Source organism: Meriones unguiculatus, chromosome 4 (genome assembly GCF_030254825.1).
Source record: "Meriones unguiculatus strain TT.TT164.6M chromosome 4, Bangor_MerUng_6.1, whole genome shotgun sequence".
NCBI lineage: Eukaryota > Metazoa > Chordata > Mammalia > Rodentia > Muridae > Meriones > Meriones unguiculatus.
The window spans coordinates 121,183,286-121,435,295 of NC_083352.1; the positions used below are offsets into that span (position 1 = coordinate 121,183,286).

The 252,010-nt window shown below is 48.4% G+C and overlaps 2 protein-coding genes across 2 annotated transcripts; both read right to left on the minus strand.

Annotated features, from left to right (window-relative positions):
* Positions 1–31,136: 31,136 nt before the first annotated feature.
* Positions 31,137–59,629, minus strand: Vstm2l (V-set and transmembrane domain containing 2 like). Its single transcript, XM_021663671.2, has 4 exons — positions 59,299–59,629; positions 40,485–40,654; positions 38,676–38,726; positions 31,137–32,004 (listed from the first exon to the last, which is right to left on the minus strand). Exons 1-4 carry the CDS (start codon positions 59,417–59,419, stop codon positions 31,738–31,740), a joined length of 609 nt encoding a protein of 202 aa, XP_021519346.1. The 5' UTR covers positions 59,420–59,629; the 3' UTR covers positions 31,137–31,737.
* Positions 59,630–81,025: 21,396 nt separating this feature from the next.
* On the minus strand, positions 81,026–236,560 carry Ctnnbl1 (catenin beta like 1). The gene is made up of 16 exons (XM_060382923.1): positions 236,404–236,560; positions 198,347–198,535; positions 193,681–193,787; positions 184,568–184,709; positions 173,521–173,616; positions 166,696–166,789; positions 163,923–164,014; positions 155,720–155,792; positions 155,435–155,493; positions 153,926–154,074; positions 135,091–135,272; positions 104,476–104,573; positions 101,948–102,028; positions 88,150–88,287; positions 87,961–88,033; positions 81,026–81,211 (listed from the first exon to the last, which is right to left on the minus strand). Exons 1-16 carry the CDS (start codon positions 236,431–236,433, stop codon positions 81,123–81,125), a joined length of 1,692 nt encoding a protein of 563 aa, XP_060238906.1. The 5' UTR covers positions 236,434–236,560; the 3' UTR covers positions 81,026–81,122.
* Positions 236,561–252,010: the final 15,450 nt, after the last annotated feature.

The window sequence follows — 252,010 nt, forward strand, 5'->3', positions numbered from 1 at the left end:
AAGCATCTTTAAAATTTTATTTAATGTTTGAGTGTTTTGCCTACATGTGTGTAAGTATGTATGTATATACACCGTGTATGCACTGGGTGCTGGAAGAGATCAGAAGAAAGTATCAGATCCCCTGGAACTAGAGTTACGATGGTTGTGAGCCACCAGGTAGGAACCAAATTTGGGTCCTCTGGAATAGGAGAAGTAAGTGCTCTTAACCTGCTGGGCCATCTCTCCAGTCCTGTCAGCTTGATCTTTTACTTTTTTTACTGTTGTTACTAAACGTAATAGCCCTTGGAAGGGCTGGGATGTGTGTGGCTAAGCAGTGAAAGTGCGTAAGGCCTTGGGCTTGATTCTAGGAGCACATATAAAATGTACTCACTTTTGTAAGCCAGCAGCCCTGGTTCTCTGGCCAGTCTTGCCCGCTTGTCTGGCTCACTGATGTCGGGTTATTCTCACTCGATGTCTTACACAAGCTTTCCAGTGCCTACCGTGGCTGCATCTGAAGAGCCCAGCAGGGATCCTTGAGAGATATCAAATGTTCAGGGTCTTCATTTCCTCATCGCATTGGGTCAGGATTAAACTAAGCTCTATACATTGGGGGTACTGCTGTGTCCCCTAATACTTCTCTCTGTACAGCTTCCCCCTGCACCTCTCTTTCCTTGGAGGGTTTGCTGTAAGGACACAGGCTGTCTACTCGTGGCCTTCTAGTTGCTGTATGGGTTTACTAATTGCATCCATGCAGGGTCAGCTCAGGTTCTTCTCGGATTTCTGTAAACTGGAAATAGCAAGAATCCCAAGTCCGGCATGTTTTGGTTTTGTTTTTTTCCAGGTTCCTGGCTTCACACCATCCCCTGTAGGTGCTGTTATTTGACTCCAGCAGCAGCTATGGACTTTCCCTGTATCAGTAGCCATTGATGTGCCCAGTTGTTACCAAATACTGCAGTTCCAGGTCCCCTGTGCCGGCTTGCCTTTGCCTGGGGTATCTGTGTACCAGGACTCTTTCCTTCCTTCAGCATGTGTGGCCTACAGCTACCAAGCTGAAAAAATACCTGATTTTTTTCCCCCTAGCTGAGGAACTTAGCACAGAACACATTTGAATATGGCCCAGCCTGCACAGGGTCTGGCGACAAATGCCCTTCTAGGCAGCAGCCAGGTAACTCCAGAGAACTCCAGAGTGATGTGGATGATCCCCAAGCTCCAGCACCTCAATGGCTTGAGTGGACGTTGGCCTAGTTCCACCGATTGCTCTGCCCTGCCAGGGCAATGCGATGTCCAGCCCCCTTAGGTCTCGGTGTCTCCACTCTGCAATTGGGTCCTCATGGGCTCCCTCTCTGTCCTCAGTGGTCCAGCACAAGGATGGAGGTGTCAGAGGTCAGGCCAGAGGGAAGGCTTTAAGTCTCCTGGGTACTGGCCCCTCCAAGTATCTGATGAAATAAAGACTAGTTCACCAGGGAGATGCTCCTGCTCCATGTCTGCCACCCTGGAGGGCACTGCACTCTCACGTGCCATCACGGAATTCTGTACGACTCCCAAGACTTCACCTGGGCTCCTACACTGAGAGGCCATGGCAGCACATGGCATCGCTGCCTCTCTTCCAGTGAGTTCTGGGTTGGCTTTGTTCCCGACTGCCAGGGTAGAGTGATAAGGCTAACTCACTCTCTAGCCTCTGACCCGCGAGAAAACGGGTCCACAGACGGCACCTTACAAGGTGGAGCATCGCACAGCTGCTTAACGTGTGGCTTGTGTTCCCAGGATGGACCTGGTACGGAGGGAGGCAACAGGGCGGCCAGAAGAGATTACTTGCCTGCTCTCTGATTCCAGCAGGCAGATCGTTACACTTGATTTAAACAACAACAACAGAAAACTAGTGTGCCTCTGTTATTACATGGAGGCGACTTTAATTTTTAACCTGCCCGGCTGACACAGGTAGCCCTTGTGAGCGTTGGTGTCACACGGTAGGCCCTCCCCTCTCCAGCTCGCTGAGGTGGGAAGAGCTGCTCCTTCCCTTCAGCATGCAGTAGCGCCAGTACGCTGGGCAGACAGTGTGTTGCCAGGCCTGGAGAGCGGCCGGATCAGGAGTACCAACCCGAGGTACATAAGACCCTGTGGTAAAAAACAGGGAAAGGACTGGTGAGACGGCCCAGCTGTTAAAGGCTCTTGCCATACAAGCCTGCCCGCCTAAATTCAATCCCAGATCCCATGTAAAGGTAGAGCAGAGCCCAGCACACACATGCACACACTCATTTACTCACACAACAACAAACTGAAGGATAAGAATGAGGGATTGATGCTGGGTGGTGGTGGCTCATGCCTTTAATCCCAGCACTCAGGGAAGAGGCAAGCGGATCTCTTGAGTTCGAGGACAGCCTGATGTACAGAGTTCTAGGACAGCCAGGGCTGCACAGAGAAACCCAGTCTCAACAAAAAAACAAGATGAGGGGTAGACAGTTGAGTTAATAAAGTGCTTGCCTTCTGAGCATAAGGAAACAAGTTCAGCCCCCCAGAACCCACGTAAAAAAAGCCAGGTATGACAGGCCAGCTAGCCTTGCCTACTTGGTAAGTTTCACCAGGCCTATCTCAAAAACACAAGGTAGAGGCTAGAGTAGTGACTCACTAGTTAAGAGCATCGCTGCTTTTGCAGAAGGGCCATGTGGCAGTTCGAAACCACCACTAACTCGTTCTGGGACACCCAGTGCCCTTTCACTCCCAATGGGGTCACGTAGTACATATACATACATGCAGGCAAAATACTCATACACATTAAAAAAAAATAGGTTTAAGGTAGGTGGCAAATTTAAAAAATGGGCTGGAGAGGTACCCCAGGGGTTAAGAGCACTGGCTGTTCTTCCAGAGGACCTGGTTCAATTCCCAGCACCCAGGTGGCAGCTCACAACTCTAACTCCAGTTCCAGGGAATCCAACGGACAAAACACCAGGCAAAACACCAATGCACATAAAATAAATCACAAATAACTAAATGAGTAAATGGTGGGTGGCCCCTGAGAGGAAACACTTGAGGATGACCTCTGGCCTCCGTGTGTGCACCGCACCACATGGGCACACGAAGAAAGATGAATAGGTGGATCTGGGCTCTACTCTGAAGGCAGTAGAAGGTTCTAGAGGGTCCAGGGAGATGGAGAACTGGATCTAGGACATCCCATGAAGGTGGCTGGAGGTGCCGTCCATTGTGGAAAGAACATGGATGTTTGGGTGTATTCCACACTGGGCTGGGTTCCTGCCTCTGAGTGACTGTATGATCTCGGACCGGTCATTCTTACTTTTTGAGCTCCATTTCCCAACACTCTTGGGCAGTTTCTCCCTCGGCCTCCTGCAGCTGCTGTGGGAGGAGGAATGTGAACTCCACCATCAGTCACAGTGGCTGCGTCTCCACCAATGTCTCCTGCTTTCCAGCCTGTTGCCCGTCATTACATGTCCCTCCAGACAGTGCTGGCTGAGACGGCCCCTGGCCAGCCCTCAGCATGACTGACCCACCTTTGAACTAAGGGAACTCTAGGGTTGGGGCTAGACAGAGACTAACAAAAGAGGGCAAATAATTGAGCTGGATCTGCAGGAAGGAGACTGCAGTATCGTGGGTGCATTCAGCTGGGAAATGCTCGCCTGGGAAGGCCGCTGGTGGCTGTTTTTCAGTTCTGCGGAGAAATGCTCCAGGAAGATGAAGCCTTGGGAAAGCAGAGTGTTCAGCCAGGGCCTGGGAAATGTGAGGACCCTCAGAGCAGGGAAGAATTGTATGCTTGTAGACATACAAGCATGGACATCCCTGCCAAGGTCTGCATCCACACCATCTGCTATGGGGGTGGTTAGAGACGCATCCTAGCATGAGCACCAAGAGGCCAGAATACGCCACGCGCCTGCCCAGCCTTTGACTCCTCTGCCTGTGACCTTTGTTCACCTGTAGCCTCTATCTCCTGTAGCCCGTAGCCAGTTCCAAGTGGCCATTCATTCTCTTTCTCCTTCAGAAAGGGCCAGATGAAGTCCAGGGTTCCTGCTGTCCAGCTTAGTGCACTGTCTCACTCCAAAGAAGCCATCAGCCTTCCTCACCACTGCTCAGCCCGATTTTTTGTTTGGTTTGGTTTTTTGGTTTTTCTGAGGTAGGGTTTCTTTGTATAGCCCAGGCTGGCCTCAAACTTATAGAGGTCTGCCTACCTCTGCCTTCCTAGTGCTGTGATACCGCCAGCTTCTTTTAAAACCCTTTAAAAAAATTTTTTTATGCTGGCAGTGGAGGCAGAGGAGGTGGATCTCCGAGTTTGAGGCCAGCCTTCTCTACAGAGTGAATTCCAGGACAGCCAGGGCTACCCAAAGAAACCCTCCCATACACACACACACACACCCTGCCCCCCCCCCCCCAAAAAAAAGGTGATCTGTGTGTGTGTATGCATATGTGTTAATTGTGGGAGCATAAATGTGTAAGAGGAAGGCATGTGTGTGCAGGTGTACATGTACATGCACACATGTATGGTTGTATGTGGAGGTCAGAGGTCAACCAGGGGTGTCCGTTCTTAGGAGCCACTCATCTTGACAGGGTCTCTCACTTGGTCTGGAACCCACAGCTGGTGGACGGTGAGCCTGGGGAGCTCCTGTCTCTACCCACCAGCCCTGGGATAGCTAAATTGTCAGCCACAACTGGCTTTCTTGTCAATGCTTGGGATTGAACTCAGGCCCTCATGCTTACAAGGCAAGCACTTTAACAACTGGCCTGTTGTTCCAGACTCTTTATATTCTTTCAGAAAATATGAAAATCATTTTAGCTCAAAGGTCTAATAAAAATAAGCAGATGGGTTGTTTTGAGTTGTGTTTTTTTTTTTTCCTCCTGACCGTAATTCGACAATCCTAATCTACATCTTCACAGACAGGCCTGGAGGCACAAGTTCAGGTCAGTTCAGCCTACATGTGGAGAAGGAACTGAGGCGATGTCGTTTCCATGAAAGCAAGAGCTGTGTTTAGTTTTCCTGCAGACGCCGAGATGGGGAGGAGGAAAATGACAGCCATTTATCACCTTGCATTTGCAGCCTGTCACAGCGACAAACCAGCTGGAAGGGGGGTGGGGAGGGGTTTTGAGCAAAGCTTGGGCCACACCTACAGAGAGCTTTGAAAGCCAGGCCTGGGACCCAGCCTCGAGGGATCATCCCGATCAGCTAGGAAGGTTCTCCACGAGGATGTGTGGAGAGCATTTTAGGAATGTTCATCTCCCGGCGACAGGGCGAAGAAAAGGGAAGGGGGAGAGGCTGGCGACGGAATCGTGTTTCTCGGAGTCCCAGGACGAGAGCGTGTACCTCTTCCATCAGCGCGGGCATGTTTGATGCGCGGTAGTTCACGAGCGACTTGAGGCACATAAATACGGGCTTTAAAGTTTAAAAGTACGAAGTGAGATGAATGGGGCCTCTGATGAGGCCCGGGTCCGGAGCAGCGTGGAGGCGCCCTGGAAATGATTGTCCTGGGCTCCAGCTGTGCGGAACAATGCGGGAGCCCCCTCTCCCTTTGTGCATCTCGCCCCGCTCCCCCGCGGCTGCCTGATTGGAAGCCGAGAGCCCGGATTGCCTTTCCTCCAGAGTGAGGAACAGAGGCCAAATTTCAGAAAATAATTCTGAGTGATGGGGGACTCTGGCGAAGCGCTGATTGCTTTATAAATGGCATTCTCCCCGCACCCCCCGCCCCCGCCGACTCCGGGAGGCAGCGGCTTTTCAAATCACGCCTGAAAAGCGGCCTGATTTCCCCCAGGAATCATCTTCCACATTAGAGCCTCGCCCACCCCTTCCTACAGTTTTACCCGGGGCCGAAGTCTGTCTGCAGAGCCGGGAGAGGGGGCGGGCCCCGTCCCTTCAAAGCCTCCGGCCCGGAGCGCTGGTGGAAACGCCCCTCGCGGCGGCCGCGCTCTCGCTGCCGGGGAGGCTTAAAAGGCCCCGACGACCCGCTGCCTCCGCCCCGCCCTCGGCTCCCGGTCCTCGGGTAATTTGCCATTCCGGCCGCGCAGCAGCGCCGGGTCTCTGCCTCCCCTCTCAGCCAGTACCCTCACGTCTCCTCTGCCTCCCACACAGGCCTCAGAAGTGAGGAGGGCGCCTTTCAGAATCGAGGGCCGTTTCCAGGGGAAAGAGAGGAGGGGAGCCTGGGGTTGCTTCTGGAAATACAGAGTCTGCCCCCGCTTCCCCTTCTCCCCCGTGCACTCTGGGCGGAGGGACGCCCCAGAGTGTCCCGCCTCCCGCTGGCCCGTCTTCTCATCCGGGGACCCCCCCCCCAACCCGATGTTCCTGTTCCGCCCCAGATGCGGTCCCAGTTCCCTGGAGAACACCAGAGATGGGAACGAACCTGGTCCAGCCCCTAAGTGAGCTTGGGTGGAGTTCTCTCCTCTGCTCCACGAAGAAGGGCTCGGATCAGTCTCCCAGCGACATCCCACCTCCTGGAACACCTGATTTTGAGACACTGGTGACAACCTGAAAGCTGGCTCTGTGACTGGTGCGCGTTCCTTGAAGGTTGGCAACACATGGAAATGTGTGTGCCCAGGCCATTCCCTGTGGCACCGGTTCTTCTAGAGATTCTACAAGACTCATTGGCTGGCTGGACACTATGTGATTGTGGGGAGTTGGAATGTTGCTGATCTGGAGTTAAGTTATCTCGGGCTATTTTTGACGCAATAGCTATTTTTCCCCCACTCTGCGTCTTTAGCTGATGTCCTCACGACTGTTAGATCAATCCTTTCAGGCGCCCAGCTTTCCAGCCGCCCAACTGCTAAGCTTAACATCATCAGAGACTGTCCGAGGCCTGCAGAGGTTTCCCTACTTGGCACTGAAGTACTCGTGAAACTTATCACATTGGAACACGGCCCGTGGGGCAAGGCAGAGTGCTCCCAGGCCACGGGCACCCATATTTGGCTCCAGGACCAACTATCTCCTATCTCCTTTGAGGTGTGAGTTGTTTGTGTGTTGACTCTCCTTAGTTACAAAAACAATCACATACCAGATGTCGGTATGACGAAGCAAAAGGCAGAAAGCAACAGGGTCACAAGATGGAACCGTCTGGAGCAGGAGAGACCCCTGGCATCCTTGCCCCTCCCCCCTCCCGCAGATGGGTTCAGTGCCCAGTACCCTCATGGAAGCTCACAGCCGTGACTCAACATACAAGATTTCCAGTGCTCTCTGTTAGCGTATGTGGGCGCCGGACACGTGTGGTACAAATGCACAGAGGACAGGGCACATCTTTAGAACAGTGCTGGGCCACGTGTTTAAAAACAGTTTTGTAGAGCTGTTTTTCAGATTTGTTTTCGTGTGTGTGCGCGCGCGCGCGCGCTCGTGTGCCCCATTGGATCCTCTGGAGCAGGAAGTGTGGGCAGTTTCAGACACACATGGTGGTGGACATTGGGAGATGAACCCTGATTTTCTGAAAGAGCCATCGATGCTCTTAGCCGCTGAGCCTCCCTCCAGCCCCCCAGAAACTATGAGGATGTAAGCATATGCAATCCTCTTATTCAGGAGAGGGCACACTGGCTGTTCTTCCAGAGGACACGAGTTCAAATCCCAGCACCCACATGGCAGCTCACAACTCTGTAACTCCAAGGTCTGACGCTCCCACACAGATATACAGGCAGGATGACTGCTCTTCCAGAATTTTCTTTTGTAATTTTTTTTTAGATATGTCTCATGTGTCCAAATGTTTTTCCTTCATATGTGTGTGTGTCATGGGCATGCCTGGTGCTCACAGAGGTCAGAAGAAGGCTTTGGTTCCCTGAACTGGAGTTACAGACGCTCGTGAGCCACCTGTGGGTGCTGGGAATCAAACCCAGGTCCTCTGCAGGAGCAACAACTGATCTCAAGGAGTGGGGCATCTCTACAGCCCTCGGAACTTTCTTACCATGTGTGCAGGGGTGATTTGTAGCATGTTTGCAGGTACATGTTTGCATTAATAAAAGATTCACAGTAGCCTAAAAGTCTGGCCAAAATGAGGCTAATGAGTCCCTGTTGATGTCCGTGGCGTGTCTCGGCCTTCCAGACACGAGACTGTTCATGTATAGTTCCAAGATGAAGAGCAGGGCTGCGGTTCAGGAGAGTGGGGAGAGCCTGGCTTAAGGCAGAGCTCTTAAAGGAAGAAGCCCAAGTGCAGCCTCTGGGCAGGGCAGGGAGAGCCAGGTGGCTAGTGAGATGTCTTCAGAAAGTGCTCTTAGCCGGGCGTGGTAGTGCATGCCTTTAATCCCAGGCAGAGGCAGGTGGGTCTCTGTGAGTTCAAGGCTAGGCTAGTCTACAAAGTGCTCCAGGACAACCAGAGCTGTTACACAGAGAACACAGAGAAACTCTGTCTCAAAAAAAAAAAAACAAAAATAAATAAATAAAATTAAGAAGTAGAAGAAGAAGAAGACGAAGAAGGAGAAGAAAGATCTCTTTTTTTTTTAAAGATTTATTTATACAGTATTCTGCCTATAGACCAGAAGAGGGCACCAGATCTCATTATAGATGGTTATGAGCCACCATGTACTTGCTGGGAATTGAACTCAGGATCATTGGAAGAACAGCCAGTGCTCTTAACCTCTGAGCCACCTCTCCAGCTCCCACCCCCACTGTCTTTTTTTTTTTTTATGTGCATGTGTAACTTACAAAAACATTTATCATTAAAATAGAATGCTCCTGGGCTGGAGAGCTTGCTGATCTTCCAGCACACACTTTGGGTGGCTCATAATCATCTGTAATCCCGTCACCAGGGAGTCCAACATCCTCTTCTGGCCTCTGAGAGCCACTGGCATACACATGTGCATACACACACACACACACACACACACACACACACGACACATGCATGCACCCGAACAGACACAGGCGCACACACACATATATTAATTTTTTTTTAATTGAAGGCTCTGTGGGTTTATAGTTCTGTAGTTAGCTCATACTGATATGGGGGTGTTTCCCCATTGTGTGGACCCCTCTCTGCAGGCAAGGAGGTCATCTCACAATGCCTAGCTCCTCTGTGCACACAAGAGGCAGACCAGGCCTCTGAGGGTTTCCTGACTGCCCAGGCTGAATTCAGGGCTCTTAGGTTCTGCCTGTGGTCCTCTGCTCTGGTGCCTGATCTTCCCCCGAAGCTCTTCCTCCATTTTCCCCCTTTCCCTCCTCTTATAGTTGGGCCTGCCTCTTCTGCACCATGGACAGAAATACTCATAGCTGCCTACTATAAGTGAGCAGCACACCTACCTGAACACCCATTAGCCCAAAGACTCGAAGAGCCTCCCCTGGGTTTGAAAGAACCCAACGCTGCTAAGGGCATGTGACCCTACACAACAGGGCTCATAGAACAGGACCCTAAACCTGCTGGTTGGGAACACCGGTAAGATAAGCATTGTTTGAGGCCCAGAGACAAAGATTCACAGTGCTGCCGGGGGCTAGGCCCAGAGGAGAGCTAAGCAGACAAGCTAGTGTGAGAAGATAAGTGGGTGGCAGCCTCTCCCACTGAGGGGCCTAGAGGCAGAAGGCCGTGTCCAAGGCTGTACAGAACAGTGCAGACCACAGTGCTGGGGTGTCTTAGTGAAAGCAAAGGGGGGTGGGGTGAGGGGACCATCCAGCTGGCAAGCAGGGGAGCCTCAGGCAGAGGGAGAGCCAAGCTCTTCAGCATTCAGTGCAACCATCGCTGTGAGGTGGGCGTGAGAGCAGCAGGCAGAGAAAGTACGGACAGGGCAAGGCCCGAGGGCGGCTGGCAGCTGCTCAGAGGCTCCCTGGAGAATGGTGGGTGGCGATGCCTCCTCAGGGAAGTTGTTTTTGAAGCTTTTCTCCAGGCTCTGTTTGGCTCTGGCTTGGAGCCCTGGCTTTGTTATTTATCACACAGGCCAGCCACGCACCCTTTCAAGACAATCTTTTCTTTATTTGACAGTTCCATGCGTGCAAACACTGCATCTTATCCGTACCCACCCCCAGCTCTGCCTTCCCTTTCTATTCCCCCCAGGTGCTGTCCCCTTTTCACCCCCATTTGTGCTGTGTGTGCCTGTGTGCATTCATGTGTGTGTGAGAGAGAGAGAGAGAGAGCATGCGTGAGTGTGTGTGTGGTACAGATGCCCCCTTTAGGACTGAGCTTTTGACTGTCACTTATTGTCTGCACCCTGGTCAGTTATAAGTCCCCAGAAGTGCAGCCTTAACGAATCAGCTTTCTCCTCAGTAGAATAATAGTGGCTTCCTCCATCAGAACCCAATAACTTGATTTTTTTTTTTTTTTTTACTGTTTTGAGACAGGGTCTCCCCATAGAACCTGGAACTCACTCTGTAGACCAGGCTGGCCTCAAACTCACAAGGATCAGCCTGCCTCTACCTTCCAAGTGTGGAATGAAAGGTGTACAGCACCACACCGGGACGGGCCTCGATGACTTGATATAATGCCTGTAAAATCCGAGGCCAGGAGCATTCAGAGATAGCTTAAAGGTCCCTGGGACCAGGAGGGTGTGTGAGACCCAGGAAGGGCGCGCTGACCTGATGATGCTCTGTTGCTCTAGGCAAGCAAGCGAGAGACAGCTTCCTGGACATGGCTCAGCAGGCAGGGGCGTGAGGCAGCATAGAATGGTTGGAAAGTTGGCCAGGCAAGATGACTCAGTGGGTGAAGGCTCTTGCCACCAAGCCTGACAACCTGAGTTTAATCCCTAGGACCTACATGGTGGGAGAGAACCAGCTCCTCAAAGTGTCCTCTAAGCTCCCCAAGTGTAGCCTGGCATGCAAACATGGGGACAGATAACTCTAAACAGACTGATTAATAATTTCTTTACCCCTTGAAGTCAGTCTCTCACCAACTACGAGTCAAGAATCACAGCACAATTAACTTTTGCTGTGGAGGCCGCCTATGTGAAGACAGTATTCTTTTAATGTAAAGACAAACGTTAAGGTAGCAATGAACCTCGGGCTTCGTGGGACACACATTTAATCCCAGCAGGAGGAACACTATGAACTCGAAGCCGGCCTGATCTAACCGGTGAGTTCCAAGACAGCCCGGACTGAAAAGAAAAAAAAAAAAAGAAAGAAAAAAAAAGTAATGAATTACACTTAAGGCCTGAGCACATCTCACCAGGAATGGGCTCTCTCTCTCCTTTTGGCTAGCCCTAGCCTCACGGTGTGGTCCGATGAGATGGGACTCTGTGTCCTGCCTACAGAGTAAAAGGAGCAGCTTTCTGACATCCCTCTGAGGGGGAATGCTGGGGAAGCCGGGGGTCAGCTGAGATGTTTCCAGTCTGTGGCACCTGCATTGCTGAATCCTGGAAAGTCTATGCAAGACGGGGTACAGCCTTGAGGCTAAGCTCCAGTGTGGGAGGCCAGACTTCTCCAGAAACATTTTCACTTACTAATGGGTTTAATGAGTGCAGAACTTCCTGTTTTAAACAAACAAGTCATTAGCATTGACTATAGACTTGGAAATGGATCCTAATGAATTGCTAATTAGCCTCCTCCTCTTCCCGGGCTCTTCAGCTGGTAGAGTCTGTCTCTGGCCATTGGTGCCTTAATTCGGCCAGACCTGGGTTTGTACATGCACAGATTTCTTCATCCACCTAGTCAATGTACATTTCTTGAGCACCTACTATGTGTTTCTGAGCATGACAACCCCCATCTCTCCTTACAGCCTAATGGGGAAGACGGCTCTGATCAACTAGCCTCAGAGAGATGACATACCATGGGACAGGGCTGGAGAGATACGCTTTGAGGGAACAGGATGAGATGGGAGGTGTGCACTCTCAAATGTGTGTGTGTGTGTGTGTGTGTGTGTGTGAAAGCTGTGTCATGGGTGTCACTCTTCATCCTTTGGAACACACAGCACAAGGTACCTGCTCACAGCCCCACTCCTTCAGGTGAACCAGCTTCCCATTTTTGTTTTGTTTGTTTGTTTGTTGCCTGAGAGGACATCCAGCAGTCCGGGAGGCTGTCCATCTGCACCCCTAGCAGGCCAGAATGCTTGGTGAATTAAGCAGGAAGTGGAAACAGATCGATCAACAAAGGATTCTCATATCTCTAAGCTCCATCCTTATCCCCCTTGGGCAGAATGGCTTTGAGTTTCAAGTTCTGTACAAATCCTGAGGGTTCCTGGAAGGACTGAAACCCATCTGTGCACTGCATTTAAACTCTCTGCCTACTGCCCTTTTTCCAGGTTGTTCCCTGCTGAGGAAGCTGGTTGCTCCCTGCCTCATTCCCAGTAAGGAGCTCCCCTCCAGTCTTTGTCCCAGTTCTGCTTCTGGAAGAATCCACACTGAGACACCCTTGAAACAAGACCCAAATGTGCCTCTGGCCTCCTGTTCTCATCACCCTTGCCTAGACACCTTCATCTCCCTTTGCTCTCTCACATATAGTGTGGGGACTGAGTATTTTATATTTTATTTCATAACTGATTTGAACTTAAATTTATATATATGGGTTGTGGCAACATTTTGTACACATAGCTCTGGGATACATCCCATCCCTTGAGGCTGCAGAGTTTCACAGAGATCAAGCCTGCTGAACTATGGGAAGGGCAGGGACCCAGCTCTCTCTGCCTCACCCCACCCTAACCAGCAGGACTCAGTCATCAATCCTGTTCTTTGAATTCAGTCCTTAAGTTGTCATGTGCTGTCTACAGCAAACAACCTCCAAAAAGGAGTCACCTAAGAGGGTACAGGTGGTCAGGGCAGGAGGTCCTGGCAGACCCCTCCTCAGGCACCAGCCAGGCTTTCTCAGTATGCAAAGATGTGTCCAGGTCAGAACCAGGCTTGAGGTAAACTATCAGGAATCGTTCCTTAACCTTTGTCTAAACAAGAGTCCTGGTATCCATGCAGGTGCTCACCTTTTCAGAATGAAAGCCTCATCACTTAACTCCCCTTGCAGCTGGGTGTGGCCATGGGCGTAAGTTTTAGCCCACGATAAATGACCTGTAGCTTCAAGCAGGTATACTTTATTTTTTGTTTTTGTTGTTGTTGGCTTTGTTTGGTTGTTTGGTTGGTGAGTTGGGTTTCTCTGTGTAGTCCTGGCTGTTTTTGAACTCACTCAGTAGACCAGGCTGGCCTTGAACTCAGAGATTCACCTGCCTCTACCTCCCAAGTGCTGGGACTAAAGGAGTGTGCCACCACTACCCAGTGATAGGCAGGTATACTTAAAGGGAGACTGTGTGCCTCTCTCTCCCCCTTTTCCTTTCTCATGCTGGCTAAAACAGGCCCCTTTAGAGAACAAAGCAACCAACCTGGACAAGAGTCAGGGGAGATATTGTAGTAACAGGATGAAAATGCCAGCTAGCTCCCAACAAAGCATCTTGTGACATTTAGGAAGGAGCAAACAAGGTCCCCAAACTTCCTTCAATTGGATGAAATGCAGGAGAGCTGAAGCTTGAACCAGCTCTTGGCTGTGCATGTCTGAGTAGCACCTCTTTTATTCATGAACTTCACAGAGCAGGCACCAGAAGCTGAGCATCAAGGGGTCAGGGCTGGGATGGGGGGGGGGACGACACTGGGAATGCAGCAGGAAGTGGATGCTTGGAGACTGTCCTTCCTGACATTTCCTTCTAAAGTATTTCTAAAGTCACCTGCAGTGCCGATGGCACTGAGTCCATGCTTTAAAAATACCCTCTGTCCTCACCCAGGATGCCAGGGTGCTTTGGGAAGCAGCTGCTTTGGGAAGAGGCTGCAGGTTTTTGTTGTTGTTTTTTCTTTCCTTTCCCTTTTGTTGTTGTTGCTGTTTTGTTTCTACAAGGTCTCATGTGGCTCAGGCTGGCCTCAAACCCTACACAATCAAAGCTGGCCTTGGGCTCCTGATCCTCCCACCCCTACTTCCCAAATGCTAGGAATACAGGTGAGTTCTACCAAGTCCAACTAACTTAGAAGTTTCTGTGAAGTTAAACATATCCTTACCACACTGCCCAGGAACCCTGCTCTTCAGTATTTACCCAAGGGAAATGAAAATGTGCCCATGCAAGGATTTCCATATGGATGTCCAGGACAGACTTATGTCACCCAGCCTCCAACTGGACACTACTCAAATGTCTGTCGAGAGAAGAATAAATAACCATATCCTCCTGAGACAGAATATCATTCCGAAAGCCATGAAGTGTGCGAGTCCTCATCAGGGGCTCAGTGGGAGTTGTCAGCCAGAGCCCACCCTGTCTGATTCCACTAGCAGGGACTCTGGCGAATGCAAAGTGATCTTGCTGGGAGGAGAGTGGGGAAGATGACAGCAGTGCTGTTTGGGCCAGGGCTGGAGAAGGGAGCTGCAGAGGAACAAGCAAAGTTTTAAAGGGGAAAGAAAATATTTATTTTTTTTATTTTTTAAAATAATTTATTTATTTTTATTTTATGTACATTTGTGTTTTGCCTACAAGTGTAAGGAAGTCAGATCCTCTGGAACAGGAGTTACAGACAGCTGTGAGCTGCCATGTGGGTGCTGGGGATTGAACTTGGGTCCTCCCAGAAGAGCAGTCATTGCTCTTAACCACTGAGCCATCTCTGCAGCCCCAAAATACTTTTTTAAAGATGTATTAATTTATTATGTATACAATGTTCTGCCTGCATACCAGAAGAGGGCACCAGATCTCATTGTAGATGGTTGTGAGCCACCATATGGTTGCTTGGAATTGAACTTGGAACCTCTGGAATAGCAGCCAGTGCTCTTAACCTCTGAGCCATCTCTCCAGCCCAAGAAAATACTTTTCATTGTAGTGATGGTTGTGTATGTGCCTGTAGGTTCATCAAAATCCACTAGATTATGCCCTCCAGTTGGTGGTTTTATTGAATGTAAATTATACTTCTGTCATTATGATATGAAAAAAAATTTCCATGAAGCAATAGGGAAAATATTCTTTATTTATATACTGAAACAACAGACAATTTTTATCTTGTGAATGTGTGTGTGTAACCCTGACTGTCCTGGAACTAGTTCTGTAGACCAAGCTGGCCTTGAACACACAGATTCACCTGCCTCTGCCTCTGCTTCTTCCTCTGCTGGGATTAAAGGCATGTGCCACCACTGCCTGGCTAATTTTATCTTTTAAAGTTAAAAAAAAAATACTCATAAACAAGATAAACTTTTCTTGGGGATGAAAAGAAACTGAAACACAAGGATAATGGAGCTTCTGAGCTCAGCCAGGCTGTGATTCTGCAGGCAGAGAGCACTGACCAGGAGTCCAAATCCTATAGAGCAAATTGGCTGGAAACTACACTGTGGGGCACCAGAAGGAACAATGGCCACCTGAGGCAAGCCGCTCAGATTCAGTCACCAGGACCGTGATGCCTCTGTTCTCACCCAAGGCTGAGAACTCTGAGCTGTGGATAGGAAACTTTGCTTGGAACTGGGATCTTGAGGGGACTGGCTTTATTCAAGTGCAGAGAAAGAACATGGACAGAACTATTCTTCCTTGGAATCAGGCTGCAAATCCTAAAGGCAATGAAAAACAAGACAAAACAACAACAACAACAAAACTGACACCGAGAGGGAAATGCAGGTGAGCAAGATGGCACCATGGGTTAAAGTGCTTGCAGCTAAACCTAATGAGCAGAAATCAGTCCCTGAGACTCTCACGGTGGAAGAGAAGATCCCTGCAGGTGCTGCACAAACACACACACACACACACACACACACACACACACACAGATAAATAGTACTTAAAAAAAAGAGGAATGCCAACAAACTCAATACAACAGATAAATCTACTTGGGGTAAATATACATAAGAAGCGTTCTGAAAGTCACTTTAAAACAGATTTAAAAGCCAGGCAGTGGTGGCACAAGCCTTTGATCCCAGCATCAGGAGGCAGAGGCAGGCAGATCTCTGTGAGTTGGAGGCTAGCCTGGTCTACAAAGAGAGTCCAGGACAGCAAAGGTTATACAGAGAAACTCTGTCTGAAAGAAAGAAAGAAAGAAAGAAAGAAAGAAAGAAAGAAAGAAAGAAAGAAAGAAAAAAAGAAAATTAATATCCTAAGCATGCCCAGTGGAGAGAGTCTATCCGTGTTCTTCAGTATAGACTAAATGAACTTTTAAGAAGGAGAACTAGTTAGTGGCCTTTTCAGCTCCATAGACTAGTTCATCACTCACAATTTACTGAAAAGGTCACAGACATTAGCCAAGTACACTGGTAGATATGACTTCTGATCATGGTTCACTTATTTGTTTTTTATTTATCTGTGGAAGGCTGGGGATCAGACCCAGGCTCTTGTGCACTGTAGATCCGCACTCCCCCACGGATGTCTATTTATGACTAATCTATACTCTAGGAGTGTGGATGTAGCTCAGTCGGCAGAAGACTTGCCTAGCATACACAAAGCCCTGGGCTTCATCTCCAATTCGTATAATCCAGGTGTGCTGACTCACACCTGAGCTGGAGGCAAGAGGATCAAGGGTTCAAAGTTTCCAGGGATGGAGGCACACACCTTTATTCCAGCATTCCAGAGGCAGAGGCAGGTGAATCTCTGAGTTCAAGGTCAGCCTGGTCTACAGAGTTCCAGCCAGGGCTACATGGAGAAAGCCTGTCTCAAGATGTCAAAGAAACAAAAAACAAGAACAAAGAGTTCAAAGTCATCTCCAGTTATACAACAAAGCTAGTCTGGGCTGCATGAACCCTGTCACACACAAAGAAAAAAATATTTCCTTTCAAGACAGGGTTTCTCTAGCCCTGGCTGTCCTGGAACTCCCTCTCTCTTTAGACCAGGAGAGCTTTTTTGTTTTTTAAAGATGTATTTATTTATTGTGTATACAATTTATTATAATACAATTTGTATTTATTCTATATACATGCACATCTGCATGCCAGAAGAGCTCACCACATCTCATTGTAGATGTTTGGGAGCCACCATGTGGTTGCTGGGAGTTGAACTCAGGACCTCTGGAAAAGCAGTCAGTGCTCTTAACCTCTGAGCCGTCTCTCCAGCCCCCAGGCTAGCTTTGAACCCAGAGATCTGCCTGCCTTTGCCTCCTGAGTGCTAGGATTAAAGATGTGCACCACCATGTCCAGCAACACATTAAAATATTTTTAAATATTTTTAAAGATTAACTTACTTTTATATGAATTGGTGTTTTGCCAGCATGCATGTCTGTGTGAGGGTATCAGTTCCCCTGGAACCAGAGTTACAGACAGTTGTGAGCTGTTATGTGGGTACCGAGATTAAACTCAGGACCTCTGGAAGAACAGCCAGTGCTCTTAACCTCTGAGCCATCTCCCCAGTCCCACATTAGAATATTTTAATGATAGATGTTGGAACTCATATTCTAGACCATAGGATTTCAACCTTTGGGTTGAGACTCCTGCGGAGATGAACCATCCTTTCACAGGACTGCCTAAGACAAACAGGAAGCACAGACATTTACACTATGATTCACAACAGTAGCAACATTATAGTCACAAAGTAGCAACAAGAATTATTTTGTGGTTGGGGGGGGGGGATCACCAAAACATGAGGAACTGTATTAAAGAGTCACAGTGTTATGAAGGTTGAGAACCACCATTCTAGACAGTAATGAAGAAGATGGGGGCAGGAGGGAAAGACGCTTCTCTTGGTGGTTACGTTGTATTCAAGAGTGTATCCTCTAGAGGAATGATACACTGTTGGGAAAATTTGTACTTAAGCAACAAAATTAAAAATTAAGATGAGTGAGCTGGAGAGATGGCTGAGTGGTTAAGAGCATTGGCTGTTCTTTCAGAGGACATCTGCATGATGGCTCACAGCAAACTGTAACTCCAGTGTCAAGGGATCCAGCACCCTGATCTACCCTCCATGGGGAGCAGGCCCCAAAGGTGGCTTACAGACACACATGCGGGCAGGATGGCCATGCACATAAAATAAGAACGATCATTGTGATTTGCCTTAAAAATGAGTAACTGGAGAAATGGCTTAGTGCCTAAGAGCCCTGGCTATTCTTGCACAGACCTGGAGTTTGCTCCCGGAACACACACTGGGTGGCCCATAACTGCCTATAACTCCTGATCCAGAGGATCCAATGCCCCCTTCTGGCCTCCAAAGGCGCTGGAGTGCATACACACATAGAATGTGCTGACACACACATACACATACGTATTAAGAAATTTTCTTTTGTTTTGTGTTCTTTTTGTTATTTTGGTGTTTAGTTTTTCGAGACAGGGCCTCTCTGTGTAGCCCTGGCTGTCCTAGACTTGTTTTGTAGACCAGGCTGGCCTCAAACTCACAGAGATCCACCTGCCTCTGCCTCCCTGAGTGCTGGGATTACAGGCATGTGCCACTATGCCTTGTTTTGTTTTTTCAAAACAAGGTCTCACCACATAGCTGACTGCCCTGGAACTCACCATGTAGACCAGGCTGGCCTTGAACTCACAGAGTTGCCTCTGCCTGTCAAGTACAGGAATTAGAGGTTTGGAGGTGTGTGCCACCATATTCAGCAAGATTTCTTTTAGGGTTTGTCTGTTTGTTTGTTTTGAGACAGGGTTTCTCTGTGTAGCCCCACCTACCCTGGAACTTGCTTTATAGACCACGTTGACCTCAAATTCAGAGATCCACTTGCCCCTGCCTCCAGAGTATTGGGATTAAAGCCGTGTGCCACCACTGCCCGGTGTAAGTTTTCTTAAGAACTTGGGATCTAAGGACTGGAGAGATGGCTCCGAAGTTAAGAGGACCTGGGTTTAATTTCCAGCAGCCACATGACAGCTCACAACTGTCTGTAACTCCAGTCCCAGGGGATCAGTACCCTCGTGTGTATACACATGCAGGCAAAACATCAATGCACATAAAAAGTAATAAATAAACATTAAAAAAAAGAACTCAGACTCTAGCTAAAATTTGCATACAAGGTGTACCCAGCACACTGACAGAGCCAAAGTTGAAAATAGGCATGAAAGATACCCTAGGCAATGGTCTGCCTGGAGAGCTTCGAGACAGCCAGGGCCATGAAAAGAGACTGTCACACACACACACACACACACACACACACACACACAAACAGCAATGACAACAAAACAGGAAAATACTAACATTAAAAAACAATCTGAGAACCAGGCATGGTGGCACATGCCTTTAATTCCAGTACTAGGGAGGCAGAGGCAGGTGAGTCTCTGTGAGTTCGAGGCTAGCCTGGTCTACAGAGCAAATTCCAGGACAGCCAAGGCTCTGTTACACAGAGAAACTCTGTCTCCAAACAAACAATCTGGTCTGCTGATGATAATATCAGACAAAGTAGGTTATATAACAGAAAGCAGAACTTGGGTTAAAGTAAGTCAATATATTTACAATGAAAGCAACATCCCACAGTGATGGCCACAGACCCGGAACTGAACAGCTCTCCAGGATTTGGATGAAGTTCTTATCCAAGAATTGTTTGTTCATTAAAACAAAACTTCATGCAGGCCTGAGTCGAGTCCCTTAATGTGGAGAAGGATGAGATGCGAGGACCAAGGAGATTAAAAAATAAGGTTGCTTCCTAAATTATTAACCATCGAGCTGTGGGCTAAATCAACATAACTGCAGCTCGAACAATACAGGCCCAGTGCACCCGAAATCAGCAGCAGCGCATTTGCATATTAAATTGGAACATTTATATAGACATAGCCTGGAAAAAGGCCTTTCTTATTAAAACCTGCCCACAGTTAACGCTTTCAGATTCCACTGCAGCTGAGCAAGCACAGCCTCCTCAGGCAGGGTGAAGGACAGGGGCGAAGTGGGCTCAGAAACCCACGGATGTGGGTCCCAAACCACATGCAATGACCTTGCGGTCAAGGGCTTGGAGGCTGTCCTGAGCCTGGAGGGCAGTTTAGCAGATTTCATTAAGCAAGAGTGCTGGGAACCAGACCCAAATCCTAGGTCTGTAATCATTTACTAACTGGATGACCTTCATAAGGTCTTTCCTATCTACCTTCAAAAACAAAAACCTTTATGTTGACCTATTTATTATGTGCATGCATGTGTATGGACACACAAACTACACAAACCATAACACGCGTGTGGAGGTCAGAAGACAACGTGCAGGGGTCAGTTGTCTCCTAGGGTATGGGTCCGAGGGCTCAAACTCAGATCTTCAAGCTTGGCAGCAAGTGCCCTTATCCCCTGAGCCATCTTGATGGCCTTATCTTTACGTATGTTTTATATGTGTGCTGGAGTACATGTGAATGTGTGTGTACATGGATACATGAGCGAAGCATGGATGCAAGACGTATGCATGTATGTACCTGCCCATTTATTGGAGTGCGGGCATGCATGTGCCACGGCACACGTGTGGAAGTCCCAGGACTACCTTGAGTGTGAGTCCTTACCTTCCTCCTTTGTTGCTTGCCACTGTGACTAGACTAGCTGGATGCCATGCTTCCTGTCCCTGCCCGCCGTCTCACCACCTAGACTGCACGCGCAGCCTTCCTTAGGTTCTGGGATCCAAACTCAGGTCATTCTGCCAATTCAGTTCATTCTGCTGGCATGACAGGCACTTTAGCCCTTTTTCGTCTTACTATTCTTTATTGGTCTGGCTGTCAGTCTCTCCAGAAAGAGATGGTTGCCTAATCCAAGGCAGTGTGCAGATTAAACGGCATCCATCACAGAGACACTTGGCGTGCAGGGAGTACCAAGCGCTGCCTCTGCTTCCCGCTTACAGGACAGGAAGAGAGCTCAGGAGCCTCGGAGTGGACGCAGGGTTTAGAGCTGTGGTTGAGATCCAGTGCAACAGTGTGAGAGCTGTCTGTGATTTGGAGGCTGTGGTAATAGGAGCATGCTGGCAAAGTTGAGGGAGGCGATAGCTCAGCTTACCTCGGAGTTGGGATTGCAGTTTTACAAGCTGTGAGTGTGACCACCTTAGACCCAAGACCACTGAGTGGGAAATGGTGGTGGCCAGAAACAGGGAATTTTTAAAGAAATGCAAATTTTTTATGACATGCTCCGATCTCGCTGGACGGGGCCCGGTAATTTGCATTTTAACAAGCTACTACAGTTCACCAGTGTTGGAATGATTGTGACACATGCTGTAATTTGAGAACCAGAGACCTAGCTTGACACACCTCCGGGAGGGATCAAGGTTTCAAGCCAGGTCTACCGGAGTTCACCGGAGGAGAGATCAGACTAACCCAGACGACAGAAGGGCTGGCTTGTTTCTCTGTCACCACGGCAACAGTGAGGGTCACAAATGGGAAAAGCATGGTGGGTGCCTTAGAAACAGTGGAGTGGCCAAGGACAGAGGGAGACCGTGCAGGGTGGCGCTGCCGTGAAATACTGCAGGGAATACGAGCTCACGTCCTACGGCGGAAGGAAGGGGTTTGTCTGCTCAAGCAGACAAAGGTGGACCCTGGCCAACCCACACTGTTCCTGGGCTTCCTAAAGGCCATGAATACGTCAAACACCAGCTAGGAACGGGTCTAGGACTCAGCTAGGGAGCGGAGGCTGAGAGCCTCAGCTGACTTTCTTAATGATTTTGTTTCTCCCGCTGGAATGTGTGCCGGGTTCAGGGCGTAGACAGGCAGTCACATTCAAGATGGTGGTCAGGGCCAGAGGGATGGCTCCGGGGTTGACAGCACTTGCTGGCTTTGAGGAGGTTCCAGGTTGGGTTCTCAGCACCCACGTGCTTCACATCCTGTTGGGGGTTGTTCTAATGCTGGCCGCAAGATCTGGTTACACCCACCCTTGTACCTGATTGGTTGATTAAATGGCCTATACCTGGGAAGGGCAGATTGGGGTAGGCGTGGCTACGGTTCCTGGGCTTTTGAGGAATCACCTGAGACAGACATAATGGGAAGGAGGATGCCAGGATGGGTTAGCCTGTAGAAGGAACCATGTGAGCTGGGAGGAAGGACTCCAATAATGGTGTGAAAAGGCCCAGATGAAGAACAAAAGCAAGTATTTATAAGATTATAGATGGAAGATAGTCCAGATGAGGGGGATTAAGGTGGATGGCGTTGGATGAGGGCTGGGAGATGGATGGTGAGGTTACTGAGACAAGGTAGGTAAAATATCTGCTCAGCCCAAGGTAAATAAGGCATTATAAAATCTAACAGGGGTCTGTGTTTTATTATTTGTGATAGCAGGTTGGATAATACCACCCTCATAATCTTAGGGCTGATAATAAACACTATACAGCCCAACAACATTCAGTTTTTCATTTACTGCAACAACCATCCATAACGTCATGTGATGGCTGTTCTTGGTTGTCAACCTGATTACATCTGGAATTAACTAAAATCCAAGTGGCTGGGTACAACTGTGAGGAATGTTTTTCTTAATTAAATCATTTGATTTTCTTAATTAAATCATTTGACGTGAGAACACCCACTTTTAATCTGGGTCTTCTGGGGGTGGGAAGGGCCTTGTTTTGCTTTGTTTTGAGACAGGGCTTTACTGTGTATCAGGCTTGGCTGTCCTGGAACTTGTTCTGTAGACCAGGCTGGCCTTGAACTCACAGAGATCCACCTGCCTCTGCCTCCAGAGTGCTGGGATTAAAGGTGTGAGCCACTACTGCCTGGTTGGGAAGAACCACTTTTAATCTGGGCTGGCAGATTATACTTCGGCTGGCAGCCTATACAAAGGACAAGGAAAAAGGAAGCTTTTATTCTTTGCCTGCTTGTTCTTGCTCTCACTGGCAAGTCCACTCCTTTACTGGCATTAGAGCCTCCTTTTTTGGGTATATACTGAAAACCAGCCTTGTGGACTGAACAACAAGGATTCTTGAACCTTCTGGTAGATAGACATTGTTGGATTAGTTGGACCACAGTGTGTAAGTTATTCTAATGAATCCCATATATATTTATTCTATCAGTTGTTTCTCTAGAGAATTCTGACTAATACATTCTAGTTACAGATGATTTGATAACTTCTTCTGACCTGACAGGCACCAGCCATGCCCGTGGTACAAGCCAAATCCCTATGGTGGCCTCCTGAAGGTTCCTCTGGGTACAAGTAACAGACAACTGACCTAAATGGCCTTGATGATAAGGGATTGGTGATGGTAGCAGAAGTCCAGAGATAATTGCTTCTGTGTCTGGCTAAACCACCAGCAATACAAATCCTCAAAGACACAGGGGTTTCCCATCAGCCACCTCTGCCTGTCAAGTGACTTTGCTGCTCTCCTAGGGGACACCAGTGCAGAGGGAAATTGTGCTCTTCAGTGTTCAGGCATCAAGCAGAGGAAGGAAGAACATGTTCTTCTGCCTCCTTTGATAAGTTAAGAGACAGAAAACTAAACCAAAGCAAACCAAACCAAATACCCAACTTTTCCATGGGGAATCAGTCTTCTCTTTCACCTTACCAGGTCATAGGACACAGTGTAAACTGATCTTTGGCAAAGATAATGAAATGTGATGATTATTAAAGATCAGATCTCTGTGTCTCTGTCTCTGTCTCTCTCTCTGGTAGAAAGATGAGGCTACAGATATACCAGAATACTTTTTAATTATTTTTTTAAATGGCATAAGAAAACCCATGATACTGAAATGCAGTTTCTAAAAATATCTTTTTGAAGCATGGTATAGGAATAAATATGCTTTTGCTTTGCTTTGTTTTGTTTTTGGTGCTAAGGGATTGAGGGATGGAACCCAGGACCTCATATAAGGTACATAAGTGCACCACCCCTGAGCCACACCTCCAGGCCCTACAGGCGTGTCATCCTGAAAAGCGATTGTCTTAATTAGGGCTTCATTGCTGTGAAGAGACACCATGACCAAGGCAACACTTATAAAGGAAACATTTAATTGGAGCTGGATTATAGTTTCAGAGGTTTAGTCCCTTATCCTCATGGCAGGGAGCATGGCAGCGTCCAGGCAGACACGGTGCTGGAGAAGGAGCTGAGAGGTCTACATCTTGATCTGCAGGCAGCAGAGAGGAGACTGTGTGCCACTTTGGGCATAGCTTGAGCATAAGAGACTTCAAAAGCCTACCCACACAGTGACACACTTCCTCCACCAAGACCACACCTACTCCAACAAGGCTATACCTAATAGTGCCACTCCCTATGGGCCAAGCATTCAAACACTTGAATCTATGGGGGCCATTCCTATTGAAACCACCACAGCAACCTAAGGGAGAAGAGTTTTATTTTGGCTTACAGTTCTAAGGGATAAAGTCTGTCATGGCATGGAAGACATGGATGGCAAGAGGCAGGAAGGCATTGGGACAGGAGCAGGAGACTGATTGATCACATTACATCCACATGCAGGAAGCAGAGATGGAACAGGAAGTGGGGTTGGTCTAATAAAGACTGAGCCCCCCCCCACAGTGACCCACTTCCTCCATGTCTTAGTCAGGGTTTCTACTGCTATGATGAAAGAACCGTGAACAAAGCAAACTGGGGGTGAAAGGGTTTATTTGGCTTACACTTCCACATCATAGCCCACCATTAGAAGAACAGGACAGGAACTCAAACAGGGCAGGAACCTGGAGGCAGGAGCTGATTCAGAGGCCATGGAGGGAAGCTGTTTACCGGCTTGCTCCTCGTGGCTTGCAAAACCGTTTTCTTATAGAACTCAGGACCACCAGTCCAGGGATGGCACCACCCACAATGGGCTAAGCCCTCTCACGTGGATCACCAATTCAGAAAATGCCTTACAGGCTTGCCTGCAGCCCAATCTGGTGGAGGCATTTTCTCAGGTGAGGCTCTCCCTCCTCTCTGGTGAGTCTCGCCTGTGTCAAGTTGACAGCAAACTGTCCAGCACATCCAGCCATCTAAAGGTTCACACAACCTTCCCAACAGTGTCACCCAACTGGGGACCACGTGAGCCCATGGGGGACGGTTCCCATCCAAATCACAAGGCCTGCTTATGTACCAGCACAAGAAATAACAGAAACCAGAAGCTGGCTTTGTAACAACCAGTTTTAAAGCTGCAGTGCGTGGGCACAGAATTCTGGGCCACCTGCGGAAAGCACTTAAGGATGATAGGAAGGCTCTGCAGTTCCCATAGTGACAAAGTCACAGGCTATTGATTTGACAGTGACAGCTAACGGGCATTCCTTCTGTTACGGGGTGAAGGAAACACAGAGTTTTATCCAAGGTTACTGAGAACAAAGGAATAAGGCTTTCCCACCTGATGGGGGGGGGTTTCCCACACCCATGTGCAAAACCTATGTTCTAGCCACAGCACTGGCTGAGTCAGAGTGGCCACAGGTTCAAGCCCTGCCTGATCTATAGCGCTGAAGTCCAACTGGGCCAACTTAGTAAGACCATGTCTCAAGGAAAAAAAGGTTGGGATTGCAACTAAGAGGTCGTGCACTTACCTGATGTGTGCAAGGTTGTGGGAACAACCCCAGCCCCTCCCCCACAGCCTAATCAAGGCCTACAGGCAGAGACTAGGCAAGTCTTTTCTGAGACAAGTGGTCTAAAAGGAGTGTGGAAAATGAAACCAAATCAGGACTAAATTGAGAAAAGAGAAAACTGTAGGATGAGGGGGAGGTGGTAGCAGCTGGAGGAGGTGTGGGAGGACACGGCTCCAGGGTCTGCCTCAGTAGTGACAGCAAGGGCTTCTTTGGGAAGAGCACAGAAGAGACGTTGTCAAGGGGACTCAGACGCCAGATGGTGCCCAGCCTAGGATCCTTGCCAACCACGGCGTTCCTTCATCTCCCCCACTTTATTTACTCTCGAGTCCTGATTGGTTTTCTTCAAATATTGATCTTTGTTTCAGGTGCAGATGTAATACAAGCAGCCAGCTTCCCAGCTCCATCTTCTCTCTCCCACTTATCAGAAATGACGGAGGCTCTCACTCCATCTGTCTCCTCAAACACCTCAATCCGCACAAGGGAGATTCCAGCAATTCACCAACCCAGTCAAGCAGAAAGGCAAGGGAGCAATGCAGAGTCTCAGGTCCCTCTCACCCTGTCACCATCCTGTACTTGTAAATGACAACAGCCTCACTGGACCAGATGCCAACTTTAGCGCCTGCATAAATTCTCTGAGAAAACCTGAAGTTCAGGGAGAGGGGGTGAACCTAACATCACATGCCTCAAAAGTGGCAGAACCTAACTTTGACCCCATGCCTATCTGTTGGCTTCCAGAGTTGTACCTGGAGATGACTAGCAAAAGCCATTTAGCATAACTCTGCAATTGTTTTTCGGGGTGGGGGTGGCGGGACATGTCCCTGGGACCTGTCTGAGACAGCCCTAATACTGAAGTGTTTAGAAGCCTTGCCAATGAGGTTGAGGCTGCTGAAACAAGTGGGAATGAAACTGTTTGAAAGGATTAGAGGGATTGAGAGGTGTGGCCTACTTGGAGGAAGTGTGTCACTGGGGGTGGGCATTCGCTGTGCTAATTTAGGAATGTATCGTAATCCCAAATATGGTGGCTTGATGAGAATGGCTCCCATAGGCTCCTGTATTTGAATGTTTGCTCTCTAGCTAGTAGAACTGTTTGAGGAAGGGTTGGTGGGTATGGCTTGTTAAACTATGGCGATCTTCCTCTCTCCCTATCTCCTTCCTCCCCTTTCCTCTTTCTCCTCCTTGTGGAAAAGATGTAAGCTCTCAGCTGCTGCTCTAGCAACATGCTTGCCTGCTGCCGTGCCCCCTTCCATGACGGTCATAGACTCACCATCTGGAACTGTGAGCAAGCCCCTAATTAAATGCTTTTTTTTTTTTTTTAATAAGTGGCCTTTGTCATGGTGTCTCTTCACAGCAATAGAACAATAACTATGACACCAACTGAATTTTGTCTGAGCTGAGGATTGGATGCAAGGCCTTGAGCAATTGGAGGGAGGACTTTCTAACCTGATAATTCTAGTTCTAAACTGAGTAGGCCACTAACTTCTGGAGACAAAATATTATGCTTGAGCCAGGTGGTACGGTGGTGCACGCCTTTAATACCGGTACTCGGGAGGCAGAGGCATGAAGATCACTGTGAGTTCCTGGCTAGCCTGGTCTACATAGTGAGTTTTAGGCCAGCCAGGGCTATGTAGAGGGAGCCTGTCTCAAAAACAAAACAAAATATTATACAGAGAGGGGAGTGAAAAACAAACAAACAAACACCACAGAACACATTGGAATGTGTCATAGAACTGTAATAATTAAAATTGTATGCCAGTGAGCCACCATAGATAAGATGAAGGAACAGAAAGAAGACAGGGGAAGAGGCCATGGATGTGGTTGCCGAGCTAGTACTGATGGTCTCTTGGACCACTGGGGGAATAGAGGTGGCACAGACAGTCTAGAAATATTAAAAAGCTAGGAAAAGGTGAACTAGAGACACCAGCTCATACCTTAAGACAATTTAAGTTTCAAGAGACTCAAATTTGTATAATGAAAGCTAACTCTGAAATAATGAAGTAATAGAGAGATTGAAACTACTTAACAATAAAAAAAAATTGTCAAACAAAAAGTCAAAAGGGAAAAAAAAAAAAAAAAGACAAAACCGAATTTGAAATTCACTTCACAGAGGTGCCATGAGTCAACAGGATGCCAGCCACCCGGCCAATAGTGAGACGGCCATGACTGAGCTGTTGGTTCCAATGGAGGGAGAGCAGGGGGTGGTGGGGTTTAGACCACCAAAGAGCTGCTGGGTCCAGCTCACAGGTGCCGGTGAGGGAAGAGGACCCAAGCTTGCTCAGATCACCAAGATCAATGCACTCGCGTCTGAGGTTGTGGAGATGGTGAAGAGAGGGCCAGGTGCACGTTCACACTCCATTTATAGCAGTGTAAATTGCTCCCACTTCTGTGGAAAAGTAATTAACAGGAATGGAAACAGCGTCAGCGCTTTGACCCTGCAGTTCTAAGGTACAGAGACACCTTACAAAAGTGTCCTGCCTGTGCTCTGGGCTGCCAGCTGGAATGCTCCACACAACCTTGTTTCTGGAGGCAGGAGACCCCAGCCTTCGGGAACCCTCTGGATAAATCATTCTGTCTCCAACAAAGGAATAGCCCACAGCCACTCACACTCCGTGGGGAGATTTCCTGAAGAACAGGTATCCTGGGGCTGCTCAGTAGCTAGAGATGCTGGTGGGTTCTGAAGGCCACAGAACAATTCCCATACTGGGTTATTTTGTTTTGTTTTGTTTTGTTTTGTTTTTTTGTAGTGTGTGTGTGTGTGTGTGTGTGTGTGTGTGTGTGTGTGTGTTGGGGAATCCTCCTGCTTCAGCGTCCAGAGCAGCGGATGGGGCTCCAGGCTTATACTACCGTACCTGATTTCCAGGTTACTCTTTGTGACACGTACCTAGGCGTGTGCATGCATGGAAGCCAGATGTCTCAGTGTCCTTCCTTGGCTGGCAGGGTCTCACCGTTGGACTGGAATCTATTGCTCAGCCTAAGTCGACTGGCCAGAAGCTCCAGGATCCTGCCTGTCTCCACGCCCCGGCCTTGGGACCACGCCTACCTGTTAAACATGTTGGTTCTGGGGATCAAACTCAGGCCTCCGGGCCTGTACAGCAAGCAATTTACCAACTGCTCCATCTCCTCAGCCCACAGGCTATTCCCGTGTTGGGCACGGAGGGGAAAGTGACTTGCAACTAGCCTGGGGGAATGTTGGGGTTCTTCTAAACCTTCAGGACAGGCCTGGGCATCACCTTAGGAACCTGTCCCCCAGCCTCATCATCGCCATTTCCCCCAGCTGCTGCCACCAGCTGTGCCTAACTCTCTCTGGCTTTTGATTAAAAACCACAGCGATAAATAAATAGGAGCCATAATTTTCCATGTGCCCTGTTTTGGCTAGTGGGCACAGTGTTGCAGTTAGGATTATCCTGTCTATTAACAGCTTTATTGAGATACCCACACACCGCATATTCATCTACCTAAAATACCTATTCAGAGCCAGGCAGTGATGGCACACGCCTTTAATCCCAGCACTGGGGAGGCAGAGGCAAGGTGGATGGATCTCTGTGAGTTCGAGGACTGCCAAAGCTACATACAGAGAAACCCTGTCTTGATTCAGCAAATCCACACAGTCATATAACCACCATGACAGCCAATTTTAGAACATTTCTATCACCTTACAGATCACGATGTTCTCAATGTGCCTGTATGCTGTATTGTGCATGAAAATGTTCCTTTTCGCCCTCCTCGTATGTGTGATGGCAGCTCACTGTGGTTGGGGTGTCACTTCCTGAGACCCATTACACAGAAAGGGAACTGAGGTTCAGGAAGGTGAGGGGTCCTGCTGGAGGACTTGCAGCAAGGATGAGCAGGGGCAAGACGTGATTCCCGTCACCACTTTCCTCCCCTTGGGCTCTCCCAGTGGAGCTAAAGCAAGCACTCCGAATTCTCCTATGGGAGGAGTGGGCTTTGAGAGGGCCAGATTTTGCTGTGACAAGCCCTGTGCCAGTGCCTGACACAGAGCATGAGGCTAGAGTTAGTGGGTCCTGTCATCGCTCACACCAGCAGGGTCTCCTTCCAAGGACAGCATGGCCTTTGGACCTCTCCGAAATAAATCATATTCATCGAATAGATGCTAGACACTGGCCAGATGACACCAGGGCAGACATCTCCCCAGGATTCCTCCCCTGGAAAATAGACCTTGGATACCCAGATTCTGCAAAGGGTACAGGGCCTGCTGACTCCACAGCTAGGCTAGTCATGTCTCAATCCACCCATTCATCCAGCCAGCCATCAGGCATCCATCAGTCCTTCCCAACATCCATCAGTCCTTCCACACCCCTACCTGTCCACCCATCATCCATACATCCACCAGTCCATCCATTGTCTAGCCACACACCTATGTCCATCTATGCATTCATCCATCTATTCATCCATTCCGCCTGCCTGTCTTCAGCTGCTCTCCTCTGAGCTATGTCCTCATTTGAAAACTGAGGACGCAGGGCCTGTTTTGGGTGTGCTGCAGTGATGCAAAGGTGATAGGGCCCAGTTTTATCATATCAACACACCCCTGTCCTGGGTAGTGCTATTGGCTTCTGAATGTGCAAAGTCAAGGGACCTGCTGGCCATACTGCCTTCAGAGGTCCATGTCAACGCATCCTCAGGTAAATTCTCAGCAGAACTATGGCAGTTGGGATGATCCCAGTCATGCACCGTGAGGGAGACAGGGTTTGAAGGGAGCCATTCTTGCCAGGGCCAGGTACTCACACTTTTAGGCTAAGAAAGCTGCGTGAGCTAGGGTGAACTATGCATCCTCTCCGACCCTGATTTTCTATTGTGAAATAGGGGGTGTAGCCGGTCCTAGGAGAATGTGAGATGCTACCGTGGACAGCCGGAGCACAGGCCTGGCAAATGCCCCTGACGCCCTCATGCTCATGTGCACAGCAGAGAGGAGGAGATGCTCACAGCAATAACCCTAGACAGAGCACTCAGGAGGAACAGACTCCACACCCTGTCAGCCCAGTACCGGCGAAACTGAGGCAGGAGGGTCAGGAGCTCAGGTCATTCTTGAGTACACAGGAGTTGAGGTCAGCCTGAGCTTCATAAGACCATGTTTCAAACACAAAAACACAAAACTCACATATATAGGGGCTGCGATATGGCTCCATGGGAGAGCATTTGCCTAGCAGGTTCAAGGAACCCCATTCCCGGCACTCAGAAAAAGTAAATTAAAATATTTGCTTTAAAGTGACAAACACAGTGGGTGAGACAGGTCAGTGGGTGAAGGCGCATGCCTCCAAGCGCGATGACCTGGGTTCGATCCCCAGGACCCACACGGTGGAAAGAGGAAACTGATTATTTTGTTCTCTGACCTCTGCACACACAGCCCCCTCCCCAAAGATACCTGTAATACAAAATAAAGTGATGTGTTTATAGGTATTAAAACTAAAAGCCAAACCCACTAAGCTAGGGATGGTGGCACACATGTATAGTCACAGCCCTTGGAGACTGAACCAGGGGTCCTAGGCAAGCCAGGGCTGTATGAGGCTCTATCTCCAAACCGTGATGATGATTGATGATGATGATGATGATGATGATGATATTACCGTAAGAGTCACCACTGGGTTCCCTCTAAGGGTGAGAGAGGGGATGGTGGAAGAGTCTGAGGGCCAAGGTGGGGGTCTGCTCTGGGGCGATAGGTTTGCTGGATGGCAGCTAGAGAGGCGGTTACCCACATGCAAACATGCTTTCACAGGTTCTTCTGTATGTGTGATTATGTCAGAATAGAGGATACAGAATACAGTACTCACAGTGGGGGCAACAAAGGCTGCTTCTCTCGGGCTTTGGGGACCAGCTCCCCAGCCAGCAGCGGCTCCTGGTCTCTGCAAAGCCGCCTGACTCCTCTGAGCACCAGGTGGCCAGCGCTCAGTGAGATGACCCGCCACGCCCTCACGCCCTCCCTCTCTCCCTCCTCAAGGTGGCCCACCTCCCAGCCCCAGTAAGACTCAGTCCGGATTGGTTTAAACCGCTTTATTGGAGTTGGCTGGTACTCACAGGTTGGGTCATATACACAGGGCCCGCTCACCCCTACGCAAAGCCCTGGGCCTCCCACCTCCCCTCCATCACCGAGGGTGGCCAGAGGTTTGAGCCAGTTCCGGGGCGGGGTGGGCCCAATAGAAATATTTACAAACCACCAGGGTGGGTGTCCCCTGATCGGGAATGGGGAAGGGGTCGGTGAAGGGGGGGTCCCTTGGGTGGACTTGACAGGCCCGAGAAGGGGCTGGGCGTGAGGGGTGCCGGCAGAGGGGGGCTCGAGGAGAGAGAGCCTCGGGGGCCCCTGAGTGAGCCTGCTGGTGCTAACTCTGCCTGGCGGGGCAGCCTCCCGCGTGGGGCTGGTGGGGCTCCGCCTCCCTGGGGGGCCCGGAGCCGGTTCCAGGTAGAAAGAGGCGGAACAGGAGCGTGGGTCCCCCCCGGCCTGGCTCCTCACCAGGGGGCTGGCCGCGAGGACGGGGTGCACGAGGCGGAGCCGGGAGGGGGTTAAGCAAGCAAAGCACACGCGGGACTCCTCTGCCGCCGTCGCCGCAGGGCCGGGAGGACTGCATGCGGGGCGGGCGGGCTACAGGCTGCAGGCCTCGGGCAGAGAGCGCTTGCGCAGCTCCCGCCCCGGCTTGGGCGGCGGCGCGGGCGCGGCGGGGGGCGCGTCCGGCAGCTGCAGCACCGAGTTCTCACCGGGCTGCACCCGCAGGTAGGCCTTGACCTTGTGGTGCCGGGCCTTGCCGTCGCTGAAGTCGATCACGCGGCACTCGTAGGTGCCTTCGTCCGTGGGCTTCACCCGCGACAACCGAAGCTTGTGGGAGATGTTGCTGCCCACCACCTTGACCACCTGGGGGCGACAGAGGCACCGTGAGCAGCGGCCGGGGTCGAGAGCCCTGACCGCCAGGCTAACCCCACCCCCGAGACCGCCGGGGAGGGCACCCCAGGTCAGCATCCCAACAGTTCACGAGTGGCAGGCGGACAAACAGAAGCAGCGCCAGCGCCTGCCCACGGGGTGGTGCGTGCAGCCGGTGGAATACTGCCCGGCAGCGAAGAAGGGTGAGCCGGAACCCGGCCTGTGAGAGTTCCGCACGGAAGCAGGGCACAAGCCTCGCGAGGAAGCTCCCGGCCTGTGCTGCTGTGTTTGAACAACCTGCCCCCACTCCTGCATAGGACAGAAGCCGGCATCCTCAGAGCAGAGCTTGGGTGGAGCTCGGGAGACTTGGGGTGGGGGGGCGGGAGGGGGGAGGGTCTGTGCCACAGTGAATGTGTCTGCAGGGGTCACTTCTCCTTCCACCATCCGGATCCTGAGGATCAAATGCCGGTGTTTGGCTTCATGGCCAGCGCCCATTACCTGCCGAGCCAGCTCCCCAGCCCCAGGTTCCAGTCCTCTAAGATAGAGCCTGGAAGGTGGGGACTGGAAAGAAGGGTCAGCGCTTAGTGTACCTGCTGGTCTTGCAGAGGACCAGGGTTCAATTCCCAGCACCCACGCGGCAGCTCACAACTGTAACTCCAGTTCCAGGAGACCCAGTTCCCCCCTCTGGCTTCCACGGGCACCAGGCACACACATGGTGCCCAGACATATATGCATAAACTATAAAATAAAATAATAAAATAAAATTTTATAAAAGGACCCAGGTTGACAGCCCAAGTTGGATGCTCTTGGAGGTAGAGTGTCGTGTTTGCATGTCAAGGTTTTGGCTTTATATTGATTTGGGTTTTTTGACGTTTTAAGATAGGATCTCACTATGGTGTCCAGGCTGGTCTCCAAGACAGTACCTTCCTGCCTCAGACTTCTGAACACGAGCTTGAAGCACCACACCTGATCCTTTTTAAAAAAAAAAAAAAAACAATTGGGGCTCCACTGTCCTGGATCAAGGGCTCAGGAGACAGCCCTTTCGTGCCTGTGCCTCACAGACTTTCTAATGCTGTGGTGCTGTGGGTCCCTTCTGTGGCAGGAAGAGAAATCTGTCATCAGAGTGTAGCCACATCCTAGAACCCTCTGTGGGACGTGGGGAGGTCGTTGCCAACCCTGACTTCCTTTCACACAATGCAGTACCAGCCGGCTCTGTTCATTGCTGTGTAGTATTCTATCAGGTGACCGCAGTGTGGCTTGTCTACCCGGTTTCCTGTTGGCTATATCTGGGTAATTTTGAGATTAGCACTCTCTCGTGAATAGATCTGCAGTGAATATAACTCCAGCAGCAACTCCCCCCCCCCCCCATTACAAGACAAAAAGGCAGTTGGGGTGAAATGCACGATTAGTGAGACTGGGTGATGGGTGTGGGGGCTCTGATCTATTTTTGTAAATTTCTACAAGCCTGTAAGTAAAACAACAACAGAAGGCTAAAGGGGAAGAAAGTTGTTGGGGGTGGGAGGACCCTTCTCAGCCCTACCGGAGCTCAGCCCTACCGGAGCTCCGCCCTCGGCCATCATCTGGCAAAACTTGCCCTTCTGGATAGCACACTAGCAGGCTGCTCGGCACCCCCAGTCCCGTCCCTGAGCACTAATGTCCCTTTTCTAGATGGCATCAGCTGCCAAGTCCCAAAGTTCTGCTTTAGGACCCTAGTGGGGCCCCTGAGAGGGCAGGTATGGCCTGTAGATGTATTTCCCGGCCTGCACTGAGACAGCTGCTCCACAAAGAGCAGCCAGTGCCTGCTGAGTGGAAAGATACCCCCCATCTCCTTTCCCCAACTGGAGGGGAGCCCCACTGCCATCCTTAGGGTGTTAACTTAGGGCTCGTACAAACAAGGTAACCATTTTACTGATACGGAATCTGAGACTCCAAAAGGAGTCCTGGCCTGGTCAGGAGCCCAAGTCAGTATGCAGCAGGGCTGGGAACCGATCCCAGGCGAGGCTCTATGCCCTCACCCGGCAAACAACGTTGACAGACCCACAGAGGATCCCAGGGCTAGCACGGGCTCCCTAAGAACGCCCATCCCCCAGGAAACAGGAAAACATGGGCTTTTGGCACAGCAAGGGGCACTAGGGTGGGACACAGACAGACTGTCCCAAAGAAAAACAGGGGCACCAGAGTCAAGAATCCGGTGCCTCCTCCCCAGCGCGAGCCTCTGCTGGAGTCCCGCTGGCTCCGTCACCCTGACCAAGGGCACCGAAAGACCCAACGCGGTCCCGCCACGCTCTTCGGTGAGTTAGGAGAAGCCATTGCAAATGCGCAGCGGGAGTGAATTACCTCAACATCTGTTTCCCTCACGGATATTAATTATCCTTCATTTGTCAACCCTACAAGGCGCTAATGGAGTAATAATGCGCAGCGCTGGGAGCAGCCGCTCCTGGGGAGGGAGGCCCACGCCCCGCCCTCGAGGCGCCGGGGAGACTGGCGCAGAGACCTCTGCCCTGGCTGGCAGAGCCCTCCGCGACCTCCCGGAGGCCAACAGACGGCGGTGGCCTCCGGGAGGGCGGCGCTTCGGTCAAGGGGTAGAGGGACAGATGGTGCAGTGCAGGCCACTCACGGGTACCCTCGCCATCCAAGGCAGGAGCCAGAAGGAGGCGAGGCTGCAGCTCCGGCTTTGCCCTCAGCGCAGTGTGCAAAAGGCAAAGACCCAAACAGAGGCTATCGGAGCGCTTCAGCATTGCTGTACCGTGTTCCCGAACCTCCCCAGGGTCCCCGAGGGAAAAAAACCGGAGGCTCCTTCGAAGGGGCACGCTTGGCCATACCTGGGGCGTGGCCTAAGGGCAGAAGCCCCTCCCACCTCACTCATCAGCCCCCAACACTCTTTGTCCCGGGGAGCTGGGGGAGGGAGGCCTGCCCTAAGCCTCAGCCAGCAGCCGCTCCCTCGGAGGGGCTTTCTATTCTGCCTCAGTCGTTTGGGGGTGATGGAAGAGCCTGCAGGGCTTCCTCTTTCCGGGATCGGTGCGACTAGAAAGGCCAAATGACACACCGGCAGGGCAGTCTGGCTGTAAATCATAACCACAGCCCAGCATCGACAGGCCTCGGCGATTAAGCACCTAATCACGCTGAAAGAGCCTGGCCCGGCCGGCTCTGATCGCCAGCCTCCTGCTGGCCACAAGCACACACCCCGGGCTCTGTCCTCACAGCTGGGCCAGGAGGAAAGGCCAGACCTTCTGTACCCATTGTGTGGCTCCGAGAGGAGACCTTGGAGGTACCTGGGGAGGGAAGCAGGAGTGGGCTAGCCTAGCCAGCACCAGGCCCAGCGTGAGATCCTAAAAGGTCTGCGTACCTCAAGTTGGCCCTGCTGTGGTCACCTTGCTCCACGAAGCACGTACAGCCCACACGCTTACTGCCCCTGCCCCCAAACATGTGAGATACCACCCTTCTATCCAGACCCCACCATCTGCAGGAGCCAGGGGTCCTCAACAGGGCCTCCTCCAGTGTCTTCCCAAAGCCCCTCTGACCACATTCCATCTGCTCCTCCTTGACTGGCGGTTAGCCTACCCGCAGCAGGCATGACAAAAAGCGCCCAGGAGGCCTTAGCCCTGCCCTCCAGGGAGCCCCAGGCCTGGGTCAGCTCAGGCCGCAGGCCCTCAAAGACCAGCCATTCTCCTCCCGTGCTGGTGGCAGCTGTCATGTTTCCTTCCCCGGGGAGTAATGGATACATGCCATTTTCCACTGGGGCCTGGGGACTGAGCATAAGTGACTGTGGCCTTCTGGAAGCATTCCTTGCCTACTGTGACTGCACCTATCACGTGACAGGCCTAAGAAAGGGGGCCTTTTTAAAAACAAAAATGAAAACTAATTTTTGTGAGAGTGTGAATGTTTGGGTATGTGCTTGTTTTGACACGTATGTGGAGATCAGAAAATAACTTGCGGGGACTGGCTCTCTCCTCCTGTACAGGCCCCAGGGGTTAAACTGAGGTCATTAGGCTTGGGGCAAGCATTTTTACCCACCGAACCATGTTTCCTGCCCCATAGGGAACTTCGTAAGTCAGAATGTCAGCCCCGTCTCTACCTGTGAGACGAGTGAGCCATCAGCTCTAGTGCAGGGAACTTTAGGTAGATCATAGCAACCCTCCCCGACCTCAAACGTGGCTGACAACACAGCTACCCTAGGCTTTGCAGGACGGCAGCCTGGGGATTTGCAGGCCACAGGTGAGTACTGGAGGCTGGGTCCCTCCGCCCAAAGGAATTCCAATTTCTAGTGGTGTTTTTTTTTCTCTCTTTCTTTGTCTCTTTCTCTCTCTTTACCAGCTTATTCCAGACACAGAGCTAGAGCCAGAGCCAGAGCTCAGCTCCTGGCATGCTAATTGCTAGCCCCATGGTGTCCTCAGGATCTCCAACTACTGTCAGCACAGCCAACCCTGAGCCCGGACCTCTGTAGGCTTCACAGGTTCAGAAGTGTCCCCACTAACTACTGAAGCCATGACTCCATAGGCCCTGGCGCTGCTGGCCTGTAGGTCACATAGTGGTTCATCAAAGGCCCAAAGATGGTGGGGCACTAGTCCAGCAAATTCAGCATTTAGATAACGTGAGAACGCGAGCTGTGGCTCCTCTGGGTCCCCGTGGTCCCCACATGAGTTTCCGCACTCATTACTATCACCTGGACACAGAAGTGCACACACTGAATTAAGTCAATTCATACAGTAACACCCATATATATACAGACATGTCTGCATATACATTGGTCTGAGTGTGTATAAAGAGAGATAGTAAATATTAACTGCACACCTACTATGTGCCAGGCTCTGTATTGGGCTGTGGAAATGCAACAGTGAACCAGGTTCCTCTTAGGCCTACTGTCTCTCTGGGGGAGGCTGACATGAAGCAATACCGGGTGGATCATGACCGGCGAAGCACAGCCAGCAGGGAAGGGAAAGGGTGCTTTGATGACTGGGCCCAGGGTACCTCCCTCAGCTAAGCAATGAAGGGAGAGAAAGGAATAGATTTCTAGGCAGAGTCTGGCCTATGTAGAGGCCCGGGGCGAGGAGGGAACAGATGACCCTGGGCACGGGCGGGGTGGCCACAGAGCCTTGAAGGCTAAGAAGAAAAGTTCCTACCATTTTCTAAGACATTAAGAACCTAGGCTGTGGGTGTGCCTTCGGGCGTGGTCTGCTCTGCCTTTGCACCTAAGAATGCTGGTTTGCATGGCTGTGTAAAATGCTGTGCCTGGGACCAGACCCTAAAGCCCCAGCTGGTATGAGGATTATGGGGATGGCTGGGGTGACTTCACACTCCCACAGAGAACGTTTATTGTATTTAACTAGTTAGCATTGCGTTCTCCCCTCATGAGGCTAGCAGCCCGCAATTATAATCCTCTCAATCAATTAGATAATTCTCTCTTCGCCAGGGCCCAGAGAAGCTCATGAAATGGGACACAATCAAGGCATGGGGCGTGTCCTTGAAGGGGCTGTGTTGGTACACGTGGAGACCTCTGCCTGAGAGTATGAATCAGGGCATGAAATGGGAGCGTGCCCTTGGCTGAGGGCAGGAGGGTAGGGCCGGCTGCCTTAAGTTATGAATGGCTGCAGTTCTCACGCTCTATCAGAAGGTACCAGGGAAGCTGTGACCATTCATTCTCTCGCTTGCTAGCCCCTCCCCTGAGTGGCTACAGAAGCCTGGCTTCCTGGCCTCCTGGCCGCAGTGCACTTACTTGTCCCTGTGACTGCTCTGCTGCATCCCTCGTGCAGAAGCACAGCTTCCTGTGTGTCCTATCTGACTGGCCTCAGAGCCCTGGGAGACCCAGCCAAGAGGGGAATTGGAAAGGTTGCCCCAACACACTTGGGTGCCTGCGCCGGGCCAAGGCTGCCCCCGTCTGATCAACTTCTAGCAATCCAGCCTGGTCCTGTGGCCACACACATGCCCAGAACAGTCTTCTCTGCTCCATGCTCTTTCCTCATCGTGCCCTCTTTCTTGACAGTTCCTTTCTCTTCCATGTTGGGGTTAGATATTCAAACTCCACAATAACTGTCGAAGCCCAGCTCCCTAGAGTTCCTGGCTTTCCTGAGCTCTGGCAGAGGACAGAGGCTCAGCAATATTAGCCACACTTCAGGTACTCTCCAGCCCCGGCTGCCCAGCTCGTAAAATAGACAAATGCCTAAGGCAGGTCAGTCCTGGGGTCTCTGCTCCCGGAAGTCAAACCCAGGGACCCTCAGATGCTCCAGCATCAGTCTTGATGGGCCAAAAGAGCCCACTCAGCTTCCTGAGACCTTGTAACTTCCCAATGACAAATGGAGCTGAGTCAGGCATGGAACGCCACAGAGGTACAGCTGGCCTTGGCCTACTAGGAGAATCTGTTTTCTCTCTGTGTGTGTCATTTTTCCTGCCTGTCATTCAATGAACTTGAAAAATACCTGGCAAAAAGACCCAGAAAAACAAACAAGAATCTCCACCAAGCAGGGGCACCTCTCGGGCCCTCTCTCACTTCCTCCATCTTCTTGCCCAAGTTCCCTGCTGAAATGGACCAAAACAAAGCAAAAACAAAAAGTTGTTTTTTGTTTTTGTTTTTTTTTTTTTTTTTTTTTTTTTTTTTTTTTTTTTTTTTTTTTTTGTCACAGCTACATCTTCCATTAGACCATTTGTGCAAAGTCATTATCAAAACTCACACTTATTTTGGTGGCGTCCTTCCCCGAGTCCTCCTGCTGAGAAGCTTTTAGCTGTTGGGAGAGGGGGAGGGAGGAACAGAGAGCAGAGACAAGGTGTTAGCCAGGGGTAGGGATGGGGAGAAACACTGTGGAGAGGAGGACAGGTAGGATCATGGTCAAGGATGCTCCATTTCATCTGTGAGCAGTGGGTTCAGCTGTGGAAATGTCACCCTGAACCCTGTTCACGGAGACACTTATGCACATTCTAGTCAAAACTTAAAGCAAGGATAATAAATAAATAAAGGCAGGCGTGATGGCTGCATTGCTGCTCTTGCAGAGGACCTGAGTTTAGTGCCCAGGGCTCAGCTCCAAGGGATACAGTGCCCCCTTCTGGCCTCCACAGGTACTTCCACCCACATGGTGAGCATACTCACCATGAGTATACTCGGGCACACACATGCACTTACAATAATAAGTAAATAAACTTTAAGACAAATAAGGTTCTAACTAGAGGTCATGAGGTGTGGAATTGGGGCCCCTTGATTCTGTGTTTACTGTCAACGCAGGAGAGGGCAGCCAAGGGGAGGTGAAAGAGGTGCTTGTAAGTTGTAACACTAACCACAGAGCCAGGCTTCATGAGGGTGTTTGGCTATAAAGGGGGTGTGTCCACGAGTTCATACAAATGGAAAAGAGTGTGGGCGGCATGTCCCTAGAAGTCCGTGCCCACTCTCCATCTGAGAATACACCAGGGACCTTCAGTTCACATGCCTGAATGTATGTTTTTAGCAGAAGCACTTGGATCCCTGGCCATGTCCTGGATGCTTCCACTCCAAAATACCCAAGAATAACCTCAAACGCCCCCAAATACCCAACATTTCTTTCCTAAGGATGTCCTCTGGCAATAGGGATCTTCCACATCTGCATGTGATAGGCTGCCATATTGGGGGCTTGTTAGCTGCATAATCAAGACAGATTTCACTATGGACTTGTACTAAGGGTATGTGTGTATGTCTCTGTGTGTGTTTGTGTGTGTGTGTGTACACATGTTTATGTGGGCATGTCTATCTCTGTGTGCTGCTTTACAGACCAATGTGTGGGTTCCCACTGTCTTAGGTGTCCCTGAACGCAGACCCGTAGAGCATGATGGGAGTGTACTCGACTCATTTGGGAGGAAAGGCTAGGAAACACTGAAGGGGAGGTAGGGAGCCAGACCAGGCTTGGCTGGCCAGCTACACCTGAGCTGCCAAGCACCTCAGGGACACTGGTCTTATCAATGACTCAGCCACGAGGAGAGGAGGCATGTGGCTTTTCTGCCACAGGCTCCTATTGCCGGGCCAAGGCTGCCCCTGTCTGTTTTACAGATAGCAAGCACAGCTTCCCAGAGAAAACCCTTAGAGTGGCAGAGGTGGTGGGCAGGTGGCAGGGGCTATGGCAGTGTGAACCAGGAGACTGCCTGTGGGGGGCTGGTATGCTGTGACCCAGTGCAGGGAACCTGTCTGCACGTAAGCATGGGTGCTTGGGGACGAACTTTGTGACAGCGTGGTCTTACTCATACGGCCCTGTACAAAAATACTGCCAGTGTGGTGTGGGGAGGTGATAGCAAGTGTCCTGGGAGCCATATTACCCATACCCTGAAGGAGGCTCCATGCCTCTGGCCTCAGGCTCCCTGACTCTAAGGGAGGTCTAGAACAGGCATTATTCTGGCCATCCCTGCTCTACCCCAGCAAGAAAGGGGTGCCAGCAGGGTGTTACCGAGGACAGGGATGCCGGGCACAGAGTTCCACAAGGCCCCTGCAGCATCCCCCAGGGAGGCAGATCCCACGGTCTTACCTGGTTGGAGGCCCATGTCTGTTTGTCAGTCCAGTCCCGGTGGCTGCGCAGGTACCACCACTGGATCTCCAGTGAGTAGGACGGGGAGCCGCTGCCTCGGAAGGAGCAGGCCATCTCCACGTCCTCACCCGTCCGTGCTGTCATGTCATGGGGCGTCTCTGTGAAGAGTGCTGTGTGGGGAACAGGCAGGTGAGGGCTCAGAAACAGGAGCCTGACCCGTGAGTGGGAAGACAGAGTCCTGAGGGACACATGGGCAGAGGAGGGATGAAGGGGGGCCGACTTGGAAGTGAGCCTGGAAACCAAGGAGTTGCCGATTTTAATTCTTCCGGATTGAGCCTTGCCCACCATCTTTTAAACTCAAACCCAGTTACAAGGCTCCCATTTCCCCTGCGGTACACCCAGACATCACTCTGCCCTTCCTGGTGTGTGTGTGGGCCCTCTGTCAGGCTCCTTCCCCATTGCCTGGGGTCCTGCCTCTTCTCTCAGCTCCCTCTGCTCTGGTTATTCCTCACCTCCCGTCTGGCTCCTGTGATCAATCAAAGCTCAGTTTCAAATCTCCTTTTTTTTTGAGGGTGGGGGGCATCAATTCTTTATTTGAGTCACCAGGTTGGCCATTTCAGATGTGCTGGAGGCAGGGGTGTCAAAGAGGAGAGAGGCGGCCACCAGGAGCCAGCAGCACCCCCACCCTCGACTCAGGTCACCATGCTGCACCCCACCTCACAGGCCCAGCACCCCTCCCCTCCATGTGCTCCAGCTCCTTCTCCCCAAACTGTCTGAGATGCAATTAGCATGCCTCCCTACCCTCAGGAGAGATTCTCCCACACAGAAGGAAGATGGTAGATGCCTAGCAACTGCAGGTCACCCCAGGAATGCCATGCCTGCCTGTCAGCCCCACCCCTGGACTATGCTGTTCCCTGGGCCCAGCTCAGAGGGATCAACACTCCTCGCTAGACACTCCAGAGGGCCTCCTGTTTCAAGAAAGAGGGAGCTATGATACCCATTCTGAATTCGAAGGCTTCGGCCTCACCCCCCTCCACAGGACAGTGGGGGTTTTGTATGATCGGGTTTGACAACTGCCCCAATCTGGAAGCTTCTCTGTCTCTGCTCTGCACGAGGCACCCTGCACCCGTGTGGGGCTTTGCTTCCATGACAGCTCTGGGCTGGAAAGAAAGCCTGGCAGCCCACGGCTTACAAAGCTTCTTATGAGAGAAAGAAAAGGCTTTGCTGTTTCTCTGCAGAGTGGAAGGGCTCCCTAGGCCTGGGTACATAAAAAGGCTTGCTTGATGATAAAGCACATGGCTTGAATTACTGAATCATGGGGGTGGGGTGGGGTGCCACCCCAAGAGCTGGGCTGTCTTTGTCTCTAGGGGGCAGGAGGGAAGCAGGCTCCTGCAGTGGTAGTGCCAACAGCGCTTGCCCTCCTTGTCACAGCTCAGGGCCTGTGCCAAGCGCCACCCTTGGCTCTTTACCTCAACCCTCACAAGCTACACTGGGTCTTCGAGGAACTCCATGAGTGCTGGCCCATAGATTCTCCAGACCCCAGTCCCTTGCTGCGGGGCTGAGCCGCCATTATCACACTGACCTCCCTCCCTTCTGCTTCCCTGAAGCCTATCTGTTTTCACACAGGCGGCTGGAGCTATTTTAACAAAGCACTCCAAATGCCTTCTCCTCTCACCTAGGATAGGAGCTGAAGTCCCTACAGGGGGAAGATGGTTTGTATGTAAGCTGACATGGTGACCATTAATGACACTTTGCTGTGTGGATCCGGGACCTGGATTTTAAATTTTATTTTAATTCATTTAAATGGAACCATTTTGTGTACAGGGATGGCTACTATCCTGGGTGGCACAGCTAATGTGTTATCTGTCCTTCCAGGAGGTAACAGCCCTATCTATCTATTTATCTATCTATCTATCTATCTATCTATCTATCTATCTATAATCTATCTATCTATCTATCTATCTATCTATCTATCTATCTATCTATCTATCACCAGTCTTCAGCAATGGTTAAAGGGCCTGGTTTATGGTGGGAAGTCAGTCATGTATCCAAACGGCTAGAAAATGGCCTCCAGGGTCCACACCTGATGATCCTGGACCAAGCCTTTGTGGCCGACATCTTTCCCAGTTTTGACTACCAAGCAGAGCAGAATGCAAGGGTGTCACAGAACCTGCCACTGGGAGGAGCCAGGAGGGCCCTGGAACAGGTGCCCCCCACATTGGATCTAGTCTGAGCATAGTCCAGTTTGGTCTGGCTTCGGTCCCAGTGTTCGGTGGTTGCTGTGTATATGTCTCAGCAGGAAATGAGTTTCCTTATCTGTCTTGTGATTTAGAGGGGCCCCTGGTCCCCACAAAGTGCAGTCCTTTGCCATACTGCAGGAGAGTCAGAGTTGGAGCCCGGGCCAGCCTGACCCCTGAGAACCCCATAGGTCTTAGTGTATTTAGTTACTCTGGGGTAGAAGATTGTTTTGTTTAACAGAGGGTCTCTCTGTGTAGCCCTGGCTGGCCTGGAACTCACAGAGATCTTCCTGCCCCTGCCTCCCGAGAGCTAGAATTAGAGATTGTGTCAGGGCACTCCAACACCCAATGCCTTTTGCTTGTAGAGCTCTTTCTACAAGGGGGCTGGCTTGGTGGTGAAGCTAAGTCATTTCAGTGCTGGCCTAGCAATGCACGAGGCCCCGGGTTTGACCCTCGAATGGCATAGTCTGGACACAGTGGCATACAATGTAATCCCAGCACTCAGGAAGTGGAGACAGGAGGACTGGAATTCAAGATCATTCTTGGCTACGTGGTGAATTCAAGGCCAGCCATGAGACTGTCTCAAAAAGAAAAGGCAGTGGGAGTGGTTCCTGCTGGCCAGCCTGCTGCCCTGGAGGGCAGGTTGTATGCTGCCTCATCAGTGCACAGGCCTGGAAAGGCCACTGAAACAGCTTGCTCAGTCTGAGGCAATCAGGGAGACTTCCCTGAGGCAGTGTCCCCTGACCTCAATCCCAGCACATAGACCATCATGAGCAAGGAGTGGAGAGGAGCTTTAGGTGGGAGGTCAAAGGAAAACTACAAGGCCATTGAAGTGGCTACCATGGACAGCTCCCCTCCCCACAGGGACTCTGGTCCCCCTCAGACTCATCAGAAGCTCCAAGATGGGGTATGGTGGAGCCTCCTTGGGTCCCCTCAGTTTCAGCCTCACAGTGAAGGGGCAGTATGACTGAAAGACAAAGAGGAGGAGAACAAGGTGTGTGTGTTCTAAGCCCAGTGCCACACAGGCCTCAACTCCAACACTGTCGTCTGCCCCACCCGGCTACAAAGGCGAGGAGGTTGCCGCATCCACCCAGTACTGCACTCTCAACCTACATCTGGCTGGCCCATGGACCCAAGATGGCTGCCCCTGTGTCCCCTACAGGGCAGCTTTCTAACTGTCCCCATTTTTTTTCAGATGAAACTGGAGCTCAGAGAGGTGAAGCAATTTGCCCAAGGTCACAGAGTGAGTCACTGGTCAAACTGGACACAATTTAAGAGTTCTTCAAAGTGGGGGAGCCTGGTCCACACCATCTCTGAGAGCCCCCCTCCAAGCCCCCAGCCCCTCTCCTTCCCACCAGCCCTCGGCCTCCCAGGGGCCTCTCAGACCTTAACCTGGAACCCTCTCCTCTTTAGCCGATCTCAGGTTTCTTCCAGGTCAGGTGCCTCCTGGGACCACAGCCTGTCTCCGGGGCTGGTGTAATTATAGATTTTGGAGGAAGGGTATTTGTGTTCTCCAGCCCCAGGACCTGCACCCGCCTGGCTGACTCTCAGGGAAACTCGGGGAAGACAATTAAATCCAGTGTCCACAAATTAGGATTCTGCTGGAGAAGGACCGGGGGCTTGATTGAGCGTGACATCGGCTGCCTTTCTGCTGTTAATTGGGGCAGCGATACACTCATTAACCCCGGGCACTATCGGGCATCGGCTGCAGGGACGGGTGCTGGGGCCTGGCTGAGCCAGCTCTTGGCTTCTGGCAGGTAAGAGTGAGGGGAGGTGGTCCCGTCCTTCAGCCACAGGCCCTTCCAGCCCGGGTCTAGCCCACCTACGCAGCTCCGGCTTTGCCCGTCAGCCTGGCCCTCACCGTGCCACCTGGGCAGGCCTTCTTGCCTCTCTGTGCCTGTTTCTTTATCTGCAAAGGGGAAGCATGCAGGGGCTGCTGAGACACTGGGCACAAGGCAGCATGTTCAGCATGTATACGGCAGGTGCTCACTCAGCAACCCCACCTCTCACTCCCCTCTCTCTAGAGATGCCTCCTCCGAGCCTCGGCACATGGTAGGCTCCGGGACCCCTCATCCACCAAGTGTGGTCCACTTCCCAGAAGCCACTAGGCTCTTACACACCTGAGGGACTCATCCACCCACGGATGGGTGGTCCAGCCTGTCTCCCTGCTGCTCTGAGCCCAGATCACACACAGACACACAGACACACAGACACACAGACACACACACACACACACACACACACACACACACACACCCTTTAGCTCCTCTTGCATGGCTGTGCCCAGTAGGAACGGCGCTGTTGTCACGGAGGAGCCTCTGCCTGAACGGAGAAAATGTCTGCATCGTTCTGACAACAGCTCAGCGGACCGAACGCCTGCCGCCTGTCCCGTTACACGCTTTGACTGCCCGGTTACATGGCCAGTGTTAACGTGACAGATGTGTGCTCCGAGTATTTTTGCCACATTTTAAGAACCTTCCAGCAGCTTCGCTACGTCTTGGCCGCTGCCCCTGAGTGGACATGCCACAGCTTGTTATCTGGACCAGGCCCCCTCAGCACTTCCCACTCCTGGGGTATTCACTCCCTGCCACCTCCCCAGGGAGGCCCCCTTCTTTAAATCTTCCCCAACTTTAAATCTTCTCTTCCCTGGCCTGTTGTCTCAGGCTCGTCTGAGTTTCTGTCGGCAAACAAAAGCACGGAGTCCTAAAAGCTTGGCTCCCAACTGCTTCTTGCTTCATCCCAGCCAGCAGGATGGGCTCACCTCGGGTGCTCGGTGAACCCCACCATGCTTGGGGTCCTCACAGTTCTTTCAGCCTAGTTGGTTCAAGCCACCCAAGAGAGCAAGGCTCAGAGGGCCCAGGACCATCTGTTGCAGCAGAGAGGGTAGGAAGCCCATCTTACACCCCAGTTCTTGTACAAGAGACCCTACTTCCTTCGGGCTGGGCTAGGTGGACTGTCATCAGTCTATTTGACTGTGCAGTCCTGGGCCTCAGAGAGGGAGCGGTGAGGCTGAGGCCACAGAGCAGGAGGACACAGAATCAGCGCACAGCTCCAGAGCTGCCTGGGAAGTTCCCCCACCAGGGCGGACATTTTACCTACCCTCCCCCCCTTTTTTCAGCTTACAGCTAGTGACACTTGGGGGCCATTCTAGGAAGCCTGCTGGGTGCCCAGCCCGGAGCAGCATTCCCCCACCCACTCCCCCGGGGTGAGGATAGGTGGTCTCCTGGTTCGACTAGTTTACCTGATTAGAAAAGGGACTGTCTCAGAGGAAACGGACAGGCCAGGGCGACTTAGTTGTGTGTTCCTGGTGAATCCTGTCATACGGCTGAAGGAATGTGCAGGGTGCCCTCGTGGGAAGATGGCTGCCCGAGCGTGCAGCCATCATGAGAGAGGAAGGAGAAGGACCAACTGCGATCCCCCTCTCCACAAAGAAAGGCTTTGTCTCAGAAAGGCCCTGGCCGTCATGCAGCCCGCCGGGGAACACAGACACACATTGCAGAGATCACTGTACAAGCAAAGGCTGCTGTTTGGGGGGTCGGGGGGGAGGCACTGGTCACAAAGCACAGCATCCCAACCCCCGTCCCTCCCGGCTTGTAGCAAGGTGGTCAAGCTTGGATGTCAAGCCGACAGGGGAGATTCAGAGCAGCAGAGGCCCCGGCGCAGGAAGGTTCCTACAGCCGGCTTTCCAGGGCGGCCTCCTCTCCTCTGCAGGGCGCCTGTACCTCTGGCGCTATTATTTACTTAATATTTATTTTCAGAGCATCTTTCCCATTTTACTTAGATAAATTCAGCTTAAAAGGAGACTTTTATTACTGCCATAAATGGAAAATCAGCGCTGCCTGCCATCGGTAGAGGAAACTGTAAAAATCAACACTGTGCGAAGCAGCCGGCATGCGTGACTCCCAGCCAGCAAGGCTGCTGCGGGCTCCTGCCTCTGCCTCCAGTTTGCTCCGTAACAGGGAGGCGGGTGAAGGGAAGAAGAGCCAAGACGAGTTCTGTCGCTAAATCCAGAGTGGTACCACACAGAGACAGTCTTTCCCATCCAAAGGGACTTGGGACGTAGTTCCCTGTTAATTGTGGATGCCATGGGCACCCCCAGTCTCCTGGCCTGGTTCCACCTCACTGGTCTAGTACCACAATTCACACTTAGATCTCCGGGGCCTGGCTGGCGCTGTGCCACAGATGCGAGCCTTTACCTGCCCCTGCCATCAGAGCACCGATTGCTTTGTGTCCCCTCCACTTGTCATAGTTGGGGTGTTTGGAACAAGTGAGGCAAAAACTGAGGTAGGAGACCCTTTGGTCTGTTCTGCTCCAAGCAGAAGCAACTGTTCCAAGCGCTGGCTTCCCTCCAGAACAGAAGAACGAAGAGTGTGGAGGATAACAGACGCAGGAGGGAGCAGAACATAGAATTCATGAATTCTGAATGACAGGGGGACCTCAAGGCAGATCTGTCCCCGTGGGAGCTGGCTTCTCTCCTGCACAGGAGCGACACCTCAGTGGTTGTCCCCCAGGCCATCTGACCCAAGGCCTGGCTCATCCCAGCCCCTGTCCTCACAAGTGTGGCTGTACTGGGAGGAGGACCAGGAGGAAGGGGCCAGGGTGGGGAGCCCCAGACCCCCAGGTCAGGATGTGAGCTACCACCTGATGTGTGGTTATCTGTGAGCTCTGGTTCCTGTTCTCCTCACTGGCTGAAGGCTTATTTTGAGGAGGAAACGAATTAATGAGGGCAAAGAAATCACTCATCCGTGAGGTTTAGACATGAGCATGTTCACCCAGATGGGGTCTCTGCCTACCCTGGTGTGTGTGTGTGTGTGTGTGTGTGTGTGTGTGTGTGTAGGTTGCCATCACCAACACAAATACAAAGAGAACACATTTGAATACTTAACTGTAGGCTAGGAGGCCAGTGACACTGTCTCAGTTTTCCGTATCCCCATCTATAAAATGGGAGTGATGACGGCAGCAACTGCCAGGGTCTAAGAAGGTGGCCTGCTTTCACCCAGGAGAGCTATTTCCTTCTCCTTCCCCAGTGCTGGGGTCAAAGGCATGTACCACCACGCCCAGCATCCCAAGCAATTTCCAACTGAAGTGACATTTACTTAAAATTCAGCAATCCGAAAGGGAAGGATGAAGCCTGCACGACTCTCACGGCTGTCTAGTCCCCACATAGTCTCACCACACCAAAGGACGCCGTGGCCAGTCGGCAACCGCCCCTGCCCCACCTTCCCCCGCCCTGGCAGCTGCACATCTGTACGGCCTCATTGGATTGGCCTGTGCTGGACATTCTATGTGGTAAGACGTGGTCTTCCGGGAATGGCTTCTTTCATCGACTATGGTGGCTTTGAGGCGCCCCTCAGTGTTTCGTTGCCTTCTGGGGTTTTGTTTGTTTGCTTGCTCACTTGCCTTTTGACATTTATATCTATTTTACTTTGTATGAAGGGTCAGGGTAGGGCTTGTGCCATGGCACGTGTGGTCAGAAGACCACTTTGGGGAGTCGGTTCTTTCCTTTCAGCATGTGGGTCCTGGGGATTGAACTCAGGTGATGAGGCCTGGCACCTTGACCCACTGAGCGATCTCATTGGCCCTCATTACTTTTCTCATGAGTCGTTCTTTCTTTCTTTCTTTCTTTCTTTCTTTCTTTCTTTCTTTCTTTCTTTCTTTCCTTCCTTCCTTCCTTCCTTCCTTCCTTCCTTCCTTCCTCCTGGAACAAGTGCAACCCTGTCCCAGGTCAACCTACAACTTGCTATACAGCCAAAGGTGATGACCGTGAACTTTTGATCCTCCTACCTCTGCCTCCCAAGGGCCGAGATTACAGATGTGGGCCACTACACTCCATTGTGTGGGAGTGTGGTGCGGGGAATAGAACCTGGGGCATCGTATATGCTAGGCAAGCACTCTATCAAGGATGCTGCGTCCTCAGCTACAAGCATGTCTTGTTTGATTGCTTGCTTGCTTGAAACAGTGTCATGCTTTGCAGCCTGGGTTGGCCTGTAACTTTCTTTGTAACCTAGCTTGGACTTGAACTCACAGAGATCCGCCTGCCTCTGCTTTCAAAGAGCTGGGACTAAAGGTGTGCGCCACCACCGCTCAGCTTTCAAGCATTCCTTTAATGCAATAGGAATTCCCACTACAACTGGGAAAAGCCGCCCTTCTCACTCTCCTTGCTTATGGGGAAACTGAGACATGGAAAAGAAAGGAGTCTTTTTATGTGTGCTTAGATGTCTGTTTATCCTTCCAGGCCACTCAGATACTAAGCATGCACCCACTGAGCAGGCGTGCTGTCACTCAGCAGCTGGAAACAGGGTTCTTCCCAAGGCCACCAGCACACATTGAGGGAGATGGCAGTGGAATTACAAATCTAGGGAGATTTAAGGAGAGCAAAAATATTCTGGCACTTGCAGGATTGTGGGAGTTGATCAGGCTTCCCCGGTGGAATTCCTGCCTCTTCCTCCCACACAGGCGGGAGGGAGGGAGAGGCAGGCAGGTGTGGGAGGCTCAGGGAGCAGTGCCAGGGCCAGCAGGAGAGAGCCAAGAAGGCCGGAGTCCTGCTGGCTACAGACACTCTTTTTTCTTCCTGGCCTGGCCGTCCTGCAGAGCCAGTAGGGAGCCCCTGGCCCTGATGGCTAGTGGGGCTCACTGGTGTGAACGAGGACCAAGATGTGAGCCCCATAGTGTGACTTCAAAGCCCAGGCATACGTCTACCTGCTGTCAAACAGGCAGAGTGGAAAGAGCAAGGAGCAAGGATGGCGTCTACCTAAGGTCAAAGGAAGGTAGATGTAGCCAAGAAAAGAAAGAAGAGCTGTGGGAAGACCAGGAGGACCCCCACAGAGTCAGGGGGGTAGGAGGGTGGGGGAGAAGGCAGCGATGAGGATGGCAAAAGCGAGCTGAAGAAGCGAATACCCAAAGTGCTCCTGAGCAAGGCTCTTGGGCAGCTCAGCTGGCAGGGGCAGAGGAGGACAGCTCTGGTATGGGGCCACCCCTGGTCCCTACTCAGAACCTCGAATCTATCAAGTCACAACCCCTGCTCATCTGCCCAGCTGCACTTGGAAACGCCAAGGTGGCATCCAGCGAGGGTTCCCTCTTCGCTGTTCACAGCCCCACACAGGGCGGGCTTGCTGTGTCTCCTTCCTCTCCAAGGCTCTAGTCTTCTATTCTTTCGGAAAGGACTGGACTAGCCCGGCGTCTCTAAACCCAAGGACAATGCCAGAATCAAGTATTTTGAGCAGAAGGGGGTTCTGCACCACCCCAGGGCCTTTGCACTTACGGTCCCCTTACCTGGTCCAGGGATAGAGCACCAGAAAGCAGAGAAGAGAGGAAGGTGGGAGGGGCATGCAGAATTAGGCTGGCAACTGGGGACTCCTGCCTGCAGGGAGTCTAGGTGCACAAAGGGACCAGTGAAAGAGACTTCAGCCCTGCCCCAGGCCTTCCTTCAGCCTGCCCCTCCCTCCCTGGGTATGCACGCCCAGAGACCATTAGTGTGGCTTTGTTTTGAGTGCCATTTCCACTACCGAGAGCTCTGGCCGCAGGGCCCCCATTAGGGACCCTTTCCCGGGGCCGATGACAGGCGGCAAACAGCTCCCCAGCGAGCCGGCAGTAATTGCTGCTGTCTCTAAGGCCGGAAATGATTTTTTTAAAGCCTCACAAAGCAAAACAGACACCGGGCTGCATGCTCTCTGCCTTCCCACCTCAGTCAGGAAGCAAGCCTGAAGGTCTGAGCGTGAGGCCGACTCGAAACTCCTAAAGGCGAAGAGCGCTCTGAGGAGGCCAGGCTGGAGGCCCAAGCTCATCAGGCCTCTCAGAGCCTCAGTTTCCTCATCTACAAGCTAGCTATGTGGAACGGCAGCAAGGATACCTGTGGCTCGGAGCCTAGGAGACATGGGGGACAGCCGGAAGGGAAGGATGGAAGTGAGCCAGGCAGGGAAGGACACAGGGACATGTCTGCAGTGGGAGAGGAGCTTGGCAAAGGCAGGACACACACTACATGTAGGTATGCATGCGTGCACACACTGGTCCCCACCTCCTCCCCAGACAACATTGTCCCTTCCCGCCCCCTCCCCCCCCCCCCAGATTCTGAGCCAGAGCCAGCAGCTCACAAAGCCACACTCAGCGAGCCTCAAACTATACCGAGGGTCTTCCTGGCAGGGGGCCTCTCCCCCAGCCTCCCGCACCAGCCTGAGCTCCTGTTCCCCAGACTGCGCCAGACCGACCCAGGCCTTCCCGCTCCCCACTGGGGTGTGTGTGGAGACACGGCTCAGTGCGTGCCTTGCAAGCACAAAGACGTGAGTTTGATCCCTAGTGTCATAAAGTTGGGAGTGGTGGTGTGTGCTTTAATTGCAGAGCTGGGGAGGCAGAGAGGTGGATCCCTGGGGCTGCCGCCGAGCCAGCAAGGCCTAATCAGTGAGTCTCAGGCCGATGAGAGACCACATCTCAAACAAACAAACAGAACCAAGATGGGTTGTGCATATATGCATATACGCATACATGTATACATGCATACACACATGTATACATACATACATGCATGCACACACACATACATACATACAAACATACATACACACATTTGTGAGGCCCTGAGTTTGATCCCCAATGGCACAAGGAAAAAAAAAATACAGCTCACTCCAGGGACCAGCACCCAGGTCCTAGCATGATCTGTGGACCTTGGCCATTGCTGGCCTTTCCAGACAGTTCCATATAACTCTCATTTTCCTTACTCGAGTGATGAGGCTGTTTTTCCTGGGAGCCAGAGATGGAATTCAGGGCCTCCTGCAAGCTCTTTGGACGTCTAAGCAAGCCAGGTTCATGTTTTCAAGGCGGTAGCGGGTGGTTCTTGTTAGACTCAGAGGATCATGATCACTGAGAAAAGTGGGCGCCACTGGTCTGGGCGAGCTGTGGCCCTCCAAGCCTCAGCATTTCCTTACTTATTCACTCATTCATTACTCATTCATTCATCCATTCATTCACTCTTTTGGCTGACATTTATTGAGTACCCACTCTGGGTGGCTGTTTTTGAAATAGGTAATATATGTGTGTGATTCTGAATTGTCATTTGATGAGGGGAGTATGTGTGTGTGTGTGTGTGTGTGTGTGTGTGTGTACAGACAGAAAAGAGAGAGGTGGTGGAGTAGGTGAAGGGTGTGTGGAGAGAAGACAGAAATAGCAGATACAGGGAAAGGGACAAAGAGACTAAGAGGCAGAGATAGGGAAGAAAGAGGCCGAGAAAGACCTGGAGAGACAGAAACCCAGGAAAAGCAACTGAGAATACCAGGGGAAAGTGGGTCCAGGGAGAAAGACCAGGCAGATGGCAGACACAGCACACCTGGCTGGTGGCACTGTTGACCCCGAGCAGGTAGTTCCCAAGGCCCCTTTCAGCTCCTGAGCTGACCTCCCAAGGGTAGCATGGAAGGGAGTAGAGGCTGATCCTGAAGCAAAGGCTACAGACTAGGGCCCCAGGCTGGCCACCCGGGCAGGGAAGCCGATTCCTTCCTAGCCTGCCCACCCTCCAACTGTAACCACCCAAATATACTCCAGGCACACACTGAAGCAAAATCATCACTGCCTGTGTTGGGGTTCCCCAGATAGAGACACAGAAGCAGGAACATGTTCACAGGGCCCCGGCATTCTCCCTGACAATGCCTGACCGCGACCCCAGAGTGCCCTGTGGGTTCCTTCAGGCAGAACTCGGCACCCCCAGTGCCGTGCCATTCCCTCCCCCATGACAGCTTTACAAGCCAGGGAAGTGAGCCAGGGCACTGTCGGGTTCAGGACCAGGGGCTGCCTACACACACTGCTGGCAGCCTAGCGAGCAGTGGAGAAGGGGAGGGGGACGGACAGACGTGGAGGAGCTTGGCTCTGTGCCCCTCGCCCAGGCTGAGCCTGCCTGTGGTCCGCCACAGCTGTGTGCCTCCAGGTAAATCGCATCCGACCTCTTCTCAGCATCCTGAGCTGAAAAACCCGGTTGCCCTTGATTTTGTGGTAACAAGAAAAAAACTGGACGAACAAGGCTCAGAACCCCAAGACTCTGGCTCTGAGGGAGCTCAGCACCCCCCCCGCCCCCAACTCCACCACATCTGCTACTGTGAACGGAGCATGGGCTCCGGAGGGATTTTAGAAACCTAGCGTTTAGAAGCAAATTCAGCTTTATTCAGATGGGGAAACAGAGGCCAGGAGGGAGGCAGGCAAGCCTCCTAGCAAGGCAGAGGCAAGGGGGAGCCAGGCAAAGCCACTGCCCCTCTTCCTTGCTAGTGTTGTTTTCACTCTGGGCTGGAGTGGGCTGCGAAGGCTCCTAGGCGGGATGAACCCTCTCCCACCGGGAGCTCTCCCCTCCCACCTACTCCTAGTCAGCCTGTGGCTTCACTGCAGTGTGTCGGAGCTTCCCCAACACCTGCTGTGCTCTGGCTCCTCCACCCTCCACAGACTCAGGGTTGGGAGCTTCGAGAAATAAAGAAGGCCTCCGTGACACCCCCGTTAGAATGGCTGGGTCCTGCTCGCACACACAGCTGTCTGTTCAGGGGAGCTCAGTCTAGGCACAATCATTGCCTAGAGGTCAGTGCCCTCCTCTGAGCTGAATGTCACACCCTGGTTCCCTACTCCTTAATAGTCTCACGAAGCCCAGTTAAACATTCCTTACGGGCACAGTTGTCTGCCCCCACCCCCCCTCACCAAACCTGAGAACTGCCCAGGGCAAGAACCTTATCTGTCCACTCCACTAATAGTTTTCAGGAGCTAAATGGCCTGGCATACGGCAGGTGCTCAATTGATATGAGTAAACGAATGAACAGCTTCTAACACTTGGCAGCATCCTCCACCAAGGTATAGCCCTGGCATGCCCCCAAAGCTACCCGTTCCCACTCTGGATGCCCACCACCAGGCCTGGGTACCACCTGTACTCTGATGTTCTTAATGGTTTCCTATAAACAAACCCACTAGGTTTAATACCCTGTTAGTCTCATCCTAAGCAATCATATCTGTGAAATCACAGTTTTGATGTGCTGGCTATATTTTCCAGCCCACATTAAAATAAATGCATACCTATTAAAATGTAAGAGGTTTGTCTGGGCTCTGCCTAAGACCGTCTCTCAGGGAGGACCCAGGCTCGCTGAGGCCCTGTGGAGGTTTTGGGAGGGATTGAAAATGAAGTTAGGGGGTGAAGTAGAAAGGAGCCAAGGCCTCAGAGATCCTGCTGATGGCTTCCAGGAGGAGCGAGGGACTCAGCTGTGGGAGGGGCCTTGATAATAGTTGTAGGCTGAGCCTCCGCCTTCCTTCTCCAGGATACTGGGCACCACATGGAGCCCAACAGGTGGGTACTGATCCTATATTGCAGATGGTCACTGGGTGGATGGCCTCTCTGGTTTAACATTCTGCCCCTTCTGATGTACCACCAGATCGGGGAGGAAGCACACTCCCCCCCCCCATCCACCTGGCAAACTCATTCCATAAGCACCAGGGGCTGGGCACAGGCTACACAAAGTGAGGTCGCTCTTACCACCCCACCCCATCCTTGCTGTGGCCGGTGGGTGGCTTTGAGGAGACTCCGGTTTCATGAGACTTTTTACTGCCGACATGGATTCCCTGTGATGTTTAAATTATTTTCAGTGGTTTTAAAATAAATTAATGTGGATAGAGCACGTGTGAGAATTTGGATCCCAAACCTTTACCTTGCCATCCATCCATCCACCCATCCACCCACCCATCCATCCACCCACCCATCCATTTACCCATCTACCCATCCACCCATCCATCCATCCATCCACCCACCCACCCATCCACCCATTCACCCACCCATCTACCTATCCATCCATCCACCCATCCATCCATCCATCCACCCACCCATCCACCCATTCACCCACCCATCCACCCATCCACCCACCCATCCATCCACCCATCCATCCATCCATCCTTCTCTGCACCTCCCTGAGCCGGCCTGAGATGCTCTTCCCTAAAGTCTCAGGGAGAGTGGCTGAGTTGCTGAGTACCTGGAAGTGGGCTTGAATCAGGTTGCCTCTCTCTCTCCTTCTTCCTTCTTTCCATTTTTAAAAAACTATATTTTGGTTGCTTTTTTTTTTTAAGGCTGTCTTGCTGTGTAGCCCTGCAGGCTACAAGGAAGCTCCCCATAACTCCTGCTGTCCTTGTAGGTGGCAGGAAGCAGAGTCCAAGAGGCCACCTGTAGCTCCTTTTTTTTTTTTTTAATTATTTTTAAATTTTTTCTTTTTTTGGCAAAAAAAAAAAAAAAAAAAAAAAAAAAAGGCCCCGGGAGTCTGCCCATGGGCAAGGTGTCAGAAGCAACTGGTGTGAAGGCCTTGAGGTAAACCATTTCTGAGGGCCCATTTCCCGTGGGAGGCTGGGAGCCCTCAGCCCACGCTGAGTGTTTATGAGAGTAATTGATGGCATAATCACCCGTGCAGGAGACAAAGGAGAACACACATTTTTAACACCGCAACCTTCAGCAGACAGGACTCAATTTTCTTCCGCAGTCCAGCCACCACACCAGCCAGCTTATTGATGGTGTGATAGCAACAGTTAGGTGAGGAACCCAGGGAGGCCGGAGCATGAGCTGCATATTAAACGGCCCAGAGCCCCTCCTCCGGGGCACCCCACAGCTTCTTCCCGGCAGGGCGGAACATCTCAGACCAGCAATCGCTCGCTGGACCGCATGCCAGGCCAGGCTGGGGGCTTTGTCTGCACCGGGGGGTGGGGTGGGAGGCGTTAATAATTGATGGTGCTGGGCTGGGTCGGGGGCCGCATGCTGCTTGGGTTTTCGAGGCTTCTCTGTTTCCATCCCTCCTCCTCGGGAAGCTAAAGCAAGCCTGAGCGCCTGGTGATTCCCCACTCTCGATCCCCACAGAAGGTAGGGTGACTATTTAAGGCAGGCTTTCCTCTCAGATGCCAAGAATCACCTAGGAGCTCATTGAAAATGCAGATTGGGGGGCGGGGACTGAGGTGTAGCTCAGTGGGATAGCTCTTGCCAGGCAAGTACAAGGCCCTGGGCTTGAACCCCAGCACAAGAAGGGAGTGTGAGGTGGCTCAGCAGCCAAATGCACTTGCTGCCATACCTGACAACCTGAGTTCAAACCCCAGGACTCATATGGCGGAGGGACCGAACCAATTCTAGGATGTTTCCTCTGATCTCCTCATGCACACCTCAACAAAATAAACAAATGGAAAGAAAGAAAAGGAAGGAAGGACAGAAGAAAAAAGAGGGTCAATCAATGTTCTGGGGACATATACATTATCACAAAAACCCTGGTGGGCTCAGACCGGGGCACGGAGATGTCTTCACAAAGCTTCTGCCTTCCTGACCCCACCCAGAAAAAGCACAGGGGGCTCAGAGGTAGACTCCAGCAAGATCTGCCACCTTCCGAGCCTCCAGTCCTTCTCGATGAGACTCATTGTTTTACCAGTTCCCTGGGGAGCTAGGGACCCCCATTGCAATGAGGGCTATTCGAAGAAAAAAGTTCATTACAGGATTGGGCCGGGTCTACCCAAAGGCTGGCCTGGAGATGACAGGCCCAGAGCCACCTGCAGGCCTTCATTCTGAATCTGGCCCTCTGCATAGGCTCGGCAACCTTGGGTAAGACGCTCTCTCTGAACCCAGTTTCCTTGAGTAGCCTCACACAAATGGTGCTGGCCCGCATGAGTTCACAGCGGCAAGAGGTCTGGGGCACCTGGAACACGAAGTCAGCGTTTCATACTCGGGAGCTCACTTCCCTCCCACCCCTGCTGGGCGCATAGCAGTGAGCTGGCCCTTTCTTAGGAGGAAAGCCAGAGTTACCATGTAAGAGGTGCGCGTTTCCCCATCCTGCCGGGGTTCGGGTGCCTTGTTAGAGCCAGGCACCATCCGTTCTTCGAGCCTTTGCAATGCTCCCTTTGAAGGGGGTTGAGTGGATGTGGGAGGGAGCTGGGGAGTAAACAGACATCCTTGCTGACCTGCCTGGTCACAGGCTGTCCATGTGACAACCCCGGGGATAGGCAGGTGTGAGGCAATAGCTGGTGGCCGGGCAGGATCAGATGGAGCTGGAGCCATGAGCTGCCACCAAGCCAAGCAGTTGGGGCTCGAAGGCTCATCCCCAGGAATCCCTGCTTTCAGCCCCGACCCTTTATCCCAAACCCAGAGACACCATCCTGACCTGGCCATATTCCCTGAATCAGCTGAGGGCACGTGGAGCCCAGGAATAATGAAACGATCAGGCTCCAATCTGCTAAACAGCAATTTCGGGGCTTTTTCAGCACACACAGCTTTTATCAAATTGGTATTCTCCTCCTGAACACAAATGGCTTATTAGACATGACCCACTTATTCGCCACGTCTCACTATCATTAATAACTGTTTCTTTTTGTGATTAAGTGAGTGGCTCCAGACCCTTCCTGTGGTGACAGGGTGCTGGGCCCGGCGGAGGGGCAGCTGTGGGGCTCCTCAGCAGCCACTACTTGGTGACTTTGAGCCTGGCAATGTTGAGAAGGCAGCCTGGCCCCTGCAGAGCGGCTGGGCCATTTCTTGAGGGACAGAGCAGGAGGTCCCAAGGGCTGACCTGTTTACCCAGAGACACAGGCAGCTTCCCAGCAGCACTCCTGTCTCTCTTGCATCCAGCACCTCCCCTGGGCCTTTAGGGATTGGTCCAGAGTGGGGGTGGGAAGATCACAGTGGGGCTGTGCCCCCTCGGCCCAGCTGGCAGCAGGGGGCAGGAGGAGACTGTCACACAAAGGGAAGAGCCTGTTCGCTCAAGAATGACCAAAATCCTGGGGGTCTGGTGCCCTAAAGACAGAACGTCTGCAAGCCTCAGAGTTCCATGTTCGCACCTCAAGAGACCTCAAACTCAGAAAGGGAAGTCCTTCTCGGAGAAGCCTCCCGGTGTAAGTTTTGATAGTGCCAAGGAACTGAGCTGGGCAAGCAGGCGGAAGGGGAGAGAAGGGAGGAATTCCCAGTTTCCCCTGAATGAGAAGGAATGTGACAGGGAAATGAATGTCCTGGGCAAAGTGCTGCTTCGCCTGGCAGACCCCAGAGCCAGCCTTGGCTCAGCCACCCTCTCACTCTGTGACCTTGGGTACATCCCCTTCACCTCCCTGAGGCTTGGTTTCCCATCCGTAAGTAGAGCGTCCAAACAGTCCTTTTCTCTACTTAGTGTCTCTCCAGCCAGGTCAGCAGAAATCTCATGACGGATACAAAGGTAAGTAAATGACGCACTGAGGGAGGTTTCTGTCAAACACAGCGAGGTGTAGATGCAGGGATCCAGAGCCCCTAGAAGCAGGGATCCCGAGCATGGACTTGAAAACCCCTCCCCCTGGAGCAACCCCATTCGTGCAGCACAGCCGCAAAAGGCCTTCCCTGGGTTCTAGGCTCCTGCACACTCCCCTCACTCATTCCCATCAGAATAAATCATCCCGCCCTCAGCCTTTTGTTCAAACCTCCCCCAGCCTGGGCACACAGGGCACAGCATGGGTGCTGTAGCCTCCGCTCTGGGGGAAGGGATGAATGGAAGGGGGGGGGGGTCTTCTCTGCTCTCACCCATCCCCGCCCCACCACAGGCGGGGAGACTCCACAGAGCTACCTGCCCCAGCCACCCAACTCCGCGGCCAAGTTGGGCTCCTGTGAGCTTCAGACACTCAGGCAGGCAGTCCTGGAAACGCTCGCTCGCCCCCCCTGCTCCCACAGCGCTGGAGCTGAGGTTGACCACTTCAGTCCTCCGGGGGCGAAGGTGAGATGGGGTGCCCCCTAGGAGTCAGGGGTTTTCCTGCTCACCCCCCAGAGACAAACAAAGCGCCCCAAATCCCCTTCCACTCTGGCTGGACGGAGCGAGCCCCGGCTCGCCACCCCCACCTCCACTTCCCCACGTCGCCCTCACCCTCGGGACGCCACCCACACGGCCAGGGAAGCTGCTACCCAGACTAGCAGGTCTCAAGCAGCGGCAGCCGGCGGCCCCTCAGGACCATGCCCAGCCGCGGAAGGGATGGATCCCGACGAAGGGGAGGAGAGCAGCTTCCGCGTGAACCCCACAAAGGAGGCAGGCCCCCGGGGCAGAGAGGAGCTCGTGGGCAAAGTGCGTGCACAAGTGCGTGCGTGCCCGTGTTTGCGCGTCTGCAGGCAGACAGACAAGAGTTGTGGCGAAGCGAAGCGTGTGTGCCTGGGTGCCAGCTGGCAGGGCGAGCCAGCAGCCAGTGTCTGACGCGTGTGCGTAGCGGGCACAAGTGTATTTACCAGCGAGGAGAGGCTCGGAGGGGGTGTGCGGAGTTGTGAGTGTGGGATGCAGCGAGCGTGGCCGAGTGTGTCCGCGCCCGGAGACATCTGTACGGTCGCGGAGGTGTGTGTACCCGCGTGAGCGTGTGCGCGCGTGGAGGAGGTCTTCCGAGAGCTCGGGCGAGAACGGGGGTGCGCTTGGGGCCCCTCCTCCCAGAGCTGTCTCGGATGGGACCGGGGGTGGGTTCCCAGTCCCAGCAGGGGGCGCCCGGGGGACTCCGGGCCGCGGCCTCGGTCCGCGCAGGTTCGAGCCCAGCAAGCGCCAAGTTGGAGCGGCTGAGGCCGGGGTGGGGTTCAGTGGGGTGGGATGGGGGGGAAGGAAGCCCGTGGGGGCCGAGCGAGAACTCACCGTGTCCGGAGACGTGGTTGTCCCAGGGCGCGTGGCCCGCGGGCCGCGTGGCGCCACCGAGTTGCAGGAAAAGTGCCAGGTAGTGGAGGGCGCCCAGCGCCGCGGCCAGCGGGGCCCCCATGCTGCGCGCTCCGGCCGGGGGCGCCGCCGCCTCACATCGGGGCTCCGCAGCCCGCAGAGCCTGCGCCCGCCGTGCCCTGCCCGGCGCCGCCGCCGCCGCCGCCCTCTCCCGCTGGCCCCGGCCCGGCCCCGGCTGCAGGCAGCGAGCGCACGCCCAGCCCGCCGCCTCCGACTGCGGGACTCTTCGCTTGCGCGGAAGGCCACTCCGCGCCGCCGCGCGCCGCCCTCCCCCTCGCTCCCCGCCCTGAGCCGGCGGCGGCGGAGGGATCCGCAGCTTGATTTATCATCAAAGTTTTGCCCAGGCTGGGATTTTTAAAGCGGTACTCGCGGCTGGGCTGGTTGCGCGGGAGCGGGGGTGGGGCGGGCCCGGGCGCGGGGGGCCACTCGGGGGTCCGGCCCTCCCTCCTCCCCCAGCTAAGGGGATGCGAGCCGAGGGCCACCCGTCAGGACTAAGGGGTGAAGCATCCCTCCTGCCGCCAGCCCCGCGCGCCGCAGGGACCGCTCAACTTTGCCAGCTGGGCAGTGCCCGGGGCCGGGGCCAGGTGGGTTGCGGGCCGGATGGAAGCGGGTGGGGGTCGCACCCGGGGTGAGAGACGGGCGAGCCTTAGGCTCCCCGCGTGATCGTGTAGGTGTCTAACGCCTGCACCTCAAGGTCTTCGTCTGAGAAGTGGGGACAGACGTCGCCTCCAGGAAGCAGCAGTGAGGGTCTTAGGAGTTAGGTGTGTGAAGTGGGGAGCACCGCTGCGCCCACGTGACCCCTCTGTGGTTTTCGTTGGGGTTCCCCTCTCTGGAACTCAGCAGTTAGTGGGGCTCGTGGCTTAGCTCTTTGGGGGCTCTAGACAGTGAACTGGATCGCCCCCTTCTGGACTGTAAAGCTCTCCCTAGACGGAAGGGTGTGTGTGTGTGTGTGTGTGTGTGTGTGTGTGTGTAAGCATGAAGCCTCTTCCATTCCCAAGATTCCTTCCCTGACCCCTTCACTGGGGTTGTTGGGACCGGAAAGGAGGGTTTGTGCGCATTCCAAGAGGAGCCCATTTCATCAGATTGCTTTCCCTGGGATCCTGCGGAGATCTGGGCCAGACCTCCGACCCCAGGAAGGTCCCCTGTGCCCCATTCTCCCTCGCCTTCTCCGGGGTGGTCTCAGCGTTGCGAAGGACGGCACCCTCCTTCGTCCATCTTTTCAGGACCACGGACAGCGCCCCGGACGCGCTGAGCCGCGGAGGTTCAGCACCGTGGACACCGCCCCTACGCAGCACCGCTGGGACCCAGCCGCCAGCTCGGCGGGCGCTCGGCGCTCGGTCCCTAAAGTTTGAGAGCCCCGAGAAGCGGAGGGGCACTCCGGGCTCGCTGCCTTTCTTCTGTCTTCCCGGCCCTCTCTCAGAGGCTGTGGTGGATAGCACACTGTGGGCGCCAGAAACAACCCAGTGTCCTCACAACCGTGCATCCTTCCCCGCCAGGCGTCGTTCTTAGAACTACGTCAGCACCACGGGCGTCCCCACCGAGCGCCCTTTCAGTACCGCAGACACAGTCGCCTTCGGGATCGCCCAGGAGTGCACAGGCTCTTCCAACAACTCCTGTCCCAGACCTGTCCAGAACACTGGGGTGGCAGAACTCGGCCTCGAACCTGGGCTTTTTCCTCTTAAAACGCAGACTGGAAACAACTACATTTCAAAATACAAAGAGAGACAGACAGGCACAGAGATTGAGTGAGACAGGAGAGAAGGGAAGTCATAGCCTCTCAGGGTCTTCAAGGACAGCCTCTAGGTACTATATTTTAAATTTTTTATTTGTTTTCTGGTTGGCTAGTTTTTTGTTTTGTTTGTTTTGGTTTTTTGTTTGTTTGTTTTGTGATAGTGTTTCATGTAACCCAGGCTGGACTTGAACTCACTATGTAGCTGAGGCTGGTCTCCATCTCTCAATCCTCCTGCCTCCCCCCCCCCCCCAGTCCTGGGTTTACAGGTGGCATGCATCATCATCATGACCAGCTCCTAGGAAAGCTTTGACTCGGGAAGGCTCATGGTGTGATGACTGACAGCTGCACGTGCTTACCTGGGTATCTTGGCTCGTCTGACTGGCATTATCTCTCTGTGATGTGACCGCTGCTCTATCCTTGAACATGCTTTCTCTCCATCAAGTTCTGGCCTCCCATATGTGTACCTGGGAAGGCCCACTGTGTCACTGAGTGCCTCATGGGCCAGCATCCAGCCTAAGTTCCCAAGAAACACCTGCTACCTTTTCCCAGTCCCCAGCCCCATTTTGCATCGCAGTGAACCCGACACTGTGCAAATTAATCTAGCCATCCCACTTGCCTCTGAGAAAATTAGGCCACACCGGCAGGATGTTGGTTATAAGAGTGGACTCTAGGGACTGGGGCAATGACTAGGCACAGAAGACGATTACTGCTCAAGAGGACCTGAGTTGAGATCCCCAGAACCCACGCAAAACTATTTGGTGATGTGCGCCTGCCACCCCAGCGGTCCTACATCTAATGGAGGGTGGAACAAGAGAAGCCTTGAAGCTACGGGTCAGCTAGCCTGCTGGGCCCAGCGCTGAACAGCGGCGAGAGACCTCAAACAAGGTGGAAGGTGACTGCCCCCGAGGCTTGCCCTCTGACCTCCACACATAGGCACATGCGTGCTCGTGCACACGCGCACACACACATTTAAAAAAAATACTGGGTCCTAGAGCCACACCCTGAGTTTCAAGTTTCAAGTGGGATGGTACTGGAGGGGCCCCAACTTCTTGCTAGCCCTGATACCACAGAAAAGTGATTTCATTTTTCTGCCTCAGTTTCTTTCTCTGTGACATAAGGGTAATAAGATCTCCCTCAATGATCTTCATAAAAATCAAATCATTTGCCATGTGAACAGCGTTTAGGACAGTGCCTGCACACAGGGAACAAACCTTCCAGTCATTGTCATCTACAGACGAGAAAACCAAGACTCAGAAAGGTTGACTTTGGTGCCCAAAGCAAGGCGACGCTAGAAGTGTGCTGGTCTAGGCTGCAGAGACCAGGCTCTTGGGCCCTCTGAGCAGCTCTAACTCAACAACTCTCATTGCATCTTAGGAGAGTAGGAACCAGGCAGGGCCAGTGACTTGCTCAAACATGCTCAGGTCCTCTGTCTCCCATACCAGGGCTCTCCTCTTGTCTCCTACGGTTCCACTTACATTGTCTAGAACACCTACTTAAACAGCAATTTACAGTTTACAAATCATATTCATATCTATGACCCCTGAGGCAGGGAACTCAAGGTGTCTCCATTTCTCTCCCTTTAATTAAATTTCCTAAATTTCCTCCTAAGATTTGGATAAAGAGAATGACTTACAGCTCCAGTAATGGCCATCTAGGCTCCTGGCTCATGGTTGGAGGGACCCCCCCAGCTCTACCAGGTTCCATTCGCACTCATGACCCCCGAGGCCAATAGACGGAGTCACTTGTGCAAGGCTGAGCCAGATGCAAAGAACAAATTCCGCGGCTACGGGCCTTCCTTGTGTAGCTGTTGTTTGCATCCCTGATCCGAATGCAAACCACAGACTCTGCAATGACTGAGCTGGGTGAGGCAGAGGGTAACCGCACACTGTCCCAGGAAAGTCTCAGGGAATCCACCGGGACAGAGCATTCCACTCTCTCACTGGGCTCTGGAATGCTCCAGGAGAGAGTAAATCTCCTGTCCCTGGAGGCAACTGAGCAAGCATCTAGCAGTCATGTGGATGACGAGAGGCAAATATCACTGCTATTTCCCCTACGCAAATGAGGCTTGGAAGGTGAGCGCGTTCTCCAGTTGGGAAAGGTGCTCATCTCCAACTGGCTCCAAACCGGGGGGCCTTGTGCTCTCCCTGCCAAGTCAGCGAGCTCAGTGGAGAGTCCCCACCCTCCCCTTGACTCTGGGAGGCCACCCTCCCTCCCCTCCTTGAAAGGTGTCACTTGAGCACTGTGGCTCTGTCAGTGGTAACAGCCGTAAGATTTGTCCTTTTAATCCAGAATCAATAACAAATTTCATTTAAAAATAAATTAAACCAGGCATTGGAAATCATTCACCGTGCGGGCCAGGGCCCTATAGAGCGCCGTCTAAATGGCTTCCTCTCGCTCATCTATCAATGTCACGAGGGGGGAAATACCTGAGCTGCCTGATTCATGGGGAAACGACTTAAATGTATCAGGACCTAACAATGAGCAATGCAAGCCAGAGCCGCACCTTGCACACGCCAATAACATGAGAGCGAGGCTTCATGGGAGCTTATCGGGACCCCACGGTCACTGGCTTTGAGGGAGCCCATTTGTAAGGGGAACAATGGCTTTAGGATATAGCTGCCTAATTTCTAGAATGCATTACTGAGCTCAGAGGAGCAGTGGAATTCTATTAAAGTCTTACCTGCCATGGGAGGGTGTAAAACTGGCAGGGAAATCCAGACTTGGCACCAACATGCCTCCGATAGCACCAGGGCTGACCTGGGAGGTGGGTGAGAGTGCCCTGAGGTGGGGGCGGGGCAGGCGGGGCCCTGGGTGTGTGGAAATATGTGCATTAATAGAACTCCAGTTGCCAGCGATTACGTTTACATCAGCGAATAAAACTTGGCAATAAAACATCAGAGCTGCGTCTCCGACAGCACCTCCATTTATAGCCTGTGTATTTCACTCATTCTAACGGGAGGCAGGGAACTCAAGGTGTCCCCATTTCTCCCCCTTTAATTAAATTTCCTAAATTGCCGCCTAGGATTTGGATAAAGAGAATGACTTACAGTTCCAGTAATGGCTACCGAGGCTCTGGCCAGTCACTGGAGTAGCCCTGACTGTACCAGGCTCCATCATTATTAAAGTGAAATATAGAAAGAAGCCTTGCCTTCCAGGGCTCTGGTGACACAGCCTCTTGTGAGATGCTGGCCCAGGCCCAGGCCAGCCTTGGTTATCATCTCCCTGTGTGAGCTTGGGTAAATGGCTGGCTTTCTCTGAGCTTCACAGCTCCCCCTGAACCAGGTACACACCATTATACACAGCCCATCCACATGAAGTCTCTATCAGATTGGAGGTATATTAACTTAGTGCCCAGGCCACTGTTATTTTTTCCAATAACTCCAGCTGGCAAGGAACTTACCATGTGGACCAGGGTGGCCTCGGGATCTGCCTTCCTCTGCCTCTTTTTTTTTTTTTTTTAATATATGTTCTGCCTGCATGTATGCCTGAATGCCAGAAAAGGGCACCAGATTTTATTATAGATGGTTGTGAACCACCATGTGGTTGCTGGGAATTGAACTCAGGACCTCTGGAAGAGCAAGCAGTGCTCTTAACCTCTGAGCCATCTCCCCAATCCCCTCGCTCTTGGGTGCATGATTAAAGGCACACATCACCACACCCACCAACAGATGCATTTTGCTTTGTTCTTTGAGACCAAGTCTCACTATGTAGCCCTGGCTGTCCTGGAACTCACTCTGTAGACCAGGCTAGCCTCAGACTCAGAGATCCGCCTGCCTCTGCTTCCTGAGTGCTAGGATCAAAGATGTGCACCACCACCACTGGCTGGATTTTCTTTTTTTTTTGGTTTTTTAAGACAGGGTTTCTCTGTGTAACAAGAGCCCTGACTGTCCTGGACTCACTTCATAGACCAGGCTGGCCTCAAACTCACAGAGATCCGTCTGCCCCAGATTTCTTTTTTTTTTGTTTTTAAAATTTATTTTTAATTTTTAAATTTTGTGTCTCTGTCCCTATCTGTGCCTGCATGTAGTGCCCATGGAGATGAGCAGAGGGCCTAGGAGGACCCCTTAGAGCTGGAGCCATAGGCCATCCCATGCGGGTTCTGAGAGCTGAGTGTGGCTCCTCTGCGCTCTTAACTGCTGAGCCATCTCTCCAGCCCTTAGGCCGAGTTTTGAGATGTTTGTAGCTTTAGACTCTCTGGGAAAGCTGGCTGTGCCTATGGAAGTCTGGGGCTCACCTGAGGGTGATTCTTGTACAGCCTAGATGCTGGGGTGGGGGAGATATTTGACAATATGCCCACTTACCGGGCACCCCAATATGCCCAACATGTGTCTTAGAGCTTACATACCATGGTTCCACGAGTGTTGAGTCCACACTCAGTGTGCTGGCAAGGCAGGTTGCTTTTGCAGCTTGTTGTCTTGGAGATGGCAGCTCTCTTGCCGTGTTCTCGGATAGCCTCTGCCTCCTCGATGCATCTCTACTTGGATCGCCTCATGGAGGGCACCATAGTCAGTCTTGTATGCCTCCTGACATTCCTGAGGGACAGTACATGGTGGGCCTGTGGCTAGACGGGACTAGAAGGCGGGGCTCTCCACGTGCACACACAGGGAGAGAATGAGCAGCTCTGGAGCTCTGTGTGCTGGGCTCAGGACTTAGCACTTTCAACGCTCATGCCATGGGTGTGGCTCTTTCACCTCATTAGGTTGTGTCTACTGAGGTTCAGAGAGGTGACCAAGGTCCACTGCTCCAGGTTCCTGTGACCAGTGCCATCAGGGGGAAGCCAGCAGAAAACAGGCTCTCAGTCTTGGGGGACAGAGAGGAACGAACGACCTTGTGAGTCACAAAGAGTTGTTTACACTGAAGATTGCTCCCCCCTCGGGGGACAGTTTGTTCTGGAGACTTTTTACTGCAGAGCAAAAGGTCTTAGACAGGCAGCAGGGTCCCGGCCAGCGCACCCACAGGAACCAGGACTACCCCGTCACTATTCTAATGTAGTCATGAGTTGTATAGTTAGCCGATGCCTGACACCCCTCACCCACCCCCTGCTGCCACCGCCACAGCCGCCACCAAACTGTAGGCATTGTAATGGCAAAATGAGAGCGCTCTCATTCCTCATGGTGTCCTCAAGGCCAGATGTAGCCCCTGCTCAGTCAGCTGCAGCCTCCAGTAAAGGAGCAGGGCACACCCAGAGCAGTCTCCGCAGCCTGACCTGGGCTTGGGACCTGGCACACGGTACGCTCTGATGCCTTGCCTATCTTGGTGATTACTTTTGCATCACCACAGTCGTGGCTCACCAAGGGTCCAAAATGCACCAGGCTACGTGCCACATGGGTATTGTGGCATTCCATTTAATCCTCCTAGGGCTTGGCATGCAAGCACCATCTTGCAGCTGGGGAAACTGAGGCCCAGGGAGCCCAAAGCCAAAAGCCTGCCTGATGGCAGATCCTGGGTCCATGATGGATATTCCTGAAGTACAATGAACAGTGTGCCTCAATGGCCGGGTGCTGCCACCGAGGAGAGCACTTGGTAAATCCTACCCCATGTGATACCAGGGGCCTTGCAGGGCACTGCCCACTCCCCCCACCCCCAGCCTTTTGCACAAAATGAGCCTTGTACCTATAGGCACAGAAGTGTGCGTTATGACAAACTTGATGTTCTGTGGGTCTTTGCAATGAAACAGGGGCAGTCTTTTCTGTTCTGGGCAGGTTTGAGGTTAAGACTGCAGCTTGGTGATAACAGAGGTCAGGCTGTACTCCTCGGGTGCTGGGAGGAGGACCTGGGATCCAGGAGACGCAGGCCCAGTCTCCACTTCCTCTGAGATCCAAGCCGCCACCCCCCCACCCCACCTCCCACCCCACCCCCACTGCAGGTGTCATCCATGGTCCCTGAAGGAACAAGCACTAATCCAAGCGTCCCCTCTCTCCTTCTTATGCCTCAGGGCTGGAAAGGGCCCTCAGCTCTCCAGCAGGTGTCCCCTTCCATTTCAGGGACACAGACGCTGCTGCCCAGTGACTAGATGGCTGGAACAGGCTTCAGTATTTGCCAGCACTCACAATTAAATCAAGCCACGGCGGATGAAGGGCGGACAAGCTCCCCTCTAATCCCGACAGTCTCAGTCCTCTGTTTTTGTAACCGGGAACATCCATAGCCGTGTTTCCTGGACTCCTGGCAGCCTGCAGCTCTCTTCCCCTGGAATTTGGACCATCTCTATTTATGCTTCCCAATGCATCCCAGTGCAGAGACTTTTCTGAACCTTTCATCCCTGTGACCCCCCCTTCAAGATGTGAGGCTAAGAGCGCCGAGGCTGTTTGGAGAACAGTCTTCAGGACTATGCTCACCTCTTCATTTTTTTCCTTCCTGTCATCCATAGGTCCAAAACTGCCATCCCTGCTCTGCCACCATGGTGAGTGACAGGGCATACCACTGGCATAGCTCCTCTCCTTGCCTCAGTTTCCCAGTCTGTAAGATGTCTCCCTTTCCCTATCCCTCCAGAGCTGTTTAGAGAAATAGATATGATTGATTGGAGGTCCCCAGTGAGCAAGCAGTACTGTGCCCTTGACTTCAGATGCGTTGACACCTCCTGAAGGGGGCTGTGATTATCCCCATCTCCCTGATGGACAGACTGAGGCTGGAGAGGGTAGATGCTTGGCCTGACCTGTACAACCTGCCCCTGTTCTTCTTGCTGTGTGTACCCACATTCACTGCATGCTTCCTGCTGTCCTCCAGTGCGCCTCACCCTCAGCTGTCACCTGCTTGCCCACCCTACAGGGGTGCAACTCCAGCTGCACACTCTCCCATCCCTGTCAGAAGTCTGCCTCAGCCCAGCCCCGGCGTGCCATCCTGAGAGCGTTGCTTCACCTCTCTGAGCCTGCAGTTTCTCCCTCTCCTGAGCAGAGACAGTGACTCCTACGCTTTGTGAGAACTGAGATGCTCACGAGCAATGTGCTTCAGCCTCAGCACACAAGAGGCCAAGAACACCAGCTATTGAGTGGCCTCTCCCTGGTCCCTCTAGGTCACTCCCTAGATGTGGAGACTGTGACAATTAGCATGTTACCCCATTGTGTAAGTGGGGAAACCAAGGCCCAGGGAAGGCCAGGGACTTCTGAAGTCATTCTGGTTTCTTGTTTTCCCTGGGAAAACAAAGGAGTTGGTAGGATAGTTTTTTTCTCAGCCTGGATGTGAAAAAGAAAGGCCAGTGGCAGAGCTGGGGACCACATGTGGTCTAAGAGAGTTATGCTAGGACAAGGACAAAGGGTGAGCTGGCCCTGTGGTTGGGGGTGTGCGAGCAGGGTAGAGTTGGGAGGAGCCTCAGAGCAGCTGAAGATGGAGCTGAGAGGCACAGTCTAGGAGTTGCCTCAGTGCTGTCTTGCTGGCCTGGGGCTCTGAGTTGGCTCAGCTCCAAGTATCCACAATTCAACTTGAAAAATGGAGATGCAGGGTCAACCTGGCCACAGGGCTCACAGCCTGGACAATGTACATGTTTTCAGGCATTGTCTTCCAGCCAGGATACACACTAGGATGACAGTTTGGCCACTCCCAGGATGGCTGCAGCATACTAAGGCCAGAAAGCCCTGGCCCAGTTACCAGGTTTCATGGAGTACTGTGTCTGGGGCCTCACAGTCTGGGGCCCTGCCTTGAAGCCTGAGGCCTAGAAGATGGAAAACTTAAGCAAACGTCTCCCCACCCACTGCACCTGCTCCTGCAGAACTTCCTGTGACCTTTCCCCTAATTCCCCCTTATCCTCCTCTCCCTTTTCCCCTCTCCAACATCCCCCTCTCCTCCATCCCTTGCCTCCACACAGGGAGCCCCATCCTTTCCACGCCTCCCAATCACGGCAAACGGCCTCATCAATCATGTTCTCTCTAATTAACTTCTAATTTACCTCTTTAGTCAAATCTGTTTACAATCAGAGACAAGAAAACACGAAGCAGCCCATGGTACGGATGAGGGGAACAGCTCCAGGGACCGTGAAGGATCAATCAGCCCTTGACCAGGCAGCAGCCCTGAGGCTCCCCCTTCTTCTGAGGGCAGTAAAGGGCAGGGGTAGGGCCACTGCTCAGTGTCCCCCCCACCAAGCAGGCATCCAGAGGTGCTGTCAGCCTGGCCTCCCCACCCCCTGCTGGGCTTCCATTGTAGCAGGTCTCCTGCGCCTACGTGGTTGTGTGGGCTCAGAGAGCAACCGGACGCCTCTGTGCTTCAGCTTCCCAATGGTAGAGTGAGGGAAAGGACCACCCACTTCACAGAGCCACTGTGTCACCTGACGCCCCATCACTACCTGGCTCAGCTGAGGACCCTGGGTCCAGAGGATGTAGGGGAATAAATAAATGCCTTCTTTGTTTTTATGGTTTGGACATTTCAACTGTTTTGGAACTTTGAACTCATTTCAAACTCAAGGGAAAGTCACAGTATGGGGCCAGCCAAAATGCACACCGTATCTTCTAAAAACGCGATGGCCAGAGCTGGGACATCTAGGTTTGAGGTCACATCTGCACCATGTCAGTGAGGGGCTGAAGTTTGTTCGTTTGCTTTTCCCTTTGCATGTATATGTGTGTGTTCATGCTCACGTGTGCTCATGTGCGGCCTGTGGAGGCCGGAGGCGGATGTCACGTGTCTTCCTGGCTTGAACTACACTTTGTCTCTTGAGACAGAGTCTCTCACTGAACCTGGAATTCAAGAAGCTGGCTTTGCTGGCTGGCCAGCGGGCCCTGAGGGCTGCTTGTCTTCTGCTCTCCCTACCAGCGTCGCGCTCAGCTGCTTTCTATGGAGTGATGGGAAGTCCAAATCCAGGTCTTCATGCCGTCGCCCCGGCCCCTGAGGTTGTCTTAGATCCCTGCACCAGCCCCTTGTATGACCTGGCCCTCACCACCCTCCTGCTCTGCTTGTGAGCCTGGGATGAGAGTGCTGAGGCATGCCATCTTCCGGTGGCCTCTGTGGCCTGACGTGTCAGTGTGTGGAAAGGCACAGGGTACCACTGTGGCCCACTGCTAGCTCCAGGACACAGTGAAGTCTGGGGCTTTGAAGAGGAGGGACCCTGAGATTTTGGGGGGACCTCACATGCTTCATTCAGTGGAAGGACCCAGAAGACCAGGAGACCTTTTCTTGGGCCTGTAGCCAATGTCAAGGGACAAACAATGCTAGAAGGTAAAAAGCAGGGAGGGGTAATGATTATTAATGGCACAGCAATAATTCAAGCAACGGAGAGAGCTCAGTCACCTTGAAGGAGGCCATTGGTTGGGGGTACAGGAGCTCAAAGAATAGAATGGAGACTGGAGCCAGAGGCTAAGGTAACAATGGACTCCCGTAGTAGGCAAGGACCCCTGTGTGACCTTGGTCCTGAGTGGCTTCCATTCCCTGCTTATTATTCATCAATCCATTCTTTGACTGCATTTTGCACTCTTCTTCCCTTTCTGCATCATTCCAGCTCTCCCCATGGTTGCTCCTACAAGTCTCAGCCCAACTGAGAAGCCCTCCGACCACACCACACGTACATACATGAACACACGTACACATACGTATGCATGTACATCACACACATACATGCACACTCACACACATACATGCACACTCACAAATACATACATGCATATATGCACACACACTCTCTCCAAACACACACTCATGCTCACACACTCATTTGCTTTTTTAACTCATTATCTTGCTTATTTTCTTCTATTGGCAGTTCATCAGGGACCCTTCTCTCCTTTGAGGTAATTTCTTGGGTTTTGCAGTGTCTTCCTTTTCATGAGTTCCTTGAGGTGGGCTATGCCACCTGTTATGCTAGATTTTGTCTCCCAGAGTCCAGGCTTATACCCCACACTGTGGCAGTTTGAACCTGAAGTCCCCCATCCAGCAGTGTCCACCTTGGTGCAGCCAATGTGGGGATAGGGGATCATGATCAACAGGGGCGCTGCCCTCACCTGCGTGCTGTCCTGTAATCACAGAAGCCCATGGTAGACAGGCCAGCAGAGCCAGCCTCTGACCAGGACGCTCTTAAGAAAAGCCTAACTTGCTGGAGAAAGAGCCTAGAGGGCCAGGCCAGAAGAGTGCTGCCCCGACTGAATCTCCCAGAGGTTGTGGTTAGCCGTGTTGTGTCCACCCCTGCGAAGCCCAGTGTCAGCTTAAATGACCCCTGTCTACCACGAGGTCCTCAGAAGGCTTCAGGGGCCCAGCCTTGTGCCACCCAGATGGACACAGTCAGGTCCACGACTTCTCATGGGCTCTTGGAGCCTGGCTGGCTGCCCAGGGTACCCGTGTTAGGGGCAGCAGGATCTTACGTGGTGACCAGGAGGCCCGTGTTGCCCAGAGGTCTCCAGACAACAGCTCCAGTGGTGATTAGTGCTTGGAGGGGCCAAGACTGTCTCATCGCTGTTTGTTCATGGCTCCATCTCGGTTCTCATGCCGGCCTGTGTAACTAGGCGTCCAGGCCCCCCCACCTCAGTTCCGATAGAATTTGCCTTGTTTAATCGGGAACAGCACAGCTGTTACTGATGGCTGCTTTTTCTTTCCAGAAAAGGAAATAAGTTGTTATGGATGAAGGGAGCTTGGCCGCAGCTGGGACTGGGTATTTTGGTTTCAATCTATCAGACTTTCAGGTGACCTGGAGCCTGCCGTTTCCCCTCCCAGGCCCCAGGGAACCCATCTGCAGAACAAGGAGCTGCAGATGTCAGAGCTGTGGCTTTGGATGCAGGCTCGGCTGAGCACCTACTCTGCGCAGCATTATGCGGTAAGCTGGGGCCTCACTCACTCTGGGGCTGGAGGCAGAGGCTTAAATCCAAGCTGGCACTTTTATCACCATGTTCTTAGTTGTAATTAGCATATAATTAGCTTAATGATAATTAATAACACTAATAATGAACCACTGCCCTTTGTTTGGGATGCTGACATTGTAGGGTGACTATCCTGAGGAGGTGGGCAGGAGTGGGCCCTCCTTTTCCTCCCCCTTCTTCCCCCTTCCCAGCTTCATCTTCCCGTCATGTGTTCTTGGTGCCCTGAGTCGTCACCATCATTGTCACAATGGCCTCCTCTGTTAGTGCAGCCCAGGGACAGTTCAGTCATTCCTGTGTCCCCATACAGCAAGGGGCTGGCATGACAGACAGGCTGGTTGGGAGGAAGAACCCATAGACAGACGGATGGACGGTAGGAGACACGGATGAAGGCCAGCTTATGTTTCTGGGGACACAGCAGTCACGCCATCTTGCAGGGGTGGGTGGGAAGGAGTATGGAGTACAGGTTGAATTTGACCATGGGGACCCACAAAAGCGGTGCTAGCTCCAGGACCCAGTGAAGTCTGTGGCTTTGGAGAGGGGGAACCCGGAGGTTTTGGGTGGGCTTCACGTGCCTCGCTTAGAGCAAGGATTGTATGGACACACGCTGTGAACCACGGGTGTGCTGGGCTGCATTCACAGATATCCTGGGTTGTGTGCAGCTGTCCTAAAGGTTGGACATGTCTGAAGAGGCTCTGACCTGTGTAGCGCCTGGCTCTACACAGCCCTCAGCATGCCCCCTGCCTCTATCCTGATGTCACTGCCCCTCTGGAAGCCACCACCATGGAGGGACTTTCATATTGGCTTTCCTGAGCGGCAGCCAGCTTCCATCCACCTCCCAGGTGACCTCGTCCCTTTTAGCCTCCCTGTCTCCAGCCCTGGACTGTGCTCTGCGCTGGCTTCTTTTGTGCCGTCCAGCCTGGCCCCGGAGAGTTCCCAATTAGCTATTACTGCCCTCCATGGCCGAGCCAGTGTTTCCTCCTCCGAGAAGCCCCACCTGATGTCCAGGCAGGAGGGACCACTGCCCGCCACCTGAATTGTTGTGTCTGCTGCTGTAACCAGAAGCAGACGGCCAGAACATACTCTGTGGGCCGTTGCTGGGCTCAGACTTCTAGTCTCGGGCCTCACTCGGAGCAGCCGAACACAAGCCAGCCTCTTCCCTGAGCCGAAGCTTCTCATCTACAAGGACAGGCTGACGGGTTGGGAGGGTCCAGCTTCAAGGGCTCTCCAAACCCTGCCCTGGGCCCCTCAGGAAGGCCGCGCTGTCCTCAAACACAAGACATTATGCCTGCCCTTCAGTCCCAGCTTAGGTGATTGCAGGGACCGTTCAGCCATAACAGGCTCCGGAACCTCTGTGTCCCAGGTTCAGGTGTTTTGTGTTTATTGCTTTGGGACATTTTGAGGGTCATTTGAGACAAAGCCAGATGGACACGGAGGATGAGAGTGGCCCTGCCCCAGCCACAGTGGCGTTTCAGTCTCTCCCTCCCTGGCTGTGTCATCCCCTCGCACAAACCCTTTGTGGCCCCTGTGCCCCCGTTTACCAGTCTCCAGCAAGCCCCCTTGGCAGGCTGAAGATGGCCCAACTCCTCCCCAGCCAACAAAGCTCCGTCAGTTCGGCCCCTCACCTCTGCGTCCATCTCGCATTCTCCGCCGCACCACATCTGCCGCAAAGACCTGTGCACTCACCATGTCTTTTGCCGGGAACGCTCCCTCAGCCCCGATATCCGCATGATTGTCAGTCTCAGCCCTGACACTCTTCCCCAGGCCTTCTCCGATAGTTCACAGCTGTGGCGCCCTTCCTTCCGGCCACTGTCTTCTCCCTTGTCCAAAGCACCTCCCAGCCACCTGGCGTGCCTATCCTTGGCACACCCTCCTGGGAAGACAGCAGTAGGAGGCCCGTGTGCCTCGCACACTATTTCTCATCGCAGCCTGTCCCAGTGAGGCCCAGTGCACAATGCCTTGCTGTTGACCCTGCCGGGCTACCCTGTCTTCCACAGCCTGCCGTCCCGGTGACGTTGCTCCTGAGGGCAGTGTGGGGGGTTGGGACCCCGGCTCACTGCTCTGGGGTGGATACGCTTGCTTCTGCCTCTGCCTCTGCCTCTGCCGAGGGGGGCTGTCGTACTCACTGCTGTGGTGGGGGTGGGGGACAGGTCAGAGGCATGGGTGGAGGCCTGTGATCCTGGTACTGAACTTGGGTTTGTGCAGGTTTGGGTTGGTGATCTGCGTCTGTGGGACCCCGGCTGTGGGTCTGTGGATGAGTGGACGGTCATCTGTCCTTGTGGATGTGGTCAGCCCTTCTAGACGGTATACACTGAGGTGTCAGCTCAGTCCAGAGAGGAAGGGGATCAGGAAACAGCAGGTGACGACTGGTAAGGTGGTTCAATACGGCTTAGCACTGCCCGTGAGTCTGTTCCAAGCGTGCTAGTTCATGGCCCTCAGTGAACACACTGAGCGGACCATTTCTGCAGAGCCCCAATGAGGGAATGGAGGCTCGGGGAGGTGAAAGGACTCGCTCAGAGTCACACAGCTGGGGAGGGGCAGGGCTGGAATCTGAAGGGGCTGGCCGGTGCAGGCTCTGCCCTGGGGTCACTGCCCAGGGGGCCGCCCACGGACACTGCGTGGAGTCCCTTGTGTGACACCCGCTCTGTGTACCGGTCTCTCTCCCCGAGTTCCTGACAGACTTTCTCCTGCAGCAGCTGGGCCAGAAGCCTGTCCCCTGGCTCCCAGGGGGCTGAGGTGAGACAGGGAGGGAGGACAGCTGGCCAGGCTGCGATGGCCTCTTAGTGGGCTTAACTGATGACTAGATGTCCAGGCGGGTTGCCAGCTGGGCCGCCTCACTTGGCTGGGCTTTCTGGCTCCACAGCCATTGGCAGCGGGGTCAGGGGAGAACCTGGAGGATCCCCAGCTAGCATTGCGAGGAGAGCTGTGTGACCTTGTGCAAATACTTGACTTCCCTGTTGTGTTTCATTTGCAAAGCTGACGAGGAGACCTGTAAGACACCGCTGGGCTCAGAGACATGTTGCGGTCAGTGGCCTGCAGTTCACTCTCGGCCGGTACCTGCTGTGGCTCAGGGAATTCTCCCACCCCAGTCTTTCCATAGATTCCTGGTTTAAAGCTGGGCGTGGTGACTCACCCTTTTAATACCAGCCCCGGAGAGGCTGAGGCAGGAGATTTGCTGTGAATTTGAGGCCAGCCTGGGCTACTGCATGTTAGATTGTCTCAGCCTCCCAGTTTGATGGCTGAGGCTGGAGAAAACACAGCCCCAGGCCCAGCACACATGAGAGCAAGAGAAAAGGCTGCCTAGACACCCGGGAGTGCTGCTGGCTCAGTACTGCCGGGCCTCAGTGCTTGCTTCTGTAAAGGGGTCAGTCATGAGCCAGGAAGATGGGGCTTGATGAGGGCTTGGCCCAGCATTTAGCTGGTATTAAAGAGCGCAGCAGGTACGTCGTAGCTTGAGTACTGGGTCTGCTCATCCGGAGTGACCTTAGCATAGCACCAGCTCTTGCGGGGGTCCGTTTCCTCACTTGAAAAGCTGGATGCTCTGAGGTGGGCTTCTCCAGCTCTGAGGTTTCCCAAGTTCCTTTATGCTGAAAGCGGTTGCCCCTGGACTCAGCTCAAGTAAGCTTCAGGGAAGGCCACAGGGTTCTGGTTACCCAGGGAGGGGACTATCAGTGACCAGCCACGTGTCATTGCCTATTGTAGCCTTATGCTTCCCAAGACAGGGCATGCCTGTGTGAAACAGTGGACTCAGACTGGTCACCTGGGAGCCAGGCGGGGCTGGGGTGGGTGGGTGGATTGATGGCGGCCGGCTGTCCCCTACAGCGCCTGCTTCTAATGAAATTTTATGGCAGGTGGAAATGATGGGACTTGGCAGCCTTAAAAGCACTTCTATTTATTCATTAAAGATATTTATATACTGAGTCAGGCGCTCCACCGCCCCACCTGCCTCCTGACGGCCCAGGAAATGGCTCCCAGGCCTCATTGCTGGGAAAAGCTCTGGGCAGGCCCTCCTGTGCAGAGCCTGGCGGGCTCTGCCTCCATCTCCCCACCCCAATCTTCAATGTCTGTTCCTGTGGCTCATAACACCAGGGCTTCCTGACTGGCCCAGGCTATACTGGTGTCTGGAGCTCCTTTCTGCCGTGTCACCTTCCACGGGCGCAACCTTCCATAGGGCATGGCTTTGAAGCTAGGTCTCACCCCTTCCAAGCTCAGGACTCCCCTCTTCTGCCTGCTGATTGGCCCTCACCTCTCCGTGGGTTCAGCTGCTGTGGCCTCTTTGGTGCTTTCTGGAGAGAGCTGCATCTTCTCTGTCTGTACTTGGATCCTTCTGCTCGGGTTTTTCTGTTTTCTTACCACTTTCTCCTCCCCCCACCTCCTGTCTCTTAAGCCTGGCCACTCCCCTGCTCCTCCATCTCACCACACCTTGCTTGCTGTTTTGACTCTCAGAAATTGTCCTGTGCATTTGTTTACAAGTTTTACTGACTTCCGGTTTGTCCTCTGGGGCCAGAGCTCCCTCGAGGTAAGGACAATACCTGCTTTGTGGCATTTGGTGGCTGTTCAGTAAAAGGGGGGGAGGGGATGGGTGGAGAAGGCACCTGGGTACCATGTGGGGGCACGGGGTTAGTCTGTGGGTGATTCCCCAAACAAGCCCCTTTAGTGAGACCCCAAGAGTGGGTGGTTCTCTCAGGAGGCTGGGCTGAGCTCCTGAGCCTCCCGGTTGTAGGCTGTGGCCAGGCACATGGTCTGGCTAAGCATATGGTCTGGCTTTTGCACAGTCTGTTCCCGCGGCTTCTTCCCACCTGCCGGGGTCCAGGACTGCTCTGGACAGTCTGGGCTGACTGAGCCTGGGGCTGTTCTCCCTTAGTCCCTGCCCTGGGTGACTTTGTAAGGCTGCTTCTTGCCTGGGGGTCAGCGTTTGGCATCCTGGGCTGCACTGGGCTGTTTCTCTTCTTTCTGTAGGGATTGAAAGGGCCACAGGAAGCGAAGACAAGGCTTGACCCCGGGCCAGCTGGGAGCCGAGGCAACCTGCCCCCCCTTGTTCCCATGGGGCTTGATGGGACTGGCCCCGGGAATGGCTCAAGTGAGGGAGGCAGCGGCTCGCAGGGGCTGCAGCTGCGGTGTCGGGGGGAGGGGCTATCCTGGGCCTCCTGCACATCTAGCAAGGGCTCTTCTTCTGTCGTGTTCTGGGCCACCTTCTTTACTTTTTCCGAATCCCTTCCTTGAGGTGGGGGAGCTGTGGTTCTGGGGTCAGGAGCGTGGATGGCGAGATTCCATTCTCAGCTCTGCCCTGTACACAGAGGTTGCTCTAGGTCCGGCTGAAGTGTGGCCAGTGATAACACGCTAGCCTCAGGGAGGAGCGCAGCTGTAGGCCTGTGGCTTGCGGGGAGACATTGGGGCCACCAGCCAAAATGCCACACATCCCGCAAAGGCATTCTACACCCCTGAATGCAGTGACTCGCAAGAGAGATGCAGGCTGAATGCTACCAGAGCCCCACTGACACCTGTTTCCCACCCAGGAGGACACCATACACTGGGCTGATGGACATGTCCACACAGGCAACAGTGACAAACGCCCTCTCCTCTTTGACTTTGCAGCTCTCCTTTAGAATTTAGACACATGTGCAGTGACGGCCTACACTGCATGCTCTCACATTGGTGCCTTAGTCAAAGATCAGCCACAAGCAGGGCACTCGTCAACTCGGCAGCGACATCAGGGCCAGCGCTGCAATGAAGCTGCAAATGTGTGCCCTGTGGTAGATGTCCAATGGAAAAGCAAGGGGAAGAACAAGACAAGGCCATCCTGGATGGACCTGGAGGGGGTGCCTGGCCTAGTCAGCAGGGGCTGCTTCCGGGGAGGGGGCTGAGTGGCTAGGAGATACATCTGGAGGGGAGATTTGGGCAGGGCACCCTTACACGCCTTCCCAAGCCTCTACCAAGGGCATGTGTTAGCTAATCAAGACGAAGGTGAGCGGAGGAAGCCTGCTATTTTTCCTGGCATCGATAACTAAGGCCCACCGCTGTGATTCCACCACTTTCCATGTGCAGTGAAGAACACAGCAGATTGAGAATGTGGGGCTGCCTTACCTCTGCTGCCGGGGAAGAAATCTCATCAAGAAGTCTCGCCTCTAGGACAGTGAGGCTCGTCTCCCTGCTGACACTAAATTGACGCTTGTGGTAATGGCAGAAGGTGCCACCTGGCTACTACTACGAGTGACTGAGGCGATGCCTTCCAGCGCATGACCACAGCCCCCACAGAAAAGGACGTGACCTGCTCGCAAATCTTTCGCACTGGATTCAGGCGTGTGGACCCCACCGCCAAGCAGCAGGAGGAGACAGACTCGACCTTCACCCCAGGAGGAGTTTCTACCCAAGGTTTCTTAGCTCCTATCCGGATGGGAAAAGAAATACTGCCTCTCTGCGGCCTTCTGCTCTGGGACCACTCAGCCGTGGACACAGGATGGACGGGAAGGGAGAGCCTCGAGCTCCAAGAGTGGCTGGACCAGAATGCCAAGCTGAGACCCCAGGTCAAGGGAGGACGGCTTTCACTGGAGCCCGGGAGTCCCCCCTGGGCAGGGATGGGCACAAGCTGCTCCAGGAAGCAGATGGCATCTTAGTTGGCCTGTGGGTGGCCTCACGGGCTGACACTGCAGCCCAGGAGCCTGGGGTTCTTAGCAGAAAGACATGGGGTCTGAGCTGCATTTAAAGGTCTCAGCTTTATGCAGCGGGGTATGATCAGGGTAGAAGCTACACTTGGGCAACCGTGTCCCATCGGCCTCGAAGGCCCCGGAACTGTGCACTCTCCTATCCTAAGACTGTACTCTCTCTCCCCACCCAGGGCCTTGCACAGGCTAGGCAAGTGTTTTCATTTGAGAGACTAAGGGGCCTCAGTTCTGACTAGCTCTGGCAGAGGGGCTTCTGGGGCTAAAAGGGTCTCAGGCAGCTTACGATGGGCAGACAGTCAGGAGCCACTGTCAGAGGACTGGTGTCTGGAGATGCCAGCAGCCTGGCTCCCTGAACCAGCAGACCTGCATACAGGCAAGAGGCCTGGCCTCTGGAAGTTCATAGCCAGACAATGTCCATATACTGGGAAGACGGCTGGGCGGCCGGAGCAGATCCAGGAGCAAGGAGGCTCCTTATGTGATTTTTTAAAATTAAAATTTGAACTCTGATACCATGTGTAAGTATTACCTGGCTAAAAACAAATAAAGTTTAAAAAAAAAAAAAAAAAGAGAAGGATCGAACAAGCAATGATCAAAGGCGAACCATCTTCAGCTGGGAAAGTCGGTAATTCCATAGGTTGCCCATGCACGTGCTCTGCTCTGTGGACTTATTAAAGCTCACGTCGACAGAGACAGCACACTGACAGATCGAAGCCGTGTCAGACAGTGCGCAGAGACCGGAGGATTGCAGCAGCGGGATCACAGATCTTGGTTCCAATGTGGGTTGAGGTTCACTGGCTGCAGGACCTGAGCCCCGAGTAGCACCGAGACCTTAGTATTGGCTTCCCACAGCTGCAGATGGCCAGGCCAGTGTGGCTGCTGCAGTGGGAAAGATATGGGTACAAAGCAGGGGCCAGGAAGTAGGTGCCGTGTGTGTAGCTATGATGGCCCCAGAGGTGATGGAAGCAGGAACGGGTGTGAACTTGCTTCTGACACGCTGGGGTGCTCAGCTCATGGTGGGCACACCCTCCATCTTCACACGGCCTTCCAGAGCTGACACACGGGGGCTGGCTCGGCTTGTGCTCCCAGTGCTGGCCGCTGCTTGAAAGCGTGTGCTTGGTGGCTACCTGACGCCTGGTCCCTCGGGGTTCAGTGAGAGGCAGGGAGCACACTATTGTGGCATCGGGACCCACAGGCTTGTGCAAGGGAGGGCGCATGCTTTGCTGTAAGGAACCCTGTGTTTGCTGCTCCACGTGCCCTGGTATGTGAGGACTCTCCTCTGAGGCTGACTGTGGTGTTTTGGGGGGTTGGGGGGGTAGGAGATGTGGCAGTGGTGAAGCTTTCATTTCCCCTCAGCTGGAGGTTAAGACCACACTTCCTAAGCCACACCATACAAGATGGAAGACAGTCGGCATCAAAAGCGTTCGGCACATCTGTCATCACGGCTCTTCATTCCCACGAGCACTAGGATACTGCCAGCCTGCTCTGGAGATGTCACACGAGGTCAAAACCACACATCCAAAGGGTCATGGTTGAGTAAAGTCAGGCTCATGCACTGACCTGACCCATACCCCTGACCCCTATGCTCAGAACCTCTCAGGAGCCTAAAATACCAGCATCATGGCCATGCCAGATGATTATTATTAATTTATTATTTGGTGTTTTTGAGACAAGGTTTCTCTGTGTAGCTTTGGCTATCCTGGAACTCACTCGTAGACCAGGCTAGCTTTGAACTTAGAGATCTGCCTGTCTCTGCCTTCCAAGTGCTGGTATTAAGGTGTGTATCACTCCAGCCACCCAAGAATAAAATCTTATGGTTATAAACAGTAAAGCTGAAATTCTCACATGAGGTGTTAATGACAATTCTTGGGAACGCATCAGGAGACTAGAGAGGCAGGTTAAACTGAGGGGTTTCCGATGGTTTAACATTTCTTTCTTCCTTAACAGCTTTACTGGATACAATCCACATTTGATTTGCCCACTTAAAATGTACAACTCTGTTCTATTAGTGCTCTCACATACATGTAACCATCCCACAACCGCCGAGCACGTCCACTCTCCTGTGAGAAACCAGCCTCCAGCTGTTCCTCACTGGACTCCCTGGCTCCTGGGCTCCACGCAGCCACAGATCTATGTGTGTCTACAGGCTTGCCCGCTGTGGACAGGTCAGGCCTGCAGCACTCGGGGCTGAGACGCGGTGGAACTGCTGTGGCGGGCAATCCTCTCACCCTGCAGCCCCGAAGCCGAGGCTGGGCAGTGCTGGCCTCGGAGTGGCACACCAGCAGCTCTGACAGCTCCAGCAGTAGCAGGCGCCTCCTGCCACCAGCAGCCTCCCAGCGACAAATCTGGCCAGCCCTCCACCAACACCCTCTCCACTCGCCAGGACAGGGGAGTCAGGGTGAGGCAGCTCTAGCCTTCCTTAGGTGTGCCCGTTCCTGCGGCTGCTGTGGAGGAGCGGGACAGGGTTGGCAGGAGGCTTTCACACACAAGGTCAGCCGGAGGATACCAAAACTAGCTTTAATTTGCTCAAGCCACACAACTGTAAAAACGGAGTCCGGGAGGGGGCTGGGGCTCCACAGCACACTCTGCCCAGTTCTAGAAGTTCTCCAGCAAGGCCAGGATGCGCTTCTGCTCCGTCTCTCGGAACTCAGGGCTCCGGCCGTCCCCAATGTTCTCTGCGTACTCTAGGGAAAAAGGACAGGGTGAGTTAGGCTGGACCATGGATATGGTCCCGAGTTGTGTCTTTCTACACTGCTCCCAAATCTCGGTGTGTAACAGTGAGTCTGAGGCTTGAAAGCCACTGAGGGCCAGCCCTTCGTGGCAGCTATAGCCGTGATCCTGGAGGCTCTCTGTGGGAAAGGTCTGACTTATCTTTCCACACTCGTCTTTTAGTACCTCTGTCTTCAGCTTCACACAGTCACTCAACACACACCTAGTGAGCACTGATGTGCTTGGAGATCTGTGTCCCTCATCAGTTAATGCTGTGGCCCCAACCCCCGTATGAATGGGATTTGACTCTTTCACAAAGGTGCTGGAACAGGTGGGGGCCTTCTGTTGTCACATGGGGACAGACAACATTCCTGGCCTGTCTCTCATATGTCAAAGGCCCGTTTTGATCTTGGACTTCCCAGCTTCCGGAGCTCCAGGATTTATAATGAAGTATCCAGTCTTAGGCATTTGTTACAGTAGCACAAACAGGCAAGAGATCATGTAAGCTCTCTCCTGGTTTGTGTTTTGCAGTGTGGGAACATGATCAGCAGCATGGCACCATGGGAGAACATCCTAGAAATGCAAGGTTTCAGGCCCACTCTGCTGCCTTAAATGGCCAACTCTGGGGTGTGTCTCAGTGTCCGACTGCTTGGCCAGCATGATCAAGGCCCTGAATTCAATCCCTAGTACAGTAAGAAGAAAAGAGGAAGAGATGAGGATTTGCTTCTGCAGTGTCCACTTTTCAGAAGAGTGAGAGAGCAAGATGTAAACAAAATACACGGTGGCTGCCTGAAGCTGTGAGGGGAAGGGAGGCTTGCTGATGACCGAAGGGAGCAGTGTAGGGCTGCCCAGGGCAAGGCAGTGAGCAGCAGATCCTGTTTGGTCACCTGTGGTTCAGCAAAGGGCTCTGGGGCAGAAACCAGGACCATGCACTCTGCTGTCCTGGTGTGATCATTCTGCTGTTCCCATTCTCAACCAATGTTCTAAGTCACTTCCCTGGAGGGAGGCATCCCAGATGTCCAGCGCACAGCGAGCAAGAATGTGTCAAGCCCCTTGCTATCTCTGCCAAGGCTGTGAATGCCTTGTCCCCACCCCCACCTTAGCAGGTTTCTCAATTAGGCTGTAGCAGAGGGAAGCAAGGCCAGCTCATGAGCCGTACTCTGGGATCAGGTACACTTGCTGGGCACCAAGTCCTACAGATATGGCCGACATAACCCCTGCAGCCACAGGCAGGCCAAGGGCCAGTCCTGCTCACAGAAGCAACTGAGGATGTGAAGGAACTGTGGCAGCTTGCCCAAGCATGGGCTGCAAGAAGAACTGGAATTTACCCAGAATCAATATAAGCAGTGCAAAGAAATAGGGGTGAGGCTGGTCCCCAAAGTGTCATTTGCCAACCTAAGCAATACCCTGCCCTTGCTTGCTCTGGGAAAAACTGCTCCTGGAGCCTCCCAAAGCTGCTCCACAGGGCAACCCTGGACACACTTCTGTGCTGATGGCCTCAGTGGCTGGGACAGGTGTGGGGAGGACTGGGGACCCACTCCTCTGTCAGGTCAGAGCTGCTCTCAGAAACACATGCTAGCCGAGGGCAGGGACTGGACAGAGTCCCACATGGAGCTGGCCATCCCCAGAGGCTGGCATGATGACCCAGCCTAGGCTCCTCCATTGTCTCTGACGCCTGGCAGTTTGTATCCACAGAACAGCTGGGGCATTGTCTAGGCCCCCAGCCTCCATCTTTGTTTCTGGAGTTCTGGTTGAAGCAGATCTTGGGGCTGGCTACTGCCGGTTCTTTCAGCCGCTGCAGCAGATGATAAATATTGAACAGATTCCTCCCAAAGGTCTTGGGGAGAGTTCTCTTTGCTGTGCATGGAAGGAAGAGGGGAGATGCTAGCTGAAGGAAGCACTTTGGAGTGGGGAGGACAGCGATGAAGGACCAGGGGTTGGAGGGGTGGGCTAGACAGAGGGAGATGGCAGACATCCACTCCCTTCCCTACTTCCTCAGCAACCGAAATGCTCTTAGAATAAGGGCTTTGATGGAGCTCTAACCCAGGCAGCAGTGCTGAACGCATAAATATTAAAGCAAACTTTAGACAGCAGGTTTACCACACAGACATGGAATACAAGCTGTTCTGTTTATGTTGAGAGGGGGAGGGAGGGCAAAGGGAAAGCTGTTTTCCAGGCAGGGGCCTGGACCAGTGCACACAGCTTACTCAGAGCTCCATATGAGATGCAGGATGAAAGAGGAGGGAGGGATGGGCAAGCCAGCATCTCCATATTGAAGACTTCAGTGACACACACCAGGTATGAGGCAGAAACTGCCAAGGCAGGTCCCTCAGGTCCATAGTGCCTGCTTGACAACACTGGGGTTGGTGACATGCTTTAGCAGCACATTTTGCTGGGCCAGGGGGACATGTTACGGGTACACTCTGAGAAAGGAAACTGCTGCTGCTGGGCCATGTGGCCATTTTGGCTGCTACAGCACCCCCTTGTCACTATGTAGAGGCTGGACTGCAGTAGCCACAGCCTTCCTGCTGGGTCCTCAGTCCGGGCTGCTGCCAGCTGCAGGCCAGGGAAGGAAGGGCTCCATGCAACGAGCACTTCCTCACTCCTAGACGGCCAATGCATTTCAGCCTTCCAACAGGCACCCGAGCGAGTGTGATGCGGGTGACACCACTAAACCCTGGCAGTCTTGGTGTCCTTATGTGCCTGCATTCCAGGGCTTCTGGAATACTAGAGGGAACACATGGCAAAAGTGTGGCTTCACTTGGCCCCATGTCATGGGCCTGTAATCATAGCTGCTCAGGAAGCCAAGGCAGGAGGATCATGAGTTCAAGATCTGCCTGGGCTATAGAGGGAGACCCTGTCTCAAAAAATAAAAGAATGAAGAAAAAAAAAAAAACAAAAACAAAACAAAAAAACAAAAACAAAAAAAAAAAACCCAAACAAAAAAAAAAAAAATAAAAAACCCTAAAATTAAAACAACTAAGTCCAAGAAGTGTGGCTAGGACCATGTGTGTATGTTTGTGCATGTCAGTGGGGGACTGCTCTTCCTGTGGGGCTGAATTCCTGTGGCAGACAGGCCTGAAGACCCACCCTGGTCCACAGTTCATTCAGCAGTGACCATGTTCTGCTGTGTGCCAGGCATCAAGGATGGAGGGAGAAGACACTGCTACCCTTGAGGAGACCAGAGTAGGGCCTGCCCTTCTCTGTTCCTTCAAGGGCCTGTGGTCTTCAGGCCTGTCCGCCTGTTTGGGGATGGTTAGACCCGGGAGCGCCGAGTAAGCAGTCTGCAGAAAGCAGGGCTTTAATGAGCCATCAATTATTCCAGTGCTCTTGGCACCCCCTAACAGAAAGGAGGGAGGAAAACCATGAAAAAGGGGACTGAAAACCCTGGGAAAAGTCCCCTGCTGGGCTTGCCTCATCAGCGGTTTCCTGAGACCTCAAGGGATACATCAGCTGTCATCCTGCCAGCAAAACTTAGGAAATATGTAGGCCATAAAATCAAAGAAAAAAAGCTCTCATCTAATTAGTATGTTAAAAAAAAAAAAAAAAAGAAGCAACCCAAACTGAAAAACAAAATTAAAATCAAAGCAGACAGAGTGATGAGCTGGTTTTCTTTATGAGGCTTTGTTTCTTCACTCATTTTGATGGTGATGGGGTAGGGGAGAGGCAGGGATGGAAAGGAGGGCAGGGCACGGCATGTGTGGGGTGGCCTGCACAGAGCCAGCCCTGACTCACTGGCGTGTCCTCTGATCTCAACACTGACCTCACACTGCCGAGTGACTGGCCCTGAGGGTCCTTCTGCACCCTGTGAGGGGTGTTTATAGTTATGACATAGGCTCTGGATGACGGCATGGGGAGAGGCTCCTTCTGGCATGTTCTTGAGAGGCAGAGCTGGCCTGTAGGAAGGGGCTGTGACCCTTTCTATTATAGCGAGGCCCTCTCAACCAAGTAATGGTGTCCAGTTCCCTTCCTGTAACTTACACTTGCATAGCTTCAAATACCCAAACCATTTCTTGTGAGTGCTAGTGAGATGTCTCCTGGGTACTAGCAAACAGGGAGATGCAGTTACTACATGATCCCAAACTTGCCATACGCCCAAAGAACTAATAACCTGCCATAGTGCCACTGCCCACCGCTGGGGCCTAGCCCAGATCACTGAAGCCTGCCAGGGCTCTGGCCTGGATTCCCCTGGGCCATGCACTGCCCTCCTAGCTGTTTGCTGCCCCTTAGCTCCACGGTTACAACTCCTGAGTGGCTTTTAGTCTGTTACGATCACCAGACTGTGAATGGAGAAGGACTGCCTGTCTGGCAGATCTGGCCCAGCTCAGTGTTCACTGAGTGACCAGACTGTAACTGGTCACTGACCCATCTGTGTCCCTCGGATCTGCATACTCGACGAGCAGGTGCTGGGGACACAGTACCTAGCTAGCCAGGAGGGATCTTAGGAGACGTCCCTATCGGAGGAGGGCTTCGATGGGCAGCTTTGAAACACTGTTGGGTTCTCATTGTGAGCCGACTGCCCCAGGAGCTAGGAGACATAGCGAGTAAGGCAGCAACACGCCTTACATCCCGGAGCTTCCATTTTAATGCATGAGACAGATCAAGCGAGTAAACAAACATATAAATAAAAACAATGACTGACTGTGATAAAGGGCTTGGGTGGAATACAGAGGGAGAGAGAGGAGTGAATAGATTCCGACAGAGTATGGAGGCAGAGTGGGCGGGACTTCCTGCAGGGCTGGCTTGGAAGGAGGGTGTGAGGTCTAATCAGAGCTGGGGAGAAGGAAGCCACGTAGAGAAGCAGCTGCCCAGGCCTCTCCTCTGTCCAGGCCCCTCAGTGAATACACAGTCGGCACAGAGGGTGGCGGAGGCTGGCTCAAACAGGATGTCTTAAATGACCCACGGTATACACAGAGCATTTCAGAAGGGAAAACATCCACCTACTGTGTTTCAAGCTGCTCCCAAGCTCTCTCCTTCTTGGAAGCTCGCTGTTTTGACTAAGTGGATGGAGGTGCGGGGAGAAGCCTGGAAGCCAGACAGCAGAGCCGAGGGTAAAGAAAAGCTCTAATTGAACATGTGGGCGTTGGAAGTAAATGGCATTTACAGGCTGGGGGTGCAGTCACCATGCCTCCCCCCCCCCCCGGAGGAGGCTGGCTCACGCTAGGGAATTCATGAGGCTCTGATACCGACGGGAACACCCAAGGTCCCCTACGGGACCAGGGCAACCCCCACTGTCTTTTCTTTGGGGAAAAGAGCAGATGACAAGGCCTCGGAATAACTATCCTTCATCAGAATGGACACAATGGGGGCCATGCCTGCAGCCTGGCAGGGCTGCACCAAGCATATGGCTTCCACTCACAGTTCCTTCCTCCTGGAATGTTGCTGTCTCAGCCCCATAGACCAGCTTCACGCCACTTCTCTTTTGAGGCCTCCCACAGGCCTTCAGCTGAGCCTTAGTGATGGCAATGATGAGTGTAATTACCTAACATTTTATGACCATCATTTATTGAGCTTATTGAGACTCAAATAGCTCCCATCAACTACCTCCTTCAACCCCATGGTGCTTAGAGCCTGGGCCTCCTCCTGAGGTAACACACCCATCACAGAGCCAGGAGGCAGACTGAGAGCTGGCCCAGAGCCTCTCATCTGCTCATCCTCTTGTCTGCAAGGGGGCTATGAGCCACTGAAAGGCAAAGCCTCAGAGTCAATGTAGCCCATCCCCTCATTTGAGCAGTGGGCGGACCAAGTCCAGAGAGAGAAGTGGGTCTGTCTGTGCTCCACCAACCCACCAGGACCCTGAGCTGTGGAGTTACCATCCTGAACATGTAAGCCCACCGTGCTCCAGTTAGTGCAGAGCTGAAGTGGCCCACGGTGCTACTGCAGCCTGAGCTCAGTAGAGACAGTCCTGCCTTGTGACTGAGGCTCACTGAGTGACCTCCAGAGCTATCCTGGCCTGGTCAGGTCCAGACAAAGACGCAAGGGCAGTTGGGAGATGTCACAGAGGACAAGAGAAGGAGGGAGGTTCACCCCGAGTCCATACTGCAAAGCCAGAAGCAGCTCATTTAAGCTTCCTACGAAGGAGAACAAAGGAAAGGGATGCTGCTGGCAGAGGGTGAGAGGCAAGCCTTGCTAAAACGCCACCTCACAGCCCCTGCTCTGGCCTCTATAACTCTAGTTGCTTCTTAGGTCCTTGCTCTCTGTCCTACTACATGCAGTAAAAAACCATGTCCTTGTTCTCTGCTTCGTCGTGGCTTTAGTGTGTGTGTGAGTGTGTGTGTGTGCATGCAGAGGCCAGAGATTGGAGCTGGACATCTTTCTCAATGAACCTGAACTGAGCAATTCAGCTAGACTTGCTGGCCTGTCCCCACCTCCCTATGTGCGCCAAGCCTCACACGTGGGCTGTGGGACTCTGAACTCAAGTCCTCGTGCGATGTGAGGCAAGCACTTTGAACTGAGCCAACTCCCCACCAAGTGTGTTTTACAAACAGTCATCCCTGAGCCCTAGTGCTTCTCATCTGCGTGTTTAGGTTGTGGAGCTGGAAGAAGGGGAGAGACAGAGTGACAGGCTGGTCGTCCGTGTTCGGCACAGTGACCTGGCAGGGTGAAGTGGAGAAGGGCTTGCTGCTTTCAGTCCAGATCATCCGGGGCCCCAGTTGCTGGGGACGCCGTTAAGGTCCAGGGAGCCGAGTGGCCCCGAGATGCAAGCCAGGAACACCCAACTCACCCTTGATGATGTGCCTGACGATCTTGATGGAGCTGCCGCGCATGTTCAGGATCTGGTGGACCCGCTGGCGAATCTAACAAGGATGGCAAAGAATGAGATCAGTGTCATCCTCTCACCCAAAACAGAGGCTCCATAGGTGAGGGGACTCCAGGAAGCACTGCGCTTCTGTCCGCGCAGGAGCCCTCCTACCTGGGGGACGTTGGCGTTGCAGACCTCTGCCATGATGTAGCAGATGTGCTGGAGGATGAAGAGCCCGGCATCCAGGCGCCGCAGGTAGAACTCGTCCTCCATGTCGCTGTCTATGATCTCCCCACGCCGCACTATGTCCTGGAGACAAACAAGGGCAGGGGAGGGGCTGTAGAGCCTTCGGAGAGGCAAAGGATGAGTGTCCGGTCCAGTCACGCAAGTCACGTGCTGCCATCACGCAGCAGGAAAAGCCCTCGTCCTTCTGTCCTGAAGTATCTTTTGGAAACCCTCATTCTATCTACATGGACCATGGAGGCCACATAGGCAAGTTCAAAGCTCATTTTTCCTTTCTGATGACTTGGGGACTACATTATCTCACTCATCTGCATATTCCATCCCAGAAAAGCTGAAGAGACACCACCTAAGCAACTATCAGCTTTTCTCTTTTCTAAAATTTAGTTGCTTTTGTTTGTTTGCTTATTTGTTTGAGGCAGGGTCTCTCTAAATTCTGGATCTCACTATGTAGACCAGGCTGGCCTTGAACTCACAGAATTTCACCTGCCTCTGCCTCCCAATTCCTGGGATTAAAGGCATGCACCACCACACTTGGCTAAAATGTAGTTTGCTTAAAAATATGCTGAACTGGGGGCTGGGGAGATGGCTTAGTGGGTAAAGTGCTTCCCACAGAAGCATGAGGACCTGAGCTCAGGTCTTTAGTACCCAAGGAAAAGCTGGCAATGTGCGTGCACACTTGCAATCAGTGCTGGGGCGTGGGGGTTCAGACACAGGAGGATCCCTGGAGCCCACTGGCCAGACTGTCTAACCTGATTGGTAAGCTCCGGGTTCAGGGAGAACCTTGTCTCAGAGCAAAAGGTAGACAGTAATTATGGAAGACCTCTGACTTCCACATACATGTGCACACACATGCAAATGCTTTGCACACACATGCTCACACAGAAACTAAAAAAAAAAAAAAAGTGACACACATGCTTATACATAAGTATGGGACACAGTAACCCAGTGTCATGACCACATGAAGGAAACTGGTGATCCTTTTCTTACACAGCTATCACCTTTCTGTGTGTCAGGAGGCTGTGAACTATTCTTTATAAAATCCTCTGTCTACCTCGACCCTCTTCCCCACAGCTTCTGTGCCTGCTCCTCTCTCTCTTCACTCCAGGAAATGAGCCTCTTTAGCCTACCTACTCTTTACTCTCCCAATTGGGACCTCACACATAAGTTTCCTGTAAGACCCACCTCCCCCATTCTGAATCCCAACACTCCTTTCTCCCCATCCTACCCCCGTGTCCAGATAACAGCACTGGCACAAGTGCCCCCTAGCTTCCGTCATGTCTGGGGCAAGATGCAACTTTCTCACCGTTTCTCACAAGCCCACCGCCCTCTCCACCTCCCAAGTGATGACCGGCTCCCTCTAAGATCTGCCACACTGTCTACCCCTCTTCCTTGGCAGCCAATTCTTATTATAAAAAAACAAATTCCCAACCAAATAGGCTTAGAGACACCATGCACATTCCACGCCATCCTCCCACTTACGGCATGCGACCCGGCAGCTTTTACCGACCACTCGAGTGTCCATCACCGCAGCACTTCCAGAATACCACCCTCCGCACCCCCACCATCTGTGGACCAGCAGCATGGACTGCTGGGAGAATCCTTGCCCCCAGCGTGGCCTCATGTTTCTCAACATGGACCCCGACCCCAAGTGTCTCTCAAGCATAGAATGTTTTAAAGCAACCTCTTCCACAAAGCCTTTCCCGTTCCTTCCTGCAAATCCCATCAGCACCTGAGACAACATGGCCTCTCCCTGTGATCTCTGCCATGGTCTATGTTATTATTCATGTGGACAGTGGGCATTAGGGTGGACTGTGAGCTCCAGGAAGCTGGGTGGAGCCCACGGTGAGTCTATTAAAATGCTGCTCGGGGGATGCAAGAATGTGCTCCAGTTGTGGCCCAGTCTAAGGCAGCAGGCGCTGGGCCCACACTTGTGATGACAATGGCCCATTTCCTAATTCCCTGGCTATTTTTATGGCCATGGTTCCTTCAGACAACACAGGCTCCTGTCACTGACGGAGCCCTGGGGACGCTGGAACGGGAGGGCTTAGCACATGGCCGTCAATCTCCAGCAGAAGCCCTTCAGAGACCACTTAGCCGCAGATAATGCACTTCTTTATTTACCCGGGGGGCCAGCCTGCAGCAAGGCAAGGCTACTTTTCATCTCGCCCCTAAAGGCCTGTCTGCAAGGCACAGAGGGCTGCAGGCCGCAGGCCTGCTCTGCCTGGAGATCACCGCCACTAATCCTCAGCCTCATTTAGTAGCCAATTCCTTGGTAAGCTGGTAACCGTTAATGTTCACACAGTAGTCACAGAGCGCTGCTGATGTCACAGTTTATAAAGAACCTCTTTCTAGAGCCTCTTTCTCATCTCACTCGGATTTTAACTTTCTGCTCCAGGGGCAAGGCACAGGAATCAACTTCATTCACAAAAGCATTCGGTGCCCAGACCGTGCGCTTCTACAGCACCACAGAGTTTAAAGCCTTATTACACACACATGTCCTTCTGAGCAAAGTTAAAGGGGAGAGGGAAGGGATTATTAATCCCACTGTACAAATCAGAAACCAAGGCACATGGAGGTGAAATTGCTCATTATTACATAATTGCCCGTTAACAGGATACAGACTCCCTGAGGAGGGGACACATGTCTGATCCATAGACACGTGTCTGTGAAAATGAGTAACAGCAGAGGGTTCAGGACCTGGCCTCACTAGGTGTCTAATAGCAAGACCATTACCCCAAGGCAGGGAAGAAAGAAAGAAAAATAAAAAGAGGGAAGAAGAAAGCGAAGGAAAGCCTTTGGAGGATTGGGATCCCCACATCCATGCACCCTACACTTAACTGTGCCGGACACTGCGTGCTGAGCTAGAACTGAGAGGTGGACACGAGAGCACACATTTCTCAGGTGGTTACAGTGTGTAAGGAGCCTAATGCACAGGAGTGAACCATTTCTGAAGACTGCGCTGATACAGGACATATGCTCTGTGTGAATCTGTGGGAACCCAGCGGCTGGACAAGGCCTGAGAGAGCCAGGAGAAGCTGGGATCTGACAGTCTCATTGGACAGTCTAGACACAAAATAAGGTGACCAGCCTGGTCTACATAATGAGACCCTTTCTCAAAAAAACAAAACAAAACAACACCAATAATCAACGCACCACAAAACAAACAGACAGAAATAATGGTGAAGAGCGGTCAGCCTGGCTGGCTGGGAAAGCAAACAGTGGTGGGGTGCCAGGCATGGACAGAATAGAGAAAAGGAACAGGGGAGTTTATGAGTTCCCAGGAACCAGCAGCTCACAGAGTTCAGACAGAATAGTATGTGATAGAGACATGGTCGGAGGTATGAGTAATGACCACCCACTGGAGGGAGCAGCTGAGGCCCTGAAGGTGGCCTTTGGTGTCAGGCAGTCACTTCTCACACCATGGTAGACACACCAGCTCAAGCAGGTGAGGCTGGCAACGCCCCAGTGACCAGCAGGCCTACCACTGTGCTCGCCACACAACACCCCAGTGACCAGCAGGCACTGATTTCAGAATAACAAATGAAGATGATAAAGACCACAGGGCTCCAGAACGAGGTGAGTCATCTGCTTGTGCTCCTTTCAATGGCCCAGTGCCCTGGCAATGCTTCCTGTTACACTTTTGCTACCTACAACCTGACCTGTTAACCAGACAGGGCGCTACCCCCTAGGCTTCTCCATGCTGTTTTCCAGAAGGCACAGATCCAAGAGGGTGACACCAAGCTCCACATGTCCCTCTTTCCCTTTCCTCGGAGCATCTCCAACGTCTGTCCAATGTTCAACTCCAAGCATACAGCCTTAGGACTGGAAAGCAGAATTTTCTAGTGCAGACCTGAGACGTCAGCTTATCTCTAAGAAAGGCGTGGCCATCACCGTGCCGGCCATGCAGAGCCAAGACTCAGGCTGGCTTCTGAAGGCCAGGTGTCCGCCCTAGCACTTTCAGAAGGGCCACAGCAAGTGGTGTGTGCCAGGCGGCGCACATCGTTAATCCCAGCACTCAGGAGACAGAGGCAGGTAGATTACTGGGAGTTCAAGGTCAGCGTGGTCTACAAAGTGAGTCCAGGACAGCCAAGGCTACACAGAGAAACCCTGTCTGGAAACACCAACCCCCTCCGACAGTTACAATATGGGCTGTGGGTTTGGGGACACAAAATACAAATATACCCTCGCTGCGTAAGAGGAAACAAACAACAACAAAACATCAGGAGTTTCTATGTCATCTCAATGGGAAGCAAGTAAGATTGGGCACAGTTCTTGCCAGTCTGTCTTCTCAAGTTCTGTTCTGTTCTCAAAGGGCCTGAGGCAGCACATCCTTGCCTTCTCTATCCTAGTCTTGCTATGGATGAACATGGGCAACTTAGGGAAGATTAGTGAACTTCTGGCTCCTTTTCTTGATTTTTAAAGACACAGATTCCAAGATAAAGACTTGATTTGGTTCTCCAGCATCCAGGTGACATGAAGTCAAACTAGGCATCTGACAGGTACTCTCAGGGTGCCTGAGACTCCCAACGGACTGTCAGCACGGCAGTGCTGGATAGCTGGTTGGGATATGTGTCTGGGGAGTATCAAAGTTTAAGGAGTAAAGAGGTTCACCATGAGCTTCTCCATGCAGTTTCTTTCCTGGTGAACTGATCCCATCGTGATGCCAGGTCTCAAGTATTCCAAGGACTGCGCTCGATAGACGGACAAGCAAACCTGCAGGGCAGTAGCGCTGCACCAAAAAAGAGCCCACTGACAGGCGGAACGGGTTTCAAGAGTGACTGGATAAAGCAGAGAATGTAGTGAGTGGTCCTGGAAGAGTATAGCCCACAGCCCAGCCTTTCTTCAGCACACTGATACAGATACTAAGCAAACAGATCATCCAGGGTGGAAGCACCTTCCTAGCCAGGTGTCAAGATTTCTGCCTGTTTGACATGTGTGAATGGAGTTGAGGCTGATGGCTGGCAGTGGTCAGGACAGCTGGTTCAAGAAATGCCTGGTGCTGGAGCCAAACACTGACACCTAAGCAGAGCATGACAGTCAACCATTCAGGATCACCCTCCCATCAGTAAATTAAATCTCCCCACAACAAACACACAGTCCCTGGGGGTGCTGCTGTATTGGGCAGATAATTTACAAACAACCCGGGTCTGCAAATCAAGTGCTCTTTAGATGGGGCTATCATTCAGAGGGATTAAAGAGACATTCCAAGAATCTGGGTGCACATGCTACCCCCTTTGTTAAGTTTCAGAATGAAAATCTCTACATATGTTGAACTGAACATGGAACTGAGCAGGGGCGTCAAGAAGTGACAGTGACTGCCTTCTGCTGCAGCAAGAAGTCAGTCCTGCTGCAGTCCTCATTGATATGCAAAGCCTTCCCTGCTGTGTGGCCCCTGTTGGGCACACGTAGCAGGTATCACCTTCAGATTCCAGACAGGAAAATCTGAGACATATCATGTGACCATCGCACACCTCCAAGTGGGAGACATCATACTTCCCTGGTGTGAGGCCTTTCTGTTGTGCAAAAGTGGCACAATTTCCTGAGTGCCAGGCACTGCCCTAGATGAATCACATTTCTTCCTCAGAATCCCAAGAGGTAAGAACTACAACTATATCCACATTCCACACTGGAAGCTTGGGTGCGGTGAGTGGTGGAGCTGGAGCAGAGAGGCCTACAAACTGGCTCCAAGCCTGTGTTCCCTTTCATAGTGCAAAAGAGCAGAGAGTTCTTAGCAGCACGAACCCACTCCAGCATTAGTGGATAAATATCCGGGCACCGTGTTTCAAGTTACATGGGAATCAGTGTAAACCAGGAGCATTAAGCATGGGATTTTTGGCCTGCCTTTCTCCCAGTAAAGAAGAAATTTAAAAATGAGAGGAGGGCTGGTATATAGCTCATGAAGCCCTTGGTTTGAGCCTCAGCAACCCCATCACAGTGGCATACACCCGTAATCCCAGCACTTGGGAGGTAGAGGCAGGGGGAACAGAAACTGAGGACCATCCTGGGCTACCCAGCAGAGTTCTATGTGAGCCTGGCATCCTGTACAAGAATGATGGGTGGGGGAGGAGAAACTATAGCTAGGCCAGAATATTCCATATCCAATTTGAGAAGACACTCTGAAAGCTTTTGTTTTGTTCCCTCTGTACAAGAGGGCTGGGATAAAATCTTAGATGGTAATTGAATGGTGCATTGTAAGTGGAACAGATTGCAGTTCCCAGCAGCATAAGCCTGTCGGAGGGTTGCTAAAATAAACAGTTTCATCGCCAAAGATACCACGGAGGTGGAATGTGGAGCGCCGAGGCGCTATTACTGCAGCGGGCTGGTGTGTCTCTCCTTCAGCTGCATCTCCACTTTAAATGTTAATCTGTCTTTGGAAGCACAAACGAACCGCCGGCCCCCATCCTCTACTCCCCCATGCTTCTCTCTGGTCACAAGCCCTTGAAATGCTCCGAGGATGCCATTTCTAATCTGCCATGACAGGTAGTGAGCTGTCTCTGGCTGATGGAAAGGGACAGTCATAAAGGGGCTGTGAGGACAACACAGACCCCTCTGCGCCTCAACATGCAGCTCCACTGGAAGTGGTAGAGACAAGAGAGGTGCAAGTGCCCGCAAACAAGCCCTTCCTCCAAAAGCTTCTAAAACAGGGCACAGAGCTCAAGAAGCTCCTAGCAGCTGCATCTTCTCAGCTGGGGAAGCTGAGGCTGGGCAACAGTCTAGGCGTCTGGGGTTGGGTGTGTGTGCATAACTAATGGCTAGCAGCTCCAGAAGAATCCAGGGCTCTCAGGCCAGGGCCCTGCTCACAAGGAAGAGACTCAGTACACATAGCACGCTTGTGTGTGAAAGGTTCCCACAAGCAGCTTCCCTTGTCCTACAACACAGGGCACCTTCCGCTCTGTGTGCTCATGCTTAGCCTGGTTCTACCAGGCTCCCCAGGACCACGGTGCCTTCCTTTCCCTAAAAACAAACAAACAAACAAAACCCTGAACACCCAACTGCTCTTTTTGACAATGGAGAACCAGCCAGCCAGGACTGAGAAGCAGAGTTCCCACCATAGCAGAAGTTAAGAGAAAATGCCGATTCTATTGGGGCAGAAAACACGAGTGAACTCTACCAGTGAAGACTTCATTGGTTTAGAGACGGATCAGCAATACTTGTGACAACAGTTCTGACAAGCAGCCTCCTCTCTTAAGCCAAGAACTCTCTGTGCTTAGGACCCGCAGCACAAGACCTCTGCTCTTCCAACAATGCACTTGCCAGTAAGCAAAGAGAAGCAGGCAGTTCAAAGGCGGTACCACGGTCCTTAGGTGGGAGGCAGAGCCTTGGCCTGTGACCACCAATCCCCAGCCCGAGGCTGTTGTGACAGCTGTGCTTAGGCACCGAGGACAAGCTCCAGGCATTCTCAGGGACGGGTTTTTCTAAGAACGGAGAGAGAACACTACTTTAGCTGCTTGGTATGTGACAGGCGCTCTACACACATCTGATGACTGCACACTCAAGCCCTGAAGGCTACGGAGGGGCAGCTGCAGCAGAGGAGGCTGCAGAAGAGATGGTGCAGAGAAGTGTTCAGGGCAGACGAGACACAATGGACAAATGTCCAGCGGGTGTTTGATTTAGCCTCGGATTTGAGATACTTGAGATTCTTCTGCCTCGGTCTCCGAAATGCTAGCACTTGCAGATGTGAGAAAGTAGAAATCCAGGAAGGTACAAGCAGTTCCTTCATGTAGTGATGGGTGAGAGATGGGGCAGGGTCTGGTATAGGCTCACCTATGAGCAGATGATACCACAACATTGGTCATCTCTGTGTGTGTTGGGGGGTGGGGTGGTCCTCTTAGATACTCTCTGGATAAGGGTGAGAAAGGACCACAGGACCACACTCTTAGAGCTAGAGAGACTAGTCAGGTGGGTGCTGCAATGATGCCCTTGGCAGGGAGCAGGGGACAGGGGATGTCAATGCAGGTAGAGCCTGCCTGACGGATGTGTGGCAGGAATAAGCAGATGGCTTCCAGAGTCTGGGTGGTTACACTGGTGAATGGCCCAGGAGTGCTCCCACTCTAAGGACCCCAGGGTCTGGCTTTGCACTTAATGGGTCAGAGGAGCCAATGGTGACACCCAGGTATCTCTGGCGGTGAGCCTGCAGAACTATGGGAGGCTCTGACATAGCCCCGATCCTAGCAAACCCTATAACAGGCCTGGGAGGTGGCAGGGAGTGAGGTGCTAGGGTCACTGAGTGAGGGCCGAGGATCAGAAAGGGAAAACAGTGCTCAAGGCCACACTGGCAAGCAGAGAGGTGTGGATCCAGAACTCAGACGCCACTGACTTCTCTTTCAGTGACTGACTGGAAATGAGTGTCAGGGAAGCAGAAGACACGAAAGGGGCCCGTGGCTGAAACTGTGGGCATCCAACAGAGGGAAGTAGGAGAGAGGAAAAGACACCATGAAGGCCTCCCTTCTCTCTCTATCTTCTACAGGCAAATTCACTGGCTGAGAAAGTCTGTGAGGCACTGGTTTAAAGATGAGCTGAGAGGAACTCTCAGCAGGATGCTCTCTCTCTCAAAGCTTGCTTTCGGAGCTTCCAGCATAGTTAGCAGAATAGTGGCAGCCAGACCCCCAGTGCCTGCATCTTCTCCTGGCGCTCAGGGTCACGCACCCCACGCAGTCACTCCACCCTTCACCCCTGTTCACCCATATCTTCAAGTGAGTTCCGGACGCTGAAGAAACAGTTGGTCTGCTTAAGATAGCAAGCCCCGTGGATGCTGTTTCATTACAGAGTCCATCTTTTTCTTTGCAGGATAAAGCCTGGAATGATTTAACTGTGGCAAAATTAGCATGCAATTTGTAAGTCATTACAGTGCAAAGTATGTGGTGAGAACACTTTATTGAATAAACCTGCTGAGTATAATTTTCCCAGGAACGAAGAAAGAAAAACCTCTCTCTAAGGCGCTCCTCCCTCTTTCAGAAATTCCTGCCAGCACCTATCTAATTACGTCTTGCTTCTGACGGGGCTTCTGCACATTGAACCCACAGGGATCCCGGTCTTTTCTGGGCTTCAGCCTGTTTGGGGAGCCCAGTAAAATCTGCTGAGACAAGCACCCTGGATATTTACTGATCACGAGGGCTGCTGCTTGCTGGAAGAGTTGGAAGCATTACATGGCCTTTAAAAGTTCAAATCTTGTTAACCAGGAGCCCCTGGGGTATGTTCAACTTCACTCTGGATCTCAAGGACACTGAGTACAGCCGGGACACACTGGGCACCAGCCCAAGGCCTGGATGGCTCTCTCTTCTAGTTACACACTGTTGTAGTAAGATAATATGAACTGAAAATGCACAGTTATTGAGTGCTAGGAGAGTCCAGTACACACTTCTATTTCCTCTGTGCATTAAGCCTCAGGACTGGGGACATTGCTCCAGAGGAGAGCATTTGCCCACCAAGTGCAAGGCCCTGACTTCCATTCCTAGTACTGCAAGCAACAAACAAGTTCCACCGCCAACCAAATCCTGCACTACAGCTGCAGGTATATCAGAATGTGCTTGTGTGTACTTCAGTATTTTCAGTGGTGGGGGGAACTGTGTGGGGTTTTGGTCTTTTTTTTTTTAAGCTAAACATTAGGGGCAAAAATGAAAGTTAAGGAACAATGTGGAGGTAGGGAGATCCTTCCCTCCTCCTTAACACCCAAGGACAGACACTGAACTCCGTCAAGAAGTGGTTACTTTCTCGGGCTCAGGGTGAAAATCTTAGGAATAAGAGATCACGCTGGGCAGTGGTGCACTCTTTTAATCCCAGCACTTTCGAGGCAGAGGCAGGAGGATCTCTGTGAGTTCCAGGCCAGCCTAGTCTACAGAGTGAGTCCAGGACAGCCAGGGCTTCACAGAGAAATCGTGTCTTGAAAAACCAAACCAAACCAACCAACCAAACCACAGCAAGAAACCCCACAGGCACAGAAGGACACACACACACACACACACACACACACACACACACACACACGGCCTATAGTTATGAAGGAAGGGGCTTTCTGCCAGAGTCTGAACATGGCTCTGAGGAGGGCACAGAGGCAATGAGACCTGACCTTGCAGGAGGCACCAGCGGTAAGACCCAAGGTAGAAGGACAGGGTGGAGTGGGTAAGAGCAAACTCTGGAAGTTAATAGGGGACCTCCTAGGGAAGAGGCAACAGAAGGCTCTCCGCCTGCTTCCTGGGTGTGGCTTTGGCTTTCCTATTTGGCATCACTTTTACTATACTGCTGACTATCTAATTTCTCCAAGTACAAAAATTCAAACACCTTAAAAACAAAAGGCAACCACAGGAAAAAATAGGCTGGGGCAGTGAAGTGGCCTGAGCCAGGGAACCAGGGAAAGGTCTGGCTCGGCCCAGCTCTGCCTCCCCCGCCCCTCTCCCAGGGTCTGGCAGTGGACTGGAAACACCCACCCCTACTTGGTGGGCATCTGGAAGACTCACAGAGTCGCTAAGCTGGATGGAGCTGCTCTCTGGATCCCTAGTCCTCCACAGCAGCACACCACTCTTGGGTCTTTAACTGGCACTTGGGCCTCTCGTCCTTGGCCAGCGCCTAGTCCAACCTGACCCAAAACAGGAGTCTGATGAACACTTGCCAAATGACTCGATTCTCCCTATTGAATCTTGCTCAAGTGCAAAATCACACCAAGTGCACTGCACTCCAGGGAAAGGTGTCGGAGAGATCCTGAAAAGCCAACATCTGACTCTGTTGAGTGGGTAACTGTGCAGGCTTGGTGAAGTATTAGACACTCATTTCTTACTAATCTGAGGGTCACGGTCATCTAAATATCTTAGAAATACTGTTCACATCAGCAATGTTTGCGGGTTCCCACTTTGTGGTACGGTTGTCTATAATGGGAGTAGGGAAACCAGCTGTTTATGAATTAGAGAGAGTACAGCAGGAGGAAGGGGTGAGAGAAGGTTGTGCTGCTCTGTGACATGACACCCTTGAGGTGGCTTCATCTGCCAAGACAGAGGCCAAGTGCTGGCAGCAACGGCACTCACGAATGGTGCCCCTTCTGCCTTGGTTCTCGGAGCAGCAAGAGGCTGCTGGACACTAATGGCCTTGGAATGTTTGCCAGGGCCCAGCAAAACGGCCTTGGCATCAAGGAGACACTGTCTGTCAGCGAATGGCAAGGCCTGAGTCAGTGGCCCACAGCAGCCTGCTGGAGGCTGGGGGAGCGCCTGCAGCCGTCACTCTCCATCAGTGCTAATCAATTTCACACCCTCTTCCATGCAGATAATGGATAGGCTTTTGGGAAGCACACCAAGGACCCTAACACCGACATGCAAGCTGCTCCCAATGCCCAACTGCCTACTGGTCTTCCTTGGAGTGTCTATGTCCACCTCAAACAAAGCACCTTGGTTGTGTAAGCATGACATTCTGCTGAGGTGGCTTCTGGGACAGCAGGCAAGAAGGGTGCTCAGGCAAAGGTGGCTTGCTGAAGTGACACAGAAATTCAATGGAAGATGGACACATGGCAACAGTGAACCAAATACTTCACCTGCTTACACTCCGTTTTCAGTCACTGAACGGAGGTGCTACCTTCCTTTACAGATGTGAGGGCAAGTTAGCTGCCCAGGAGCTCACAGCCAGAAGTAGCAGAGCTGGTGTGCAACCTGGCCTCTCTGAGTCCCCACAGATATTTCTGTCACTTTCTACTAGGCCTGGCCTTGCCTCTCTTCTTCCCTCCCCAGAGGTTTTTTTTTGTTTCAAACAGGGTCTCATGTAGGCCAGGCTAGCCTCAAATTCACTATGTAGCTGAGGATGGCCCTAAAGTTCTTGTATCCTCCTGCATCTACCACCGAAGTGCCAGGATTAAACGCAAGCGTCATCATACCCAGTGTATGTGGGACTAGGGACTGAGCCCAGGGTTTTGAGCATGCAAGCACTCCACCAACTGAGCTGCATCTCCAGCCCTTCTCTGTAGGTTTTAAGTCCATCCCATTGTCAAAAATAGCAGTTACAAAGGATGGCCCACTGAGCCCGAGTGAAACATTAAGCTAGAAAGGACCTAGGAGTCGCACAAGGAACAGTGACTGGACATGACTGGTGGTGACTCTACCTCCCAAGGCCTTCTGCTGCTGCTTTTAATCTGCTCTAGCAGCTCTGCCAGAGGCTGCGGCTCCAGTGCTGTCACGGCTGCTCCCACACAGACCTAGAGAGCCTTCATTTGTGTGTGTTTGTCATCGCTCACACAAAGAAAGGCCACCTTACTGCTGCACTCTACCTGCCACTCGTGCCCCTCATGGAATGAAGCATCGGGCGAGGAACATGCCTGGGTATCTAAGCCCAGTTCAGCATTTAGAGATTCTGCCTTTATCTTGCAGCCGTATCTCCGTGTGAAAGAAGAAAGTCCCTATCAATCAATCCAATCAATCAGCAAACATCTGAGCACTGACTAGGCTTAGAGATCACAGGGAAGACACAAGAGTGAAAAACAGTTACAATCTACTGCTCTGCCCAGCTGGAGGCATGCTTTGTGGGAGAGCGGAAGTGGCAAAGCCTAGCTCCAGCCTAGATGTGCAGACAGATGAGCAGAGTTCTGCCTACCACTGGGTTGGGCGCCGAATACTCTGGGTAGAGGCTCCAAAGCCTCAAGTATCTCTCAAGGAGAGAACTGAGAGATCCAGAAAATCAAGATCACAAGGAAACTCGGCTCCTGCGGACTGCAGGAAGCAGGAAAGGGCCCCTGCTGTACCGTGGCTACACACTGGGGAGCATCGTAGGTTAGAACACAGACTGTACAACAGACAAACGTGAAACTGGCCCTAATTAAGGCACCTGCTCTAAGCCACAGGGCTGGAGACGGAATGGCATGGAAGCGTGGGGGTCAGCTATCAGAAGAGCAGGGTGGCCCCTCCAGAAGGAAACCTGGTCAGCATGGCATTCAGCAAGCTGCAGGACCAGCAGACAGGCCCAGGCATGCTAGCCTAGGGCTCAGCTTGGCCACAGAGACGGAGCCTTTATTCCCTGGCCTTCTGCATATGGGGAGCTGGATCAGCTGACTTCCCAGCTTCCTCCTGCTCTCCTACCCTGGGATCCCTTTCTTTAGCATCCCACCCGCCACTTCCTCAGGACAATGGCAGCCAGCAACTAACTAATACAACCAGGTCACCATGGTACCAAGTCCTGGCACTGCACCTGGGCACTTTTGAGAGCTGTGCTTATCTGGAATCTTGTCCCAGAAAAGCTCGCCATCTAATGAAGTGTAGTTATGCCATGGCTCTAACCTTCCTTGTTAACTAGATTTAGAGCCACTGTGGAAATGGACACCTGGGTATGACTGTGTGGTTGTTTTCAGAAGGAAGACCCAGCAGTATCATCCCAGGGGCTGGGGTCCCGGACTAAATAAACAGAAGACAGGGAGCTAAGCAGCAGTCACCTCTTCCTGCTTTGTGACTGCAGATGCAATGTGATGGGCGGCCTCATCCTTGTGCTGCCATGCCTACAGATGGACTGACTGTACAGCCTCCAACTGTGAGCCCAAATCAACTCCTCCTCCCTTACCTTGTCAGGTATTTGATCAAAACAACGACAGTAACTAAAACATACACACACCGCCGTGGTCTTTGGCTCTGCTCTTACGGCATGTTAGGTGGCCTGTGGCTGCGGCCACACCTTTGCCCTACCTGTGCTGTGTACAGAGGAGGCACACAAGGGAGCGAATGGGGTGTGCATCAGGAATTTGCAAGAACGGGGCAGAAGTACGTACATGTTTCTCCCCCTCGATCTTCTTGTCGGCCACCTGCATTGCACCTAGGTATTTAAAGTGCAGCTCCATCAGTCGGTCAACCTGAAAGAGAGTCACAGGCGGCGATGAGATGGGAAAGCACCCTCCCACTTCACTGTCACTGCTTGCACTACTGCTTCTGATGGGGTGTGTGTGTGAACATCAGGGACACACCCGGAGCAGAATGAGGGGCACACACCCAGCTCGCATCAGCTTGAACACATGCCCCTGCACAGAGGAGGAGTGCGGCCCCTCTGGAGCTCCCGAGAACTCAAGTTGTTAACAGCAAATAAATAAGTAAGCATGTGAGCCCCTTCTTGCAAAGAGAAGGCGCTTGATGTTACATACTTGACATTCACTTAGAACTTAGATCTCTTCTTTCCAACTGAAACCTTTCATGTTCAGATTCTGCCCCAGAGCTGATCTTTTTTTTTTTTTTAAATGCCCGAGTAAAATCTTTTTAGTTGCTTTTCAGTTGGAGGAGAGTGCCAGAAAAACTCCTTCAGAAACTTGAAAAAAAGACTTTGACGTCTGTTCAGAAATAACTTGAGTCAGTTTTCAGCTTAGCAGAGCCATCCTGGAACATGGCCTGGGGACACAGAGTGGGTTTGGAAAGGTTCACTTTACCCATGACCTTCAAAGGACAGAAAGAGTTCCGCCACGAGGCCGGCCAGACTTCTGACCTATCCGCCAGGATGGCACCACCCCAGCTCTCGGCAAGCAGTATTTTTCTGCACAGGAGCTGATATCATGTTGCTCCAACACAGCCACAGACGGTCCAGGCAGATCGCAGCCCAGTCTCACTTCTAGCAGCTAACGGTGACTTGGTGACTTTCTGCATTTCCCTCCACGTATTTCTATGTACATAATTTCCTTAAACCATGAAAAAGTGTATCAGGTAAAAGGGAAATGATATCACTTTTACTACAAAGCTGTGGAAACTGGAACACGGATCATCACATGATGTCACAGCGTGACTGCTGGGATGCTCTGTGCTATGGTACATTGCTATGATGGCGGGCTCAAAGAGGCAGAACAAGACCACTCTGAAGGCTGTACCTCAGCCCTACCGTGGGTACAAGCAGCAACAGAATTATGGTGTGTTAAAGGGGACTCTGAGCCCTCCTTCTTTTCCTCAGACATTGCCTATTATAAACGGTGTGAAGAGATGCACAGGCTTCTGTACTCAGCAACCTGGGTTCAAATCCCAGCTCTGGTAGTATTAGTGGCATGACCTGGGGTAAGTCCCATGATGTCTCTTGAGCTTCAGTCCCTACCAAAAGCCTGAGTGCCACGGGCACTGGGATAAACTGCAGCTTCACACGGTATAGTGAAGGGGGCTGCTGGGTCCCCTCTCCACAGCGGTTACTCAGTGGGCAGTAGCCACTGCTATTGGCAATTGGTTTGGTTTGGGATGCAAGGTGGCAACATGGAGTACAGTCACTCCCTTAGAACAGTGATCCCCAGCACCTTCACAGGCCACGTGGGGCTGCTCAGCACTTCCTGGCAAGGCCTTTCTTTCCTCAGCACCTAGAGCAGCGGCTCTCCTCAACCTGTTGGTGGTGGTGGTAGCGGAGGTGGGGTGAACGAGCCTTTCACAGGGGGAGCTATCAGATCTCCTGCACAGCAGATATTCACATTACAACTCCTAACAGTAGCAAAAGTGCAGTTATGAAACAGCAACGAAATAATTTTATCGTTGGGGGCATGACAACATGAGGAGCGGTGTTACAGGGTCGCAGCATTAGGAAGGTCGAGAACCGCTGACCTGGTGGGAGCTCATCTGATCTCCCCTAGCTCCCCTGCCCCCTCACTTAGTCTTCCAGAAGAACATTAATGTCTCCAGTCTATAGCCAGGAACAGTGAGGCTCACAGGGGAACGCCTTTTTTTTTTTTTTTGCACATATGTGTGCACGTTGAAGTCTGAGGCTGTTGCCTGTGTCTTCCTCCTTGCTTGCTCTCTCCACTTTGCTTACTGAAGCGAAGCCTCTTGCTGAGCCCAGGCTCACTGACCCCAGCCAGTCTATTAGGAGTCAGCCAGCTTGCCCTGGGAATCTCGTTTGTACCTTTTGAATGCTGGGGTGAAGGGGGTACCACACCTGTCCAGCCTTTACATGGGTTCTCAGTATCTGGTCTCTGGTCTCTGTGCTTGCATGGCCACGTCTGCAGCCTGTGAAACTTGAAAGTAGCAAAAATAGCTCCAGCTGCAGACCTCGGAATCCAAAGCTTGTGTTCACCAGGCTGTGCTGTGTGCCCACCACACCCTGACCTAAACCCTCTTATAGTCTCCTCTATCCCCAGGTGTCCACCGCCGCCGCCCCAGGCAATACTACATTCCAAGGGGAGAACATTGAACACAAGAATGGAACCTTCAAGGTACAATGCAATGAACCCAAATGCTGGAGAAGGCACATTAGGGCTGAGGCACCTGGCACTGGCACCCCTGAGGTAAGGAGCTGTCTCCCCAGCACTCTGCTCCTGGCCCTGTCTTCAGAGTCACGGTTACCCACCTTCTCACTGTCATTTTCGGTAAATTTATTCAGAAGCCGGGTCCGCTGCTGCCCTCTCAGGTTGCGCAGGAGGGAAGCCAGGATCGAACAGACATGCTCTGGGTGGGAAGGAGAGAAGAGAACACACTGAGATCAGAGCAGCAATGATTACCTCTTCAGGCCAGTCTGGGCTGTCGGAGGAGGAGAAAAGAGGCATCACGGACTGAGACTATTGATCAATAAGACAGGAAGCTCAATGGTGTCATCAGAAAACTGAACTGATCTGGGCACGCCACAAAGACACACAGTCAGTCAGAAGGCATGACATCCTCAAGGACAGTGAGCAAGGAGACCAAAGGGAGGTGAGAATTTCTATCTTGTCTGGAATTAATTGACTTGTATTGTCCACAACAGAACCTCAAGCTAATCCCCCACTTACAGAAATGACCTGTGAACAGAATACAAATACCAGCCGGGACATGACTGAATGATGAATAAGAAATGTTCTGTCACTTCTCAAATTGCCTCAGAACTTTCCCTGGCACCGCCCTGGAATGAAATGCCAGGTGTGTAGTGCCCACACTCTGCCTCGCCAACGGCCCGCCTGATGCTGAGGGAGTGGGAGGTCAGCACTTCACACCGTCAGCCTCCTGAACCCCTGCAGCCCGGGGCCCCCTCAGAAACCACGATTCCACCCTCATGAGGAGGACAACCATGGTATAAGGCACAGGCTTCAGTTGTGAAGACAGCTTTTCCCTTAAGCATTAAAAAAAGATTCCTGAGTCACTGCTCTGTGGGTAAAGGCTTGCTGTGCAAGCATGAGGACCCAAGTTCCTATCCCCAGAATCCACACAGAAGCCCCGCATGGTAAGCCATGCCTGCAACACCAAGCCTCTACAGCAAGGTCGGCGGGAGGGACGGGAGGGCCTGGCACAGGCGGCAGCATGGCGTGGCTGTAAGGTGTGTACATTAAACAGTGTGCTGTCACACTCGCACAGTAAGTGATGACAGGTACCACATCAGGGGACTGGGAGCCAGACCTGTGGCTTCTCGCATGTTAGATAAGCACTCTGCCAGCTGAGCCGTGCAGCTAGCCCTCAAATAGGCGTCTCGCCCTCAGGCCTTGGGGCTTGCAGTGGGGCTGCTTCTCTTGCATCCTAGGTTTCAGCTTCCGGGCTAAGGATACGATTTCTGAGCCACCCACGCTAAACTGTCATCACAGGTCTCTGTTCTGTAGTGTGGGGTGTCACACATTACATTATTAAGAGTATACAATAAGGAAAAAAAAACATGCAAAAGTATGCCAGGTATGTGAATAGCATTGCCTTTAACAGATTTTTTTCACCATCTCCCTTCAATTAGAATATAACATTGCCTGAAGGCAAGGACTCCAATCTGCTTTGGTTGCTGCGTACCTCCAGCCCCCATTCCAGTCTGGCATATACAGCAGGTAGCTTGGGAAACCTTGGGGAATGAATGGGGAGGAAGCAGGCTCTCTGTATGAACAGCCAGAGTTGGTGGTGGGCCCCAAACAGACCACTGCTGAGTTCTGGACGTCTTTTTCATGCCTTTGTACCTCTGGGTACAGCGCCCAGCCCGGTTTCAGAGGCACACTGCTTTGCATGATGCACAGAAAGAATCAGGTTACAGTGAGCCAAGGCTCTGCTCTAGAGAGGGCAGCAGAAGTGGGATAGCTTTGAAGGCATAGTCATGGGGGTGTGGGCAGGAAGGCCTCTGGGTGAGCCAAGAAGAAAAGCCCAGAAGGTGGAGTGTGGGAGACCCACAATTCTGCTATTCAAGGCCAAATGAGCAGGTTGGGGCTCTGATCCCTTCAGCTGGTGAACAGGTGTGAGACAAGCCATAAGGAATGCAGTGAAACTCTGAAACTTTGAAATTACTTAGCACAGCAGCTGGGAACAACCTTCCTGTATACATATAAGGCATCTGACAGCCACAGAAGGAGAGGGAAAATCAGCCAGTTCTCATGTAGCGTCTGAGCCAACGCTCTCTCTGCACGGATTGGAAAACCCAGGCCCAGAGCAAGGCTGATGCCAGAGGTTGTATGGTCCCAAGTTCAGATGACAGACGGACCTACCGCTCACCGCCTAGCTCTGCGTGTGCAAGAAGTGAGTGCCCGAGGCTCCAAAGACAGAGTACCCTAACCTGAAGGAACTCCTTCAGGGTAGAGAGAACAAATCAACTCTCACAGTGCAGTGTGACAGGTTCAGTGACTTGGTAGCATAGGACACTAGGGAGCAGGACATCTGCCTAATGCTTCCCACCAGAAGAAACAAAATTGAAAATCCTAAATCCTGACAGCCACAGAGGGAGGAGGAAAGAACATTCTGAGCCAGGAGCCACTGGCTGGAGTGAGTGTTATGCTCATTGGGGGTGATCAACCATGACCACTGGTGCATTTGGAGCAGGGCTGCAGAGAGACGCGATCATGCTAAGGCTTAATCCCATCTCAGCAGCTACCTTCCTTCTACGGACCGACCCTGGGAACAGGTTTCTTTCCTGATGAATTTTTTTGTTTTTCTTTATCAAGGTTTCCTCTGTCTTGGCTATTAGGAAGTTGAAAGATGAACTCATGGGAACCAAAGGAAGCAGCTTCCTTGTTGCTCTATTGCTCGTTCCAACAATGGATGCATGTGGTAGAAATTAAATACAAAATGGCATAAATATACTAAATATTTATAAGCATCTATACTAATTTTTTTTTCATTCTCCTCTCATTATCTTGCTCTCCCGAGGGGGAAAAAAACCTAAAAAGTACTTTGTTTATATTCTCAAGAGAAACTTTATATTTTACACAATATATTCCCAAATATACCTACTCTTAATAGCACAGACTTACTTTTTATTTTTTTTTTTTAAGTGGCTATCTAGAATGCTATTGAATTTAACTAGTGAGACATTCCTGGGTATTTTTGGTAGAGTCCCGTTTGAGATTTTTTTTTAATTAAGGGCAATGATATTCACATATTCTGGCATATTTTTTCATGTTTCTTTTCCTTATAGCATATCCTTAATAATGTAATATGTGATGATATTGTAATATCGTATGTGATAATAATGTAATATGTAATATGTGACTGAGATGAAAATCACACATAAAATGTCAAATGTCATTTGGGCCAGAAAGATGGCTCAACAGGTGAAGACAGCACTTGCCATGCAAGCCTGGAGACCTGAGGTCAATCCCTGGGGCCCACATGAAAATGGAAGGAGAAAACTGACTTCACAAAGTTGCCCTGACTTCCATGTATGCATTGGCTGTAGCACATGTAGCCTCCCCCTGCAACATATCATGTGTATATACACACACAAAAAAAATAAAAAATTTATAAGGGACCGATAAACTGTCTTTCAAAAGGAACATACCAAATACACTGCTTCTCTAGACGCATTGGTAAATGTCTGTCTCCCTACATGCTTCCCCCACAGTGTCCGCTGCCCAAGAGGAATGATGACACCTGGGCAGATAGAAGCAGACTCTCCCTTTGATTAGCAAGGTCTTGTTCAACACTCCTTTCCTAGGTGTAAAGCAGGTTCCGCAGACACAGGGAGCCTCAGGACACCCTATAATACAGAGACTGTGATGAGGGTTTGGCTTGGGTGACTCAGAAGTCTTATCCTTGGCACCTGAAAGCTGAAGACCTAGGACACAAGAGGAGCAGTCCCACTGCAAACCCAAAGGCCTGAGGCCATGAGCCAAGTGCGCTAAACACCCTGTCTAAGTCTTGGAGGGCTGAGAACCATGTCTGCGGGCAGAGAAGGATGGCTGTGTGGCCCCTCCTCCTCTTCCTCCTCACTGTACTTTTCATTAGTTGAAGAGATGCCCACCCACATGGTGATGGTAAATCTTTACTAAGCCATCTGATTCAAATGCTGATCTGTTCCAGAAACACTGCTAGGCTTACGCAGGCCATGTTTCGCTGGCTACCAGGGCTTCCTTTAGCATCATAACGGCAACACGTGACTTACTCGCCATGTTTACTAACATTTGTTATTGCTTCTCCTGTGAACTTACACTTTCCTTAATTTTCATTTCCAAGTGATCTTTGTAAGTTAAGGAAACTGCCTTCTTCTTATAGGTTGCGAATATTTTCCTTAGTTTGCCATCTGTCTTTTGGGAATTCTTACTCAAAGTCAGGATTAGCAGCACAGTACTATTCTGCTTGAACCCTGCTTCAGATGCCTATTTGAGGGCTAGATGCACTGCTCAGCTGGCAAAAGGCTTATATAATGCAGATGAGGTCACGGGTTTGGCTCCCAGTACCCTTCTCCCCAATCCTATTTGAAAGTAGGTATGGTATCCCGTCATCTTCATCATGCATGTGCAACAGACGGCACATTATTTTGTCTACACACCTTATAGCCAAGCTGTAAGGTGTGCCATTTTTATCTTAGTCTTATTAATCTAGAATCGAAGGCCAAGAGAGGTTAGCATGGAACCCCATGCTTGAAAAAGTAGATTCCATGTTATCTGACTCCAAATGGTAAGCTTTTCCTTCTTCTGCTGCTATGTTTCCCATAAACAAAACCAACTCCCTGGCTGTTAAAGAAGGAAGAGAGGAGACCAGAGACCAAATTGGCCTGAAAACAGACCCCGCAGTGGCTCACTGTGCCCAAAAGACAGGCACTATGTAAATGTGGATTTATAAAAACCCAGCTTTAATGAGGCTAAAATCAAGCAAAAGGCCATATGGAGGAAGACAAGAATAACAACCCGTCTTCCCTACTTTACTGAATTAGTCTTTCCAGAAGCAATTTCTTTCAGAGTCTAAATAAAGAAGACACTTTGGGTTTTACACAGTTCCACAAATACCAAACCAGAACTGCCCTCAGGAGTCATTTCCCCCCTGAATCCTCCTGATTCTGGTGGACGAGAAAGTTCCAAGGGAGTGAGTGTTCTGTATATACCTTACCAAGAGGGCAGGGATTACTGGAACCCGGGAAGAGTGTCCAGAGCAACGTGTTTCAAGTAAAGAAATGTGGTCTATGAAAGGACCATTTCTGGCACCAAACCCTCTTAGCGTGTGTGCTCCCAGCTCAGCCCCGTCTGGGCAGCAGAAACCTTGACCATTGGCACAGTACACTAAGCAAGCTGTCACCTGCCTGATTGATAGGGCTTTAAGCCAAGCAAACCTGAAAGCTCCCCATGCTCCCTCTACCTCTGTAAGCTCTGGCCTGTCATATGTCACAGGAAAACACTCCAGCCACCCCAAGTTTCAGCACACAGGTTTCATTAGCTACTAATAAATGTAGCTTCCCTAAGAACAGATTTCAGCCCAAGGTGGTGTCAATTTTTCATACACCAAGGAGATGGGGAGAGCTCCTGGCACAGAGAGCAGAGGAGATAACAGGTTTATCTGCTGGCCAGCACCGCTCGGCTGCTCTGTCATTTCGACAGGATAAAATGGAGGTGAAGGATAGCTATGGAGCTGTCAATGTGGACGTGTGGATGCGGCAGCTCCCCTGCGGAGGAAAACACATGCAGGCATATCCTCCTACCATGCGCACATACTCGGCACACACACGCCACACACCACACCATGCCACCTTTATACATCCCTACCCTGGAATTCACAAAGGGGAAAGTCAGATAAATCCAGTTTTCAGTTCTGGGGAGAGAGGTGGGCATCTTGGCATCCTGGTGGAATGCTAGAGCCAGCACTGACACTATGCCCGTGTAACTCCCTGCCTGCTGGGCACCCGGCTCAACAGTCAGACAACTGGCTGCCTCCTCCACTAATTACTGAAATTGCCTGGAGGGGTGGCTTCGGTCCACCCTTCCCCCAGCTTCAATCTCCTCAGGGCCTCTCCAGGGTGATTAGCAATGAGCTAGATGGTATCTACACAGAGGGCTAAAAGTTTGATTTTCCAGGGCAGTTGGAGTTGTCTGATTTTCAGAGCTGAAGAGCGGAGCTCTCTCCCACCTCCCCTGGGGTTCTGCTTATAGAAACTAAGGCCCAGGGAAGGGTGTGACTTGCCTCAGGTTAAAAGCACATTTGGAAGGGGCACAGGAATCTAAAATCTACAGCCCTCCTTCCCCCTGTCTCTCTACTGGAGAATCTGAGTGATACTTCTGCATGGACTCTCTGAGTGCCCACCTCTCTTAGACATGGCTCCTAGTTAGAGATCCTCACTGCTTACATGCAAACCAGGGCTTTCCAGAATAGCACAGACTGAGGGAGTCCTTCCAAGTAGGTCTCTGGTATATACCATTTTGCAAAGAATTGAATGCATTACTGTTTCTTAAAAGTAAGTGAGGTCCAAACCCCAACACACTTGGTTAGCAACACCTCACTCTGTGAGAGGAGCCATTTTACCTCTAGGGAGGCCTGTTCATAAGCAGGGTATCAGGTGCTCTGCAGAGAGACAAGCACTGAGAGGACTTAATCCTAGGGTCGGTTCCAGACAAAGACAAGTGAATTCATCAGTTTTTTGGTGTTGCTTGAGGATCATCAAGGCTTGGGTTCAAATCCTGTCCTTGGCAAAACCTGAGTGAGTGCTTTATTTACCTCAGTTTCCTTGTTTGTGAAATGACCCCTCTGTTGTCTCAAGGGAACCATGAGCACAGTGCTCACTCATCAGATGGCACCCTGAGACGTGCCACACCAAAAAGAGCATCGTGGGATCCCTTAGCTGTGCACCTGCCACGAGCTTAGCTCTCTCTTTGCACACTGTTCTGGCCCCACAGTCCCCGCAGTGTGTTTGCCTGCCTGGGTCCTGGTGAGATAATATGTTTCCAACACCAAAATGGAGCAAGACCCACTTCACTCTTGTCTTTAATCCCACAATGAATGAAAATAAAGTGGGTGGGTGCTGGGGTGTGGCTATCTATAAAGTCAAATAAAACATGATTCTAGAGACCCGCAGACATCCCTGAGGTGGGCAGTAGCTGTTTACAGGGAGCTGAAGGACACAGCACATCTAAGCAGAGACGGGCTTACTTTTAATAAAAATGAACACATTTTGCCATAATAACCACCCACTGAAAAGAGAATACATAATTTGCAAAACTATAACAAATAGCTCCTTGTTCTTGAGTTGTACAAGGATGTACAGGCCAATGATAGGGCATAAAGCATTTTGAGTACCTTCTAGTGCCAGGCACCATAGCAAGCAGGGGACCATGGAGGTGAAAGGCCGTTGGCTCTAAGGCAGTTGCTGTCCTAGAAGCAAGGCAGCGAGTGACCGCAGAGAACACCATTAATTGGCATGCAGGGAACGATGGGAACCAGACTAGGGGCCCGTAGTTCAGCTGGGGCCGGAATGAGAGGGTGTGTGTGGGAAGAGCAGGAGGTCAGAGTCAGGCTGGGAGGAGATTTCGACAGACGCCTGGGAGAGATGAGGGTTGGGTGTCTTCAACTGGCTAATGGGTAGCTTGAGCTCATTGTTTGTAGTTATTTGCTGATAGGCTGACAGAAGCCAGGAGTCGGAGTTTTATGAGCACATCTCCTTTCTGAAGTACAGATCTGGGCACACTGCTGAAGTCAGTGATGAGCGGAATGCTCCTCAGAGTAACAAGTCTCCCACAATTGTGTGTGTGTGTGTGTGTGTGTGTGTGTGTGTGTGTGTGTGTGTGTGATGAGGCAGATAGCAATTCCTAATTTCAATGTCCTCATATTCCTGTACCTCCAGATCGGGGTGAGTATTGCTAGAATCTCTGGTAAATTTTGGTATGAATGGCAGGGCAGGCCCGTACTCACTAGGAAGAAACAGGTGGCTCTGAGCTGGCTGCAAGAGGAGGACCCTGGTACAAAAAGGCATAGAAATCCCACCATGTGCAAGGCAGGTCTGGGGATGGAGGGGACATACACTGCCCCTGTCCTTCAGATGCTTCTGGGTGACAGGACAGACAACAGAAACGATGGGAACTGATGGACAAAGCATGATGGACACTGGGCATATCAGTGGCAATGTGACAACCACACCCAGTGTCTATATGCATCAAAACACCAAGCTCTACCCCATACAAGATGCAGTGAGTCTTTGATAAAACCACTGGGAAAAAAATAGGTAAAATCACATTCAAAGTACAGGTGGGTAGAAAGTAGGAAGAAAGGGCAATGGAGCAAATAGGCCAACCAGGAGTCTGGGAGGGGTAGTGGGGAAAGGCTGAACTGAAGCAGAGCCTTTAGGACGAGTGCGGTGCTCCAGGGAGACAGCTGAAGCCAAGGACCTAAACAGGGAAGGACAGGGTGGACAAAGAGGAGAGGTCAGCAAGTGGGCAAAGGGCAAAGGGCAGAGGGCAAAGGGGGAGGGGAGGCTGAGAAGGGGGTGCAGAGCAGAAAGCAAGCTGAATGTAGGACTATGAACAGTAAAATTACCTGCGTCCTGAAGGTGAGTGTGTGTGTCTGTGTGTAGATGTGTGAGTGTGTCTGAGTGTATGTGTCTGTGTGTACATGTGTGAGTGTGTCTGAGTGTGTGTCTGTGTGTACCTGTGTGAGCGTGTGTGAGTGTGTGTGTGAGAGTGTGTGGTTATGAGTGTGTGTGTGGTATGTGTGTGTTTGTATCTGCATGTGCTGTGGTGCATGCGGAGGTCAGAGAAGTTGGCGCTCTCCTTCCCCCATGTGGGTCCAGGGATCCGATTCAGGATGTCAGGCTGGGCAGCAAGTGCCTTTACCTGCTGAGCCATCCGTCTGGCCAGGTGTGGCTGGCCACTCTGCAGCCTCAGAACCTCCACCTGCCGTCCAACGGCCCGAATGGTTAGCTAGAGACAGGCACACATGGGTCAGCCAGGGTTCCAACAGGATGGAAACAGTCCCTGCGCTTTACACATCAGGCCCACATCCTGCTCAGATCCAGCGGGGCTTCTTTAAAATTCATGGCCATGCTGCAGCGCTGCCTCTGTTTCCACTCAACACCCAAAGCCAGCCAGTGCCTTTGTTTTAGGAAACCAAATGCAGCACTGTTTCCATACTCTGAAATTACAGCCATCCAGTTTTAGTGCCGAGCCCACTGCCCACCTCCCTTCAGCTACCCAGATGGACAGACATCCTGGTTTCTGCTAAGATTCTAGATGCAAACAGGATGTTCAAAATACCCTAATTAGATCGATCCCTGCCTCAGCAGTGGTGTGCTGGAATACAGATTAATGTGCCGCATGGCCGGCACTGGCAGCTCAAGTGGCAGGAAGCCCTGTCAAATCAAGCCACAGTATTACATCTTCTGCCTTTATTGTTATTTTTTCCTCTTCTTACATTTCATGATAACGGACATCTACCTAGTCAGGACTGTGGCAAGCCATGCAGTCACTCCGGCATGCTCAGCCCCTGTAGCGGAGTACTGATGCCAGTCAGATCAAACACCCTTCCAAAGACAGATGGATCTGTGTGAGCATCTATATATAGTCTCCTTAACATACACACAAAACACATGTATTCCTATTCTTCCCAAACTTTTCCTGAGTAGTCAATACATGGCAGGCATATGTGGGGACTTAAAATGGTAACACATATGCAAACCTGCCATGCATCTGTGTGCACTCTGCATGTCTCATGTCATTTCATCTCCACAATCACCTATGGGTCACGCTGACCAGCCTCCCCATTTCCCAACAGGGAACAAGTAACTTAGTTCAATAGTAATCAAACTACGTGTTTTCCCTTAAGTGTTAAGAGAGCCCCCAACCCACTAGTGAGGCAAATAAAACCACAAGCTATTTCCACTCAATGAAGTTTGCAGCGGAGCGCCGGGGAGGATATGGGAACGCCCTCACAGCCTGCTGTCCAGCCCATCAGAGCCCTTGTCACACTAAGACACAGGTCCTTACAGGCTGGGTGAGTTTCAGTCTTGGCTATCCCTAATCCTGCATCACACACACACTCAGGCAAGAGCACACACATACGCACGCACGCACGCACGCACAGAATAACTGAGTCCCTGAGAAGGGACTGAGGGAGGAGATGGCTTTCTGAGAGGGTCAGAACAAAGGAAATCCTGAACTTTGTGGCAATGTAGCCACAGAGGCAAAGGAGTGAGGGCACTCTAGACAAAGCACAAGAGGCTGGGACTCAGAGACATACAGGGCAGGTCACTCACTGGGGTGGGTGAGGAATGGAGGACACAGCAGATAGGTAAGGAGGCTTAAGCAAGAACCCTGCACCTTGGACTAGAATGTGGAGTTTGTTCCACGGGACATATGGAAGACAGCAAAAGAAAGTAGCACTATCGGATCTCTGCTCAAGAAAGGTCATCCTGGAAAAGGGACAGGGAGGTGTCGTACAGAAACACAGGCAACAAACACAGCTCACTGCATTCAGATGTCCCTACGAGGAAACTGTCCTGAAGCAAAACCTGAAATTGTCAATGACCTCCCACAAGAGTCTCGGGCCCTGTCCCTTTCTCAGGGAAGGAGAAAGGTGTGGAAGGAGCTAGGAGACTATACTTCTAGTCCACTCTCTACAGAGTTATTTTTTTTCCCCCAACTACAGATTGGGGACCTTTTCCTTGACTATAGGATGAGAATGACTTAGATAATCTGAGAGTCTAGTTATCAAAAAGATGCAAGCTAGTGAATGACCTAGCAAGAGGTCATGGAAACAGAGGACCACAGAGACTTGTACACAAAAGTTCCTGCCAGCTCTATTTCCCATGGTCCAACTCTGGAACAGCCTATTAACAGAAAGAATGGAAAAGTTCATCCATAACACAATTCCAGACAGAAACAACAGTAAGAGACCACCAATGCATACTTCAACTATGAGCTAATCTCACAAAGGGCATACAGGGTAGGATCTAGGTGAGGTTAACCTGGTTATGGTGTTTTGTTGTTGTTGTTGTTGTTTTAAAGGAACTGTGGCAAGTTACCTCTGTGGGGACAAGGAGGGAGGGTCTGGTTAGTGAAAGGAAAATTTCTAGGATACTAGAATATCTTGACAGGGCACTTGCTCAAACCCATCACACGAGCCCCTCAAGCTCTGTGCATCCCAGTGGTAGCTAAGCAATAACAACATGAGGTTAATAATAAACATGCCAGAGTGTCACATACATTATTGTCTGCAACTTACGTTCTGCTTCAAAAATAAAACAGATGGCAAGAGAAGCAGAAAAGCAGCACAGAGTGGGAACCAACCAACCAACCAAACAAACAGAGCAGAGTGTTGACTGTATCCCTGCTGCCAGGTATGGCAGGATTCAGGCACCTTTCTTTCACCTTTTCTACCTTTGAAATTTTTCTTAAGAAAATGTTGAGAAAGAGGCAAGAAAAGTGAGAACAACACAAACCTGGGAAGAGAGACTTCGAAAGGCGATTTTCCAGAAAGGGGGTTTCATATGTATTATTTGAAACTGTGAACATCTTTCTCACTGAAACCTGTTCTACCTGAAACATAACTAAAATTAACTAAATATTCTCACTTCTGGGTTGTGACAAGACTCTATAAACATGGAGCACCCACTGGGTGCAGAGAAGTACAGGTGCAGCTTGGGGGGACTTCTCTGTCACCACCCTTCCCCTGGGATTCCCTTCAGCGGCCCAGCAGCGCATGGAGTATTTAAGTGCTATCTTGGCAAAGCTGGGACCAGGAATGATGGGGAAATGCTTCTGTGTGCTGTACTGACTGGCTCTCAGAGCCAAGGGAGGAAGGGCTGCATGGTATGGTGTTTCGTAGGCCCGAGGCTCCTTAGGAGCAATGCTCCTGCAGCAGCATGGTCCAGACATCAGGAGGGATGGAGGAGCTGCATGCAAGACCTACCACGTGTACACCACGACATGCTGGGAGCGGGGACTCTTCACCTGCAGTTTTCTCTGGCTCCTGCAATGTGATCTGTCAGGGCTGCCAACCCTTTGACTAAAGCAGCAGCAGTGTGACCTTACGACAACAGCTCTGGGAGCACCATTTGACTTCTGAACCCAGTGCAGGCTTGGCCAAACTGCCACAGGAGGCCATATACTAAGAACAGCAAGCAGAAGGGCTGCTACTGCCACTACCCACGCACACTGGCCAACCCAGGGTTTCTTAGCAATAGAGTCCATTTTAATTACAGAGATATTTTGATACAACAAACAACACCTTAAGGACCATATGACTAACTTTATAGTAATGATTTAGGCTAGAGTGGCATTTGGGACCTTTAGGAAAGGACATGCCCACCTCTGCCCTTCTTTTTCTTGCTTTTTGGAATACAGGAGTTGTAACCAGAGCACTAGCAGCCATCTAGGACCATAAAGCAATCTTCAAACGAGTAGCTAGGTCCCTTTATAGGTGCTTGGGGCACACTGAGAGCCAACCAACACTTCTGGCCTTGAGATAAGAATGTCAGGATGCAGGAAGCTGTCAGAACAGCCCCGCTGGCCTTTGGGCTTGTCTTACCTGGGAGAGACATATACACCTCTGCATCCGTTTAGCTAGTGTTTGTGATTCTAGTTCTCAGCACTGACCCTGCATCTTCTAACTGACCCCTCAAGCTCTTTCTTAGGACTCCCAAAGTAGAAAGAGAGACTACACGTCTTGAGCGTCCTGAGGCTGGCCTTAAGCAAAGGGATGTGCACATGGCTACCTATATTCTAAGAAGCAGCCCATATCCCAACAGAGGAAGCCTTGGAAGCAGATCAGCTGCTGTTGAAAAGGCGTGATTCTCCTCAGAACGCTTCCCATGATTATACACAGACCCAGAAAGGACCAGTAAGCTTTTGCCTGGAGTTCAACACCTTCATTTTATGGCAGATGCTCAGAAGTGCGGACACTGTGGAGCCAAGTGCTGATGGAGACCAGCTTCTCTGGCCTCATGGAGGCTTGGGGGAGGCCTCTGATGAGGACAGCCCTGCAGCAGCCAGAGCTCAGCTCAGTTCCTTGCCTTCCGCTTTCAGAGTACTTCATCTAAATGAAAGCCCACTGTGGCCTATGAGCTCTTCTAGAGTTTGGGAAGTGAATTATCTAGTTACTGTGGCTCCTTTACAATGAAGCACATAAAAACATCTTTAGATCCTAAAATGAGACAAATGGCTAGGGTGTTTGTACTGTGACATTTTTCTTTTGCAAAGTGTCCTTGATGGTCAGCTCAGTGCATTGTCAAATAGCTCAATTGGGTTGGGGAGGCACAGGACACCTGGTTGGCCTGAACTGGTACCCAGAGGTGAGGCACCAAGGTTGGCAAACTCCCACACTCCATCAGCAGATCTGCTCTTCTCTACTTGTATATCCCAAGTATGGTGGGCGCCTGGTGCAGCAGAGCTGACCATCACAGCCCCAAGAAATGGGAGCTGCTTTCATACTCCTGAACCCTTACTCCCTACAACCTGCCTGTGTGTGTGTGTGTGTGTATGTTTATGCGTGCGTGTGTGAGGGATGCAAGAGTGGCGGTCAAGGCTTTTTAGAATGAGCTAAAGTCATCCCTACCACTTTTATGTTATTTGGAGGCTCTGCCTCAGTCCTCGATAGCCCCATCTGATCCTCCCACACTAAACATCAGTCATCTTCAGATGCCCGAGGCCTCGCCAGCTCCTGAGCTTCAGGGGTCTGCTGAAAGCCACAGAAACCAGCAAACTCTGTGTGCAGACCCAAGGCAGCTTGTGTTCATTTGCTTGAAGCTTGACATGGCATGGCAAGAGGCTGGAAGCATTTCAGAGCTGCCGAAACACAGTTCTTTCATTCCATGTCTGAGATGAACAAACTAAACCATTTTTTGATCATTCACACAGGAAAATGTCTGGAGAAACACACAGTCAACTTTGCTGTGAAAATGCTTTGGGGTCACACTCTAACAGGTGTTAGATATCTTCTCAGGAAGAGAGGACTCAGTGAAGCTGAAACCATACTGTTCCATACTGGGTTCCATGTTGTCACTAGTACATAGGCTATGGGCGTGATGTCAAAGCTTTCTTCCACACACCACACCAGCCATCTCACAGGTGCATACTGGAGAACTAGAGGGAGGCGGGGTGCCTGAGTTCAAGGCCAGTCTGGTTGGTCTACATAGTGAGTCTCAGGCCAGCCAAGACTACACAGTGAGACCCTGCTTAAAACAGAACAGAACAAAACAAAAAAAAAGGGGGGGAGGGGAGGAAGTGGAAGAGGAAGAAGAAGGAAGATTAGAAGAAGGAAGAAGAGGAGGAAGAGCAGGAGGAGAACAAATGACCTGTGGGTGGGCTGGGGAGGGAGGACTTTGCAGTCTTTCTGAATTGTGAAAACCATCTGTTAGTATTCAAGACAGACACTATGCTAGTCAGTTCTCACTTCTCTCCTCTTCCTTTCTTTCTTTGTGGGGGAGGGGAGTGCCTGGGGAAGAACTCAGGGCCTCATACAAACCAAGAAAGTATCCTGTGCTCCTCTAGCTCTTAGTATTTGTAGCCACTTTTGTGCTAATTGTTCTCCCTATACAGAAGAAAACAAGTAAAGCTCAGAAAGATGGCAGAGCTAGTAAGAGCTTCACGTCAAGGGATCCGACTTTAATGCAGCCTTTCCCTTTCTCCAAATTTGCCTTTCTAGGGAATGAGGTTTCCTAGTATGCAACTTTCTAGGTACTAATTAGTGAGCTGAGTTGTAGGAACTTAGCAGAGAGCCCATTTTGAAGAAAACCATACAATGAATCACCAGTGTCCCTTTGCTTCACACAAAACAGATGGTTTCTGGCAAAAATGGACTTCAAAGTAATTTCTGTAAAACAAATGCTCCTTGGACTGCTCTGAAATCCGAGATGCATTCCCCAGGAAAGATGTCCCCAGCCAGCACCAGCATAAATAGCTGGTGAAGGCACGCTGACCAGCCTGGCAGATGAGGGCATGGGTGCAGATCTGGAACAGCACGCCTGGTTGCTGCTGCTTTTCTACAGTTCCCATAAACTGACAAGGGGCTGTCCTGTTCAGTGAGTCACACAGGGAGCCCAGGACAGTAAGCCTGTACCCTCACCCCAGTGGCTCTGAGTAGCATGACGGGATATGGCGCAGGGAACAGAAACTAGACTTTATTCACAAGCATACTAACAGGCACAATCATAATCATAAGTGTATGTTTCCCTGCCTACTTACTGGACAATCCTCCTGTTCCCTTGCTCATGTGGATAGTTCTCAAAGGAAGGGGAGGAGTCCACAATGGGAGATACTTTACAATTTTGCAGTGTGTACCTGTGATGGCTCGAGGTGTTACTGGGCTCTGGGAAGTGGAGGACAGACATGTTGCCGAATGCCTCTCACACCAAAGTATGCCCTGCTTTAAAGTGTCAATACTAAGCTGAGACGTCCTGAGCTAGGCTGTTTCTGACATCTAACTGTTCAACTATTAGTGGGTCTCAATGTTAACAAACACATTCCAGCTAGAAAAATGGCCTCAGGGCTCTCATCCTCATCAGTGGTTACTGATTTGATAAACATTCCATATGAGATGAAATTCCATCATGTCTAGGAATGCCTTAAAATATCTCAGGGAAAAAAAAAAGTGGGGTAGGGAGCAGGGGGGTGAAATCAGATTGACAAAATACTAATCATCAGAACTGGGTAATGGGCAAGCTGAGAGCTCAGCAGATATGCTTTTTATACCTCGGTATATCTTGAAAATTCCTACAATAAAGGGTAAGTTTTTTCCTTCTGATCAAGTCTACATAAAGAGATACAACAGATAAAAGGGTTCCTACTCACCCCACACCCCTGACCTGGTCCATGCCTAGCAGAGCTCAGGTGATTAAAAACCAGCCAGCCAACCCCTAGGAGGCTGCTGGATGTATGTGGGGGTTGGGTGGAGAGAGAGGAGACTGTCTAGGAGGAAAAGGCAGTGGAAAAGCAGGACCCGCTGCAAGGAGGCAACAGGATGGGGAACACCCAAAGCACAAGCAATCAGTCCCAGAAAAGGTGGTCAGGGAAGGCATCGCTGTGGAAGCATGGAAGGGAGAAAAGGGCATGCTGGGGCATACGTGGGAGGGACTGTGTAGCTCAGACAGGACTTCAGGGAGGGCAGGGTGCTGCTGGAGAAAGCAACAGGGCTGGTTGTCCATGCTGCACCAGGGTTTAGGTTTTGTTTGTTTTTACAAGACAGGGTTTTTCTGTGTAACCAGAGCCCTGGCTGTCCTGGACTCACTTTGTAGATCAGGCTGGCCTTGACCCCACAGAGATCTGCCTGCCTCTGCCTCTCAAGTGCTGAGACTACAGGCATGCGCCACCATTGTCTGGCTTTGGTTTTGTTTTTTCAAGACAAGGTTTCGCTGTGTAGCCATGGATATCCTGGTATACACTCTGTAGACCAGGCTGGCCTTGAACTCAGAGAAGAGATCTACCTGCCTCTGCCTCCTAAGTGCTGGGACTAAAGGTATGGACCACCACTTCCCAGCTCAGGATCTAGTTTTATTCTAAATCTATAGTGAGAAGGCTTCAAAGTGTGACCTGATTCCAGTTTTAGAGGTACTAGAGGAAGTTCACTTGTCTTCTCTGGGACCCTGGAAGAACAAAAGAGAGTCTGGAAAGAGGCAGGGATTCCCAAAGTAAGCCAGTGACAGAAAAGAATTGCCATTATTTGGGGAAGAAACTGAGGAGCACAGGGACAGTGAGCATTAAGAAACCAAGACTATACTCAAGAGGTACCTGTACTATCAGTTATACTTTAGTCATAACTGATAACATCACAAGAGAGGAGAGAAAATGAAATGTCTTAAGAAGACCAACACAGCAAAATCTACAAGTGATCTTGAAAAAGAAAATGAATTTAGTACCATTGCAGGTGACAACCAGAATAATGATTTGTGGCTTCCTCCTTTCCTAAAGAGCCATACACTGTGACCAGAAGTGTCTGGCCCCTGCCCTCCTGGTCACCAGTCTGATCTGGTGGAGGACAGGTAGTGGTATGGTTTATTGCACTAGCAGTCACTCCACGGACTGCACACTGGGATCCTTGCCTTTCTGGAGTCCCATGGTGATCTCTGTGCCTTTGTACATACTATTCCTTCTGCTTAAAAGCTCTTCCAGGTCTTGTCCATATGGGAAGTTCCTACTCTCTTTCAATCTTTTGAATTTTCTTGGAATGATTTGTGATTCTCTCCCCAGGTAGAACAGATACCTAGTTCCTCTTTCAGTGCTTACAGCTGGCACAAGCTGGAACTTCAAGTTGGGTCTTCAGGTTCTAATAAAAAGCTATGCTTTTCCTACTATACTGTAGCTGAGATTCCTGCCAAGTGTATAACTCAGAAAGACACACCTAACTTCATATGAAATATACAGAAAGAACCTCATCAGAACATAACTCATTACTCTAAAAAGTAAAATGAAGTCAGAAAAAGGTTTTACATCCCACATTGTCTCATACCAAAAACTTGGTAGTGCTTCCCTGCCCTGCCCTGCCAGTATAATTTGCCTTCCCTCAGCCTTTTCCAGAAATAGCCGGTTACTGCACTGTTGCCTTGGAGATTAAAACTCATTTAACTTTCTGGTCGTGAGATATCTCCTCGTGAGGCTAGAACACAGTGTTAAAAACTGTGGCTTTGGGTTCCTGCTGTTATTTTAAACTGTGTGCACAACTGAGGAAGTGCTTACCTTCTTTGGGGCTCTTTTCTCAATAAGAAAGCAAACTAACGCAAAGCTGGAAGGAGATACAGCCTCTCACATAGACTGGAACAGGGCGATACTCAATAAACCTGAGTCACTATCCGCTGTCAGCAGTGGCTGACACCTCAGGCCAGTCAGCCTGCTAACCAGCTAGAACACTGTCATTCCCAAAGCTAGCCAGCCAGCAGGCACACTTACTGTAACATGATTTATCAGTAATCAATACATTTAAGGAAGTTGTAAACATGCTTTCAGTGATTATCAAAATCAGACGCTTAATTTATTTTATGGTACCTCACAGCGAATAAGGAACACATTAACAATCATTTACTTTCTACTTTGGAATCAGGGACAAAGAGAAAGTGTTACAAAGAAGCGTAGAAAATGTAGAAGAAATGGCGGAAACACAGCTAGCAATCCCCACCAGCTGCATGCTGCAGCCATCACTGTCTTGCACATTATCTTATGCAGTCTCATATGCTGTGAAGTAGTGCTGTCTCAACCTTTAAGTTGACAGGAACTCAGTGCAGAAACCTACCCCAGGCTCCTGAACCTAGTGACTCTTCACAAAGGAGCAGTCAACTGTAGAAAACCACCCTGTACCAGGTCTAGGGCTCTCCAAAACCATCCCGGGGCTCACCTGCACAGAGCCACAACTAAGCAAAATGTTGCCTCAGGTGGGTCCAATACTGGAGAATAACCTCTGTTTGGGGATCCATTGTTTGGCTTCCAAGAAAGAATATTCAACATCTTTCCAGCCTCCTTCTTATGCTAATTACAGCTCATCAGCATCTGGACACCCACAAGCAAAATCAATCTGGCACTAGAAGCCAGCCAAAGACATTTTCCTACTATAAAAAAAAAACAAACAAGGCTGCAACATGATTAAACACACTGAGCATTTCCCCAGTAACCTGCAGGCTGCTGCACATAAAAATTACATCTGATTTTACAAGAGTCCAGGAGGAAGGACACTAACAAACACCTCACACCTGCAACTGCATTCTTTATGAGCAGTGAAATGTATACAAGTTTATTTTCTGTGCCTCCCTTCCATATCATATATTTCGTTAGGTACCAATATGTCCAACACATTCAAATATTCACACATTAAAAGAAGCCAACACCTTCCGTCTCATGCTTTCAGTGAATGACTGTGAACACTCTGGCTGCAGGTCTGCAGCCCCACTCCCTGAGCCCCTTGCAGTCCCAGTACTTTTACCATATGTGGAAGAGCCACCTTGCCACCCAAGCTCCCCTCCAAACCGATTCACCTCCAAAGCTGCTACTCAACCTCAATTCTTTTCCTGCCTTCTAAAGACAGTAACACTCTTGCCAATAAACCAAGACACTGGTAAAAGCAGTAGTTACAAAACAGTGTACAGAAGATTACATCTCTACAAAATCACACACAATCCCCATCCCAATAAGTAAATCTGAGTGGATTCCATCCATTAGCTGTGACTAATTCTGAACTCTGGATGCAGGCTTGGAAATTATTTTAGCCTTTTCACTATCCTTTCCCCAATTTTTTTTTTTTTTTTACCACATTCAGAAATGGCAATAGAAATTTCTTTTGAAGAAGTACCTGATATATCAGGCACCTTCTCTGGGCAGAGAGGGAATGTGACAAGGATGCTCAGCATGGCTGAGTGTTCTGGCCAGTGTCCCCAACACTGAGTTTTTAAAAAATACTAATGCTTGGGGCTGGAGCAATGGCTCGGTGGTTAGGATGCTTGCTTCCCAACCGTCAGAATCGGAGTTCAGATTCTAAAGCCTATGTAACAAGCCCCAGCTCAGGGAGAGAGCCCACTTCAGAGGAACAGGTGCAGAGTGTTAGAGTGACACCCAACACCCTCTTCTGGCCTCTGTGCATGTGCAGACACAGGGATCCACCCATGCACACAAACATATTACCCACACAGATGCAGACATAATTAATTAGAACCTTTTAAGAAATACTGATGTTCCAAGGCTCAAGCCTCAGGACTTTTGGAGATGAGAGCCAGATTCAAGCATTTTGTCAAAGTTCTTCAAGTGACACCAACCAACTGGGGTTGAAAGCTATAAGGTGAGTTCAATTTTTCAAGAGAGGTCAACAGAAGAACAGAGCGAGGTTACAGAGCATTCCTAGGAGCAGAGTCTGAAGGTGAGCAGCTTTGAGCACCTGCTCTGGAAAGCCCCAGGTAGGGAAGATTGTAGGTAGATACATCTTGGGTCTGACGCCAAGGCAGACAAAGTGAGACAGGCCAAAAGGGTTAGCACTGAGATATGGAGGCTCTTGATGCAGGGGTGCAGAGAAAGAGGCAGAGCAGGAAATGACAGCAAGCAGTGTAAATCAAGCTCTCTATAGGTGAGGGGCCTTTGCTTATGATTAAAAACAATGCCGTCACAGTCTGTGAGTTCATTTGTGCATCAGTTCTGTTGAATAAAAATCCCCAGCCCTAACCAAGAAGCTATTTGCAACTGATACCTGGTGGGAAAGGAGAAATTTGTCTGATGGAGTGTCACTGGGTATACCAACCACTCTCTAGGGCAGGGCCCATGTCTAGGAATAGCTGGCCAACAAAAAGCAGACTCCATGGGTTTTGTGGGGGGGGGGTGTTTTTGTTATGTTTTGACTTATTGATTTTCTTTTCTTCCTTTTGTCTGTTTCAATGTTTTCTTTGTTTTTTTAGAAAGACACACAGAGAAACAGAGACCAGAGAAAACATGGAAGCTGGGTGGGTAGGGAGATAGGGAGGTGCTAGGAGGAGCTGGGGAAGGAATATGATCAAAATATATTGTCCCAAAACAAAACAAGACAAAAAACCAAGGCCAAACAAGAACTGCCAAGACAATTTTGCAACCACAGGAAAACGCTAAGTTGAGTTTCTAATAGACATGAGCAACTTCGTGACCTTCCACACTGATGGGTTCCCACACCTGTGTTCTCACCTGTGAGGTGTGGGTAATAGGATGTGGTGAGGATTAGGCCGAATGGGATGTATATTGCAGTACCAAGAATAAGAACAGCCATCAGATGGTGATGTCGGAACAGCACCCCAGCACAGAGTCTGTGTCGGTTTTAATAAACCATAGTTCACAGTTTATAACTGCCTACTTCCCGCTGTTTCTTTATTTTGGGACTACCTAAAACACTAAAGAAGTAACCTAAAACGGTCTGGCTATTGTTCAGTTGATGCTGAACAGTATTTGTTTGATTTCTATAAAGGATATAATTACAAACTAAACCATTTCTATAAAATTTAAGCCAAATCATAAACAAACACTATCATATTCCTTTTGACAACACCAGAAATGCATCAGAAGAAATTCTATTTCCAGATGAGAATTCTCCTCCTGCCACAAAAGAGCAAAGCTGCAAAGGGAACTCAGGAAAAAAAGAACTGTTCTCCACCCTCCCCTCTGGATTCAACACTGAATTTGCAATAAATTAGCTTAAAAGATAATGGAAACTAATGCTTTCCTGTGACCTGTGAAAATTTGGGAGGTCCTTTTTGGTACGAAATAATAAAATTACTACCATAACAGCAACAAGAGCTAACTCTAATGGACACTTACTTGCACCAGGAAGGTTTTGTATTCCGTCCCTGATGAACTCAGGCCTCACACAGCTCTGGCTCCTGTAAAATGTCCTAATTTCCCCTCTATTGCTACTCACCAGAGAATGGGATCAGAACAGCCTCAAAGCATACTCGAGGGGGTGCAGGGGAGGAGTGGGTAGACAGAAAGGAGCACAGGGCTCTATAAGGCGCTGATGGTGGCCAGGCTTAAGGCTGCCTGTCTGAATCCTTAAGTCTGTCCCTTCTGTCTTTCTATATGTTGCTTTCCCCCCGAGATTACTGCTCAGCTCCTACCAAAGTGTGACTCCTAGGCCACACATCCAAGGTGAGGCTGTCTGCACCAGCTCTCTCCACCTACTTTCATCAGGGTGTGGGGTCCATCCTTCCACCTCTCACTGGGCATGACAAATGTCTGTTTCCTCAGTGGGCTGTGAGCACATTCATCTCCCATTTTTACCTTGTAACATAAACGCAGGCTTCTGTCTTGCTACCTGCCCTGTGGGTTTCTTCCATCTAGAACACCAGCCTGGCACCAAGGGTAACTAATGGTTTGCCTAGTGAAAGAGCGTGTGAAGCCTCGGCTGCCTTGGAGCATCTTTCTGTGGAGTTCAAGCCAGGGCCCCACACTAGTAGAGGCAGTCTAGAAGGGGACCTGAAACTGGGACGGAGCAGGTCTGGCCTGTCATCCAGGCGGTGATGATCTTCACTCCCGAGGCCCAGGGTTACAGGTCATTAAGGGTAACAGTGACTACCCTGTCTCTGGCAATTCCTGTTATGACCCAACCTTTCCACAGATTGGTTCATAACTGGGCTCTATGCCCACAGAAGCAAGAGTTTGTACCCCATATATAAGCGCAGAACCTGGAAGAGGTAGGGATGACTATCTCTGACAGAAGCCAACATTGGTAACTGTATCCCATTGCTGGGGACTGAATACAGGGCATTCTTAATCATTACTTTGTACAACCTCAGGGGAGGACTTTACCAGTCCTGCTTGACTGAGGTGGGGTTTCAAGTTCAAACAAAAGAAATAATTTGCCCAAGGCCATTAGGCAGCCTGTGAATAGAGCTGGGGTCTGATCGATGGCCAGCCTGCCTGCAGAAGCAATCTTCCTCCTCAACCCTGTGCTGCCTCTGGACAACCAACAGAGGACCCCTGCAGCTACCCTGGTGCTGGTGTGAAGCTGACCTCAGCTCAGATTCTGCATCTGACACTTAAAAGGTGCTTGGTAATTCACATGGCTAATTGCTAAAGCACAGGCACCAAGAAAGGCACGTGTCTATGAGAGGCTAGCTTGTCTCCTCCCCTCCCTCAAAGGCAAGCACAGCCTCCAGGACAGTGAGGCTTCTCTGTCTTCCTAGGGGCAAACCAAAGAGAGCTGTGCTCTACTTGGGAGAGACCTGTGTGTAAATCCTAAAGGCCTGGAGCCACTGAGCAAGCCAGATCACAACACTCGAGCCTGATGAGGAGTCCCAACCCAAGTACGAGGCTTGTGTCAGCACCCCTTCATTCTGCCCTCCATGGTGCGGGGTGAGACAAGCGGCTGGAGGGACAGAAGGGAACTATCCAGAAAGTGTGCGCGTACAAGGCTCTCAAACACAACAGGAAACAATGGCAAGGCGTTTTGCCCTTGGTAAGAATAAAGGGCCTGTCAGTATGCATCGTCACACCTCCTTTCTCACTGCTCTGTTATAAACAAGTGACTTATGACTTTTAAGTTTGGGGAGAAGAGCAATTGAGTTTGAAAGCTCTGGTACGGGTTCTCTGGAAAAGTGGGGACCCGGGGCTTCCTGATAAATCCTCTCTGGGAAGGTTTTTGTCTGAGGTTCCATACAGGACGGACAAACAGCCCAGTTCCAAAACCGGCAGGTTCAAGAAACAGAGCAAAGTCTTTGTCAATCGCATACTTTAACTACGGAGACAGTAGAAGAACGTGACTGAGAAGCCATCCTCACAGCAGCACCCCTAATGAAACTCAGAGCACAGTTGCTAACTGTGTTTCTGAATGAGCAACAAGTCAAACTCAAACTCAAACAAGGAATGAGTCTAAGGTGATTCTTGCATGACTTGCCCAGGAGGCATTGTGTATGTGACGTCATAGCAGCCCTGGTTCTGAGCACACCAGGGCTTTGCACGGAGAACACTGCCTGGAATGCCTTGGTCCAGATTTGAGACTACTGCATGCTATGAGCCAGTGTTTTTACACACTAAGTTTTCTGCTCTTATGGAAACATAATGGTTTAATTATTGAAAACAAAGACTGCTAATATTTTCCTACTGTTATTCCTCAACATCTAAGTATTGATTTAGTGTATCTTTGGTGTTAGAATGTTTGATATTAAAACTTGCTGTTTGAATTGCTGACTTGAGTTTCACAAAAAGTCATTAAGTGCATTTTGGGGTTAGGAGAGAATTTTCTGAAATCATCTTAAACACTCTCTGCCACAGTGTGCTGTGTATTTATAGGAAGTGGCATGTTCAGCCTAAACTCTGAAAACCACTGCAGAAGCTCAACATCAAATGTTCAGACAAGATTCACATCCATCTTTGTTAGTAGACACATTTGTTTTCATCTTTAATAAATGGTAAAATATATATATATATCAACAGTATTTTAAAGTAAGTTTATTTATGATTTATTATCAGTGAATACTGACATTTATTTATTGATCTATTTATCTATGTGTGTGTGCATAGGCATGCAGCACCTGTGGAGGGTGTGAGGGTGTGTGTGTGTGTGTGTGTGTGTGTGTGTACCAGTGGAAGTGTCAGGTGCTTTGAAGCCTGACTTTCAGGCAGCTGTGAGCCACCTGATGTGGGTGCAGTGAACCAAACTCTGGCCTTCTCCAAAGTGGGAAGTGTTCTTAACCCCCGTGCCATCTCTCCAGCCCCAAATGTTGACTTTCTATACCTATTTTTTATGTACTATATTTATGTAATATATATGTATTATATATTCAGGGTTATATAAAAATTTCCCAAATGAAAACATTTAAGCAGCTGTGCTCTAACAGAAGACTTATCAAAGAGTGATCCTGGGGTTGCTGTTATGTAATGACCCACCATGAAATGACACTCATTAATAAGACCCACTGTGAAAGCCAGCTCAGTCCTTCTGTAACTCAGAGAGGTGAGTGGTGCACTCGCTCTTAGAGACTAAGGAACAAACCTGTGCGGAACAGCACTGAGCAGCTTCTCAGGGTAGAAACACCAGTTAGATGACATGGTGAGAAATACAGTCAGTCATGCTTTGAAATACCAGGCAACCTTGAGGGCAGCCAGGACATGCCACGCGGTGCTACACAAGTTCATTATACCTGCCCATTATGCATTGAACACCTATCATGCACCAAGCAGTATGGCGGGCACTGGAAATGCCTAACGGCACTGGAAATGCCTAACGGCACTTTCACTGCCATTTATTCTTTGTAATCTGTGTGATTTGAATGGATAACATTAAGGGCTTCATGGCTGTGACAAACAATTTAGGCAGAGAAGAGGTCACGCTGGCGGGCTCCATAAGTTCTACAGTCGTGCTGAAAGCTACGCCTCGTGGCAGTGGGGAAGCAGAAAGCCAGGAACACTTCCCATCCAAAAACGGAAAGAGCTAAGTAAGGTTCCTACCACCATGAAGACCTGTCAAAGCACCGAGGCTCTAACAAATGAAGTTTTCTGACTAAGAACTCTTGTAACTACCCCAGCAAAACAAATGGGAAGGCAGGTCAGGCTCTTGGGGGCAAAGACTAGAAGTAGTGACTCTGGGAGATAAGATTTGTGGTCAGAAGGAGGGAGTCTGAGTCCTCCCTCAGTTACCCACTCCCTGTATGACCGGGTCACGATTCCATCAAGCTCAACACCTCTGCCTTGTTCGGATGGGAAATAACCCTGACCTGGAGGGGCTGTTGGAAGGCTCCAAATCAGTCAGAGGAGTACTGTCTTTAATAATGAAGCCCTCTTGTCTGGTGGGTCTTTCTAATTGCTAATGGAATTCTGTGGTTAATACCTACACAACTATCTTTACTTCCACGTCTATTTCCTCCTTTCCTAAAACTCCAAGTTTGCTAAAATCTGGGAGCATCTGCCTCATTTACTACCTTTGACACTCTGAAGCGGACTCAAGGAGAGAGACAGTAGGGCTGCAGAGCAGTTCAGGGAGGTGACCTGGGCAAAAGATGTGATAGAGAGGGCTCAGTGAAGGCTCTGATGAGGTAGAATTCAGTTTAGGATCAAATTGCACATAGGGGATTGTGGAGGTAAGCGTGGGATGTTGGTTTCTGCAGTGGTTGGCAGGTGGAGTGTAGGGCCACTCGTTGGCGGCAGGAACAGAAAGAGTTGAGGTAGGAAAGGAACAGGCCTGCTGAGTATGTGGGCATGTGCCAACCAGGGACTGGGAGACAGAAGAAGCTGAAGATCTGAGAGCCAAGGTCAAAGCCTTGAAGGGAACACCCAGGCCAGCGTTGTGAGTGACTGACACCTGATTAAAGTGAGCAGGAAGGCAGAAGATAGGAATGTGGAGAGGGAGGCTGGGAACAAGACTGACCCCGCAAGACTGGCACTCCACCATCCTTCCTGTGCACACAGGAACCGCCTAGCCTGGGTCTCTGCCTTGTTTTAACCACAGCTTTAATTCTATCCAAAGTTTGCACCAAAGGATGGCATGTCATTATGCTTTACAAGGAGCCTTTAACAATGCTTCCTTTTCCTCTGGGCTGGCCAAAGTCCCCTCTTGTCTGACTACAGAGAAGCCATGCTCTTTCTGTTCTGACCCTGGCAGGATCTGAGGAGTGTCATGGGAGCGTGGCTTGCTCTTTTGTTGTATTAGAAGTCCAGGAGGCCTGGGGCATTAACGTGTTTCCTGACACGTGGAGTTGACTAGAATCACTGAAAACCCTTCGATGGAAAAGTCTTCTTCAAAGTGCTGACCTATTACCAACCACTGTCACTGTGGATGAGGCAGAAATGTACACACATGCCCAGGAAGCGTGCCACACACCTACACTGCTTGGGAGCTCACCCCCTCAAAGCTCTTAACAGCCTCCAGGGGAACCATGTTAAAACAGCGCAATTAACTAGAACGGCTACAAACTCAATAACTCACCTACCTAATGAGGCAATACAAGGAAAATTGGACCTATTTTAATAAGAATTTAAAAGAGAGACGGGAAGTAAAGGTCAGGTGCCATTTCTGAATCCCAGCTCTTTTCTCCTCCCTGCCTAGGCTGAAGTAGTTAATACCAAGGAGACAATACACACTGCAATTCTTTATAAATCCAAGGAGGCAGCCAGTCATATTACTGCAGCCAAGGGCAAGTGATTCTTTCTGACCCATCCCCCACACTGTGCCTCCCCAGATCTATTTCTGAAGGTTTTATTATGCAAACCTGAATGGATTTCAATTACAATAATTCTTTTCCTTCTCCACCCAGACTCCTGAAAGGGGAACTCAATTACCAGCAATTTGAGGTTATAAGGGCAGTTTTGTTTCCCCTCCTCTCAGGAGTCACTGCGTCCAGAAGTGCTCCTTTCTCACCCCCTCCTATTGGCTGACAGGTCGTAGCCGTTTATAACACCTTGATATTCAGCATGGCCTCTCCATCAAGCCTGAGCTTTCCTAGGGGCCGGGGAGGCGGTTCACTTGGTAAATGCTTGCCATGCACAAGGATCTGAGTGCCAGTCCCCAACACATGTAAAACACCAAGCATGTGGTGCTCGCTTCCAATCCCAGGGATGGGGAGACAGACAGGAGGATCCCTGGAGCCAGCCGGTCTTGCTGAATAGGGAAGCTCTTGGTTCACTGAAAGACCCTGTCTTAAAATCTGCGGTGGAGAGCAAGGAGACACTGACCTCCGGCCTCCACATGCACCCACAGACACACACAAGGATGTATGCACGCATGCATTCCATTCAGCCCTCCCACGGTCAAGCTCTGCCCATGATGTCTAGAAAGGGCTGGGTTGTGTGGCAAAGGTAAGAGCACACAAAACTGCTGGCAATTTTGTTATGAGACAGAATTAATACTTTTCAAAGCTATTTAATTTTGGGATCTGTAAGAGGCACATAAACCCATCTCTCAGAATCTGTGAGGGGATTCGGCCCAGGGTCTGCTACAGACACCAACATCTGCAGCTGCCTAAGTCCCTTAAATAAAATGGCACAAAATTTGCATATAATCCAGCAACAGCCTCCCAGAGTCTTTAAATTATTAAGCCACTCATGACGGTACACGGCACCGAGGAAGAAGAGACAGACACACTTTTATGTGTTCAAGGCCAGCCAGAGCTACACAGCAGATCCAAGGCAGCCTAGTCTCCAATCAATCCCTCACTCAATCAATCATCTCTAGATCACCACGATGCCTATTGCAATGTAAATGCTGTATAAGAAAGTGTTACATCACACTACTTGACGTGTAATGACACACACCCAAAAGAGTCTTCAACATGCTCAGTACTGACAGTTCGCTCTCACGCTCTCAATCCACATTGGTGGAACTAGCTCACAGAGATAGAGCCTCTCAGGATGGCAGTTCACTACGTGTGTCATTTCACTGGGCCCTTATAGAGAGCCAGAGCGGGAGAGTCTAGCCTCACTATTTTATATATGGGGCAGCTGAGGCTCAGAGAGAGAATTTAGGAATGCGCCCAAGTTCACACATGATTAGCAGTGAGCCACTTGTACCGCACTAGGATAAACTGCCACTGCAGCTACTTGGGACAGTCCTCGGGCGACAAAGCAACTTAAGCCAAGCAGGATGTGTGACAAACCCAAAACTTACTAAGAGAGGAAAGAGAGAGTTCTGGGCAGTTTCCAGACTGGGGAACTAACTCCCTGCCATGATGCTTAATTAGGAGTCTGATCATGCAAGAAGCTTGATTTGGGCGGGCCTTACAATGATAAAGTTCTCTGCATACAGGGCCCTTGAGGGTACAGCTATAATCATCTTCAAGCCAGTGTGACAAAGTCCAACATGCCCAGCAAAGCTCTTATTTCTGCTTTAGAAGCAGCTGGATGACAGATGACCTTATTCCTGGCAGGTATCACTGGCAAGCACCAAGGTGAACTGCAGTTGCTGTATGAGAGGGGCTCAAGCCTATGCTTGACCTCAGTGAAGTCCTCCTGTTACCTTAAGCAGCCACCAAACACTTATTGTGCACTTAGTATGCATCATGGATCATGCTCGGCAGTGGGACCCAGAGGTGACAAGCACATTGATTCTTGACTGTCGAGGGTTAGGGGACCAAGTCCTAGAACCAAGATCCATTAAGTAGAAGGATCTGCCTGAGTGCAGGGGTGCCCATTCTTCCTTGAGAAAGAGACATCCAAGCAAGGACGACTAACTGGTGGCCAGGCCAGTCAATGAGAGCTAAGCACTGAAGTGGAGGAGGGGCCACGGTAGAAGCCTGGGAGGCTACTGTGTTCAGGTGTAGCACATGAACTTGGTGACTTGCATCAGATGGGCACGGACAGCAATTAAAGCACAGGACTTACACACAGGTCAAGGCAGGGCAAGGAAACCTGGTGTAATGGGCCCTATCTAGTCCTCCTCCCGCCACTCAGAGCTTAGGGCCAGTTTGCCAGGCACAGCAGCTGGCAGGTGGCAGAGGGCGCAGAGCGGTGCTTTCTCCTTGGGCCTCCCTTCCACTTCTGGGTACTGCTGTGAAGGATGCATAGCTCATCCTCAGCAGCCATTACAGCCAAACATGCCTTCTAGGAGCTGTCTTACCAAGCCATTGCCCCCACTAATATAATGTTATCAAATTCCTAATGCGGGCACTCTAAAGGCAATGTACTGTCACCAGCACGCCACCGGGCACATTTTTCAGCAGGAAAACAGCTGCTCATTGACTCTGTCACTTCTTCCTCTTCTCAGATCCCTGCACATCAACAAGAGCTGGCCCAGGGCTGTTTTCCTTCTCCTTCTCTCCATGCATGTTCAAAGCACTGTGTGAGGTCTCTCAGAAGAAGCCAGTAGTTTGGCCACAGCGGTGTGAAGAGTCGCTGGCTTATGAGACAGCTTTGACAACTAGGGCCCGGAAGACCTCAAAAGATGAAGGCACAAACATCTTAGTTCACTAATCTCAACCCCTCGCTTTTAGACCAAAGGTCTGGGTAGGATGGGGTAGAGGCAGGAGATGGTTCAGTTGGTAAAGCACTTTTCCTGTAAGCACGAGGACCTGACTCAGATCTCCAGAACCCATGTAAGATAGGGTGGTGCTTGTATTGGAGTGACAGAGATAGGACTAGGGCCTGCTGGCCACAATGGCTTAGCCAGTGTGAGCCCCAGGCCAAAGAGAGACTCTTTCAAAAAACAAGGTAGACAGTTGCTGAGGTACAACATCTGAAGTTCTCTGACCTCCACATGTACGCACACACGTATGTGTACACAGACACACAAAAGCTCCCTGATTTTCTTATAAGAATAAATAAGGATACCACCATCCTCTCCACTGCCTGAGGCTTAAATGAGAATGTGAATAACACAGCACAAACAGACCCTGGCAGGGCAGTGGACAGTGACTGCTCCAGGACCCTTCATTTCCTCTCCCAGGGTCTCTTTCAGCTGAGTTCCTCTGGGCAAAGAAAAAAGGCTGGCAGTGAGGTTAACTCATTTATCGCTAACTTGGTCAATACCCAACCAGAAGCAGATGAGGTCTCTGACTCGTTCTTAGTCTCTTGAGTGCTGCCTCTGCCGCTTCCAGAGAGTTCATCTGATCACTGCAGTAACCTCCAAGTTTGGGGAGACAGAGCCAGCTCATGTGAGACACAGGAGGGTGAGGGACACAGCAGATATGGCAGGTGTCTAGGCCAACCCTACCAATCATGGAAGAAAAAGTCACCCAAACCACGGGGCATACATTCTTTATGATGAGACCCAATGGGTTTTCCTAGCTGCTCAGGTTTCCCTCCTCTTTCCCACACACTGCTCCTGTCTCTCTGCACCCTCCTGCACTTTAAAATAGCCATCCAACCATGTAAATTCTCGGGTGCAAGTGTCTGCTAGCCTCCAGCAGAGCTGTCAATGCCCATAAATCGCAGGCCTTCCAGATTGCATTGCAGCTCTTTACTGGGGGAGGGATGCGGCGGGCCACCAGACAATACCAGGAGGACACTGGCCTGGCGGTAACTACTTTGGTTACAGCCTCACAATTCACAGCAGCATTTTGCTAGGAGTGTGCTCCATCAGGGAGGAGAAACATAAAAAGGGGAACCTGGGCTGTAAATAGTTTATTCCAGCAATTCCTGATGTTGGCTGAATCATACTTTAATACAGAAATACATGAAAGCGCCACTCCGGAGGTGACATGTGTTGCCACCTCATTACTCTTTTCAAAAGGGTCTTCCATCAGGGAGACATCTCACCACAAACTACAGTGAAGCACACAAAACCTTCCCACACACGCATACAGGACACAGGGAGTGGAACCTGCAGGATTCAAACAAACACGGAATAGGGCTCACAAAAGCCACTGGCCACCCTTGTTCTCTGTGCTGCTTTGCCATGCAGGGAACAGGAGGCAGAGACACAAACAGGTGCTCTTCCTCAGCAGGACCTACCCACCTCTCCCAGCGGGCCCCACAGTGAAACCTACCTTCATGTTCTTTCTCTGTGGTTCCCACTTTCTTGATCTTCCGGGGAGACTTCATAAAGAGTGGAAAGATGGTCCGTAAGCCAAGAATGTCAACAAACTTGTGGCAGTTGTCTGTACCTTCGGGCCCAATCATAGCATGGTCCAGCACCTTCAGGGCACTGCTCCGGGAGATCTTTTTCTCCCTACAAACCAAAGGCATTCCATAAGAAGCACTGTATGTATGTAATGTATGTATATTATCTATCTTAATCTATACTCATTCTACTAGGGGGAAAAAGCTTCAATAAAAGCAGAACAATTAAATGTCCACAGTGAGAAAATGTTTATGTTTGATATATCTAAGCAGATGTTAGTAGGGGGATCTGGAATAGGAAGAATAAATTCTCCCCCTCCTCCTCCTCCTCCTCCTCCTCCCTCTTCCTCCTCTTCCTTCTCCTCTTCTTCTTCTAAGACAGGGTCTCTCCATGAAGCCCTGGTTGTCCTGGAACTCTCTATGTAGACCGATCTGGGCTTGAACTCACAAATCTGCCTGCTTCTGCCTCCCAAATGCTGGGCTTAAAGGCATGCACCACCATACCCACACAAAATAAAATCTTATGGTTACAAATAGTAAAGTTCAAATTCCCACATGAAGTGTTAATGACAATTCTGTGGGAAATGCATTGAAGACTAGAAAGGCAGATCAAACTGAAGGGTTTCAGATGGTTTAACATTTCTTTCTTCCTTAACAGCTTTACTGGATACAATCCACATTTGATTTGCCCACTTAAAATGTACAACTCTGTTCTATTAGTGCTCTCACATACATGTAACCATCCCACAACCAACCGCAGAGCAACTGTACCATCCTGTGAGAAAACCACCCTCCCTTCGACTGTTTCTCAGCTCCATTCCCTGGCTCCCGAGCTCTAAGCAGCCACGCATCTATGTGTGTCTACAGACTTGCCTACTGTAGACACTTTAAGCAAATGCTATGACATGTGGTCTCTCTGGCTTGGCATCATGTTTTCAGCGTTTGCCAGTACTCTAGGAACTCAGTAGTTCATTACCTTTTCTATGGTGAATAGTTCATTATATAGTTCTCCATATATTTGTATACTAGCGGATATATATTTCTATTATAAATAACGTTGCTGTAAATATCCATATGCAGGATTTCATGGACAGACTTCCTTTTTCTTGAGTACATCTATGTTAGGAGTAGGGGTGCTGGTTACACAGTAACTGTGCTTATCCACTAGACTGTTCTCCACAGCGGACACACTGTTTCACATACCCATGGGCAGTGACCAGGATTCCACTTTCTTCATACATCTGAATTTTGGGTTCTAGTTATCCTAGTTGATATAATAATGCTCAGTGTGCATATATATATGTCAGGGAACATACATGCCCGGTATGTGTGGGAGTCAGTTTTCCACTTCCATTATGTGGGTTCAGAAACCAAGTTCAGGTGGCAAGACTTAGCAGAAAGCACCTGTTCCCACTGAGGCCTGTCATTGTGGTTCTGATTTATATTTCTTATAACTGATAGTTGAACACTTTATGTGCTTGTACATCTATCTTTGAGAAAATGCCCACTTAGATGCTTTGCTTGTCTTTTGTTTGTTTGTTTGGTCGGGTTTTTTGAGACAGGTTCTCACTGTGTTGCCAGGGCTGTTCTGGAACTCAGAGATCCACCAGCCTCTGCCTCCCCAGTGCTGGGATTAAAGATGTGCGCCACAAAAACCAGCCTGCTTTGCTCATTTTAAAACAGGGTAAGCAAGTATTCTTTATTATTTTGTCTTAAGAGTTCTTCTTCTTATATTCTGAAGCCCCTCAGCAGATAGAAGATAAAATCCTTTCTTCCTATTCAGCCAAGTATTTTCCTTATATTCTTGATGTTTTGGCTGTGAATGTTAACCTTTAACAGCTGAGCTATCTCTCTGGCTCTCTCCTTAATTTCTTAATAGTATCATTTGAAGAGCAAAATCTTCAATTAAAAAAAAAGGGTTTATTTATTTATTTATTGTGCATGCAGTCTTCTGCTTACATGCATGCCTGAAAACCAGGAGAAGACACGAGATATTACTATAGATGGTCACAAGCCACCATCTGGTTGCTGGGAAATGAACTTAGGACCTCTGGAAGAGCAACACCCAGTGCTCTTAACCTCTGAGCCATTTCTCCTGCCCAAACCTTCAAATTTTAATGGAGTTCAATGTATCTAATTATGTCTTTTGCTGTCATATCCGAGAAACCATTATCACACCCAGTGTCACAAATGTTTACCCTGTATTTTCTCCTTGCAGTTCTTACAGTTAGGCCTCTGATCTTTTTGAGTTAATTCTGAGTGTGAAGTAAGGCCCAGCTTCATTCTTTCACATAAGAACACAGGACTGTCCCAGCATCATTTACACACATGTGAGAGTTTAAAGTTGATGGTCTTTCCCTTTTTTGAGGCAGGGTCTCATCTAGCCCGGGCTGGCCTCAAACTCCTCAAGGGCTGAGACTATAGGCACACACCACCACAGTGAGTTGACTTAAAATTTGTGCTTCTTGCAGGGAGCAGTGTGACACATTCCTTTAATCCTAGCACTCAGGAGGCAGACATCTGTGAGGGGAGACCAGTATACATAGTAAGTTATAAGTCATCCAGGGCTACACTGTGGGACCCTGTCTCAAAAAGCTGGATATGGTGGTACATGCCTTTCATCCTATCACACAGGAGGCAGAGGCAGGCAGATCTATATTAGGTCAAAGGCAGCCTTATCTACACAGTGAGATCCAGGCCATCCAAAGCGACATAGTAAGACACCGTCTCAAGAAATCCCACTGAAATAAAACAATGTACTTTTATTAAATGTGCTTCTAAGTATTTTCTTAATATTGTTATAAATGAATTACTTAGTTTTATTTTTGACTGTTTATTACAAGAAATACAATTAATTTTTCTATACTGATCTTGTAACTTAAACTTTATTAGTTCTAACAGCTGTACTAATAATAGAACCCATCTGGTAAGTTCATTTGATTTGCAAACAAATAACTCTTCTTTTTCTTTCTAGCTTGATGTCTTTTATAAAGTATCCACTCGCTGACCATTGGGTGTGGTGTTAGCTGTGGGCATTCTGCAGGTTCCTGTTACCAATGGTTACAGAGGTTCTCTTCTCTTCCCCACTGAAGTATTTCTATCATGAAACTATGCTGGACTTTCACAAGTGCCTTTTCTACATCTTTTTATTCCTTTTCCCACTTAGCGCCTCTCATTTTCCCATGGTGAACATGTGCTTTGTAAAATTAGAAAAGTTAAACTAATTTTAAGAAAAGAAAGAAACTGAAGGTGATATTACCCTGAGGCTGAAGGTCTCAGAGCAATCCTGTTAGTAGCTATTGCTTTTGTAGATTTCTTTAGGGAATCTGACTGTGACAAAATATCCAAGACAACTTGTAGGAAAAAAGGTTTACTTTGACTCCCTGTTTCAGAGGTTTTACTCTGTACTCACTTGGATCCACACAGCGGAGTACGTTACAATGGGACTGTGGTGACGGGGCTGCTCACCTCACGGTGGTCAGGAAGCAGGGGGGTGGTGGTGCTGGAAGTCTACGCTCTTCAAAGATATACCCTCACGACCCTACTCCTTTCCATGAGACCCTACCTCAGCATGGTTCCACTGTCTCCCAACGGCACTGCAGGCTAGCAACCAGACCTTCAGTACATGGGGCTTTGGGTTTTTAGATCTAAAAGATCTAAAAGTAATAGAAGCATAATTTCTTTAAATCATTTTTTTAAGATTTATTTTTTACGTATATAGTGTCCTGCCTGCAAATCTTACATGACTTTCTTTAACTCTCTAAGAGATGCAAATCACATGTTTCCTAACTGGGTACATATGACAATCAACCACCCAAGCACAGTGCTTACTGAGCACTTACTCAGCAGTAGACACAAGGCAGACACAAGATATGGCTTCTGCTCCAAAAAATGGCCTTTGTCTGGGGAGACCAAATGAATGTGAAGGAATCAGAAAAAGAGGCCCTGTGTTAGGTCCTCTATAATACCTGTAGCACACCTTTCCTGTCAAAGATGCCACTGGACCCTACAGCTTACATTCTGCAGGAAGCCAGCATACATGAAGGTGTTCAGAGAAAAGCAACAACAAACAAAACAAACAGACGAAACCCAGGATGTTTAACAACTATTCCTACCCTGATTCTCCTCACCACAGATAATCAATCTGCAGCTACTCCGAGATGACCTTCAACCCAGCTACTGAATCCGAAGACAGGAGGAAGGCCACTGCAGAACTGAGGCCTGTTCAGACACCACTCTGGCTATTGGAACCAGAGGTTTCTTGTTCTTAAGAGATTTGAGGAAAGGACAGGAAAAATAATTTTTAAAGTCCTAAAGCAATGGGAATTATGTTCAAGATGTTAAAAGGAAGGAAACGGCAGCTTCCTCTGTGAGAAACCAGTGAAGGTATCAACCGGCAGGGGATGCCTGTCAACAGAGGGGTGAGCGGAGACACTGGTGGCTGAGGTGAGGAACAAGGTGGGAATGAAGGTGATCAGGACAGTGTGCATCAATGTGGTCACACCAGGCCCCTGCTGTGCTGCTGGGAACCCCGGTTCCACCCACAGTTACTGAGAAGGTGGTCACTAAAAAGGGCACATTTTGGAAGGCTGAGTCCAGCAATGAGATAAGGGGGCTGGAGTGGCGGACCTTGTGGGCAGGGAGGACAGTTCAGACTATGGCAGTGGTGTAAATGGGAAACTGAGAGAGGTTTGACTGCAGCAGGGTGTGTGTGTGGAAAAGGCCTATTTAAGAGAAATATGGAATTATAAACCTCAGGAGGAGGCAAACAAGGTTTGATATCCACTGGGAAGGACTTTCTGTCTCAAGATGAAATTCTAGCAGGAGGCTACACAAATAACACACTCATTCCTGCTGCAGTTAGACTTCTGCACCCTGCTTTACAAGCTGGAATTTACAGAGGTTATAGCTAGGGCAGATAATCATGCAGGCAGAAATTAGGAGACAGAGCTTCAAGTGCTCATTGTTTAGCCATGCAGGAAAAGGCATCCTGAAATGAATGACGACTGCTGACCAGGGCACCTTCAGCTTCCATTGAGCATACATTGAAACCATTTCACAAATGACATAGGATTGCCTGAAATACTAAAGGCGAAGGAGCCTGGCTGAGCCAAGGCCCTCTTTTTTCCCTGCCTAAGCAAATTCAAGAAACAAAGACTTCAAAAGCGAAGCCCTTTTTTGGGTAGGCAACATAGCAGCGCAGGACACGTTTAAAGGGGGGCAGTAATTGCGTATTGATCACCATTTAGGCAAGCTGCATGGAGGTGAACTTTGGAATATTCATTGGGCCCAAGTTCGGGCTTTTAGCAATCAATAGCTGTTTGGCTTGACTTTCTTGGGTTGACTTTATTTGAAATATTTATTCTACTGGAGGACAAGTAGTTTATCTTAGTCTTGTCTGGGTTCATCGGGTTGTCGATCATAGCAGGACCAATGTGAACACCAGCCTCCACAAGCTGTGTGCCTATGGCCAAGGCTGGGGTCGTCTGTTGCCTATCTGCTCATGTGTGCCTCGGATGCTGGAGCAGTGTCTTCTGTTGTAGTTTTAATTAGCTTATTCTTTATCACACCCGAACACTTCCGTAGTAAACACAGATTCCAAATATGATTTTCCTTGTTCATTTTTTCTTTCCTCAAGTATTTATGAGACACCTAATGGGTGCCAGACATCTAGTCAGGAACACAAGACAAAGCTCAGCTCAGGGCTTCTGGGGAGGTAGGTCCATACAGCACCAAAACAAGCAGATGAGGGATGAGGGTAGCCTGAGGAAAGCTGAAGCCTGCAGCAGAGGTATAGACAAAGGAGGAGGAGTGTGCCAAGGTGGCCTGGCTAGGAAGGTGAAGCTGACACTGTGTCTCCCAGACAGGTAAAGAGGGAACAGAAGGAAACAGACCCAAGTGCAGGGGGGCAAGAGCAAGTAGACACCAGGGAAGCAGTGATGGGCTGCACTGCAGAGGAGGCCAGGTGACTGTGTGCTCACACACAGTACAGAGACAGTGAGCAGGATAAAGAGGGAAACAACAGCAGAGGCAGAGAGCAGGGTGTGGTAGTTTGAATAAGAATGGTTCCCATAGGCTCATATATGTGAGTGCTTAGTCACCAGGGAGTAGCACATTTGAAAGGAATAGAAGGATTAGGAAGTGTGGCCGGTTAAATAGGTGTGGCCTTGTTGGCGGAAGTATGTCAGTAGTACAAATTATGGAAATGAGCAAACAAGACAAAGGTATCAAAGAAACCCAGACAGCAAAGTAAAATTCACTATACTTGAAACTCAATAAATACCACCATAAAATATCACATGACAGAATTGGGAGATAAGGACATTAAAACAGCTACTATCATGACATCTGAAAGGGAGAGAACCATTAGGGTGTTGTCTTAACCAAAACTGACTGGGAAATGCATTATCTGATAAAAGGCAGGAGGTGACTGCAAACTGCACTCTGTAGAAGAAGCCTGAACAGAGCAGCCCAAGAATTCAGAGTGGGACATAGAAAGAAAAACATGGATAAGACCACCACTAAGAAACTATAGTGGACAACGTGAACAGCAGAATGCAATTATGTTTTAATACTCAATTGTATGACACTTTATTATTACAGGTGATTTTAAAATATAATCATAACCATGTACATGGAATTATATCCCTGAAAGGCAGATTGGGGATAAGACTTTTTTTTTTTTTTTAATTAAACTTTCATGGTCAAAATATTCTACTCTTTGTTTTGAAGATGCGGCCTCACTATTCACAATGTAACCTCAAAGTCATGATCCTCCTGCCTTGGTAATGAAGAGCATAAGCAATAGCAAATACATGGATATAGCACTGCTCCTCCAGACCCAATCTCCAGGGTTGTCCCTAGCACTCTAACAGAACAACAGCTGGAGCCTCTCCTCCCCTCTGTATCCCAAAATACAACCCCCTCCACCTCCCTTCTTCATTTGTGTCTTAGCCCCTAATTTGAGGAGACCACAGGCCATGCTTGCCAAATGAGCAGGAGGGCTGCCCATAGACCTTCTTCATTCTCTCTGTTCCCTAGACCCAATCCTCAGGGTTGACCCTAGCACTGAAACAGACCATTTCCTCTTTCCCTTCCTCCAGACTCCAATACCAGAAAACATTCCCTGTGAACACAACAGCCAAGCAGGCCAGTAAAACAGGCAACACACAACCAATCAATCTCTGAAAATCCAGAGAAGAAACGAACCCACCCAACGAAGACAAACCCAGAATTCAGCACCTAGAGCCATGGTCACCCCACTTGCCTAACATCCAGGAAATTATGATTCCAGCAGAGTCCAGCTGTCCTACCGCAGCAGGCCCTGAATATTCCAACAGAGCTGAAGCACAACAAAAAGACTTAAACCGAACCATATGAAGATGGTGGAGGTCTTTAAAGAAAAAAAATAATGAATAAAGCCCTTATAGCAATCCAAGAAAACACAAACAACTGAAGCAAAAGAATAAAACCATTCAAGACCTAAAAATGGAAGTACAAGCAATAAATAAAATGCAAACTGAGGGAATTATGGAAATGAAAAATTTAGGAATGTGACCAGGAACTATAGGAGCAAACTTCAATAAGAGAATACAAGATGGAAGACAGAATCTCAGAAACTGAACATACAGTTGAAGAAATGGAGACACTGGTTAAAGAAAATGTAAAATCCAAAAATATTCCTGACACAAAACATCCAGGAAATATGGGACGCTATGAAAAGATCGACCCTAAGAATAATAAAAATAGAAGAAGAATCCAAGCTCAAAGGCCCAGAAAATATTTAATTCCTAACCTAAATGAGGAGATGCCTATAAAGGTATAAGAAGCTTACAGAACACCAAATAGGTGACTGGAAAAGAAAGTCCCCTTACCATATAAAAATCAAAACACTAAACATAAAAACAAAGAAAGATTATTAAAAGCTGCAAGAGAAAAAGACTAAGTAACATATAAAGGCAGATCTTTTAGAATTACACCTGACTTCTCTAAAAGCCATTAGGATCATGTCAGATGTCTTACAGGTTCTGGATGCCAGCCCAGACTACTCTACCCAGCAACACTTTCAATCACCATAGTTGCAAAAATCAAGATATTCCACGACAAAGTCAAATTTAGACCACATCTATCCACAAATCCAGCCCTACAGAGGTACTAGAAAGGAACTCCAAACCAAGGAGGTTAAGTAGTTCCACCCATGCAAACACAGGATATAAATAATCTAACACCAGCAAAAACAAAAGAGAAGTGCACACACACACATGAGTGCACACTCCTCCTCACAAACAAAATAACAAGAATTAACAATCATTGGTCATTGACATCTCAATACCAACCAGTGATCTCAATTCCCCAGTAAAAAGATACAAGCTAACAGAATGGATGCACAAACAGGATTCAGCTTTTTGCTGCATACAAGAAACACATCTCAGTATCAATGATACATATTAGGGTAAAGGGTTAGAAAAAAGACTTTCCAAGCAAATGGACCTAAGGAGAAAGATAATGTAGCCATTCTAATATCTAAGAAAATAGATTTCAAACCAAATCTAATCAAAAGAGATGGAAAGGACACTACATACTCAAAGGAAAACTCCGCCAAGATGACATTTCAATTCTCACATCTCTATGCTCTACTACAAGGGTACCCACGTGTGTAAGGGAAACACTACTACAGCTTGATTCACATACTGACCCTGACACACTGACAGTGGAAAACCTCAACACCTGACCCTCACACCAAGAGGCAGGTCATCCCGACAAAAACTAAACGGAGAAATACTGGAGCTAACAGACATTATAAACCAAATGAACCTAACAGATACTAACAATATTCTACCTAACCACAAAAAGATGTACCTTCTCAGCACCCCATGGAATTTTCTACAAAATCAATCTCAAAGCAAATCTCAATAGACACACAAAAAAAAATGGAAATAATTTCCCACATTGTATCAGATCACCATGGTTTAAAGCTGGATATCAACAACAACAGAAACAACAGAAAGCCTACAAACTCATGGAAACTGAACACTTCTCTGATCAATGAAAAATGAGTACATAAGCTTATGGGACACAATGAAAGTAGAGCTAAGAGGAAAGTGTTTGTTTGTTTGTTTTAGTGCAGGCATTGAGTGCCTACACACACACACACACACACACACACACACACACCACTTTAAAAAAGAGATCTCATACTAACAACTTAACAGCACACCTGAAAGCTCTAGAGCAAAAAGAAGTAGATGACAAGAAATAATCAAATGGAGGGCTGAAATCAATAAAATAGAAACAAAAAGGCTAACACATAGAATCAAAGAAACAAAGAATTAGTTCTTTGAGAAAATCAACAAGATAGACAAACTATCCAAATTAACTAAGAGAGAGAGAGAGAGAGAGAATATCCAAATTAACAAAAATGGGCCATAACAACATAAACCAAGGAAATCCAGAAACTCGTAAGGACATACTTTAAAAAGCTGTACTCCACCAAATTAAAAAAATCTAAGAGAAATGGATAATTTTCTTGGTAGGTACCACTTACCAAAGTTAAATCAAGATTAGATAAACAATTTAAATAGACCTATAACCCCTAATGAAATCAAATCAGTCACTGAAAGTCTTTCAACAACAATAAGCCCAGGACCAGATGATTTGAGGGCAAAATTCTATCAGACTTTCAAAAAAGAGTTAACACCAATATTCCTCAAATTATTCCACAAAATAGAAACAGAAGGAACAGTCCTCAGTTCATTTTATAAGGCCACAGGTACTCTGATACTCAAACCACATAAAGACTCAAGAAAGAAAGAGAATTTCAGACCAATTTCCTTTATGAACATAGATGCAAAAATAATAAAATACTTGCAAGCCAAATCTAAGAAGACATCAAAAAGACCACCTTCCATGATCAAGTAGGCTTCTGCCCAAAGATACGGGGATGGTTCAACCTGTGAAAATCAGTCAGAGTAATCTACCATATAACTGAAAGAAAAAAACCTACAAGCTTATCTTATTAGATGCTGGAAAAGCCTTTGACAAAATCCAACACCCCTTCATGATAAAAGTCCTAGAGAGGGGCTGGAGAGATGGCTCAGAGGTTAAGAACACTGGCTGCTCTTCCAGGGGTCCTGAGTTCAATTCCCAGCAACCACATGGTGGCTCATAACCATCTATAGTGAGACCTGGTGCCCAGTTCTAATATGCAGGTGTATATCGCCTGACAGAACATTGTATACATAATATAAACCTTTAAAAAAAAGTCCTAGAGAGATTAGGGATATAAGGGGCATACCTAAACATATTAAAGGCAATTTACAGCAATTCTATAGCCACATCAATTAACTCGAAGCAATTCCACTAAAATCAGGCATAAGACATACATTCTCTCATACAGTATATCTATGTATGAGAGAAGAATCTATTCTCAATAATATACAGAGAAAAATATTTAATAGAAAAGACTCTTGTATTAAAAACTATTTTAAAAGATAACTGATCATTTAAACAAAAAGAACCCTCTCCAGTGGGATTTCCACCACGTCCTGACATCAATGTGTGACTGCAGCAGCAGGAAGGACACAGAGGGGGAGAGGCATTCCCATGGACTCCACAGCACAGCCGGGAAGGGGCACTCCTGGGGGACGTCTATTGTGGGAAACAGTCTTTCGAGGTTTTGAGTTCCATCCCTACACTCTCAGTCAACTGTAACCACCTTCCACGATCAGGTAGGCTTCAGCCCAGAGATACGCGCTCTTTCTCCAAATTCAGTGTGTGTGTGTGTTAGGGGGTGCTAACCAGGGCTTCCACACATACATTTGGTGGAAGGAGGAGGCAAAGCAGCAGCCAGCACACACTTGTTCCAGAATAGACGGTAAAAGACGCTAGATGCGAACACTAATTACCAGGCTGTGGTGGTTACAGCACTAGGAATCAAATTTCAGATCAAAGCATAATCCTAGAGATAAAGAAAGTAATTTCTTAGTAAGAAAAGGGCCAGTTACACACAAAAAAAGCATGTAGTCTGACATGTTTTTAACTTTTAGTTTTTGTTTTCTGAAGACAAGGCTTTTCTGTGTAGCCCTGACTGTCCTGGAACTCACTCTGCAGACCAGGCTGGCCTCAGAATCCAAATTCAGAGATCCATCTGCCTCTGCCTTGCAAGTGCTGGGAGTAAAGGTGCGCCACCATACTTGATGTAGTCCGAAAGGCTTAAGCAACGAAAATAACTTCAGAATGTAAGATGCAAAAGTGTACAGGGATGAAAGGACAAAGGCCAACACCCATAAGAGTAGTCCTAGTTTCACTGAACAAATCAGAAAACAACCTGAAGGACCATGACACTAACTGAACCCACCCGCCACAGCAAAGCACCCTGCTCAGGCAGCAGAAGGCTCTTCAGACACCCAAGGACGACTTGGTAGCATCACTAATCTGAGCCCCAAACAAGGGTTTATAAATCCAGAAGGGTTCAGATCACACAAAATACGTTCCCAGACCATAGTGTGATTGAAGCAGAAGTGAGTAAGGATAGATAGCTGGAAAAGCACCAAATATTTGGGAACTTAACAACACACTTCTAAGTACTTCATGAAAAATGAAATCAAAATAGCATTTCAGATGAAATAAAAATGAAAACGCATTACACCAAGAGTGCATATGGCTTGCCCTGACGTGCAGTTAGAGGGGATTTATAGCAATGCCCACGTTAGAAATAACACAGCCCTCAAACAAACAACCTCATATTTCTACCTTGAAAAGTCATGAAAAGAACAGCAAATTAGCCCTCCCAAAGTTACCAAAAGAAGAATGAAGACCACCTCAGGAATCTCCAAAACAACAAACAGAAAAGGGGTAGAGAAAAATCATTAAACAAAAGCTGGTTCTGTGAGATCATTAACGACGATAACCCCAGCCACACTGATCAGAAGGAAAAACAAAACAGAAAACCGAACCACAAAGTATCATGCTGAAGAATAGGCCTGTCACTTGAAGTCTACACACTTAAAGGAAGAGTGAGGTTGCATGCAAGAAAGTTTGTCAACAGACAAAAGTGATAAATTCCTTGAAAGACGCAGGATATTTAATTTACGCAGACAAAAACAGGTCCCTGGAACAGATAAATCACTATCAGAATTAAAATGTTTGCAACAACTCCTGTGGAAATGAGAAGGCAGAGCATGGGACAGAATACAATACACGCCTGACAGGAGACTATATTGATGATAAAGGACTGCTAGAGTTGTCATCATTGTTACAACTTCCTGCACCAAACGGGCACAGGATTTGAAGAGAACTGGCCAGCAGAGATATGTGGCTATCCAACTGTGAACTCAGACACCCAACACCACTAGCCATAGGGAAAAGCAAATTCCAACTGTATGAGACATCCCCCGCCACACACACCATGAGCACACTAGCACAGCTCCATGGAGAAGCTGACCAAGTGTGAAAGAGAAACCAGGGCTCCTGGAGCTCACATCCTGTCATGGGATTCAAAAGGGCATCATTTTGCAAGCAGTCTGACAGCACCTTAAAAACCAAAGCACATACCAGTCATCTGACTGAAACACTCAACTCCCCAGTATTGACCCAAGAACAGTGAGAAACATGTGTGCCCGAAGCCTTGCACGTAAATGTTCATTTCAGCTTCACTCCTAAGGGCTAAAAATGAGATAAAAATGTGCATCAATAAGTGTATCAACAAGCTGTGGTTTATCCACATGATAAAATACTACTTGGTGGTGAAAAAGGAACCAACTAATGATACACAGCAAGGATAAATTAAAAAAAAAAAAATTATCCCGGGTGGAACTGGTCAGATGAGCCACCACTCTGCAGCAAGGGCGCAGGCTGCATTACTCCATTTAAATTGAATTCCATAAAATGAAATCTAATATATAATGGCCAGAAAGCAAATCGATCGTTACCTAGAAACAATGAGTCACAGAGGAGGATTTATGGAGTGAAAGTGTACAGGGAAACACGTGAGTGTGATAAAGACAGTTGCCATTATGCTGGTGGCAAGGGTGTGAAGGGTGGGTCTACAGATAGCAATACTCATCAAATAGACACCTCAAATATGCGCAATTTACCCTGGACTGAAGAAGAGCTATCGAGTCAGACAGAAGGACTTGAACAAGTCTGCTACCACTTCCTGTCAGCTAACCTGCTTTTACCATGGACTCTCGGTTTATGAAGTGGTCCTGTCAGCCTGCAGGGCTGGGGAAAGATTGCTTTGTGCTGGTGAAGCATTTGTCTGGGTCCCAGAGAACAGGTGTAAACTACTGGGATCCATCTACGTCAGAACAGCGATATCTGGCTTGCAGGAAAGGACGAACAATGAGTCGGTGAGTGTATGCACTGCTTGGAATGCAAGCATCTTCAGCCCCTGCAGCAGCACAGCTGTCCTCAGACCTGCATGGGTGCTTTCTTCTGCCTGATCCTGAGAGACTGGAGCTTTGAGAAGGCTCTAGCTCTTGCAACATGTGAAGGACAAGACTGAAAGTGCAAAGTGGTCCAGATCTTCACATGTTCATTTAAAAAACAAAACCACTGGAGAGGAGGGAAAAGACCAGGGAACAAACACCCAGGGGCCCCAGGCTGCCCTTTCTAGCCGTGTACCTTGCCACAAGCCCTGTCCAGAATGGGGCCCAACGAGCTCTACTCTGCAGCTGTGTGTCAGCAACCTCTGTCACATTCTTAAGGAAAACCTCGCTGAAAAAAATCTCAGAGCAGAAGCCAAGCAAACAACAACAAGGTGATTCTTGGATGGATGTGACTGTGTCCTTCTGTTCCTCTGTTTACCTGTACAGTTAATAACCGAGACAGGCTCACTGTGTTTCTGCTGTACAACCCAAGCTGCGCTGAGCACATCTCTGGGGAGCACGGTGGTCACCTCTCTTTCTAACTGGAACAGGGTTTACAACAAAAGTAATAAGCCTCACATCAACGTCCTGAAGGAAACTGACAATGTAATTCTTCCTGTCCCACCGGCTCTGCAGTTCTTAAAGGGCACGGAACTGCTCACATACAAGGACACACTGGTGAAAAGTGCCTGGGGGTGGTGCCAAGAAGACTGTGCGGAACACAGGCTAAAATTAACCCAGATCTATTGGAATCTTCTATTTGTAGCAACCATCTCACTGGAGAGAGACATCTGTGAGGATGCAGGAGGAAATGGCAGATCCATCTCAGTCAGAACATCTGAGGCAGTTACAGCGCCACCTTCCTTTCCTGCCACATTCTAAACTGCATATCGTTCTGCAGGCTAGCCCCTCCGGATTTGATCAGGCTCTTATTCTTTTTTTTTTTTTTTTTTTTTTTCCTAATTTTTTTTGAGATAGGGTTTCTCTGTATAGCCCTAACTGTCCTGGAGCTTGCTCTGTAAACCAGGCTGTCCTTTAACTCAGGGTCATTCTGACTCCCGGGTGCTGGGATTAAAGGCATTTGCCTCCATACCCACCTTTGAATCTTATTTTTCACTCAACCATCTCTGATTATAAAAATATCGGTTGGCTTGTGTTCCTACCTCAATTCTTCTGCTATCCACCAAAGGCCACCCCACACCCTCTCTGCTCGCCAAAGGCGGTCCTACATCCTCTGCCATGGTTCTCAATTCTCAGACCAAGATGGAGGCTGGGCACAGGACGCTTCTACTTCAGAGCCACTTCTCTCTCCCTGTCAGCACTGTGTTGGGTACTGCCCAGAGCCTCTGCACCTTCTGCCCTACCTCATGTTTGTGGTCTGCTAAACAGCTACGGGACCACATGGAAAATTGATTTTTTTTTTTCCTTTCTTTCATTGTGGCTCCTATAGGATAGGATGGGACGGCTGCCTGCTGCTTCTATCACAGCATGAGGCTCACTCTCCAATATGACAACAATCTTTTCTTTTCCAAGATGTCTTCATTTGTTCCTTGGCAGTGAGAGAAGCGCAAAACACACAAAAATAGCATCCCCCCTCCCATTGATTCTGTCAAGTACTTGAAATCCAGACAGCACAGGAATGAGGAAAAGTCACCTGACCACTCAACTGGTCCCTGGGTGGTAGGCAGGGAGGAAGAAGACAAAAGCCTGAGAGGTGAACACAGGGTGATGGAGTGTCCAGTCCTGGAAACGTTTGCTGAAGGCTGCCTTGAACCTGAAGCAGAAAGGAGGCAGGAGAAGCCACCCAAACCACAACCCAGGAGGGCTCAGGAGGATGAAGGAAGACAGCTGAGAGTTTAGAGCCTGAAAGGGACAAAGCTAGAGCATGGAACCCGTGCTGGCTTTAGGCACACGGGCAGGGCCTGAGCTGCTTTGCATCTAGGTCTTCCTGAATGTGAGCATCAACATCACAAACACCCTCCAGGCCATTCTGTGCTCTTCATCTTCTGAAAAGGTGGCTGGGAAAACCAGGACTAAACACCCCAGGTAAGAGGCTGAGTACTCATGGTCTTTAAGTAAGTCTCTCCCCTCCCTGTGGCCTGTCTATAAGATGTGCTAGACATCCGGCATCAATGGTTCTAAAACCGAGCATCCTCAGGTTTTCTGGCTCATGAAAGAAAATGGATTGAAAGGCAATGATATCCCTACTGTTGTATACAAGATTGGATCCTTGTTCTCAGAAGCTCGAAATCCAACCTGGGAGTGGTGGTGAACACCTTTAATCCCAGAACTTGGGAGGCAGATATCTGTGAATTTCATACTCACCAGGGCTACACAGTCTCCATCATCACCATCATCACCATCATCAACAACAACAACAAACAAAAAAGTTTATAGTCAAGTTGGAGATTCCAACATACATGTTGCCATCTACCATCGGGCAGTATGCCTAACGTAGCAAACAAAGGTCTCCAAATCCAGAATTTAAGAGGGTAGAGGACCAGGTTGGGAGAAGTGACGTGGGCAGAAGGCTGAATCATGAAGTTCATAACATCAAGAGTGTCACCAGCGAAAATGATAAAATGTTACAGGAGCTAAAACAGTCTGGGTTAGGGCAGAAAACTGTGTGTATATGTATGAGCATGTGCGCCTATTTGTATGTATGAATAACTACCTTGCTGGTGGTCCTTGCTTATCTGTAACCAAAAACCTTTCTAGGTATATGTGAAAACTGTTCTTCTTAATAGTCACCAACTAGGTTATATTTATCACTCAGCGTCTGCCTTTTTCAGTGGCTTCTAACTCTCTTATAGGCGGGAATTGTTTGTCTTGTTTGCCATACAGGCCTAGAACTTAACAGACAGTTAGTAGAGTGGTCTATCATAACACAGTACCTTATCAATGTCTTAGTAGCTGTAGAATGACCCAACTTTATAAAAACTGGGAATTGGGTTCCTCAAAATCCTTGAAAATTCAGCACTATTTCTTTTATTTTTTTCATAAAAACGAATAAATCAGAGGCGTAAATGTAAAGTAAGTCAACAAGTACCCACAGCCTGTAGACGGGAGCCAGTGTTCCGCGTCCACAACGCCTCAACTCAGAAGCCCATCCTCCCAATCGCCGGCCTGCCCAGCTGCTCCCACAGGCTGATTTCTGCACAAGCAAGAAAAGTCCAGGAGTCCAGAGAGATGAAATCGAGTGAAAGTTCATACTTAGGGGCAAAAAACCACAGCAAAGTTTCCTGGCCTTCTACTGTTCTCGCATCCTAGTTTTGAATAGGCTTTCTCTACTAGACAGAAAACTCAAAAATAATGGGAAAAGAAATTCCTTCCCAATCAAACTTCCCATTTGGGAGTCTGAAGGAGAAAAACAGTGAGAAACAAAGAGCATGGAAAAGAGACAAAAGGAAATGCTGAGTCTGTGAATGCTGCTAATTAACCCAAGAGATGGAATCACGGCACCTCGGCTCAGAAAACGGAGGTGGCTCTGAGAGGTGCAGGCTCTGGCTCCCAAGTCCTTTGGAGCTCTTTAATTAGCCTCCTAGAACCTCAGCATTCCTATTTGAATAATCCATATTTCTGGTTATTTATTCAGTTCCCCACTGCTACACATTATGGAGCCATATGCTGTAGGAATTCATCACTTCGTGTCTGCACTCAGCCATCCAGAGACTGGCAGTTCAGGCCTGTACGAAGCTTGGGGAAAGTCCCTAGAGAGTGCAGCCTTAAAGGTTAGAACACCCAAATGCCGAATGCTTTGCACACTTGTTTGCAAACAGCTTGGGAGACGGTGGTCCTTTCAATAAAGGACAGGCAATTAGAAAGGTAAGAGATGGACACTCTCAAGAAAGGAAAGCCAGAGTCACCTCAACTGTAAAGACCTCTGAGCAATTTCCCATAACTCTCTCAGCACTTTAAAAAACAATTTGCTTTTAAAAGCAATTTCTAAAAGGAAGGTTTTCAGTCAATCCAAGGTCTAAGATACACAAGATGACACACCTCAGCCTCGCACAAACCTTTTATAGGAAAGGAATTTTAGAGATACATACACTGATAATCCTCAAATCACTTAAAACACAAACCTGGTCATAGTGGAGTCTATCACAACAGTGAAACATTGGAAACGGCCTGTGTCAACAACAGAAGAGTGCTATGTATGTCTCCTGTGTCCCTCAAGTAGTTACTGCACTCTCGTGGAGATTATGTCACAGAATGCCAAATATTATGTTAAGTTAAAAAAACAATGTGAAACAGATTGTGGCAGGATTAAATGTTAAAATCAAACAAACCAAAAACACCCACCAAAATAATAATAATAACAACAATAACAAAAACAAGACGACAATAGCCACCCAAAGACAGGCTATGCTTTGGTGCAAAAGCTCGGCATTTTAGCTTCTGGAAAGAGTCTTGCCTTGGTTATTTATTTGTCAGCCTGACACTTAACGAAAGCAGAACTTAATGACATTCTAATAGAAAAAAGACTGAATGTCTATGGTCTAAATTACACTTAATAGATATATGCCAAATTTGTACGAAATTATCTGCTCGGAGTGTTAACTGGATGTGACTAGAGGTTACAAGATGGCCAACCGTGAAGTCTTGACTGGTTAGAAAATGCCAAATGTGGTTGGCAAGCCCCACCTAGCACCTTTCAATTTCAAAAAGCTATCCCTTAGTGGTACTTACTCTGGTCACCTCCTCAGCAACTCTATTTTCCTTCCCAGCCACATTTCTCAATAAGAGTTATCAAAACAAGCCACTTCCCCCTTTTGTTTCCAACATTAAGATTTTAGGAATAATTGAGAAGTGAAGGCAGCGTTGTCTTTAAAGAATAAAGCAAAATTTTTATTAGCTACATTAAAGGAGGTACAGAACCCCAAATTCTAGAACCATTCTTCACATTTTCATACTCCTTGTATTTAGACACACAGCACATACAGAATTCATTACTGAATGAATAAATATAAGTATTTGCTGTCAATGGCAGAAATATAGAGAGGTCTATGGAGGACATAGAGAAAACTGAGCTAAGTTTAGAGACAAAAAAACAAAAAACAAAAAACAAACCTACGCTTAGAAAGTAATACTTACCCTTCCCCAAAACCAACACAATAAAAGAAGGAACAAAAGCCCGGCCCTCAAGGCAGAGGCTACATTACCAACTGACACCCAGCATACAAAGAATACACACCTTTATTCACCAACGCTCGTTTCAGAAAAGATCTGACACATTTGGAACACATCCCCAAATTAACATTGTTCTGAATGAAAGGGAAACACGGGCGGCTAAGGGACCGGAGCCACACATCCTAAATCCAGGCTAGCAGTGAGGGACAGACAGACAGGCACCAGTGAGGACTGGAACAAACCGACAGGCAGGCCCAGAACATACCTGAGCATGAGGTTCATCAGCTGAAGGCCCTCGCCCTTCAGGAAGCGTTCTCGATTGGAGCTGAGCATCAGGCAGGAGCAGAGTGCATCAAACAGGTTCTCCATCATCTCCTGCTCCTCCGCTGTGCTGGGATTGTGCCTTTTAAAGACCTGCCAAGTAAGGAGAATAGAAAGGAACCATCAAAAAATGCTGTTCCACTAGCCACCATCCTACAGTTTCCAAAGCCTGCATCTTATTAAAACCCCACCAAAGAAATGGAACTCTACAAATGAAGCTCTTGCCAGTTTCCAGTTTAGAGACACTGAGTTTTCTGACCTGTGGGCACTAAATAAATATATAACAGTTTACATAAAAACACTAGGCACTTAGCCAAGCACTGGGTCCTAAGTGACTGACAGATTCAAGGAGGTAGATCAACAAAACAAAATAGCACCCCTCAATCCTCTTCTACTGTACAATGACAGAAATAGACAAGCCTATGACAGACGCACAAAGTGAAATACAGAAAACTGAAACTACAGTTCTGGTCCAAAAACCACTCTGGCAGAGAACCATGCATCCTTGCTCCTGTACAGTCCAACCCCACCAGCTTTCCTCCGCTTCTAAAGTACCCATAGACCAGAAGAGCCACTCCCATCTCAAGGTGCTTCTTCACAACAGGGCTACTGAACCTCCCCGTTCAGTAGCAGGGGCTCAAAGTCCCAGCAAGGGATCTAGGCAGTTCTGCATGCTAGAGCTGAGCAAGGGTTGGGAGAGCCTCTGTGCTGGGCAGGTTGCCCCATACACTCTGCAGTTGGTGACTGCACAGGATAAGGCCTGCGCACCTCCTGGGTACTGCAAACAGCTTCCCACCATAAAGCTCTATTTTTAGGGTGGAGGCCAAGTCACTTGGTGGCTGGCACCACAGGGAAGCAGTATGCAAACTGCCATCTCAGACACTCAACACTCTTCTGCCTGTATCCAAGTGATCTATTTTCAGTGCTGTTTTGGAATATCATAGATGGGCTTGCTAGGAGAAATCTTGACGACATTTCCAGAATGTCAGCAGGATAACATTTCAACTGCATTTACATTTCTTTCATAGAGCAAATGGCAGTTTCCAATTTCTCACTTCTTGCCTGCAGTGCCACAACCTACTGTCCCCATGACCACAAGCCCACTGTGTCCTGTGTTGGAAATGTCTTTCCTTGAGTGTAGCTGGAGCCTAAATGAACAAACTTCTCTAAGGATTAAACCAAAAGGGAAGGGACTGAATAATGTTGGGAGCAAGGCAAATGAACACAACTGGCTCTTCCTGGCCTAAGGCCAAAGAGGGAAGCTCACTGCTTTTGGGTTAGCAGTGGGGAAAGGCCACACAATGACACTTGATCAGAAAGAGCCAGTGACTACGAACAGGAGGCAAACATTGTATAGCATGTGGCTGCTCCTTCCCACTTTGTCCACCTCCACCTCCCACTTAAAGCAGGCCATGGACCTTCATGGCACAAAGGAAGCAGAAGGATTACTCACGGATAACTGCTGAAGAAGCACATCGATTCCATCCAGCTCCCCCAGCAATTCCCTGTTTTCTAAAAGAAGGAAAACAGAGGAAGAAAAAGAAATGAAGCCAACTGTCAGATTTTACAGCCGTCTACCACTGATCCATCAGCAAACAAAATCAATACCGCTTGACAGAGTACAAAAGCTGCACAGAGAGCAAGCGGAGGAGCTGGGTGATGCCAAAGGCAAGTCCATCGGCTATGAGGATCTGAGTGTGGCTCCCAGCCCAGCCCTGGCTCTAGGGTGGGGGCTCACCATCATTGTCCTGAAGCAGGATGGCCAGCACTTCGCTGCAGTATAGCTTGTTGGCATCGAAGGGCATCTTGGCCTGTGGGAAACGAAAATGAGAAAGCCATTGAGGCACCTGGCTCCCTTTCCAGGGCACACTGTTTGCCTACTAGAGACAAGGAGGGTAGAGGAAAGGCAGGGGACATCAGCCTTCTGTGGTCAGGGAGCAGACACAGGTGTTTCAGAGTAAATGGCATGAATGTACTCTCCTCCACAGGCTGACCTTGAGCCCATATTTTAAGTCCAGAGGCTTCGGTGACCAAGGCAAATAAGAGAAGATTTGAACTTATATGATTAAAACATATGAAACTCCAATTTACAAGTTACAACCAGAAAAAAGGCTGGAAATTAGCTGATACATGATCAGAGAAGTTGAAAAGAAAGCAAGCTCTTGTTCAGATTAGCTAAAAATATTTATAATGAAGTAGCTCCTTTTGGAATTTTTTTTAATGTTTAAAATTTAATTTGAAACCATAAACCTATCTGCTTGTAGGCCATAATCTGCCTACTATTTAAAAAGGAAACCACATTAAATATGCAAAAATGTGTTAATATTTTAATACCTACATTACTACCCACAATTCTTCCCCTGCTGTGTTCTCTGCAGCTTGAAAACTCAGAGGGGACATGTCCACTGCAGATCCCATCTTTCATGGCTACCCAGTTGCTTCAGCTGTAAGCTTCCAGCAGTTGCGCCCTTGGATAAGGATGCCAGCCTCGCTGATGCTCTTATTCATGGGAGCCCGTTCCTTGAGACGCAGGCACACAGACAACAACCCTAATCAGCACATCTCCTGCTTCGCATCCAGGTTTTTGAAATGACAAATAATTTCTGTAGCTGCAGAGGACGTGGCAAGTGTTCGTGCTGAAGCTAGCACTTCCATCACCTCTCGCCATTCACAGATCTGTTTGGACATTGATTTTGTACTTAAGGAGGAAGAGCGGTGGCGGCTAATCAAGCAACGGCCAGCGCCAGTTCCGTTTTCTGTGCATGTCTTCCTCATCAAGTCAAAGTGTACCCCACAGGGTTCTAGGAGGGTGGCCGCGTCTGACCCATCTCAGGTTAAAGGATCCATAAGTGCAAGGTTGTGCACATGCTGTCTACCGGGCATGCTGGAGGCCTTATTTCAAGAAATCTGTGTAACAGCCAGAGTTTAAGTACAGCCTATAGTATAGTTCACCTGAAGAAAGATGGTTTTATGAGCTCAAGACAGGGGTGGAAAGCCAAGCAGTGGGCACGTTCAGAATCAAGGCTTCTTCAAAAACATTGTCACTTACTCATGTTATTTAAGCCCCCAGTGTTGGATTAAATTCTAAATGATTTTAGCCATAGCAGCTTACATGCAGATTTTCAAAGGCCAGGATATTTTGAAACAGAGAGACCCTTAAATGGAGGAAAGCCAATGACACTAAGCCACCACATCAATGGTCTTTCTGAACTTAAGGAAAGCCAATGACATAGGCTACCATGACAATGGCCTTTCTGGGCTTCCACGTCTCTTGATGTTTACTGAATTTCATGTGTAAGATAGAGAATTAAGCAGCACAATAAAGAGAGGTAAATTAAAGCTGAACCCTGTTGACCATTATGGAACTTGCTACACTAACTATGTACCACAAAGTCTGGTGTTTCCAAATTGAGCTGAGAGAAATGGGTTGGTGCAGAATTCACCACAGGCTATGTTGAGATTTTCAGGGAAAGCTGGTGATGCTTGACAGCTGTAGAGTACTGCACACACTGCTCAAGGTCCCTTTCTTCTAATGGCATCATACCTTTGTGGAGCTAGGTGTGCTAGTCACTATATGAAAATCAGTGGGGATTAGATGAGGAGGAACATTCCATTAGCAGTGACTGGAGCATTTAAGGTGAAATCAATGATGCTTTCTTCTAATTTATGTTTGTTTTCCCTTCAAATAGCTACTGAATTGCTAGATACACATATATACTAAAGCCCTTCCTGGTATCTAACTACCTAATAAACCATCAGGGTAAAAACAAAATTACTGAGACAATAAGAACACCTAGAACCAGCGACATGATCTATGACCCAAGAAAAGCTTCTGTTTCTCCACTATGAAGTGGAAACTGAAACACAACACTTCCGAGCAGCAGTTCGAGGCACTCCCCATGACATCCGACAAGCCAGTTTTGATCCCAGATTTAGAGAAAGGCTCCAGTAAGTTGACCTCTGACCTCTACATGCAGATGGTGATGTGTGTATGCACACGCTATATAAACACACATCTGAAATACAGCCTTTTTATAATTAGCTCTTCTTTGGAGTTACTGTGAGAATCATGAGAAAGCATCTACGGCACCGTGTGGACTGAGGCTTCCGGACTGGAGTCAGAGTGTGTGAGTTCCGGTCTCAGCTCTGACCACTCAAGTGTGACGGCCTCTCAGTCAAATGGCTGTGCTCTCTACCTCAAGGTCTCCCATGTGGCCATGCCTTCCTTCTTTCTGAGGTGGCTGCATTAGATGAACTGTCCTGAAGGAGAGCTCCTAAGAGGCTCCCCACACCCAAGTCCTCTCTACTGAGGACTAACAATCTCCAGCTCCTGCTCTGACACTAGAAGGAATCCCCAGTTTATACAAAGTGAAAACTAAAAACAGCCAAACCAGAATTATATCACCCTTTTCTTAAGACAGAAGCTCTCTTCTGTCTTAAGAAAAAAAAAAAAAAAATTGGCACAAGAGAGCACTCTAATCAGGAAAGCAAAATGTTCAGACATGACAGCTCCTAGCCCTGAGCTGTGCAATGTGGAACCAGTCTGAGGTAGCTTAGCAAGATGAGGCTGCGTTGGAGACCAGGTCTAGCTTCCTAGCCCTCCTGCCCACTTTCATGGGGCTCTCTCCTCATCGGAAAACTGGGGACAGCTACATGCTTTGGGCAGAGCTCTTCATGAGGATTAGAAACACATGAGCAAGGATCTAGGCGGGCATCTCACATGTGATGGATAGTTAATACATAAAAGTCTGTGTCAGCCGGTGGAAATACAGAGATGATGGTGGTGATGACACTTGGAGCTGGGCAGGTGGAAGGAAGAGGACCAACTCTTCACGTCTAGTCAAAGATGAAATGTACCAAGGAAACTCAACTCCTGTTTGAATCTCAGTCAGAGATTCCATAATACAAACTGCCAAATAGCAAAGACATTTAATCAAATGAGGAAGGAGAATTCACTGGGCAGGTACTGTCTCTTGGATGTTACAATGTAAACCTGGGGGATTTGCAGCTTGCACGGTTCTTCCATCCAGGAACCTGGTGATCCTAAATCTTTCAGCTGTCTGAGTAATTGCAGAGTCAAGCACAGGTTTGTACTCAGCATGGACTAGCCTTGAATAAAATTAAACTTCACCTTCTTGGGAGCTGCTGCTTTTTTAGAAAGTAGAAAACAATTATGCTATCACCTGCAGCCAGGGACTGGAGGTTATGTCTGCAGCTAACCTGAACACGGGTGGGGGTGGGGTGCAGACACACTGCCAGCCCCTTACAACTGTCAAAGCAACCTTGGTCGTCACCTGGGGCCAGAGATCTTGCATCAACAGCCATACTAGTTGTTAACTTGACTGGTTGTGAATTGATTAGCTCACACTGACTGTAGCAATGGTTCCTGGAATGTTGATTTAACTGGAAACTCAATGGGAATCCTAATTTTGTTTCTTTAGAAAATGCCTGGCTTTGATGTTATTTTCAATAGTACATACAGCACCCTAACATTTGTAAGCACTGTGTGAAAAAACTGGTGTATGATGCAGTTATCTCTCCTGCTAAGAGAAACTTGCCTGTTACTTGCTAATCCGTCTAATACCATTCTCTGCAATGGGTCTTCTTGGACAAATTAGTGAGGTTTCATTTGGTGGATGAAAGAAGGCCCCATTACTATGGCTACATGCTGCTAGGCTACCAGCATGAAGCCATGTGATCTGCAGCTAACGTGCCTGCCACCCATCGGCCCCCCCACTGAGAGTTACTTAAGGATTCCTAAATAAGTATGGATCATCAGTCAAAATGAAGGATTTAATCCGGCAACCCAGACACATAAGGATTCTAGAATTTCAGCTCTGAGACTTCCCCTTCCATCACTCACCATGAGGGCTGCTAAAACGTGAGGCTCAGCCCAAGCTTGGACGATTTAGTACACCTGGGGGAATCTAAGAATTTCCAAGGAACCACAAAAGAAAGACTGGGGGAAAGAGCCAGGCCTGGGTCTTCCATTCAGGATTTCTGGGGTATGGTTAAGTCAGCTGGGTGATGAGATCACCAGTACTTTCCAGATGAAGAAGAAAAGGTGCCCCACCGGTGTGTGGTACCATTGTGGGTGAGTGCTGAAATTCAGACTGGCTAATTCCCAGGAGAAATCCTTTAGGAAAAATCTGAAGGGGCTGGTTTGCAGCAACCAAAATGTCAGATGGATCGGAGGCAGAGCAGCATCATGGGAAGGTCCACGAGAACACTTCTGGGGTGTAGGTTAAATCCCAGCTCCAGCTCTACCCGTATAGGCTTAGGGCAAGACACTTAGCGTCTGTAGGCCTTGATTTGTAGTTATTTATCCACAATAGGACTTGCACATCTCCTTTCACTTCTAAGAATGATGCGGGCTGTCTCACAGTGCTGTGTATATTTTAAAACACAGGAGGAAGAAAAAGCATTGTGCCTGGTAGAGACAGGGACATAAGCAAAGCAAAGGTCTGACATTTTGCTTTTTGTGGTGTAGAACACAAGCAGAGGAGCAAGGCAACAGGTAATAAGGCTAGCGTTTCAGAACTGAGAAATGAAAAGGCCAGGCTGAGCTGGGGCAGTGGCCCTAATGAAGGCAGGGAGGTGGGCACTGAAAATGAAGGGGCTACCCCACTGTATCAGGCTGCAGGAGAAGAGAGAAAAAGAGCCAGTGGATCTCAGTGAGAGACACACACTGACCCACATGAAGACCGCCTTTGGGATACACTAACAGTAGAGTAGAACTCACAGGGTAGATGAGCTGGTTGGTTTTGTGTCAAGTTGACACAAGGTAGAGTCATTGGAGAGGAGCCTCAGTTGAGAAAAAGCCTACATAAGATCAGGCTGTAGGCAAGCCTGCAGGAAATTTTCTTCATTAGTGCTTGATAGGGGAGGACTCGGCCCATTGTGGGCAGTGCTACCCCGAAGCTGATGGTCCTGGGTTCTGTAAGAAAACAGGCTTAAAAGGCTGTGAGGCGCAAGCCAGTAAGCAGCACCCCTCCATGGCTTCTGCATCAGCTCCTGCCTCCAGGTTTCCGCTCTGAGCTCCTATCCTGACTCATGATGGACTCCGATGTGGAAGTATAATCCACACAAATCCTTTCCTTCCCAATTTATTTTTGGTCATGGTGCTTCATCATAGCAACAGTAACCTAAACAAGACAGTCGGGTTGGGCTGTGCCCAGGGAACCTGGTTTTTAAAGTTGCACTAGTGATCTCTCAACGCAACCCTGCTGTGTCGATGGTCACAACTTAAATGCACTCTTACATGGGTCTTCAGTCACCTCATGGGACTCAGTGGTCCCCGGAAAAAGAATTACATTTTCCAAAGAAAGCAGGCCAGACAAGGGAAGGAACAGTGGCTGCAGCCACACAGCCCCCAAGGGAGGGCAGGCCAGAGTCCAGCCCACCCAGCACTGTTTCCAAGGCTGCTCGTGGTGAAGAATACAACACGCACTTTTCCGGGGGGGTGAGAGGGGGACTGGGAAACCAGAACAAAGCACCTCCAAAAGTCACGGATTCTTGCTGGCCTCACTCTCTAGCTTGCCTTGCTTTTGTGAATGTTCCATGCAGCACAGGGTTTTTCTAAGGGAACTTGCTTCCCAGTAAACAGCAATTTAATGTTTAAATACTGGAAACCTTGAAAATGGTTTTAGATAGCAACAAGGCTATTCCTGTCCTGAGGATTATACAAATTTCTGTGCCCTACAGCAAAACTCAATAATAGCTTACTAAAGTAGCAAATGGAATCCAGAATAAATACCCAAAGGTCTCAATTTCTCTTCCTATATAACCAATTCCACAAAAGAAAGAATGAGCAAGAGAGAGAAAGACATGTATACAGACACAGAGAGAGACAGAACAACAGAGAGAGTGAGAGAATGTTATTATGGCAAGTTGTCCCCTTCAAAGGATAGAAGAGTTTTAAAGAATGATATTCAAATTTATTAGTAAGTCCCAAGGAACTGAAAGGAAAAAAAAAATTGTCCTGACTTCACAGAGACAAAAACTACTAGATTAGACAAAAAAAAAAAAGATTATTTTGTTTATTTTAAGGTTGGGCCACAAATTCCACCAGCAACTCCGGTTCCCATTATCCATCCCATCCCTTTGGTTTTGACTCTCCTCTCCTCCACCCCTCAGCCCCAAAGTGTTTCAAACACTTAGAGGATAGAATACATTCTGAGTGCTGAGGAAGTAGGTCGGAAAGGAAAACTACATAGAACAAGTGCAGCATAAAGCCAAACTATATCCGGGCTCAGAAGTCCAAAGGAAGGTACAGCATGTGAACTAGCTACCTGCTGGATAAAGGCCTGAGGGGAAGGAGGTAAGGGCTTGCAGGGGCTCAGTGCACTGGGCTCTGCCTGGCAAGACTGGGCTCTGCCCAGCAAATGCACCCATCTCCACCAATAACACCACTGGGCTTAGTATCCTCTGATGGCTATGTGTGTGTCTATATTATGGGGTTATATGAACAGGGCTAGACTGTCAGGCAACCTTCCTCTCGGCCCTTCCAAGACAAGGAGGGTGAACCTGGGCTGACACACCCCAGACTTTCTGGATAAGCCATGACTACTTCAAGAATCACTCCTCCTTTAGAGGCAAACAAAGGGTTCCTTCTTACCTTGCCAGTTGAGGACCACCATAACAGCACATAAGCTACTGCCCCCTATGACACAGTTGGTCAAGCTAAGAGCTTTGCCCTCCTTTTTTTATTTACTCTATGGGATAGCACTAATTATTAAAAAATTATTAAAAAAGATGGTGATGCCATGCTAAGAAAGAGAATGAATTCAACAGAAATAAGGACAAAGGATACAAGAAGCTAAAAGAAATTAATATGACTAGTTATCATTTCTATACCAGGCTGGCTTGCAAAATGCTATGTAGTAGAGGATGACTTTGAACTTCTGATCCTTCAGCTTCTACCTCCCAGGACTGGGATTATAGATGGGTATAGGCATCCTACTCACTGAACAACTTCCCCAAGCCCATGAATGGCTATTAAGCAACCAGAAGTCAGTATACGCTCTATGGTTTTAAAATCTATATTAAGATACCATAGCATCAGTTTTCACATCTAAGTGTAAAAAAAAAAAAAAAAAAATCCCTAAGTTTGATAATGCCTGGTGTTGCCAGGGAGCAGCAAGAAACCTTCTCACTTCAGTTGGGCAAGCTTGACAGTGGACAATTTTGCAACACCTAACTCAAATGTTAATGCATATCCCCTTTGGCCTGCTCATTTCACTTCCAGAGATTTACCACACAGATGAGCTAAGTGTACCAGAATACTGTTGGGATGGGAGAATCACTGCAAACTGCTTACAACAGGAAAAACTTGGAAATGTAAGTATTTAAGTTAAACCTGAGAGCTCGGGAAGGGATGCAGGCCCTGGGTTAAGACCCCACCACTGCATACATTGGGCAGGACGGTGCACAACTGTAATCCCAGCACTTGGAAAGTACAGGCAAGAAGATCAGAAGTTCAAGGTCTTCTGAGTCGCAGGCCAGCTTGGGATGCATGAGTCTCTATCTCAAAAAAATAGCAATTTGTTAAGTCTGTCCAGTGGAACACTAGGCAATTATTAGTTCAGTCAAAAAAAAAAACCAATTTGCACAAGGAAACATTCTATAATTCTTTTTAGGTCACATACAACACTGTCACCTATATATTTGCAGAAAAATATATACAATATTTTTAACAATAAATGCTTTTTAAAAATGGAACTCAAATAAACAATTTAAGAATGAAAAATAAATAAATAAAGCTGGAACTAAAAAAGATCCCTTAAAAGAGGGTTGGAGAATAAAGCAACAAAATGACAAGAGGCACCAGAAACTTCCCAGACTAGACCATATGGCAGGGGCTGACAATGTCTGTCAACACCCTGGCACCAGCCACATCCAGAGCAGAGACAAGTGAGTGGCAGGGCCACTGGTCCCCTTACCTTCAGCCTCTTCAGCAGCCACTGCAAAAGCCCTTGCTGGGCAGCCTCTGTGCACATCTCCGGACGGAACTCGGCCATGTTTTCCACAATGGCTGAAAGAGACAGACACCAGTCACTGGGGAGGGCATCTCTGCTTCCAGCTGCATCAAGCTCGCTTCCCATGACAGGCACTTGATTCTCTGTCCCACTTCCCCATATTCCTCCCCAGCAGATGCTGTTGTCACTTTTAGATTAACTAGGGAGGTGCTATGTTGTTGTTTTTTTTTCTTCTTTACGTTATATTATAAGTAAAAGTCATAACTGAAAATGATGAAATTCACAGAAGGGATAAGGGATAGGTTTTTATGCTAATAGAGGCAAGTCCAGAGCAGAACACGAAGAAGGGAGAACTGCCTAGCAAGACCCACTTAGTCCCAGAGGTCTGCAGCTAGTCAGGGCCAGGGCAGAAACCCCGAGGGCAAGGCAGTTTCTGCCTTTTCCAACTTCCCCATTCGGTTTCTCTCTCTCCCCCGCCCCCCACCCCCATTCTAAATCATGTGGAAACGAGCACACTGCCACGGAGGCGAGCGTGATCTTCTTAATTGAACAAAATAATGTGTGCAGAGGGGAAAGGCCATGCCGCCAGCGGTAGCTGCCAGGTACCGGGAAGCAAATAATTGGTCCTGCTATCTCCTACAACAGTCAAAGTGTGACTTAATAGGAAAATTAAAAATTAGGAGGCAAGGGGAAAAAAGCTATTACATGATATGATATCAAGAAGAAGGGCATTAAAATATTACCACTGTCCTTACCACATCAAATTCTTTCCTTCCCTTCAGGGCCCCTTTGCTTCCTATCTTAGAATGGGTCACTCTCATGAGGCAGATAACTGTTCTGTGTTCCCTTAGCACAATGTCCAGAACAGGCTGGGCCTGAACTCTGAAGGCAAAAGGGCTAGAGAATCACTCATGACTCTTTCCCCTGAGTCAAGCTCATTACAGGCCAGTAAAAGAACGGTGGGTAGTCCTAGGGCAGGGGGCCCCATGCTGAGAGTGAGTAGCAGAGGGACCCAAGAGATGAGACAGCCTCAATCAACTCCTCCATTCTACCTTGATCTGCTTATACTTCACACGGCCTCCGGTTGCGCACAGGGTACAAAGCCACACTTGCTGGCTTATATGGTCTTCCAGACTCTGCATAGACTTACTCAGCTGGTCCCACTGCTCCAACCTCACCCCCGCTCTCACTGTCCCAAAGCACAGCCTCAACTTAGCAAAAGACAGCTCGACTCATGTCCCCCCCCAACCCCCCGGCAAAGGGCATCTGACTTCTTATTCAGCCCCAGTCAGCTTCCTTGCAACAATGTGAGGCCCTTGCCCCCAGCTCCCATGCTGCTTTTCACTGGCTCTAACGATAGCTTTTGTCACCAGCACTCTTTCCTCTCTGTTCTGAGCCTTTCCATCAGACCGCCCTTGCATTAGCCATGCCTAACTCACCCTGACCTGTCCTAGCTCCCAGTACCATGCCTGACAAACATGGGTACCTAGGGGTTGAGGCAGGAATGAATTTGAGTGAGGTAGGTGCCTAAGAAAAATCCATGTAGAGCTGCCAGGCCCATTACACCAGGGCCTTTTTATGAACAACCAGCTAGGACTTTTGATAAGCTTTCAAGTTGCAAAATCCAACATTAGGCTGACAGATGGCATGCCAAATTCTGCCTCTACATTAGAGCCAGCCCCCAACCACAGGCTGTTGTGTCCTCCTCTCTTACTCCCTGGGCACCTATCTTCCCTCTTCTTTACGATAATCCACACTGAAGGATCTAGAACTACAAGGGAAATCTGCAGTAAACACAAAGGAGCCGAGAGGGAAACTAATCTCATCCAAACTCCTGATTCTGCTAGGCCTCCTACACCTCTGGAGCTCTGCTTGCAAAGCTGCCACCGCTGGTTTAACTGTGGCGCCTCATGAGGAAGCAGCCTGCCCAAAGGCACAATTTTAAATAGGCCGCTGGCTTGGCAACTTGAGAAACTTAAGAGAGTTGAGTGAGAGAGAGGAAAAGGACTGTAGAGGAACCTGCTGAAATGAGCAGGACTCGGGGGCAGCCGACAGTCACAGTATTTCAACTCACTTAACAAAGCCACCTGTGCTGAGGACAAGGAAACGCTAGTGCTTTCCAGAGCAAATACCTTTCCTGTAATGTGCACAGTCGTGAAGATCCACTGAAGCAAGGGGGTAAGAGAAGCTAACACAAAACCACCAACAAATCTCAAACTTAGCTTCCTGGGGTAGGGGTGGGGCCCCGGCAGGGATTTCATCTGAACTTCTGGAGGCAAAGGCTTTGATGGAGAGATAGCTCAGTGGAAAAGAGCTCATTCTGCTCTCATAGAAGATCTGGGTTTGGTTTCCAGCACCCATATCAGGAGGCTCACAACCACTTGTAACTCCAGCATAGTAGATCCAACAGGGATCTTCTGGGCCCCACAAGGGTGTGCAAATACTCCCCAACATACATATACACATAATTAAAAACAGTACAATCTTTAACATAAAACTTAGGAGCCAGCATGTTTTCTCTTGGACGTTTACCTCTTTAGAGGATTCAGCTTTTACTTACTACCTATACACCACACTAAAGCCATAGCTATATGAAATGTACACCTGGGCCTTCATTTCTGAAAAGACAGTTCTGGAGCATTGGAGAAAACAAATAAAACAAACAAACAAACATTTGGTTGCTGACTGGCTTACAGGGAGGAGAAGCGAACAGCATGCCCCAGCTTGTGGCCCTCACCTAGGGTGTTGTGGACGCCATCAGCTTCCTCCCTCACGGACTCATCTAGGCGCTCCAGATTCTGCACCAACAGTGCTACCACCTGCCCGTCCACCTGCAGGAACAGAGAAGCAAAAGGAGAGACGGATCCATCACACACCGGTCCCCGAATGTTCCCATCCCCATAGTCACAGCTCTCCGCTTTGAATGAACAGACTCAGGGCAGAATCGGCAGCCTGTGGGGCTGTCTCGACCCTTCACCTCTTCAAAGCACCTCGAGGCAGGAAGGGGCAACTCAGTTGAAGGACACAAAGGAAAACTCAAGTTACAAAGCTGGTAAATGCAAGGTTCTCATGTTCATTCTTCCACCTTACCTCCCACAAGCTCTCTACCTCAGGGGGACCTACTCATGGGTATGAGGCGTTTGCAAACATGCTTTTAGAGCACTAGAGCTGTGGGGTAGGAAGTGTGCTATTTTCCTTCTGCTGTGCTCAGCTCTAGCTTTCTACCTTTACACGCTAAGCTTTTACCAAACCATTAATTCTGAAGAAGCCTAGTTCCCTCTTAAAAAGAAATAGTAACACGATCAAATGCCTTACATCTGGAATACATGTAATACATGAACTAAGTGTCTCTTACTTGATTTACACCTTTTGAGGTAGGTGGGAAACACAGCAGCTACATAATACAGCCAACAACACACAGCTGCCAAGGAGTGACAAGCAAAGTCAGGCTTCCTTCTAGAATCCTGAAAAGCCGTTCCTGCCTTATACTGCCATCTATACGACACTGGTTTTGGGGACTGCCTGTGGGTAACCCCAGGGCATGCAGGGAAGGAAGGAAGGAAGAAAGAAGGCCCTCATTTTCTCTCCTGGGGATGTGACTATTCAGCCAAGACAGCTGTAATCAGGCATCGAGAAAGACTCCCCTGCCAAGTGCCTTGCTTGCCTAATGTAGGAAATGAGGATAAAAAGGAATTCTATAGCAATTGCCAGGAAATGTGGGGCGCTACTTTTGGTTAAAGGAACAATGCAAAATGTCCAGGAGCAAGTTTGTATCTAGCTTTATATCCATTCCATGCATCTCTCCCCACTGGTGAAGAAAAAGTTAGATTCTTGATAGCAAGCCCCTTACCCCATGCATCCTGGCACACTTTAAGGTCCTGAACAACTCTGCACTTAGCAGATGCCTGAGCGGCCTTATCTCACCAAAATAAACATATGTGCCCTCTCTGTGTGCACCACACAGTGTGCTTACAGACAGTATCCCATTGACCCTGCCATAAGACTCACAACTCTCACAGAGCACACAACGAAGGCTCAGAGAGGCTAGGTAGCCTGGCCAGAGCCACAGAACTGGAAGCAGAAGTGACCAACTCTATTACTTTGGTGAGAATAGAAAGGCAGAGAGAAGGAAGGAGAAAGCAGTGAGCACATGTCACCAACACTCCCTAAGCTTTGTGCAGAAAGCTGACACTCCACAGACCTGGTTTGACAGGACCTAGGGGTGGCTGCAATGACAAGGACAGATACCAAATAAGGCCTGTCTGTCTCTTCTGGGTGGGACTCAGGGACAACATCTGAACATGGAGAGAGTCTGAACTTAGTGACCTGTCTGCACACCTGATCACTAGTGTGTGGCGCGCTGTCTAAGCTCTCCCCTGTGCCTTGGAGGAAAGAACAGGAGCTCACGGGGGAGGAGCCGGTGCCAGAACCAGGAGGGCAACAAACGCTTTCCCCCTTCCGCCGGAAGACACACCATCCTGCTCTCAAGTCTCAGAGCCAATAAGAACATTAAGGTGTTTCCCTTACTAAACTGAAAAATTTGTGCATGGGGAAACAAAACAGAGAACATCTGGGGATAAGTACAGACCGTGTCACAACTTATTTTTTCCTAAACCGCCCTGACTGGCATCTCTCCCCCAATCCTGAAGTGGCAAACACCACAGCCCTGCTGGGTGTCGCTCCTACAGCTTGCATCACTGGCTTCTGCTGCCCATGGCAGCGTTATCTGCATTATTTGTCTCTTTCCTGATTCTTAGTTATGCTTCCCATCTCTGCTGTCTGGAAACTGGCGGGGACGGTAGCAGTGAGCAACTCGCTTAGATCCTAGAGCAGAGTGGATATGGATGATGGGTGTCTGGCTGGAGGAAAGCCTTTTTTTCTTGTTACAGAAATCTAACTTCTAACAGGCAGACTTTTTAAGCTTGCAAAGTGTGAAACTCGATGTTTAGTTGGGTTAGATGCAATTTTATCTGATTGCAGGAGGGCTGAGAGCAGTCAAAATACATTTAGCTCAGAAAACCCTTAGAAAAGTATTTGTATTATGCATGGCTCTGGAGTCATCTAGTAAGGAGCGCAAATTAGCATTCTGGCTGCTTCCCCAGCCCTCAGGCCTACCTTCAATTTTCTGGACCTGTGACCAAGTCTGAAACTAAAAACAAATCCTGCTCGGGGATTAAAGCACCAGCCAGAACAACCCTGGCCTTGGAAATGAGGACTGAGGCCTGGCATTTTCTGATAAGTCTCTGGTTATTTCTGCTTGTTAGCAGGTCCCCAAACAGCAGGTCTCACTCAGACAACGTTTGAGGGCATGATCAGACATTTTTTTCCACTTGACCAAAGAGGAAGGATGTAAGAAAAGAGAAGGAAATAAGGAACCAGGCAGATGAGAGGGTATGAAGAGGATTCCCTCTCTACCTGGCCCACTCTATAACACTCAAGGGCCAGATTAGAGTTCTTCCACCCACTAGGAGTTTCAGAAATGTCATGTTTAAAAAAAAAAAAAATAACCCCCGAACATATGGAATCTTGATCAAATAAGTTTTGAATGTCATAATGCTAAAAGCAGGCCTACTGTCATCTCTTGAGAAATGGGCCTCCAGTCCTGCCCTCCCACTCCCCACCCACAGCTGCCTGTGGGGTTGTTCTGAACATCTAGACAGACACTTGCCAGTCCCCTGCCTATAGGCTGTCCATGCAGACAGTCTCGCAGCAGCCTATAGGATGCAGAACTGCTCCCCCACATCTGAGTGCACTTACCAGGTGGCCCCTCTCATTCTCCCTGAGGCAAGCCCATTCTCACCTTAGTCTGCCCTGTCCTACCCTGCTCATGGCCATTCTGAATGGCAGGCCCAGAACTCGGGCCTCTCTGGAGAGGCAGATCTAACCTGACCTCCAGGCACTCAACTCACGCCATTCCATTTTCATTCCCTGCATGGCCATGAACACTGTGGGTGGTTTAACTGTTTCCTCATGTCTTGTTTCACCCCCTGAAAGCAGAGACTCCAGTCTTACTGAGAGCTACAAGTACTGTTTCAAGGATCAAGAGCAACTCAGCATGCAGTGAGTATCACATGAACGAAGACCTGAGGAGCTTTGTTTGGGGCAACAGAGAGAAAGGAGAGAATATGAATGGAGGCAAGAAGGACAGGATACAGAGGTTTACATGGCTTGGCTACACCTGAGCAGCACAAATCAAATGGCAAACCAGTCCAAGGCAGATCACAGTGAGCTGAGGACTGACGGCGGGCGTGTGGGTGTGGAATGGGCATGGAAGGGAGCCCCTGGCTCTCCACATCAAGGCCACACTTGTGAAAGTCCAAGGCAGCTACTCTTTAGCCTGCTCTGATATCAGCTCTCTGCACAAGCTGTAACAATGGCCCCAGATATGATCAGTCCTACTCTTCACCCCACGGAGCCTGCCTTCTCAATATCCTGTCCCATATCCTCACTACTGGTGTTTCTTTTAAACGAAACCTCCATCTTTTAATGTCTTATTTAGACCCATAGCATCCAAATATTTATAAATAATTACTCAAAATACTTTCTGAAATATTTTGAACTGAAAAATGTTAAAGTTCAACAAACATCCACAAACATGTCACCGTGTGGCAGATGATGCTTATCACCGTCACCTGACATTTGCAAAGTGCTGGGTCTCCACCAGTCCTGGAAAATGGCCAGTAAGTAGTGGATGTTTCTAAAGATCTCTAACTAACTCACTGACTCACGTCTATACTGTGTGACAGACATGAACGTTAGACACCTCCACTGTACAGACAAAATGCGGCATGAAAGATAAGGCAGCTTTCCCAGGGCACACAGTGAGAGGCAGAGCTGCAGTCCCGACCAGTCTCCCAGAGGAATCACAAGTTGGGAAAGACAAGCTGGTCCATACAAGCTATAATCCAATGTGGTACGTTCCCAGGGACAAATTCTGCTGAGGAGAAGAGATGGGAAATTTCCAGGAAAGAGCCGAGGCTAGAGGAGGCTTGAAGGGATGACGTGGAGAGTCCCAGAAAGCCCAAGGAGGCAGTCACTGCAGGCCATGTGCTGCCTGGTCATTGCTCTCAGGAGTCTGTGGAGGGGTTAGCCAGGGAGTTCTCACCAATGCAATAAACCTCACATCTACGGTCTCCAGAGAAGTCCATCTTCTAGGCTCCTAAACCGCTTTGTTCCAAAGCACAAATACTCCCTTCGTGTATACAGAACAACAATGAATGTGTTCCAAAATTTTAAACCCAAAAGATTCTCAAGAATGCCAGGATAGCACTTTCCTCACAAATGTGGTACTCTATTGCTGGGGACTTCCAACTGGGAAAAAGACCAAGGCAATAACTGCAAACTGCACACCACAATAAATCCTGCCATGTGCCCTCTAGCCTCTGCTCCAGTGATTCCAGGCTTCCAATACTGGCCCCAAATTAAAACTATGAAGATAACTCAACCCTTGTAATATGAGAATACTTATCAAACGTCTTCCTCAATGTGGCACAAGGGCAAGATAAATGGAAGCCCACTCTCTGGCTCTGCTTACTGATATTTACTGATGGCTTCTCAGTGCTAGTAGACAGGCAAAAAAATATATTGGACTCCAGAATGCCCAGTGTTTGTGATTCACAAAAGCCCCACCAGGATAAAGCCATAAGAGTCAAAGTCTTAAAATAATATAATCATAAAAAATCACAAACAAACAGGAAATCCTGCACAGCAGCTACCTAATGGCTCCCAAGCCTGAGGACGAACTGTTTCCTTCCAGACAGACAATAAAATCTGCGAGACGCAGTCTTTGTTGGTGGGCTTGGCAACACGAAGACACAGAGGGGGCTTTTGTGTGAGCTGCTGCTTCTGTGTAGGTTCACAGTATCTGCCTGGCTAGCTGTTCCTCTCTCATCTTCTCCATTCACACAGGCAAAGGACGGTAATTAAAACCAGCCCAGGGACTAGGCAGGAAGGCACACACAGGGCCACCGTAATTAACCCCTGGAAGGTAAGTCTGCACAAATGACACTGTGGGGACACAGTGCAGGAAGGAATGCCACAGCCTTCTTACAAATGTTCCTCAAAACAAAAGGCCACCCTGGCAGAATCCCTCTTCTGTACAGTGGTTCCAAGGGAAAAAAAAAAAAAAAAAAAAGGTCTCAAAGCCCATGAAAGTGGCAGCTCACTCCAGGAAGGAGCCTGAGGGGCCTGAAAGGAAAACAGCCACAGACATTGTCACACTGGCCGTGCAGGGCCCTGCTGGACTTCAGCCAGGCTCCGAGACTGCCCTTCATCTCCAGTGGGTTCACCACCCCTCCACTTACACCACATCAGCAGTGAGCTCGATGTGGGGAAGAGCCAGTGTTGAGAACCTTAAGCAAAGGGGTAGGGTGTACTGCAGGGGCGGCTCCTTAGGCGCTGAGATTCCCAGTCCTGCTACCCTCATTCCAAAGTCAGGGTAGGGCCAAGAGGCAGCTTCATGACACCTGTACCTACCTAAGTGGCTTCGATGGGTTCTAAGACATTACAGACTGCACAGAAAGCAGCACTTGCCAACATTCTCATCAGAGAGAAGAGGCAGGGGAAGGTAAAAGATGAAAAGAGAGGACCAGAGTCCAGAGAAGTGAGTGTACTGAGTTCCCATCAGAATTAGGGTAAGAGGCTAGACCAGATCCTCCTACACCACTGGCTAGCTGTGGTGACTTTTCAATCTGGAGCCCTCCCTCAACACAGGTAGGGATCAGAACATACAGGCTTTTGCTTCAGTGGACACAGGCCTGGCTGAGGACCCAGCAGGAGGAGTCTCTGGGCTTCCTCACATGTCAAGACAGGACCTGTGGGACAGGCGCTACCCTGGCGCTGCCTGGATAACAGTTGAGGAAATGAGTGAAGTCTGAGGCTTTGCCTTGGTGTCACAATATGGTAATGCAAGACTTTAATTCAAACCCAAAGGAAGCAAAGGCAGACGGAGAGCCTTGAGTTCAGATCTCTGTGAATCTGAGTCTACAAATCAAGTTCCAGGCTAGACTACACAGTGAGACCCTATCACAGACTAAGTAAGACATGGGTAAGTGATAGAGTTCTCACCTACAAGAGATCTCAGATTTGCTCTTGTGTTTTTAACATTCTCTCAGTTTCCCTGATGACCCATCTTGTGAAAACAAGTAGCAGCGTCCATCCTTATCGCAATTATAAAACTCAAGACAGAAAGCAAACATCTGTGAGATCTCTTCATCAAAAGATTAGTAGCAGCCCAGTGAGTAAGGGCACAACACAGCATTAAAGAGGGAGAACACAGAAATACTGTTCTACCTTTCTTGGGCCCCAGCTTCCAGGATGTAGAAAGGAATGAGCAGGGCTAAGAAAACAAGAACTAAGTGCCTAGCCCTTAGTTAATAGGTGCTGGGCTCCTCTAGTCTCCCTCACAGTCCCACAGAAGAAAGCACCCCACCAACTGCATTTCTGCTCTCACTTGTTCCGTCCAGCCTCAACCCGGAACTCCTGGGCCACCACTCACACACAGTGGCAAGGATAAGGTCAACGCTGTCACAGTTCCATGAAACCCCAGGCATGAGACACTTACCAGAGCATCGATGAGAACTTCGGCCCCTTCTTCGCTCTCATGGAGGGTATCTATGTCTGTCAGCTCCTGAAGCAGATCGACCACAGCTATAGACACATGTGATGAGTGTTAAGGATATCCCAAGAACACTGAGGCCCTGCTGACATCTTGTTCAGATTTTTGGCTCCCCTTGGGTCACCAACCACTTCCTCATTAACACACGCTGGCTTCACCACCACCCTTTCTCCCTCAGTGGGAATGCAGCTGAACTGATTCACTTAAAAGCTTAGCTTTCAGGTCTACTGCATTTTCATAATTTCTCAGCTTTAAACAGATCACCTAGGGAAGCTGCATTTCCAGCATCTTTACCCTTATTTCATAACTTCAGCTCCCGAGACACAGCATGACTGGACCTGCCTGGCACAGCGCACCAGCAAAAGCAGGAGAGGTGACTGACTACCAGGGGGTCTTCAGAGACCAGGGCGGGACAAAATTGCTGGGAAATAAGCCGAGTACAGTGGTGCATGCCTGTAATCCCAGCACTCAAGAGGCAGAGGCACATGAATCTCTGTGAGTTCTCAGCCAGCCTGGTCTACGAAGCAAGTCCAGGACAGCCAAGGCTATACAGAGAAATCCTGACTCAGGAAAAACAAAAACAAAAACAAACAAACAAAAAAAAACTGCTGAGAAATATAAAGAAAAGGGTTTCCACGGGGCAGCCCTGGGCCCCAGCCGCACTCCTTCGATCCACACAAAGGTGAGCAACGGGGCTGAAAAATGTGAAGTGCTTAGGAGTGCATCCTGTTCTTGCACAGGACCCAAGTTTGGTTCCCAGCACCAACACTGAGTAAGTCACAAGTGCCTGTAACTCCAGCTCCGTCGACTCCAGTGTATTCCTCTGGCTTCCACACATACGTGTCCCTCCCCCACAGACATAATTAAAGTAATTTTTTAAAATGTGTGCAATGGAATCAAAACGTGAACAAAGAAGAGAAAGAGAATGAAGTATAAGCAAAAGGAAACATGAAGAAAGGAAAAAACAAAACAAAACATGATTCTTGAAACTAGAAGGCCGAAAACTAGGCTTTCTTTCCCTACTAAAAATGAACATCTGTCTATCTGTTTCTCTTATTTTGCTCACACAATCTGCATTTCCTGAATGCTGTACCAAAAAGTGGGAAAAGCAAATCCATTCATTATACTGGTCCTCAGTCTCCTCTGTGAAAAGATAATCAGAGAAATTTTAAATCACATAGTGGAGGCAGTAAGTAACATGTATCAAACAAGAATACAGACTGTGAATTGTATCTACCCTTTCCAGACCCAGCACGTTAGGAAAGAAAAAGACACAAAGACACTGGTTGGGATGGGGAGGGCTGGAGAGATGGCTCGGTGGTTAAGAACACTCACTTGGCTGCTCTTTCACAGGACCCACATGACAGCTCACAATTGTCTGTAACTCCAGTTCCAGGGGAACCAACGCCCTCACATAGATAAATATGCAAGCAAAAACACCAATACATATAAAATAAAAATTAAAAAAAAAAAAACACCAAAAAAACACTGGTCAGAAACCAGACAAGTAGAAGGATGGGGCCATACAAGACAGGAAGCAAAACCACAGGAACAAAAGCACAGGTGCTGGAATTCACAAATCACAGAAGAGGAGAGAGCAGAGGATGAGAGGAAACGTTCTAATTTAGTAATTTAGTGAGGAAAACGCTGCGTAAGTGGGCTGGATAGAGTGGCTCACTGGGTAAGAGCATTTGCTATACAGTCATAAGAATCTGAGTTCAGAACCTAGTGCCCACATAAAAAGCCAGAGACAGGAGGATCACAGGGCTTGCTGGCCACCAGCTCCAGCTTAAGTAAAAGACCCTGAATCTTAGGAACAAGGGAAGCGGGATAGAGAAGGATACCCAACATCCTCCTGTGGCCTCCATGATTGAACATACAGGCACAGACACGCACATGGACATACACACACAGCACTACCACATACACATAAATCTTATTTATTAATGAAGTTAGAAGAACAATTTGTGTGTGTGTGTGTGTGTGTGTGTGTGTGTGTGTATGTGTGTGTTTTAAGACAGGGTTTCTTTGTATAGCCCTGGCTATACTAGTACTCTTTCTGCAGACCAGGCTGGACTCAAGCTCACAGAGATCCGCCTGCCTCTGCCTCCCAAGTGTTGAAAATTAAAGGCCTGCACTACTACCACTTCGTAATTTTTTAAAAAACAGAAAGAAAACACAGTGAAGAGGCAAGCTAGAGCCTATGTGGGACACAATGGCATGTTTTGAGAGCTGGGGTCAGGGTGCACAGATGGTGGGGAAGGGTAGGAGCCAGGGCTGAAAGAGGTGGCCTGCTCCACAGCTGCAACTCACAGAGAGCGCAGAATTAGAGACAAGGTGAAGCTGGTGGAGCCAGGACAGTTGCACCAGCAACAGAACGACAAATAGAAGAGGCAGGACACACTGATAAGAGTGGAAGAAGTGCTGACTGCTAACTGAGGATTTTATGAACACCTTTTGCTGAGAGAGGAAAACAAAAAACAAAAACTGGAGGTTTACTGACTAGATGACCGTCATGAATAAGTAATTAAACTTTTTATGTCTCTTTTCCTCTTAAAGGTGATATTTACCCAAACCACAAACGTGCTACAGACAGGATAATGAGCTTCAAGGTCTTTGGACAAAAATCTTTTACATTTTAAAAATGAAGTAACCAGAAAGATGTTGACATAAAAGACCATGGGTCATACTTGACATACAGTAAATGCAAATAAAGGCATTTCAATTAAATTTTTTAAAAGCGAACAAGTCAACGCGTAGAAACCCAGTGCTACCCTGCAACCAGGAATTAGTAGTTTGAACTCTGTGAAAGCGGAAACAGTCACCATCATAAAGCCACCATTTTAAACTTCATGATTGGATCAGGGGCCAGGTACTGAGGTCTCACAACAGTGTTCCACAGTAAAGTGGGATCCTCATTTCACAGACCAGAAAAAAGTGTAGAGTGATCATCACACCCATAGCTGAAAGAGCTAAGGGAGCATGCTGGGTCATGGTGTCTGATCCCAGCCATAACACCATGTCACACAATTCAAACAAGACTAAATCAAGTAGACTCTGCTTTACTGACATTTCTGCAATCACAGGAAATAAAGACCTACTGTTTATTTCTGCCATAAATTATTAAAAGTCTTAGGAAAAAGGATAAAATGTTAATAACTTCTCATCTAAGGAACTCCCACACTTAAACTCTCTTAAAAAGTTCTTATGTATGATAAGCCATTCCAGGCTTACTTAATATGCACAGCAGCTTCTAGCTAGCATCTACCCACGCATCCATTCACCCATCCCTCTATTCATCCCCAACCCATCCTTTCCTCCCTCCCTCCATTAGCCTACCCACCCTTTCATCTATTACCTACCCACCTGCTCCATCTATCTACTGATCTATCCACCCCCAAGCCATCCATCCACCCATCCCTCTATCCATCCACCAACCTTCTCACCCTTCCCTCCCCCAGTCCCATCCTTACCCACCCCTCCATTCATCTACTGATCATTTTATCCACCCACCAACCCTACATCCATCCACTGATTGTTCTATCCACCAGATCTTTCCATCCACTCACTGAAACCTTCATTCATCTATGGTCACCTGTCTATAGGATAAGGATCTGAATCAGGTGTGCAATAAACAGAAGCATGAATGATTGCTTACTAATTAGTATGCATAATTATTCATAAAACAGACTTAGGACAAAGTAGATTATAGACGGTCACCAACTTACAACGGTTTGATTTTTGATATGCTGCCTTTACAGATGTGTGAAAGGATATGCAGTCAGTGGAAACCACACTTAGACTTTGGGATTTTGAGCTTCTCCACACTATTAACGGGCCATACAATATTCTGCCTGATGCTGGGCAGCAAGCATGAGCCACATGAGAGTGAATGCCCCATATTCCACCTATATTCTCTTGCTAGACTACATGTGGTAGCCTAGAGGTACTACAGACACTTTTGTCTTAAGATAGTTCAACTTGGTGATGGGTTTATCGTATCTAGCTAGGTGACAGATGAGTCACCAAAAGTTCAAGGGTAGGGATCATTACATACTCATCTTTGTTTTGATGAGCGGAATGGTCTGATAATTAATACGAGCCACGTAATCTTGCACAAGGCCCTCTATTTCCTTATGTCTTAGCTTCCTCAGCTGCAAAACGTGGGTAATCATCTCTGTCCGGCTCATGTCCCTGTGTAGCTATAAGGGACAGAAGAAACCACATCTACTGAGGTCTCCCCATAGAACCCAGAGCCATTACTGCGGACTAAAACTAGCATGGTATGGCCTCCACACTGGGTCACACTGGGTTGGAAGACCTAACGTTTATTTTGCTTCTAAAATCTTTGCGGCTTATTTTACTTATCTTTGCTTAGTCCACACCATGTGCCAATGTATCTCATGAAACCTAGGACTTAAGTGGGAAAATTGATAATAGGGGTAATTTTACATGGGAACCCAACGACTTTACCAAGAAAAGTCATTTCATATAATGCTCTAGTATGTTATTTTCCTGGCTTGCTTTCCTGCTTCTTTTGAGAATAAGCTATTCATCAGATCTACCAAACATCTTGTCTGATCCACCACTGATTTTATAGAAATCCTCAACTTGCCCAAAATAACATTTCAGAAGCCAATAAAGAGCCCATAATTGTGACTATCAACTCCTAGGGAAAGTGATAAAACCACAAGAAGGAAAGTCATGTGAAGACCAGAAATAGGAACAAGAGCCAGCAAGATGGACAAAGAGCATTATTCCACAGGCAGACACTGAGCACTGAGTTCTAATACAGGCAGACACTGAGCACTGAGTTCTAATACAGGCAGACACTGGGCACTGAGTTCTACCACAGACAGACACTAGGCATGGGTGATGGGCTTCTCAACTGCACAAGGGAAAAGCTCTCCCATCTAAGTATAATAGGAAAGCAGAGAGCCTCTCTCTCTGAGGATGACTAAGGTACAGTTAGCCTTTTTTGTCATGTTGAGTAAAAGGGCCACCCCACTTGCTCCCCCTGAATCTACCCACTCCAATATATTTATACAACAGTGAAGTGGAAAAGACCAGCTGGCCATGGACAGCCCCTAACACAGAGGCTTTTGGACAAGAATGGTATTTACTTCTGTTGTGTGTTTTGGCTGTAGATATTTGGTTTGGGGCCTGATCTTCCTTAGTATTGGTACAAAAACTGTTAATCTTATTAACATCCATAGAGATGTGTTCACAAGGAACAAAGTTATTGAAGAAGAAGAATGAGATGCATTGAACAGACGGCTTTTTAAAAGTCATTTAAAAAAGACAAACCAGTATAGATTCGAAGGATACATGTGATTTAATGCAGCAAATGTGCTTTTCTTTAATAAAAATGTTTCTGTTTTCTTTGAGGGCAGGGTAGTGATTAGATACTGCTGAATTAATGCAGACGGATTTCAAAACTCAGACAACATAGTTCTCTCCTTTGAAAGCAGCAGCACAAACTCCCCAAGACAGGATCTGGATTCTTAAATTTATATTGATGCTACATCAAACTATATGGAGAGTGTATACTCAGTCAACACTGAGTACCTACTAAATACCCACAGGCACCACACACACCACAGAGGAAATGTACAAAGCAAGCCGCCACCCCTTGACCTTTTGAAGGCATAGGCCGCCTCAAACAAGATCAAAAGTTATGTTAAGACAGCTCTATTTTTCCAAATTGTCACTTAAGCTCTTCTAAACATGTTCTTTACAACATATTAACTGACTCCAGAAACAAGCGTGGCTTATCAGTAGGCATTATCTAGAAGTCAGGTGACACACAAAGAAAATAAGACAACCTTTTTGGTTGCAGTTTTGAGTCTGGAAGTATCAGGCTTCAAAAACAAAAGCTCAAGATATGCATGTCTTGTTAGACAGCACTTGGAGGAGAGCAGCGAAGCAAGAACCGGCTCCCTCCCAGTCCAATTAGAAAAAAAGGCCCCTTGGCAGCTTAAACCTTCCCAGTCCGGTTCTTGCTCATTAATGCTGGGTCTGTAACACAAGGCACCCTAGACTACAGTGCACACCCTCTGGGATAATGCGGTGTCTCAGTCAGTTGCTTCCACTTTAGCATTCCCAGACCAAACTGCTCAAGTTCAATTGATCCCTGTTGGTCTAAGAAAAACAAGTCCGCTCCTTTTCCAAATCCCCACAGTAACTCTTCACAAAACAGCAAGGACAACTCCATATGTTCTCGGGCTTGCTAAAGTCCGAGTAAATACTTGGAAAACAGGGGTAAATACTTAGAAAACAGCATTAATTGCCACCCCCTAAAGCTGGCCCCTACAAAAAGGAGCCATCCCATTGCCAGCAGAGAAACACTAACAAGTTTCCCCCTCCCCACACATCCAGTTGATGTCACAATGAGACCTGTTTTTCCCCCCTTCTAGAATCCCAGGAGCAGGGGAGGGGGCAGAAGGGATAAATTCCGTTTAGATGGCCTGATCCTTCTTATTAAAGGAAAACGCACTTTGCTGCAGAGCAGGAGGCACAGTTACCTTCCTTCCTTCTTTCTAAATAAAGAAATTTATGGCCCTGGTATCCTGATACATTTGTAATGACTACAGGCCTGCAAGATGGGAAGAACAGCAGTTCCCACTGCCCAGGTAGAAAACACTGAAACAAACCTGAGCTGCCCTCATCCCCATCCATCAATCTCTAACCCCCAGTTCCTGAGCAGCCCCAAGCCGGGGATGATGCTCCCCTCCCCAGAGCTCCAAGGGCACCTCCCTACATACAGAGGCAGTAATCTGGGTGTTCTACCCTTAGCCACTGTGGCTGTCTCTTGCTTCCTAGTAGTGCGCAACATACTTACCATATAACGGGAGAACCCGAGAGGAGCCAAGTCTGAACCCGAGAGGAGCCAAGTCTACCAAAGAGACTTCAGCTAGGTCTCACTGACTGAGCACTCGATTGAGAACATGGCAAAGGTCACAAATACGGGATACTTACAAATCTGCTGCTACAATGATTGTTTCAAAACAATTTTAGCAGAAGGGGTGACCAGCTACCATCTGTGGTTTCACTGTTTTACTTTCTCCTTGTTTTATTTCTCTTATTCCTTAAGACAAATTAAGGCTTACACCAGGCCATAACCAAACTGAGAAAACTATCTTTCACATCTTTGCTTTTATTTTTCTGTAGAAACACTGCACATGCTTCACACCCAGTGAAGTGGGTGTATGTGAGAGAGATTGGCATTCTGAACATGCTCAAATAATTTATGTTATAGGGTATTATTTAAAATGCACTATTTTGAGAGGGCATTTGGTCGCACCTCATGCTTCCTCTAAACACATTTAAAGTGGCCCTTCCTGCCCTGTAAGGTGGGTCCCCTCCTCTCCTCACAGACCAGAGTTGCACTCTGTATCCAGCCTCTGGGAGGAGGAGGGGGGTGAAGGCGCAGACAGCTGACAGGCCCTCACCAGCAGCAGTGGTGCGGAGAGCCGGGCTCAACGCTGCAGCGGCTTCTCACGGTTGAAAGGACTGAAGGACGAGACACAAGCTGTTGCCTCACATCCGACGCCTCTTAAGGTTACAACAAACCAGATTCAGATCCAATTAAAATCCCCATCATTTATGTTTCCTCTGAGAAAGGACAAAGCAAAGATGACCTATGCTCGCTGGGAACACAACCAGCCATGTATGGTCCTGGGTGATAAATGAAGAGTTAAAAAAAGATTAAAAATTGAAGTCATGACAGCCATGAAATTGTTTATTCATGGTAAGGTGTTGCAGGCAGTTACAGCTGTACAACAGTAAATTGTTAACAACCGTTTCCTGAAGAATTTCCATTATAGATCACAGATAAGACAAGAAGCAGTGATCACCCTCTGATGCAGACAGTATGTTAGTTACGAGTCAGGAGGGCCTCCCCTTTCCCGAAATCACTTTCAAGAAAACTCGTACTTTGAAAGGATGACATTTACCCTAATTGCTGCATCTAATTAAAATTAAGGTAATTAAAAATATTTCAAATGCACTTTAAATGTGATGTAGGGCATAATTAAAAATCAGGTTTTAAAAAATATCATTAGGGCTGTGGGGTAAGGGCTGGCAGAAAGAAAGGGGAAGAACAGCTCAGCTCTGGGGAAACAGGAAGGAAATGGCAGTCTGTCAACGACATTATAGGGAGATGCAGTTTTCCCTTTTTAAAGACCAGGACGCACCAACTTGAACATCTGTGCCCTTGCCTTTCCCCAGAATGCGGATGTCGAGCAGCGCTGCTCTTGTCAGTCTTCTCCCCAGCAGGAACGGCCAGTGAATCAGAAATGTCAGCAGCTTGCAGCACGGCTGCTGATGTTTTGAGTTAGCGGGAAGAGAAGAGAGAGAGCCGAGTTTCCAGAAACAAAATAAGGAATTTCTGTCTTAACATGCAAAGTGACAGGTGACTAAGCAACTCTGTCAAGGGCATAGGAAATCCCGCTGAGGAGGTACCAGGTATGCTACAGGGAACACAAGGGCAGGGACATCAAGTGCCAGCCCTGACCGACGGTTAGCAGTCCGACAGGGTTCAATCTCCAGAACTCACACCAAAAAACTGGTGCAGTGGAGTGCACCTGAAATCTTAATGATGGCAGGAGGAAAAGCAGTGAAAAGCAGAGCGCTAGCCATTTGCAGGCCACCTAGCCTGGCTTATATGGTGAAGTTCCAGGCCAATAAGAGACCTGTTGACCTTGATTTTGTAACAAACCTACTTTATTTAGGGTTGTTAAATGGTTCTACCTCCCCTCCAACTCCCCAACACCAGGCAGGAGGAAAAGAAGGTTAGTGGGGACAGGAGATGGAGTTCTCTCTGCTACTTCCCACTGGGTAGGGTAAAATGATTCTTTTGGGGAAAATCTCAATATCAGTCGTCCAGAAGTCCAGGTAACCAGCAAATCAGCAAACAGCAAATGCAGCAGCAAGACGAACTAGCAGCAAGCAGTCCTCCAAGCAGCCACACCTTCTTCCTCTGAGCTGTCATATTTATACCCCTCAAAGTCCTCAGAATTCAACTAATATCACCTGGCAAAGACCATGCTCCACATGAGGCACTTAGCAGGTTCAGACAAACGAAAACCCCCAACTTGGAATTTTAACAAAAACATGTTTACGTATCATAAACCAAAATGTTCACAACACTGACCCTTTCTCAAACCAAAGATGGAAGGTGCCCGAGGACCGTCCCTGAGGTTGTCCTCTGACCTCCACAAACGCACTACGATCTGTCTGCTCCTACATACATGTGAATACACATGCACATATAAAAACAGTATTAAATGACAAATGAATCAACAAGGCAGTAGGCTGAGTCTGGTGGGACTCCGCTCTACTACTCAATATGTAAACCACAAATCACACTACAGTGCTCACTCACTGAACCTCTCCTTGAGTAGGCCAGCCTTGTGTCAGGGACCTATAACAGACTGAACAAATGTTTATACCCCAGTCCCCAAATCCTCTGTTGAAACCTAATTTCAAGTGTGATAATACTTGGAGACAGGGACTTCGAGAAGTGAAGAGGCCAGAGGTAAGATCAGTGTCCTTATAAAGAGACTTGGCAAGCTCCTCATCCTCTCACCGTGAGAGGACACAGCAAGAAAATGGCTTCCTGGAATAGATACCAGCATTACCAGAGCCTTGCTGGACTGTCCAAAACCAGAACTACAGGAAACAATTCTTTTAGTCATTTATGAGCCACTGGTCCACAGTGCTTTGTAACAGCAACCCAAGCTGCCTAACAGAATACCCAGCATGCTTATGGGCGAATGCTCCCAGAGCACCTGAGCAGCGGTGCTGCCAAGGCGCAGCACTGAGCTCACATACCTTACAGCACTCTGAGTGCCTATGAATGAACTTCTTACTCAGAAGCCAGCTGACCTGGAACCCCACAGCAAATTCTGGCAGTCATCAACCCTGGGAGGGGCCAAGCCACTCTTAACAAGAACAGCACACGAAGCATCAGAAATGTCTTAAGATTGCCCTTCAAGAAGCACATTAAAACCATTCACTGATTTATTCCTGTGAGAACTGTCAGGAAAGAGCAGAATCAGACATGCTTTCAGGAGAGAGCTTCCCAGAAAGATGAAAATCACATGAAGCAAGGGCAGACTTCCCGTGAACACCACATAAGCAGACTCACTCCATTTGCCTCTTACCTTTGGAAATCTGTAGTTTACACAGAGCTGTGTAACGACATAACCCCATGCACGGCGCATAAGATACCTGCACTGCAGTGACTGCACACATGACAGCAGAGACAAAGCATGAAAGTCATGACGCACATTTTGTTACACGGAACATTGCTGAGTGCCTACTGTGCACCAGGAGCTGTGTGTGACAAGATAATGTCCCTGATTTCCTCACTAACACTAAGGGACAAGGTTGTTAACTCTAGCTTTACAAGCGAAAATGCCAAATTTTATTGAAAATGAGCCCAGGAATCAAGCCATCTCGTCTGCTTAGGTCTAATGCCCACTCAACAAATAGAAAGTAATATTTACTGGGCCTCGACACCAGTCTTCTTTAAGGAACTAGGAAATAGTAGTGGACAAAGCAGACAAGCTTCCCTATCCTCTGGACATCCCGACAAGCATTCTGCCACGGTTCACTGCCTCCTCCAGCCTCAATCCACAGAGCCATCTGTTAGCAGAATGATGTCTACATCAACACATTCAAATCTGTCTGGCCCTGCCTCAGGAAGGAGCCTCCAAATTCTGATCTGGAAAACTGTTGCTGCTGGTGTATGGTCGGTGTGTTCTAGCCCTAGCAGAGACTAAGGCAATTAAAGATCTACCCGAGGCATGTTCTAAAGAGAAGGTAGGGACTTTGAGATGAGTGAAAAGCAGTGTGCATTTCAGGATGGGGGAGAATTAGAACAGACCCAGAGCAGCAGACGTGACAGCACCCGTCAGCAGAGACCAGCAGGCGTAGAGAGTAAACAGCTCTCCCGCATCAGCCTTCCGCCCACACAGATCTGAAGGATATCTGTATTATCGTGGCCTAGCAAGCCGAGAAGTGACTGCACAGCACTCAGCTCCACTAGAAGGTGGTACAGGTCAGGCATGGTGGCCACCACATGCATCTCCTGAATGATGTCATTGAGGTCCAGCTCGGATTCCATGAACCTAGAAGGGGAGAACAGGACAGGGTCACTGACAGGCAAGGGCTACTCCTGGCATGTGAGAGCAAACAGCAGCACAATCTAGCCTGACAAATCTGTCAAAATGTCTACAACAGACCAACCAAGAAGTACACTCATCCAGACATCACACTGTCACACAATTTCCTTGGGAAATCGATTTCCTCATTACAAAAATCAATCTTGGATTCAGATCTCATTACAGGGGTCCCCTTACGCCTACAGCCACAGCTGCCTTTTAAGGCCCTCGAAGCATTCTGCAACAATAAATGATCTGCCTTCTAGTCCTATGGATTAGCTACCATTACCCCTTGGGGTGTAATTCACTCTGGGGCCCTGGACTGGCTGTGCCCTAATCCAAAGAGGGTTTCTTTTACTCCCCTTCAGATCAAGAGCCAACTATTTTCCTCAGTCACCCAAAGGAAGAGACGGAGACCCTGCAGCCTCCCAGCAGCCACCCTCTCCCTTCCCATACCTCTGGTGAGATGAGAGACAGGTCACAGTTCAGACTGATCTAGTATCTGACATTCTGCAATCACTGCTCCTGTCACTCACATGTCTACTCTGAACCTCCTCACAAACCTCTTTCTAGACACAGGGAACATTTACTCCCTCTGCCTGCCCTCCTGAGGACTAAGGCATGTCTGGATGAACAGAACAGGGATGTTTGTTCCCAGAGGCAAATGAGCTAACACAAGTACAGCTCCCGAACAATGCCTGACCCAGAGTGACTGAGAGGACATGGGGATGTGTCCAGGCTCCAGAGCTCAGTGGCCTAGGCTTTAACCTAGCTCAGTTGCTTTTCTGCTGTCTCTCTGTCTCATTTTCTTCATCTGTAAGTGGGACAATAATGGTACCCATCCCAGAGGGCGCTGCCGAATAAGAGCCAAAATATAGGAGTTACTTCGAGTAACTCCTAAGAAGCAGGAAGAGCCTGCATTCACTGCGTCTGTGCTGGGCTACTGCTGGCACTCTGCGTCCAGCTGCTAATCTGTAATGGAAGCTTTGGAAAAAAAAGGACTCTAGTGTTTGCATCCTATATCCACAAATGTCTCACTAAGTGAAAGCTACAAAAAAAAAAAAGACATAACCAGGACCTGTGGGAGCCAGGAGGATTCAGACACTGGAGTCTAGAATCCATATAGTCCTAGAGACTATACTTTGTTAAAACACCCATAGTTGATAGCCCTTTGCCATTGTTTTCTTAAACACTTTTTCCCCCCAGTTTTCAAGACAGGGTTTCTCTGTGCTATGTAGACCAGGCTGGCCTCGAACTCACAGAGATCTGCCTGCTTCTGCCTCCCCAAGTGCTGGGATTACAGGCATGCACTACTGTGCCTGACACATATATATTTTATAATTATAAAATATCACTTTTCACAGAAGACTGGGAAAAGAAAGGCGAACCGTGTAAAAGTATACCGAGGTCATCCATAATCCTCTGAACCAGAAATAACCATAAGTGATATTCCAGTGTGTTTGGGTCATTTTCCTCAATTCTTAGCCTTTCATCCACAAAGCAAACCTCTGGTCTATGCTCAATCGTACTGCTGCTGTTAATACTAGCTAAACAACCTTTTACAACAGAAAGAGCCAATTTCTGACAAAGTGCTGTTGAATGGTCGTGCTCCTTCTCCCAAGAAGCCCCCGACTGATCACAACATTCTCCCCTGTGCTGAGCCTGGCCCTGGCTTCCAAATCCTTCTCCAGACAGTGCTCCAAGAGGGGACTGCCAATCAATCAAGAGTGCGTGGGAGACTGTTTATCTGAAATTCCCGTTGTAAATCATCCATTTTAAACAGCTGCATGGTATACTCGCCCGTGGTGGTGTGTGGTAATTTATTGAGAGAATCCCCTTTCTCAGGCACTCAGAGAGCTTCCATTTCCGCCCCCTCAGAAAAAACCAAATGGCATATAGCTGTGCACATCCACGGTCACTGGGTGGAGGAAACTCCCAGGAAGGAATAAACTCTGTGTTTGAGGGCTGTCCTCGCTTCCCCTCTTCCCCAGCAGCAGTAGCTCCTCAAAACTGCCTCTAGTGCAAGACAGCAATGAACGCACTTCAGACATTTTGCATTTCTGATTTTAAAAGTTATGGTTAACATTTTTCTGTTTACTATTTCCGTTTATCCTTTGCCCATTTTTAAAAGCAGGGTCTCACCTTATTTTCTGATTTATAAAATGGTCTCCATACTAAGGAAATTAATCTCCGTCACACTAGAAAAAAGAAACCCAAACAAAAACAAAGAAACAAACAAAAAAACTAAGAGGAAACTACCTTTTAATACATATGCTATCCTTTTTTGACATGTTGGTATTTATTTATTTACTTACTTATTTATTTATTTAGTCATCTATTGGCATAAAAGCTTTCAAATACCCAGTTTTGCCTTTCCCAACTCTATTCCACATGTATATTGGTGAAGTTTTTCTATGGGAAGGTCAGATACTTTATATCTTACGAAATTTATTTTAACATGCTATTTTAACAAGGTCAACTTTATTTTCTATGAATGTTTGGCCTGCTGCCACAACTCCATAATCTACTCTTGCCCTCACATCTGAAGAAATGTCATCTATCACACACTAAACTATGATGCATATTTCCATCTGTTTCTAGGCTTTCCACTCTGTCTCACTGATCTATTTACACACTCTGGAGCCTCCACATTCCCACACTGCTGCTTTCATCTTCTGCTGTAAAACAGGCCTTGTTATTCTTTGCAGTTAAACTGTCTTGCCTACTCTTACCTGCTTATTATTCAAAGTAAGTTCTATAATTACTTTATCTATATTTCCCAAAATCACTTTTAAAGGCTCCTTCTTCTGTGCTTGCAAACGATCATGTTTTTAGACCTCTGATCCCATTCAGAATCACGGACCTGGCTTGTACAGGACTGTATGGAGGGCTTGTACAGGGCTGTATGGAGGGCTTGTACAGGACTGTATGGAGGGCTTGTACAGGGCTGTATGGAGGGCTTGTACAGGGCTGGGAGTCCAAGTCCAGCGGCAGAGCACTTGCCTGGCACACAGAAGGCCCAGGTTCAATACCCAGCACTGCAAAAGGACAAGAAAATTGCACTGGTGTCAAGCATCAATGTGTGGGGTCAGCTGGGTGGCCTCAAAGAAGCAGGAAGTGCAGAGGGGACCTGCTGAGGCAATGCGCCGGCTCACTCACTAGTGAGCACAGGAACTACCACAGGGCCTAGGAGAGGAAGGAACGAAGGCAAGCGCTGCCACAGCATGACTGCATGGAGCCTGCTTAAGAGAAGACAGGATAGAGTTCACATGCTGACCAGACGACCCTGGAGCTTTGTGGCATCTGCTACACAGCTGTACTTCAGGGGACAGGAACTGATTCTGGGGAGTAACCAAGACTCCAAGGAGACCCATACCCTCTCACCTGAGAAAAGTAATAAAATTCTCTCTCATTCTTAGGAATCTTACAAATTAGAATTGCCAAAAGATGGAATAGGATTCTTTGCAAAGTTAGGTCACTGTCACTGGGAATGATTAAAAAAACAAAAACAAACAAAAAAACACCAGCCCACCATAGTGGCACACACCTTTAATCTCAACACTTGGGAGGAGAGGCAGAATCTTGGTGAGTTCAAGATCAGTTTGACCTACACAGTGAGTTCCAGGCCAGCCAGGGCTGCATTGTTAGACTTTCCTCAAACACAAAATAAAACATCCCACAATGTGTCTTAGTACATTCCGGCAATCCCAGCACTGAGGAGGATCACAAGTTCAAGACTACTTTGGTTATACAGTGAGTTCAAGAGCAGCCTCAGCTGTGTCTCAAAACCTTGTCTGAAAAACCAAAAGCTGGGGCATAACCCAGTACTGGACAGCTCGCCTTAGGTGCAGTGTCCTGGTTCCCACTCTTAGTACCTCTAAATATATAAACAAACAAGCAGACAGAACAGATGCCGAGGCTTAGAGTGACAGGCTGTTCCTCTCATTCCAACTTTGTAATTCTTTGGAATATTGATATTAGCCCTAAACTTGTAAGATTTCGAAGGTCAGAACACTATTCAAACAAAACAACCAGCAGAGAAGCAAACTGTAAGGACATGACAAAAAGTCCTCCAGTGCTACCTGGGTATGCGACATAGTGGAAAATGCTTGGACTTAGGGAAGACTGGCCTGGGTGTAACTTTGAGCAGTGTTCCGACAAGCATTCACCCAGCCCACACAGGTGCCAGTCACTGGCTGAGGTTCAGAGAACGTAACACACAAAAAAAATCGGCCCAGTGTCTCAGAGCTCCCAGCCTGCCATGGATGCAAGCCATCATTACTGAGAAGCGTTAAAGGACGCCCAGTGCTACCCAAGAGGCAGTATGCTCAAAGACACATTAATGACTTATCTCTAAATCTTGATTTTCTTATCTTCCTGGTTGAAGGATAGTGAGGATTTAAAGACTGAATACATACAAAGTACCTAATAATATCACTGGCACACAGCAGCTGCCTGAGTCTGTTATGTTATGTTATGTTATAAAAAGACAATTCTCTTCTGTTTCTGCTGACCACGTACAGCCCACTCACTTAGAGCACACACTACTATTTGCAGATGGCTGTCTTCAGGGAGCCAGCACAGCTTCAGCAACACATGACTCGTAGCCAGGGTAAGGGTCAGGTGAGAGGCGATGGGAAAGCAATAGAGCAACATATTAAAAACAGTAACCAGGCAGAGATGGGGTCACGGACTCCATCTGACAGGACAGAAAATGTTCTCCTAGTCTGCCCATGCTCATTTGCTTCAGACAAGCAAGATGTTCTCCCTCAACAATGAGAGTGAATATTAACAAATGACCCTGGTGCTCAAAAACACAGGACTACAAAACCTGACAAGTCTGAGATGCAGCAGTCACACTAGCAGCAGAGGGACCATGACAATAATTCCACCCAATTAAAATAGCTGTTCTCAAGGGGCGGTCCCATGATGTGGCCACAGGCAATAGGAGATCCTTAGGGAAGGAGGGAATTCACCAGAGTACACACCACGGGGTTTTCCCAAGGTCCACATAACAAGTGATCTCATCCATTGTCCCTCTCTCGCACATACGCATGCATGTGTGTCTGTGTGCATATTTGCACACAGTGTGCACAAATGAGCATTGTCCAGACTATTGTGCACACTTGTGTGCATACACAGAGGCTCTCAGGTGTCCTGATCTGTCCCTCTCCATGAAACTCCTCTGAGGGTCTCACAAAATGTGAGCTAGGCTGGTGGCCTCAATGCCCAGTGGTCCTCCTGTATCCACCTCCCAAAGTGCTGGTGTTATAGGCACATGTGCAGGCCTTTCAGGGGGCACTAGGGATTTGAACTCAGGTCTTCATACTTACACAACAAGTGCTCCTATCCATTGAGCTAGCTCCCCAACACCTAGATCGTTATCTTGATGGCTAGTAGAATACAAGCTTGCATGTCCTCATGTTTGCTACAATCTTCTAAGAAAAGCACTTTAGGCTACTCTCATTTGAGTGCAAAGGGGCCATGAGACCAAAAAAGGCTGTGAATCAGCATACTAAATGATTCCGTCCCTGCAAAAATGAAGAGCAGAGCTAGGGACTTACTACAGAAGCCATGGGCTCGGAGCGGTGTTTGAGAGAAGGATCACAGCGCCAAGCCAGGCTGTGGGTGGAGGGCTGCCGGCTGAATCTGAACCACAGCCAAATGAAGAACAGCATTTGGGAGGAAGCGATCAAAACGACACTCCCATGTACAGGAAAATAAATTTGAATGTTTCTGATCTCAACTGGAAAGTCTCATTCAAATACGCAGGAACAATTTTCATCTTAATTGCCCCTCGATGATCTGGAGAATTACAGAAGACACTGTGCTAGCAGAACTCAAGGTTAAAGCACAAGACAGTTTCCTAACTGCTTTTTGCCTCAACAAAAAAAGTTCTTTATGTATAATTTCAATTTTTATTTGTTCAAGTTTTAAACTAAAATAGCACATGAACTTTTTTCTGAATGGAAAACACTGTTTAAAGAACATAAGCCTCTTTCTGAAAAGCAGCTTATCGACGGCACCACCAGAGACTAGTGGTACCAAAGGAGAGATGGCAGCCGTGGCTGCCTTGACTATCACAACTCTTAATCACAGAACAATGGTTACCAAGTGCACAAAGGCAATGGTGCCATTCCAGGCACAAGTCGGATCTCACATTTTCAGTGCTATCAACCTGCAGCACAGTTTCCCCCTGAGGGTTCTTGGCTTCCATGCCACGGGGCTATAATAAAGAAGACAAAAAGATTGCACAGGAGCTCTCGTGATTACTGAGCGCCTGGAGCCTGGCAGGTACTGCACCAATGCTACAGGAACAAACATCATACAAAGCAAGAACCCAACATAGAGAAACATGGAAACAAACAGCAGAGGTGTTAAAGAATGGCCGTGTCTACTGTTAGAATGTGGGAAGGAAATGCAGCTGAAGGGAGAATAAGAGGATAGAGCAGGTAACTTGGAGTAGCTTTCAAAGATTACAACTGCATGGCCTTCAGTCTGGGCATTCCATGTTTGGTTTCTATACAAAGGCATATACACAAGGAGATCTACCCAGCACTGTTTATGAAAGCCAATGCTTAAACTAATCTAAACTGCTAGAGATGGCTCAGCAGTTAAGAACACTGGAGGACCAAGAGCCAATTCCCAGCACCCACATGGTGGCTCCCAACCATCTGTTACACCAGTTCCAAAGGATCCAACGCCCATTGGTACCAGGCACACATGTGGTACACAGAGATAGATGCAGGCAAAACACTCAGATAGATGAAATAAAATTTGAAAACTTGATTTGTTTTGGTTTGGTTTGGTTTTTTGAGACAGAGTTTCTCTGTGTAGCCTTGGCTGTCCTAGACTTGCTTTGTAGACTTCTGCCTCTGCCTCCAAGAGTGCTGGGATTACAGGTATGTGTCACTGTGCCTGGCTAAATTTAAAAACATTTAAATAACCTAAAGCCCATCAATACAAAAATAACTGAATACATCACAGAATTTCCTAACCATGAAATAATATGGACTAGCCAAAAACAAAAAGCAAATACACAGGCACTAACAGGAAAACACTTTCTGTTATATAACCCCAAATTTGTGTCGGCTAAATCTTTGTGTAGTTTAATACAGAGTATAGTAAACAGTCTAAAGGGATCTTCACAGAGTCCATCACAAGGTCAGCGGTAGGGACTGCAGTGGCAGTAGGGTCAGTACAGTGAAGGAACTTCATTTCTTACTCTACTTTTTACAATAGCATCAGTCTGAGTGGTACTTGTGCACTTAAACACACTCCTCCCCACCACACACACACGCGAACCGCTTCTGTTTGGTGGAAGCACAATGACAGAGATAACGCAGGTGCTAGGAAGCCGAGCTGTGATCTAGCTACTGTCACAGAGGGCTGGTTTGTCCCTGCTGCCTCTTCATCCACAGGAAAGGGAAAAGTGTGTCACGCTACCTCCCAGGCCTGCTCTGAAGATTCTGCCCTCCAGCATCATGGATTTTGTGTTTTCTCTCTATCTCTCCTGCTTCTCATCTTCTCAAGTGTGTGTGTGTGTGTGTGTGTGTGTGCACTAATGCAGCTGTCTATACATGTATAAGAGTGTCTCTACATGTAGACACACATTCCATGGTGCACATGAAGAGATCAAAACACAACCTCATGCTGTCCTCATCCTCTGCCTTGTTTGAGATGGTCTCTTATTCTCTGCAGTGCACATCAGGACAGCTGGCCCGGGATGCTCAGGGGATTTCTTGTTTCTGTGGCAAACACTTTACCCTCCGAGCTATCTCACCAGTCCTACTTTTTACTCTATGCTAGTTGCACGCCTAACACAAGGCCCAACCCAAATACTACCTTTCTTGTGAGGTCCTCAACAAAGCATTTGCTCCTTCTTCCCCTATACTCCCATAGCATTCAACTTACATCTCTACCTGTGTATTTCTTTCTACCTCACATTAATAGTCAGTCTCCCTAGTAACCTACAAACTTGAGTGCAAAGATCCTACCATCCAATTCTTAATTGCCTCAGGGCTTTGGGCCTATTAAAATTCATTAAACCATTTATCTGGGAAGGGAGAAAGACAGGGAAGAAAACAGAGATTTAGAACTCTAAAATCTATACAAATCTTTAATCCTTTTTAATTGGGATTCAAGATTGAAAGACCCCAGATCCCATACTATGGCACCTCACAGTAAAACACATATCAGGAGCATCTACTGGGTAGCAGAGACTCGAGCTAGCCAAGCTTCTCACTTAATCTTCCCAACATCCCGGTGGCCTTACATAAAAGAAACACCTGAGGCTAAGAAAGACCACTTAAAATCATTTAAGATCACACACTTGCACATCTATCTGACCCCTAAGCTTGTGACATTTTCCCTGTAATAAAGCGTTCACCTGGCAGCCATGGATGGTGTCTTGGGACACTGCAAGAATGATGCAGGAAAGAGTTAAAAAAGTACGGCTGTTCTTTGGGAAGCCTGCTTACAAGGCTGACCCAGAGCTGGTGGCTGGGGAGCTGGCTTCTGAGCCATTCCCTGAGTGCTAAGGGTACTCAGCCAGCCACAGCTGCTTCCTTTCTGGAAGTCTAGAATTGTGATTCCAGTTGTCAAGAGAATTCAGATCTGACCAGTCCTTCTCAACTCAACCTCCCAGGACACTGGTGCAGTTCACCACGGAAGACACAGTGTTGTCTGCTCTCAGAGGAGAACAGGAGGCCTGGACACAGATCTCTCTAGACTCAAGATCTGCATTTCTCCCAGACAACACCTCTGTGAACTCCTGCCATAACAAACCACAGCCCCCACTGACTCCAAGGCCTGTGTGTCCTTCCTGGGACATTCCAAACATGCAGGCCACACTGGGATTCCTGATCAAGTCACAAAAAGCCAACAAAGCAAACAACAAATTCATATTAGAAAACAGGCGGCAGTGGAGGAGCCTTACTTCTCCGGGTTGTCTGGAAACTTGATCCGCAGCTCCTGGTTTTTGTATGATCGCTTTTCAAATGTGAGGATCATCTTCTTCACTGAGCTTTCGTCCAGCGGTTCCTCCTGGAAGAAGAATAAGACTTTCAGTGTGCAGAGGTCTCATATTCACAACTGCTCCTGTGGGCTCAATGCACAGCACACATTTTTCCTCCCCTAGAACGACAGTGAGGGGCTTCATCCTGGGTATCATGTCTAATGTCCTGCCTCTACCCCAGGAAGCTCTGTCTCGAGCAGTAATGACTCATCCAACAAAGGTTTCTCAGGTACACTGTGGATGCTAAGTAAGCAACGGCGCTGGGTACTTCCAGTCAACGTTTATCTCATCCTTCTCCTTTGATGCACAGGCAAGAAAGGGTCAGAAACGAAGAAGAATGTGCTTAAGATCAAACCCAAGTCAGTGTCAGATGTCCCTAGTCTCTTCCTCACACCAGAGGTCACAAACTAGTCTGTAGGCTGAAGCTGCTCCACTGTCTGTCTGTGAGCACCCTGCAAGCCTGTGGGCAGCTGGGAGCTATTCCACTGCTTCACATTGTCACGATTCTGTGCCTGGTCTCATTAACTATGGAGAAAAGTCAGACAAGTAGTTAACCCTGAGCCAGATGTGGTACTGAGGTAAGAAGATCATGAGATTGAAGGCATCTTGGCTACATGGACAAGAGAAAGGAGGGAGGGAAGGAGGGAGGGAGGGAGGGAGGGAGGGAGGGAGGGAGGGAGGGAGGGAGGGAGGGAGGGAGGAAGGAAGGTAGGTTGGCTGGTTGGACATGATACCACATCCTATAATCTCAACACTCAGATAAAGACAGTGGGATTGCCACAAATCTAAGGTCCAGCCTGGTCTATACTATAAATTCTAGGTCAGCCACCATTACCTAGGTAGATTCTGTCTCAAAATAAATAAATAAATATTAACTATAAAAAAATTAAGCATTTTTGGTAACCTTGTTCAGAGGAAGCATTTGGAAACTAGTAGCACAGAGTTGTCTGGCTTCATATACTTCAGAGATGGCTAGAAAAGTAAATGAACTGGCTATTACACATTGAGGGGCTAGAGAAAGGGCTCAGAGGTTAAGAGTTACCACTCTTCAGAGATCCTGAGTTCAGTTCCCAGCTCCCACACCAAGTGGCTCATACCATCTGTAAGTTTAGTTTCAGGGGATCCAAGGCCCTCTACTGGCCTCGACCGACACCCATGCATGCACACAGGAGTATTCAGGAACATACATAAATAAAAATAAATCCTTTTAAAGCTTTGGATCATTTCTTTTCTCCCTCCCCCCAATAATCTGATTTCAGAAATTAGAAATTTTAGAAATGTTGTATCTTTGGTTCACTTTCCAGTTTAAATTAATGTGCAGCAACGCACCATGCCTCTCTAACACTTTCCCAACTCCCAGCTTCTCTGCTCTGTAGTAATGGCCATAACTCACGCCTAAAAGCAATAAAGAAACTGCTTTTAGGAGAACTTGAAATAGATCCTTTTGGAAAGCACTGAATCACCCTATAATTCTGTAAGGACTCAGAAATGCTGGCTATTATTTTATTATGAAATCTCAATGTTCTTCCTATATTGGGTTTTAAGTGGGAGAAACCTATACATTCATTTTGAACATGATGCATTTCTCAGATTTTATCGACTCCAGGATCTGGAAGTGCTCGGCTGGGCCCTCACCCTTCCCCAGGTCTACAGTCCTAGAGGGCCTCCCCAATTTGGTGAAAACCGAAGTCATTGTCTGGCTTGGTTAGGACTCAGAGCCTAGGTTCCCTCCATACTAACCACACAGAAACAAAACTTTACTAATAAGTTCCTTAAACCTTCAGCAAATCTAGCTCATGCCTCCTCACTTACCTCTCCTAAATGCATCTATTTGGAGTCTAGAATCAAATCCCAAATCCTTCACCTGGCCTACTACAGAAGGAAAGTCTGGAAGGACCTGACCCCGCTAACTGCTCCAACTTCAAATCAGGGCAGACACTGAGGCTGGAGAAACAGGCAGCATTTAAGATCACTGGCTGCTCTTCCAGAGGACCTGGGTTTGATGCCCAGTATATACATGGCAGCTCACAACTGTCTGTAACTGCAGTTCCAGAGATCCAATGCCCTCTTCTGGCCTCTGAGGGCATCATACATGTATATACCTGTACTACAGGTAAAGCACCTGTACAAATAAAATAATAAAAATTTAAAAACTGACAAAACAAAAAACCAGGACCAACGTAACACCCTGAAGACAGCTGTCCTACTTGTATGTGGCTGATTCTTTAGGACCTGGCTCAGCGCAGGCACCCAGTAAGGATCTAAAGAGAGAGAGGGAGGACTGGAATGAAAATGTTTGCTGGATCTTTCAAGGTCATGGAGATGACCTGAACAAACTGTGCACATAAAATTGTTGGTGAACTCCAGTAGTGAGTAATGACGCTGCTCTTAACAGCAAGAGACACAGCATACCTGGCGTACCAAGAGGCTTTCACCAGCAGAACCCTGATGTCTAGGGAGCAGTTCACTCACTGTCCAGCCTCCCTCACAGCCACTGCTCTGCTTTCCCTCACTAACATCCTGACCACTCTGGGGGAACTATATTCAAGTGAGTGCAGTTCCTGCAGAGTTTCTGGCATCCCCGCCTCTCAGGGGACGGCCTTCCCTCCTCTAATTCCTCTCCAACACCAGGGAACCGAATTATCAGTCTTAGTCATCGGCCTCAGCAGTATCTCCAATAGCTCAACGTCAGAAACCAGTGGGAGATTTCAAAAAGATGAATGCTGGTGATGTAGCACAAAAAGGACAATAATATTTTACAAGCCCACGTGACCACAGGGGCAAGCACCACTTGTTTTCCATCAAATGGGACTTTGGTAGCAGTGAGAAAATAACTCCTGGACTTTTAGCCTTCTGTGTGTCATTTTTAAAAAGTGATCTCTTTGTCCCTGCCCCTTAACAGAAAGGCCTTTCTCCCATTACATTTCTGTCTCCCAGGGTAGAAACTACTTACCCATTGCAGCCACTGTCCCCATCCACCCAAATCATCTACACAGGAATTCTACCTTCCAATTAACTGCTGCAACAGGACAGACTGAGCAGAAGCCAAAGGGAGGAGAGACAGCGTCAGCTACACACTGTGTAAGCCCTGCAAGGCTACTGACCTCTGAGAGATGGTTCAGAACTCATGGCTCTCTCTCATAAACTCCCCAGATATCAATAAATTTTAGGTTCAGAACACCAGACACACTTCTCCAGACCCTGGGGAAAAGGGAGCTACTATGGTAACATAGAAAAGACCTGTTTGGAATATGGATCAAAATTTTTCTTCTCAGATTCATGCCCACGCCTCATTTTTAAAAGCCAAACTTAGCATCATGTCTTTGAGGGAACTAGAAAACAGCTGGCTCTTAAGAATCCATTTCCATAATTCATACTGAACAAAATGCCAGAGTGAAACAGCATATAAGTTAACACTTAAGGATTTAAAAAGACACAAGGTAAGGTCATTCTGTTTTAATCACTGGTATTTTATCTCTATGCTTCTCTGCTCCATTCATTTACTCATTCAATAAATAGTTATTAGGGCCTATGAAGAGCTAGGCGCTGCTTCACGTACCAGAAACATAGCTGTGAATAAAATAGAGCCAGGCTATTTTCATGGGAGGCTGAGGGAAGAATGCAAATGTAAGAGAAGTAACAATTTCAAGGTAGGAGTCATGCTATGAAAACAATATACATAACCAAGTGAGAAGAGGACTTGACAGTGGCCTTCAGGGCCAACTCAGAGACAGATGGACTTCTTGGAGAAGGAAACACCTGATCTAGACAAGGCACATGAGGCTTAAAGGGAGATTATTCAAAAAGATGCAGGTTAAGACTGAGTACAACAGCCCAAAGGCATCATCTTCCTTCACCCATTGTAGGTATGAGTGTTGTTTTTAGTTGTTTTTTTGTTTTTGTTTTTGTTTTTCCTGAGAAAGGTCTTGCTATATTGCTGGGGCTGGTCTTGAACACTTGGACTCAGCCTCTGAGTCCTAGGACTACAGGCATGAGGTGCCATGCTTCAGCAAGACTCAACTACCAAATATATAGCACAAGGACCTTCATTCTTAAAAGCCCTACTACCGTGTGTGACAGGATTTGGCACTTCTTTTAGACTACAGACTATATTTTAAAATGGTGTGTTGTGGGTGGTGGGCTCACGCCTTTAATAGCAGCACTCAGGAGGCAGAGGCAGGTGGATCTCTGAGTTCGAGGCCAGACTGGTCTACAGAGCAAGTTCCAGGACAGCCAGGGCTACACAGAGAAACCCTGTCTTGAATAACCAAAAAACAGGAGGGAAAAAAAAAAGAGAGAGAGAGAGAGAGAGGTGTTCTACATGTAATCAGGATGGCTGGTCAGGAGCTTTCTAGCCTCCTCCAGTTAACACCAGGCCCTCTTCCACTTAGTTCCCATGATGTTCCTTATACTGTGTAAATCCTTTTGCAGATTCAACTCTCCCACCCATTTTGCCTTTGCCTCAATGCTCTGAAGCAAGGTTTCTTAACAGATGAGGCTGGGAGACTCCGGGTAACCTTCTGTCCCCAGTTATGCCACAGACGGTATGTCAGGGCCAGCTGACTCCTGCCCAGCTCTGGCTCACTACCTCCTCCTCTTCCTCCTCGCCATCCCTGTCAATAATCTGCAGCAGCCTTTTTTTGTCATCGTCTGTTTCTTCAGCTGCTGAGGCCTCCTCTTCACGATAGCGGCCGCGTTCTCGAGGACCAGTTTGCTTGCGACGTGTCTTCAGTTCCTCTTCTTCATCATCCCGGGGTCGTTTTGTGCCCCTGTTGGGCTGAGAAAATGAAAAGAGACACAGAATGTTAAAGCCGGAAAAGAGATGGGCATAAGCACCAAGCATTCTAAAAGCATACAAGGGCACCTGATAGCAAAGTGCTATCACCCTTCCCACACAACAGTGAGGCTATTATTATTTTTATGAAGTCTCAGACCCTTAATGGCTTTGCAAACGCACCATGACCAATGAGCTTTTTTTTTTTTTTTTTTAAATGAGGTTGGACCACTTCACAAGATTTCCAGTATACATAGAAATCACGAGGGGAAAAGCCACCTGACACAAAGGTGCTGAGTTAGGCTCACTTTCCTTGCAAGATACAATCCCCAGCATCACTACCCAGAATACATCTTAGATCAATGTCTTTTTTGCAGTTCCTCGGTTCAGACAGAGAATGGTAAATAGATAACTTCCAAGTCTCCTGTACCTCAGATTCTACTACACAGACGACCAGAGGCCAGGCAAGGGTAGGCCACTCCTCAAGAAAATAGACAGAATGGCTAAGAGATGAAGGAGAGGGAGAAAGTCTTGATGTTATAATCAGGAGACATAAATGAAACCATGGGCTATCGTCTGTTAGAACTGCGAAGGTGGTGTGGAGAAGAAGAAGCCCAGTGAGTGCCCTGCTGGTAGGCATGTGAGTTAACAGTGTGGAGGCTCCTTAGAAAACTGGAAATAGAATGACCACCATGTGATCTGGCAGTCTCCAAAGCAAGTGAAGCCAGAGAGGTCCCTGGACTGAGACATTGAGTACAGCACTATTCACAAGTGCTCCGAGACAAGAACAAGGTGCAGGGGGCCTGTCCAAAGATGAAATGATGTCCAGCTGGGAGAAGAAAGGCCGCCACCAGCAATGTGACTCTGTGTGCATATACAACTGGTCAACCTGGAAGACATTATGCTGAGTCAAAGGCCACAAGATCTCATTATAGAATAGAACTCAGAAGTAGTGGCTAAAAAGATGGGTTAGGAACACCTGGAAGAACCAACTTCAATCATCCAGTGAGCAGAATGGTACATACATAAAGACTTAACACCCTGATTCCTTCAGAATTGAAAAAAAAAATTTAAATTTTCACTACAAAAAGTACTCAAGTGATAGATCTGTTAATTTACCTGTTAATCATTCTCTACTGCAAACATATCTCAAAACACATTGTGCCCATAAACACTGAGCTGTCAATTAAAAAAATAAAATATAAGGTGGAAAGATGGTTCAGTGCTGAAGATCTGAGTTCAGGTCACAGCACACATGTGAGAACAGCCCAGGCACCGCTGCTCTAGCACCTGTAACCCCAGCAGACAGGAGGCTCGTGGTGCTGAACGCTCCATGTCCAGTGAGAGACTGACTCAGAGAAATAAGAAGAGCGGCCCAGCAGGATCCCTCCTCTCTCCTCCACACACAAACACATATTCCTGAACACTAAACACACAGAGAGATCTTAATATTTTCAATAGTTTTTAAATTACGTGTTCGAATGTTATGTTTGTGCACACAAGTGCAAGTGCCCACAGGGTGGAAAGACGGAGTCGGAGCCCTTGAAGCTGGAGTTGAAGTAAGCTGTAAGTTGCCTGATGAGGGTGCTGGGAACTGAACTTGGTCCTCTCCAAGAGCAGCACAAACTACCAGTCACTAAGCCTCCTCTCTCTCTAGCCCCCAAATATTTTTAAACAATGAAAACTTCCAGAAGTAAAGTACTACAAAAGGTGGTGAGCCTTTAGCCTCACGGAACTGGTACCTCCTTATAATGGAAGTGTTGGTTTCTTTGTAAACTCAGTTATGTTACGTAAATATGTTTTTCTTTTAATCCCAAGTGTGGGATTTTAGTTGGGCTTTAGTTTGTCCACAGCTGATAACTGTCTTATGCAGGGCAGGGGTTTTACCGGATGGTAATGGCCTGCCCCCGTTGAGCATGCAAAGGAGCATGGTCTAGGACTCTGAGGATATAAATTTGAGAGCCCAGAAAGAGAAAGTGTGGTGGGCAGGAGTGGCATGTGGTGAGTGACAGTCAGCAGAGACTGACTGGTGTGGCAGCTTGGAGAACCATTTCAACACAGCGGCTTGGGGGAGACTGCTTGCTGTGCCTGGGGTTGACGGAGACTGGTATAACCCAAAACAAAACAAAACAAACAAACAAACAAACAAAAAACCCATTGACCCTAAACAGCCGGGAGAAGTAAAGGGTCTGCGTCCCCTCTCCCCATTAACCTTCTCTCTCCTACCTAGAGTTAGGGGTTGGAAGAGACAGGCTTTAAGGAACGTCAATAAATTAGAGTTTAAAAACCTATACTTCCTGGTTTCCAGGGGACCCCTGGGGCTTCAACACAGGCACAGAAGTCCTCTCAACATTTCCTACAAAATTAGAATAAGGCAGGGCATACTGAAATGCACTTCAAAACTGAGGAGAAACACCACGGCAGACACCAAGTGCCCTATCTCACCACTCAGCTTGCCACTGGCTCAACTTTGGACATATGGTCTGCCTCCCTAAGCCTTAGCTTCCTAAATGCAAATGAGAATTACAATCCTTTTCCTTGTGGACTTTAAAAAGCTGCTTTTAGAGGGAAAACACTCCAAACTACAATAGTACCAAACAAAGAAAATTAGCACTATGAGGCAATCCACATGATTCTGTCTTCCCCAATAAGACACTTGAGATGGACTCCTTCATGAATTTCCCCCTCTCCAATGACAGCCACACCTATTGATGGCGTGACAGTGCAATATGGGCTGTTACTACCAAACAGAAGAAAAGGCCATGCTCACCGACACCCTGCTAAGGTGTCTGGTATTAACAGACAAACCTCCATCATGCACATCACACATCTTGCCTTGTGACTGCCACTGAATTGCACCACACCAGGGGTGCAATGTCATTCTCTGTCCACGTGAGTCCTGATGGCTGCACATACCAGGTGCCTCAGTGAGTCTCAGCAGATGATGGTGCTTGGAAAACTCAAATTAGACAATTCAGTTTGTAGGTGCCAGCTGCTATTTTTCACTCCCTTCCGAGTCTTCCTGGGACACACCCAATTTCCTTAAGTATAAAAAAAACCTAGCATTGTCATTATTGTTCTACCTTAAAGTGGGGAGGGGGCGGCACAGGCCAGTAGCTAGAAACCTCAAGAAAAAGAGGTGGATGCTTTCATGTGGGAAGGGAAAGGGAGGTAGTTTCATCCTCGAGAAGCCAGGCTTCAAACAGAAATCTGGAGCTCCCCAGCAGGTAAGGAACTTCAGCCTCCTGGGAACACGAATCTTTCAGGCTCATAAAACAGGCCCTGCTGCGATCGTGATTAGTGCAAGCCTGCTGCGGCAGCCAAGTCGAGCCATGAGCTCCAGAGTTCTCCAGGCAGAGGGGATGGCAGGATGGGGAGAAAAGGTGGTGGGGCCACAATTAACAGGAGGAAGCTAAGTGCTGCCGCCATTCAAAAGGGCAGGCTACACACAACAGTGGTCTCACGCCTTTGGAGCCCACTTCTTTAAAGGTCAGGGGAGGAGTTTCATCTAATAATCCACTAAAATGGCACTTTCCTTGGGCAGAACTTTAATCCACCACATCCCTGGGGACCAGAAGTCGTTAAGAGTTCTGTTGTATAAGCAGGAAACAGAATGCCTGGGGTGCCAGCAATCTCTCAATAAACACAGGGACAAGCTGATCCCTTCTGAAGTGGCACGTTGAAGAGTGTGCCCATCCACCTTGATTATGCAACTCTCGGTGACACAGTTCTGAGCGACTTAAGTGTACCCACAGATATAAGCCACATAAGATCTTGGTTAAATTAAAGTGGCATTTGTTAAGTCATTAACAGCAACAACAACAAACTTGGTAAGAGATTTCCAAGGTGTGAAACACTGTAATCAGGTGGCCCAGTAGCAGTCCCAGGCTTCCAGTTGGGTGCTGCCTAAACTGGGTCATCGGGAGAGGCAGGGCCAAGTGTCAGGCAGCTTCTAGAACCTTTCTGCCTGGTCTATCTCAACATGACACATACAGCACCAGTTCCTCTTGGGACTGACCTGGACCAACAGTCTGGTCCCAGGACCTTTACCGGCGCAGCCATGGGCACCTCCCTCTCCTGTGGGTGGGAAGCTGTACAATAGAGGCCTGACATGTTTTATTTCAGCATTTTCACTCAGAGGCAGGAATTTTGCTCTTTACTCCTTTTCTAGACTGTCAACTATCTCTTTGCAAGAGCCAAGGTTCTCACTAGAGGTTCCACTCATTCCTGAGACTCCAGTGCTGAGTTCTGAGCTGGGCTGCCTCCTTAACAAGTAATTACTGAGTGCCAACTGCACCTGAGTACCGTGCTAGGCCAGGGCAGATGTGTGCATCCAAGACAAATGCTGCCTTGCTAGCATCTTACAGTCTAAGACGAGAAAGGGCAATCAAATACAGTGTAAGCCATTGGCATGAGTATATTAATAGCCATATTTTAAAAGGTAAAACTGGTAAAATTAATTTTAGTAGCTATTTTATTTAGTACAATATACCCTAAAATAGCAATTTAATATGTAGTTAACATTTTCAAATCCTATTTTACTTTTTTTTTTTTAATACTAAGATCTTGGCATGTGGTTCACATTTACACTCACACTCAGCTCAACAAAGACCAGCCCCAGTGTATGTGCGGGACTGCCATCACACGGCTGATGACGCCTTAGCAGAGCCGACTTCCAGCAACAAGGAATGCAGCCGGGGCTCTTCGAAAGCTCTGGATACCCACACAATCATGAAGCAAACTCTACCCTTACCTGGAAGTAGAAGTAGACTTCTTAACTACAGTCCTCCTCCAATATAGCCCCTGAGAGCAACTGACTACCCACAAACACAACCGAGCATGGGAAGGAGCCCGGAGCTGTCATACTGATCTCACTGCAGGGAGTCCAAGGACTGTTGCTCCAAAAGGAGAGTGCAGCACTGAAGCCTGCCAGAGGTCAGCAGCTCAGCCCATGGACACTCTACTTGTGTCACACACAGCCAATCTCAAGGGGCTTAAGCCATTCTTACCAGTCACCTCTGGAGAGTCTGCTCCCTGAAAAGTATTTGGCATCCCTCAAGATGAAGGAATGACAGAAGTAGCTGTTCCTAATAAAGCCGTTTCTCTGTTTCTGCAGCCCACAGGACTAAGGGAAATGATTAACTCTTAACTTCTACCTCTCCAGAATATCGGCCCACCTTCCGGCGCTTCTACAGCCTTCCACATGGACCCCAGCCTTACTCCCGCAGTCACATAAATGGCCCTCTGAGTACCTGCCACCAGCCAGCCACATGGGCAGTGGCCTTTCGAAGACAAAGAAAGGGCTCAACTCTCTCAAAGCTCCCAGGAGGCCTCAGGGTCACGAATATGCCTAAACCTTTCAACAAGCTTATTGCACACACACCCGTGTCTGTGTGTGAGCAAGAAAGAGTGTACTTCTCCACCCTCCCCCACCCGAACTCCTGAAAATGGCAATCAAGACATCACCACAAAAGCTTTGAAAGAGTTAAAAAAAAATTAAGCAAGCAAACTGCCTGCAATACTCCCTGTGTACCCAGACAATATCAACCTAAGCTTTAGGTTTCGTTTCCCCCCCCCTCTCTTTTTTTTTTTTTTTTTTTAATTAAAAAGCAGTGAGAAGCTGCAGCTATAATGAGGGGCTGTGGGAACATGCAGTTATATTGGACTCAAAGTAATGTACCATAGGAAGAGGCTACATCACCAGAACGAAGCCTAAATTAAAACTCCACTATGAAACCCACTCCATTTCCTCTGAACGTGCAATCTGTATTATCACATTTATGGTCTGTCTCGACCTCAATTAGACTTAGGGGTTGGGGGTGGGAAGAGAACTTCTATCGTAAGCAATAATGGTATCATTATGATAAATTATGAAAACATACAGTGCAATTATTAATGCACAGCACATGTGCACTGGGATACAACAGTGGAAATGCTAAGATGTGCGTGTATCTAAGGACAGTGCAGCATTCCAAGTTACCTGGCTCAGGAGATAATTCATGAAAGACGCTCTCATAATGGGGAAAAACTCCGCCAATTATGTACGGGAACTAGAAAACATCAATAGAAGCCTTCAGTGACCTTGAAATAAAGCAAGAATTCTTCATCTAGCAACAAGGAGCTCAGAAGAGGGTCTATCCAGTGAGGTGTGACACGCTGGTGCTCACGTATTAAAGGACAGGAAGGACAGGAAGTTAGAGGTGGACAACAAAAATGTCTACGCAGAAATTCCAGCCCAGTAAGGCTTATGCAACTTGTCAATGGTGAGCGGGAGTGCAAAGCTGATTTCCTGATTCCCTTTTTTATTCTCACGCAAGACTAATTGGAAATGAGAGAAGAGAATATTGAGGACATTGCTTATCAGCAGGCAAAGCTCCTATGAGAACATAAGAAAATGGACTGGTCCCCATGGTAGAGAGGAGAGCTATAGTTAGCAGACATCAGCAAAAGACCTTGGATGGCCAGAGCCAGTGATCCCAGCCCTGTTTTAACAATGCTATCAAAAATGGTAACTAGTTTTGGAGTCAAGTTTTTCTAAACTCAGCCCCTGCTTCCTCTACTTACCAGTCCTGGAGGGTAACTTAACTATAAATGGAGGTGAATAATGGCCGTCTCACAGACATTTCTGAATGCTTATCTGCTCATAAAGGTGAAGTTTTACAGCACAGGGCATGGTGTGACCCAGAGTGCCCTGTCGTTGTGACACTTGATTCAAACTCGGCAAGGCTGAGGTCGAAGGAGGATTCGAACACTAATGGGAATTTAGATGTGAATTCCTGGGTGGGAGGTGTAGCTTGGTAGGTAGAGTTCAATCCCCGTTACCACTGGGGAGAAAATAGCAAGAAAGAAGAGGTATCCTTTCCCCATGTGTACTTTTTGTCAGCCAACGACAGAGGAAGGACACAACAGGAGCAAGCAAATGACTATCCCTCTGATGGTTTTTGCCCTTTGGTTTGTTCTGAGCACTGTTAATGAAGAGTTGACTCTGTACCCACTCTCCAGGAAATGTCCTGCCAGATACTAGAATCAGTGCTTCCCAGACACCAGAATCAGTTTGGGCTCAGGCATCCTCCATGTTGCCCAACAGTCACCTACTTGAAGTTCGAATCCTCTTTGAAATTGTCTCTGGGCAGACGTCAGCTGGGACAGTCCCATCACCTCTGCTGCCCACACACCATCCTCCCTAAACGCCCTTCCCCATCTTTGGATCTTTCCTTCAGAGTTTGCCACCCTGAGGAAAACTCTGCTGACTTACAGCCAGTCTCCTTCCCTGGTCCCTGGTACTTGCCCTTGAAGGACACGTTTAGTCTGACTCTCACACACAGGGCTCTAAAATTAAGCATTATTTGAAGACGGCAATCCTATTTGCCTCTTCCTTTCCTGCTGCTTTTTCTTCCTCGGCATAAATGCTTCCAATAGGTGTGCAGCACAGAGGAGAAAGGGGAGCATACACATAATTAAATTCCTCCTACCATGACTTTGGGATTTCATCATTTTAAAATGTTCTAATACCCTGTGAGATAATTAGACATTTGGAATGTCGCAGCCCGAGCTTCAGGACGGATTGGTCTAACCAATCTGAACTGTTCAGAAATCATCGGCTGTTAACCTCTCCTGATTACCTTTTGTCAGAATAAAAGGTAGTTTTCAAACATTCCTTCTTACCAGATGGTAGCGAGCGGCCTGACCCAGAAGCTGCAGACGAGCTGCAGTAATGAGTTCCCCCTGCCTGCACCGGCTGCACATTCACTGGTGACATTTTACAGCGAGGACTTCTGGCTCAATCAATATTTGCAGGCATGAAACCTGCCAAAGTTAACATCAGGGCTCCCTTGCAAATTTGCTTAAGGCACAACTGAAAAGGCTCATAGTCTCTTCCATTGCAACTACCATCAGCCAAAATTCGTAATTAGAGATCAAAGCAATCAGAGACAGAAAATCCCACCCACCGAAGTGACTAAACAGACCACTTTCCAAAGAGTCTTGTGTAAACTGACTGCTGAACCAGCAAGAGAAGCAAGCAGGCCATACTTTTAGGAAATAGCTAAATGCATCTATAATCTGCCTTCGTAAATTTCCAAGAGTTAAAACTTGAAAATCTCATGATTTGTGGCTATTTACCAACTTGTGTTTTTGGAAGGCTGCTATGCTAGACCACTATACCACCAACGCAGACATCTACCTGTATTTCTGAAAGAAAAAAACAGGTACCAAGAACTCCTGAAACTCTACAGGAAAGTTACCCCAAAATATAAAATAGAACTCCCAGCTATTCCCAATCAATCAAAGTGCAGAGGCCACAGTAACTACTGAGCAATCTAATGTCCACAATGATTGGAAATACTGAAACATCAAAACTAAAGGTAAGGTGGCAGACTTGAAGTCCCCTTCCCATGACCTGATAAAAGAAAAGGGTCAGCAGAAGGAAAAAATAGAATCTAGTCCAAAGAGAGGAAAAGAGGACATGCTGCAGAAATTCACAAAGGCGCTGCAGGATACCTGCAGCCTGGAGAACAGGCTAGGTGACACACTAAAGAGACACCGGTCCCTACACAGCTCCAGGCAGCAGCTTCTGGCTTGGGAGGACCAGCAGAGGACCAGGTGGTTGTGCTGCGGAGACACTAGCTGACCCACTGCCTTTGGGAAAAGCACACAGAACTCATGAGCCTTAAAACCAGTTTCCAGATTAGTGAGACAGTGATTCCTCTGGCAGACAGGTTAGCACTAGAGAGGAATTCCATTTTGTCTCTGTGTGACTGACTCCATGGGCAGGGACCTGGCACCATCTTGAAAGAGAACCTATTGTTTGAAACTGTACTACCCTGGAAGCCTGAGAACAAAGGAGCAACCACAAGTCTGAGAGTGGAGTTAATTTGCCACAGCCCTCTCTGAGAGACAGCCTCAAGAGTTTGTGGAGAGCAGGAGGGCCAGACACGGACAAGCTAAAAGTGCAGGCTACAGGATGCTTGGCTTGGACAGTGAAGTGCACAGGGAAGGATAACCCGCCCTTGGTTGCCAGCAACAGGCCTCACCAGCTAAGACCCCTGAGACACAACTCAGCAGGTAGAGCCACCAAGCTGCCAGTGACGGCCCTAGAGCCTGAAGACTGAAGCTCTGACAGGCTACACAGAGCTGCATCTCGGCAGTAAGGTGATTAATACTTTGAAGGTCTTAAAAGCATGAAGATCGCCTCTGCTTGTGCAGACCTCAGGGCCATGGCTGCTTCCAATATTCTCAGTGCCTTGGGAGACACCCCCTTACATCCTCACACACATGCAGGCGCACGCACACACACGAACGTTAGCTACTCCAGGAGGCATGAGAGAAGTATGGTCAGCATAGTCCCTGATACCCAGAGAAGGGAAACTGTGAGTGAAGACAGTTCCGGGGACCATCAGACTCTTGTCCAGTACTGGCTCCACACCAGTATACACCACCAGGAAGTCCAACAGACTCTTGCCCACAGGAGTTTCCAGCAGAATATGTGCGCTAAGGGTACATGAAGACACTGCCAACACCTGGTTATCTTCTTTCCTGGGGCCCATGCTCCTCACGCTTTCCTGTGGTTCTCTTCCAGCAGTTTTTTACTTTATCATGTTTTAAAATGCTTATTTCCCCTTCACACTTCATCTTTGTTTCCACCTCTTTATTTGATTACTGAACAATTGTTTTTTTTCCTTTCCCCACACCTAAAACTTTCCTCCCGGCCTCCTTTCCTCCTATACATGTAGTAGAACTATAATTTTATCTTATAGGGTGTCGTGGTTACTGCTGTGATAAGATAGCTTGACCAAGGCAACTTATAAAAGAAAGTGGTTTAATTAGGCTTATGGTTCCAGAGAGTGAGGATCTACTCTCACTACTGAGCAATCTAATGTCCACAATGATTGGAAATACTGAAACATCAAAACTAAAGGTAAGGTGGCAGACTTGAAGTCCCCTTCCCGTGACCTGATAAAAGAAAAGGGTCAGCAGAAGGAAAAAATAGAATCTAGTCCAAAGAGAGGAAAAGAGGACATGCTGCAGAAATTCACAAAGGCGCTGCAGGATACCTGCAGCCTGGAATAGCAGGCTGAAACAGCTGAGCGTTCACATCTCAATGCACAAGGAGACAGAGAGACACACTAGAAACTTGAAACTTCAAAGCCTGCCCTGAGGGACACACCTTCAACAAGGCCACACCTCCTAATCTTTACCAAGCAGGTCCACCAACTGGAAACAAAGTACAAACATGAGCCTAAGAGAGCTGTTCTCATTCAAGCCACCACATTGGGGTTTGTTGTTTTCCTTTAAAACACGCAAACAAAAACACTCATGTATTTTACTTACTATTACATTTCTTATATTTACCAATTTTATTTTCAAACTTTCTAATTATTAAAAATCCTTTTTTAAAAATTATTGCTTATCTCTCCCCCTAACTTGTCTTTTTAATGTTCAAATGTATAGGTGATTGCCTGCATGTATGTATGTGTATTATGTGCCCAAGGAAGACAGATCAGGGCATTAGATGCCCTAGAACCAGAGTTACTGATGGTTGTAGGCCACCATGATGCTGGGAACCAAACCTAGCTTCTCCGCAAAAGCAACCAGTGCTCTTGAGCACTGAGCCGTTATTCCCGCCCCTTTTCTAAGCTCTCACTCTTTTCCCTTTCAAAACACTCTTATTTATGCCTCTTCTTTTTTCTTTTAATTTATTTAGCCCTTCCTTTCCCCCTTCTGCTTCATCTCATTTGCTTCCACATCTACCCTAAGTAATTTCAAGTTTCATGACACAGCCCATTTTCTCTCTCTCTCTCTCTCTCTTTTTTTTTAACTCATGGTCACTGTGACACACTAGTAGAGCCAACTTCATTTTAGTGTATTTCTATCACTTGGATGGTTTGCCGATGTTGCTTCTGTAACCGTCTATTTCTCCCTACTGTGTGACACTCAGGATTGAGCCTTCAAATGTAAGCTGCTCAATAAGGCTTCCCAAATAAAACCAGAAGAGATATCCAAAACAACAGAAATGCAATGAGAGCCACAGAGAAACACACACACAGAGCAAGGCAGTAAGACCCCTCCAAATGGTAACTCTAAATTATTGAATTCAAAGGCCCTAAAATAGGTACAGTACTGATGATTTCAAAACGTTGAATTTACTAATAAAATGACCAAAGAGGATACAACCAAACAGACTGTATCCAGGGTCTTGATGAGGAAAGTTGGTAACATACGGGAAAAAGTCAGTAAAATGGATGAGAAAATAAGCAATATGGATGAAAAAAGACAGCAACATAGAAGGAAAATTTCAGTAAGGAAACTGAAATTTGGGGGTGGAAAAAATCAGAAACTCTGAAAATAAAAACCTCTAATGATCCCAATTAAAACACCACAGTGGCAAAGAAAGAAATCTGAGGCATAGACAGGTGAAAGAAACACTACATTCAAACAAAAAAGCAGTCATGTCCACAACATCCAAGAGCTTTGAACGACGACAAGAGATCAAACCATGACCAAATCCAAGGGACTAAAAATGGAGCTAACATCAAAGACTGAAGACATGGAAAACCTATTTAATGAAATTAAACTGAAATTTCCCCAAATATAGAGAAACAGACTTCCAAGAGCTGTTTAGAACCCCAAACAGCCACAACCAGAGAAAAATCTCTCCGTAGTATATCATATCCAAGATATCAGAAATGTAACACAAAGAAACATTAAAGCGGTAAGAGAAAAACTCCAACTTATCTACAAAGGAAAACTCACCAGAAAAGCTTCAGATCTCTCCCAAAGCATGAAGCAATACATTCCAAGTCCTAGAAGGAAACAGCTACCAAAGATGCTATAACCCAGTAAATGTCTTTCAAAATTGAGAGTAAAATGAGGACATTTCAAGAGAACCACAATGAAGGCAGTTCATGACAACCAAGTCAGCACTGAAAAAATATTTAACAGAATACCAATCACAGGGAAGAACGAATGTCATAAGAATAAATGAACAGGCAAGCTAGGAAGATCTCTACATGACCAAGACAGTAAACCACCAACCTCCTAACACTACTGGAAAGAAAGAAAAGAGCAAACGGTGACCCAATACCAACCAGAAAGGCAAACAGAAATCCCGGGAATTACAAACATTTCTCAATAACAACCTTAAATAGGATGGCCTCAGAATATAAAAACAAAGAGATTCAAACTTGCTGACTATATTAAAAACTAGGTCCAAGAAACACTACGCTGGTAAAGTCACCCACCAGCTGAGAGGCAGCTGATAGAGAGCCGTCTACCAAGTAGAGGCTGCAGACACTGATACAGCTACTCTGCTGACAGACTTAGAACTGGACAGAGGAGATTTTACTTTTAATACCACTCACATTAGGAAAGGAAACAATTAATCAAGAATCTGTAACAATTGGTGCAGGGGAGGCAGGTTAATTGGACAGTATTTGCCTAAAATGTACAAAGCCCTGAGTTTGATCCCCAGCCATACATAAACCACCAGTGCTGGCACACATGTCACCCTAACACTTGGAAGGTGGAAATTCAAGAGAGTCAGAAATTCAAGAACACTCTCAACAACATAGTGAGTTCAGGCCCAGCCTGGAATACATAACAACCCATCTTTAAAAAATTAAAATGAAAAATCTGTAACAATTATAAACATATATGCGCCAAACACTGAGGCTCCCAATTTTATCTAACAAACATGAATGAGCATAAAAGGCCATAATGATCCTGATACAACAGTGGATAACTTCAATACCCCATTCTCATCTTTATCATATTTTTATCATTTTCAGGAGCGTGTGCATGTGTGAAGGTCAGAGAACAACTTATGAGAGTCAGTTCTCCCCTTCCTCAATATGGGTTCCAAGGATTAAACTCAGATCATCGGACTTGGTGGCAAACACCTTTACCTGCTGAGCCACCTCACCAGCCCTACTCTCATTTTCAGATATGTCACTGAAAATAAAGAGCAACAAACATCAGAATTAAACTACACTGAAAGTGCAAATCAAATGCACCAACAGACTATTATACCCAGCAGAAATGGAATTTGCACGCTTCTCAGCAGCACATGGAGTCATTCCCTTAAATGACTGCATTTTAAGCCTCAAACAAGTCCAACAAACTCAAAAGAATAGTGATAATTTTCTATATTCTATTAGATCATAATGGAATAAAACTGAAAATTAATATCAATAAAAACATTAACGACAGGACTCAAACCAGCAGTAATGAGGCTGTGGTGGCACACACCTTTAATACAAGTGCTCGGGAGGCAGAGGCAGGTGGATCTTTGTGAGTTCAAGGCCATCCTGGTCTACATAGTGAGTTCCAGGACAGCCAGGCTACACAGAGAAACCCAGTCTTGTAAAAACAAACAAGCAAGCAAAAAGAAAACATAAATATTTGGAGACTGAAAATACACTCTGGTCACTGAAGAAATGAGAAAAAAAAAATAAGAATGCCTTGAGGTAGGGCTAGAGAAAAGATTCAGTCAGCAAGGAGCCTGCAACACAAGCATGGTGACAAGTTCAGAGTACCAGCACCAGTGTAAAAATCTCAGCAAGCACCAGTAATCCCATTGCTGGGGGGTGGGAGAGGCATGGCAGCAGAGAAACATGGATTCCTGGAGCTTCCTGGAGAGCTGGTCAAAACTTAATCAGTGAGCTCCAGGTTCGGTGACAGATTCTAGCTCAGAAAATAAAGCAGAAAGACATCTGATGTTGGTTTCAGTCTTGCAGAATCTTTGGGATATAACTAGAACTGAGACGACGTGAAATTACAAAGCTTCTACACAGCAAAGGAAACAAACACCATAGTGAGAGATAGTTTACAATATGAGGGGCAATGTTTGCTAACTATACATTGTACAGGGGATTACTATAGAATGAACTACAAAAATTATACACAAAAAAGTTATCTAATCAATAAATAGGCTAATGAACTGAACAACCAGTTCTCAAAAGAACATTACTTGAAAGCAACAAAATACTTGAAAAAGTGTTTAATGTCCTTGGATACCAGGAACAATGGAATTTCAAATTGCTCAAGATCCCCTCCCACTCCAATCAGAATAGCTATCACACACAAGTGGCTGTAATAGCAGGCAACTATGCAGGAAAAAAGAACCCTTATTCACTGGTAGAAATGTAAAACAGTTTAGCCCTTATAGAGATCAGTGTTGAAACGCCACCCAAAAAACTAAAACTAGAACCACCTACCATAGGACCCAGCTCTATCACTCCTGGTTATTTACCCAAAATCCCTATATCCTACCACAGAGATACTTGCACACCCACACTTCCTGCTGCTCTGTTCTCAATAGCCAGGAAATGGGAGCAATCTAAATGTCTATCAACATACAAATGGGTAAAAAAAATGTTATGCATATGCACAATGGAGTTTTATTCATCCGTAAAGAAAAATGAAATTATGTCCTTCGCTACAATGGATTCAATTGGAGATCATTATGTTAAACAAAATTAGTCAGGCTCACAAAGACACCCCATTTTCTCTTATATGCAGTCTAAATTTAAGAGTGTGTGTGTGTGTGTGTGTGTGTGTGTGTCTGTGTGTCTGTGTGTCTGTGTTCATATTGAAAGAAGACAGGGAACTATGAGAAGAGAGGAAGAGATCTTAACAGAGAGGAAGGAGAAAACAATGGAAGAGTAATAGAATACTTGTGACATAAAAGCAAGAGAGACTGTCTGAAGGAAGGAAAGCAATAAGCAAGAGGGAGCCATCAGGGAAGGGGAGAGGCCTACGCACAGAGTAGAATGACATGCATGTATGAAGTACCACAACGAAACCCATTACATTGTATGCCAACTTTAAAAATTAAAAGTAAAGTCTTCAATAAAAAAGCCAAAATCAAAGTCACCAACAGTCTCCCTTATGATCTGCAACCTGATTGGCTGACAGGGAAGGCAGATGTGATTTATGATTCAGATCACTAGTAATGAAGACTACACTTAATCTAATTTTTCTCCCCCAAAAAAAGTTTTATCCCTTGTTAAAACCTGAATATACATTCATCTTCCATCCAAAGGCTGTGTAGGTTTCTTTCCAGAAACACAAAGTATACTTTAATGTCCATGATTTACTTTGACATCTTCTCTGATTAATTCTGCAGCTACATCAGAAAGCTGAATACTGATTTGGTTTCTTTATCAACACTAACATAGGCAGATCCCTGTAAAGCCATTGCAAGGTAAAACATCTCCATTTTAGCAGACTTATTATGAATGTGTTTTGTCAGCTACACCAGAACCATCATCACTCATTCATTCACTCCACAAGTATTTACTAAGCTAATAGAACTTCAACATTGCTCTATTAGGAGCTGCAGGGAGCATTCAACAGAAACCCACAGCAACAACAACAAAACAGCACCATCTATAAGACATAACAGTACTGTACAGACAGCAGAGGGCCAATGATCAGGGCAATCTGGCTTCTAATGAAGCATTTAGAGTCACGTGACCTCATATTAATATGACAGGTTCGTGCGACATTATAAAATTATTCTGCCTTTGTTCTGTAACCTCTGCATTGCCTTTAAGAAGACATAGACTAGTAAGATCACATAAAATAAGAAATAGTCTAAGAGTGTAAGCAGAACAATCACAGAGAGAAAACCACTGAGTAGCCAATCTGCATATAAGATTGGCCCAACTTCATGAGATTAGGGAAGTGGACCTTAAAACTACGGCATATCAGATTGGCAAAAATAAAAACATAAAATCTGTCAGTGTAAGCTGCAGAGGAACGGCTGCTGACGCTCATTCATGGGGCATCGTGCGGGCAGGGCTAACTGGTGACCCAGATATTCTGCAACCATCCCAGCGCATACACACACACTGGGGAAATCCTGCCATCCACAGAGAGCTCCACAGTGCTCACTGGAGCACATACAACATGAAAACACTTCTGTGGTTAACATGGCAGTGGCAGCAAAAAGTGTGCACGGGAACAAACCAAGTTCACACAGGCCACTGTTGGGCAGGGCGAGAGGCTGGCATTAAGGAAGGCACCATGAAGTGAAATGGAGGAAGGGAATGAGGGAAACCTGGCACTTAACGGTATTTATTTTTAGAAAGCTGAACTGAATTTGATAAAAAGGCACAGTTACACATGCAACTGAGGAACTGAGGGGGAAAGGGGAAGACCGCTAGAAGACAGCAGGGGAGGCTGGCACTTGCTGCGGTCCTCTGGAACTGTTCCTGCTCAGTAAGATCAGGGGTTTGCAGTGAGCATTTGCGGAGCTAGGATCAACAGGATCTTTCATTAACATACTCAAGGGCACAGAGGGAGACAGGTGGATGTGCAGCACAGCTCAAGATGGCAAATATACACAAAGCGGCTTCCGGGGGAAAATGACTCAAGATACTTCAGTCAGAAGCGAGCTGAATCTCATGCTCAATAAGTTAACTTCATGGTCAGCTTCAGCACTTTAGTTAGGAAGATGCATAAGGGCACACTTCTAAAAACACCACACTTAACTAGCTGAGAATGGAAACACATGTCTGTAATACCAGCCTTGGGAGGCTGAAGCAGGAGGATCGCCTTATTGTTTCAGGCCAGCCCCGGCTGTAAGAGTTAAGACCCTGGTTCAAAGACTAAAACAAATAGGGGAAACACACACACACAACAGAACTGAGAATCAAACTCAGCCCCAGCTGCATGGTGCTGAGTAAACCACTGGTCCTGAAAAGAGGCATCGCACGCCAGAGAACACACACCTGGAAACTCCAGCAAAGGATCCAGGGAAGTGGGGTCTGAGCAGAAGTCACACCTTCAGCCACCAAGTGATACCTCCTTGGATTGGGAAGATGCTTGAGTGGGACCAAGAATGGCAGGTTACCTTCCTTTTAGACAGAAAACTTCCACTTTGCCTGGAGACCCAGCCCAAATAACCATGTCCTCGGTGAGTCCTCCAAGAATGTCACCAAGGCTTCTGGGCTCACTCAGTGGTAGATCAGACTTCTGCTTCCACACATGCATGTAAACCCGTACACCCACATACACATTGGCACACACACCCCTACCTCTGTCCCCTCCATTAAAGCATGAACTAGGTCCTGAAGAGTAGGTAACCTGGGGTCTGACTCCTGCTCAGCACCCACCAGGGCTTGCTCCCTGCAGGGACCTGATCCATGCTGCCCAATCAGGGAGACAGGCTTTGGCTTCAGCACACAAATACTGCTAAGGTGAATATGCACAGATAAGGTGCCCAAGCACCACAAGTGTCCAAGGACCCTGACACCACACTCTGACAACAGCCCCACCCCTACCCCGTCCACCATCCCAGCAAGCCCTCTACATTCTGAGATTCTGGTTTCAGGACCTGAGCCTTACTCAACTGAAATGAAAACTATCTTTCTCTCTGTCTGCTTTTCAAAATGATAATTTGCCAAAACTCTTTTAAATTAAAAAAATAATTTTATTCATACTGCCAATGAAATTTCAGAAGTGGCATAAATACCAGCCATGATTACCAGGAATAAATATACCAGGAATAAAATACCAGAAATAGACAATTCAATTTGATAAGTAGGTGACTGTTAAGTACATAAGTTGTCATGACTTGATGGGCAGACAAAGAAAGGTCATTCACTACCATCCAACATTGCCTCACTGGACTCAAAGGACTTGCACACACCCACACAGCCCCATGCTCGGAACACAAGGTGCAGACACAAAGGAAACACAGATAGGCATAATCTTCCAGATGCCAGATCTTATGAGAAACGCAAGAGAGGATAGTGACTCCCCTGCGTGGTGCTGTGGCTAACGTGGACATAGGGAGCAACAGAACTATGGGGAGGGCCATCTAGATCAGACCAGGACCAAGAGCCTCGTCATGATTAAATAGGAGAGGACAGAGACACCAAAGAACCAGCCAGGCTGCCAGGACTGGTTAATACAAATACAAATACGCAAATTCTCAATGTTCCCTGGCTGCCCGGGACTGCAGCAGAGACTCAATCTTTCCATACTCCTGTGTTTAAACACATGCTGCCTCCGTAGGTTTACTGTGTTCAAAGCTTAGTACATTCATCACTTAGTACCAAGTGATATTCAGAAGGTAAGTATGGACAAACTCAGACTCAGACAAGCAGCCTCACCCTATCACTTAGGGATGACTCAAACCCAAAGCAGAAAAAGGACGTGAGCCTGACAGCCTCCGGAGGGCCTTCCATGTCACCCCCCCAGGAGTGACCCTCTTATCGCCACACTTGCAGCATGTCTGCCCAGTGCCCTCATGTTCTAGCCAAAATTAAAGAGACTTCTGCTGATTTTCTCCCACCTATGAAAATGCTGATTCTCAAGCCAGGCACAGTGACACACGCCTGTAATCCCAGCACTCTGGGAGGCAGAGGCAGGTGGATCTCTGTGAGTTCAAGGCCAGCCTGGTCTACAACGTGAGTCCAAGACAAGACAGCCAGGCTACACAGACAAACCATCTCCAAAAAAAAAAAAAAAAAAAAAAAAATCCTGATTCCCAGAGACTCAAACATCCCTGTGGGAACAGCAGTAAAAACTCTCCTGGAGATCACCTGGAGAACTCATGCTGGGTCCTGGGTTACCTCCCGCAACCCCAGTCCACTCAAAGTTTCAAACCCTGACTGACAAACTACCATGAGAGAACTGCTGAAAGGATTTCCGAGACAGGTGCGACGGCACATCTGTAAGTTGAGCACTCGGGAGGCAAACACAGGAAGATCACGAGTCTGGGGCCAGACTGGGCTGCATAACAAGGCCCTGTCCCATGAAACCATTAGCTGTTTTAAGCCACGGCTCAGATACAACAAATTCCCTTCTTAGGGTGACACAAATGCTTCATGAAGATGAGGGGCTGGGGGCACCTGCATTTAGCACCAGCGGGTCACACGGTGGTTCTGAGCGTTACACGGCACACCCATCCCAGGCAAGTGCCCAGACAGATGATTCATTTGACAAATGTGGGGCAAAGAAGTCTTTAAGGTGCCTCTAAGATCACCGCTGAGACTGAGAACTGCATCCTTCCTTCCAACAGTAGAGGCTGTTGGGTGGTAAGACACCTGAAGAAGATGAGAAGGGAGAATTGAGGGCCCAGATTTGTTTGTGACTGCGAATTTAACTACTTTATTAATTTGTTAACTAATGCTTCCTCATCAATTGCTTGAGCCTTCTCACACTGTTGTGGTCTTTCAGCTCTCAGCCACATAACTCTGCTAACACAAGAGCAGCCCCACCTTGTCAGGGACGTTTACCGGTGGGTCTTGTGAAAACAAGCATGAGGGATACCACAGGAGGGAGGGCAGCCTGAGGATACCGCAGTCTGAGGCATAGTGCCACTACCACCAGGCTCTCGAGCACCTGCAGCTGGTTTACCTCTCCGCTGGAATGAGGTATGGTTGCAGCCGCCTGGATGCATGCCTGTTGATGAGTCCATCATGCACGATGAAAAAGGATGGCTTCATGTCTGCTGTGGTCTAAGATGCACTTTAGTCTCCTTAGCGCAAAGGTTTTGCTATCGTGTAGATGGCCAACACACTACAAAAGCCAGCAAAGTGTCTCCACTCCCACTAAAGAGAAGGCTGGTAAAGGGTGAGCTGACACCAGCTTCCAATGTCCAAAAACGTTTCTCCAGAAAAGGAGAGTGTACTGGCCACCTGGCCTTGTGAAAATGAGATACAAGATACAAGGGGCCTATGGCCACCTGCAAACTCCCTGTGCAGGCCTCGTCCCCCACCACACTCTGCCAGGAAGGCTATGGAAGAGATTTCAAAGTGACCTGAGACAGCAGCTACTGACTTCAGGAGCACTGAAGGCCTCAGCTCCCTGGCAGGAGTAGCTAGTAGACGAGAGAGACTCAACACATCCCTCAGACAGGACACACTGCGGCTGAGGAACAGGTACATAAATGTCTTCTGAAAATACCCAGTGGAGTAAAACAATTGTTTTGAACCTCTTGGCAGGCTTAGGACATCAAATTTAAAACTGACTGCCTCAAAAAATACAAAACAAAGCAAACAACAAAAGGGAAAAAATGGTCTCAAACAGTGCGAAGGCAACATGCATGACACAAAGACAGCATTTCTGTTTCAGGGCTCGACTTCATGATAAAGGACAGCAAATCTTCATAAGCAGGTTTCCTCTGTGGCTGAATCTCCAGTCAGTTATAGCCAGCTCAGAGAGAGCCATCAGGCAAACTACCCATTAGCTGTCACTTTAGAATGACTTCAGAAAGCCAGCCCCAGAGCTCCACTGATATCTTTTCAACAACCTCTTAATCTTGTTTATAACACCTGTGTTAAGGCAACCTGACATCAATTCTGCTCACTTGTCTCAGACTGAAATTACTCAGAAACTCGAGGATTCCAGTAAACGTCCCAACACCGGAGGCATGCTGCCTCAAACTGCCTGAAAAGACAATCCGGCTGCCTCTTAAAACAAAGCCACATCATGAGTCTTGCTGGGCCTTAAATTTCACAAAAGAGAGAAGCACAAAGATCCCAGAACCGTGGAGTCTGAAGAACCCGGAAAATTCTCCCTACAGCTTTTTTACCCTGTGACCACTCACACTGCACAGCCACCACTGACTGCAGGCCTGCTCTGGGTCATAAATGGTCACCTTCTTTCCAGTCCCAAACACACTTCTGGAGATGTAACATTTCCTAGTACCAAGTGGAGGAAGCGGGGCTGCAGGAGACACCCCAGCAAGCTGCCCAAAGTCAAAGAGCCGGAAAATGGTGGCGACAAATTCAAATTCAAAATCAGGCCAGGCAGGCAAAGCCTGATGGCATCATGACACACCACGTGACAGAAACAGCCTGTCTCACCTGGTTTCTGTGTTCATTGCACATCTATTCCCGGGGCTCCCTACACTTAAAATGAGCTGACAGCCATGATTTAGGCATGTGCATCCTAGGCCTGTATGAAAGACAAAACGCCCAAGAAATTAATGTTAAATAGTCCACGAATAGAGGACAAGGGGAGAGAATGGGCTTTGGTGGCCAAGCTACCTGCATTTGCTGTCACTAGTGTGTGACCTTAGACAAATCACCACAAATCTTGGAAAAAAGCCTGCCTGCTATTGTGAGATGTAGAAAAGCCAAACCCAGAGAAAGTACATAACAAACATTAAACACACACACGTGTTTGTATATAATATATATGTATGTGTATATATACACACATATATGTACATATATATATATATATATACATAGATAGATAGATAGATATGAAGTGGATATTTTTGAGCCAGCCAACACAAAATAAAAACCAATCTCGTTGTTTTGTGCAGTCTCATTTTTTGCCTGTAAGGCTGGGTGCAGAGAAAACAGCAATTATGACCCACAGTGGACTTACAGTAAATCTCTGGCAAATAAATGAATCAATCGATCTTTTGCTTTAGGGTCAGAGGCAGCCCTAGTCTTTAAAAGAAATGCCAATCAACTCTCGGGTTACTAGAGAAACGGAATTGGGCTTTTGTGAAGACCATCTGCTGTTATTTAAGGCAAGTTTCCTATGAGCAAAGCCAAGATCAGTCACAAACACAGCTTAATCTACACTTCATCAAAAAAGAAGAAGCAAGGAGCTCAATGACGAAAGGCCTATCTAGCATATGTGAGGCCCTGGCTTCAATCCCCAGCACTATGTAAATAACTGAAATAAACATTTAAGAAAAAAACAAAGACTAGAGATATGATTCAGTGGGTAACAGAGGACCTGAGTTCAAATAGTCAGCACCCACATAAAAAGTCAGGTATGGCCATGTGTGTACTGTAGTACCAAGGTTGTGGGGGTCAGAGACCAGAGGATCACTGGGGTTTGCTGGCCACCTGCCAAGCTCCAGAATCAGTGGAAAACACTGAAGTAAGAGTAAGAGGAGTGACTGAACAGGATACCCAATGTCTTTCTCGGGCCTCTACACGGTCAAACACAGGTATATGGCCCTCCCCTATGGTATTTGATCTGTACTCCCTGCAGTGGGGAGACTGGGACAGGAGGACTATGAAAAGGCAGCTGGAGAGATGGTAAACCACAATATACGAGACACCCAATTCATTCACTAATTACGGACAGTGGTTTAGTTCACACACACACCCCTCATTCCATCCTTCCTTAGTCAAAGGTATTCACTGAGCTGTTACTCTATGGCAGGCTCTCATGTGGCCACAGGCCTTGAGGACCTCAAAGCAATGAGAAGAAGGGCATTTATTCATAACCAGGCAATTCCAACACAAAAATGATACCTGTGACAGAAGGCACAAGGCCAAGCAGTGGTACTGTGTCTCCCAGTCTACACAAGTCTCTGTGGTTTTCATTTTAAGCTGCCTTCATTCATGGAGTCTTCTTCTAGGAAGAAGATTCAACCTTCTACTCCCTGGGTATCTCATGCAGAAGCTCTGTGAGGTTCCCTTCCTCATCGCCTAGAGACGGAACGGCATATGCACATCAAATAAACTGGGAGCTTGGTTCTCAGTGAGCTTCCACATGGAAGTCACAGGCCTGTCTTGTTCTGGGATGGGTGACATCAGTGATCCTCTTTGAGCTCCCTGTCACCTGCTGCAACTTAAAAGCATCACCACTGTAAGCGACCCTCTTCCACCATAAACACAAAGACAGCCTGCCAAATGAAGGGCATGCTGCCACTGCTGCAGAGACAAGAGAGATACCTCAGGCCTGGCTGCACATCCCTCAGCCATGTCAGCCTGCCAGGCTCAGCTTCAACTCCTGAGAAAAGTCACATTCACCACACTCAGCCATCACGAAGTTCATGCGGGCAGAAGGGCCTCTGCTCCACACAAGGTGAAGCAAGAATAAAAATTGCTTTTTTAATTAAAATAAGGCTTCCTCAACCTTCTGCTGACAATCACAGCTACAACACAAAGCCCAGTGTTAGACATCGAACCAGCTCCATTCTGCTGGAAGGGTGGTTTGCAGCACTCAGGAGGGAGGGGAAAGTTACTAATTTAAACAAAATGTTTAATCTTCTAATTATGGGGCAGGCTCCAAGAGGATGGAAAGTGATTTGCAATCTTCATTATGGAATCCCCACGCGACCATGGCACAAGTCATGTCAGCCAGAGGCAGATGCCATCTCTCCTTTCCCTCTGAGCCTTCTGTGTCCTTGCCAGATCCGAGAGCATGGAAGAAATCTAGCAGGAGAAAAACGTAGGTGAAGCATGAACTGTGGCTCTCCAGTTCACTATGCTGGGTGAGGCAGAGACGCCCGTGAGAAGCTGGCAAGGAAACATCGCATGCTTTGTTCGCCAGGCATGCTGAGCAGCCCAAGGCCCTCTCTAACTCTGCCGCCTTGCAGAAGTGCCCGCCTAAGGTGGTGCTGGAGCAATTCTTTTCACTTCTCTCATCAGGACAGAGAAGCATGGAGAATCGGGGTGGCGCCCAGCATCAGCACCTCTGGTCAAAAGGACAGCTGTTCCTCTGAAGATAGGCTTATCCCCTGGCTCATTTGCGTTATCTTTGCCCATTCAGATCTCTGTGCTAACTCAGGGGGAAAAGTCCCTGCCAAGCAACTCTGACAAGTCTGATGACGGAATTCCCAGGAGAACGGTGGAGGCAGCAGAGGCAGGCAATTATTCCCTTTCGTTAAGGACAGGTCGCTTTTGAATTTTGAAAGCAAGAAGTAGCCACATGTGGACACTGTCCATTTACACAACTGGCAGAAACTGAAATGCCCCCACCCCCACAGCCAGCTGCAAAAGATGTGCTGGGAGTCCTAGGAACAGCCATGCCCCTAATTACCCACTGCAGCGTGAAAGGAGGCTTGGAGGGGATGGCAGCAGATCTGGGCAGATCAGCAGCGACATTTAATCAGCAGCCCCGGCCATCTGCAGCTGTTCTGCAGGAGCGTAGGGTTCACGGTTCCAAAGCTTCCTGCAAAGCACAGGTGCTGTGGGTCAGCTGTACGGCCCTGAGGCCTGCCAGGGCTGCTTTCTTCATTCTCTCAGGCCAAGGTTTTCAATAAAGGGCGTTCTGCCCACACCCTGTGCCAACCCTGGCACTAGGAGAGAGCTGCTTCTTGATTAGGCCACAACACAGATGAAATGTGTAGGAAACAACAGAGGCGGAAAAGCAATTATCCAAGGGAGAGCATGGCATCAGCTGTGGCCTTACAGAACAAAGGTGGATTCTGTGCCCTCTCAACAGCCATGCCGACCAGACTGCCCTCCACGGCCTCTCGTCCCAGCCGGACTGTGTCACTCCACAGCTTACGAGCCCTAATGACTTCCCACTATACTGAGAAGAAATCGCAGTGCTGGGCTTTTCCCTCCTCCAGGCTGACCTCACTCCTCATCTCACTCATCACGTTCTAACCAGCTAACTCAAAGAGACAAGTTTGCTCCCTCCTTAGGGCCTCTGGGCCGGTTGTCCCCTCAGCCAACATTGCTACTCACACACTTCTTCACATGGCCGGCTTCCTCATCACTGAGTTCTCAACTCAAATACCACCTCCTCAAGAGGCCCTCCAGAACCTTCTCAAGTAAATAACAACCACTGCTATGGTTACAACAGCCACGCTTTCTCTTCACAACACATCTGAATCATCTTCCGTACGTCTGCTTGCATACTCTAACGTACTTGTTCTTCTGGCTTATTATCTGCCTCACCTCCCTGGATGTAAGCACGGTACAGACAGAGGCTTTGACCAGAGTCTACTGTAATACTTTACATGTAGTTGGCATTTAATGAATGTGTAGAACGGTTAAAGAACAAAAGGTTCAATATGGACCACTAATCCACATAAAATTTACTAACCCCTGAAAATCTGGATAGGCTCACAGCCTGACTCTGAGCATATGCCATGGTGCCCTAGAAACAACAGTAAACAAGCCTTAGCAAATGACTAGGAAACAATAACAAAGGGAGACAGAGCCAAGATAGAGAACTTGTGGACTGCCCAAGAACTTCGGGGAAGCATGAAGGGCTTCCTGGGTGTGATTTACTCAAACCATCCTCACAGAAGGCTCAGGTGGGCTGGACAGAAAGACTGTGACCAAAATGTGGGTCTTGAAGGTCTAGACAGAGAATCTGAGGTGGCCCAGGACCATTCATACACAGTTCTTGGTGCTGGGAACCAGACAGCACACATGCAGACCAAGTCTAAAAAAGATAGCAATGTGTACACAGGAGTGCAAATGGAGAGCAGAAGGAGGGGGTGCCAGGAAGCCACAAGCGCAAGACAAGTGCAAACGGGCCAGGAGTAGGCATTCTTTGTCTCTGACGTCTGCTGCGATCTAGGTTTCATGGCCTTCTGGGTGTGTGAATCGGGAGGTAAATGCTGGCTAAAAGGAAACCGGGGCTGGAACAATGGCTCAGATGTTAAGAGCACTTACTGCTCCTTCTGAGGACCCGGGTTCAGTCCCCAGCAATCACATGGCAGCTCACAACTGTCTTCTAACTCCAGTTCTAGGGGATCTGATCCCCTCTTCCTACCTCCAGGGACACCAGGCACACATGTGATACACAGACAGACAAATACACAAAACACTGAAACACAATAAAATAAAATAAAATAAAATAATAAAAACTTTATAGAAAATACAACCACAACAGTCAGAGAGGTAAATGAATAACTCCCTGCCAGAAAGACAAGCATCCAGGGAAAGCCTTGTTGATCAGACATTCTCTAGTGCCCAAGATGTCAGTGTCAAGTCAAAGGAAAATGTCCTAAAGAAACAAAGACAGGTCATGAATGATTTCTAGAACCTTATAGATATAGGCCCCAATGTCTTGTAGAAGAGTTCTACCAAGGACAATAAACTTCATCCAACAACCAGCCTCCCATGACACCACTAAAAGAAAGAAGCCTCCCTCTGAGGATAGACAGAAATCTACCCAACAGCACCACTAAAGAATGATAGCAGACACCAAGAAGGAAAGTGAACAGCTGTGAAAAGTAGGCACAAGCCCTCCACCCCGCTCCACGCCACCCTGCAGCAATCAAAGCCCTCCATGGGTCAGGAGAAAACCTGTACACAGTTAACATGCACTCCTAATGACGGCCCTGAGTGCACAGTGCAGCCTACTGGAAAAGATGAAATCTATATGCTTGTGTATGTTTAGGAAGATCTGCATTAAAATGATGGACGAGCACAGGAGGCAAGATCATGGTCACAGTTCTGCTCTGAACCCCATCATGTCAGCCACCTGGGCCTCAGCCTCCCCATGTGTAAGAGGAGACAGGTGTGATAGAGAACCTCAGGCTCCTCCTCCCTCAGCACTCCCATCTCACTTACAGACTTCAGAAACCTGGAAAATCTGTTTATGAAGAACCGCAGCACACTCTCCGAAGACAGCGGGCAAGTGGGAGTCGGTACAATTCAATACAAGCTGCTCCACCTTCTAAACCTCATTACAGGTTTCTCTCAACAGCCACCCCCAACTGATCAATAGTAATGTCATTTCTCGACCTCTTTTATCGCTGAGCTTCGGTGTTCTGCTGGATCTTTGGTAGGTCTATCTTCCCCTGACCAACAGCTGCACCCCTGTTTCAGCTAACTAAGCCATTACATGACAGCAAAATGCTCAAAAGTTTCTCTGATCATTAATCTGAGATTCCAGTGAAGCACCGTTTGCAGAGAGACTGTGAAACACAGCCTGGTAAACCCAGAGCTGCAAAGAAAACAGCCTTCCAACGGTACATACCATTGTGCTGATACGCAGGGTTGGTGAGTTTAAGTGGGAAGACCTCTAATGGCCTGTCAGTTCTGGGCATTAGCACAATAAGCATGTGAATGACGTCTAGCAACTTGTAATCATTCACACCTGCTTTTGGAATGACAGACATTTTGCTCGGTTTCAGATTCTTCGTGGATCAGTTAGGGACGCTGTACGCTGCAAGGCTAAAGAGAAGTCCAAGGGCTGAAGCAGGAAGGCTACTTCACAAGGAAAAGGCTTCCACAGGGCTAATATTTTGCTGGGTATGCTAGTAACATGTAATCCTAGCATGTGGGAGGCTGATGCAGGAGGATTGTGAATTCCCAGCCAACGTGAGCTACATATCTAGACTCTGTCTAAAACACACACACACACACACAAATAAATAAATAAATAAATAAATAAATAAATAAATAAAACCAAGGGGTTTGAGTGATTGGTTAACTGTAAAGTATTTGCTATAATCACAAGGCTGGGGGGTGGACATGGGTAGATCCCTGGAGCTCACTGGTCAGCCAATCTGGCCAAACTGGCAAGCTTCAGGCTGAGATCTTGTCTAAAAAATGATGGAGAGGGACTGAAGAAGACACCCAACATTGACTCATATAGTCCCCCAATAGACACAGACAGATAAGACATACACACACACACACACACACACACACACACACACACACAGAGGGCGGGGGGAGAGAGGCACAAACACCTGCATTCATACACACACCAAAAAAAAGGGGGGGAGGGGAATCTCCCTAGCTCATTTACTAAACTCCACAACAAGGATAACCCAGTGCCAATTTGTCAGCCTGCAATAAAACTGAGATCCTAAGGTTTACAACTTCAGAGCAGTTACTCTGGAACTCTCTGGAAAAGAAAATGGCTCTGAGCTGGGCAGTGGTGGTGCATACCTTTAATCCCAGCAGCGCAGGTGGACCTTTGAGTTTGAGGCCAGCCTGGTTTATAGAGCAAGTTCCAGGGCAGCCAAGGCAACACAGAGAAACCCTGTCTCAAAAAACCAAAACCAAAGAAGAAAAGAAAATGGCTCAGAACAAATCAGGTTAAAAGACCTGATTCAGAAGGTAAAAGGCGGCTCTGAATCCAGGCTCCATCTCCTAACTCCAGTCTCTCTCCAGCTACACAAGACTCAGATGAAAACCACCCACTTCCCTCAGGATGACTTGGGGGAAAAGACAAAGGAAGGTGTGATTTGTAAATGAGATTCCTAGTACGTGCTAAGCAGAAGCTGTGATTTCTCAGTGCCTTGAAGGAGACCTGGGGAACAAATGGCTGTGTTGGAGGGATAATTCTTGCTATCGGTGACTGCTAACTGTGGTAGAGTAGGGCCTACTGAGAATATGCTACGCTGTGGAAGTGTGGGTGACAAACTGTTCTCATTTCGCTTTATTCAATTCTAAACCTTAATCTCCAAGGAACCAAAGATCTTGGGAACACTGAGACAACTTTAGAAAATTCAAGACAAGCTTGTTTCCCCGCAGCATGTTTGTTTGGAATATCAATAATAAAAATCAACAGTTACCATTTACTGGAAACTATACCACCTACACTGCTTCATTCAATCCTGAATTTTTTTTAAAAAATATATAGATGAGAGCCAGGCGTAGTGGCACATGCCTTTAATCCCAGCGCTCAGGGAGCAGCGGCGGGGAACCTGTGAGTTCCAGGCCAGCCCGGTCTACACAGAAAGTTCCAAGCCAGTCAAGGTTATATGGTGAGGCCTTGGTTTTTGTTTGTTATTTTGTTTTGTTTTCTTAAGATGGTAACGGTACCAGGAGAATATTTCTAAAACTGGTGAGCAAGAGATAGACGTTGTTAGATGATCTCCATTTGAAAGATAAAAACCAAGGCTTAAAGAGGTTAATTAACTGGCCCAAGGTCACACAGCTAGCACTCAGCAGGACTGGGGTTCAAATGCGGGCCATTTGACCCACAGTTGGGATTCATCTGCCATGCTAAACATTAAAGCTATTTCACAGGCTTCCAACTCTTTCCTCCCACAGTGCTGACAAGCTATTTTGAACCATCACATCCTCTGATGCAATCATTTTTATATAGAAAAACTTCTCTATTGTGTTCAACCTTACACACTCAATCCAACTAAAACAGCGACACCTACCGAGAGTACAGAAACATACTGTGCTCCCCAATTTCACCCCCAGCATAAAGGAGGTTGTTCAATATGACGTACCCCAACCGGTCTTTCTGAAGTAGGAAGCCTGGGTCTACCTCTGTATGACCTCTATACCTGGAGAAGAGCATTCTTTGCCAGCAAACAAAGACGCCTTCATCCACCACAACAGCATCATGTGATCAAGAAAAGGCCACCTGGGAAGCCACGGTAGGGCACAGCCCTGCAAGGCTACAGCTAGGAGGTGTTCGCTGAAACAGCAAGGATAGAATGAAGGCTCTTGAAGACACAGCCCTTCTCCTCTGGGAAGCCTCCATCCCGTGGGTGGACCTGTTTGGTTCAGGATGCCACCAGACCTGGCTGAAACCTGTGTAACAGCATTGGCACCAGGGCACTGCTGGGATCTCAAACTGTTGGAGCTCCGTTAAGATGCAAGCTCCTCAGCCTGAATTGTGACGGGGTGTCTTCCTACCCAGACTGTGCATCAGTCTCTCCCATGTGCTTCTGCCTTCCCGGCCCCTGAAAGGAGCTGGCTCACAAGCTCGCATGGTCCAGGGGAAAAGAATCTTTCATCTCCAAGCCCTTTCATGTTTGAGAAAGAGCCCCAAGGCTTCTTTCAAGTCAGCGGAGGAGCTGACAGCCCTGACTAAAATGCAAAGTTGGGCACAGGAGGGCGGAGGAGGAAAGAAAGAATCGTGTGATAGCCGAACATCTGGCCAGAAGCTCAGTAGACACAAGAAATGTCAATCAGGGCTCCTGGGTTAACAGGTAACTACATAAAGGAGCTGAGGGGGAAGAATGGATGAGTTCCTCTGAAAGGACAAGAATGGGGTTACAGTCATGCTCCAGTTAAAAGTAAGAGCAGTGAGACCTAAGAAATCGCTGACAGGAGAGGGCATAGGAGTCTTCGACAATGTGGGCTTTTAAAATCAGTACTCTTCAAACTCTGACACAGAAACTAAGGAACCATGACAGTCAAATGAACTGCAGGAGCCTTCACAGAACACTGGACTAAAAAATGGAACATTAATGAGACAGCTGCCAGCACCTAAATTAAGTCTGACGTTCAGTTACTTGCACACTTGCACACACACACACACACTTTTTTTTTAAGAGTTAAATTAAGGGCTAGACAGATGAGTCCTTGATTAAGAACACTGCTGCTCTTCCAGAAGATCTAAGTCTAATTCCTAGCACCCACATGGAAGCTCACATCGGTCTGTAATTCTAAACCCAGGGAATCTGATGCCCTCTTCTGGCCTCTGGGGGCACTGGACCCATAGGATGCACAGACAAATATGCAGGCAAAATTGCCATACACAAAAAGTAAATTAATTAATCAAGTAAAACTTTTAAGAGCACACACCTTTAATCCCAGGAGTCAGAGACAAGAGGACCTCTGAGTTGGAGGCCAGCCTAGTCTACAAAGCGAGTCCCATGACAGCCAGGGCTACACAGAGAAACCCTATCTCAAAAAAAAAAAAAAAATTAAGAAAAACTGTTCAGAAGTATACTTCAATATATTTATTTTTATTTATAATAAAATATATTGTATATGTATATAAATATAAATAATAAATATATGCCAAAGGTGAAAACAAGGGCACATGCCAGTCAGCAAACATGGTAGCAGCGAATCAGCTTCCAGGAGGAGGACACGCCGCGGTGCACTTAAAGGCAGTGCTGGTCGTTCCATCCAGGATGCTTAGTTTGCACTGACAAGTTGACTAGTCCCCATGGAGGGGCTGGAGACATGGCTCAGAACTTAAGAGCATTTGCTGCTCTTCCAGAGGACCAAGATTCAGTTTCAGCACCCACTTGGCGGTTCACAACCATTTGTAACGCCAGGTTCCAGGCAATGCAATGTCCTCTTCTGGTCTCTGAAGCCACAAAACATGCACATGGTACACATACATACATACAAGCAAAACACTCATACATATGAAAAAACAAATAAATCTTTAGAACCAACATGGAAACACGCCTTCAAATGTGTCCATCGTACACATACATACATACAAGCAAAACACTCATACATATGAAAAAACAAATAAATCTTTAGAACCAACATGGAAACACGCCTTCAAATGTGTCCATGAGAGAGTTTCCCAAAACAACCCAGGAGAGAAGACCCCACCCTGAATATAAGCATTTCCAGCCCAAGGACTGGGCTCCAGAACTGAGTGAAAAAAAAAAAAATTCCAGCCAAGCACCAGCATTCATCTCCCTGCTTCCTGACTGTGGGCAGAATGGGACCTGCCACCTCACATTCCTGCTGCCTGCCTTCTCCACCACAGTGGAATGATAAAGATTTGAATGAGGTATGTCCCCTACAGGCTCACAGATATGAACACTTGGTCCCCAGCTGGCACTGCTATTTGGGAAGGTCATGAAACCTTTAGGCGCAGGACCTTGCTGGAGGAAGTACATCACTGAGGACGGGAACTGAGGGTTCATAGCATGGCCTCACTTCCTGTTCAATCTCCCTGATTCCTTACATGCCTACGTGCACATGAAATGTGATTTCTCTGCTTCCTAGCTGCCAGGCAGCCTCATGCTCCTGCTCTCATCCCTTCCCCTCCATGAAGGACGCTGTCTCTCTGGAACTGTGAGCCAAAACAAACCCTTCATTTCCTACATCGCAACAGAAAAGTAACTATTACAGACTGTATTCCCTAAAACTGTGAGCCAAAACAAAGGTTCCCATCCTTTAGTTGCTTCCTGCCAAGTAACTGGTCTCAGCAATAGAAAACTAATAAACATCCCATTCCCAAACAACCACTACTTGACACGGAGGACGGGTACGACAGGCTGCTGGATGCCAGCTCCCTCCCCTGAATTTACAGGAGCACAGGAGCACCCTGCATGGTCTGTGAGAAGAATGAGCTAGGAGAAAGACAGATGAGGAAGCTGTGGTGGGGAGAAATGAACTTAAGGGAGGGGGAAAAAAACATCAAGAGATGAAATAAATGGGAACATCAATGAAACTAGCTCTCTGCCTGTTATTTATAGCCAGCTTGCTAACAAAATCCACTTGGAAAAGGACAAAGCTGTCACGCAAAAGGTAGCCTCTTTCAGTGTAATCAGAATAATTTCTCAGGGCTAGAACATGACACGAGACTGCCACAGAAATGAAGGATGCATTGTGAACACAAGTGTTCAGGCTTTCAATAATGTATCTTACACGTACAAGAACAACAACAAAAATGAAAAACACCTGTAAAGGCTCAATTACAAACTCCATCTTACAAGAGAAAAAGCAGGTAGCAAGAAGTACAAATGATAAGCATGAACAAGAAAAATATACTCACTCAAATAACTTTGAACTAGCATTTTATGTGTCTACTAGATAAATGGCGGAAATGTAAATCATGACAAGTAGTACCATCAAGACTGCAGTAAACTGGAGCACACATGCTAAATGAGGGTGTGCCTCCACACACGCGATCAAGAATGCACCTTACACCGGATAGGTGAGACAGGACCCAGCTTCCCCAATTCCCTGAACACCCATCAGACAAGTTTGCTCATACAGTTGGCAACTGACTCTTCCCAGCTTCCTCTGTCACCCATAGAACTTCTCCCTCACAGCTGGGATCCACGCCCTCCAATCCAGCTCCTCCCTGAGCTTATCCGCCTATTGCTGGCACTGTGCTCCCGGGACCCTTACACAGTGAGGTATTTAAATGCCGGCCTCACTCCTCACATCATGAACTCTTCAAGGCCCAGGATGAGGTCTCAATGGTCCTAGCACATGCAACCTCAGGACCTAGCACAAAGTAATTATGAGTGAGGAGGAGGAAATGTGGGTGGAGGGAAATGCCACAAGAACAAAGACGCTCCACGCAATATTAACTCCCAGAACAACAACCTAAATACTACCTAAATATCCAGCTGCAGGGAAATAAGTTAGGAGAAAATGGTCTATTACTCAAACAAAACAGGCCACATATGTTAGAGAGCAACATGAAAGCTTTGTAGAAAAAAATATGTGCTTAATTAATCGAAAAACAGAACACAAAACAGTACATATACAATAGTCACAGCCATGCAAAATATATAAGACTGTGGAAACAAAAAATAGTCATTGGATTAGGGTAATGGTTTTTCTCTCCTAAAACTCTTTCCCACTACCTTTGACAGTTTATTATCATTAAAATTTATTCCAAAAGTAAGAAATGGGAGAGGAGCGAAATACACCTTACTAGAAACCCCTCCAACCCAAGAAAATGCTGATATTACCACATATGACAGGAGGAGTGGGTGTCTGCAATACCATCCAAGCCAAGGGTCCCTGACCCCAATCTGCCTCAGAGAGAATTGCTCTGGTGGTGCAAAGGCAGCCATTCCCACCAAGCCAATATGAACTAAATGTGAATTCTTTATTGCAAACTTCAGAGGTAAGAACTTTTTTTCCAGACATCTGTGGGATGAGTATTAATGAGAGCGCCCTGGAGTTCAGACCTGCGCCTATGCAGCAGAAACTTCTCAGCCAAGCGAACTGCTGGGTACACTTCTTGATGAGATGTCTAAGCCTGAAGGCATCAAAAAAGTACATTTCCATATTGGGAACATAACTGGTTTCCTCCGTAAGACTTTTTCCACCACCTCCTGTCCACACTGTAATTCTCCTGTCTCCTCAAATGAATTGTTAACATCTGTCAAGGATATAAGGCATACACTGAGGCACTCTCCTGCCTATTACTAGAAGAACCAATCTCAGCAGAAAATTGCAATCTTCCCACTGACTTGTCCCAAAAATGAAATTTAATAAGCATGCAAAAAGTGTTAAAGTTTTAATAAACATTTCTTATCACTGTATGATACTTTTTCTGGCTTACCTTAGACCCTGAGTTTTAAGAATAAAAAGAACCAAAAGTTGCACAACTTGACCTCCTTTTTACAACTGACAAGAAAAATGGGATGTGCAGAGAGGGAAAGTGACTTGTCCTGAGTCCCCCACATAAGTGCTGATAAAGACTGGATCAAAATCCAAATCTCCCAGGTTTCCAGCCCCAACTCCTACTACATCAGGCTATTTCTGCTACTCAACTCTCTGGAGCCCTTGGCCTAAATAATTAGTATCGAAGAATTTTAAAGCTACTAGGGACCTCAGAAAGAGTCATACCTAATCCCCTCATTAGGCATATAAGGAAACTGAGGCCCAGAGAGATTAAGTGGTTTGCTCTTGATTCTGAGTAGCAGAAAAAAAGTATAGCTTAAGCTGAAAACTCTGCAAACCAATGCCCACAAGAAGCAAGCACTGTCTGACCCAGAAAAGCTTAAAAGGAACACAGGGGATCGCAGACCAGGGTGCCTTCATGTCCAGCCCCTGGCTACAGCTTCATCTTCACCTGGGATCTGGCTAGAAATGTAAAACTTCAAGTCTCAGGACACTGAGTCAAACTCTTGAGTTGGCTATCCCAGTCAGACAACTTCCGCTCCCAAGCAGAGAGCTTCGGGGCTCAGGTGAAGGCCATTTTGCCAATGTTGACTATGAGCAACAGTGCTTATGATTTATGCTTTCTTCTACATATGCACAAGCCACCAACTGAAAGGTTTTTTTAAACCTAAAACAACAGAAAGCATGCTTGGGCATTCAACGCTGCTTACCGGCTCTTCAGTTTCTCTTTCCATGAAGTAGTCATGCCATCTACCTTTGGAGGATATGTGGAGAATTATACCTGACACCATATCTGCAACCACTTTAGTTCTGCCTCGGTACACAGCAGTCAGACTGACCAGCACAGCAGCTGGAACTCCAGCTATGGAACACAACTACCTGAGGACTCAATGGCTAGGTACCTTCAGTTAGGTCTAAGTTTCCTCCTCTGTAAAATTGGAATTAAATCAGTTCCTCATGCTGGGTGTGGTTATGCAAGCCTTTAATCACAGCACTCTGGAAGCAAAGGAAAGCACCAGGCAGATCTTTGTGAGTTTGAGGCTAGCCTGGTCTACAGGCCAGCCAAGGCTACATAGGGAGACCCTATGGGGCGGGGGGGGGGGGGGGGGGGAGTTCCTCCTGAGCTAGAAGCTGAGACAGGAGAGTCAGAAATTCAAGGTCATCCTAGGCTACAAAGTGAGTTTGAGGACAGCCTGTTCTGCATAAGATCCTGACAGAGAGAGAGAGAGAGAGAGAGAGTGAGAGAGAGAGAAAAGAAAAGGAAAAAAAGAAAAGAAAAGAAAGGAAAAGAAAGAAAAGAAAAGAAAAGAAAAGAAAAGAAAAGAAAAGAAAAGAAAAGAAAGTGGGAGAGAGGGAGGGAGAGAAGGAGGGAAAGTTCCTCCCGGGGCTATTATGTGGATGGATTTACTGAAGATACAGGTAAATAATTATTTCATGTTAGAATATCTCTGTCTTCAAAGCACTTTCACTTCCATAGGCTCTTCTGGTCCTCAGGAGTTCCCACAGGAGAATGGGCATGTTTGAGTGATTAAATTAGACTCCATACACCACCATCTTTTCAGACAGGAATGGACCCTGTTGAAAGGAGCAGAGCTGCAAAGACCAAGATTCTGGAGGTAGGTCAGTCACTGCCTTGGCCTGAAACTTCAGCAATATCTGTCTATCAGGTCTTGAGTTCTTGTTCAAGCTGAAAACAAGTGGGTTTTTTCTCTCAAAAAGCAAAGGCTTTCTCCTGCCCCATAAGGAAGTCCTACAAGGAATGCCTGTCATCTGCCTACATCTCCAGCTTCATCTTCTTCTGGTGTCCTGCTTACTCACCAAGTTCTGGCTACATGGCTCTTCTCTCTTCATCTAAAGGTCCTGGAGCCTGTGTTCATAGCTGTTGCTCCTGTCTTCACCATTCTGCCCTAGCTTAGGCCTGGCTCCTTCTCAACCTTCACAGCACTAATGCTGGCTTGTCAGATACCTTTGCACCCACTCAGTCTATAGAGGCCCTGAAGGGGATTATTTACAGCAGTACTGTTCAAGAGAAATATAATGAAAATCACAAACAAACTTTACATGTAAGTTTAAACTTTGAAGTAGGTACAAAATTTAAGTATGATAATCTATTTTTCTTAATCCAATATATCAAATGTAATCTACATAAAAATTAAGATATTTCATTTTTCTTCTTCCACAATAAAGCGCTGAAATGCAGTGCATACTCTACACACACAAAAGAGCTCAATGCTGATGGGCCATACTTTCAGTGTCCAACAGTCATGTGCCTAGCAGCCCCCAAACACGCTCACATTTTCATAACAGATTCTGCTACACTCCCTTCACAACACTTCCAGCAAGCTAAATTTCTTCTTTACTTCCTCAATTATTCTTTGGTGACTCTCCCACCATATTTGCCTTTCATACAAAAGCAAAAGCCTTGTCTCATTTATTCCACATTATATGCTCAGCGAACCCAGTACTGTGCATACAGTAGATGCTCAATAAATACCTGTAACCAAGGAATGGACCTCTTCTGGCAGTTCTGCTCCAGATCTGAACCAATGGACTGGACTAGCCGGCCCATTACTCCCTAACAACCTCCCCACTACCTTTCATGTCCCATCATCAATTACACTGTCTTAAAGAAAAAACTACTATGGTCCACATCCATTGCTTACAAATTCTTTCTCATTAAGACTGGAGTCTTCTAGTCTTTTACATATTGGCTAAGGAGGATAACTGCCAATATTATTATTTGTGGACTGTTCGGCTCTGCAACAAACGTTGGTCTAATACTGTTTTTGTGTGTTTGTGGTTTTTCAGACAGGGTTTCTCTGTGTAGCCCTGGCTGTCCTAGAACTCACTCTGTAGACAGGATGGCCTAGGAGAGATCTGCCTGCCCCTGCCTCCTGAGTGCTACGATTAAAGGCATGTACCACAACTGCCTGGCCCACTGTAAATTTCTTAACAGCTTCACAATAGACCAAGAGGTATTTTGAGGTTACAGCAACCAGTCAGTAAGAAAAAAGAAATTGCAAGCAACCTGGAGCTCCAAATCCAAGCCACATATATTTGGGGAGAGGGAGGAAGCGGAGGAGTGTCTCACTATGTAACCCTGGCTGGCTTGTAGTCCTGGAAGAGCCTGGAACTCACAGTGATCCACTTGCTTCTGCCTCCCAACTTTCAGGAACTGAGATTAAAGGCATACATCACCAGCGGCTCAGGTTCACAGCTTGTCATTGCCTGCTCCTCACTGCAGAGCTATCGCTAACAGCCACACTTTTAAAAGCCCACACAAATGGGTGAGGTTGGCTTAAATTGTATTTTATTTCACCCATTACCCAAAATTCAATCAATATGATCAATGACCAAGTCTCATGTAATCAATATGAAAATACTACCTTTATTATACTGAGTCTTTAAAAATCCAGTGTGATTTACAATCACAGTACTTCCTAACTCTGATTAATTACAGTTCACGGGTCCCAACACTATTGCATCTAGCGAATATGAGGCTGGACAGAAAGAGCCTCGTTAGGCAGTCAAAAGAGGGCAGAAACTGCGATGGGAGCCTGGACACTTGAGCTTTACCTAGCTTCTAATTGCTGAGTGACTTCAGGCAAGTCCTTTTCTTCTCTCTGGGCCAACCAGAACCAGAGCAGGGAGGTCAAGAAGTGTCTTACCGATCACCCCATGCCCCTCCATTTCCCAAACATCTCAACGATTTCGCGGAAAATGGGCACAGGTTTCTGCACTCTCAAATGACCTTTCACATATATCCATCTTATAGATTTAAAAAAAAGAAAGGAAAGAAAAACTGAGGCTCGGCGACGGAGGAAAGATTTATCCAAAGCTACCCCAACAGAACCTGAGGCTCGACAGCGAAGAAAAACCAACTGCCTCAAGCCCTATGAACTGGCAGATCAAAGAGGAGCTGAAGGGAATCAGGCCGCCGGGTGGGAAAAAGGAGATCGAAGGGCTCAGAACCGGAGAAGGAAAGACCCCAAAGGGTCCACGAGGGCTGCGAGGAGTGAAGAGCAATGACAGGATGCAACCCCGGGTGGCATGAAAAGTGAGGGCCAGGGACCGAGAGGAGGCGAGATGATGGGACTCTGATCCTGAGACCCCGGCGGGAACGAGGGGTCCTCCGGCCCTACCAACTTCACCTACCTGGTAGCTTAAAAGTTCGCCCACGTCCATGGATCCAGACCCAATCAGCACAGGGAACCCTGGTTGCCTCCGCTCACTCCCGAACCACCGGCCGCTGAGGCTTTTCCTGCCACACTGCCGTAAAGCGCCAGGCCTCAGAACCAATAGAGTAAAAGAGCGCGTAGCCTGTGTTCCAGCCACACTGCTGTAAAAGGAAGTGATGTCGTAAAGCGCACTGCGTTTTGACCACACCGCTTCCGCCTGGATTCTGAATGGGGCGGGAAAGGGGGCGGATACTTAGGGGAAGGAACCGAAAACTGTGGCAGTGTTATAGCAGAATGCTGTGTTATAGAGCATGCTTCGTGCATGCTCTTACACGCCTTCCAGCGAGCCGCACCTTTGTCCTCATTTCATCCTCATTTTACAGATTAAAAAAAACAGGTTTGGCTGGGCGGTGGCGGCGCACGCCTTTAATCCCAGCACTCGGGAGGCAGAGGCAGAGGCAGGCAGATCTCTGAATTCGAGGGTAGCCTGGTTTACAGCGCGTGTTCCAGGACAGCCAGAGCTACACAGAAAAACCCTGTCTCAAAAAAAAAAAAAAAAAAAAAAAAAAAAAAAAAAAAAGGGAGAGAAAGAGAGAGAGAGAAACTGAGGTTTGGAATGCCATGGCCCATATAATAGTCACTTGTGACTACTGGGCTAGTCCTAAATGAGATGTTAAGTGCAAACCAAATGCACACTGAATTCTTAAAACTTGCACTAGTTACCTTTTTTTTTTTTTTAACTTATTGAGCCAACGGAGATATATTATGAAATGAGTTTGACTTTCTTCTTAATTAAGTGTACTTAGTAGATAGACTAAAATTGCATATGTGTCTTTCATTTTGGGTTCCCATTATGCTTCCACTGGACAGTGCTGGCTCACGAAATAGCGCGGCCATAGATTATTGTTGGCTAAGAAACTTTTAATATCATGTTTTTCCTCTGAGCTACTGTGGCAATTGGATGCCCTCCTGTTTACCCAAGTAGTATTAAAAGGTCTGGGGGTCTGGAGAGATGGCTCAGCTCTTAGGAGCATTTACTGCTCTCCAGACAACCCTAGTACCCTAGTTTAGTTCCCAGCACCCATATTGGACAGTTCACAATTGCCTGTAACTCCAGTTCTTGAGGTTCTGATGCCCACTTCCAGCCTCCATGGGCATCCAGAAGCACACATGCATGTATGCACACATAACACATTCTTTTAAAAAGAGGTTTCTGGGGAAGCAATTTGCCCATTGTTGAAAGAGTCAAGGAGTTCATCCTCGGGGATTACATGAGACTCCATCCAGAAACCCCATTCAGCTACCTCCAACCATACAGAAATTGCTGTTCTTCAACCTGCCACATCCTCTCCTCATTATTCTCTCTGCTAGCACCTCCTCTGCTGCTCACAGATCTCCACTTTTCATTGTGTACTTGATGGTTGACATTTTATTTATTGACAACCTCATTAACTGGACTGCAGACTCTCAAGTTGGGCTTGAACATGTCATCTTCACTTTTGTATCCTTAAAGCCCAGAACAGTGGGTGGTAGAAATGTTTCACAATGGGCTTTGTACGCCTGGGCTAAGGAGAATGGGTCTTATGCTGTCTACTTTGGGACGTTGTTGAGATGGTTTAAACAGGGATGTTTTCTGATTGGGTTTCTGTTTTTAAAAGGTTGGCCTGTGCAAACTACTCATAACAGGGTTCATTTGTGTGTTTTCCCCTCCCATTAGAACAAGTGTAGACTGTGACCTCCGGGAAGGCAGGACAGAGAAAAGGTGAGAGCAAATCCTTTGGGCCATGAATAGACTTGTGTTCTAGCTTGTGCCTTGCTTCAGTCATCTTGAATGGACAGGCTGGAATAGAACCCCGTGTGATGGTTTGAATTAAAATAGCCCCAGGTAGGCCCATAGAGAATAGCGCTATTAGGAGGTGTGTCCTTGTTGGAATAGGTGTGGCTTTGTTTGAGGATATGTGTCACTGACAGGTGGGCTTTTAGGTCTCAGAAGCTCAAGCAACATCCTTTGTGTCGTTGTCACTTCCTGCTGCCTTTGGATCCAGATGTAGAACCCTCAGCTCCTTCTCTAGCACCATGTCTGCCTGCATGCCGCCAGGCTTCCCACCATGACAATCACGGACGAAACTTCTGAACTATAAGCCAGCCGAAATGGAATGTCTTCCTTTATAAGAGCTGCTGTGGTCATGGTGTCTCCTCACAGCAGTAAGACCCTGACTAAGAGAGAAGTTGTACCAGGAATGGGGTACTGCTGTGATAGGCCTGGGCATGCTCTTGTTTGGAGGAATGTTGACTTTGGGACTTTGGATTAGAAGGGCAGTTGAATGCTTTAAACGAGGTTTAATGGGTCATCTTAGTAGGAGTATGGAAGGCAGTGGTGCTGAGGGTGATATGAAGTGTGGGGGCCTGGCCCAAGAGGTTTTAGAAGAGAAGAATGTCAATCTGTAGTGGCCTAGAGATCATTCTTGTAATATTTTGGTAAAGAATGTGGCTGCTTTCTGCCCTTGTCCAAAAAATCTGCCTGAGGCTAAATTGAAGAGTTTTGGATTGGTTAGTTGCATTGGCGGAGGAAATTTCAAAAGAGTCTAGTATTGTGTGCTTGTCAGTGTTCACTCTTATGAAGATCTATAATGAAAAAGAGCAAACTGAACAAGAAAAAATGCAAAATAAATGTATAATTCAAGTAGAAAAAAACGGCAGTAGGGAGTAGTGTAAAAGAACTAAAACCTGTGTTCAAGTTGATGAACAGATTAAAGAAAGGCCAGATGTGCTTTGAGGTCTCCTGTGCTCAAGCTCCACTCAGCATGGAATTCTGTATCCTCCTGGTTGCCCTCACATCAAGATCACAGTGGCCGCTCCAGCACCAAGTCTGCCTAGACGCTGCCATGCTTCCCACCGTGATGATAGCGGACTAAACCTCTGAAACTGTTAGCGAGCCCCGATTCAATGCTGCCCTTTACAGAAGAGTTTCCTCTTCACAGCAATGGAAATGCTAACAACAGGACAACAGCCCGTCTTGATTTCAGGAGGGTGGGAGGGTTCGCCACTGGCACTGGCAACTTTTCGTCTTTGAGCTTTTCTCTCAGGCACTTAGTGTGCAGGTTAGAAAGCGAAGGCTGATAGCTGCATGTGTGTACCTGCTCTGGAGGCCAGTGCTCAGCTCTGCCGCGTTCTGGCTGTGGAAGCTTGAGTCACTCACTTCACCTCTCCGAGCCCCTTTTCCATTGCACAACTATGTAAACTCCAGATTGAGACCCCATGTGAGTGTGGGACTCGTGGGAATTTTGGTATCAGTAAAAGCTACCTGAACACACAATGACCAAAAATCGGTCTAGTCGCAAACTCATAATGGATTTGAGATTCCTGCAGCAGCACACATCTGTGTTGTGTCATGTGACCTCACTGCAGCCTTGTTTCTGAACACACAACATGTCACTGAAGGCCTGAAACACCTTGGCTCAGATTCAAGGCTCCTGTGTGCAGTGAATTGCAGTGCTTTTACTGTACATACAAACTCTTATGCTTTTATAGAAATGTGATGGTTTAATTACAGAAAACAAAGATTTTTTTAAATATAGTCTTACCACTTCCCCTCATCATACAAGTGTCAAATTAGTTTTTCTTTGAATTATATTGTGTTGGAATGTTTGGTTTAAAAAAATTACTGTTTGAGTTCCTGACTTAAGTTTCATAAAAGAGAATCATTAAATCATTAAATGAATTTTGGCTTCAGACTCAAGCAGAATTTCCAGTAATTTCTGAAATGGTTCTAAACCTGCACCTGACATTTTGTACTGAGCATTTACGTGAGGCAGTGTTCTCAGCTTTGGTGAGTATAAAGTCCAGATGTCTGACAATCAAGGGCACTCCTCTATGGGAGCCCCTCCCACTCTTGAGAGTGGCGAGGGTGTATGCATGGCTGGCGAGGGTATATGCATGTGCCATGGCCTGCCCATGGAGGTAAGAGGACAATCCTGAGCATTGGTTCTCTGCTTCCAACATTCAAGTTCCGTGGAATAAACTCAGATTGTCAGACTTGAGGACAAGCTCCTTTACTTTACCTGCTGGGCCATCTTCCTGTCTCTCATTTTCAGTTTTCCTTAATAAATCTACATTCTTCTAAAAAATACGATCGTCCCTGAGTAATATTAAAGATGTTCAGCATCCTGCATCGGCAAAGATTTAACTCTATGTGGAAATAAACATGCACATAATCTCATTAGTATGCAAATTTGCTTTCATTTTGATAAGTAGTAAAATTATGTGTACACTAAAGAAATGTGGGCAAATAAATTCTTTATGATTTTTTTTCATCGGTAAATGTTTTATTTTGTACTTATTTTATATACCTATACACTAGGGGGGATCACACAAAAATTTCTCAGGCAAAAGAGGTCACAAGTAGAAAATGTTTAAGAAGCCCTGGTCTATAGAATCTTGAGAGAAATGCCAGACTCGAGTAGTCTAATTGCTGCAATTAACAATAGTGTGTTTCTTTCTTTATTTGTTTCTATATGTTTGTGTGCGTTGTGTGTTTATGTTCTGTGGGTGTGTATACACACGCACATGGAAGCCAGAGGTCCAGATCAGTGACTTTCTGGCTCGTGTTTTGAGTCAGGGTCTTTAGCTGAATCTGGAGTCACTGATTAAGCCGAGCTGGCCAATGACACCGAAGGACCTGCCAGTCTATCCTTCCTGAATCAGCGTCCTGCAGCCCTTGCTTTTGTGAGGTATATACAATTGGGTATCTTAACTCGGGTCTTCATGCTTGTGTGGCTGGCACTTTACCCACGGAGCCATTCCCAGCCCCTTTGGGTGTTTATTTCTTGTTCACAACAGTCCTATGAGGGTTTTAGAGAGATGGTCTTCTCTATGGGGACACGGGCTTGTGTTTCTTTATATTTGTGGCTTCTCTGTCTCTTAAGGATCCCAGACCTTCACTGCCAGTTGGTAGGCGGGCAGAAGCATCACTGAGAGTGGCCTCACCTGTGTTTCACTCCTGTTCTCATCCCAGTACCATAATACAGCCATGTGCTTACTACACACAAGAAAGATGATGAAATGTAGTCCCTCCATGGGCCACAAAGAAGAGTGAATGGGACTCAGTGAGTTCTTAGCCTTGGCTACTCACACCTCTTGGGGCCACAGAAGACTCAGTGAAGATGATGTGTCCAGCACAGAGTAGGTGCTCAGTCAACATGGGCATTTGAGGCCACATGCTTTGTTTGTGTAAGAATAGTGTTATTTCTTCAATAGCTAAAACATGACCTGGGCAATGGGCTTCTGTTTTATCTCTGATCCTTTCATCATCTAGCCTAGAGGTTACTCTCTCTAGACAGATGAAGAAGCCAAGACCCAGGGAGGGTGAGTGGCTGCCCAAGCAAGGCCACCCACACAGCTTAAGGAACTGATTCAAACCCAAGGAATCGTAGCTCAACAACCTGTGATCTTCTCACCAAATCATGATCCTAGTGGAGCACAAAGAACACACACAGGTCTGGACCACAACGATGAGGCTGCTTTGGTGGCTCTTTGTAAAGAAGTATAGCGAAAGGAATAATATATGCGGGTCTTACGGGGTAATGCTAAGCGTAGAGTCTCCTGTTTCCTTCTCCTGCCTACAGACCCCTGGTCCAATCCCTCTCCTCCCATCCGTGCCTCTTGGATTTCAGTTCCGTTCACTCCCTCGTTTGTGTCTCTCCTGTACAAGTCTACTGGTATCTGGGTTTCTTGACTCACCTCTGCGTTCACTGTCCCGATAAGTCTAAGAAAGACCTCACTAAATCCTTGTCTCTCGGCACTTTTCCTCATTCACCTAACAAAATATTTCATGCTGAGCCCTGAGGTTGAGTCTGGTGGCAAAGGCAGACAGGAATCTTATATTCATACCAACAAACCCAGAAGAGGAAACCGGATCTCTGAGTGGGAACCAAAGGGAGTCTGAGCCAGCCTGGACATGGCACCAGGTTGCCTGGAGATGTAAAGAATATGTGGGGAATATTTAGGCGGGGAAGTGGAAAGAGCATCAGGACCACACGTGCAAAGGCTGTGTTGAGAGAAAGCCTGTTTGAACTGCAGAAAGGAGGCCAGAGCTGCTAACACTGAGGGTGGGGTGGAGGGTGGGGTGAGGTGAAGAAGCAGAGGTGGGAAAGTGCTGGCCCACTAAGGCCCAGGAGAATAGAGATGAAGATTACTTAGTCTTTACCCCCAACAGCAGAGACAAACCCATCAGAGCACTTTAAGTCAAAGGATGTGTCTGCTAGGTGAGACCCCGATGTCCCTGTATCCCAGCATCTCAACAGAGAAGTAGGACCCTTGTCTCATTAGCAAAGAACCTCAGTCTGGCAGCCTGTGGCAGTCTGCCAAGCCCCTCCCTCCTTGGTCAGGAGACTCTGAAGTATAGCCAGATGCTCTCTGGCTCCTGAGGCCTCTGGTGGCCTCATCCCCAGGTGCCGAAAATACAAACTTCTTACTAAGCCCTCTGTTTTCCCTTTTTTCGTCTTGCTCCTTATTTCCAGGAGCTTCCTGAAATCACCCCCAGATAAACCCCATGTACCCAGCCTTTATCTTATAACACCTAGACACCTCCCCAAAGAAGCCAGTCTGCAATAAAGACAGTGTGCTTGAGAGGCAGCAGGGAGCAGGGAGAGCTGGTGTTTAAGCTGGAGAGGCACAACGGTAGCAGCACTGGGCAGAGCGTGGCATCCCGTGAGCAGGACTTGGAAATGCAGTGGCCATGTTAAGGAAGGGAGGGGACCATGGGAAGCATTGCCCAAGCTTCTGGCCACCCTAGCAGGGAGAGCAAGGGGAAAGGCCAAAAATACATATGTTAATATCACTATGCATGTCACAGAACAGCTTGTAGCCAGCAGATTTTCTGGAACTCTCTGCTGTCTTGTCACCCTGCCTTGACACATCAGAGTCTAGAAGAGCCCAGCTGCCATGTCCCGGGGAAGCCAGCATTTTCTCCTGTAGGGCAGGATCCAATAACAGTATTCTCATCCAATAAAGGAAGCTGGCGCACAGGGACAAAATATTGAATTAAAAACAATACCAGAGCCGCTGAGCTCATGCCACCCCTGAACTGCCTGTGCATGCTTTTGCTCTGCAAATTGGTAACGGGAGCCCCAGGGAAATACTGTCCAGGAGAGGAGGGGCAGGAAAAGGAGTGGGGGTAAAAGAGATGCAGCAAAGTCCTGGCCACAGCTGACTGAGCCAACACCAGGAGCGCAGGGAGGATTCAGCTTCAGAAACCCAGCCACAGGCTCTGGGCCCTGGCATTCGCCATGGCTCCGTGGAGCTCATTCAGGGGTAGGAGACACAAGTGTTCACTCACAGCTCTGGGTCAGGCACTGCCGGGTTTGCAGCGTGAGTCTACTGTACGGTGGGTTCTGTGACCTTGGGTGAATCCTCAGAGACCCTGCACATTAGTTGTTGCAGTCTCAAGGCCTCATCCAGGCCAGCACTGGGTTTAGCCATCATTTAATTCTAGACACTGTTACACTTCCAAGGCTCGGAATAATTAAGTCATTTGCCCAGGATCACACAGCCAGGTGACTGAAATGCCAGAATGAGCTAATTGCAAGACAGAGTTAGAGTATATAAATGCAGGTTTATTGGGAGCAGCTCTCAGCTGCCATGCAGGGGGAGGAAGCAGGGAGGGAGAGAGAGAGAGAGAGAGGAAGAAAAAGAGAGGAAATGCAGAAAGAAGGAAGAGTGATGGAAGGGGGTGGGTGGGGACCAAAATGTCTGGATTATAAGTGAAGAGACTCTGGGAGAGGGGAAGCCCCGCCCCTGGGCTGGGGGACTCAGGGAGAGGGCTGGGTTTGTTAGCCATTACCTACTGCAGGTAGGGACCAGGGATGTCTGAAACCAAATACCAGGTATAGCTGGATCTCAGACTAAAATGGTGGAACTTCTGCTGGAATCTAGATGCTTGGGTCCTCCCGGACTCTTGCCTTGAAACCTATTCCCCGTTGTGATAGTATCGAGAGGCAATACCCATGGGAAGTGACAAGGTACAGAGCCCACGCAAATAGAATTAGTGCTCTCTTAGGTAGGTAGGGTTTCTATTACTGTGATAAAACACCATGACCAAAAGCAACTTGAGGAGGAAAGGGTTTTTCTTTTTGTTTTTGTTTTTTAACTTGCAGCTTTTAAGTCCATCATCCAGGCAAGTCAGAACAAGAACTCAAAGCAGGAACCTGGACAGCCAAGACTACACTGAGAAACCCTGTCTCAAAATAAAATAAAAATAAAATAAAATTTTAAAAAAGAAAATACTCCTACAAACTTGATTATAGTCTAATCTGATGGAGGCATTTTCCCAACTGAGGCTCCCTCTTCCTGTTTGATCCTAACTTGTGTCAAGATGGAAAAAAAAAACAAACTAGTTAGCAGAGTATGAGTGAGAGTGACACGTGTTGTTACTGTCAATACTTTTTCTTCTTTAAAACCTGTACTGAAAGCCTTTGTACTCCCCCTGTCCTGGAGCTGTGAGAAAAATACCCTGACAAAAGCTACTCAGAGGAGGGAGAAAGTTCCAGATTCCAATCCACCATTACAGGCAAGTCAAGGCAGGCACTTGAAGCAGCCAGTCACATCCTCAGTCAAGGGCAGAGAGGATGTGCTTTCTCACTGTGACCAGTGATTGATACTGGAGGACCAGCCCACTGTGAGTGACACCACCCCAGCAGGTCGCCCTGGGTTGTGTCAAAAGGGAACGCTGAGGGACTAGAGAGGTGTCTCTGTGGCTCAGAACACTGGCTTCTCTTCCAGAAAACCTGGGTTCAAGCCCCAGCACCTGCACGGCTGCTCACAACCATCTGAAGCTCTAGTTCCAGGGGATCTAATTCTCTCTTCTGACCTCTGTGGGCACAAGGCATGCACATAAACAAAACAGCCACACACATAAAAATTAAATTTAAAAAAGTTTTTTTAAAGCAAGCGAGCAAGCCATGGAAACAAGCCAGTAAATAGCATTCTCTATCACGTCTGCTTCAGTTCCCAACTCTGGGATCCTGCCTTGAGCTCCTGCCCTGGCTTCCTTCAGTGGCCAGCTGTAAACTAGAAGATGAAATAAACCCTTTCCTCCCAGTTGCTTTTAGGCATGGTGTTTATCACAGAGCTAGAGAGCAAAGGAAGGCACCTGTCATTGTCAGCAGCCTTTCCGTTTTACCGCCAGAGCTCTGTGATGTATCACCCTCAATCCCAGGGACTAGAATCTCAGACATCAAATGACATGTCCAAGTTCACACATCTAGCAATCGGCTGAGCTGAAGCTTGGGTTGCTCCATTGATAATGATCTGTTGATGTTGCCTGTTCAGGATACAGGCAATTGCATAGCCTGCAAGCCTGCACCCTTAGGCTTCCTTAATCCCTTCCAAAAGCCTGGACTATGAAACCATCAGCTTCCCAGTCTACTTTTCCTTATGCCAGCTGGAAGGCCTTGGGGCTGCAGAAAGGAAACACCAGCCTCACTGTTTAACACTGAGAAATTCAGTTCCGAGGTATGGGAGCCTGTTGAGTCACTTATTGAATGGCTCCATGCCCCACCCCCCACTTCCCACTGTGACATCATGAGAACTTAGTTTTACCCATTTGTTCACAGGACAATTGCCACATCATCAGATGTTAAACACAGATACAGCTATGTCCAGCACAAAGCAGGGGCTTTTTCTTCCTGAGAAATAACAGAATCTCTTCTAGAAGCCTGTAGGCAGCACTCCTTCCTTCTCACTGGGCAGAACTGTTCCTGTTTCCAGACTCATCGCTCACTCTGCAATTGGAACGGCATGGCTAGCTTGGTACAGCAGCCCCGGGCCATCTGCAGGAAAATGACCCACCCTCTAAACTAAGGTTCTGTTTGAAAGAGAAAAGAGCAGGGACTTGTGCAGGGTTAGCAAACAGAAATGGGCACAGGCCTCTTTGTTTTCTCCTCGTCCCCCAATAACTCCATCCCACTGGTTGTCTTCTTTCCCTATCGTTTTTTCTAAAGTGAGCACATATTCAGTATCCACCCGGATGGGGCTCACTGCAACTTCCTCTCTGGATGTTGTGTGCACCATTATCCACTCTTACTCCTTCATCCTTCCAAAAAGTCTCCCTTCAACTTTGACGTCACACACACACACACCACACACACACACACACAATCTAGAACCAGTATGTGAGAGGAAAGCATGCATATTGCCTTTCTTTTTCCAAGTTTTCATTTTAAACATTTTATCTATTGTGTAAGTATATGTATGCAACCCACATGTGTGCTCAGGCCACAGAGCGTGTATGGAGATCAAAGGACAACTTGTGGGAGAGTCAGTGCCCTCCTTTGAGCATATGGATCCCAGGAATTGAACTCAGGTTGTCAGGCTTAGCCACAGACTCCTTTACCTGCTGAGCCATGTCACTACTCCAACCAATAAAATTGTCTGTTTAAGTCTTGCTGATTTCACTTAACACGCTGCTCCCCAGTTCCACCTGTTTTTACTTTTGACAGTTGCACAAATACCTGCAATGTATTCTTACTGTGTCTACCCCTTTGTGGTCCCTCTTCCTTTCCCTCGGAAGCTGTTTTCTCACTTAGACCCTCCACTGGCTACACATTAAATAACACACCCCCCCCCCCCAAGAAGCCACTGACAGTCCTTAGCTCCTCAGAAAGAGATAGGAGCGACTCACAGGGCCTCCTCTGTCTGTGCCGGAATGTTGAAGGGCTCGACCGTGTGCTGTTGGTGCCAAAGGGCTGTTGGTGCTCACGACTGCAACAGTCACGTCACACCTGGATGGCAGTGTTTCAGGACACTGCTCCCATCCTCCAGCTCTTACATTCTTTCCACTCCCTCATGAAATGTTCCCTGGGCCCCGGTGGGAGAAGACACAGTTCTCTTCTGCATCATGGCTGAATTGTGTCCAGCCGCGTTATTCCTTATCCAGTCTTCTGCTGGACCTCTCGGCCGGTCCCGTATCTCGACTACGGTGGGCAGAGCAGCAGTAAGCCTACACCTGCAAGCCTTTCTGCTGCGTGTTGACTTAGAATCCCTGGGGTATACTGCCAGGAGTGGGATAGCTGGCCATAGGGCCCTTCTATTTTCAGCCCATTGAGAAGCCTCCGCACTGATCTCCACAGTAGCTGCACCATTTTGCAGACCACCAGCAGTGACTAAGAGTCCCTCTTTCCCCACCTCCTGGCCAGCCTTCCTGGTAATTTTCTTTCCTAATGACAGCCGTACTGACTAGAGTGAGATGAGATCTCAAAGCAGTTTTGATTTGCATGTCTCCAACAGCTGAGGACGGCCAACAACCTTTCATATATTTATTGGCTATTTGCTCCTGTCCCCCAGTCTCTGAAACCATTACCTCAAGATGAGGTAGCAGCCACCTTCTCGGGTTTAGGTGTTGTTCCTTCACAGAGCTTATGCCTGAACCTGGGATATTTGACAATTTTTAAGTGCTTTGTTTGCCCCGCCCCAGGAGTGTTTCTTCTCCCAGACTTGGCACTCCAGTTTTACTTCCTGTTGCGCTTGGGCAGCCATGTTTGCCAGAGGTCCACATCTGAAGGTGGTAGCCCTAAAAGCGACAGGGATGACACAATGTGTGCAGCTGACTGGACACTTTCCCAAAGCTGCCATCCCCTTCCTTATCTCGCTTTGCCTAAGAAAGTGTGTGAATCTCTTCAAGAACTCTGTCCGGTTCACTGGGCTGAACATTGACTGGATGATTGGGGAGGAGGAGTTGAGTTTTTTATTCTACTAAGTAACATTTTAGCTGCCCCTTGAAGGACGATTGCCCTGGGCAGTCCTCTACCACATCCTCAGTCAGGTTCTCTGCTCTTCTCCTCTGCCGGCCTCAGCTTCCTCACCTGGGTGAGAATGCGTCTTTCTTACGGCATGTTTGAGAATTAGGGTGGACAGTATTTCTGGGATTATTATCAGTAATCTCCCTGGATAGAAAAGAGGGCAGACTGGGCAAAATTTAGATCCTAGCAAAAAGAAAGCAAAAGTCCTCCCAAGGTCCCAGCACCCAGGCCCCTCTCCCGTTATTCCCCTGCCCCCTGGCTCTCCCAGCAAAGTCATTTTTCATCCCCAAAGTCATTTGGCTTAGAGCAAGGGGAAAGAGGCAATGGCAGGGTCTGTATTGTGCTGGCCTGGCCACCATCCATCACCGGGACGACAGGAACTCACCTCCCACAAATAAAGTTATGACAAGCGTCCCCAACCCATTCTTTCAGCAGTAGCCTCCCTGTTTCCATCATTTTTGACATTATAAGCCATCAGCCAAGCTGTTTGTCACGCCTCTGTCAGGGCCTTGGCAACACGGGCAGGGGTCCATGCCAAGGTATAGCTGTACTGGGGCAAGTACCCACCCCTACTGCCGCCAGTGCCCACCCCACTACCACTGGTGATCCTGGCTATTCCACACTTGCTGTGAGAGAGTGTTTCTCCTGGTGGAGGCAAGAGTCCAGTCATGCAGCAGGCCTGGCCAGAAACAGGGGCAGTTCCTTATATACGTAGCAAACATTAGTGGATGTCCCTCCTGTACCGTGTGAGATGTCCATGTGGCCACAAAGAGAAGACAAGTACATTGATGACACATTGGGTGTACAACCCCAATGTGGACACAGAGCAAGTTGTGTTGACAAGGACCGCAGTGACTCTGGGAGTAAAGAGGTGGGGCCCCGGAGACTCAGACAGAAGGTGGCATTTCAGCTGAGACCTGCAGCACCCCAGAGTAAAGACACAGAGAACATAAAGAAGGCTGTGAAAGGCTCCCTCTATCCTCATAGAGCACAAACCTCACCATCTCCCCGCAAGCACCAAAATGCAGAGGTGAGCAGAGACTGCAGCAGTCAGGGTCTAAGTGCCTCGCTGGTAGAACACATGGAGATGCATCGACATTTGTTTTCTGGAGCCGTTGTAACAAATGACTCAAACCGCAGAATACATTTGCTCCTGCAGACCTGGCTGCCTCTGGAGTCCTTGTGGGGTGGTTGCTGCTTTGGGCTGCTTCCAGTGGCTATGGACGAACCTAGGCATTCCTTGGCTTGTGGGCTGATCCCTCCTATACTCCTCTGTCCTCTGTAGCCACCTGGCTGTCCTACGTTTGTCAGGTCTCATGCCTGCAATCCCAGTCCTCAGAAGGTTTAAAGCCAACATGGGTGGCATAGTGAGACCCTGTCTCCGAAAGAGGGATGGAAAGTTAGGAGATTGGTGTTAGCTTAGGAACCCCAAGACCAAGTTCTCAGCACAAAAGAGATTTCTTTACACCAGAGGGATAAAGGGCAGGGAATAAGAAACAAAAACAGGAGCTAGAGGGCAAGGGAGGAGGGAAGAAACAAGAGAGAGGGGGCAGGGATATTTGTCCAGGAGGAACAAAGCAGTGTCTCTGGATAGAGAGGAGACAAATGTGGCCCATAGAAAAATGGCAGTTCATAAAGGGGGAAACCCCATGTTAGGATGAAGTGTTTAATTTTAATTGGGCATGTTAATTAAGTGGCTTTATGAAAATGGCAGTTTATAAAGGGGGCTTTTGACTGCTAGACTTCAACAGTTTGATAGCTGGACCTTGGTAGCCCGCCTCAGGAGGAAGAAGTGGTCAAAAAAGAGAATTCTCTAGGAATGTAATGTTTTTAGCAAGGCAGAGAAAATGGGAGAAGGGCGAGGCCTGCTAGAGCTGGGCCCAACATGCTCCAGCTGGCTGAAGCCCCTTCAGGGAGCGGGGAGAAAAGAGGGATGAGGGGAGACAGGGATCAGAAGAGTAGGGAGTGGGAAGAAAAGGAGTCCTACCCATAGTCCCCCTCTGCCCATGATTTTTGTCTTGGAATTCTTGTGTTATTTACATCTTCAAATACCCCATATTCATTGGGACCTGGGGTTAAGACTTGATGTAGGTTGGGGGTCAGCACTATTGGGTCAACTGCAGACCCAGAGGCAAGAGAGCATGCTACGTTCTGGGGGCTTAGTATGACTGGAACATCAAGACTGGGTCACCTCAGACCTGCCTCTACCTACCCTTAATATCCCTGGGCCTTGGGCCACGGACCATGCAGCCTTGTTCTTCCAGCTTCTCAGGGCTATGTGAGGGTGGAATGTTGGCATTCCCTCCAGGGGTGGGAAGAAGGCTCATTCAGTAAAGTGCTTGCATAACAACCTGAGTTTGACCCCCAGTAGCCACATAAAAAGCTAGGTGCAGGACTGTGCACCTATGAGCTCAGAGCTGGGCAAGCTAAAGCACAGAACCTTGGCTCACTGGCCTGGCAGTTTTCATATCCCCGACTGATAAGTTCCGTGTCCAGTGAAAGAGCTTGTCTCAAAAGAAAAAAAATTTTAAGTATAATTGAGGTTTCAATCACAGCACTTGAGAGCCAGAGGCAGGCAGATCTCTGTGAGTTCAAGGCCAGCCTGGTCTACAGAGCGAGTTTCAGGACAACCAGGATTACACAGAGACACTCTGTCTCAAAAACCAAACAAACAAAAGTATAATTGAGGAACATGCCCAACATCAACTTCTGACTTCCACACTCGCTCACACACACACCCACACACACACATACACACGGCACCAACTCTTCTACTGCTGTGTATAATTCAGGGACAGAAAACAAACCAAATTGCCGTAAGCAACAAAAGACTGTCTTAGGCTTTGTACTGAGAAAGTCTTAAGAACAAAACTGCTTCCAGCTCTGCTGGATCCAGGCTCCAGATGGTGTGTTCAGGATCATTGCTTCCCACCTAGCCTCTGGGTTCTGTGCTGCACCGAAGGCCACTAATAAACCTGACTTCCTGCCACGCATGCTAAGTAGCCATCAGAAGAGAGGACGAAGGGAGCCCCAGCCACAAGGTGTATCAGGTGGGGTCCTTCCAGAACCTGAGGCGTGAGGATGGGCACTGCCTGGTGAGGGTAATAAAGGGGCGGTTTGTCTTTGACAGCTCATGGCCCAGGCTGGTTGGTAGAAGTTTGGCCTATGAAAATTGACTCCTTGCCAATGAACAAAAGCAAACTAGAAGGTCTGGGGGGAGGCTGCTATGGGGACTGTTAGGTGTTGCATGGCTGTTGTTCTGGAGGAGACCTGGAGGCTGACAGAAACTGCTCCCTTCTCAGAGGGAGCAGAGAATGTCTCCAGGGGGCCGTCCTCCCTACCCCGTTCACGGGCCCCCTCCAGCTTGCCAAGCAAGGGCTTCGCTTATAAACGAGACCTCAGCATTGCAGCAGACCCAGTGGTCCCTAGAGAGGTGACAGAGATTGCCCAAGTCCTAAAGCAAGAGGCCACTGCTTGATGGGAGAATCTCAGAGTTCTAGAATTTTGGAAGGGGAAGTTGAGCATTCCAGAGTCCTGTCTAAAGGATCCAGAAGAGGCGGGGCCAGCTGGCCTAGTTAAGTTTCTATTGCATGCATACCCGTGTGTGTGTGTGTGTGTGTGTGTGTGTGTGTGTGTGTGTGTAGAGGTCAGATGAAACCTTGCCTTCTATCTTGTTTATGGCAGGATTTATTTGTTGTTTGCCACTGCATACCCCAGGCTAGCCCACAAGGTTCCAAAGCTCCTGTCTCAGCTTCACATCTCACCACAGAAGTTCTGGGATTACAAATA

What these genes read in the sequence shown, in the direction of transcription:
- Vstm2l (XM_021663671.2), bottom strand. Translation starts at nt 59,419, where the DNA reads ATGGGGGCCCCGCTGGCCGCGGCGCTGGGCGCCCTCCACTACCTGGCA. An exon ending in CAACCACGTCTCCGGACACG is followed by an intron (nt 40,655 to 59,298) that starts GTGAGTTCTCGC and finishes TTCCCCACACAG; the next exon opens with CACTCTTCACAGAGACGCCC. An exon ending in AGACATGGGCCTCCAACCAG is followed by an intron (nt 38,727 to 40,484) that starts GTAAGACCGTGG and finishes CTCTCCCAACAG; the next exon opens with CTAAAAGCTTCTCAGCAGGA.
- Ctnnbl1 (XM_060382923.1), bottom strand. Translation starts at nt 236,433, where the DNA reads ATGGACGTGGGCGAACTTTTAAGCTACCAG. An exon ending in CCTGCTTCAGGACAATGATG is followed by an intron (nt 155,494 to 155,719) that starts GTGAGCCCCCAC and finishes TCCTTCTTTTAG; the next exon opens with AAAACAGGGAATTGCTGGGG. An exon ending in TGCTTCTTCAGCAGTTATCC is followed by an intron (nt 154,075 to 155,434) that starts GTGAGTAATCCT and finishes CTTACTTGGCAG; the next exon opens with GTCTTTAAAAGGCACAATCC.